We start from the raw sequence: 266,092 nt of genomic DNA on the forward strand, positions 1-266,092 counted from the left end.
GGGCTTTCTTGTTGTTGCTGTTTCCGATATGGGCGTCAATACTTGGCCCAAGGCCTTTGAAAACCCCTTTGGTCAAGCAGTGTCCGGGAGCGGTGCGGACACCAGTGAAGGTCCCAGTGGCCACATGTGTCTCCGGCAGCTCTGAGTACTGGCTGCTCGGGGCCCTCAGAGGCAGTTTACAGAGCTCCCAGTTCCTGAGATCTGTTTCCTTCCAGCACCTGACTGCGGGGGCCCCTCCCACATTTTTTCCAAAGACGTGTTTCAACAGGAGGCCTCAGATCCTCCCCCAATCCTTCCCTCAGGGCAGACATGCACAGAGCCTTCCTTTGATGGGTCTTTGTTAAGGCCCCACAGAGAACCAGAAGCCGGCTTTTGGTTTGCCTCTAGCGTGGCAGCAGGAGGCAGGGAAGGTGCCCCCTTTCAGTTCTGACTTTTGACAGCAGAAGGGGCAAGATGCAGCTGTGACAGACAGTGCGTCAGACCTGATGGTACTCCTCAGCCAGCCAGCAGTTAGAACTCCTTTACCATACATGCACCCTCCCCCACATATGCAGAGGCTCCTGTTGCATTTGTTTTTTGGGGGGACTCTCTCTTAATCCACATGTGGCAGAAATCCTTATGTGGAAATGGCAGGAAAAGAGGACGCCCTCATTTGGTGGGAGTGGGATCTCTGCTTATCGTTTGCCGGCCAGGTTGGTAGACATGGGTGACGGGGACAGGAGCTCTGGTCCGATCCTGCCAGAGGCTGGCATTTGTTCCGTCTCCTGATTCGTTCTTTTCTCCGGGGCCCGGTTTCTGTACACCACACTCTCAGTGTGTGGGCAGGAAGGCAGAACTCCTCCTGCAGCCCTCCGGCTTCCTCATCCTTCTGCCCCCAGCATCCTCTTCAATTCTGTCCTGTCTTCTCCTTTCAAAGGCTTTGAGGCGAGTTCGCTGCGGAGAAGATGTGAGGAGGCACTGTCACTAGCTTAGCTTGATTTTCCCTGTTGCCGGTGTAGACTTGCACATGTAGGGGTCTGAGAGTGGCAAACCCCAAACAGTCTGATTTTCCAACATAGACATTTGGTGGGTATTCACGGAGCTGAGCACTTTTCTAGGACCGAGGGAGACAGCAGTGAGCACGACAGAAAAGCTCCCCTCCTGGGGCTCTCATTCAAGTGGGGGGATTCAGAGAGTAAATGAGAACTCAGGAAGATGCATGTTGCGGCAGGTGGTCATAAGCACTAAGCTGAAGAAATTAAACAGGGAAAAGGGATAGGAAGTATTAGGGGGGAAGGTGTTGAAGTTTTAGACAGGGTGGCCAGAGATGGCCTCCCTGGGAGGTGACATGAATACAGGCCTGTAGGAGGTGAGGCAGTGAGCAGTGGGGGTGTCTAGGCAGAGGGAGCAGCCCGTGCAAAGGCCCTGAGACATGGGCCTGGTGAGATTGAGGAGCTCCTAAGGAGGCCTATGTGGCCGGAGCAGGGGATGAGGGCAGAGAAGTGACAGGCTTGATGATCTCTTAGAATCCAGTACAAGTTTGTCTCTTCTTTGAGATGGGAAGGTATTACAGGGCTGATTGATTTGTTCATTAAATTTCAAAAAGTGGCCACATATGCCTGGAAACAAAAGAACAAAAATAAGGTACTTACCTCCCTTGTGCTGAGGCCACCACCATCCTAGTTTCTTGCTGCGCCCAACTTCTTGACCCTGCATTGAGTTTCCTGGCTTGTATTAGGTTGAACCTTATGAAATCACCTTTTTGCAGGGCCCAGAATGTTTGAATATTGGCAGTTTTATGAGGTTCAGCTTAATAGCTTCCTTTCCAGAGCCTGAGAAATCGACCGGTGCTTTCTTGGCGTAGGGGTTAGTAGTCAGAGGTCAGGACCTCCTCCCCTTTTCTGCATCCCACGCTGCTCTGTCAGTGACGGGCCCAACCGTGTCAGCGACGACAGCAGTGAGTACAGAACTCCAGAGCCCCATACCCAGTCTTGCTGTTAAGGCCGTCTCTTCCTGCCGGTACCTTACCTGGGGGTGGCATTAGTCATTCTTTGGCTTTCTGCATCTTGGTGCCACCAGTTTTGAAATCACAGAGCGTTCCCAGAGGGAAGGGCAGCCCTGGACTGTTGCCGGATGTTTGGCATGACTCACATGGTGGGGGAGCCCTCTGGGGCCGGGCAGAACTTCTGGGCATTCTGGATCAGTGACTGGGCAGAGTAGCTGGCAGAGCGCCCAGCCTGGGGTGTCCGTGGGGTATCTGCCGGACTGCAGAAGCTCAGGCTATGGGAGGAGGTCTGAGGAGTGACGGAGAAAGGCCTGTACCCTCTCCTGTGTGCCGTACCCCTGCACTGACCAGACAGTCTCACGTTTCTAGAAGCCCAGGGCACTGGGCTGGGTTCTGGGTTCGGGGTGTAAAATAAAGGTAAAGGAATTTTCGGTCCAGCCTTGGAGGTACTCAGGAAGTTGTGTCGGTTGGTCTGCCTTTGGTTGCAAACAATGGTAGTAGCAACAGCCACAGCAGCAGCAAATAGGTAATTTATGTAACATCGACTCTCCACCAGGCACTGTGCTAGGCGCTTCCCACGAAGTGACTCATCCCAAGCCTCCCAACAAGCCTGTAAGATAAGTACTCTTATTAGTCCCCTTTTTGCAGATGGGACAATTAAGTTTAAATTACTTGCCCAAGGTCACACAGCTAGAAAATGGTAGGGACAAGATTTGGACCCAGGGTATATGACTCCAGAGGCCTCACTCTGAACTCACTGTGTTTCTGCAGTGGTTTGCTGCCCTCAGACCTGAGCAGACATCAGAATCCCCGGGAGTGCTTGTTGAAATACGGATTGCCAGACCCCCACCCAGAGTTTCTGATTCAGTAGGTCTGGCTTGAGAATCTGCATTTTTAAAAAAACATTTTATTTATTTATTTGAGAGAGAGAGAGAGCATGAGAGGGGAGAAGGTCAGAGCGAGAAGCAGACTCCCCGTGGAGCAGGGAGCTGGATGCAGGACTTGATCCTATGACTCCAGGATCATGACCTGAACTGAATGCAGTTGCTTAACCAACTTAGCCACCCAGGCGCCCCGAGAATCTGCATTTAAAAAAAAAAATATATATATATATATATATTATTTATTTGAGAGAGAGAGAGAGAGCAAGCATGTGAGAGGGGAGGGACAAGCAGACTCCCTGCTGAGCAAGGAGTCTGATATGGGGCTGGATCCCAGGATGGCGAGATCACAGCCAGAGCCGAAGGCAAACGCTTAACCGCCTGTTACCCAAGAATCTGGATTTTTTTTTAAAAAGATTTTATTTATTTATTTGACAGAGAGAGAGATCACAGGTAGGCAGAGAGGCAGGCAGAGAGAGAGGGAAGCAGGCTCCCTGCTGAGCAGAGAGCCCGACGTGGGGCTCGATCCCATGACCCTGAGATCATGACCGGAGCGGAAGGCAGAGGCTTAACCCACTGAGCCACCCAGGCGCCCCAAGAATCTGGATTTTTGTCAAGTACCCAGGTGCTACTAGTGCTCCTGGGCCTGAGAGTACATTTTGGGAACCACTGACCTATTGGAATAGGAAACCCAGATGATAGTGGCCTGGTCAGATTTATGATCTCACAAAACAAGCCCATAGATCGGCAGCACCAGAATTGACTAATTAAGCACTTCCACAATACCTGTAAGCAAGCCCTCTATGTTGTGCCACTTTGCCATCCTTGGTTTGTTTCCCATGTCCTCAGATTCATCCTCATGGCCACAGGGTGACTACCACAGCTCCTGTTGTCACACCTGACAAGGCTATATCTAGCAACAGAAAGAGGGCATCTGTTACTGACCATTTAGCTCTAACAAGTGAGGAGACCTTTCCTAGACACCCCACCTCTCAGATTCCCCTCATATCTCATTGGCCAGCATTGTGACACGTGACCAGGCCTGAGCAAATCACAGGCAAGAGCCTATCAGGATTTACTCTCAGGGCTGGAGGCTGGAACCTTCTTTCCGTGAAGCACATGACTGTTGGGAGAGTGGCGATAGGAGTAAAATTCGAGTAATTTTTAGGAAAGAACTTGGAGAGGGGTTTGGAATTGGTAGGCAAATGACTGGATCTGCTGCAGAAGTTAGTGAAACAAAGTGGAAACATCATACTCATACATTTTCGTGTCATTATACTTACACACTTTGTTTTATAATTACCTGAATCAGGATATCACTTTTGTTCTCTACTCATGTCCACCTTCGAGAAGGTGTACCTAGTCTCAGTTTTTGCAAGAGAGAGAGTATGTGCATGCATGGAGTGCATGGGAGGGGTGGGAGGTGCGGCAGAGGGGGAAGCAGGCTCCCCGCTGAGCCCGGGGCCTGACTTGGGACTCCATGCTAGGACCCTGGATCATGATCTGAGCCCAAGGCAGATGCTTAACCGACTGAGCCACCCAAGCACCCGAGAAATCCAGTGTCTTATCTGAAAATCCAGACAAATGCAAACTGAATAGTGAGGCAGCAGTCTGGGGCAGTGTGCAGGTGTTTGAGAGCATTTGCTCTGCTCAGAAACACTTGGCTCTCCCTTCTCCTTGACCAGTTGCTGTTTGAGGGGCTCCTTGTAGAGGCTCAGTTTCCCCTTCTGAGAACTGGCTCATAAGGTGGCTGGATGGATAAAAGGAGAAGAGACTGGTCAAGTGCTCACCCCAGTCGCTGGCACATGATAAGTGCTCATGAGTATGACCTCTGCTATTAACAAATGGGACTTTTTTTTTTTTTTTTAAGATTTTATTTATTTGAGAGAGGAAGCATGAGCAGGGGGAGGAGGGGCAGAGGGAGATGCAGACTCCCACTGAGCCGGGGCTTGGGGCTGAATCCTGGGACTCCAGGATCATGACCTGAGCTGAAGGCAGACGCTTAACTAACTGAGCCTCCCAGGTGCCCCAACAAATGGGACTTTTTTTTTTTTTAAGATTTTATTTATTTATTTGACAGAGAGAGAGAGAGAGAGAGAGATTACAAGTAGACAGAGAGAAAGGCAGAGAGAGAGGGGGAAGCAGGCTCCCTGCTGAGCAGAGAGCCCGATGCAATGCGGGGCTCAATCCCAGGGCCCTGAGATCATGACCTGAGCCGAAGGCAGAGGCTTAACCCACTGAGCCACCCAGGCGCCCCCAAATGGGACTTATTAATTGAATAATTAAGTTACCATTTAATAAGCCTGCCCTCTCCTTCCAACAGCCTGTGAAAGTGACCATTTTGCAGACTATTTCCAGTGGATGCCTGTTGCTTGTGCTTATGGTCACAGTGTAGACATGCGTGGGCTGTGGAGCTAACCTGAAGCCGGTAGTGATTCTGGCATCTAGGTTGTCGGGTGGATTCAGGGCGTGAAAGTATGTACAGTGCTTAGAACCACAGAGAGCACTTAATACACGCTGGACAGTAGTCCCTTGAATGACTCAGGGGTTAGGAGAACCAACCCCCTCATGGTCAAAAATCTGTGTATAACTTTTGACGCCCCCCAAACTTAACTCCTAATAGCCTGTTATTGACCCGAAGCCTTACCGATCACATTCACATATTTTGTATGTTGTATTATATGCTGTATTTTTGGAATAAAGCTGGAGAAAAGAAAATGCTATTGAGAAAATCAAAAAGAAGAGAAAGTACGTTTACACTGCTGTCCTGTAAGAGCTGTGCAAGTGGACCTGCCCCGTTCAAACCCATGTTCAAGGGTCATCAGTATTTTTTGTGTGTGTGCATGAGAAGAAGGGCAGTAAGAATCTTTCTTCTTTTTTCCCCATTCAGCTGCCCTAACACCATGACCATAATCACCCCCTATTTTCAAGGTGGAGGCTGAATCTGATTGAGGGCAGCATGTCATAACTACAGCTGATAACTGTTGAGCATTTTTTTGTGGGTTAGGCTAAGTGCTCACTCTACTGACCTAATTCTCCCATTCACCCCATTTTACAGATGCAGCAGCCAGGGCCCAGTGGGGGACCTCTCTCATCTTGCAAGGAGAGCTGGTGCGGTGGTTAAAACTGGAAACCCAGAGCCTCGCTCTTCTGGGTTACCTCCCCTCCAGACCACTTCCTTGCAGTGTGACCTCCAGCCTATGACTTCTGTTCCTGAATTTTCTCATTTGTGAAATAGGAATGATAATAGTACACGCTAAGAGGGTAGCTGTGAGGGCTGGGGAAGAGAACTCCCGCCAAGTGCTTACAGGGGTGCCTAGTGCAGGGTGAGCCGTCCCGTTTTCTGGCCGTTGTTATTATTAGGCAAAGCAATGAGGCTGTGCTTGCAAAGCTGGCCGGAGGGGCCCAGCGACGGTGCTTAATCATTAAGCTGCGTTGCCTCTGTGAGCCAGGGAGCGAGCGGGCAGGGAGAGGACGGAGAGTCCGCCCAGGGAAAGGAGCCCACCTTCGGATGGTGAGTTTGTGAATGGAGCTGGCGGGCGCCAGCCGGGGGCCAGGGGAGGCGGTGGGCACGGATCCAGCCCTGGCTCGCCCCGGGGAACAGGTGGCCTGCTCCTGGGTCGGCGCTCGCAGGCGAGCCGTCTTTGTTACCTTTGAGCTTTCTCTGCAGCCCATTCAGGCTCCTCAGACCACGTGTCTGGTGAGTAAGGAGTCCTTCCCCCGATCTCTTTCCCCCTCCCTCCGCCCAGGGACTGTGGGCGAAGCGGCCCTCCTTGGGAGCGCGCCGGTTCGCTTCGCGGCGAGCTGGCGGGCGCGGGGAACTCCGCGGCCGCCGTGTGCTTGCGGCCGCTGGGAGAGTCGCTGATGGGAGCCGGCGCGGCAGGTTCCCGTTTCCGCATTCCAGACACCCGCGGCGGGCGGGCGGGGGGGGGGGTGGCGGCAGCGGCGCGCGGGCAGGTGGCCTTGCCCCTTGCCGGGAGCAGACCCGCGCCCTCGAGCTCCCCTCGGTCACCTGCCCGGTCACCTGCCGGCTCTGGGATCGGGGTGCTCTTCGGCCGGCTCTGGGGTGAGTGACGTTTGCTAAGTTTGCTGGTAACTTGTAGAGCAGAGAAAGGTAATGATGTGTTTCTCGGTTTCCGGAATGAGAGTGGTGGCTTTTTTGTTTTCTCTCTCCCCCCACCCCACCCCCTCCTCTGGCCTGAAATGTTTACCTGTCTGCTCCTAACTGTGAAGAAAGGTGGGTGGAGTGTTGAGGGAGTGAGAAGAAAATGGAGGCTATTTCTCCCCCAAGGAAGGAATCATTCCGTGAATGCTGAGCACCTGTGGGATGCAGACTCCTCTGCCAGGGGCTGTGGGGCATCCCTGGTACAGAGGAGCTGTGTGGCCTCAGGTGGGTTCCTTTCCCTCTCTGGGCCTCCATGGCCTCATCTGATGAAGCGCGAAATAGGAGCAGTATCCATAGGCCTTTCCAATGACTCTTATTATGTAAAATGCTCACAGCCTGGGCACCCAGTAGTACTCAGTGTCAGCTGTCCCTGTGCCCCCCCTCCGCCCCCGCCCCCAAATTCTCTGGCCTTATCTCTGACTTCTCAACTGCTGCTGGCTGTACTCCAGCAGCTCCGGCCTCCTCCTGTTCCTCCTCCTGTTCCTCCCTCAGGGCCTTTGCCCTGGCTGTTCCCTCTGCCTAGAACACTTCCCTTAGTATCCCCTTCAGGTCTCTGCTCAAATGTCACCCTCTCCGTGAGGCTTCTGTCCTTACTAAATAGCACTTTCTCCACGACTCTTAGCCCTTTAAATGTGCTTTATTTTTCTTCATAGCATTTATTAGCCCTTGACATAATGGCTTATCATTTGCCCCCCCCCCCAGCTGCAGGCTCCATAAAAGCGTAGGGACTTGTGGTAGGTGTGGGATAAATTATTTTATGAATGAATTTATGATATCAGGTGCAATATTGTCAGAGGATGGATGGCTGTCCGCTCTTGGGGTTTGAGTTAGAATGTCACCGACCTGCAGCTGTGGGGAGGTGGCATACCCACACCCTCCCTTTGATCCTCATGGGGCCTGCCCGAGGCGTCCAGGCCTCTGGCTTCCTGCCCCTCAGCCGCTTCAGTCTGTTCAATCCTGGCCCTGCCGGTGGCTCATCCAGGCAGCCCGGATTCACGTGGCAGGGGATGGATGACCTTGGCCCTGGTGAGTGTGGACGACGTGTGCGGATTCATTCAGGTGGGGAGGCTTTGTGGGAGACACCACCCAGACATACACATGTCCCCCTGTATATGGGAAGCCTGCCTTATTGCCACATCCTGCGTGGTGTTCCTGCAGAAGGTCGGGGAATGCCTTGGAAATAAGAATTAATCGGGGGGCGCCTGGGTGGCTCAGTGTGTAAAAGCCTCTGCCTTCGGCTCAGGTCATGATCCCAGGGTCCTGGGATCGAGCCCCGCGTTGGGCTCTCTGCTCGGCGGGGAGCCTGCTTCCTCCTCTCTCTGCCTCTCTCTCCCCCTACTTGAGATCTCTGTCTGTCAAATAAATAAATAAAATATTTAAAAAAAAAGAATTAATCGGTCAGGCACTGTTTATTGGTCTTCCGTGCTTTACCCGGCCATCATTCTTGTCCTGGGGCTGAACAGATTTTAATTAAATGGTGAATTCGGTGAGTCTCTGTCGTAGCTGACACCCCATCAGTCCTCTGGCTCCTGGTGTCAGCAGCTGGTTCTGTAAAAATACAGTGGGCAGGGGTTCCCCAGTCTCCATGGATCCAGGTCAGTGGCCCTGTCAGATTTCTCCCGACAGCATGAGACACTGAGGGACTGAGGTGCTGATGGACTTCCCGCTGCATCATACACCATCACACCTCCAGGCCTGCCGCTATATTAAGGATGTGCGAAGTGTCAGCGGAGCGGCTCCTGCGGCATCGAACCATGCCTTTCGAGCTCCAAGTGCAGTGGTTTTGGAGCTGGGTTGAGACCCCTCCTGAGAGGCCACTGCACATAAGGCTCAGGTCCCAGCACTGCCCACGCTCTGGGCACAGTGTTTACGTTCTCTGGGCCTCTGTTTCCTTATCTGGAAAATGGGAATAATTGATAATTCCTGACTTCAATGAGAAGTTCAAGTGAGATCAGGTGACCCAGTTAGCCCCATGTCTAATACATAGAGAACAATTGCTAAATGGGAGTGAGAATTAGGAATCCAAGCCCGTTTTAAACTTTTTTCTGTCCCTGTTTTGTGGACTCCTCTCTGCCCCACGTCCAGTCTGCATCCTCCTACAATCCTGCGCTCAGAGTAACAACCAAGTACTGTATAGGTCTTTCCACATTTGCCCCCATGGTTATATAATCCTGTAGAGAGAAATGTTATCCCATAAGGGATAATATTACCCTCATTTTCCTGCATTTGACTTTTCTGACGCGGCAATACCACGTAGAAATGCCTTCAAGTTCATAGGTAGCACTCACATTTGCGCCTTTTTTTTTTAAGAGTTTATTTATTTATTTATTTGACAGAGATCACAAGCAGGCAGAGAGGCAGGCAGAGAAAGAGGGGGAAGCAGGCTCCCCTCCCTACCGAGCAGAGAGCCTGATGTGGGGCTCGATCCCAGGACCCTGGAATCATGACCTGAGCCGAAGGCAGAGGCATTAACTCACTGAGCCACCCAGGCGCCTCCACATTTGCTCTTTTAATGGCTGCGTAATACACGGTGGTGTGGGTGTACCATAATTTATTTGGCCAGGCCATCCCTCATGCTCATTCCCTTTGTTTCTGTGGCTTTTTTTTTCAAATTATTATTTTTATCGATAGACTTCTTTAATTAGATTGCAGGCATCCAACCTGCTTTGCCACCTTGTTAACTTAAGCTCTCAGCCTTTGAGAATGAATATGAAGTAGCATTAACATAATGATAGCTCTGGCCCAGATCGGAGGTGTATTTTCTGGAGGGTTCTCACCAGGTCCAGCACAACTTTGAACTGTCTACTTTAAATGCTTTTTAATTATAAAAGTGATTAATAGATTCATCACCCTTAATACAGATCAGTTGTGCCTAATGAGTACTTGTTAACAAAATAAGAGACAGGAGGTTCGTGCGTTTTAATTTTAAGGATCTTTGTTATCCGTATGTGACCGATTTGGTGGGGATCTTGGATCGATGGGCATGTTTGATTTTTAGGTGGTCCTTTAATTATGGAATATATTGGGCTTTGTGAAGCTTGCACAGTGGTGTACAAGGTAGAGGTTTCTTCCAGTTCTCTATTGCTACAGAACAAGCACCCCAAAACATAAGGCCTTAAAATGACGAACTCCGGTTTACTGATCCTCATGTGGATGGCTCTCCTCTGGGTCTTGACGGGGGTTTCTTGGGTGGCTACAGACAAAGGGTGGATGTAGCTGGGACCCTCAAGCTGTTTTACTCGTATGACACCTTGGAGATGGCTGGGCCACCCTCACTGTGGTCTCTGTTCTTCTTCCGTGTGGCCTCGCCAGCCAGTAGACGGGCTGTGGGCTTACAACATGGCAGCTTAGGGCTTCCTAAGCCCTCTGACGGCCTCGTCCAGAACTGGCCCAGCTCACTTCAGCCTCATTCCGTTGGCTCATGTGAGTCACAGGGTCAGCCCCGTTTCAGCGTGGGAGGGCTGACGTAGGACTCGAGTTCCAAGTGGTGGGGCCCAGTGGGGGCCATCTTTAGAGACTACCACAGCCTTCATTTTCTCCTGTAAGGAGAAGTGCCGAGGTGAGCAGGAGAAGGTGGTGGCACAAGTTACCATCGCTCCTGTGTCCTGGGCTCCTCTCTCTCTGCGTTGCTGCCTCACAGTGATAGGAAGGCTCTTCTGCCTCCAGCCCCACGTCCTTGTCACAGGCAGAAAGAAGCAAAACTCTTAAGGGAAGGGAGTCAGTGCCTCTATCAGGAAACCACAACCTTCCTTGAAATCTTCAGCTGACTTCTACTTGTGTCGCTTTGGCGAGAGAACCCCACGGCGTGACCACCCCTAGCTACGGGGAAGTCTTGGAAATGAAGTTTTTAAAGCTGGGCTTTTCACTTGGGCACGTGGGTGGCTCAGTCAGTTGAGCGTCTGCCTTCAGCTCAGGTCATGATCCCAGGGTCCTGGGATCAAGGCCCACATAGGGCTCCCTGCTCGGCGGAGAGCCTGCTTCATCCCCTCCCTCTGCCTGCTGCTCCCCTGCTTGTGCTTTCTCTCTCTCTCTGTGTCAAATAAATAAATAAAATCTTAAAAAGAAAAAAAAAAAAGCTGGGCTTATCACCACCCTAAATGAAGGGTCAGTATTGAAGAAGAAGAGAGAATGGACATGCCAGTAGCAGCATCTAGAAGTGTCTGTCCGGACAGTCCAGGAGGCAGTGAGGCAGCACGCGTTCATTTACCGTCTGTTAAGGAAATGCTTGGGGTGGACCGAGCCCAGGCACCAGGCCCCTTACAGAGGCTGCAGGTATCTGGGAAGGGAGCACATTTGGGGGTTAAACTGATTCTTTGCAGCCCCTAAGTAGATAATTGCTCAGCTCACACCTCCCAACTAGATGTTTGAAGTTAGACTAATGATAATAATAATAACCAGTCTCATTAAGGGCTTACCTTGTGTAGAGGAACTATGAACCAACCCACTCCGTCTTCGCCGTGGCCCCACAAAGTAGGCACTGTTGCCGGCCTCCCTTGTCAGATACAGAAACAGACCCGCCAAGTTAAGTGACTTGCCATAGGCCCTCCCTGCTTCCCTCCCTCCCGCCTGCTCCTGGGGAGCAGTGCAGGCGACACGCGACACACGGTCTCTGGCGGTCTGGCTCTGGAGTTGCTGAACCAGTGCGCCATACTTTTTGAGTTTATTTCCAGAACCGTTTCTTGTGGGAAATGAATATGTGACGGTGGGATAAACCATGAAGCAGAAGCCACCTACTTCTTCATCCCCTCCACTCCTACTTCCTGCCTCACTGGTCCCATCTGTCAGTCACTTGGTGAACATGCTTCCTTACCGCTTTCTAAATGTATTCCATTTTTTAAAGATGGCCTCTGGGCACACAACAGCAGATTAATCAGAATCCTTGGTGCACGATACACTGGCATTTTGGGATTCACCTAAAATGTCTGTTATATTTGCCTGCCCAGGAATGAGAACAGGAGCAGTAACCCATGAACCTGTGTTGTGGTACTTCCCATCCCACCCCCTGCCTGCCCTCCTGGAGGTGACCAGCGCCTTGAGTTTGTTGTTTGTCATTCTTTATCTTAAAAATAATTGTGGGGAACCTGGGTGGCTCAGTGGGTTAAAGCCTCTGCTTTCGGCTCAGGTCATGATCCCAGGGTCCTGGGATCGAGTCCCACAATGGGCTCTCTGCTCAGCAGGGAGCCTGCTTCCTCCTTTCTCTCTGCCTGCCTCTCTGCCTACTTGTGATCTCTGTCAAATAAATAAATAAAATCTTAAAAAATAATAATAATAAATAATAATAAAAATAATAAATATAAATAATAAAAATAATAAATAATATATAATAAAAATAATAATAATAAAAATAATAAGTAGTATTATATATAATATTATTTATTATTATTATTATATATAATTGTGGGGGCGCCTGGGTGGCTCAATGGGTTAAAGCCTCTGCCTTCAGCTCAGGTCATGATCTCAGGGTCCTGGGATTGAGCCCCGTGTCGGGCTCTCTGCTTGGCAGGGAGCCTGCTTCCCTTCCTCTCTCTCTGCCTGGCTCTCTGCCTACTTGTGATCTCTGTCTGTCAAATAAATAAATAAGATCTTTATAAAAAAATTATGTTTGAACTTTATACAAAAGATATTGTCTACAAATGATGGATAGTCTTGTGGGACTTGCATTTTTCACATAATATTGTGATTCTAAGATTGAGCCAGACTGTTTTCAGATAGCTGTAGTTCATTCTATTTTTTACTGCTATGTGATACTTCACTGGCTGAATATACCACATTTTTTGTGTTTGTTATTTGCATGCCAATGAGCGTTTCACTAGTTTCTAGATTTTTTGCTATTCATGGGCTGCTGTGAATGTTGGTCCACATATTTCCTGGTAGGCATCGATGAGAATTTCTTTGGGGGGTGTCCTGGGCACCAGATTGATGGGTTGTAGGATGTGAGCATCTTTGACTTTGCCAAATATTGTCAGACTGTTCTCTAAACCTTGTCGCCCAGGGCTCGGTTTGATAAAGCTTTTTTTATTTTTTGCCAGATACAAAATGAAATTCCGTGGTTTCAGTTGTGCTTCTGGATGTAGCTTGGTCATCACTTTGGCTGCTTTTTGGTACTGATCTGTAGGTGTTTTTTATGTACGCTCGATCCTGGAACTAGGTGGGGGTTAGGGGTGCATACCTACCATGTAGTTGAAAATCCATGTATAACTTTTCACTCCCCGGAAACTTAACTACTAATTGTGTACTATTGATTAGAAGCCTTACTGGCGGCATAGTCGATTAACACATGTTTTATATGTGATATGTATTATGTACTATAGTCTTAAAGTAAGCCAGAGAAAAGAAAATGTTATTGAGAAAATCACGAGGAATAGAAAACGCGTTTATAGTACTGTATGGACTACGTGGACCTGCATAGTTCCAGGGTGCGTTGTTTCCAGGTCCGCTGTATTCTGGTTACGGATCCTGGGGCAGCAGCCTGTTTACCCTAACTGTACGTTTTGGGATTCTCATGTCATCCTTTCCTTGGTTGTTCCTCCTCCCCTGTTTGCCCTCTCCCCAGCTCCGTGATAGCGTTTTGTGTACCCGCAGCTCACAGTGATTCTTCTTTGGAATGGTCCTCAATTTGTGGGCGTTTTTATACATTGATGTAGATATAGGACCCATTCCACTCACTCTGCCGAGCTTTTTGATCCCGGTAGGTTCAACTGCATAAAATAGAAAACTGCATGTAAAACAAAATGACAGTGGCCTAAGCAAGGTAGAAGTTTAGTTCTCTATCACGTAAGGGAGCCCAGTGTTGCGTTCTTATCGTGGACCTGGGCTTCTTCTACCTCTTTGATCCATCATCCTTGTCCTCCTACCTCATGATTCAAGATGGCTGCTCAGGCTCCAGCCATGGCATCCCAGCAAGCTGGGAAGAAGGGATGAACTTGGGCACCCCTGTCTCTATAAAGAGTCTAAAAGACTTAATGGAAGGAGCACACACATTTTCTACATTCAGATTCTTGCTCAGTACTTAGTCCCAGTACCATTTATAGTTGCAAGGGGTCTGGGAAGTATAGTCTTTATTTCACAGGACCTTGTTCTAGGCTACGAAAACCTGCTAAGTTAAAAGGAGAGATTCACTATCGGATTAGGCAGCCAGCAGCTTTACTTGTTCGAAGTGTTCCTTAAAAATGGCTCTTAGAGGAGCTGCCAGACGACCAGAATGGTACCTCGAGATTGATGCCCCTTCTGATTCTTTGATTTATTACACAAATACTTCTTGAGCACCTGTTTTGTTCCAGCACTATTCTGGGAGTTGGGAAGACAGTAACGGACAAAACAAATGAAGGTCCTCATGGAGCTTACATTGTGAAAGGGAAGATAGTAAAGAAACAAAGAGTATATAGTAAGTCCAAAAGAGAGAATGGGTGTGAAAAACAGAAAAGGAGGGTACACACAATGAGAGTAAGTAGCATGGGGTGGTCTTTAATTTTTGAAGACATGTGATGCTGTTGTAGAGAGCGGGGGGTCAGGGCAGGCCACTTTCAGGAGATGACATTAGAGCAGAGGTGAGAAAGGTGAGTCCGGGAGTTGTGTGGGTATCTGAGGGAAGAGCATTTGGGGCACAGTAAGTACAGGGAGCGGGGGAGGGGAGAAAGGTGGAGGGGATGAGAGGGGCCGATCGATTGTGTCTGGCCGTGGGGGCCACAGTGAGGACTCTGGCTTTACCCAGACTGACATGAAGCCCCAGGAGAAAGATGCCATCTGATCGTCAGCTGTTGAGAGTGACAGTACTCACAAGCCACTTCTTTTGAGTCGAGCTTTCTCTTTAATCGCCTCTAGACACCTTGTGAAGAAAGTAAATAGTTTCAGCTTACCTAAGACCACTCTGGTTTTATTTGTACGGGCCACCACCTGCCCCCATGGGATGATTTTAAAGTTAAATAGTTTGGTTTTTATCTATGAAAGATAAGAATTTTTTTTTAAGGGCACAATGACAATATTATGGTCCTGATTAAAATAACTAACAATAGGGATGCCTGGGTGGCTCAGTGGGTTAAGCCTCTGCCTTCGGCTCAGGTCATGATCCCAGGGTCCTGGAATCAAGCCCCGCTTTGGGCTCTCTGCTTGGTGAGGAGCCTGATTCCCCCTCTCTCTGCCTGCCTCCCTGCCTACTTGTGATCTCTGCCTGTCAAATAAATAAATAAATAAAATCTTTAAAAATAAAATAAAAACTAACAATAATTGCTTGATGTCATCTGGAATCCAGTTAGCGTTAACATTTCAGATCATCTCATAAATGTCTTTTTAGAATTGATTTGTTCTGATCAAGGTCCACTGTGGGATTTGGTTCACATGCCTATTAGTGTCATTTAATCTATGGGTCCCCCCACCATTCCCCCGCCCCGTTTTTTTTGTATAGTTTATTTGTTGAGAAAAGTCCTGTATTTTGTTGTGTGGCTCTCCCAGAGTCTGTGTCTGGGATAGTATTTCCACGTTGGTAGTGAACTTGTTCTTTTGTCCCTCTGTTTTCTGTAAATGGGTGGTTGCGTTTGGAGCCTGGATCGGATTCAGGTTTGAGATGTACACACACACACACACACACACACGCACATATTTGTATGTGTGTGAGAGGTGGGGATGGCGGTGAATTCTCCAGGCTGCTGTTGCGTGTTCTGTCAGCAGGTGGGCAAAGCCCATGGTCTCTCTCTGTCATGTTCTGTAGAGTTACTGGCTGGAGATAACCATTTCCTAGATCCATGATATCACTTGGGGTTTGCAAAAATTGTGACATTTGTAGTTCTGTCCTCCTCTTCATTTATTAGCTGGAATATTTCTCCAGAGAGAAACCTCCCTCATCTATTATTCAGGTATCCTGAGGGTATCGACTCTTTTGAACTTTTGTTTACATTAGAAATGAGTATCGAACAACTGGGCTGGTGGCTTCTGATCTGCAGTTTTTCCCTTTGGTGATTCAAGTCGTCTTTGTTTTCGCGTTCATTCATTCGATGTGTACTGGTCTCCGCTGTTGGCAAGCCTCCTCTTGGTTCGGGAATAAACAGAGGAACCGTCACAGATACCTCATTGTTTAGGCACAGGTGCTGCGGGCCTTACCTTTGGCCAGGTGGAGCCTGTGTGTGTCACCCTATGTCACCAGGGAGAGATGACTCCAGGCTGTTGTTGACATTTCCATTTTTGTTCTCTTTCACTGGCCACATATTATCAGACCTACAGCCTCTAGAGAGTTCTTGCTTCACACCAGGGGATGAAACCCTTATGCTTGGGTTTTTGAGCATCTGAATTTCTTGTGATCGGAAACTCCATTCCTAGACAAAAGAACAAAAAAGGGCTCTGCTCCGTTGGAGGGGCTCTCCTTCTAGTAGCCTCGCCAGGGGCGAGCCGTGACCCCAGGCAGTGTTGTCTGGGTCATAAATTCTTTGGAGCAGGAGCACGCATGAAATCACTCGGATGCCTTGGGATCAGTTAGGCATTCTGTTGCGCGCTACCTAAGGGCTTTCTTTTCTTCTGGAGATTACAACACATTTACTCCCTCCGGGTGGGGGAAAGAGTTGATCCAGAATGATGTCGAATTCATTAATTCATCCAGTCCCCGACTTGTTCCTTTGGCAGATATTTACTGAGCATTGCAGGCCTCCCGAAGGCTGGGGTCAGAGCCTGGGAAGGCCTGTCCTGGAGTTTAGGTTCACGTTGAAGGTCACAGAAGAGAGAGTAGTAAACAGGTGAACCCGCTGTTTCAGGTGGGGATGAGTAGTGCTATGAAGTGAATAAAGCAGAATGATGAGAGGCACCCTGGAAGGTGGAGGGGGCTGTGGGAGGCTGGATAGTGGGGGAGCTCAGGGGTGAGCTTCGCCTGGGCAGGACAGAGGTGCCAGCCTTGCAAGAAATCTGGGGCGAGAGGCGTGCTGGCGTGAAGAACAGCCAGCGCGGAGGTGCTGAGACGGGAATGAGTTAGGTGTGTGGAGGAATGGGCGGGTAGCCCATGTGGCTGGTGCGTCGTGGAAGGGGGTGGAAGGGCGGGCAGGAGCGGGAGCCTGGTAGAAGGTTCTGCTTTTATTCTGAGTGTTCTCGCTGGCATTGCCTCTTGTTGCCTTGGAAGCTTGATGGAGGGGTGACCGTGGGAGGAGGAGGGAGGCAGGTGTTATCAGAGGGAGGGGAGGGGCGTGATACCCGACCCCAGTGCTGGCATGGGCACTGGAGACAAGTGCATGGCCTGACAACTTGCTACGGGATCAGTCAGCGGGTGGTGAGTGGGGTGAGAGATTGGCGGTTTCGGTCTGCAGGTTTGGAAGGATGGTAGTAACGACCGTCCCTGGCCCCCTTTAACACGGGCTGAGGTGTCCTACTCACACACGTCTCTTTTGACCCTCTTTATGGTGCACTCTTATTCCCCATTTTACAGATGAGGAAACTGAGGCCCAAGGAGACTAAAACCTTGGTCCTTGTCACTGGGTGAGTCGGGGCTGGGTTGGAACCTGGGTAGCCCAACCCGCGGTCTGACCTTGCTCCCCTTTCTCTGAGTCCAGACGCAGCTGTTAATTCATGATGCTGACACAGCCCGTGCCCAGGAGGAGCTGATGTCAGTGTCCTACAATGATGAAATCAGGAAGGGCTCAAGTCCGCAGAGGTGGCCCTTCCACAGTCCCCACTAACCTAGATCCTGATGTGCCTTTTATTACAGTATTTATTATAGGGCAGAAAACGGACTTTCTGGGTGCTGACACGTAGGTAACTTGAGGCGTGGGCCAGATAAGGTGTGTGTAGGCCCTCGGACTTTGAGCCCAGAGCCTGCTTAACTGATTGGGCAGAAAGTCTCCATGCCCATCAAACCCTTCTTATCTCCTCCTCCAGAGATCCACGTGTAAAGGGAGCTTACTCCCTGTGTGGGTGTGACCCATGTGATACCTGAGCCAGCCACATGGCTTTACATGGTGTCCTCTAGGAGAGGAGGCATCCCCCACCTCTCTCTCCGTGTGGAGTGGGTGAAAGATGGTGCACTTTGGCCCTGCTCACTCCTCAGCATCACTGAGAGCTGCTGGTCCTCTCCTGCTCTTTCTTGCATTTAGGTCACGTGGCAGAAATTTCATATTGATCGTTTTTTTATTGATTTTAAACTTACAGAAGCCACATGCTGATTGTAAACATTTCAAACAGTAGAGCAGTATGTAAAGCAAAACATGGCAGTTCCTTTTTCCCTTGTTGACTCTGGCACCTGCCTGGAGTGACACTAAGTGTGCCCTTCTTGCTGTGTGTGTAGTAGATGGTGTTGAAGAGCCTGGGCTCTGGGGCCACAGTGCATGGGTTCAAACCCCAGTTTTGTTATGAACTGAGTTGGGCCTTAGTCATCCTGTGCCTCATTTTCCCCATCTGTGAAATGGTGATGGCCTTAACCTCTTGGCCTGTAAGGATTCATCATGTTAATATATGTAAAAGTTAGAGTGATGTCTGGCGTGTGGTAAGTACTCTCATGTTAGCTATTTCTGGTACACACATGTATAATTGTTCTAGAAGCATACTCTCTAGGTACGTTGTTCTGCAGACTACATTGTCCTTTAAGGATCTGCCTTGGAGAGCCTACCGCAGCTGTGGGTCAAGGTCAAGGTCCACCACATTCTTTTTTTTTTTTTTTTTTTAAGATTTTGTTCATTTGAAAGAAAGGACATGAGAAGAGGGGGAGAAGCAGAGAGAGAAACAGGCTGAGCGGGAGCCAAGTGTGGGGGTCGAACCCAGGACCCCAAGATCATGACCTGAGCCGAAGGTAGTTGTGTAAGCCACGGAGCCACCGGGTGCCCCGGCCACATTCTTTTTAATGACTTCTTGGTGTTCTATCCTGGCAGTGCCCTGGACATTCTGTTCATTTCCACCTTTCCTTATTATGACTCTAAGCACATAAAATCTTTGTTTGCTTCTTAGATTTTTGTTAGGACAAAGTCCTGGGGTTGCAATTACTGAAACAAAGTATAAAAGTATGTCTAAGGACTTGCGCTATTATTCCTCGCGGACTTGCCTGTTTCTGAGCCATCTGCATTTCATTGTTAGTTTTCTGGGTTTCTAGGGGGTAGTTTTTAATTTCTTACTGATTTGTAGGGGATCTTTATATTACTAAAGGTAGAAATCACATGTTATAGGATGCAGGTTTACATCCCTACTGAGTTGTTTACCTTTGAATTTTGTGTTACTTTTTTTTTTTTTTTAGTTGATGTTGTTGTTTGCTTTTGTACTTTGGCCTTTAAGATGAGATAAACACTATGTTTTCTTCCTAGTTACTTTATCTTTAAAGTAAATAAAAAAATTTCTAAAAAGATTTTATTTTTAAGTTATTTCTGCACCTATTGTGGTGCTCAAACTCCCAGCCCCGAGGTCAAGAGTCACACGTAGAGCTTCATTATTTATATCCAACATCTGAATTTTTTTTTCCCCCTGGTGTTAGGTGTGGGATATGGATCTTAAACGTGCCCCCTGCCAATAGTTAACCAGTTGTTTCTGGTAGTATTGATTGAACAATCCATCCTCTCCCACCAGCCTGAAAAGCTCAGTACCAGCCCGGCCCCTATCTTCGTGTTGGAGTGTTTCCCTCTCAGTCCCCGGCAATAACTGGGTGGCACAGGTTGGTGACATCCCCATCCATAGTGAGGAGCCTGGAGCACAGACCTCACTTAGCGCCTCACCACTTGGATGAGGTAGAATCTGGCTGGGAAAAGGGTAGACTGAGTCAGTGACCGGTGTCCTTATCGCTAATGTATTTTCAGCAGCTTTTCCTGCAGCTCCCCGGCAGACCTTCCTTTTGTCCGGCGATAGTCACTGTGATTGCCCCTGGGCTGTCGTGGCTTGGGTTAGGTCTGTTCCCCGCCTCACTGGCCCGCCAGGACTTCTGTGACGGGGTTAAATGCCAGTGGAGGTCACAGGCAGGTGTGGGTGCCCTCAGACAGTTTAGCCTGCAGGGCCCCCCTTGATGGGGGCCCGGTTTTTGTGGGTACTCTTCAGAAGAAGTCCACGGTGGCCATTGTGTGACGTCAATGAAAGACTCCTCTGTCGCCATGGCTGGGTTAAACCAAGGGAAAAGCTGGCATCAGGTGACAAAACTTGAGGACAGGCAGCAGGGGGGAACATTCTGGGGCCTCGGTTGTGGGGAGCTCAGCAGGAAGCTAGCATAGCAGACGCGGACAGGGGGAGGACAGCCTCGGAGCTGCTGGATCCGTGGAACTGCTTGCCCACCTAGATGGCATGAGGCCTGACATGCAGCTGCCAGCTTCGCCGCTCAGCTTTGCCTTGTCTTGGCTGGGTGTCCTTGGGCAAGTAACTGAACCCCTCTCTGTGCCTCAGCTTCTGTATAATGGAATAATAGTAGCTCCTGCCCTTGGTTTTCCTGAGGGTCAAATGATCCATGCAAAGTGCTAAGAACTGTGGCTGCCACATAGTAAACACTCAGATAAATATGAGTCATTGTTTCTCTCTCTGTCTCCGCCCCCCCCTTTCCACGTTTCGGAGGGCGGGGATAAAGGGCCCAGGAGATGTACTGAAATGTATGGGGCAGATATCATCACTTAGGTATTTCCTGAACACCTGTAACACGGCACCCAAGTGCTCGGGCCGTAGCAGGGCCCAGGACAGGCACAGTCCCCACACTTTTGGCGCTGACATTCTGGAGGGGAACTGGAGCCTAAACAAACAAATAATGCCATGTTAAGTAGTGAGATGTACTGTGAAGAAAACAGACCGGGGGAAAGACTGGAGAGTGGCAGAGGTGATCAGGGCTGACCTCTGGAGAGGTGACTCTGATCAAGACCTGAATCTAAGGAGCCAGCTGTGGAAACATTGGCGAAAGAGCATTCCAGACAGCATAGCAAATGCAAAAGCCCTGAGGCAGGAGCTTGCAGAGCATGTTCCAAGAAATACAAGGAGGCCATGGTGGCCAGAGGGCTATGAGGGAAGGGAAGGGAAGAATGATAGTAGATGAGGGCAGAGAGGGAGCCAGGTAGAAAGTTCTTAGCCTAGGTTCTCTGGGTTGAAAATGACAGAAGCCCATGTCCAAATCTAAATGAATTCTGAGATGCCTCCTGGAGCTTGGAACAGGCATTGTCTACTGTCCTCATGATCCACAGGCTCAGGGCCCCGAGGCAGGGGTCTGATTGGCCCAGCTTTGGTCAGCTGGCTACCTCTCATCCATTGAGCTCTGGTGAGGCAGTTAGGCATGACACACACATATCTCATAAAATAAGGACTTTCTTTGGCCTCCTGGCCTAGGGCATCATTCCTCTTCTTCCGTATACGGCATCAACATGTGGTGGTTAAGAACAGGGATCCAGTGGCTGGATTCAAAGCTCAGCTGCTTGCTAGCTGTGTGAGCCTGGATTTATCACTTCACCTCTCTGGGCCTCAGTTTCGTCACCTGTCAAATGTGGATGATGGAGGTTTCCACCTGAAGGGGCCATTCAGAGCATTAAATAAGTTTATGTAAAGAATTTAGATTGAGTCTGATGCGTAGTAGGCACTCAGGAAGGACTGTTTAACATCATCTGCATCTCTCCTGGATAGTTCAAGCTAGGGCTTGGGAATAGAGTCTGCAATTGATCCCAGCTCCACCACCAGCTAGCTCTGTGATCTTGGCCGAGTGCGTAACTTCTTTCTGCAGAATAGAAAGAAGAACCGGGGGCACTTGGGTAGTTCAGTGGGTTAAGCCTTTGCCTTTGGCTCAGGTCATGATCCCAGGGTCCTGGGATCGAGCCCCACATCGGGCTCTCTGCTCAGCAGGGAGCCTGCTTCCCCCCTTTCTCTCTGCCTGCCTCTCTGCCTACTTGTGATCTCTCTCTCTCTGTGTCAAGTAAATAAATTAAATTAAATTAAATTAAAAAACCAGAAAGAAGAACCAGCCAACAGGACTCAATCATTGGATTTATGTGTGTTGTCTAAGTGATCTTGATGTAGGAAATGTTAGGGTTTGAAGCCAGTGGCCAAAAAAGAATTCTTGAGATGTCTTTGGTGCAAAAAAGTGGTTTTATTTTTAAAGCACAGGGACAGGGTCTGTGGGCAGAAAGAGCTGCACGGGGGTCGTGAGGAGTGACCCATTATATACTTTCAAGTTGCGAGGGGGTCAAGGAGAGCATAAACCTCCCAAGTATTTTGGAAACAAGGTTTCCAGGATCCTGAGGGGGCCAGCTATTGTTAGCAAAGGTCGTTTATTACTGCTGAGTAAAAACCCAGTCATGAGACCTTCAGATGTGTATGGGTGGGTCATATACTTGGGGGATAATTGCTAACATGTATCTTGGGGGGTAGAGATTAAGGAAGTTTCCAAAGGAATTGTTGTATGTTAAAGTAGACTCACAGGCTCGTAGGGGTTGGGCTAAGATGGCCTTTTGTCCTTAGCCAAGTGTCAGCATTGAGGCACCTGGGTCCCTCTTCTGGTTTCAAGGACTTGTCAGTGGGCTGTAGGGAGTAAGGAAATTTAATAATTTCTCTCCTTCGTTTCCCACATCACTCCAAGGTGTCTGGGTGCAGTGCAGCTCTGGCTCCTGATCTCAGCCCCTGAGTGTGACCTGATGGCGAGGGTCATGCTGGGACCTGTCTCACCTCCTTCACGGTGGCTGGTGCGGTGGCTGTGGTGCCAAGGCTGGTGCGGGGCCCTCTTCCCGGTGCCAGGCAGCCCACTGCTCCCTGTAGGCACATCTGCTGCCTCCTAGGCTGTGAGCTCTGTGGAGAGCAGGCCCCAGGCATGACTGCCCCCGCCCCTACCCCCGCACCCCCCCGCACTCCTGCGTGGGAGTGCAGGATTGGAAGTGCAGGAACATTCACCTTCCTCAAGTTTCTCCTTTTGCGAAAGATCTGAAAAACAGCTTTCTCGTCGGATCACACCCATTCCCTGGACAGTGAGGCTCTGAACCCGGGCTGGGCATTGGCACCACCTCCAGAGTCTTAGGAACAGCTGGGATTCTCTGGCTTTGCTCCTGGAGCGTCTGTTTGGGCAGGTGTAGTGGATATCGGCTGCTGGTTTGGCCCAGCAACCACTCACGGTTCTTTTGTGTTTTCCTTTTGAGAATGGCTCTTCCATCATCTAGTTCATTCATTCACTGAGCCTGGCTTTGTGTGCGACACTCCTTACTATAGGCCTGGGGGGTGGCAGGGGGTAGCAGTGAATCAGACAGAAGCCCTGCCCTGGAAAATGGAAGGAGGTAACTATCTTATAAGTTGGAAATTATAAGTTATACAATAGATAACTGTACGTTAGCTGGCAGGATTATCGCACTGGCACTTTCTGATTTCAATAATTACACAGTAATTGAGAGAATATCATTGTTCTTCGCAGACACCCACAGCCTTCTGTACAGATTCAGAGCGAGAAGAAATTCAGGGGAAAAGGGAGGCAAACCAATATTGGCTGAACAGTCATAAAAATGTCTAAAATATTTGTCTTTTTTCAGTTTGGGGGTATTGTCATTGAAGACTCAGCCTTAATGAAATGCTCCGTCATACAGAATAGGTTTCTACTCAACAAATCAGTGCTTATATGCACAATTTTGAGTTTACAGATTCTAAAAACTTCAGTAGGTCGGGTATTTGTAGATTATTTTCATTTTTCTCTTTATATGTGTATGTATTTTGCACATTTTTGGAAAAGAACTTTTAGAAACTGGAGTACAACAGCGTTTTTTTAAAAAGCCCCCACCCACCCACCCACCCACCTTGGGAAACATTCTGGTCCAAGAGGTTTGGATGTGGAATGGGCACGGACGTGGGGCTCTCCGATTGTCCCGCTCCTCTCTGCCCCAGTGATTGGCTCGGGAAAGGGCTCATGAGCCCTGTCAGTCTGTTCAGAATTTATACATGTCTCTTGCTAGAGTTGCCAGGAAAGAGGTGCTTTCTTTCTACCGGGGTGCTAAGCTGTGGGGCATGCACCTAATGCTACAGGGGCCACATTTGCCCAAAGGGTGAGATAGAAACGACATTGGAAATGATTGGTTCTTGATAAATTCTTTGGGCAACTGGAAATCAGAACAACCCCTGAGCTTTTCAGTAACATGAGCCAAAAAATTGCTTTTTCTTTTTTCTCCAGCCAGTCTGTGCTGGGTCTCTGCCACTTGCCACCAAGAGTCCTATAAGTGATACAGGAATTCTCGTGGACTCTAGAATCTGTATTTTAAAATTCTCCATAAAGAAGCACCTGGGTGGCTCCGTTGGTTTAGCGTCTGCCTTGGCTCAGGTCATGATCTCAGGGTCCTGGGATTGAATCCCGCATCAGGCTCCCTGCTCAGCAAGGAGTCTGCTTCTCCCTCTGCCAACCTCTCCCCCTGCTTGTGCTCTCTCTCTGTCTCTGTCAAATAAATAAAATCTTTAAAACAAAATTCTCCATAGTTTGTATGGATCAGGTGTTTGAGAACCACTTTGCTAGGCTTTTCTGAATGGTGGTCCTCAGACTTCAGTGAGCAACAGACTTGGTCTGGGCCACTTGTTAAAAATACAGGAGCTCTGTTCTACACTGCTGATGATTCTGATCTGGGGTCTAGGTATATCTGAGTTTTGAGCAACATCCTGGGTGATTAGACATTCATCTGAGTTTGAGAAGCACTTTGGTAATGGTACAGGGCTCATGCCCAGTGTAGGGCCTTACCCACAGAGGGGGCCCAAGGATCTTTCTCAAATGAGTGAAAGTAGTACGAGTCTAGGTCTTCTCTGGGAAATCATTCCTTTCCTGCCTGTTACCCAGCTTTGCACATCACATCATGTTTTAGGGGAAACTTTGTTAAATATGTGAGCATTATTAACATAATAGTTTTACCAGTATGTAGCCTGTCAGGTAACTTTGGAAAGAGCCGGATATAGTGCATGCTGAGATACTGCTCGAGATCGAGAACAAAATCATCTCTTGAAGAAGAGTTTTTGGTAATAGTGGAAACTGTTCAAGAAGATAATTACTCACTGACTTAGTCCCAAGTAACTTATGGTGAATACGTCCTTCACGCACGTGCCTGTGTGTGTGTGTGTGTACACAAATGTGTACCCATACTTACATGGAGGTGAAGGAAGGGCCACAGCTTTTTTACTTGGGCGAAAGGGAATCTTTTGAGTTGACCCATTGGGCCAGAAAATCCCTTTTCAAGTACTGTCTTGCAGCAGCTTTGCTTTTGAGGCCCCTGAGAGCTGAGAGGAAGGGGGTGTGGAGCCTGACTGACTGCCCGTTTGGCTCTCACCCCAGGCACGTGTGACTTTGCCGTTGTCTGAAGTCTTTTCTTCCCCAGGATTTGTACCCCATGCTTAGTTCATGTAGCTCAGCCACCAGGAATTAGGGTGTGGGCTGACCAGGATTATTCCTGATCATCTTCAAATATTTTTGTTTGTGTTCCCTTAAAAGAATTTTGATAAACCATACTTCCGTGTGCATTATAAAGCTAATGTCTAAAATAATTTTATGGTAACTTTACAATGTCATTATTTGTGGGAGAAGGAAAATAATAGTACATATTTTGTAAGATGAGGTAAGATGGAAATTGTAGTTGAAATAAATATGTTGCAATATGGCTAGATAAAGTAGATTTCACCACTTTGTTGTACAAAGCACACAGAATCTAAAAGAAATCACGTACATTTTACCCCTAGGAATTTTTTTCTAGGGGTCTCAAAATGTTGATGATCCTATAAACTATTCCATTGAAACAAATCAGGGCCACTAATCTATACAGCTTTGAATGTTCCGAATTTAGGGGATCCCAGCATGGGCCAGAATACCCTGTTTTTAAAGTCAAGATTCATATTTAACAGAAAGATGTGTAAGTCCCGGAAGGACAGACAAGCCTGGGGGCTTAAGGAGCTTTATTGTTCATTAGACAACTTCCTTCAAACCAATATTTTGATGTTTCATGTTGTTTGGAGTCCTAGAGGCTTATACACCCCCTGGGCGGTGCTCCTTGGGATGAAGCAGGCAGATGTATAGTATGGGCTGGACCACTGAGAAGGTGGGCTGGCTTGCAGTCTGATCGGTTTTGGGAAGGGGAACTTGGGGCCATTGATCTGGGCGTTGCTTCACTTAAAAACATTCGTGCCTTTGGATCCATTAAAAGTCTCCATAAGGGCACCTGGGTGGCTCAGTTGGTTAAGCATCTCAGTCTTGATTTCAGCTCAGGTCATGATCTCAGAGTTGTAAGATTGAACCCCATGTCAGGCTCCCCATTCAGCATGGAGTCTGCTTGAGATTCTCTCTCTCCCTCGGCTCCTTCCCCTCCCCTATTTGTGCTCACACATGTGCTCTCTCTAAAATAAAATAAAATAAGTCTCCACAAACCCCTGGGGATAAGCACTTTCAAGCCTGAACACTGTCAGCTTAAACTGGGTGTTGCTTATCTCAGAGAGGAGGAAGTCCAAAGGTTACAGAGATGGTTGATTGTTTCACCTCCACCACGGCAGCCATTACAGACGGAGTTTCTCTCTTTTCCTGGTTCTGGAAAAGTCTTCCTGTGTGCAGCCCTAGCCTGAGCCCTGGAGCACTCTGGCAGTGTTGGGCATCCCGGCCAGACAAGATGGTGTCTACAGGAGGAGGAAGACGGGCACCTGTCTTCAGAAACCTTGGTAACTCACTCCTCGTATCTTAATGGCCCAACAGACTTAGGCCAGCCTAGCTCCTTAGGCTAGCCTTATCTCTGAGATAAGTAACAAACTAATACCTGAAGATATAAAACACACAAAAAAAGTCACTTCCTGAACATTGAACAATTAACATGGTGACTAAAAAACAGCTTACACATCCTTCATACCACCACTGCCCTCCAGTCGACAGCATCTCAAGCTTGCATCACCTCTGTTGACCTCAGTCAACATTTTCATGTCCACACGTGGTTCCAGCCTTCTACTGATTGTATTTAAAATGTAATCTTGAGATTTCCTGCTTATTGTTTTGTTAAAAAATGTTATTATTGAGTTTTGAGAGCATACAATTTTCCCATATAAAAATTAGATGGAAACATATGAAGAATTATATACATTCCGCAAAGTTTGAATTAAAATCCAAAAAGACATTTTACTGGGGAAAAAAAAATTATCCTGGAAGACATTTCTTTGCATCATAAGCCCTCAATACATGTTGCTGTTGAGTGAAATTAGGTGGTGAGTGAATTGGGAAGAAGTATAGGAGTAGTTATTGAATTGACAACTTTTTTTTTTTTATAAATTTTATTTATTTTTATTTGGCAGAGATCACAAGTAGGCAGAGAGGCAGGCAGAGAGAGAGAGGAAGGGAAGCAGGCTCCCCGCTGAGCAGAGAGCCCGACGTGGGGCTCGATCCGAGGACCCTGGGATCATGACCTGAGCCGAAGGCAGAGGCTTTAACCCACTGAGCCACCCAGGCGCCCCTGAATTGACAACTTTTAAGAGCCCTGGAACCAGAGCTAAATTCTAATCCTGCCTCTGCCATCTTTCAACTTGTGTCCTTGAACAAATCATTTAACTTTTCTGAGCCTCAGTTAATCTCCTGGTTAAAAGAGGATTAACTCAAAGGGTACGGAATCAGTAGGGATAGCCTACATTCTGCTGCTGTAACAAATAACCCTAATATCTCAGTGGCTTAAAAGACTTTTCATTAAGTGATATAATTCCACTGTTCTTCATGGTTTGATGGTGGTCTCTGTTCTATATCATCTTCATTCGGGGACCCAGTTTCCACCATCTGGAACAGGTTTGTTTATGCAATAAGGGGGAGATAGGGGCTTATATGTCAGCCCTCACATGATCCCACGTGGAACTGATGCCCATTGCTTTTGCTCATGTTTCATTGGCTAAAGCAAATCTTACAGCCATAGCCAGCTTCAGGGTTCTGAGGAAGTGCAGTTCTACTCTGTGCCTGAAAAGTGAATCAGAAATAATAGTAAGCATACTATCATCTACCACAATTGCCCTGAAGTTTAAATAAGGTAAACTGTATGAGGCAGTCATCATTAAGTCACAATAAAAGTAGGAAATGGAAGTACTAGTTTGTCATGGTTGACGGCGATGGTAGGAGAATATCATCACCACTTTCATCTTGCAAATTGCAGTCGGCACTGGTGGATAGCTTGGTGAGTAAGGAGCTGGCCTGGGTTCCAGTCTCATTTCCCCTACTTGCTAACCCTGTTAATAAGAGTGGTTATAGGAGTGAACTCCTGGGGATGCGGCAGTTTGATGTTCATGCATGGAAAGGATCAGTCCAGAGCCTGAGCTGGACACAATTAAAAGTGGGTTGTTATTCAAAAATAATAAAGTACCGGGCATCTGGGTGGCTCAGTAGGTTAAGCCTCTGCCTTTGGCTGGGGTCATGATCCTGGAGTCCCGGGATCGAGTCCCGCATCAGGTTCCCTGCTCAGTGGGGAGTCTGCTTCTTCCTCTAGCCCTCCCACGTCTCATGCTTTCTGTCTCTCACATTCTCTCTCTCTCAAATAAATAAAAATCTTTAAAAAAAACAACAACCTCAAAATGGATTAAAGACTTAAATGTGAAACTTAAAACCATAAACATTCTAGAAGGGAGCACAAACAGTAATTTCTCTGACATTGGCCATAGCAACATTTTCCTAGATAGTTCTCCTAAGACAAGAGAGACAAAAGCAAAAATAAGCTATTGGGACGATATCAGAATAAAAAGCTTCAGCACAGCAAAGGAAACAATCAGCTAAATGAAAACCTACTGAATGGAAGAAGATATTTTCAAAGGACCTATCCAGTAAAGGGTTAGTATCCAAAATACATAGAGAACTTCCACAATTAACTCCAAAAACCCAAATAGTCCAATTACAGAATGGGTAGAAGACATGAACAAACATTTCTCCAAAGACATACAAATGGCCAACAGATGCATGAAAAGATTTTCAACATCACTCTTCAGGGAAATGCAAATCAAAACCACAATGAGATATCACCTCACACCTGTCAGAATGGCTAAAATCAACAACCCAAGAAACAACAGGTGTTGGCAAGGATGTAGAAAAAAAGGAACCCTTGTACACTGTTGGTGGAAAGCAAACTGGTGCAGCCACTGTGGAAGACAGCATGGAGGTGCCTCAAAAAATAAAAAATAGAATTATCATAGGTTGCAGTAATTCCACTACTGGGTATTTACCCAAACAATACAAAAAACACTCATTCAAGGGGCGCCTGGCTGGCTTAGTGGGTTAAGCCTCTGCCTTTGGCTCAGGCCATGATCCCAGGGTCCCGGGATCGAGCTCCACATGGGGCTCTCTGCTCAGCAGGGAGCCTGCTTCCCCCACCCCTCTCTGCCTGCCTCTCTGCCTACTTGTGATCTCTCTCTCTCTCTCTGTCAAATAAATAAATAAATAAATAAATTTTTTAAAAGCCCACTGATTCAAAAAGATATATGCACCCCTGGGGCGCCTGGGTGGCTCAGTGGGTTAAAGCCTCTGCCTTCGGCTTGGGTCATGATTCCAGGGTCCTGGGATCGAGGCCCGTATCGGGCTCTCTGCTCAGCAGGGAGCCTGCTTCCTCCTCTCTCTCTGCCTGCCTCTCTGCCTACTTGTGATCTCTGTCTGTCAAATAAATAAATCTTTAAAAAAAAAAAAAAGATATATGCACCCCTATGTTTATTGTGGCATTATTTACAATAGTCAAATTATGGGAGATGCACACGCACGCACACACAGGAATATTACTCAGCCATAAAAAAGAATTAGATCTTACCATTTGCAACAACATGGATGGATCTAGAGATTATACTGCTAAATGAAATAAGTCAGAGGAAGACAAATACCATGTGCTTTCACTCATGTGGAATTTAGAAATAAAAGGGAAGGACAAACAACAAAAGAAGACTTAACCATAGAGAACAAACTGATGGTTGCCAGAGGGAATGTGGAAGGGGGAAGGGTGAAATAGGTAAATAGGATTAGAGCACGCAGAATGAGCACTGAGTAATGCCTCTTGCTGAATCATTGTATTGTACACCCGAAACTAATATAACAATGTTAATTATACTGGAATTAAAAAATTAATAAAAATACCGTTGCCAAGGAAAAAAAACGGGGCTGTTACTTTTGTTGTCACCAATATTGCTTCACTAGGTAGCCCTGAAATATTCTACATCAAGTAAATTTAAAATTACTTCTCGCTTCTCTCTTCTTTCCTGCCACACTCCATTTACTCCCCATACATACCCTGTAGGTTTTGATATGTCATTTTTCAGGAGTCCTTCATTTCTAAATGATGTGCAATTTTTTAAACTTTTTTTTTAGAGGTGGGGGGAGGAGCAGAGGGAGAGAGAGAATCTCAAGCAGGCTCCACGCCCAGCACAGAGCCCAATACGGGGCTCAAACCCGCGATCCAGAGATCTTGACCTGAGCCAAATCAAGAGTCGGACGCTTAACCAGACTGAGCCACCCAGGTGCCCCAACTTCTTCTCTTTTTTTTTTTTACTGTAAGCTCTACACACAGTGTGGGGCTTGAACTCACAACCCCAAGATCAAGAGTCGTGTGTTTTACCAACCGAACCAGCCAGGTGCCCCGAAATGATTTGCAGTTTTTAAACATGTTTCCTGAGGTAGGACTTTTTGCGTCTGGCTTCTGTCACTTTGTGTAATGTTTTTGAGATTTTCCATGTTGCAGCATGTATCAGTATTTCATTCCTTTTTATTGCTGAGTAATAAATACCTCTTGTACAGGGATGTCAGACTTTGTTTATCCCTTCACCAGTTGATGGATATCTGGATTGGGGCCAGTGCTGGGATATTATGAGTAATACGGTTGTGAACATTTAGGTACGAGTCTTCTTGTGGATATATGTTTTCATTTCCACCTAGGAAGAGAGTTGCTGGGTCATTTGGTAACTATGCTGTTTAACTTTTTAAAGGACTGTCGGATTGTTTTCCAAAGTGATCACACCATTTGATAGTCCTACTAGCAATCTATTGTAGATTCCGGTTTTTCCGTATTCTCACCAACACTTGTCCTTATAGCCATCCTAGTGGACGTACAGTGATGTCTTACTGTGGTTTTGATTTTCCTGAGGACTAATGGTGTTGATCATCCTTTTTTTGTGCTTATTGGCCGTAGGTATGTCTTTGATGAAACGTCTCTCTGAATCTTTTGTTCATTTCTTACCGAGTTGTAAGAGGTCCTTTAAACGTTCTAGATAAGTCATTCATCAGATATGTAATTTGCAGGTATTTCTCTTAGTCTGTGACTTTCATTTTATTTCTTTTTTTATCTGGCTGCTTGGGATTTATTTCCCACCTGGTACAAGGCACACGTTACAGGTTGTCAGGAAGGCTCACGTGTGGCTTGGATAGTAAAGAGCGGGGTTCTCTTCCTTTTTGGTGTTCTGCTGCTTTAATATTAAAGAACCCAACTGCTTCTGCTTACTGCGGCCTGTCTAGTCCCCTGGGTGGGGTGGGGAGGGGCTCTGATGAGCTTAAGGCCTACTGAAGTCTAATGGGTAGTGGTGGTCGGTGGTGGCCACTCAGGACTGGAGGCTGGCGTTGGCCTTGCCAGGCTGCTTCCTCATGGCCAAGCCAAGTCACGGGTTTGTGCCGCTTGAGGTCTGGGGAGATTCCGAGAGTTCTGGGGACTCCCAACACTGTGGCCACGAGCCGAAGAATGGACTTCCTGAGAAAAACGCTTGCCCACCAATGACTTGAGAGGGCCTTGGGGGGACTGGGGTGGTATGGAATGGCTTCCCCTTGAACTTGAAGTTCAGCAGTTTTCCTTGAATAAATGTTTCTCAGGTCCTTATACGCCTTGGATTTCTAGAGCCCTCAGATGGTTGTATTTTACAGTTTTGTTCAGTTTTATTGTTGGGTTTTAGCGGAAGGAATTTTCTGAGCTCCTCATTTCACCATTCCGGAGTTCTGGTTGGCAGTTTTGGCTTTGATTTCCTTTTTAAGACATATAAAGAACTATTTACAAATTTCAGATACATAACCCTGGCTACACATGGCGATTCATTGGGAAACTTATAAAATTTTTGGTTTTTTTTGCATTTTACTTTTTCTTTTATTTACTGAATTTTTTAAAGATTTTATTTATTTGAGAGAGAGAGAGAGAGAAAGATGAGCATGAGTAGGGGGGAGAAGCAAAGGAAGAGAGTGAAGCAGATTCGCCACTGAGCAGGGAGCTGGACGGACACGGGAGTCGATCCCAGGACCCTGGGACTGTGACCTAAGTCAAAGGCAGATGCTTAACCCACTGAACCACCCAGGTGCCCCCATTTTACTTTTCCTTAGGAACAGTTGCAAATATAAGAAATGGAGTGTATGTTACCTAGTTGTGACCAGTCTTGTCTCATTTATATTCTGACTTTGCCCTCCCTTGCCCATTATTTTGAAGCATACACTATATACATCATATCATTTTTGCCCACCAAGATTTCAACATGTAGTTCTAAAAGGAGAAATTCTTTCTTTCTTTCTTTCTTTTTTAAGATTTTATTTATTTATTTAACAGAGAGATACACAGTGAGAGAAGGAACACAAGCAGTGGGGTGGAGGGTAGGGGGAGAGGAAGAAGCGGGCTTCCCGCTGAGCAGGGAGCCCGATGTGGGCTTCGGTTCTGGAACCCTGGGATCATGACCTGAGCCGAAGGCAGACACTTAATGATTGAGCCACCCAGGCGCCCTGAGAAGGTCTCTTTTTAAAACATAACCACAATACCGTTATTACAGTTGAAACAGTGAATAGTAATTCCTTAGTATCTTGAGTAGACTTGGGGAACTTTGAAAAATAAGCTGCCTAGTCCAGTGAGATCGGACTCTGGGGGAAAGTCTAGGCATCAGAGTAGATTAAACTCTTCAATTGTGATGTGCAGCAAAGGTTGACAACCATTCTGTTGGATTTCTCTCTCCCTTTGCAAAATTGTCCTTCCTTACCAGTTTAAATGCATTAGAGTCAGAGTATTGTGATAGGAAAAATTCTCTTTTAAGGGGGAAGGTTTTTTTTTTTTCTAACATAGAATCAGTTTTGATGAACATTCAATGGATAATTTTATAAAGACTGAATCTCATCTATATTCTGGTAAAAGAGCTTTATATAAACCTTTAAAACCAAGTTGCTGGTTTGAGTTATTTGAATTTCTCTAGCCTTATTTTTGGCTAACTTTATCCATTACTCTCCTAAAAGAAGTATGTTCTCAAAGTGACTATGATTTTGTCAGTTCTTATATCTCTGAACATTTTAAACATTTAGATTCCTATTTCCTTCCTAACTTTTTGCCACGTAAAGTGCAGGAAAACAGCAGACTGTCTTCTCCCCCCGCCCCCCACCTTTTGCATTTTCCAGTCCATAGTTGCACTTGGAATGTTTTCTGATGTTGGTGTCATCCACTGTGTTGGGTGACATCAAATGCCATTTCAGCCCTTCTGTCACAGGCTCCTGTCCCTGCAGGGTTCACGTTAGGGACCCAGCCTTCAGCTCTGTCTTCAGGATGTCAGGATATTGCCGACTCCTGCCCCACTCAGAAGCCCCTGCTGCATTTCTGATGCTTGTGTGTGGTAGGCGCTTGGAGGAAATGTGCACATTAGGAGCAGCAAGCTGTGATTTAACACACAATTTTGCGTGGCCCGGGTGTGTGCTGGGCTAGTTCCCCACCCACTCTGTTCGTACCATTTGGTCTAGACACAGAATCCCCCCACTCCCCTGCTGTGTGATACATGGCTCACTGTTTTTCTCAGAAGAAGTGCTAATAATTCGTTTCCAGCTCCTCTTAGATTTTGATGCTGCCCACAGCAGCCTTGGTCCGGAAACACTGACCTGTTTGAAGACAAGTTCCTCAGGAGGGAGAATCAGCATCGCAGGGCTCTGCCCTTCTCAGCTTGTCACGGTGGCGCTGGGCCTCCGCCAGCCTCGTGTACCACCTGCTTGGGCTCAGCGAGGGATGCCTTGCAGTGACTTGCTCCTGATGGCAAGGACAGGTTTGGACAGAGCTCTCTGTCCTCAAGGGAGAGTCACAGGGCCTTGATTTGCAGGGGCCGGTGGGATGTCATGTGAACAGCTTGGAGTGCTGGGTGGTGGACTCCTGAACTGGGATTTGGGAGCATTCCTGTGTCTTCCAGATGACTTCTGCCACGGGCCTCCCTCCCTCTGTGTTGCCTGTCAGGGGCCAGCTCTGGCCTGCAGTCAGCCGCAGGAGAGAGAGGCTGGATCGTGTCATACCAGCCGTTCGGGGTGGGGAGGTGATTCTGACTCGCCTCCACCCTCCTCTCCAGTGTGTTCTTCTGCTCAGAATACTGTTCTGGACGGTCCGGCTTCTGTGCGGCCTCCGGAGGCCTGCTCCTCTGCAGCCGTTCTCTTGTTCTCCTCCCCTGCCAGGCAGAGGGGGAGGGGGCGGGCAGATGTCCATCACGCAGATGGAAAACAGGGGCATGTGGAGCGCTCAGGACTTTTCTAGAGCCCGGGGTTGAGGGCAGAGCAGTTCCCGCAAGGCCAGACGAACAGCACGGTGGTTGGAAACGCGGCTTCCCAAGGTGGGCAGACCCGGTGCTTCCAGGGTCCCTGGCGACCAGGGAATTCAGTGCAGGCCACCATGCCCTCCAGGGCCTCGGTTTCCTCCTCGCAGTTTGGTTTGCTAGGCCTGCCATCACCAAGTACTACGACTGGGGGGCTTAAACAGCAGAAATGTCCTGTCCCGTAGCTCCAGAGGCTGGAAGTCCAAGATCGAGGTTAAGACAGGGTTGATTCCTTTTGAGGTCCGTGAGGAAGAATCGGTTCCACACCTCACCGCTAGCTTTGCCGGTAACATTCGGCATTCCGTGGCTTCTGGCGCATCGCTGTAATCTCTGCCTTCATCTTCCCACGGCGGTCTCCCTGGGTGCGTGTCCGGGTCCAGATTTCCCCTTAAAAGAACACCAGGCCTGTTGGAGGAGAGGCCCACCCTACCCCAGTGTATCTTCACTCCAACTTAACTAATTACGGCTGCCGCCTCCCCAGCTCCAAATAAGGTCCGATTCTAAAGTACTAGAGGTTAAGACTTCAACACGTACATTTTGGGGGGAGTCAGGTCAACCTGGAGCAGGGAAAGGCAGCAGTGATACTGCACCGGCGTTGTCCCGTCCGACCCGCTGCTTCCATCCCTGCCTCTTCCGTTCCATTCTCCATTCAGATAGAAATGAAGTCCTGTCAGACCCCAAATGTAAACACTTCAGTGACTTCCCGTTTCTAGAAGTCGGCGTCTTGGGGCTGCAACTAACACCCAGCCCAAACTGGTTTAAGGACATCGAGAGATTATTGGCTTAACAGAACTGAAGTCCAGGGTGAAATCTGCTTTAGGTGCTGCCTGATCCACAGCTCCAATACTGTTAGTGCCCACACTTAGGTTTTTCTTCGTTATCTCACAGGTGGTCCCTCTGGGCTGTTTTGCTTTGTTTTTTTTTGGGGGGGGGGGTTTTTTTAGATTTTATTTATTTATTTGTCAGAGAGAGAGAGAGAGTGAGCACAGGCAGACAGAGAGGCAGGCAGAGGCAGAGGGAGAAGCAGGTTCCCTGCCGAGCAAGGATCCCAATGTGGGACTCGATCCCAGGACGCTGGGATCATGACCTGAGCTGAAGGTAGCCACTTAACCAACTGAGCCACCCAGGCGTCCCTGGGCTGTTTTTATTGGCAACACTTACGACACCAAATGTATGGAGCTTTTCCTCATTCTGACTGATTCTCCAACTCGCTGGCTGCCAACCGCGTGTGCTGTTCTGTTCAATTCTGACACAACCACCCAAGCCCTCAGGGGCTCATTGCCACTGCAGACACCGGTAGCAAATCCCAGATCGCTCCCTGTACCTCTGACCACTGGGCTATAAGTTGGGGGCTCCAGTGACCCTCGTCTCAGATTTGATAATTTGGTGCCGGAATGGCTCACAGAACTTAGCAAGACACTTTCATTTACTGCTTTATTGGGAAGGATCTGACTCAGGAACAGCCAGATGCAGGAGACGCCTAGGACAAGGTTTAGGGGAAGAGGCTCCGATCTTCCATGACCTTCCCCCACACAGCACCGCCCTGCTCCCGGACCTGGGTGCTGTCTGCCCCTGTTGTTGATCAAATCACTGACCGGTGCTGATTAGCTTCATCTCCAGCCCCTCTCCCTTCCTGTAGGCTGAGGGGCGGGACTGCCCCGGTTCCAGCCCTCTGATGATGCCTCGCTAGTTCTGGTGACCAGCCTTCATCCCGAAGCTGTCTCCAGGCCTCCCAGCCAGGAGTCGCTTTATTAGCATAGATTCAGGTTGCCAGAGGCTTGTTTGTTAAGAATAACACTAGATGTTCCCATCACCCCTGTCATTGATCAAGAAATTCCAAGGATTTTAGAAGCTCTGTGTCAGCACCAGGGACAAAGGGCCGCCGTTTCAGTCTCAAGCTGGTGGTTCTCTGATGGTTGTAAGATGATTGCAACAAACCCCAGCCTTGATTACGAGGCACAAGGCCCTTGGAAAGAGGGCAGGAGACCTTTTTTGTGGGACCTTTTCTACAAGTGCTGAAACACACTGCGAGCTAGCTTAGGTCACGTGCCACAACTATTACCATCACGATGACCAAAGATGGGGGAAGGCGGGATGCCTTGATGGGCTTTCTTAGGCCTGGGTCATGGCCAGAGCTCCCTGGCTACCACGTGGCCTACAGGTGGGGGTGTGGGGGTGGCGGAGCATCTGAGCTCCAAGGGAAAATAGGGTGTTTTGTGGGAAAAAGTCCTTGTCATGGCGAAGGGCACCGTGATGCAGCCGCTGCCAGGTCTCATTCATGGCTCACCAGCCAGGCTTTCACGTAGCTTCTCCAACAAGCCAAGCCATTTTCTGACCCCAGAGCCTTTGTACGTGCTCTCCCTTGTCCTTAAAATGCTCTGCCTGTTGACTTTTCACTCGGCCTTGTCCTTCTCATCCTGTAGACCACAGCTTAAATGTCAGGTCTTCCAAGAGGCCCTCTGAGACCATCCTGAATCTACACCAGGGCCCCTGTTCTTCTCACCCAGCAAACTGTCAGAGCAGTTATCATATTTAATTACGCGTTATGTTTACATGTTTCACGTCTGTCTGCCCCACAGAAAGGTCAAGCCCAGGCCTATTTATAGTTCCTCCCATTGCATCCTTAGTACATACTAGGTGCTCAAAAAAAAAAAAAACCACCCCAAAAACCTGTTGAGTGAATGTGGTTGAATTGGAATGGTTTACTCATTTAAAATTATGGCTAGCCTGTCATTGAGCTGGAGCAAGGAATAATGACGAGCCAGAAGTATTAAAACCCGTGGCAGTGAAATTTCAAAGGGCAAGTTTTACTCGCTGCTGAACTGAAATGCGTGCTTCAGCCGTATTTTTGTAGGCCTTTTGGTATTAATGATGCCCAGACCCTCCTTTTAGAGTCTTGGGGCCAGCTGACATCTCATCTTCCTCTCCTAACACTAAAAAACTTCACCACATTGGCTGGAGTATGACAATTAACACATGTTTTTAATTAGCCCATTAGTCATCTTGTATCGGAGAGGGCTGGGGATTGGAGAGCTAAGGCCAAGTGTTTTAACACATGGCTCTCCAGATACCTCCAAGGAACCAGCTGCTGAGACTTCACAATCTCGGCAGTCCGACAAGGATGGAAGTGTTGTTCCGGGTCGCTTTCCTCTCGCCTAAAGCCACAGCCAGCCTCCTAGTACAGAGCGAAGTGGTCACCAAACTGGCAGAACGACAAAGGTGGCTGAATTTTCCTCTCTGGTGGAAGGCAGGCGTGGGGATGCTCAAGGATGTGGGGGATCATCTCGTGGAAGAATTAACTTCGGCAGCCGTCAGGTCAAGCAGAGAGGCTGTAAAGCGAGATCACCTTTAACCTTTCCTTAAGATGTTGAGGATTCGTTAACTTTAGGTTTGGCTGCTGTAACAGACCCAGAATAGCAGTGGTGTAAATGAGAGAGCGTTTGATTTGTCTCTCGTGAAACAGTTTGAGGGTGAGCAGCCCAGGGCTGACGAGGCGGCTCTGCAGTGTTGGGGGCCTGCCCATTTGTTGCTCCCCGTTCCTGGGATGTTGCCCTCATCTGCATGGTCCAGAACGACTCCCCGCCATCATGCACATTCCAACCCGTGAGAAGGGAAGATGTGAGAGAGGACAGACTGAAATTTCCTGCCACCTTAAGGCAGGAAATTTTTTTTGACCTAAAATTCACATAAAATTTCCCCTTTTAAGTGGTTCTTAGCGTATTCACAAGGTTGTGCCGTACCATCATAATCTAATTGCAGAACATTTCCGTGACCCTAAAAAGAAACCCAGAACCTATTCACTGCCTCTTTCCCCCTCCTCCCAACCCCTGGCAACCACTAATCTACTTTCTGTCTCTATGGATTTGCCTGTTCTAGACGTTTCATGTAAACTGAATAATGCAATATAGGGCCTTTTGTGTCTGGCTTCTTTCACTCAGCATAATGACTGCCAGTACTTAATTTCTTTCTGTGGCTGGACATTCTTTTGTATGGATGTACCACTTTTCGCTTATCCATTCATCAGTTGATGGACCTTTGGATTATTTCCACTTTTTTGCTATTCTGAATGCAGTGTGAACGTTCATTTATGTACAGATTTTTCTGTGAACATATTTTTCAGTTTTCTTGGATATATGCCTAAGAGTGGGATTGATGGGCCATGTTTTAACTATGTTTTAACTTCCTGAAGAACAGGCAGAGGTTCTTAACGTTGGTGTGCCATAGACTTTTGGGCATCGACTTCTCACAATCTTGTTTTTGAATTCATAAAACGCATGGGATTACAAAGTAAACCAGTTGTGTTGAAATACGGTTTTGGAGATGTGAAGGTAACAAATCTGTGATCTAGTATGGCAAAATCCAGTGATGGGTCTAATAACTGTGTGATTTCTTTTTTCTTTTTTTGAAGATTTTATTTATTTACTTGAAAGAGAATGAGAGAGAGAGAGAGAGAGAGCATTGACCGGGGGCGGGGGGTGGGGGAAGTTGTCAGAGGGAGAAGCAGCAAACCCGATGTGGGACTCAGTCCCGGGACTCCGGGATTGTGACCTGAGCCGAAGGCAGTCACTTAACCAACTAAGGAACCAGGCACCCCAATAACTACATGATTTCCAAGTACTAAAGGGTGTGAATGTTCTTTTGAGATGTAAGAACTAATGTGATTTTATAAAAAAAATACCTGTGATCTTGGGGCGCCTGGGTGGCTCAGTGGGTTAAAGCCTCTGCCTTCGGCTCAGGTCATGATCCCAGGGTCCTGGGATCGAGCCCCGCATCGGGCTCTCTGCTCAGCGGGGAGCCTGCTTCCCCCTCTCTCTCTCTGCCTGCTTCTCTGCCTGCTTGTGATCTCTGTCAAATAAATAAAATCTTTAAAAAAAAAAAAAAAAAATACCTGTGATCTCTACTGGTGACAAATTCACAGGTGTGAAAACTGTGGTTTGCCTGTGTTCATAGTTGAAGGAAATGCTAAATTTCAATTAAAGGCTAGTGAAGATAGGTCTTTATCCCCCACTCTAAATTACTGGAGCTCCTGAGTACTATTACACTTCAATTGGGTGACCCAGAAGTCACATACAACTCTTCTGCGCCCATCTCATTGGTCTGAATTTAGTCAGGTGACCACACCTTGCTGCAAGGGCTGCTGGGAATTATAGTTTTGATTCACATCTGCCATGTGCCTGGCTAAATGTAGGAGTTTAGTTTTTTGTTTTGTTTTGTTTTTTTAAAAGATTTTTATTTATTTATTTGACAAAGATCACAGGTAGGTAGAGAGGCAGGCAGAGGAAGAGGAGGAAACAGGCTCCCTGTTGAGCAGAGAGCCGGATGCGGGGCTCAATCCCAGGACCTGAGATCATGACCTGAGCCGAAAGCAGAAGCTTAACCCACTGAGCCACCCAGGCACCCCAGGAGTTCAGTTTTTAAAGGAAGAGGGAGAATGGATATTGGGAAACAAGACATCAATATGGCACTATACTCCATACAGCCAGTTTCTTCCCTGGGTTCAAAATACGTGTTCTTTCTTAGATGCACCTGCCAAAAGGGTTTGCCCCCCCACTTTTTTAAAATAACATTTTATTTATTTATTTATTTGAAAAAGAGTATGCACAAGCAGGGGTGGGGGCAGAAAGAGAGGGTGAAGCAGCCTTCCTGCTGAGCAGGTAGCCCCACGCAGGGCTCAATCTCAGGACCCTGAGATCACGACCTGAGCCAAAGGCAAATTCCCAACCTACTGAGCCACCCAGGCCGTCCCTACAGTGTGCTTCTTGAGGCCACTAGCTGCTACTCAGAGTGGCGATCCACTCCATGATGAACTGAGCTTGCTTGAGGGAAGAGCATATGCTTGACTCTCATCTCACATTCACACCGCAGATACTCATGAAGTGGAATGGACGTCTGTGCTCTTTAGATGATCGTCCTTTTGGGGGAAGTGGGAGGATGGAGGGGGCCAGGTGCATCATTGAGTAGGTTGAGGTAAACATCTGATGCAACCACTTTGTACCTTTATACTGTGCCAGAAGATGTGTGGTTGGCTTCTCCAATGACTGGATGTTGGTGTTCTATTGAAATGCTTGATTTGAAGTCTCTGGGCTCCTCTTGGGTCACCCAAGGCAGATGAGGGACTGATTTATTGGCTCCGAATCCAAGAAGGTCAGCAACAGAGAGGGCAGCTTAGGTGTCAGGGGTAGGAAATCGCAGGACGTGTATGGCCCATTGGCAGCGTGACCTCCCTGTGGTCTTGCTTGTGGGGGTTGAAGAGCAGTGATACCACTCATAGTAACGGTAACGGCTGGTCTTCAGTGCTTGCTTCCTGTATGCCTGGCCGGGTGCGTGGATGAACTCATTTTACAGCCTCGGGAGCTCGATCCTGCCACGTCCCCATTTTCCTGAGGCACGGGGTTAATCGACCCACTCAAGATCGTATGTTTGTTTATTTGTTGTAGAGGTGGGATTTGAACCCAGAGGGGCCACTTCTGGCCTGTGCTTTTAATGAACCTTAAAGAGGAAGATGGGGGAGGAAGCTACAGGGCAGGAGTTAGAAGGCTTGAATTTCTGGACAGAGAAGTTTGTGTTCACTTTCATGCTTTTGCTTCCCCAGTATTTATTTTTAACAATGACTTTTGAGTTTCCGTAATTGTGCCATCACAGACCCCCTCCCTCTGTTCCTGCCACTGCACCCCGCCCCGCTCCTCCGTGGCACCAAGTAAATGCTCACGTTGACTACCGATCTCTTTCTCCCTTGATTCTAGGCCAGCCCTCAGCCTGGTTTCAGGTTTTAAGACCCAGTGTTTAGCTGTCCTAGTTTTAAACATGAATTTTAAAAAAGTTGATTTGTTACGCAGCAAATATTTACAGGGCGCATGCGGTGCCAGATCTGGGCCACCAGACACAGGTACATCATTAAGCACGTGCCTAGCCTTCCTGGAATTGACGATCTGGAGGGGAGGCTGGGATTCAGACACTCAACAAATAACTTCACCAACACTGATTGCTGCTGTGATCAATACCATGAAAGGAAAACACAGGGAGCTTGGAGAGCAATTACCGCGTGGAAGAGAGGGACTGACCCTGGGGTCCAGGAAGCTGGTGAGGGGGGCTTCCTGAGGGAGCACAGGTCTTTGCCAAGCCCTCAGGCTGAATGGTACAAGAGGGCAGCGTCCGGGTAGAGGGGAAGCAGACAACCTCCAGGGTGAAGTTGAAAGTCCTAGGCATTGGTCAGAACCCCCCACTCCCACTGGACTCTGAGGACACCGCCTGACATCAAGGCTTCCTCGCCTGCTAGCAAGTCCGTTTCCTCCTCTTTAAGATGGGTGCAACACTGGTCCTGGTGCCCACCACATTGGTGGCCATGAGGGTTAAATGAGTCCTTATACATGAGACCTCTAGAACCCCCTCTGGCATGGAGCAGGGGCATTAGTAAATAACTAAGCCTTTTATGTCGTGGGACTGAAAACCGCTAATAGAAAACTGGAATCCAAGTTAGACCAGGGCTTGACAGGGACTGCCAGACAGGGGAACTTGGTGTAGGGGTCAAGGGTGCAACCATTGGATACTACCCCTCAGGAGGCATGCAGAAATATGTGGGGTGGTTTGGTCTCACAGTCGCCTGGAGGCCAAGAATGCTCAACTTCCTGTAGTGCAGAGGATTGGTGTTAAAACAAAGGATTGGTCCACCCAGAGCACCAGCAGTTGCGCCCTCCCTCCTTCGCCCCCGGGGATGGCACCTGCTACTGTGCGTCCTTGGCTTTCCCTCGTGCTCCTGGTGGCTTTCCTTCCCCAGGTGGAAAGATGGCTGCTTTAGCAGGTGCGGGCTGCCCCCAGATGCCCTGACCACCGGCTGCCCTCCTGAAATGTTCCCGAGCTGCCCCTGCCCTTGCAGCGCTTGGGAGCACTGCCGGCTCTTTGGCAGAAGGGGTGAAACCAAGTCAAGAGTCCTGGTTTATCGTCCGGGTTCTTGGGTTGCAGGCAACAGAAACCCGCTGGACACCTGCCGTAAAGCTGAGACCTGGGTCCAGCAGCTTCTGGGGCATCTTGAAGACCAGTGCTCGGGGCCACACCTTCAGGGCCATCCTGGCAGAAGAGGAGGCAGTGAGGCGGCAGGAAGACCTCTAACTGTCACTGGGCTCCTGGGCGTGATTCCCAGCCTCACCACCACTTCACAGGTTTCCCAGCTTTCCTGGGCCTCAGTCTGTCAGCTGTAAGACAGGGATAGACAGGAGAGTTGCTGCCAGGAGCCAGCAAGCTGATACTTGGGACCTTGAAAACAGTGCCTAGTACAGAGCATGTGGCCAAGTAAATATTAGCCAGTATTTTCATTTTATACTATTTTCATTATTTGGTTATTTGTGTCATTATTATATTGTTAGCATTAGCGCTGTTTTTATCGGCAGCTTGGAATTCGAATTCCTGAGCAAGAGCAGCTGATTGGCCCAGCTTGGATCACGTGGCTGAGTGGGGCCTGTGATGGGCCAGGCCTCCCCCAGCCCCCTTAGTGAGGAGGAACTGGAAAGGACCGGTTGTCCCCAGAAAAAGTGGGCTGCTGTCACCCAAAGTTAGGGCAGAGACACCAGTTGGGCCCCCACTCCACATGTCCTCCAGGCTCAGTCATTTGACCTCATAAATTGCCCTAATAAATATCGTTTATTTGCCTGATTTGCAAGAGGATACCGAGATAGGCGAGGTATCTTCCTGGCAGGTCTCCAAGTTCAGAGAGAGACAGCTGGAGAATGAGGATCCTGGTTGAGACCAGGTGCCTGGAACAAGGCTTGGCCCTTAGGAAGTCAGCAAGTGTGGGAAATGCGAGAGGTTTATGGGAGCACACGACCAAAGCGGCTGCTCTCCTGTCCCCCCAGCAATTGCAGAAGAAGCCTGTGGTTGCACCTGCAGCCTCCAGGGGAGGTGCAGAGGGCCATATGCCTGTAAATCCTTGCACACAGTAGGCGTTTAATAAATGACTGCCTTATGATCTCCCGGGTGCACAGCCCTGCAGTCCCCCCTGTGTGGCATTCGGGGGCAGACCCAGAATTGGGGAGCTGGCTGCCTTCTCTGTGGAACAGGATGTGCAGACGTGGCTCCAGGATGCATCTCTGTGGAATGCGGTTGCTAATACAAATGAGCTTCCTCACGTCACAAGGCGTCTATTATATGAACAGTTGGATGACTCGCCGTGGGACTGGGCGGGCTCTCAAGGGGAAATTCATAGCCACAGTTATGCTTCAGGCTTCCCTTCGGAGAAGGCCTTTTCTCCACTAAAGACTCTTAATAAGGAAGATAATAACAGCCCGCACTTTCCAGGTGCCTGACACCGTGCAAAAGGGTTAAGCCACGGAATCCTCCCAGCATCCCGTGAGGCCCGAATTAACATTAGCCGGTGGTGCTGAGGCTCAGCGAGGAAAAACAGCTTGCCTTTCGGGTTCACAGCAAGTGAGGAAGAGAGCTGGAATTCCAGCCGTGGCCTCTCACTCAGAGCTTAGGCTCTTCTTAGGGGAGACACAGTCTCCCCTTTTTCTGTGTAGCACTGACTTTAAAACAGTCTTTTATTCATTTGCACGTGGTACGTTATTTAAAAATAAAGTCAGCTTTCTTCCTTCCCCTGAACCCTCCACTGTGTACCGCCTCCTTTCAGAAATTCTCTGTGTATGTACAACTACGATATGAATGACAGCCATGCTCGTGATCTACACCAAGGGCAGCAGACTACAGCCCATGGGCCCTACTTGGCCCGCCTCCTGTTTTTATATGACCCGGGCTTTTACCTTTTTACATTTTTAATGGTCGGGAAATAAATCAAAAGAACCTCTCATTGACATGAGAAACGGCATGACCTTTGGGTTGCGCGTCCACGAGTAAAGTTTTACAGGAGCACAGCCGTGTTTATCCGGTTAGGTATTGTCTCTGCTGTGTCCACACTGTCTCTGTGTGTGGCTGAGTTGGGCCGGGTCCTGCCTCCGCGCATGCTCACTCAAAGCATTTCTTGGGCACTCGCTGCGTGGCAGGCCCCCGGCTGGCAGCCACAGCAGGTCTAGGCCTGCCTTCTGGAACCCACAGACTGCTGGGGGAGTCAGACGGTATCAGGCAGTTCCACATAAGGATGTATTTAGGGGCGCCTGGGTGGCTCAGTCCTTAAGCGTCTGCCTTCTGTTCAGGCTGTGATCCCTGGGTCCTGGGATAGGGCTCCCTGCTCAGCTGGGAAGCCTGCTTCTCCCTCTCGCACTCCTCCTCCTTGTGTTCCCTCTCACTGTGTCTCTGTCAAATAAATAAATAAAATCTTAAATTTAAAAAAGAAAGGACATATTTAGGTGCCTTCTCTCACCCTCTGCCCATTATTCCTGCTTTGTTTTTATTTGTGACCCTCTTTTTAAAAAGCAGGTCATGCATTTGTACACTTGAAAACTCCATGTGTGTGTGTAGACATACACATTGACAGGTCTTTCTCTGCTGCTCCCTTTCCTGCCTCATTCCTCCACCCCTTAAGCAACCATTTGTATTAGTTTTTTTTACATACCCTTCTAAGGTTTTTTTTAGGCAAATTTGTGTATCTATTTTTATCTTCCCTTCCTTATGCAAAATGTAGCATACACCCTATCCTACAATTTACTTTTTTTTCTTTCTTTCTTTTTTTTTTTTTTTTTTTAAGAAATTTCTCTTTATCCAGCCCAGCAGTTGAACACTAAAGGATGGGTAGGAGTTAATTAGGGGAAAGAGAAAGGTGTGTGTTGAGGAAGAGCATTCCAGGCAGAGAAACTAGCCTGAACAGCATGTGTGGAGGTCCTGGGGAGCATGGATTCCTCCAGGCTTGAGGGAGGGCCTGTGAGGCTGAAAGTAGAGGAGGAGGGGCCTGTTCTGGCTGCCTGGGCCTGAAGGCCAAGGGAGGGACCATGGCCTTGATTCTAGGAGCACCTGGGTGTGGAGTTCTGCTCTGTTTCCTTTCATGCCCTGCTTTTCTCTGTGGCCAAGTGCATGTGGCCTTTATCACGTGTGGCGAAGGAGAGGCCAAGAATGTCCTTGAGAGCAAGTTACAGACTGTGGTTAATAATGAAAGAAAATTTCTCTTGTGAGCTCTTCCCAGGAGGTGTAATCTAGTGTCCGGGGGTTTACAGGACGGTACCTCCGGCTTCCATGGTCCTTACCGATCAGGTGACACCGGATAAGTCCATCACCACTCTTTTCAATAGACACAGTCATGGTGCCAGCCACAGGGGTTTTTGGAGGATAACACACACACTGTGCTCAGTTCCAAGGTAGACCCGTACTAAGCACTCAGTATGTGGCAGTGATGGCTTCCATTTATTTTCACAGGCCTGCCTTGGCCTCAGACTTTGTTCGCAAAGCTCACAATGAAGACTTTTGATTAGGGAGCCTTATCACCTGGGTCCTGATAACCCCTCTGCCAGTTACTGTCTCCGCTGGGCAAGTAACTTATGCCCTGTGTCCTTGACTTTTTCCATCTATAAATGGAAGTAATAATACCTGCCTCGTGGTCCGGTGCTGAGGAGGAAATGAGTTAACATTTGTGTTGCACTTAAAACAGTGCGTGGCCAGTGGTGATATCAGTGGCTGCCAGCTATTATTGGTACTGTTACTGCACACTCTGCTTTCCCTCAGGAAGTCTCTACATTTCTCTCTGGGGAACTCAATGGCCGCGATGGCAGTGCCACCGTCATTCGGGGCAACAGTGACTTTTGTTACTGGGAACACCTCACCTCTTCTGAGAAACACTTTCCTACACGCACGTATCTGGAGCAAAGGATTGTCTGTTTAGTCAGGAGTGGAAATCCCACTAGGTTCCCATTTTTATGTCCTTGGCCATGTAAAGCCACGGGAATGCTCTTAACTGCAAGGAAGGCTAGGAAATCTAGAATTTTCTTAATTGTCTCTCCAGTAGAAGAGAATTAAGAGAATTCTAGATTTTTTTAATTTTATTAATTAATTTTAATTAATTTTCATAATCACAGGGGTGCCGGTGAATACTTGCAAGCACATGAATCCATTTACCAGTCTATCCATCACTCCTCCCAGCATATTACACATGTCCACGTTGGGGTCAGTTTGCACAAAGTTACCCCTGGAGTATGGCAAAACTGCTGGCCTCCAACCTGAGGTCCTGGAAGAAAGCTTGTGAGCGACACAGTTCTAAAGCCTCCTGAGTTGTATCTGTCTAATCAGGGAAACAATTATACCTCCTAGATCAAAGGCAAGAGGCAGGCTCTGGGAATAGCTCCTAAAGCAGCCAGAGAAAGGCTGCGGAACCGGTTTTTTCTAGGCAGGTATTATTTACCTACTGGTCTGATTGCCTGGAGGACAATCCCATTGGCTCCTCGAGGCCTTCCAGGTCGCCTCCTCCCTTGGGCTGGGCCTCTCTCGGCAGAAGGCTTGTCCCCCTTGGGCCAGGGAGTGCCTACTGTGTGTCAGGGTACTGTCCAGGGTGCTGGAAATAATAATAGGAAATACCCTGCGTTCACCAGGTGCCAGGCATTGCAGGTGATTGGGTTAACTCACTTAACCTCCTCGGCAGTCCCAAGAGATGGGTCTGCCTGAGGCCCATTACAGATGTTTGAAAAATCAAGTCTTAATTAAAAAAGAAACTCTGATTTTTCATAATGTTCAATTTTTCTGAAATATGGATATCTGGTATCTTAGAATAACGTGAACTTTTTCACTGATGGCTGATTTTGGTAGCCTGATTTTTTAAAATAGATTTTACCTTTAGAGCGGCAAAATGGAGAGTACCCCTCTACCCCACCCATGCACAGCTGCCCCCATCATCAACATCACCCACCAAAGTGGTACATTTATTACAATTGACAAACCTCCACTGACCCATCGCTGTCACCCAGAGTTCAGAGTTTACATGGTTTCCACACTCTTGGTGTACATTCTGTAAGTTTGGACAAATGTGTAATGACGCATCTACCATTGTAGTGCCATAAAGCGTAGTTTCACTGCCCTAAAAATCCTATGTGCTCCATCAGTTCATTCCTCTCCCTCCCCCCAACCCCTGGCAATCATCAGTCTCTTCACTGTTAATGCAGTTTTTTGCCTTTCCCATGACGTTACAGGATTGGAATTATACAGTATATAGCCTTCTCAGATTGGCTTCTTTCACTTAGTAAATATACTTAAGGTTTCTCCATGTCTTTTTATGGCTTGAGTAATATTCCATTGTTTGAATGTACCAGACTTTATCCACTCACCTACAGAGGACATCCTGCTTACTTGCAGGTTTTGGCGATTATGAATAAAGTTGCCGTAAACATCTGTGTGCAGGTTTTTGTGTGAAGAGAAATTTTCAGCTCCTTTGGGTAGATCCCAAGGAGCCACGATGAGTGGATCGAATGGTAAGCGTACATTTGCTTTTGTAAGAAAGCGCCAAATTGTCTTGCAGAGTGGCCGTACTGTTTTGCATTACCAGCCACAATGAATGGGAGTTCCTGTTTTCCCACATCTTCACCAGTGTTTGGTGTCCGTGTTCTGGATTTGACCATTCTAATAGGTGTGTGGTGGTTGTCTTATTGTTTACTGTGTTTTTTTGTTTGTTTTTAAGTAAGCTCTGGGCGCATTGTGGGGCTTGAACTCATGGCCCTGAGATCAAGAGTCACGTTCTGTACCAACTGAGCCAGCCAGGCACCCCTCTCGTTTTAATAAATTTGCATTTCCTTGATGACATATGATGTGGAACACCTTGTCATCTGCTTATTTGTCATCTGTAGGTCTTCTTCAGTGGGGTGTCTACTAAAACATTTTTAAATGGCCCATTTTTTAAAACCTTTTGCAAATATTTTCTTAGTCTGTGGCTTTTCATCTCATCCTCTTGCTATTGTCTTTAACAGAGAAGTTTTAAACTTTAATGAAGTTCAGCTTATCAGTGCTTTTTTCATGGGTTATATGCCTTTGGTGTTATATCTAAAAAATGATTATCCAAGGGCACCTAGGTTTTCTCCTGTATTATCTTCTAGGAGTTTCATAATCTTTTGTTTTACCTTTAGGTCTGTGATCCATTTTGAGTTAACTTTTGGGAAAGGTGTAAAGTCTGTGTCTGGATTCATTTCTTTGCACGTGGACCTCCGGCTCCAGCGGCATTTGTTGGAAAGATTATCTTTGCTCCATTGTGTTGTCTTTCCTCCTTTGTCAACGATTAGTTGACTGTGCTTATGTGGGTCTATTTCTGGGCTGTCTCTTCAGTTCCATTAATCTATTTGTCTGTTCTTTCACCAGCATCGCCCTTTCTTAACTACTGTAGCTTTGTAGTAAGTCTTGAAGTTGGGTAGTATCAGTCCTCTGACTTTCTTCCTCTCCTCCAGTATGGTGCTGGCTATTTTGGGTCTCTGGCTCTCCGTATAAACCTTATTTTATTTACAGCTTTTTAAAATTTATTTAGAGAGGGCTGGGGGGGAAAAGGGGGTGGCAGGGGGAGAGACTTTCAAGTGTATTCCCCACTGAGTGCAGAGCCTGACAGATTGATCTCATGACCTTGAGACCATGACCTGAGCCAAAATCAAGAGGGGAACTCAACCAACTGAGGCCCCCAGGCGTCCCCTCTCCATATAAACTTCAGAATCATTTTGTCAGCATTCAGAATTGCTGGGATTACATTGAATCTGCAAATTAAGCTGGAAAGAACTGGTATCTTTTTTTTTTTTTTTTTGAGATGGGGTTTCACTGGGGTACCCAGGCTGAAGTGCACTGGCTGTTCATAGTCACAGTCCCACTAATGATCCGCACAGAAGTTTTGACCTGCTCCGTTTCTGCCTGGGCCAGTTTACCCCTCCTTAGGCAACCTGGTTGTCCCACCGCTCCTGGAAGTTTACCATATTGATGCTGAACTTAGTACTGACATCTGATGTGTATCCTCCTGCCTCAGCCTCCCACGGGCACGTGTCACTGTGCCTGGCTAGAAAGAATAGGTATCTTGACAACATCGAATCTTACCATTCATGAACATAGACTATCTCTGCATTGTTTAGTTCTTTGATGTCTTTTATCAGAATTTTCCTCATATCGTTCTTGTACATATTTTGTTAGATTTATCCCTAAATATTTCATTTTGGGGGATGCTAATGTACATGATATTGAATTTTTAATTTCAAATTCCACTTTTTCACTGCTGCATTATAGGACAATGGTTGATTTTTTATATTAACCTTGTATCCTACTACCTTGCTATAATCACTTACTCATTCCAGAAGCTTTGTGTTTTCTTTATTTTTATTTGATTTTCAGGATTTTCTACACATATGATCATGTCATCTGTGAACAAAGACAATTTTATTTCTTCCTTTCCAATCTATCTTTTACTTCCTTTTCTTGTCTTATTGCATTAGCTAGGGCTTCCAGCATGATGTTGAAAAGTAGTGGTGAGAAGGGGCATCCTTGCCTTGTTCCTGATCTTACTGGGAAAGCTTTGAGCCTCTCAGATTAAAATTGAAATTTTAATGAAATTGTCTTTTCAATCATTAGTTCACCTAAGCCAAATGTTTGGAAGGTGGGAACGTTTCATCCATTTCCCTTAGCCCAATCCTGACTGTGCGGTAGGTTTTAAAAACATGTCTGAATGAATGAGTGAATGAATGACTCTGGTGGTATAGTGAACAGCTAAACAGAACTGATGTGCAATATCTTCTGGGCAGATGTCAGCTCAGGATTAGAGAAGCAATGGGGGACAGTGATTGAAAGCAGACCTGAGCCAGGGGCTGAGGTTCAAATCTGGTTCTGCTGCTTACCTGCTGGGTGATCTTAGGGAAGGGACTGCCCCCTTCTTGGGACCTTACTGTTCTCCTCTGTGAAGAGGGGATATTAATCAGACCTACCCCCAGAGGTGGTTGTGAGGGTTAAATGAGTTGGAATTGGAAGGTGTCTGGCACACAAACACACGCATAACAGTTATCTGGTGCTGTCAGGTCTTACGTGATAGTTTTGAACATGAAGAGCAGTTGAGTCTTGGCTTCAAGTACGTCGAGTCCTAAGCTCAATTGTAGTGGAAGTGAACCCCAGTTTGACCAGTAACTTTGGCTAAAAACAGCTGCCCAGCAATTATATTTTACATATAAAACATAAAATTTTGGGGCACCTGGGTGGCTCAGTAGGTAAAGCCTCTGCCTTTGGCTCAGGTCATGATCACAGGGTCCTGGGATTGAACCTCATATCAGGATTCCTGCTCAGTGGAGAGTCTGCTTCTCCCTCTCCCTCACTTCTGGCCTCCACTCCCCTGCTCATGCTCTCTCTCTTTCAAATAAATAAATAAAATCTTTTTTTAAAAAAACATGAAATTTTATATCCAACTTTGGTCAATAAGCTTGCCTAGTACAGATATGATTATAGAGTTGGAATTTTGGGAGTTGTGAGCAACTGTGTGTTCTTTGTGGGAGAAGGACACGGCCAGGCTGAATCTCCTGAGAATATCGAGTCACTTTCCCAGACGCCCTGTCATTCCAGTCTCAGGGAACAGCCCTGTGCAGGGTGGGGGCTGGGCAGTGGTTAAGGGCCCCATGCTGTACTTGATCCTTACTAAATTGTGAACTTGGGCAAGTGACATAGCTTTTTCAAGTCTTGGTGTCTTTCTCTGTAAAATGAGGAACCAAGTTCACCACAGGCTTGTTAATGAACTCTGAACTAGTAAAACACCTCCTACAGTTCCTGGCACATAGTAAGTGTGTGTTAAATGTTAGCTGCGTTAATATTATTGTAATCATTTTGTTGTTTTTATTGTCTTTTAGTTTCTATGGAATATGACTGGTCAGGTATTCCACAAGTAGAGTTTACAACTCTAGCAAACTAGAGCGGGTTGTTCTGGTGAACCCTTGAGAAGATTATCATCATTTCATTAACCCGACTAGATATAAAGATCAGTATATTCATTCAGCAAATATTTACAGGGAGGGCTTCTACTCTGTGCCAGGCACCTAACTAAAACAGGATACTGTGTGATAGGAGCAGTTGGTGAGAGGGATACCTTAGTGGGGTCAGGAAGGGCCTGTCTGAGGAAGTGACATCTGAGCTGAGACTTGCAGGATGAAAAGGAGCCAGCCATGCAAAGAGTTGAAAAAAGAAGGTTCCTGGGGGAGAGGGCTGCGGGTGCAAAGGCCCTGAGGTAGGAACAGGTTTGGCAAATTGGAGGAAGAGAGAGGAGGCTGGCATGGCTTGAGTTGGATGAACAAGGTTCAGAATGTGATGGGAGGGATTTGCTCCCTGAAGCCTCTACTTTGTTCCATCCCTGGGAGCATTTGGAGGAAAGCGCTATTGGGAAGCTGACTTTGGCATGTAGGAAGAGGTATGAGGGGACCAGAGGTCTGGCACTTGCCTTACTTGAACCTTCTGGAGGCCCTTCCTCCGGAACTCCAGTTCAGGAGGAAGAGACCCTTCACCCCCCCAGCTAAGTTCTCTGATTTCTCAGACGAGAATGTGGTTCACATTTTTGTCCCATCGGTGGCCCAGCTGTGCTCTGATGCTCTGTTCCTGAAGCCTACTTTCTTCTTCTCCAAAGTAGGACAGCGGAAAGCTAGCTGCCCTGGAGAAGTGTCAGAAAAGAGTCCAGCCAAATGGAGTCTGTTTCTTGGCGGTGTGGGGGATTAATGAGCTCTTTCCTTTGTGCCAAAGGTAAGGAAGCTATTAAAACCCCAGGGCTTGGTGGAATAGAGTAGCAGGTGGGAACCTAGACTTGGGTGTCAGCACTTCCCTGCCCATGTGACCTTGGGGGAATAATTTACTTGTCCCTTGTCTTTGCTTTCTCATCTGTAGAATGGGGACTGTAGTTCCCATGCTCAGAATAGTGCCCACTGGAAATGCGGGCTACTACCATTACCATCACTTTCTGATTTTAAGTCAGTGTCACCATGAGGTGAAGTCCTCTTTCCTTGTTTTTTCTCAGCAATTAAGATGCTTGGATTTGACTCCTATTTCTCCACACTTGAGCCGGATTCTTGCCCAGGAGCTTGGCGTCTGGCAGACAGCCAGGCCTCTGGTGCCAGCAGCAGCTCTGTTCCTGGGGGCGGGGACAGGTTATTTGATGCCAAGAAGCTGAGAGTTGACAGGATATTTGTCGCAAGCCATCAGGAACCCTGTGACACCCCCACAGTGGTGACTGCTCCTGCCAAAGGGCCTAAGACCAGGGATGGAGCTTTTTTTCCCAGGGCTCCCTAATTTCCATTCACTGTATATACCTGAGACTCACCTAGGAATCTTGTGAAAATGGAGATTCTGATTCATCAGGTCTGGGGGAGGGCTGAGGGTCTGCGTTTCCAAGGAGCTCCCGGGGGATACGGATGCTTCTGGATACCACTGCCCCCCAGACCAGTTCCCACCTGGACTGCTTCTCGGACCACAGAGGGCCACCCTCACTGAATCCAGTCTGCATTTTCACCAAATTCCTTGATAATTCACTGTTTTTTTTATAGTTTGGGAGCCTAGACCCAGGGTTTCTCAACTCAACGCCTTGACCTTGTAGGCAGGATCATTCTTTGTTGTGCGGGCTGGCCTGTGCCCCGCCCCCAGTCCTGACCAGAACTGTCTGCCAGTGTTCTCTGGAGTGGGGGTGGTGAACCACCCCCCAGTGAGAACCAGCGGCCTACAGCCCTCAAGCTTGGCTGTGCCCACAGATGCGCAGACCCCACAGCAAAGGTCATGGCTGCTTTCGTTCTGGGCAGGGTCAGGATCACCAGGCCTTCCTAGTCAGGATGCATTCAACTCATGACATCATTGCTTGTTGGCACAGCACATGCAGACTGGGCCTTGGGTTTCCACCCACTTGAGCGGGGGTGCGAGGACCTTAGTGAGCCAGGCTTCCAGGGGAGAGGATATGGGGTTCACCACTGAGTTTGTTAGCGTTGCTTAGAAAGACAACCACGTGGGCCACCCACCTGGCCTTTTTTGCTGGGCCCAGTGTTGTCTGTTTGCCTGAGCGGAGCTCCTGTGTTTACTTAGGGCTCTGTGGGGCAGGGTCAGAGAGGCATATCCTCTGGTGTCTGCTCCGCAGACTTCTGGAGTGCTGTGCGCTTCTGTTTCTGCCCCTCCCCTCGCCCCCCTCCCCCACCTTCTCCTGGCTGCCAAACCACCCTGGAGTGTCTCTCAGTCATTTTATACCACGTCTTGATCTCTGTGACCAGAAGGACTGATGCCTGGTGGCAGGGATAGAGGCATCTTTTTTTGGTCTCTTAGGTCTGGCAGGTGGCAGGTGCTCCTGTTAAATGGGTCCAAGAACCTCATTTAGTCACTGGGTATCTCTTTGGGGGCCTCTTGTGTGGCGGGCACTGCGTTGGGCACGGCACGTAAGGGGAAAGCAGCAAATTGAGACCATCAGGGGGTTGGGGGGTTTCCCTTCACACAAGACCCTGGCCGTGGAGGGAACATTTATTGAATTCCATCTCCTGCCAAGTTCTGTGGGGTCTGGAACACTACTGGCCTTGCCTTCATGGTACTTTCTGTTTCGACTGGGGGCGGGGATGAAGAATAAACATACAAGCAGCCAAACAAGCCAAATAATTGCACGTGGGCTAGAATTACTGCTGTCTCACCGCTGGTCCAGCAGGAACCAAGAACCGTGCGCCGAATGTAAACTCATGTGCCCTTTGCCACTGGCAAGCCAGTAGGTCCTTTGAAAGAGCCTGTTTTTCCTTGATGTGTAGCTGGTGGGTGATCGCAGGGTCTTAGAGGCTCAGTTGACGTTTCTGCCCCCCAAAGGGGTGGACGTGTGTTTTATTGGGTCACTCACACGAACAGTAACATTCATGTAGCTCTGAATGCCTCTATTCTAAGTGTTTTAAATTCCCCCAACAACCTTAAGATGTCGGTACTATCTCTGTCCCCCTTTTTCAGATGAGGCACAGAGAGGGGAGATAACTTACCTGAAATCCCAAAGCGGGTAAATGGCAAAGCTGGGATTTGAACCTGGGCTATGTGTCTTTGGAGTCCTCGTTCTTAATGCACTCTGGGAACACATCAGGCGTTTGGACATGACTGATACTGCTCACCGGTTGATCCAGACCAGAGGAAGGCCCTGCTGGGGCAGGAAGGCGAAGAGTCCCAGCGGCAGACCTTCAGGGAAGAAACCCGTCCTCACACCCCCAGAACCAAGGCCATAGAGAAGAACCTAACAGCCAGACTAGGGAGAGAGCTCTGGGCAGTTATTGCCTCCCTGGAAGGACCTGGCCTGGCTCTGGGAGCCCCCCTCCCCACATGAGCTCAGTGGGTTCGTTGCTAAGACGGCCCCCGAGACCGTGCCAAGTAGAAGTTACCAGGAAAGCGGCTGCTGAGCTCTGTCCTGTGTGCTGATAGCCTATTAGGGGCATGACGGGCCACCCTGTTTCCTTGGAGGTAGAGAGTGATTTCTTTTAGGGACTAGCTGCCAACAGGGAGATTGGGGACCGAGTTTGGATTTGAGGCTTTGGAGTCAAACTGTAGCTAACCACATCCTGGGCACCCCATGCTATAGCTGTGTGACCTGCTGTGAGCTCACAATACACGGAGAGATTATGTCATGGGAGGCAGTGTCACCAAGTGTCAGGCAGGGCCTCTGGAACCACCACTCGCAGCTCATCCACCTGGGACCACTGGCTTTAGCCTCTCTGTAGCCGCATTTCCTTATCTAAAACAAGGATACTGGGGCGCCTGGGTGGCTCAGTGGGTTAAGCCTCTGCCTTCCGCTCAGGTCACGATCCCAGAGTCCTGGGATCGGGCCCCACATCGGGCTCTCTGTCGAGCAGAGAGCCTGCTTCCTCGCCTCTCTGCCTGCTCGTGATCTCTCTCTCTCTGTCAAACAAATAAATAAAATCTTTAAAAAAATAAATAAATAAAAAAAAAAAAAATAATAAAATAAAATAAAATAAAACAAGGATACTGTTAGTCCTAAGGAGGGTGAGCATTCAGTGAGTCGGTGCTTGTGAAAAATGGAGCACACGATAGCGCGTGGCGCGACACTCATGGTCAGCCCCGTAAGCATTGGCTGTCACGATGACGGTCAATTGAGAATGTGGGCCTGGGACCCAGCGACCAGGTGAGGAGAAACCTTCCACACAAAGCTACTGTTGGGTCAGCCACCTCCCCTGTGGGCGTGAGGGATGGTGATGGGAGGCTCTGGTTGTATCAGGGACTCTTTTCCTCTTTTCAGAGGAGAGTTGGCCTCTCAGAGTTGAGTAATACAAACTCAACGGGGACAGTGAGGAAAGCCAGGGAGTGGAGGTGCACCATGACCTCCAGGAGTAAAGGAAGATTCCATTCAGGTTGAGCTGTATGCTGGCTCTGTGGTCAGTTGTGCAAGGCAAGAGCGAGCCTGAGAGTTGGCAGACCTGGGTCCCAGGTGTTCCCAGCTACTTGACTTGAGGTGAGTTCCTCAGACTTGCTCACGACAGTGTCCCGTCAGCATAGAACTTGGTCAGTGCTGGCTGTTGTGGGGACAGCAGAGTAGCGAGGTGGTCAGGAGGGCAGGCCCCAGATCAGTCCCCTGGATCCAGCCTTCTCTGTGTCATGTTGGAACAGTGGGACCTTGAGCCAGGCACTGAATCCCTTCTGAGCCTCAGTTTCCTCATCTGTGAAGTGGGGGTGTTAGCACCTGCTTCACCTGGTGCCGGTTGAAGATCATGTTAATCTCTATAAAGTCCTTAAAGTGGCACCTGGCACAGAGAAAGTCCTCGAGCAGAGCATGTTGGCCTTGTTGCTGTTACTGGTAACCCATCGCAGAAGACAATGTAGGAAGCAAGTATAAACCGTGGATATGTTCCAGGGGAACAGCACCCTGATGAGGGAGCTTGGGAGAGATCTCCCTCTGGTAGGGTTACTTAGAGCTGACATTCGAGCTTCCATGTTGCTAGAATTTAAGTGAAGAGAGAACGTGCAAAGGCAGGGGGGAGGAAGAGCGCGCTGACTAGGAATGATGTCTTACTGCCACAGGGACAGCTTTCCCAAGGTCAGATCATTCCACAAGATAATTTGAGGTGGGGTATGAATAAACACTTTAAACATTTTAATAGTCGTACTTTTATTTTAATGCGTAACAGGAAAAGAATTTCAATAGCACATCAAACCAAGTGTTCCATGGCTATTTCTGCTTTGGGTGAGGCTAACGTTGGCATGTAAGCCAAAATAAACGTGAATGCAGTTAAAGAAAACTGCAGAGTAAGTGATAGCACAGGTGGTCCGGGGATGGACGCGGCAAAAAGGGAGCTGGTGCGCGTCGATCCTAGTGGCTGGGGCGCGTGACAGTAGGAGGAACCGGTCTGAGCGGGGGCTTTACTCTTGGCATTCAGATGTGGAAAGGCTGAGCTCCCTCAGGGGGTTGCTGAGCCGTCAGCCCCCCCTTTGCCCCCTTCTCCTCTGCTCTTTGCACACGTGATGGCACTGAACCCTTACTCTACGAGGCGATCTGCTGGTTGGGACACGTTGGGACTCAGGTGCCAAGATGCTGGTGATGCTTGGCTAAGTGATGGAGGTGATGAATTCTCTCACTGCAGAGTGTGACGGAGACAAGCTCTGTGGCCAGTGTAGAAGCTTAGCGACCCTTTGGAGAACTGGGTGCTTTCTCTCTATTCCGCAGCCCTCGTGCACATCCGTATCATCCCGACGTTGGCCGTTGTGTGGTCACAGGATAGCTGCCCCAGCCTGAGGGTCACATCCTTACACACAGTATCCCAAGCAGGGGAGAGCGGCAGGGGAAAAGGCTTTCTCTCCCTGTCTTTCCTTTCCAAAGGGAACATGTCCTCATAAACATTCCTAACCCCGGCAGACCTCTGTTTCTCATTGGCCATGAAGGGACCAGTGATTGTCCCTGGTTATAGGGGAGGCTGGGGAAGCAGATATCTCTGTAGTGAGAGGCACTGAGAGACAAGGGTCGGGAGTGACTGTACGCCACACAGCGAGTACTATTACTACCCACCTCCCCAGATGAACAAAATCCAGGAGCAGAGAGAGGAGAAGATGACTTGCCTCGGTCTCTGTAGAGTTTGTATGTCAGAGCAGGGATCTGCACCCACATCTTTCCTCCTGCGGAACCCACGGTCTTTACCCTTGCCTGGTACTGCCTTCCTGGCAGGGGACACCCAGACAGTCATAATGCAGGGTGATGAGAGGCATGCACCAAGTGCTGCAGGGACATGGAAGACAGAGATCCTGCTCAGGCATGGGCAAGGGGAGTGAGCTGGAGAGGAGAGGAAGGAGTGTGTAGAGAATCAGGCTCAGCAATGGCGCTGGCCTTTGAAAGGACTTCCACCAGGTACTACGGACGTGGTGTGAGGAAGGTGGGCCCCAGCATGAATGAAAGTGGGCAGTGGGACAGTGCATGCCGGGTAGATTAACCAAGGCTCCTTGGGATGTAAGATCAGTTGGTCTCACGTCACTGGGAAGCTTGGAGGAGAGAAGCTTCAGAGCCAGCCAGGTAGGGGGCTCAAACGTGTCACTGGGGCTCTGTTTCTCTCCCTTGCCCCACTTGGCTTCCCTGTCCACACACGCAGGGTTAAGGTGCAGATCTTCTTGATTTATAAACCTGGGGGAAAGAGGATCTCTTGTCTTCACCATCTTTACACAAGACCTAGGGAAGACTCAAGCTGGGGATATCAGTCCATTCTATATGCTATAACAAAAATACCATAGATCGGGTAGCTTATAACCCTAGAAAGTTTCTCACTGTCCTGGAACCTGGGGAGTCCAGGATCAGGGTGTTGGCAGATCTGTTGTCTGCTCAGGGCCAGCTTCCTGGTTCATAGATGACCATCTTTCTGCTCTGTCCTCACCCATGGCAGAAAGGGCAAGGGAGCTTTCTGGAACCTTCTTTATAAGAGCATGAATGAGATTGACCAAATCACTTCCTGAAGGTCCCACTTCTTCATACCATCGCACTGGAGATTAGGTTTCAATATACAAATGGGGGTGGGGGGAGACATGCATTCGGTCTGTAGCAGCAGGTCCTGTGCCCATCCCCAAAGGTGGGATGAAGGATGGACCCAGGGCCACAGCCTTGCCAGAATGGTGGAGCAGGGTGACAGCAAGGTGGAGAGGGAGCCTCCTGAATGAAAAGGTAGAGAAGCTAGGCTCACGACATATGTCCACTGGCACATGTGCCATCTGTGTTGGGTGCCTACAACTTCTGTACTTGAGTTTCCTAATTTGCAAAAGGGGGACTCCTGTGACCATCCTTACGTCATACATGGGGTCTAGGGCAGACTGCACCTAATCAGTATTTGCGAGGATGGGTAGAGAGCGCTCCGTGGAGCCTAGAGCAGAGGCCTCCCCAGTGGAAGGCCCAAGATGCTACTTTGCCGGGACCCGGTGTTACCTGTGAAACCTAGATGGCTGGAGTTCGGATAGCAGCTCTGGCCCATCAGAGTGGTGTAAGCCCGGGCATGCAGCTTGACCTCTCTGTGCCTCCATTTCCACATGTGAACCAGGGAGCCAAGTGCTCGGCACACTGCCAGGTACATGGTAAACATCAGCAAATATTTTCTCGATGAGCGCACGAGTGGAAAAGCTGAGTCAGAAGGCACACACAGGTTGTTAAGCCTTTTGGGGTTTGTATGGCCAGGCAGCCCTCCAGAAAGCCATTACTCCATCAGTAGAAGACGAGATGACCCATTTCCCTGTTCCTTCGTCGACACTTCCCTTTGAGAGTCTTATTTCCTGGAGAAAAATTCCTTGTTCTCTTGATCAGTAACGAAACCAGCCTGATGTTATGGACACATAAGAAAACGTCCATATTTTTCAGAGCTGCAAACTGTAACGTGTAAAACAACCTGATGTCTGGGACTTTCCTTCAGCAAGAAGGAGGGGAGGGGAGCAACAGATCGATAAGGAATGGGTGAAGCTCATGGGCGGGATCTTGGTAATTATTGAATCTGGGTTAGAGGACATGGGAGTTCACTGTACCTTTCCCTCTACCTTTCTTAAGAATGTTAACAAAACAAACCCAGCCCACTCAGTCCCCAACACACACACACACACACACACTCACTCACTCACTCACTCTGCCTAAACAGCTACTTAACTCCTGCTGCTGCCCATGGGCAGTTGGAGGACCCAGTGGATCCACGACCGTCTTGCAGGTCTTTCTCTCCCTGGAGCCCCTTCATGGGGAGATCCTTTGGGCTCAGCTTCTGGAAGGGTAGTGGCTTTCAGGCCCAAAGCAGCAGTTTCTCATCTGACCCGGGCATTCAGCGCTCTTGTTCTGAAATGAAGGTCTTCTCTTCTCTCCATGGGAAAGTGGGATGACAGACTCCCTAGTGATTAACTCCTGGGAAACCCCCCTTATGGAGGTGTGGTTGTGCCAGGGGGTGGAAGGAGTCACGAGAGCTGCTTGTGTCCAAGGACTGGTGTGCTGGTGGCAAAAACAGAACCGGCCAAGCCGCCTCCTGCAGTGACTGGATCTTGATCCCAGCCCCCCTAGTCCTCTGAACCCACAAGATCAGGCCTTGGCCAGCCCTGCCAGACAGGCTTTGTCCCCAGCCCCTTTTCCAGACTGACTTGTAAGTAGGTGGTGGGCTGTGAGTTTTCCGGCCAGGTTTGTTCTTCAGGGAAGTTAGGGAGGGGCTTTCCCATCCCATCTGGTGCTGGGTGGGGTCTTAGTCCACGGAGGGTGAACAGCCCGGAGCTGACCCTAGACCCTCGAGAAAGGTCATCATCTAAGAATGTTTCTTAGGCAGCCCCACAGGAGACCCACATGTGGATGTGGTCAACTATAGTTTCCGTCTGTCTCACTTCTACTGAATTTCGGCAATTTCTCATTTCCTTTAGGAAACAAAATTCGTCTGGAGTGAAGTATGAATAATCATGATGACACACTTGGCAATAGGGACATTGGAAACCTTGCCCTGAAGCTCACAGTTGATGTCATTGTTGCCAAGGTCTTGAGCAGTGTAGACCAGGGAAGGGGGGACGACTGAGTCACATGGCCTGGGTTCAAATCCCAATACCACCACTTAACAGCCAAGTGACCTTGGGAAAGTCACTTAACCTTTTAAAAAATTTTTATCTATTTAAGAGAAAGAGCAAAGGCAGTGGGGAGAGGCAGAGGGAGAAGCAGGCTTCTGGCTGAGCAGGGCATCCAACATGGAACTCCATCCCAGGACCCCAGCATCATGACTGAGCTTAAGGCAGATGCTTAACCGACTGAGCCACAGGTCCCCCAGTCACTTAACCTTCTTTGTCTCAAGTTTCCTCATCTATGAAATGATGATGATACCTCCCTCGTAGGATTGTAAGGTTTAAATTAGAGAACATGTGTCAGATGTTGTAAATGGCCTCTTCTGTAGTAGTTGCTCATTTAATCCTGACCGTGGCAGTTGCTGTTATGAACGGGCACAGTTGAGATTGAGAACTGCTAGTCTGTAGTCGAGTTCAGGTGCAACCAGAAATTGGAGGAGAGGAACAACAAAGCCTCCTTCCCCCCAAGTCTGTAGTTTGGCTTAATTTTGGCATTTAAAAATATTACTTTTCACTTGATGTTTAAAATCTCATAGAAAAGCACAGGTGGGAGACTTTAAAGGAGAAAAAAAAATCTCTCTCCACTTCTCTATACACACCCTGCTAACAGTAGGAGAAAAGACTTGAAATAAACCAACATCTTTACAGTGGTTATCCTTTGGTGGGGAGATTATGGATAACTTTTTATTCTTCTTTGCACATTTCTTTATTTTCCAGGGTTTTCTTTAAAGATTTTAAAGAAATTTTCTTTAAAGATTTTACTCATTTATTTGAAAGAGACAGAGACAGAGCAAGAGCAGGAGGAAGAGGCACAGGGAGAGGGAGAAGCAGACCTCCCACTGAGCAGGGAGCCCAATGTGGGGCTCCATCCCAGGACCCAGGGATCATCACCTGAGCTGAAGGCAGCTGCTTAACCATCTAGGCACAACCCCCCAAGTTTTTCTATATGCATATATGTTTTTATATACATATATGCATTCTCCCTTTCCTTCTGCCCCTCCCCACCTCCTGTGCTCACTCTCTTGCTCTCTCTCTCAAATAAACAGATAAAATCTTTAAAAAAAAAAACAAAAGTTAACTGATCTTCTCAATGCCATGCCGCTTTCATAAACAGAAAAAATATGTTCAAAAGTACGGAATCACAGGGCACCTGGTAACTCAGTCAGTTAGTGGCCAGCTCTTGGTTTTGGCTCAGGTCATGATCTCAGCTCAGGGTCCTGGGATCAAGCCCCAAGTTGGGCTGTGTGCTGAACAGGGAGTCTGCTTGAGATTCTCTCCCCCACCCCAAATAAAAATAAATCTTTAAAAAAATAAAATGAGGGGCGCTTGGGTGGCTCAGTGGGTTAAAGCCTCTGCCTTCGGTTCAGGTCATGGTCCCAGGGTCCTGGGATCGAGTCCCACATCAGGCTCTCTGCTCAGCAGGGAGCCTGCTTCCCTTCCTCTCTCTCTGCCTGCTTCTCTGCCTGCTTCTCTGCCTGCTTGTGATCTCTGCCTGTTAAATAAATACATACAATCTTTAAAAAAAATAAAATAAAATGAGTGATGCCTGGATGGCTCAGTCCGTTAAGCGTCTGCCTTCAGCTCAGGTCGTGATCCTGGAGTCCTGGGATTGAGTCCCACATTGGGTTCCCTGCTCAACGAGGAGCATGCTTCTTGGTCAGCCTACCCCTCCCCCTGCTTGTGTGCTCTCGCTCTCTCTCTTTCTCTGTCTCTGACAAATAAATAAAATCTTTTTTAAAATAAATATTTAAAAATTTTAAAAGTAAGGCATCGTGTGAGCTGTGGTTTCTGGGGAGATTGGGTAGAATTCTCCCAGAATACAGCCATCTGTTTAATGTTTCCGTCCCAAGAAGCCTGTGTTGCAAACTTCCTTGGTGAGGTGTACTTCAGCTCTATAAAATTTCTACTCAAAAAGTTGTTACTATCAAGGCCAGGTACTAATCAGCCATTCCTCTACCCGCCCATCCCTGCTCTAGGTACTCACTTCGTCTCCCATCCTTCTTTTGAGATGAAAGAACTCCAGTGCTTTTGTGACTCTGACCTCAAGAAGAGTCTCATTTTTAAAATGAGTGTAACAGTAATAAGTACATCCTAAGCTGTCACACATCTCAGTTCACTGCCATGTACATCTGGGGGCTTACTTGTCAGCTGACATTATGAATAGCAACAAATCGGAAAACAAAACAGTGGATTGATGTATTCAGCGAACATGGATTGAAGAGCTTTTCTAGGCCAGGTACCAGTGAGCAAGGTCGACACGGTCCTCCTCTCCGCAGAGAGAGGGGAGAAGACATAAGAAACACACAGAGCCACACAGACATGTCCTGTGTCCTAAACGCTCAGGATAGGATTTTTTTTTTTTTTTTTTTTGAGCCATAGAACAGGGGCTTCCCAGAGGCTCCCCAAGGAAATGAGGTTGAAGTAACATGTTCTGGGTGCAAATGGAAAAAGTGAATTTGGTGGACAGCTCTAGATAAGCCTCGCCTCTGAATGTTTCCAGCTGCGGGCAGGGAGCTCCAGATGGGCGTTGCTATGGAAGCATCTTCCAGTTCTGACTTCCTGACCAAGTTTATTTCCGAGTTTCCCGTGCCCGTGCCAGTTCCCAGCTGTAAATACAGACGTGGTGGGGTCCCTTCTTCCTGCGGCCTCATAGCTGTGCAGAGAGCGGATGTGGCTGGAAGCCAGCCCGGGAGCCTCCTCCCAACAGAGTTCATTGCGGAACCTGCCGCGTTGTGGCTTCTCTTCCATCCAGGCTCTTATTCTCTTTTCTTTGTCCTCTTGTGGGACTGTGCCAACACGCCCCAGCCTGTGTTTTGAAACTTTAGACCCCAGCTTGTATTTGATGGAGAAATGAGCTCATGAGGGCTTCCTCCACCACCCAGCTACCCGGAGAAGTTGAGTCAAATCTCTTTCATTCCGATCTCCCACTGAGGCTAGATTTGCCACCCTCCTGACAGAAACTGGGCTGGTTGTTCTTTGGGACTGTTTGCGAAGAAAGGCCTTGGCCGACCTGAACAAAGAAACAGCAAACAAGATGGGGGAGGGGTGTAGCTAATTGCTTACGGAGATGGAGACCTTTCAGTTACCCTCCAGTGCTTTAGAATAATAATTGCTGATGTGTTGAGAATGTACAATGTGCGAGGTATTCTTTAAATCGTTTTAATCCTCTTAACAACCCAATGAAGTGTTTATCATTATTATCCCCATTTAACAGCCAGGGAAACTGTGGCCGGGGCAAGTTAAGTCCTTGGCCAAATTGCTGGACTTGCTCTTAGAGCACCCCGGGGGCTTCAGGTGAAAAAGGAGGTTTTAACCAGAGGGTGCTGGATGGTTCAGAAAACCGGAAGCAAAGCTGGAAGGACTGTGTACTCGGCAGTTACCTGGTTGCAAGTAACAGAAACACCACAAGCCCTAGGGGAAAGGATGGGCTCCCCCAACTGGAAGGCCCAGAGGGGTGGGGTCAACTTCTGGGCTGGTTGGGCCAGGAGCTCGGGGCCATCACCAATGACCCACTTTTTTCCGACCATCCATTCTTCCCTCTGATAATCGGGTCCTCCTCAATCTGGGCTGCCCTGGAGGATGCAGACTAGCTGTCAGCGCTGGTCCAGGTTCGAGACTCCCTTCCTTCCTTGAGGGAGAGGGGAGGTATCTGCTCCTCAACAGTAGTGGAAGGCGTCAGAGCTGCTCTCTGATTGGACTAGCTCAGGTCATGTGACCTCCCCTGAACCAGTCCCTGGCCAGGGTGGGATCCCGGTGGGGTGGTTGTTCCCGCCCAGACGGTAACAGGAAGGGCAGGATGGGTCCTGGGAAGGGCCGAGGGTGGGAACCAGAGCACCAATGCCACTATCAGGATTCTTTCCTTACAGCTCTCCCCACCCCCCCACCCCCTGCTCCGCCCATGTCTGCTTTATTCATTCTCTTATATTCTCTCTCTCTGCCTTCCCTTCCACTGGGTGGGAAAGCTGGCCGTCTGCAGACCCCGAGTTGTACACCTTGCAGGACACAACCCTGCAGAGAACAGCCCCGTGTTCTCTCAGCCCAAGCCCACCGCAACCCAAGGAAGACACGATATCTCTCTTGGGCTCATTAATCAGGACCAGGAAGGAGTTCTCAGGACAGGCCCAGCTGAGACCAGGTGCACTCTCCCTGGGTTGATCAGCTGTAGGCAGGGATGGGGTCCTTGTTCACTCTGCCCTCTGTCCTCTCCTGCGTGCCTGCTGTGTCCTCTTCCCAGGACCTCTGAGGTGGGCGTCCTCTAAGCAAGACCCTGAGGACAGGGATTGGGCCATACTCTTTTACTGTAGGGACACTAAAACTTCGTTTCACTCTCGGGCCACTAGAGGATGAGGGTTGTCCCACACAGTGTCCACGTTTCCGAAGCAGCACCCTGTGGAAAGGCGGGCATGCTGTGGCCCCGGCCTGCTGCCTGCCCCTAGCCTCATCCTGCAGGTCCCTCTGCGTCTGCCTTCCAGCCACCTGGCCTGCTTTTGGTTCCTTCGATGCAGGGCCTTGGTGCCCTGCCCCAAGCTTGCTTCCTCTGCTCCCTGTCTTCCCCCTTACTCCCTCCCCGCCCAGTTCTGGCCGGCTCAAGCTGACTCTTCTTTCAGATCTCTCTTTAAACATCACTGAAAGGGACCTGGTCCCTCTGTGTACCACCCTTCTTCCCTGAACTTCTCAGCTGGAGTATTTGAGGTCAGTCATACTCTTGATGGTATCAGCTCCCTAAAGGCAGGGCTACATCGACTTTGTTAAAGGTGTAACCCCATCCACCAGATACACACTTTACTGAACCTTGCTGAGGAAATGAATGAAATTGTAGTAGTAATGTAATAAAAACAATAGCTATTTCATAATGGGAATACTACTAAGCAAAGCTTTTAAACAATGACTCCCACTTATCAAATATAATAACAGTACTAGTTTATTAACGAGTGCCAGCCATCATTCAAAGTCCCTTACCTGTGCCATCTCATTGAATTTTTGTTTCTTTTTTTTTTAAGATTTTATTTATTTATTTGACAGAGATCACAAGTAGGTAGAAGCAGGCAGAGAGAGAGAGGGAAGCGCTCCCTGCTGAGCTCAATCCCAGGACCCTGGAATCATGACCTGAGCCAAAGAGCAGAGGCTTTAACCCACTGAGCCACCCAGGTGCCCCTGAATCTTTCTTTTTTCAAGATTTTTTAAATTTATTTGAGAGAGAGAGACAGCACGAGGTGGGGGAGAAGCAGACTCCCCGCTGAGCAGGGAGCCTGATGCAGGGCTCGATCCCAGGACCCCGAGATCAGGACCTGAGCCGAAGACTGATGCTTAGTCAACAGAGCCACCCAGGCGCCCCAAGGAACACCTTTTAGTAGTAATTCTCATACTGGAATCTGAGGGAAGAGTGTAGGTTTTATGAAGATGCCAATCCCAGTCAACACTCCTAACTATCAAACTAGATCATTTTAGGTTTCCACAGTAGACGTGTTCTCGGCGGTGTGTGTATGTATTTTATATACAGACAGACGTATCCAAAATTATATATCTGTATGCATGCACATAGGATCTCATTACTTTTTTCAGGTCTCTGCTTGAATGGCTGAGACACTGCCTCAGGCGGGCCTTCCTGAGCACCCTGCCATCCCCTTCTGTCCTCTGCTGTGTTTCTCTTCATAGCACTTATCATCTGACCTCGTATGTTTGTGCGCCTTGTGCCCTCTTCTCCTTGGCACGTGAGCTCTGAGGCAGGGGTCATTGTTCATTCCTTGTGCTCATCTCAGCGTCCAGAGCAGCGTCTGGCTCCGAGTAGCTCGGTGAGTGTGTGCTGAGTGACCGTGAACAAGCTGGAATAGTGACTGTTGTCCCCTTGTTACGGATGTGGACCTGCAGCCCCCAGAGGCCTGGCCCTCCTTGCATAGAACAAACTGGGGCCCACTGCTATTCTCACTGGAGAAGAGGCGAGAAACTGCCCTAGACCGCCATTTGCGCTGTCAGTCATGCTTCTCCGTTGACTCCCATTTCCCTGAGACAGGCAGATACGGGCCAGGGTCTCTTCTGCTGGGGCTTCGGCTCGCGGGGCACGGGCACGGAGAGGGCAGGCGTCGATGGCTTGGATGCTGCTTGTTCTGGGCAATTATTCCCTGGAGAATAGACAGAGGGAGACAGAAACTTCCCATTCTGAAGGCCTCCCTCCTCAGGAGGACCCCGCACTTCAGCCCTGTGCGTAATGTTGTCCCGAGTCCGGTTTGTCTGGGGGACACCCTCAGATGTTCCAGATCTCAGTTGCCATGACAGCTTTGCTAACATCTTTTGGGCCACCCTCTCTGCTGGGCACTTTGCCAGTCACTTGATACCTGTTAGCTCATTTAATCCTCCCAGCAGTCCCATCGAGGATAGAAATTACTCCCCCTCTCTGCTCCCCACTGTACTGTAAGGAAGCCTGGGACTCAGAAAGGTCTGGTGAGGAGTCCTGGGGTACACGGTGCTAAGAGACAGAGCTGGGACTTGATTCTGGCTCTTGCTGGTTCTGGAGATGGCCTTCTCCTGGCCACGTGGCCTTACCGCTCCTCTGTCTGCCTTTGGGATTCTCCCCGTGACTGGAGGAGGACGGTCTGGTTTCCTATAATGTGATGTGGCTTGTTCATCATGTTGCAAAGCCCTGCCAGCCCGCATGACGCCTTGATGGGTTGGAGGAAGTGGGTGGAGGGCTTTTTGCTTGTTTATTTCTCACAGACATTCACCACACAAATGACCAAACTTCTCTTTCTCGTTGGGACTGGTTTCCATCTTGGGCAGGGGAGAGAGTTGGATAGCTGCCAGAGGAACTCTACTATCGTCCGTCCAATCAGATCCATCCATCCACGACTGAGAACCCTCCCACATGGCTCCATCTTACCCAGAGTAAAAGCCAGTTTCTCACCATGGCCAACCAGGCCCCGCATGATCTGTCCCCATTATCTGTGGCTTCATCTCCTTCTGTTCTCTCACTTGCCCTGGCCCAGGTCCTGAGCCTGCCTCAGGACCCTTGCAAGGGCTCTTCCTGCTACCAGGAAAGCTCTCCTCACCTACCCACAAACTCCCTAATGTCCTAAAAGCCTCTGTCTATATGTTGCCTCTTCTTCTCTGTTTTTCCTCTGTATCACTTTTCTAACCCATCTTTTACTTATCTTATTGTTCGTCTTCTCCACTAGAATCATCAGCTCCAGGGTCTTTTCACCTGGATCCCTAGTGGCTTGAACAGTGCCTGACATTGAATCGGCTGGCGCTCGGTACACATTTCTTTTTTTTTTTTTTTTAAGATTTTATTTATTTATTTGACAGAGATCACAAGTAGGCAGAGAGAGAGAGAGAGGAAGGGAAGCAGACTCCCTGCTGAGCAGAGAGCCCAATGCAGGGCTCAATCCCAGGACCCTGGGATCATGACCTGAGTCAAAGGCAGAGGCTTCAACCCACTGAGCCACAGGCGCCCCTCGGTACACATTTCTTAAAAGAGTGAATGGGCTCCCAAGTACAGAATGGTCCAATCTTGCACTGTTGTGCTGGGGGAGGAAATGGGTGTGTGGGGGGTCATGTTTTTGCTCCTCAAGCCTCAATGAGTTCCTCCCCTGCCAGGCCGCAGCTCTGGGCTCAAATGCCAAGGTAGATAAGCCCTGGTTCTCCAGGCTGATTTAAGCCATGGAGGGAGGATACATCTGCTGAGTAGAACACAGATCCTGTACCCATGGCCTAGCTGCAGGGGAGGCTGTGAGAGCCAGTCCCTGGACTTTGTCGTATTTGGTCAGGGGAGGTAGGGCCAGCCTTCTGCTAAGGCTCCTGGGTGGGATTCCCAAATCAGAAGGAGGATAATGATTTGCAAAGATTATGCAGCCAAAATGTCTTAATTCTTTAAACATTTTATTAAACTATATCTATATGTATGTAGATAAAGATGTAGATACAGACGTGTATATATATAAAGATATAGATACAGATAAATAATAAATAAAAGCAAGGGCACTTGCTGAAAATGTGTAGCTAGATGAACTTTCACAAACAACACAGTGATGTAACCAGCTCTAGAAACAATATTTCTATCCTCCAGAAGTCCCTTTCCTGTTCTCTCCCAGTCAGTCCTCCCTTCCAAGCAAAACCACTTTTTTTTTTTAAGATTATTTATTTATTTGACACAGAGAGAGAGATCACAAGTAGGCAGAGAGGCAGGCAGAGCGGGGGGAAGCAGGCTCCCTGCTGAGCAGAGAGCCCAATGCGGGGCTGGATCCCAGGACCCTGAGATCAAGACCTGAGCTGAAGGCAGGAGCTTAACCCACTGAGCCACCCAGGCTCCCCTAAAACCACTCTTTTGACATCTGTCTCACCTGGCTTTGAACTTTAGGTAAATGCTCCTTTGTGTCTGTCTGGCCTTTCTAGTCAGCATTAGGTCCATGAGATGTCCTTGTCATTGCATGTATTAGATTGCATGCCCGCTCACTCCTGTACACAGTCACAGGGAGACCTGACTGGCAGGAAGAAGCCAGCCTTGAGAATAGATAGAGCAAAATGTGCAAAGGCCCTGGGGTAGGGATAAGTTGGGAAGGGAAAGGAGGCCAGTGTGCTGGGAGCATTTGAGCAATGGGTAAAAGGAAGGGGATGAGGTTTGAAGGATGTTTAAGCAGGAAAGCTATCTGATATGATCTCTATTCGATTTGATTGCTCTGGCTGTGTGTGATGAAAACCTAGGAAGGCAAGAGTGGACTCTGGGACACTAGCAGTGGATCTGATGGAGTTGTCCAGGTGAAAAGTGAGAGCGGTAGCTTGGCCTAGAAAAGAAGAGAAAAGAAACGGATTCAGGATGTATTTTGGAGACAGTAGCAACAGAACCTGCCAGTGAACTTGCCATGAAGGACGAGGGAGTGAGAGACCTAAGATTCCATTGTGCGTCTGCATATCACTTTATCAGCTCATCCCTGCTGGTGGCCACTCAGGTTGTCTCCCATTTTCCTCACTCAGGCTGCTCTAGCCAACACCCACAGGCACACGTTCTTGCTAAGCTTGGTCTCCAAGGATCAAGGGCAAGGGCTTCCCAGGCAGAGGGAATCGCTCAAGCAAAGGCTGGGCCCTCCCTTGCACCACGCCCAGCTCAGACCCAAGAGCGTAGGCTGCGGCCCGGGAGCACAGGACCTGAATCCACCACTTGCATGGGCAGATCCACTGCCTATTTTGAGATGTTTTTTCATGCTCTCCCATCCCCCATCTTCCCCAGAGCTACTTTCGCCTCCAGACCCCTCCCCTCTGTAGGTTAGTCCGGGGTGCCCACCAGCAATGGAGCAGCAGGTGCTCCTGGCCGAGCTGCTGCCCAACACGGGACCCTTGTTGTGCACGGGGTCAGCTTTGGTGTCCTGTCTCACGAGTCACGGCGGGGCTTAAAAGCATTGGCTGGTGATGCCGTTGGTTGAGAACCAGCCGTCGAGGCTGCCTGGCCTGTAGGAAGTGAATGAATGAGAAGCCCTCTCATTTGTATGAGCTGGATTCGCTTGTGTTCTTTGTCCCCTGTTCCCTCCTGTTTCTTGTCTCTGGCCTTGTTCTTGAGAGTGTGGGTCCCTCGGGCAGCCGCAGCTGCTGCCGGCCTCCTCCTTGGCCCTCTCTGAGAGACTTCAGGCATTTGGGGCAGCTCAGTCAGCATGAGTTTAAAACAGTGTGGCCTGCAAGCATCCGAAGAGAGAGAGCCATGGGTGCCCTCCGGCCCCCGAGGATCTGGCTCCCACCCTGGCTCAGGCTTCTCTCTGACACTGTCGGAGGGGCTGGCCACACTGCCTTGTCAAGATGAGCACCTCGGGGAGTCTGCTTTCTGCCCGCCCAAGGGCTGTGGAATAGGAGGAATTGTGGATCACAGGAAGGTAAAATCTGACACATTTCAGCCCCGGCTAGGTCAAAAAAAAAAAAAAGTGGGGGTCAGAAGGGGACAGCCTTAAAGGAGAAAAATATAGGGCATTAATGAGCTCAGCTGAGTACTCTCCCAGCTGCCGGAGGACGTGTGAATCATCGCAACCTCTTTAGAAGACAGCCTGAAAAAGAATTTTTATTTATTTTTGAATGAGCGGTATATGCACGTGATAAAACATTCAAATGGCACCCAAAAAGAGGGACGGTGAAAAGTAGGTGGCTCTCTCCCCACCCCCGCCCCGTCATCCATTATAACCTAGTTCCCCTCCCGTGAGGACACCCATTTTTCAGGTGTGTTCTTCCGGAGATACTGAATCCAAAGATAAGCACGTCCTACACACACAGTTCTACACCTTGATCTTGGAACGGTTCCATGAGAGAACTATCTAATATTCCATAAATAGCCTTCAGCGCAGCACCCCCACTCCTGAGAATCTACCCTGTAGGAAAAAAATGGCCCCAGTACCAAAAGATGTTCATTACAGAATGGTTTGCAGCGGCAAACAAATAAAACCCTGGAAATAAAATTCCCATTTTTCAGGGAATGATAGAGTAGAACCGGGCACATCTGTACTGTGGAATATCCGCTGCTAAAAAGAGTGGGTGAAAACCTGCTCATTGATTTGGAGGCGTTTTCGTGATATGTTTAAGGGAAAGCAAGATCCAGAGAAGTCAAGTGGTAGGATCCCACTTATGGAAAATCCAGTGACAAAAGCTTATGCGTTTTATGTGTTTTGAGTGGTGGTATCGTACCCCCATTCTCGGTCCACCTTAGGGACCTGTTGGGGGGGTGGTGCCCCGGCTGGCAGGTGGAACGTCCACGGCATTGCTGTTGGTGAACCCACACCCGGACCTTGGTCAGACTAGGAGAGGCGAACGTGGGTGCCACGTGAGAAGTCCTTTCTAACCGACCGTGACAAGCACTTTGACCTCCTTCCAGTCTCCGTAGAATGAAACATGCAGAGTTCAGCTGTTTGAAGCGTTCAACGCGACCAGATCTGCCGCCCATAAGAATAACACAGGGGAGTTCTAGAAAGTCGAGGCATCGGGGCCCTGGCTGTGCTCCAGATGCAGCCTCGTGGGGCAGGCAGCGCAGACGAGTCTGCCATACGTCCACAACCAAGCCCACCGCACATGAGCCACCCATGAAATGTTTCTCACATCGTATTCTTAAACCAGATGAGCCCTGTTGGTGGGGAGCGTGGAACCAGAAGGAAGGCTCTGGGTGGGCACACCCCGGCAAGACCACTGCGTGGCACCAGTGTGCTCTGTGGCCTGTGACGGCAGTGGCTCTGTGAGATGGCGCGTGCCTTCCCCTTTCCAACTTCTGGTTCCAGAATAAGGATGCATTCTTCCGGGGTTCTGGTGTTTCCCTCAGAATGGGTGTGGCTGCAGTGGGTTGGGGCTAATGACCCATTCGGGTTATAACTTGTCTTCTGCTGGGCTCCACTGGCAGTGGCAGGGAAAGCTCGAAGGGGCAAATCGAGGCTCGCTGACTAGACCGTGTTTATTCACGGTGCTTGCTCCCCCTCTTGACCGTGTCCCTCACTCCCGCCCTCTCCCACTGATAAGACAGGGGACACCTCCTGTCTCTGGAGCAGCAGCTCTTCCTCTCTCCCCTCCTACAGTTTCATCAGAAATAAGAGCTCCCTTCTTCCTGGCTTATCCGCTCCTCTGCCCGCCTCAGAGGTAGAGGGGTCTGCTTGTCACCGACTTAGCAGCTCTGTCCCGCACAGGGTGTTTATATGTATAAAAGGACAACCCTCAGGTTTCTGGTTTTAGCAGATGGGTAGTTGATGCTGTCTCGTGGCCACTCTCTCGCCAGCGGATGGGAGAGACACAGGAATGGGTAAGGGAAGGTAAGGACACGTAGATGTTTCTATATGTATATATACATGGGGCGAGAAAGAATTTTACATCTTTATTGAAAATACAAAAATGTGCCCCCAGCCCGAAAAAGCCAGGCAGCGATTTTGTTCATTTATTCAATTCATTTAACAGACGTTTGGTGACCTGCTCTTGCTCTGTGCACAGTCTGAATCTGGCAGAAAACCACTCTGGAAAAACTCACGAGACCTGAGCCGTCTTCCTTTTTGGTCTAACCCTCCCGGCCACCCCATCAGCAAGGTCTGCGTGTCCTCGATTTGAAATTCATGTCTTTACCAGCCTCCTTCTTCCTCTGCCCCCAGCCTGGTCCCAGCCACCACTGCCTCTCCTTGCACAACGCAGCGGCCACCTCGTTGTTCTCCCTGCTTCTTCTGAACCCCGACAGTCTCTCTGCAAGAACCAGAGGGATCTTTCACAAATGTAAATCAGGACATGTCACGTTCCTGCTCCCCATCAGGCTTAGAATAACAAGCATATGTCTGAGCTGGGCCACAACGATCTAGCCACACAGGCCTCCCGTGGGTTCCCTTGAACAGACTCACACATTCTCCTCCATCTCCTGGGATACTCTTTTTTTCTTTCTTTTCTTTCTTTTTTTTTTTTTTACTTTCATGAGAAACTATATTATCGACACAGCGATTGAATCAGGGTAACCCCTTGAGTGTCTTTTAATTGAGGTATAATTCACAGGCCATAAAATCCACCCTTATTAAAGTATACAATTCAGTGGGTTTTGGTGTATTCATGAGGTTGTGCAACCATCACCAGTATCTAATTCCAGAACGTTCTCATTGCCCCCTCCCTCCAAAAAACCTGTACTCATCAGCAGTCACAACCTCCCCCCCCCCCCCACCCCCTGGCAACCACTCATCTACTTTCTGTGTCTATGGATTTGCCTCTTTGGGACATTTCATGTAAATGGAATCCTGCAGTCCGTAGTCTTTTATGACCGGCTTCTTTCAGCATGATGTTTTCAGTGTTCATCCACGTCGTGCATGAATCAGTACTTCATTCTTTTTCTGGTTGAATAATACTCCATTGTGTGGATGTGTCACGTTTTGTTTATCCGTTCTTCAGTTGATGGACATCCTGGGGTGTTCTTACTTCCACTTTTCAAATAGCTTCCTTCTCCTTTCTTTTTAGCTCTGGGCTAAAATCCACCTGAATAAATAAATAAATAAAATCCATCGCATTTCCTGAATGGTACTTCTTACCATTTGAACTGAAAAATGTATTTGTTCTCCTGTTTATTTTCAGTCCCCCGTTCTAGATGGTAAGGCTCATAAGGACAGGAATGGTGCCTGCTTTGTCTACCGTATCGAGCGCCCTACCATGCACAGTGTTCGGTGTACAGTAGTGCTTAATAATTGCTGAACGAATGACCCAGTAGGTCTCCCCTAGTTCTATTTTACCTCCTCATAAGGCAAAATGGTGGTAACCCCGTTCCGTGGGAAATTCTGCATCTAGTTTTCTGCCCAGTGCTGAGGAGAGACTGAGGGTCCTCTAAAGCCTCTGAGCACTTTACCTGGTGGCCAGTTTCTAGAGGGATTTCTCTGGCGTAGAAGGCTCTCCCACTGGCCATCTGCTGCGTAAGGCCACAGTATCATCTGAGAATACACTTGGCTGCTGGTAGCGGAGTCAAAACAACACCAGTACAAATTCCATAGAAGATCGTTGCTCTTGTGAGCAAAGTGTCCAGAGGTTGGCAGCCCGGGGCTGGTGTGGCAGCTCCACAGGACCCTTCTGTCTTTCTGCCTCACCGTCCCCAGCAGAAGGCCTTCATCCTTAAAGTGGCATCGTGGTCCAGTATGGCCTCTGGAGTCAAGCCAGTGAGTCGAAGCCAGGTGGGAATTGGGGTGGGGGGGATGGGCGCAAAAGCATAGTCCGGCTCCAGGGCTCTGGTGAGGAATTTTCCTTGAAGTCCCACCTCTTGTTGGCCACCCCTAGCTGCAGGGCAGGTCAGGAGATGTGGTGTTAACCGAGCACCTGGAGAAGAAAGGGGAGAATGTCTGCTGGGTGGGCAGCCAGCACCCAGTAGGTCCATTTTCTGCCCACAGGACCCTGGGCCCTGGAGCCAGCTTCCCCTCACTGGCCTGGACCTTCAGGCTCCCTTCCTTCCCTACGTGGCCAGAATCAGAACAGTGCCTTTCTCTGCAGAGAAGGGGGTTTTGAAGCTTTTCATGGGCATTCAATGTAAGAAATTTACCATGTCACCAGCAAGAAGAAGAAACATTAGCTCACCTTTATTGAACACTCACTACATGATAGGTTCTGCTCTAAAAATTTTTCATGGAGTAATTTCCGTAGTGCTCACAACACCCTATTGTTATCCCCATTTTATAGGTGGGCAAACTGAGGCACTGATAGGTTGAGTAACAACCCTACATGGTCTTGCTGCTAATAATGTTTTTTTCATTCTTTCCTTTCAATATATGGTGAATAAGAGGATTAACAAATAAAGCCTGACCTATTTTGGTAGAGTGACCACTGTTCTACCTTCCATCTGATTAGCTGAGATCTGGGTAGCGCTTTGTAGAAAAGCACCCAACAGTCAGCCACACTGACGGGCTGTTTTTATGGAGTGCAGGAAGGGGCTTAACTGTTGGCACATCCAGCAAACGGCTGGTGACAGGAGGAAAAAGGATCCACAAGCTATGCAGGATTTCCCCAGCCTGTGAGCCTGAGGCCAGCAGAACACAGTGTGGTGCCAGGGGGCTGGGCTTGGCCCCTAGAATCGCAGTCTCCCTGACCACTCTTAGACGCCCACAGGGAGAAGGAAGGCTGTTCCAAATTCAGGTCCTCGAGAATTAATTCAGGCACCCATGTCCTCTCTAGATGCCTGTGATCACTCACGCTTAGTGGAAATCTGATTCCCAAAGTTCTTCCCTGAGCCGAGTCCTTTGGAGACATCTTCAGATTGTGTTAGTGGCTGTGAGAACCTTCTGGGGGGGGGGGGGCATGGCACGGCACAGGGCTGCCAGAGCCCAGCTGTGACAGGATGAAATATTAGTTAGGCGTGCGTGTGGCTGCAAGTATGGGTCTGAAGTGGCGCTGTCATTTCAGTACAAAAGATGTGTCCAATGACATGTGGTTCTGTGGCGTGGCAGAGGGCAGAGTGAACACCAGCCCTGCTCTGGCTCTCTTGCCCCCTCCTGGCCACAGATGGCTGCTGCACCCACCTTCTCTGGGGGGCCGGAGCACCCGGAGAGTTCAGTCCTTCTGTGTTGGCAGACTGGTGTTCTGGGGACAAGAGGGACCCTCTCAAATCCAAGTGTTACCTCCACGTTCCAAGCTGGAACAAGACAGATGGGGGAAGGGACGAAGGACTGTGGGAATGAGGCTGACCACTTTTTTTTTTTTAAAGATTTTATTTATTTATTTGACAGAGATCACAACTAGGCAGAGAGGCAGGCAGAGAGAGAGGGAGAAGCAGGCTCCCTGCTGAGCAGAGAGCCCGATGTGGGACTCGATCCTGGGACCCTGAGATCATGACCTGAGCCGAAGGCAGAGGCTCAACCCACTGAGCCACGCAGGCGCCCGAGGCTGACCCTTTTTATGAGGAGAACACTCTCCTCAAATCCCTGAAGGAGAAACCTTCACCTACACTAACATGAAGATATGAGCCAGACCCACTGGGTTCAAATCCCATGTGCCATCAACTTGCTCTAGGATCTTGGGCAAGTTACCTCTCTGTGGCCTCTGTTTGCTGGTCGGTTAAAAATGGGGATGCTACCAGACCCCTCTTCACAGGGCTGTTCTAAGGGTTAAACGGGTTGATAGTTAACTGAACACAGCGCCTGGCATGTAGTCAAATCAAAGCAAAAACCTCGTGCTTCAGGCCAGAGTGAAAATTTGCAAGGCCACATGGGTCTGGGAACTCGGCAGGGAATCCCAGACCCCAGCCAGTGGGGAAGTGAAGTGTGTTACTGAGGTTACGGTCTCTTCCTCTTTACAAGAAATTGCCAACCGCTCTCTCAAAATGTCTCTTCCTATGTGTGCTCCCACCCGCGGTGACAGAGAGTTCCCCTCAGTCTCCGGCTTCAGTAGTTTGGGTGTGTCCAAGTCCGCCGTTCTGGCCAGGCTGCTGTGTGGGAAACGGTCACACAATGCCGCTTTGCCTCAGTAGTTCTCCACAGACGTCTGTCTTGTGTCGTGATTCCACGGAGTCGCTTGGGTGAGGCTGGAGGTGGGACGGCCATGGGACCCCCGGCACAGAGAAGTCCTATACCATGATCCTTCTTTTCGGTGGGGAGGAGGACAGGAAACAAGGACATAAGACCCTCCAAGTCAGTGCCCCAGCCTCAGTCATTATCTGCGGCCTGAATCAATCAATGAAAGAACTAGCACTAAGTCGTTAGCGTGTTATTAATAGAATATAGGTCATCAGAGAAAGCATGATTAATTGCAAAATGATCTCAGCGGCTGCCGTACAGTATAGCAGCCGAGGACCTAGATTTTCCCAAGGCAGAGTCTTTGCACACAGCAGCTTTGCTTTGTTGGCAGGTGGGTAGAGGCCACCGCTAGGAACAGGTATCTTCCTATCACTCTTGCAAATCCCTCTTTCAAAGATGGGGTGAGGATGGGTATAATGGGAATCTTCTCTAAATGAAGGATGCTGGAACCACTTTATTTTAGGCCCCTGATGCCCCAACGTGAAGCCCTGGTGAAGTCTGGAAAGGAGAAGGCAGCTTCTAGCAAAAAGCCCCAGTGAGCCGGGTTCCCCCATCTGCCGCTTACACAATGAGCTGCATGGAGGAGGAGGGTCTGGCTGCCCCCATCAGCGTTTGGTCAGGAGAGAGGGGTATGTGTGGCCGGGCCCACTTAGGGGTTGGCTGAACACTGCCCAGAGTGTGTGTCCTGCTCCAAGACAGAAAGCACAAGAGAAAGCTGCCATCTCTGGGTTCAGGGAGAGAAAAGAGCACATAGGCGTGGCGCTAGGCTTTGGGGCTCACAAGCCTGCCGGCTGGGAGAGCAGGTGCCGGCAGTCGGACTCTGACCCGTTGGATTAGCGACCGCGTCTTCACTTGGTCTTCCGGAAGGACCAGGCAGAGGGGAGTGGAGAGGTGTAAGTGGCTGAAATGCCTGCTTCACAAGATTACAGTGAGCATCAAAACCAAGGGCAGTCACATGTAAATACTTTGAAACGTGGAATGAGACTGGTTGTCCCTGTTACTGTGGAGCGGCGGATCGGCTGTCAGATACTCCCCTGAAAGCCCAGTTTTTAAAGCGGAGGGAGCGGTCGTCGGTAAATAGGGGTCTGGGGGCCTGCAGCCTCATCCGCTGCCTCCCCTTCCCTCTGTAGTAACCCCCCTGAGGACCACACCTCCTCGGGCTCTGGAGCGGCCTGGCTCTGCCTCCAGCTAGGCCTGGGCCTCACACAAGTCACATGAGCATTCTGAGCCTCAGTTTTCCTCATCCATCGAGTGGGCAGTTCAGACTAGATCGGGGTGTTCTTCACCCAGTTCCTACAGACAGGGGCTTCCGAGAGGCCTTTGTCATTGATGAGACACAGTGTTTTTGTTTTGTTTTGTTTTCTGGAGAGACATGACATGACACAGTTTTGTTTCGTTGGCTTAGAAAGGATCCCAGCCACCGAAACATGAAGGAATGCGCTATTGATTGCTGAGGTTCCCTTCCGGTTGCATCAGTCAGTTATTTCTGTCTTGTAAGTGACAGGATCTTCCCAGCGCAAACTGGCTGGAGCTGCGAAGGGAAGTTAATGGCTCTAGGACCTGAAAGTCCCTGGGCTGGCCTGACCAGAGTCAACACTCAGGTGTCGTCAGGAACACACCCTTCTCCACTTCCGGGCTCTGCCTCTCTCAGCTTTGGCTTCATTCTCCAGTGCCCCCCACCTCTCAGGTGGCAGAGAACCCTCAGCAGCCCCCGCCTTCCATCCCAGGCCCTTCCCCCAGTACTTCCCACACACTTTCGAGCGCCTACACTGATTGGCCCTGCTTGGACCCTGTGTCTCTCCCAGAGCCAATAGCCTTGGCCAAGGGAAGGAGCCAGTCAGGTTGGGAGTCAGGCCAAGATACCCTCTCACCCCCAGGTGCTGTCCTCTGGGATTCTGTTTCTTGGGGCAAACCCTGGGAAGCGAGATGTGTGGCCCTGTGAGTGTGGCCTATGTGACAGACAAGTGGGCCAGCTGGGCTGTGGCTGTGGCGGGTGTACTGGGATCGCTGAGGCAACTCCAAGACCATCCTCCTTTCCCAGGTGGTGTGAAGAGGGACTTCACTGGGAGTTCTGGGGTCCTGGCTGAATTGCTGGCCCCACAGGGGTGCCTGGGTGGCTCAGTGGGTTAAAGCCTCTGCCTTCGGCTCGGGTCATGATCCCAGGGTTCTGGGATCGAGCCCCGCATCGGGCTCTCTGCCCAGCAGGGGGCCTGCTTCCCCCTCTCTCTCTGCCTGCCTCTCTGCCTACTTGTGATTTCTGTCTGTCAAATAAATAAATAACATCTAAAAATATATATATATTTGAATTGCTGGCCCCACAGCCCACCTTTGCTGCCGTTGGCCCCAACCCCTCAGTGTCCTCCCCATGGATCAGAGACCCCGTACTGATGGACAGGACAGCTCCCCCCGCCACACGTCACTGCTGATGTGCCTATTAAGAGCCATAGACCTCACTCTAGAGAAGGGAAGGGGGAGAATGCGAGTGGCAGAAAAGCAATTTCCACTGTCATTTAAAAAGGCAGCTATTAAAATTTTACAGGAGCTTTATTGCAGGGGCCTCCCGATCATCCCAAGACTTTTTTTCTTAATGGAAAGTCTGGCGATAAAGGGAAATGTTCTGGGTGCCTCTGATTCCCTCCTGCCCTGCAAAGCATCTTAAAATCCACGATTGTCAGGGCTTCACAGACCAGCGCAGGCAAAGCAAGTACCCAAGAGACTGTTTCTGAGCTTTTAAAGACTATGTGTTTTTCTGTTTGGTGTTTCTATGTACAGTAACTGTATCTAATTTTATTTTGTTCTTCCCTAAATGGCTTGGTAGTGAGCTATGGGAATTGTCAAGAACTGCACTGAGCTCTGCCCTTCAGTGTTAATCAAGTCGTTTGGTTTTGTGAACAAATGGAAATTCAAGTCAGCCTGCTTAGGTATCAAAGGAAGTGTTTCAATTCAAGGCCTGGGATAGTCTGTACTGAACGGCTTCAGGTGTAGCTAGATCCAGAGCCTCACAGTGGTCAGGGCCCTGTTTCCTTCTTCTTCCTGGCTCTGTATGCCCCTGTGTGGGTTTTGTTGTCAGAAAGGCTCTGAGGCAGCTCCACGTATCTATCCAACCAGCTAAGCAGCGCCCCAGGAGAAATGAACCATCTCTTTCCCTGTAGTCCCAGGACATGGCCTGAGGCCACTGTTTATTGAAGCCAATCACCTTGGCTGCAATGCCAGGGCCACCCTGAACTCTCTCTGAAGCCAGGAGCAGAGACAAGGAGGTTCAGTGGCTTTACTGGCCCGGCCTGGATCATATGACCACCCTTCCAGTTCCCTGCCAGCTCGTGGTGGAGGTGGGGGGCATTCCCACAGGAGTCCCAAGTGCTGACAGGGAAAGGTCAGCTTCAGGGGACTGACTCAGAGAGGAAGACGAATGCAGGGTGGACCCAAACTATAGGTGCTCAGGACCCCTTCCCGTATGACTCAAAAGGATCTGAGTCTGCCCCTGTGCTCACTGGTTGTTACCTCCCCGGGGGACCTGCTGCCCCATCGTCACTCTAGCTGGCGTCTGGCTTCAGGATTGCTCATCCCAGGTCCTTGGACCCTTCCATCCAAGGACGGAATTCAGAGGACCATGAAGTTGGCCAGGGGAAGAAGTTACATCTTTATTTCCTGTATCATCTGAAATTGAGCATTTCCTTTCCTTCCCGATGAGGGGCACGGGCCACATTGTACTGGCAGTAACTGTGACTTTGTCGCCACAAGAAAGTAAGAATATTTCAGTATCACATTACAGTTGTTGCAGATATTGCAAAATATCATTTACGCCCATCTGTTTCTAAATTACTCTAGTTATTAGACCCACCACTAGGATCTCGTAATTTAAAGCATTCATAAAGAAGCACGAATATGACTGTATCTCAGATTAGGGGTTTTTCCTGCAGATACTTTGATATCTGAGTATAATTGGTTTCCTCCAGAACCTTGTGTGTTGTGTTTTGTACACTTAAAAAGATGATTCTAGGGAGGAGTCCACACTCATCTTCAGCAGGTTGCCAATGGGGGTCTGTGGCACGGGAAAGGCTGAGAAGCCCTTTTGGCTTCTCCGGGAACCTCTAGGGGCAAGATTATTGAAGATAACCTGATTCCTGGATTCTGGAAAGTTGGCTAGCTGCTTGCTAGTTTTCCTTCTGGGAGCTTCCCTGAGCTGGCTAGAATTTGAGCTCGGCCTTAGTGTTGGGTAGCGTTCAGACATTGCGGTGCTGGGGAAGTGGGGCAGGGAGGCATTGCTAGCCTGTAGTTAGCTCTATCTTCGTGGACCACCGTGACCGTTGGCCCAGCCAAGTGGTCAGGAGCGGGCCCTGGAGCCAGGCTGCCTGGGTTCATTCCAGCTGTAATAAACTTCTTACTGGCTGGGCAGCCTCAGCCAATGGACTCTTTACCCACTCTGTGCCTCAGTTACCTTCTCCGTAGCATGGATGAAATCATAATGTCTATTTCTTAGAATTATTGAGAGAGTGAAATGAGTCAGCATGTGTCTGCTAGGACAGAGCCTGGCACCTACGGAGTGAAAGTCATTAACTTAATGGCCATTCCTTACAGGAAGGTTCTAGATTATCCCCTCAGTTCTCACCTCCCTGCCTTAGTGAGTACCTGGTCTGCCTCACAACTGAAATGTGAGGGTGAACAATACGGACAGTGGCCACTCAGCCTGGAGACACTCATTCATCCATAAAATATCCATTTAAATATGAACAACCCTACTAAATATTCAAAAACATAAATTAGTAATATAAAGTTTTCATTGAAATATCCATTCACATATGAACAACCATACTGAATATTTAAAACATAAATTAATAATATAAAGTTACAAGGCAGAACAAACGCCCTTTCTCTGCCACTCCTCTGCTCACAGTTGCCTGAAAGAAATATCCTCGTATATGGTCTTCCGTCTGCCCCTGTCACCTCCCTGCCCTCATCCCCTCACTCACCCTGCGCCTGGTACACAGGCCTCCTGCCGCTCCTACAGTGCTCCACACGCATACTTTGCCTCAGGTCCTTTGCACTGGCCATCCCCATGGCCTGGAAGTCTCTTGCCCAGACAGTCACGGTTTCCTGCATTGACGTGTCTGTCCTCTTCTCGGGCCTCCTCTGACCAGTCGGGGAAGCAGCGGGCCCATCACTCTGCTCACCCTGCTTGGTTTCCCTCAAGACACTCACCGCTTCCTGACTCCACATTATTTGTTTGTTGTCTTCCTCCTCTCCTGGAATATCTACTCTCTGAGGACAGCGACTTTGGCTTGGTCACTGGTGTACCCTTGGTCCCTAGCCCGGAGCACGTATTCAATAAATATTCGTTGAGGGAGTGGGTTTGTGACTGACGGAAACTGGAACAGGAAGGCTCAGGTTGGCCGAAGACGTGACGTTGCGTTGTTCTTCTCCGTAGATGCGCAGCCTCTGACCAGCCTCAGCTCTCCTGGGACCCTCAGGGAGCACTAGTGTCCAGAACACACGGAGGGTGAGTACAATGTGCCTCTTTTGTTTCCTTAAATGTTGCAACTAGGACACGTAGGCCTCCTGTTATTTTTTTAAATTACTTAAGAAAAGGATCAAGGGGGGCGCCTGGGTGGCTCAGGTGGTTAAGCAACTGCCTTCGGTTCAGGTCATGGTTCCAGAGTCCTGGGATCGAGTCCCGCATTGGGCTCCCAACTCCATGGGGAGTCTGCTTCTCCTTCTGACCTTCTCTGCTCTCATGCTCTCTCTCACTCTCTCTCTCTCAAATAAATAAATAAAATCTTTAAAAAAAAAAAAAAAAAGAAAAGGATCAAGGGGAACATGGAAGTCTTAACTGTCCTACGCGTCACCCGCAAGCCTGCCGTCCTCCCTGGGAAGTGGTTACATCAGCAGTCGGGGGCTGGGGGGCGTCCTGTCAGACCTCCTCCCACACATCAACGGCCCCCCTCCCACAGAGGCACACTCCCTGCTTTGCAGTCTGAGGAGGGAAGAGGCCACGCTCCATGTGGGCACGTTTCCCGCCATGCCCAGCAACAGCGGAGCTTCGAGATCTTTGGTCATCACATCTGTCGGTGTAGCACACGTTTTTTTAAAATTCAGTTTTAATTTCAATTTTAACTCCATTGACTTTTTAAAATTTACCCAGAATAAAAGTCCCTCTTTGATGCCCAGTTCTTTGGGTGTAAGGAAATGCACTCGGCTGTCACCCCCATCAAGGTACAGAGTGGCCCCTTTGACCGCCACCCTCACCTGCCCACCCCGTGCAGATGTGCCATTTCCCTTCGGGCTAAAGATACAGTACAGGTACTTACACAGAATTAAAATATGTATGTGTAGTAAATACCCGTGGTAGAAAGATTTTGAATGTATTTTAATTAGGTTCCTGGGGTCTTTGCTAGTGATCATCCTCTCTTGTTTCTTTGGCGTAGACTGAGCCATGGCATTCCAGTTGCTAGTGGGGCATTTGTAAATGGGGATACCGACCTATGTTGGCAGGTTGCAGTCAGGGTGCTTGGAGGCAGAAGGAGTGGGGGCATCGTCTGATCCTCAAAGCACCAAACGACCCTAACAGTATGGAAAGTGGAGACCAGAAGTTTCTGGCATCCAGACTCTGCACGCAGGCGGTGCTGCTGGCCGAGCTGCAGGGACCAGGGAGTCAAACTTGGGGAACTGAGCGAATCTGGACTTCTCCCTTGGCTGTTTGTTGGGTCTCTTCATATCCCTTCATCCTGGCTTAAGGCTCTGCCCACTTACCCAGAGTGTGTCTGTGGGATAGTGTCAGGGGGCCACATTTCCATCAAATAATGCTTCCTTTTTTTTTTTTTTTAAAGATTTTATTTATTTATTTATTTGACGGACAGAGATCACAAGTAGGCAGAGAGGCAGACAGAGGGTGGGGGGGAAGCAGGCTCCCTGCTGAGCAGAGAGCCCGATGTGGGGCTCAATCCCAGGACCCTGAGATCATGACCTGAGCCGAAGGCAGAGGCTTAACCCACTGAGCCACCGAGGCTCCCTCAAATCATGCTTCTTAGCACAATTCTTTATGAACTTTTTTATTTTGAGGGTGGCCAGGTGGCTCAGTCAGTTAAGCGTCTGCCTTCAGCTCAGGTCATGATCTCAGGGTCCTGGGATCAAGCCCCGCATCGGGCTCCCTGCTTAGCGGGCAATCTGCTTCCCCCTCTCCCTCTCAAATAAGTAAACAAAATCTTTAAGAAAAAAACAAACCTTTTTTATTTTGAAGGGATTTTAGACTTCAAAAAAGTTACCAGAATCATATGGAAAGTCCACATATCGACCCTTCACCCAGCGCCCCTTCACGCTGCCATCTTACGCACCGTGGCGTGATTACCAGAACCAGGAGATGAGCGCTGGTCTAGTACGATGAACTTAATCGCAACAGGGTTTGGCCACGTTTTTCCTCTTTTCCACCAATGACGCTCCTCTATCCCAGGAGCCTACTCAGGATGGCGCCCTGTGTGTGGTTGTCCTGTCTCCTTCATCTCCTCCGGGCTGTAATGGCTCCTCAGTCTTCCCTTGTGCTTCCTGACCATAACAGTAAATACGCATTTAAACCCCTACTGTGATGTCCTTTCTAGGCACTGGGGCTTTAGGAATGAACAAAACAGAATCCTTTCCCTGTGGGAACCGACATTCTCCTGGAGAACAAAGCAATAGACAGACATACAAGGGAACGTAGGAGAAGTCGGGTGGGGAGAAAAACTACAGCCATGGGTAAAGCAGGAAGGGGGCTGCCTGGGGGCAACACGGGCGATTTAGGCAAGGTAATCCGGGAAGGCCTCTCTGAGGTGGCCCCAAATAGAAGCAGTACAGCAGATGCCCAGCCTAATTCTTCCACCGGCCAGTGGGAAAGCTAAATCAATTATCTCACTTTGGAAGGAGGTTTCAGGAATCCTGGCAAACAGCACAATGCGTTCCCTCTCTGAGGGACAGCCCCTCCTTAGCTCTCGCCCTCTGTTGCCCTGTGAAAATGCCGAGCATTGCCCCATCTTGTGATTTTTTTTTTCCTTGATAGAAAGCAAATACGAAGAATTCTCACTAGTCCAGTGAACCCAAATTATGCTACATCAGATAATTTTCAGTGATTTGTGGACGAACATGTTTTGTTGGTTTACATTGTATTTGTTATTAGTTATTAAGTTACTTTTGCAGCAAAAGATGCCAGCTTTTCATTTTGGTGGTACTGTGTCTTCTTTTTAAAGTGTGTGTGTGTGTTTGTGTGTATTTCAAGATTTTATTTATTTATTTGACAGACAGAGATCACAAGGCCGCAGAGAGGCATGTGGGGGGGGTGGGGTGGGGAAGCAGGCTCCCTGATGAGCAGAGAGCCTGATGCAGGGCTCGATCCCAGGACCCTGAGATCATGACCTGAGCGGAAGGCAGAGGCTTAACCCACTGAGCCACCCAGGCGCCCCTATATATTTAAGTTTAAAATGAATTGGTTTACTGGGGCACCTGGGCTGGCTGGTCGGTGGAGTTGCATGTTTCTTGGCCTTGGGGTCGTGAGGTCGAGCCCCATGCTGGGTGCAGAGATTACTTAAAAAGAGAAAATTTTTAAAATGAAAATGAAGTATTTTAAAGAATATTAAGTGAATAATTGCACAGATGGGACTAGATGCAGCTGAAAAGGAAGAGCAAAATATGGTGACTGAGGCTTCGCAAACACTATTCAGCCCCCGTCTCCTCCTCTTTCTCCTCTAAGTCAGGGTTCTCATGCAGGGACCTAAATGAAGGTTGGCAAACTATTCGTGTGGACTTATACCCTGAGCCATTTGTGTTACAGTGGGTGCATCAGGCAGGAATGCTTTTATTTATTTTTCTTAAGATTTTATTTGACAGAGACACAGCAAGAGAGGGAACACAAGCAGGGGGAGAGGGAGAAGCAGGCTTCCTGCCGAGCAGGGAGGCTGATGTGGGTCTTGAACCCAGGACCCTGGGATCATAACCTGAGCTGAAGGCAGACACTTAATGACTGAGCCATCCAGGCACCCCCAGGAGTGCTTTTAGCTGCAAGAACAGAAAGCCCAGCACCCAGAGGTTGAAACAGATGAGAACTGATTTCTCTACTGTCACAACAAACCTGGAGGTACTTAGCTGGGAGGCTTGTTCAGGGACTGATAGTGGTGTCCTGCCTGGAGCTGCTTGGATTTGCTCGGCCTTCCCCTCCGGGTCGCAAGGTTGCTACTCTGGCTCCAGCTGTGACAAGGAGGGGGAAGGTCAACCCCGGCAGCACGTGCTTTCCAGTCATGGACTGCTTGAGCATCCCCCCCCCTAATCCCCCCAGAAGATTCCGCTTACATATCACGGGCCAGAATAGTGTCACATGGCCTCCCCCAGCTCCAGGAAGGTGGGAAATTTCATTTAGCTTTCCAACCTCTCCTGGGGCAGAAGCCAGGGAAGAAGGGACTTGAGCATGTCAGTTGGGTTGGCCGGCCAGCAGTGTCTGCGTCCACAGGGGAAGAAAAACAATAATCATTAACACTAATGGGTCCCAATTCTGTGCCCAGCCCTTCCCTGAGCACTTGCCGTGCATGATCTCATTCCCCTCTCCCGCCCCGCACTCACCCTATGACGTTGCTGCTCTGATCCCCCACACGGTAATGACTTACTGAGGCACAGAGTGGTGAAGCCACTTACCGAGTAGAGGAGCCGGGGTGGGGACCTTGGCAGTCTGTCTCCAGAGCCTTGGCTCTTGGTACTGTGCTTTGTTACCTCCCAAGAGGTCCCAGGGTCCCAGACTGCTGGCTCTGTGACCTCAGTTGAAATCTTTCCAGCCAGGGGAGGAACGGGGCTACATCTTTTGCTTTGGGGAAGTTTCAGTCATTCAGAGCTTTCTCGTGAACCACATCTGTGCTGCAGGAACCCCCGCTCCCTGGTTCTGGTCTCGTCCTGGTGAGCAGCACTAACCCCACATCTCCTTCCTGGCTTGCCGATCGATGGCTGAGAGGACTTCTCCTGGCCTCCCCCTTTCCAGGTTGTACCTGTGCTTTTAATTCCTCTTCCTAGAGTGAGGCTCTGACCTTGTTCCCTTTCTTGGGGTTCTGCTGGCCAGTTCATTTACCATGCGCCTCCTCTGTGCTGTGTGGAGAGGCCCCTCATGACAGGGTAGACCCTGCACCCCGGGGGCTCCCTCAGGGAGGGAGGTGGGCCCGGAGTGGCAGGGCTGTGGGGGGGAAGCCTGAGGGTGGTGGGCTGCCATCGGAGCTGCCTAGCCAGTCTGGAGGTCAGATGGGCCTCCCAGAAGCAGCTTTGGGCCTTCGAGGAGGAAGAGACTCATCAAGGAGCACTTTCTCCTTATCCATGTTCCGCGTCTTCAGTGAAACTGCCCCTTACAGCTCTTCTTTCTGAATCCCCACCCCTTCCTCTATAAAATGAGGGGTTGGGACATGGGTCGCCATCCATCCATTTTACAGACGTGGGGCATCTCCCATTTCCCGGTCTGGGGCTGGGCCCTGGGCTTATAAGGATGCCCTCTGGGAGAGACTGTCCGGGGAGAGCTCTGTTGGAAAACAGCCTGGAGTGAGGAGAGCTCTAATACAGGAAGCCCCAGGGCTGCGGAAACTCAGAGGGGACACCAGACCCTGCCTTGGAGTTTCAGGGCAAGCTTCTTGAAATCCAAATGGCGAAATCAAAAATGGTTTGACATGGTGGGCCAAGAGCACAGGCTCCAGACTCCGGCCGAGCCCAGGGTAGGGAGCTTAACCTGGGAGCCTCCTAACGGTAGGGAATTGAAAAGTGATTGTGGAGCTCTGATAGAGTAGTGCGGTGCGTGGCATGGAGCGGTCACGGCTTTACATGCAGTAGCCCTCACTGTGTGTCAGGGCTCAGGCAGCTAAGTCTCCGGCCTGTAAGATAGTAAGCACTCGCTTATTCCCAAATATGACTGTTTACCTTGTGTCTGGCCCCAAGCTGGATATAGCAGTGCCGTGCTCTGGGAACGGGGCTTGCACAGCTGAGGCCCGGGTCGGAAATCTCATGGCAGCGGAGCAGAGCGGCTCTGGTGTGTGTCCGAAACCCACGACTGTTGGCTTCCCCTGCCTTTTCCAACTCACTAGTCCCGGGGCCTTTCAGCACTGGCCGCTAGCGTGTGGGCTGCCCTTGACCTCTGTGGCCAGAACGCATGGATGCTCTGCTCAGCCCATCAGCCGAATCCCAAATTAGACCTGACAGTGTGATTTATTCTCCGGGATGGAACCGGGAGGGCAGAGCCCCAGTGGGTGATTCCGCGGGAAGGTTGTCAGCCCGAATTAGCCCAGGCCCTTTCCTGCAGCCTTGCTGCTTCAGCTTCCTCTAGCTAATCGGGTTTTCCACGCTGTTGCTGGCTTGTGAGCGGCCTCCTCCGGTCCCCAGGGGCTGAGACTTGGCCCTGATCCCTAAGGAGCCGTGTTTGATGAGGGTCCCCAGGCAGGCTCTGTCTGGAGGGAGCGAGGGGCTCTGGGTCCTTTCATCCCTCACGTCAGGAGTTAAAAGTGGCGATTCCCCAGGGACGAGTTGTTCCATCCCCTTCTCTCTTCCCTTCCCCGAGGTTCCTTTCTGGCGGCCAGAGGCCACACCGCCTTGTTCCTCACCTCCCATCTGTGGTCACAATTGCCTCTGCATCGAGCTGCCTGCCTCCATTCACAGGGATGCTAGTGATAGGCCAACTTCTGCTGCAGCAATGGGTTGACCCCGAAATCCTAGAAATTGGACCCAACAGGTGTCCTTCCCTGACTCGCGACACCAGGCAGGTCAGGTGGGGGTGCTTTATACTAGACCTCATAGACACAGGTCGATGGAGGCTCCTATCTCGAAGCCTCACGACTAGATCACGTAGCTCCCAGGGTCACCACGGCAGGACAGGGAATGAGGGAATCACACAGCACTTAGATGCCAAGACCCAGAGTGACACAGCTCATTTCCGCCCACACCCAGAGCTTGTCGCAGGGGCCTGCCTCTCAGCACAGGGGGCTGGAAAGGTATTCAGTGAGCAGTAAGTGTCCTAGCCACGATAGTCAGGTGTGGTCTTTATTAAGCACCTCCTGTGTGCCAGGCCCTCTAGGAAATACAAAGGGGTCCCCGCCTTTCTCAAACTCAGTTCGGGGGAGGAAAGCAGAATCTGAGTGAGTAATTACAGAAACAGCTGTGTCATTGCACCTGTGCTAAATGCCCGGATGGAGGGACCATGAGGGCAAATCCAAGGGAGGCCTCATGTGTTTGGAGGGGTCAGAAGATGCCTGTGATAAGGACTGACACTTGAAGGGAGGCCGGAGGTCATGGGAAGACCTTAATGGAATGGGAGAGAGCGTTCCCGGTAGAGGGAACAGCATCCGTGGAGTTCTGCACTGGGAAGAGCTCGGCTCCACGGAGGAGCTGGAAGAAGGAGCTGGAAGGCTCGTAGAAGTGCAGGGTGACGAGGGGGAGACGTGGGGAGGAGTTGGGTGTTTGGAACACCTACCTTGTGGAGTTGCTGCAGGCACTGAGCGCAGGCATTGTTTCAGCAAATAGCGAGTCCCTGCTCTTTGGCAAGCAGCGTTTCAGGTACGGGGGGCAGAGCGCTGAACAGGACGGCAAATGTCCCTGCTGTTTTAGAGCCGGCAAGAAAAAGAAATAAGGTGATTTTCCCCGGTGAAATGATACGACCAATAGATAGGGTACTTCCACAGAGAGTGTAGAGCGTGCACGCTTTTGGCTACAAATAACCAAAAACCGCATTGGTGCTAGCGGAAGCTGTCAGGGAACAGGTGGCTCCCCAACTCCCAAGTCCAGGGGTTCTTCGGGCGGCCCTCTGGGCCCGTGACTTGGCAGTTCCACAGAAGCATGGAGGACCCAGGTTTGTTCTGCCACAGCCCTGCTGTCCCTGATGCTGCCCTCACTTGAAGGCAGGCCCCCGTCCACAGCCCTGGTGTGGCACCAAGGGGCACTGTGGGCAGCCTCAGTTGGAAGCAGAAGCTTTTCAAACTCTGTGTGCCCCAAGGACCTCCACTAGCTCACTTCTGTGGCTAATGAATTACAGGTGTGGTGGCTGCTGCCATCATCCCAACGGGAGACCATGGAGAACAGGACCAAGGTGGGCCAAGGAGAGGTAGAATGAGGGGCAGTTGGGAGGTGGAGTGGACAGGGCTTGCTAGTGGCCGGGCTGCTCGAGAGAAGGAATGCTGAGCAGACAGACACAGACTCACACAGGCATCCACCTTGCACTGTGGCTTCTTCCCGCACAAGTCATGGTCCGCATTGGCATTTACAGGTTCAGAAATCTATTTTTTGAAGATTTTATTTATTTATTTGTCAGAGAGAGCACAAGCAGGGGGAACAGTAGAGGGAGAGGGAGACACAGGCTCCCCGCTGAGCAGGAAGCCTGATGCAGGGCTCAATCCCAGGACCCTGAGACCATGACCTGAGTTTAAGGCAAATGCTTAACCATCTGAGCCACCCAGGCGCCCCAAGAATCCTGCTTCTTTGGCTATGGGACCTTTTTGTTTTCTAAAAGCCACTTAGTAACACATTCTACCGAAAACATTGGAAATATTTTTCTTCCACGCTTCTTCTCCTCACTGGCATATTAGAGTCATGTGGGGAGTTTTAAGACACCGCAAGGCCTGGGCCCCACCCCGGACCAGTTCATTAGAATCACCGAGGGTGGGACCAGGCGTGGGATGTTTTTCTTTTAAAGCTCCCCAGATGTTTCCAGGGTGCGGCCAAGGGTGAGGACTACCACTTTATCATGTCCTTGGGTGAGCTTCACATGTATAAAGCTGTATTGTTTGCATCTCTGATTATCAAACACTTGCATGTTGTTTTAAAAAAAAAAAGGAGAAGAAGAAAAAAATCAAAGGACCCAGAATCCTCCAAGATGATCATGTTTGCAAGCTAATATGTTCCTTCCCCGTTTTTTTGAATACTTGTACTAGAAAACCCATACGTGTCCTAAAACTAGGTGTTCCCTGTCTTTTCAAAGAGATTTTTAAGAATGTTCTGGGGACTACTTGAGCTGTGTAGGGATTGTAGAGGACATAATCAGCTGTCTGCTTCTCTTTTTAAGTTTATTAATTTTGTGACACGTTTAGAATCATTATGATATAAAAAATGGTGAACTGTAAATGTTGCTTACATCTTCTCACATATCAGAAAATAGCGTTCTACTCTTCACAGCCTTCTCGCGAGAGTCATTTTTGGGGCCATTTTACGTGTTTCCAACATCCATTGTTTCCACGTCCATCTGAAAGTGTGATACGGCACTTCTTGAACTTACGTATGATGTTTTGTGTTTTGTTTTTTTTTTTCAACTGGAAACCGTATCTCCAGCCTCAGGAACCCAGTCATATATCAGACAGTTGGGTTTTTTTAATTCCCCCTTTTAATTGTGTTTTGGAGATCTCTAAAGCATAGCCACTGACTGACTTTGTTACGTTCAAAAAATTAAAACAACAAACAAAAGCCCTGGCTGAGTCGATAGAGTGACTCTTGATCTCGGGTTGTGGGTTTAAGTCCCATGGTGGATGTAGAGATTACTTAAAAAAAAAAAAAATGTTCAGAAAAAAAAAAACTAACTACTAATTTTCTTAAGGACAGTTGCTGAAAATGGATAAACGAATGAATGTGAAATTATACATAAAAGTGGTTACGTAAGCACTTGTTTTTAAGTCAGTCAGACTAATCATTCCAGTATGAATAAAAAATTGAGGAAAATGGAATCTCATCCCACCCAGTGGCACTCTGCTTCAAGACAGGTGTCAGTATTACCTTACACACATTTCTTTCAGTTTCCCAAATTCTAGTTTAATGCCTCATAAGACTTTTACATCAGGTAGTTTGTTTAAAATAAGTGAATGTTGCTTATAGTTATTTGTCCCTGTTCCCTTATAACAGAATCTTTAAAAAGCCTGTTTAAGTGGCTTACAGCACATGGAGTGACCAGGTCACGCCCTTGGGAATATCTTCTAAGTCTGTTATAACACATGGCTCCTATTTATTGTTATGGAAACCAGCGTCATTTAAGCCTTTAGGTGCTAATATGTTTCTGCCACATAGTGCTCCTTTTGAAATAAGGTAACACGAAAACTCTAGAAGGCAGCTCTTGTTTCTGAGGATCATTGTGTGTGTGTTGGGGGGGGGTCGTCTTTGTATCTGGGCAGATCTTGGAGTCAAAGTACATTGATTAGGTTAAACACAGAATTAGCTCAGTGCTTTTGACTTTCCTGCCATGAGCAGTCATTGGCCAGAGAGCCCAGGTTCTCTGGCTTTCCCACTTTTTTTTTTTTTTTTTAGATTTTATTTATTTATTTGACAGACAGAGATCACAAGTAGGCAGAGAGGCAGGCAGAGAGAGGGGGAAGCAGGCTTCCTGCTGAGCAGAGCACCCGACTCTGGGCTCGATCCCAGGACTCTGGGATCATGACCTGAGCTGAAGGCAGAGGCTTTAACCCACTGAGCCACCCAGACGCCCCATGGCTTTCCCATTTTTTAATCCCATTCATTCATTTCTTCATTCGCTCCTTCAAGCATTTTGATTAATCTCCCGTCAGCTACCCCAAGAACTGGGGTGGAAGACTATAGGGAAAATGGCTTGTGTTGGGACTCTACCCTTCCAGTTCCACCTGTGTGACTGTGGCCAGAGCACGAAACTGCCTGTGCCACGACTTCCCGGTCTATAAACTAGAGGTGGTACTACTATCTACCTCCTCAAATGGTTGTGGAGAGCCAGGGATTTCACACAGACCCACCATCCTGGGTGGAACATGATCCGAACTGACAGATTATTTGCTGCAGAAACATCCACGTGATGGAGGCTTCCCCAGGCCTTGCGGGGGTGCAAGCTCTTTCGCCCGGCTAAAATCCAGGTTACCCAGAATTCTAAAATACGTCTGGCCCAAGAGGTTTGGAAGGGATCCCGCAGCATAAAAGTGCTTAGCACGGTGCCTGGCACATAATTAATCCCAAGTTAATGGTACCGGTTTATTATTATTATTATTATTATTATTATTTACGTGCATACCTCACCTTCCTTAATCATCATCATGGAAATGCACATGATAACTACGGGGAGACACCATTACACGCCCACCTCAGTGGCTAAAATAAAAGACAACATGGGAGGAGATGAGGTCAGAGAATTCCATGGGAAGCCTTGTAGGGACTGAGGCTTTCTCCTAAATGTGTAGTGGGAAGGTTCTGAGCACAGGACGGACGTGATCTGAGTCATGTTAACAGAGCCCCTCTGGCTGTGTGTGGGAGCAGGGGTGGGAGCCAGGAAACTAGGGCAGAAGCTCCTGCCAAGTCCATGGTCCAGGCAAGAGACACTGTGCAGGGGAGTAAGCAGATCCTAATATTTTCAAGGTGAGGCCCACAGTAAGTCTGAATGGACTGGGTTGGTGGGATCAGGGGCAGGGGGGCTGCCTGGGAAGGATGGCACTAAGGTTTTGGCCCCAGTACCAGGTGAAGAGTGAAGATGTTGAGTCAAGGACCACCTGAGTAGGGGTTTGCAAGGAGAAGGTGAAGGTGGTGTAAAGAATCGAGAATACGCTTTTGGGTCTGTTAAACATCAGATGCCTTTTCGGCAGCGGGGCGAGCCGGCTAGGAGGCAGCTGGATGTTCAAGTCTGGAGTTGAGGGGAGAGGTCCGGGTTGCAGAAGGAACTGTAGGAGTCCTCAGTGAAGAGACAGCATTTAAAGCCACGAGACTAGACGAGATCACCAAGGGAGGGGTGTTGCTGGAGAAGAAAAAAGCTGTCCAGAGTTACGATGAAGAATCCGCCGAGCAGATTGGGAAGGGGTGCCGGGGGAGGGGGAGACCTGGGAGCACGGAGTCCCTGAAGCCAGGTGTGGGCAGGCAATGTGGGGGACAAATGGGGGACGTGGGAGCGGGCTCAAGACAGGGCTTTGGAGGGGGAGGGGGAGCTTTTTGTTTCTGAAGAGCAGTTTCAGGTTTATAGAAACTTGATCACAGAGAGTCGTCCCCACTACTCCATAGCCCCTGGTCGTTATGTCTCCCCTTCGTGTGGTGCGTTTGTCACAGCTGATGAACTGATGTCCATTCTCCTTAGCTAAAGTCCCTCATTTGCATTAGGGTTCACTCTCCACGTTCTCTGTTCTGTGGGTTTTCACAGATGTGTGACGTGGATCCACCGGAGCGGGACATAATAGTTTCAAGCCCTACCTATTGGTTCCTCCTGCTCGCCCGTCCCCACTGGCGGCCACTGACTGATCTGCTCCGAGACCTGGCCTTGTGTCCGCCTCCCCAGCAGACACGAGCTGAGTGAATGTGGGGCCCCGTGTGTCCTGCTCGTCACTCTGTCTCTAGTGCTCAGGCCACCACATCGGACATACTGTAGTTGCACAGTAAAAACGTTTAAAATTAATGTCTTCTCTGATTTGGAGAGGGACTAGAACTTGAAGGGGACCTTGGAATCAGAGGCTGTCACTCCAGAGTGTGACAAAAATGTGTCTTACGGACCTGAGCTTCTGTCCCCAGTGAGCCTCTTCCCTCCTCCTCTCCACGTGAGTGTTAGGGGACAGGAAAGATCTGAAATGTCACCCAGACATCGGGTGCCCCCAAACTAACCGTTGTCCCCTGGCAGGACTGACATGGCTTCCCCATCTTTGAAATGGGATAATACCAGTATTGACCCCACAGAGCTGTCCTATGAAGTCAGGGAGATACTGTGGTGAAACACCAGAGGTGTTAATCAGTGTGAGCTGTTCTGAAAGTAATAATATCATTACCATTATTCTGACTTCATGGCACTCACCAGCAGGTGGGGGAGATAGATATCAAATCATCCCTCAAATAACCACATAATTTAACTGGCAGTTAAACTCTTAAGGAAAAGCCAAGTTGCCTTGAGAGAGTAGCAGGGCGGGAGATGAGGGTCTTATTCGAAGCAGAGGAGTGGGTCTGGGAGGGTCTGAGGAGACTTTTCCTGAAGAAGTGCCTCTCCAGCCTAGACTTGAAGGATGAAGAGGATCTCCCCCAGGGGCGAGGCATCTGGGGCAGAGAGAATAGCTTGTACAGAGGCCCTGAGATGGTGCGTGGCTGAAACATGTTGGAGGGGCCTGGTGTGTGCCCTGAGTCGGGGCCGGTGGGAGGGGAGGGTGCTGAGTCTGCAGGCCTGGTGGTCAGAGATTTAGACTTTCATCCCACAGCCCTTAGGAGCCACGGGAGGGTTTTAAGGAGAGCAGTGACACTGTTCGGTTCGGTTTGGTTTTTAACTCCTGCTTGCACTTTCAAGGCTCAGTGTCCTGACTCCTTTCCCTAGGACAGTATGTACTGCCGCTGCAAGCTGGGGGAGCAGGGGAGGGGACAGTGTGTACCGCCTCTGCAAGCTGGGGGCGGTGGGGGACAGTGTGTACCACTGCTGCCAGGCGGCGGGGTTGGGGGGGTGCGGTGGTGAGCAGACGCTCCAGCCCTCCCTGGACCCTGTTACCTGGAACCGCGCTGTCGTCTGGCCACTCAGTGTGCAGGGTTGAAAGGAGCCTTCGATAAGGAGAAGGTGCCCTGGTTCCAGGCTCACGTCTCCCTGGGAAGGCAGTGGCTCGCCAGGCCGCAGGGAGGCCCACGGCACAGGTCCCAGCAGCCCTGCCTCCGCCTCAGAAAGTCTCTGGGCCTGGCTGACCCGGGAGCTCTTCCTCTTCGAGAAGGGACCCAGTGCGCACCCCAAGAAGATTGCCTTGTTTTCCCCCAGACCCGGAGCTGCCCACAGCACCCTCCCTCCCTCGTTCCCTGTTTCTTTTATAAGATGCCAACCAGAATGTTCTCTCCATTCCCTCTTCTGGGCCAGGCCCGGGAGTGGAGCAGGACAGGATGGGGAGGGGAGTTTCCTAATTACCTTTGTCTCCTCAGCCCGGCCCAGGAAATAGCTGCTTTTGTGGGCCAGTTGTCTGGGAGGCCCTCTGCCAGTGCCCCCTCCTGCCTGGGCATGGTGTCAGACATCTGGGGTACCCCGAGCGCCCACTCTGCAGGAGGGGCCTCTGTCGTTGGCTCTGTGAGTGGGGGCCCTTGCTGCCCCTTGCTCTGCTGTGCCTGTGGCTGCCTGCTCCCAGAGCGAGGAGCATTCTGATCCCAGGGAGGGTGGCCTCCCTCCAGTTGGGTGCCTTGCGTCTTAGGAAATCCACAAAACTTGCAACTGGGGCTCCTTAGCTGTGCTAGCCACGCAGCCAAGAGAATCTTACAGAGCCTCTTAAACAGATGGGCTCCCCATCCAGGCCCAGTGCTTGCTTTAAGTGTGTTCTGGCTATCCTTGACTCATTTAGTCCTCCCAACAGCCCCAGGAGGGAGATACGATCAGTTTTATAGATGAGGAAACCGAGGCACAGATAAGCAGCTCACTCATCTGAGCCACACAGCTAGAAAGTGGCAGAACAGGATTCAAACCCAGGCCATCTGGCTTCCTAATCACTGTGCCTTGATCACCCCCACCACCACCCACCTACACACACGCTCCTTATCCCGCGCTGCTGTGGATTTTCTCTGCTGCGCTTATCCTGATCAGTTTGTTGTCTGCTGTGTTGCCTGCCTACACTCTTCAGCATGTACGATCCTCTGGTGATACGGATTAGGTGCTACAGATTACACGTCTTGTTCGTTACTGTAAACCCAGAATAGTATCTAGGGTAGTACCTGGAGCACAGGAGCTGCTCGGTCAGTCTGGGTTAAATGAATGAACCAAAGTTGCTTTTGAAAAGGATGTCAAGAAACTGGCGCTCTAGTACTCTGCTGGTGGGGATATCAAATGGTAAGCCGCTTGCCAACACAGGTTAGCAATTTCTTTTTTTTTTTTTTTAAGATTTTATTTATTTGAGAGGGAGAGAGTGCACAGGCAGGGGAAGGAGCACAAGCAGAGGGAGAAGCAGATTCCCCACTGAGCAGGGAGCCTGACACAGGGCAGACTGGCAATTTTTTAAAAGTTAAATATGCAACTATCCTGTGACCCAGCCATTGCATTCTTGGGCATTTATCTGTCCCAGAGAAATAAGACTCACATTCACACAAAAACCTGCACACCGGCAGCTGGAAACTGGAACCAGCCTAGCTGTCCTTCAGCTGGTGAACGGTTAAACCAGCTCTGGTACCTCCGTACCGTGGTAGCCTGCTCAGCAGCCAAAGGGAGCAGACTATGGATAACATATGGTTCATCAGTGCAGATGAACCATTACACAGATGCCATCTAGAACTTTCGTAGCTGGAGAGGAGAAGTCAATGCCTGGCTTTCAAGCTTGGAAGGACAGGCTGACTCTCCCGGTAGGGGGAATGCAGCTGGTGACTTTGCTGGAAGCCCGTGCTCCCAGACCATTCGTTCTGAAGATCCCAAGGCCTGGAAGACGTATGCCCCATCTACTCTGCCTGTGCTCTGTACATGGAAGAGCCAAGCCCGGATGGCCGCACATCTGTTTACAACACGGTCTGCAGAATGGTTTAAGCCCACTGCTGAGACCTGCTGCTCAGCCAAAAAAAGATTCAAAATATTACTCCTCACGGACAAGGCATCTGGTCACCCAAGAGCTCTGATGGAGGTGGACAGTGAGATCAGGTTTTCCTGCCTGCTGACACAACACCCATTCTGCAGCCCATGGATCACGGAGTCATTGTGACTTTCAAGTCTTATTATTTAAGAAATACGTCTTGTTGGGGCACCTGGGTGGCTTAGTCGGTTGAGCATCCGACTCTTGGTTTTCGAGGGGTTCCGCACTTCAGTGGAGGAAGCCGCTGCAGATGTGGGGAAACAACAAGAGAACTTGACCTGGAAGTGGAGCCTGGAGACGGGACTGAACTGCGGCGATCTCATGATCGAACTTTGACAGATGGGAGCTGCTTCTCGTGGGTGAGGAAAGGAGGTGGTTTCTCGAGATGGAATCTCCTCCAGGTGACGATGCTGTGAAGACTGCTGACCTGACAGCAGAGGATTTAGACCGTGACATAGTGACATAAGCCTCTGCCTTAAAGCAGGTCTCCTTGGGGGTAAAATGCTTTGGAACACCATCGCATGCTTTGAAACACCATCCTTGTGAAAGGAGAAGTTGATCAGTGTGGCAAACTTCACCGTTGTCTTTTTAAAAAATTACCACACCCCCCAGCCTTCAGCAACCACCACCTCGATCGGTCTGCAGCCACCGACACCGAGCTGAGACCCTCCACCAGCAGAAAGATTACGACTCTCTGAAAGCGCAGAGACAATGGTCTGCATTTTTAAGCAATAATATGTTTTTAAATTAAGACAGCTACGTTGGGGGTTTTTTAGACATAATGCTATTGCACACTTAAAAAAGACATTATAGTCTAAACATAACTTTTGGAGCAACTGGGTGGCTCAGTGGGTTAAAGCCTTTGCCTTCAGCTCAGGTCATGATCCCAAGGTCCTGGGATCGAGCCCCGCATTGGGCTCTCTGCTCGGCAGCAAGCCTGCTTCCCTTCCTCTTTCTGCCTGCCTCTCTGCCTACTTGTAATCTCTGTCTCTCGAATAATAAATAAAATCTTTTAAAAAAAAAACTTTGATATGCACGAGAAACAAAATTCATTTGACTCACTTTATTGAAATAATCACCATATTACTGGCCTAGAACGGACCCTGTGGTCTCTTCGAGGTGTCCCAGTATGTGGCACCTCGTGGTGTCTTACACATACATGTGAGTCTGCAGTTTCCTCGATAACAATTTCTGTTTCAAACAAGTTGCCAGTGAGACTGAAGGAGAGAGTCAGGGGGAGTGGAGGGTGGCTCTGGTCAGAGAGGAGTGGCAGTGGATTAGAGAGGTTATCCATTCATCCCGAGGTCAGCCTCGAAGGGGTTCAGGCAAAGGAGGGACCTGGCCACATCAGCATTTCTGAATGAGCCTGGCTGCTGCAGGAGAGACCGGGGTGTAAGAATCTGGTAGGAGAGAGCTGCCGCAAGGGAACCTGAGCATGGAGACAAATGAACCTGCTGGTGAGCCTTTTAGGGATACGGCAGCCCAGCACCCCGGGGAGAGGAGCAGAGGCAACTTCCGGATCCAAATTTGCGGGTTTGGCTGCACGAGTCTGGGAAGGAGCTTTGTGTGCAAGGAAGGTGTCCTGGCTGCAGCCTCATCGTTCAGGTGGGGAAAATGGCTTGATGATCACCCACACGCCACCATGAGTCCCTAAGAACACATTTTACTCCGTTAATATGTGTTATCAGCCAGCCCCTATGTCTTGTTCAGTGTGTGGATCACACAGGTGTGGACATAGGTCAAAATTCATTAACCTGTGCACTCAGAACAGGTGCACGTATGTGATCATACCTCAGTAATTAAATATCCAGCAAATCGTAACGATAATAAAACAGTTCATATTTATTGAGCCCTTGCTCTGTGCCAGGCTTCACGCTAAGCACTTGATGAGTGTCCGTCCATTGTGTCGGCACGACAGTCCTGTGAGAGGAGTACTTCCGTTGGTGTTCTATGGCCGAGACCACACTAGTGAACTCTCTGGCCCGTGGTCACGGGGCTGCCAGCACAGGCTGACCGCGGGGCTTGGGTCCCTCTGAGTTCCCAGTTGTTTCAGCTGGGCCTTTCCCTTGATCCCGATGGAACGGTGATCCGCCGAAGCTGGTGGGGTCTCCTCGCTGAGGACTTCGGGCCACGTGCTAGTTCAGAGAGCCCCGAAGTCGTCAGATCTTTGCGGAGCCTGGGTCCAGAAGTCCGACCTTTGATTCAGGAACAGAGCCGCTGCAGGAGGGCACGGGCTGGGCTTTCTTGTCCGCTGCTGTCGTCTGTATCTCCAGCCAGCTGGGGATTAACCCCCTGCCGTTATCCGGAGAAATAGAACATAGGATGCTTACTGCAGCTCGGCTCTTGTGATGAATGAGGGCAACAAAGTCACCCGCTGTGGTAGGTTCCTGAGTCCTTGCGCAGAAAGGACCGCGCAACCGGCTGCATCTGCGACATCGCGTGTGGGGCCGTCTGCGCGGGCAGGGGACGTGCAACCTGAGGCCTGTAAATAATCTCTTGTGTCGGGATCAGGGTGTCTCCGAGGCCCCCCTTTCCCTCTTGCAGAGATGTTTCCTTGGTAATAGAAAACGGCTGCCTCATTTGTGGGTCCTAGTTAGGATGCTCTTAGTCACAAGTAGCAAAACCCTGATGTCATTTGGCCAAATAGCAAAGAAATTTAACGTATCTCAGGGTCCATTGGGCGGTGGCAGTCAGGTGGGGTAGGATCAGCAGCTCAGATGTCTATTATCAAGGACTCAGGTTCTCAGCATTAGCTTCAACCTAGTATGGAGAGATACAGATACAGAAATAGCTGTAGATGTAGATAAACATATGCCTCTTTGCCCCAGAATGGCTGCCAGTGACCGTCAGGGCCACTCGCTTTCTTGTCCACAGACGTTAGAGAGGGGAAGAAAAGCCCAACCCTCATGGGTTATAAATACTTCCTTTAGTCTGTGATCGATCCCGCTTTGGTCATGTCCCCCCTTTCACCAGACCAGTCAGATCATCTGAGGAATGCCATATCTTGATCGCCTTTGACCGGTTGGGTCCATTATCCAGGAGGAGAGGGAATGGGTAGAGAGCAGAAAACCAGATGCCTGCCACAGCTGGGAAGAGCCTCCAAACTCGGTCCCTGACCCAGGCTCATTAAATTAAAAAACTGTCAGGCCCAACAGCTGGTCGCATTTGAGAACATGGAAATATGGTTTTCTTTTGGAGATGTAGTGATTTGTGTCGTTTCTGCCTTCTGCCTGTTCATCTACCCAGACAGGTAGAGTTGGTCTCCCACAGACCACGTGTCTGTTGGCAGAAACGGTGTGTGTGCTGCCTCCTTGCTCAGTGGTTAGGTTTTTCTTCCTTCTTCCTTCATTTCCTGTCCTTCCCTTCCTTCCCCCACTCAGAGGTGTGTGTGGTGTGTCTAGAGCTATGTACATATCCTTGCAAAATATACATTGAGGTTTGAATAAGAGCTTCCAGAAGTGGTTTGGGGCTCCGTATCTCAGTCTGTTTCTTCTGGTTTTTCTTCAACAGCGGGTTTTGAGATGAGCCGGGTCACTCTGTGACCTCCAGTGTGTTGTGTCTGTCCACTGGGCAGTGGTACCTGAGGTGTATCTGTCGCTCCTCGTGTTTCCAGTCCCCAGTGTGGCACCCAGGTCACCCCCAGCTCCCCACTGCCATAGACGGCACTCTGTGAGCACACCCATACCTGTGTCCCTCTAAGTCTGTGGGGTTTGTTAGGGCAGGAGACAGGCATTGCTTTCCCCCCAGGAATGGCCAGGGTGTTGTCCGTGAGGCGGCTGTGGCCCACGTGCCCCCCCAGAGTGCAGCAGAGTCCTGCGTTCCCCATTCACTTGTCACTGTTTGCTTTTCTTCAACTGCCTCATTTGTGCCACGCCAGTGGAGCTGGGGTCTCAGATTGCTGGTCTGGCTGAAGGCTCCTTCCTGCCTCCTCCTGCACCTGTTACCAGACTCAGGCCTCCCTCGGCATGAGTGGCCCATCCAGAGATGAAACGAGGCAGGAAGGACACAGTCATCAGGGCCACGCTCTGGAGCGGGCTGGCCGAGGTTCACGTCCTGATCCTGCCGTCTAACCTGGCAGGTTGCTCAGCCTCCCTGAGCCTGAGTTTCTTGAAGGAGAAAATGGAAACAACAGTAGTATCTGTATTCTAAGGTAGTTTGAAGATTTAAAGAGATAATACATTTAAAGCCTTGGGGGGTGCCTGGGTGGCTCAGTGGGTTAAGCCTCTGCCTTCGGCTCAGGTCATGGTCTCAGGGTCCTGGGATCGAGCCCCGCATCGGGCTCTCTGCTCCATGGAGAGCCTGCTTTCTCCTCTCTGCCTGCCTGCCTCTCTGCCTACTTGTGATCTCTCTCTCTCTCTCTGTCAAATAAATAAATAAAATCTTTAAAAAATAAAATAAAATAAAAATAAAGGCTTGGGGACAGTAGCTAGCATCTGTGTGATGTGAAAATACCAGCACTTATCCCCGTCGTCATGACTGAGGGTTGTAAAATATCTGAACATTCAAATATTTTACCCTCTCTTTTCTTTTAATTCACCGCAGTTCATCCGCCTGTGGAGGCATTTCTGGCTTCTCTCTGCCGGCTTTTTAGGAAGCTTGAGAGAGATTATAGTGAAACTTGTAAAAAGACAAATCAGGCCTGGATATACTCCTCTCTCCCACATTTGGGTGGGTGGTATACACTCATTTGCACGTATGTGCTTTTATTTTTAATTTTTTAAAATGCGATATGTGAATGTTTAAAAATGTCATTATAGAAGTATAGAAGGTAAACATTGAGAATCTGGCTCCTCCTTTCCCTGCACCCCGCTCCAGTCTCACTTCCCGGAGAGAACAGAACCACTGTGAACAGTTTGCAGTGTTGCCGCCATCCTGTTAAGGGCAGCAAGGGGCCCAGTGACCTGGGCCTGCGTCTTGGTTCCGCTGCACAGGGGCTCCTGCCGGTGCGGCATACCCGCACCCGCTCTCTGTGTCCTAATCTCTCTTTACAAGGACACCAGTCAGATCGGATTAGGACACACCCTGATGGTCTCCTTTTAATTTACCTCTGATGAAGGCCTTAATCTCTAAACTCAGTCACATTCCAGGGCACTGGGGTTGGGACTTCAACCTCTCACTTTGACATCCTGAGCCTCAGGTTTCCTCCTCTGTAAAATGGAGACAGTAACTGTATCTAGCTCAGGGGCTTTATTTTGTTTGTTTGTTTGTTTGTTTTTTAAGATTTTATTTATTTGACAGACATCACAAGTAGGGGGGTGCAGGGGCTGGCTCCCCGCTGAGCAGAGAGCCCAATGCAGGGCTCAATCCCAGAACCCTGGGATCATGACCTGAGCTGAAGGCAGAGACTTTAACCAACTGAGCCACTCAGGTGCCCCTAGCTCAGGGGCTTTATATGATATATAACGTGCTTATGAAGTGCTGGCCTGTGGTCAGCGTTATTTACTATTCATGTCTGCACTTCTCTTGATATTGGAGTCGCTGGGTCCACGGCTGTGCGTGGTTTTAATAACTGACAAATGGCCTTCAAAAAAGCTTCTGCCAGTTAGTACCCCCACCCACAGAACAGGGACCAGTTTTTTCTTGCCTCTTGGTTTTTGTTTTAATAATGGAAAATTTCAAATATTTCCAGAGGTAGAAAGAAGAGCATACAGAACCCACAGGTACAGGCTTGTCACCCGAGCTTGTCGTTCCTGGCACATGGCCAAGCACACTTCATCCATCCCCCCACCCCGGCTTTCGGATTTTGGATTAGTTTGAAGCAGTTCTCCAACATGGGATTGTTTTGTTTGGGAGGGGTTTGAACGCCACTCTCACCATGTGCCTGTGCCTTGTGGAAGAGAGGAGGCTGTTTCCATAAACTAATCCTTGTTTTATGTGGTGCTTTCCACCTTCCAGGTGCATCTCCTCCCTTCATTCTCAGATGCCCCTAAAATGCAAGCGAGACAGGTGTATCTCAGGAAAATGGCATCTAGGTATTTCTAGGTATGACTCCTGGTATTCTAGGTAGAGAGAATTGGACTCCCAAGAATTTGATTAAAAGAGTGATGGAGGAACAGGGAAACCAAACAGGGACAGAGTGGCAGTCCTGAGACTAGACCCAGAGCTAGAGAGGTACAAGGGGGAGGTGATATTACTGAGCCAAGGGTGGTAGGGGTGGAGGGTGAGAGGGAGAAGCACCGCCATTGGCTGAACTTAACCAGGAATCCTGGGAAATGTAGTCCCCTGTGATACAGATCAGGGCCAGAGGTGGACAGGCAATGGACCAATCAGGGAAATTGATACCCATTGTATAGATGTGAAAACCAGAACGTCTAAATGGCCTGGGCAGGGGTGCGTTGCTTGGTGATAGGCTCCATCTGGGACACTGGAGTCCCTTGGTCTCCCGAGAAACCTGAGGCAGCTCTTCGAGCCTTGTCTGCCAGCTGCTAGCCACTGCTGCCTGGGATGGGCCTCCCTTGGGAGGCTCAGGGCTATTTGCCCATGGTTACAGTTTCTTCCTTTACTGGAGGCACCTTCTTCAAGCTCCCCCGACCCTAGGTTCAGACAACACCCTCCCTTTGTTCCTGTCGGAGGACTGGGTAGTGCCGTGACCTAAGGAAAGCCTTCCCCAGGACTCTGTGCCTACAGGCAGAGCCGCACACTCCCAAAGCTCCCACCTTTGTGAGGTTCGGGGGAAGCCTCGGGGACCATGGGTGGTGCCAGATATGCAGACAAGGGAGTTCAGCAACATGCGGGAGTTAAATAGAAGGGTGGGTAGTCTGTCCTCAAGAGAGCCCCCAGTCAGAGATGATGAGGATTGCTAACAGTAACTGGGCGCTTCTCAGGGGCGCCTGGGTGGCTCAGGCGCTTAAGCATCTGCCTTCGGCTCAGGTCATGACCGCAGCGTCCTGGGATCAAGCCCCGCATCGGGCTCCTTGCTTGGCAGGAAGCCTGCTACTCCCTCTCCCACTCCTGTTTGTGTTCCCTTTCTCCCTGTCTCTTTCTCTGTCAAGTAAATAGATAAAATTTAAAAAAACAAGAAACTGGGTGCTTCTCATAAAGCAGGCCTTGTTCCAAGTACTTCACACTTCACATGGATTAACTTCTTTAGTTCTCACAGTAATCCAGGGAGGTCGGTATGACTAGTACTCTTAGAGAAGAGAAAGAGTTAAGTCGCTTGCCCAAGTCACATCAGCTAACGTTCCTGGTGATCACCTGTGGAGCCAGGCTCTGCTCCACAGCTTTATGTATTAGCTTATTTCTTAAAAAGATTCTTTTCATTTACTTTTAGAGATAGAGAGACCATGAGCTGGGAGAGGGAGAGAGAGAATCTCAAGTAGCCTTCACAGCTGAGCGTAGAGCCTGAAACGGGGCTCGATCTCACAACCCTGAAATTGCAACCTGAGCCAAAATCAAGGATGGGACACTCAACTGACTGAGCCTCCCAGGCACCCCTACATATTAACTCACTCAGTGTTCATGTCAGCCCCGTGAGGGAGGTACTTCTGTTATTTCCATTTTACAGGTGAGGTAACTGAGGCACAGGGAGGTCGAGTGCCTGGCGGAAGTCATATGGCAGAGCTGGGATTTGAGCTCAGGCAATTCTGACTCCACACTCTTAGCTGGCACACCACGCTGAGTCAAAGATAAGAATTATCATTTGCTGGGGCGCCTGGGTGGCTCAGTGGGTTAAAGCCTCTGCCTTCGGCTCAGGTCATATCCCAGGGTCCTGGGATTGAGCCCCACATTGGGCTCTCCGCTCAGCAGGGAGCCTGCTTCCTCCTCTCCCTCTGCCTGTCTCTCTGCCTACTTGTGATCTCTATATGTCAAATAAATAAATAAAAATAATTTAAAAAAATTGTCATTTGCTTGCAGGGTGCTTTTGCCTATACTTTTTCACATTTTATCTCCTTAAAGGAGAGACAGATCATGGTAGCCATTTGACAAGCAAGGAGACCGACAGGATGAAAGAAGTGGAGGGCAATAGCAGCGAGCACACATTCCCGGCATCACATCAGGTCCTGTCTAAGAGCTGCACACACAGGGCTTATCAAAGTTCCCTCGCAGGGGTGCCTGAGTGGCTCAGTGGGTTGAGCCTCTGCCTTTGGCTGAGGTCATGATCCCAGGGTCCTGGGATCGAGCCCCGCATCGGGCTCTCTGCTTAGCGGGGAGCCTGCTTCCCCCTCTCTCTCTGCCTGCCTCTCTGCCTACTTGTGATCTCTGTCAGATAAATAAATAAAATCTTTAAAAAAAAAAAAAAAGTTCCCTCCCAAACCCTGTGAGATAAATACAGATGAGGGATCTGAAGCTAGGGGAGATGAAGCCGCCTTTTTCAGAGCTGGGAGGTATGCACTGGTACTCTTGTCTGGTGCAGCAGACTCTGGTGTCTGTGCTGTCAGCGATCCTCTGCAGATCTCCAGGGAAGTCGGTCAGGATCATTCACCAGATGCTGACTGTGTGCCAAGCACTGTGCTGGTGCTGAGAGACAACAGTGAACAGAACCGGCATGGATACTCATCCTCAAAGCGCTCACATTCAAGTGTTTGGATTCAAGCAGGACTGGTGTTTGGCAGTGCTCACCAGCTGCCATCCGTTTTAATTGTCTGTTGCCTGCGCCATACTGGTTTCTAAATACTTTGTATTTCAGCCTGGAATATAAGTGATAAATACTCCGCAGTTCAACAGCTCCACATCTCAGAAGCCCAGGTGTGTGCTTCTGAAACCACTTTTAGCCTTTCCTCATGGTTGCAATATGGTTGCTGTGGCTCCAGCTATCACAACCTGTCATAGCCACAAGGCAGGACGCAGGGAGCCAGTCAGGACCATGTTTCTGCTCTTTTATCGGGAAGCTCCTCCCGCCCTCCCCATCTAGCAGATTTCCAGCAGATTTCTCAGCAAGAAAAGTGAATGTCTGGTTTTTTCAGCATCAATATTGGCAGGTAAGCAAAGGAGAATAGGGTTGGAATGTTATGGGGACGCCAGTGAGAATGTTCACTCTGGCTTAGGGAGTGACCTCCGCCTTCTGCTTAGGCCTGGCCCTGGGGGATTTTCTTCCTGCCATGGACTTGGGTGCATTTGCTCATGCAACAAGGCAGCAGAGCCCAGAGGTTAGAAGCACGGACTCTGGAGTCAGTCAGCAGGATTGGAACCCAGCTTTGCCATTTACCAGCAATGTGACCTTGGGCTTCAGTTTCCTGGTGTATAAAAAGGAGATGGAAATAGTACCTCTCAAAGGATTGTTGTGCTGAGCGAAAGGGTGAATCTGCATAAAGCTCACAGAACAATGCCCGATGCATTGGAGACCCAGATAAATGTCAGGCTGTGCGATTTTCATTCTTGTTCACCGGATGTCCACGAGCATCTCTTCTAGGGGCCCGCAGCCCCCGGGGAGGCGGGAGAGGAGGGGTGGTGCCTGCTCCCAGCAGCTGGGCTTGCGAGGGCAGATGCAGTGCGGGCAGCGCCCAGCAGGAGTGCCAGGTAGATGGCCTCTGCAGACACCGCCTCTGGAAGAGGCTAGGCCAGACTGGGGCCCCAAGAGCGTCCCAGGAGAGGGGGTGGGGGGCAGGGTCAGGGAAGGCATCACTCAGGAGGCAGCTTGGGAAGCGGGCCTAAGGAAGAGGAAGGGTCGATGTGCAAAGTGTAGGGTGGTTACTGCTGGCAGAGCCCAAGGCCAAGGAGGGAGGCAGGGGCACTACTCCAGGTTCCCGATTTGGGACTTAGCTAGGAGTCCTGGGGGTATTTGACCTGTGAGTTACAGATATTTGGCAGAGAGAAATCATCTTTGGACCCAAGTTAAAAAAAAAAAAAAATCATCTAGAGGTGGCAAAACCATTGTTTGGTCATGAGGAAAGGTCTCTGGAAGAGGAGGTCTATAGCCTCCATTTTGGTAATATGGAATCTATTATTGGGCACTTAATCGGACCCCATGCCCTGTGGTTTATAGTTATTCCTCAGTGAGCCCTCCCAGCCCCCTGGGAAGTGAAGGGGAGGCATTCCTGTTCTCCAGAAGAGTCACTCGCCCTTCCTGGGGTGTTTGGTCATTGCCCCTTGAGCGTGTGTGTTCAGTGCCTGCCATCCGCCAGCGCTGTTCTGTGTGGTGGGGAGGGAGCAGCAGAGAGTCCGCGTTTTGTGGGGCTCATGCTTCTGGTATGGGGGATCAACAAGGCGGCAACAAAATGGAGAAGCGAATCGAAGCCAAGCTTTCCCCAAAGCCAGTACTCCTGACTGAGATTCAAGATGCTGCTACAAAGTGGTTAGGGATACAGGCTCACATCCAGCCTCATCTCTTCCTAGCTCTGCATGACCTTGGGCTAGTGACCTCCCCTCATAGAGCTTCAGTTTCCTTATATATAAAATGAGGATCTGGGTGGGACGTCAAGACTGGAGTCTGCTACCAGTAACGGGAAGCCAGCAAGCGGTAGCTTAACTAAGGCAACAGTTCTTCTGTGGCATGTAGGAAGGGAAGGGGGGGTATGGGGAGCCTGGGGCAGGGCCCCCGGCTGGGAGAGTAGGCTCCTCTGACTCCTTGCCCTGCCGTCCTCAGCATGTGGCTCACCATCACAAGATGGCTGCCTCACCTCCAGGTACAGTATCCACATTCCAGGGAGGAGAAGGGTGGAAGGGGAAGAGCTTACTCCTTTCTCCTGGAAAGCAGGAGCTTTACTAGAAGACCCGACCCCCACCCCAAGCAGACTTCCACTTAACCTCTCACTGCCGAGAATGGGACACAGAGTTGGCCCTAGCTGCAAGGGAACCTGGAGAGCGGGCTTTTTGGATGGGCATCCTGCTGCTGCAGACAGATGCGGACTTCTCTCAAGAAAGGAGGGGGCGTTTGGATTTGCACAGCACTGGAGGTCATGCACCTGCAAGCGTGAGGCCCTTCGGCGCCCAGAGCAGCCCCCCAATGGCGCGTAACATAGTTTCCTACTGAGGGCTTGAGTTCTTGTCGAGAACGGACGCTGCCCGGTGCTCATTCTCCTCCTCTGCCCGTTGGGAGTGAGGTTCCCGGCCTCCGGGCCTCCTGAGCAGCGCCCATGAGCCCATGAAGACCTGCATGGGAAGGACTTCGAGGTACATCCCACCCCGTAGGAGGGCTGGGACTGGCTTCCGTTTGGAAGGTTGTCTGTTTTTTCTTAAAGCTGAGCCCAGCCCTGGCAGCTGATGTTGGCCCAAACATACCGACCTGAAATGGCTTGTGTATTCGTATCTCCATTGTGCTCTGGTCTGAGGAGCGCGGGAGCAAGAGAAGGAGTGACAGCCCGCATTTCGGTGACATGATCTGGCACAGCGCACTGTACCCACCTGGTATTCAGCTGCGGACTGAGGGCCGTGGAGCTCTTCTTCTTGTGAGGAAATGGCCAGATTCTCTCTAGTCTGTCCCCTTCTCTGTGCCAGCGCTGTCCCGTTCTGGGCCGTGCCGCTCCTTCCCCTCCCCCTCCAGGGTTGGCGGACCAGCCTCCTCCCGGGACTCTGCTACTCATCGGATTCGTTATCTACACGCCTCCAGTCATGCTGGGGCCTTTGCACCTGCTGCCTCTGTCCCTCTCGCCTACCACTACCCCTTCCGTGCAGCCTTCCTTGACCACCCACTGTGCAGCGCCGTGTTTTACCCTTTATCCTCTCCCTGGCTCACTTTGTGCTGACACGTGTACTTGGTAAAGACACTCAGGTCATGCGTGTGAAAAGGGTCTATGTCCTTCACTGCTTTCTTACATAGTTGGTTCCCAGGAAATATGCATCTGGTGAATGGAAATCAGTTACGTGAATGGATACTTCCTGCTTTGTTTCCCTGATTTTGAAAACACATTAATTAAAGGCAATTTGGGAGACTACAGGAAGATAGGAAGATAGAGCACATTTTCAGAAATCACTGGGAGTCCCAGCACCAAGACCTATCCCCAGTTAATATTTTTGAGCATTTTTTTTCAGGCTTTTTTCTATGACTGCATCTATACACGTATATAAATGTTTAACATCCTAAGGTTGTGCAGTGAGACGTGCGGTAATTTATTTACCCATTCTCCTGTTGTTGGACATTGGGGTCGGTTCTCTTTTTTTGCTTTCTAACCAATGCCATAAATTTTTTTCTTCATTTCCATTGTTTCTTTGGGATCAGTTCCCAGAAGTAGCATTACAGGCTCAGAGGGTAAGAACATTTTTAAAAGCTGTTGCCAGATTGCCTCTAGAAAGGTTCCATCAACTGTGAACATTTAAAAAAAAAGAAGAAGAAAGCTGTCCTAGGAATGAGTGGCTGATTTCCTGGTGTCCTGGGCTCCTGGAGAGCCATTGTTTTAGGCTCCTGAGGGCCTAGTAGCCGCTTCCAGCCCTCCTGCCTTGGTCTTAGTCCCCCGGGGCAGGATGTTTGATTATAGTGTTGTCCAAACAGAGCTGCAGGCTTTTGCCATCTGCCAGCTGGTCCTCGGGCCCACAAGAGGCTTTGCCCCTAGTCAAGGGTCAGGACTAGAGTCTTTCTAGAGTTCACTGTGGGATCCCTGCAGGGGCAGAGCTAGGATGCGTGCTAACATGGCCCCGCAGCCCCTCTGCCCTGTAAGCCCTCTTCCGGGTGGATGTGGGTCCTTGCCTCCCTTTCCCCCAGCTGTCATGTGGTGAGCTGTCCCAGAACCGCTGCTGTGCATGTAGCCCCTGCTCTCACCACCTCCCCCAGGCCCAGGAGGAAGTGCACGGTCCCCCAGCACACCCAGGATGTTTGTGCTCAGCTGGCCCAGTGAAGTGGCTCTGCCGGTTCTGGGAAGTGGAAACTCTTCTCATGGGAGAGAAAGTGAATTTTGAGCCAGGGGAGCGAGAGTGAGTGGGGTGGTTCTGGGTGTGCGTAGGTCTTCAAAGAGGGTCTCTTTTTTTTTTTTTAGATTTATTTGTTTATTTGAGAGAGAGCTGGCAGGGGTGGGGGGGGATGGAGAGGCAGAAGGAGAGGGAGAGAATCTCAAACAGACTCTGCACTCAACACAGAGCCCAATGCAGAGCTCCATCCCACGACCCAAAGATCATGACATAAGCCAAAACCAAGAATTGGGCCCTTAACCTGCTGAGCCACCCAGGTACCCCTCAAAGAAGGTCTTATCTGTTTTTTTAAATCACACCTGTCATACAAGAATACAAGCTCATTATTTAAAGTGAACTGATACAGTGCAAAAGACTTTAAAACTTTGGTATTGAGAAACCTAACACTTGCACCAAGAAGTGTGTAAAAGGTAAATACACAGTGTAGTGAACAGTGATGAAGCAAGCATGCATATAACCCCCACATCTAGAAAGAGAATCTTGCCAGAACCATCTTTGTAGCCCCACCATCCAAACCCTCTCCCTCCCTTGGAAGCCTCTACTCTTCCAGACTTCCATGGTCACCATTTCTTGCTTTTTGAAGGTTTGTTCGCTGAGGAGAGTAACCCTAAGTAACATGGTTGCATCCCGTCTGTTCTTGAACTTCATATAAATGAAATCATGCCTCTTTTGTTCAGAATCCTGTCTAAAAGCTGCATTCTGGTTTTGACGTCAGCACATTTCTGGGACCAAAGCTCATTTCCACGGACACACAGACAAGCTTTACAAATGTTCGTATTCATGCATTTTGTTTGAGGAGCCTTAGAAAAAAATATAATGACTCCAATACTGGTGCGATTATTAAGGTTTTAGTAAGTGAGCTGGTTGAAAGGATTATCTTAAGCAAATATTAGTACAGGTGGTCCGCGATGGTGCCAAGTGGAGACACATGACTTTGATAAGGTTGGGAGCTGGGAAGTTGAGGATAGGACGATCACACGTGCATGCACACGGTCCCTCCCCTCCCTGGGGTGACCACTTACAGTAGAGACCGCTTTTCCAGATCTTTGCTCTGCATCATCCTAGGTGGTTATATGGATATAAAATACGTAGCATGGAGATTTTTTTTAATACACATTTTTTTTCTAATTGTAAGAGAGAGCATACCGTTCTTCTGAACCACTTCTGAATACGTTCTTCGTGAAGTTTGAGTTTATTCTCTGATTAAAGCAGCCAACCAGCCAACTTCCTTGTAGGATTCCACATCAGGGTGAGGGTAAAAGACTGGACAAGACCGGCGTAAATCCTTCCTGGAATATGAGAAATTGGGAGCACAAACAGTGCTACACGTGCCAGTGGTGATTTTCCTCAGCAGACAGTTTGGAATCTGCCTCCTGCTTTTTTTTTTTTTTTTTTAATAATCTTGGCCAATTCCTTAGCCTCTCTCCCTTCCTGCAGATGCTGGGAACTGGGAATGTGGGAGAGAGTTAGGAGGGACCAGGCAGAGGCTGCCTGGCCTGGGACACAACCTCAGTGGTGAGTTAACATGGGATCGTGACTCAGGAGCCAGAAAGAGGCAGAGCTGTGGCCATCTGTGTGTGCACATGTGTGAGAGAGACACACACCCAGAAGGACACAGACAGGTATGAACAGGGACATAGAAACATGGGATGGCGATGCAGAGAGATGGGGTCAAGATGGAAGTAGATAGGGACAGGGACACAGAAACAGGATATCAGTTGGCTAGTTAACTGGCTGGTTGGCCGGCTGGCTAGTTAATTGATTAACTGGATGATTGGTTGATTATTGGTTATCTGGTTGGCTGACTAGTTGGTTATCTGGCCAGGTCGCTGACTGGTTTGTCTGGTTTTTTCTTTTCTTTCCCTTTCCCTTTTCTCTTCCCCTTGCTTTCCCTTCCCTTCCCTACCCTTCCCTTCCATACCTTTCCCATTCCATTCCATTCCATTCCCTTTCTCTTCCCTTCCCTTTCCCCTTCTCCTCCTCTTCCCCTTCCCCTTCCTCTTTCCCTTTTTACTGGACTCAGCAGAGACCTATGGAGGACTCCCCTTATCTCAGCACTGCTTTGAACCTGGGCAAAGAGTGGTGAGCAGTGGCTGCGGGCATTTGGGTGTCTGACTACTGCTCCCCGCCCCTCCCCCATGAGGGTGCTGTGAGTGCAGCTGCCGAGTGGTTCTCATTGATGTTTTTCAAATCCTGAGTAGGGATGTATGCGTGCTGCTTCTGTGCCCTTACCGTGGGGAGTGGCATCTCAGGTGGATCATCTCAGGCTCCTCCAGCAGTGTGACGAGGTGGCATTGCTGCCTCCTCTGGTCTGTGTTGGGGCCAGGATTTCATCACCAGGATCCCAGCATGAGCCTGATTTCCATCTTAAATCACCGAAAGATGGAGAGCAGGTCCTTATAGAGGCCCATCATGTTCACAGCTCTATCCCAACTTTTTATTTTTTTAATTTATTTTTGAATATTTATTTGAGAGAGAGCAAGCAAGTAAGAGAGAGCACAATCAGGGTGAAGGACAGAGGGAGAAGCAGACTCCCCGTGGAGCAGGGATCCCAATGTGGGGCTTGATCCTGGGACCCTGGGATCATGACCTGAGCCGAAGGCAGATGCTTAACAACTGAGCCACCCAGGCACTCTGTCCCTGCTTTTTAGAAATGACAGTGGTTCTGGTGGCCATAGATTCACCTACCTGGTTCCAGTCCTCCCTCTGCCTTTTACCTCACAGGTAGCTAGCTTGCCTCTCTGAGTCTCAGTGTTCCCTTCTGTAAAATGGGGGGAGGAGTAGGGCCCTCACCTCAGGATGCTGCATGGTGTGAGTAGGGCCAAGCATGAGGCCAGTGCTTCTCAGTGGGGCTGCCATTATTTCATGTAGTTTCAGGAACTGGACCGTTAGAACTGGCCTCCAGTCTGGGCTCCTGGGGGCCTGAGTGCCAGTTTTTGTTCTTACTTTGGACAGCCTGTCTCTCAAGTTGGTCACGGGGCAGACCCTGGAATCAACCAGAGCCAGGTCTAGCCCCCGCTCCTCCTCCCATTCTCTCTGTGACCTTGGAGAAGCAGTGTCCCCTCTCAGAAGGTCAGTTTCTCCATTCTGAAATAGCGGTGACGAGACCACGGCCTCAGTGGACCATTAGAAGACAGGTTCTGTGGCAGCACTCCACCCCTGCTGGGGACTGGCTTTCAGCAGCCCCAGGGGTCAGGGGCAGGTATGGGGATTACTGCTGGCAGATGGTGCCCCCCAGGATAACAAGCTTCACTCCCCTCCCCTCCCACTGCAGCCCCCCCCCCCACCCTCATCCCTCCACAGAGCTCTTCAGGTGAGGACAAGCAGAGCCAGAGATGCCCCCAGCCAGCCCCCAAGAACAGGACAGAAAGAACAGTGTTTTAACAGATGTTCCTTGACAAGGATTCCCTGGCTGTATTTAATCAAGATTGTCAAATATTGATTTAATCTCCGAGCCCAACAGATGTGATCTTAGCAGGTTTCGGTGGCAATTAGCTGGGATTAGTGTGCAAGTCAGGCTCCATGCTGACAAGACACCATCTTCTGAAGGAGGCTTGGCCTGGTCACAGGAATGAGCCCGTCGGGGGACATACTAAACATCCAGCCACCGCTCCGGCCTGGGCAGCACCAGCCACGGGAGCAGACCCCGAAGTGTTGCCCCCTGCAGTCATAGTGGGGACTCTCGGGGTTCCAGGGAGCAGCTGTTCATCAAAAAGTTTCAGCATCAGAATAAATGTCCTGGCTATGCCAGCGCATGTGGCTTGACTGTGGGCCTGGCTAGAGCAGGCCAGATCCCTCTAGGGCCGGCCGGCCATGGAGCAGTGGTTGTGGCGCTGACGACGTCTCCCCAGAAGTGGCTTCCCCGGCCACAGAGCCCTTATCGGGCCTCCAGCCAGCACAGCCCAGTCCCGTCACCAGAGTGCACACGCTCTGCTGCAGCTCCTGGGTGGGCCTGGCACGCGTGCCCCTGCTCCAGGAGGAATCCTTTTGTAATTCTGCATTTCAAAGTCTCATTTGAAGTGAGTAGGACTGTGCCCAGAATTGGAACAAGATGCTTCCTCCACATGCGCTTTGGGGGCCGGAGCAACACGCTCTAGTCTCACCCACCCGACCCCCCACAGACTCAGAAGGGGCACCTCCCTGTGGCCCTGGCTCCGGGCCGCTGGGAAGGAGGGGCTGGCCCAGCTTCTGGTTCAAAGCCGGCCACCCTGGACGACCTGGCTCCTGAGCCCTGAGCCTCCAGGGTTCATGCCAAGGCTACATTTGGTTCTATTTGTTTGCCTGAGGTTTCATTTTTTATTATTATGTAAGTAAAACGTTAATAGCTAATACTCATGCAGGAACACTCGAAGTCTTTGCAGTTGTTACCTCACAACATCCCTAGGAGTGAAGTGCTATTATTACCTCATTTTACAGGTGAGAAAACCAAGATGTAGTGAGGCTAAATGACCTGCCCAAGGTCTAGGTAATTAAGTGGCAGAGCTGGGAATTGAACCTGAGTCGCCTTGGCTTCTAACCCTCGTGCGACAGCTGCCACAACCAGAAATCTCCAAGATCTGATAATAAGTAAGAAAAGCAACTATTGAGGCTGTTTATTATTTTTAAATTCATCTCTCTAGATGAGCACGTAATTATACAAGTATTTAACCCACATAACTCCGACCTTACTGGCTCGCAGGCTAAAACAAAGAAGGCCAGATTGCTGCTGAAGCATCTGTTCTTTTTTTTTTTTTTTTTTAAGATTTTATTTATTTATTTGACAGAGAGAGAGAGGGAACACAAGCAGGGGGAGTGGGAGAAGGAGAAGCAGGCCTCCCGCTGAGTGGGGAGCCGGACACCCGGCTCCATCCCAGGACCCTGGGATCATGACCCGAGCTGAAGGCAGAAGCTTAACAACTGAGCCACCCAGGCGCCCCTGAAGCATCTGTTCTAACTGCATTCTGTCCTCCCAGGGCTTTCCAGGGGGAGGCTTTCCCTCCCCCCATGTTTCTCCTCACGTGCTCACTTTCACAACTGTAGATCTGAAGCCCCAGATGCCCCTGCCCTGGGCAGTTGTGAGCATTTCCTTGTAGACACAGAGAAAGGTCTGGAAGAAAGCATACAAACCTATTCACGGGGCTCCTCTCCAGGATGTGGATTCAGGGCAGGCCTCATAGGGGCCCAGGAGAGGGCCTTGAACTTACATGTTTATAAGAATTAAAGGATTTTTTTTTAATATTTTATTTATTTTTTCAACAGAGAGAGATCACAAGAAGTCAGAGAGGCAGGCAGAGAGAGAGAGGAGGAAGCAGGCTCCCCGCCAAGGAGAGAGCCCGATGCGGGGCTCGATCCCAGGACCCCGGGACCATGACCTGAGCCGAAGGCAGAGGCTTTAACCCTCTGAGCCACCCAGGAGCCCCGACATGTTTATAAGAATTAAAGAACAAACACGTAGAATTAAAAAAAAAAAAAGTCCTTTTATCTTCAACCCCAGTTTTACTCCTTGGAAGTAACCACTGTTGGGTGCCTGGCTGGCTCAATGGGTTAAAGCCTCTGCCTTCAGCTCAGGTCATGGTCTCAGGGTCATGACCGAGTCCTGAGTCGGGTTCTTTGCTCCGTAGAGAGCCTGCTTCCTCCTCTCTCTCTCTCTCTCTCCGCCTGCCTCTCTGCCTACTTGTGATCTCTGCCTGTCAAATAAACAAATAAAATCTTTAAAAAAAAAAAAGTATCCACTGGTGAACAGTTGGGTGAGTATCCTCCTAGGCCCTTTCTTTATGGACATTTATGTTCTCTCACTTTCACTCTCTCTCTAATGAAATCCACCCCCTTTTGTTGAAGCTAAATCATTTTATTTTTTTGTTTCATTCTGCAGTTTGCCCCTTTCCCTTCACAAGTGGAGGAACTCTGGAGCAGGATTGCCTGGGTTCCAACCCCAAGGCCACTGCTTTGCAGCTGAGTGACCTTGGGCAAGTTCCTCAGCCTCTCTGGACTCCGTTGGGTGGGCTTTAAAAGGAGGCCGGTGGGGGCACGTGGGTGGCTCAGTGGGTTAAGCTTCTGCCTTTGGCTCGGGTCATGATCTCCGGGTCCTGGGATAGAGCCCCACATTGGGCTTTCTGCTCAGCGGGGAGCCTTCCTCATCTATCTCTGCCTGCTGCTCTGCCTACTTGTGACCTCTCTCTCTGTGTCAAATAAATAAATAAAATCTTTTAAAAAAGGTAAAATAAAAGGAGGCCTGTGATAGCCCCTCCCTCACAGGGTTTCATGAGGATGAAATGAGTTAATGTGTGTAAAGCACTTAGCCCAGTACATAGTGAGCACTCCTGAGTGTGAGCTCTACCTGTTCACTTCCAGCCACGTGGGCCTCCAGCACTCACGGCAGGGGGCTCTGCCTCTCTGTTCATCTCTGTTCATCACTGCTGCTTTGTGTCTCTGGAGTAGAGGCAGCTGGACCCATTTAGCCCGTCCTCTGCCGAAGAACTATTAGGTCTTCCTACGGCTTCCATGTTAACACATTGTGGCGGCGTGAGTGCCCCCGCAGCAGAACCGCCGTGCACCTGTGTTTCCACGTGCACTGGCGTGACTATCTGAGCGACAGATTCCTAGAAATGGAATTGCTGGGTTAAAATAAAATAGTTGCACACCTGATGTTTCAGCACATAATTACTGTTCTTTCTCCCCACTCCCCCAAGGAAGGGAAAGAAGCTGTACTTGATTTATACACTTGGAGGAGAACAAGCCTCTCGGGAACTCAGACTCCCAGGACCCTCCCCGGTGTGAGTGAAGGGGCTGTTAAGATTTCAGTTAGAAACATCCATTCTCTGGGTTCTTTGACCTTAAATGCAAAAGTGCAAATAAAAAGTATATATATTTGGTCTCTATCCCCAGTTCCTGGCCCAGGAGCTTCTAAAACCCTTGGAATTTTCTGAGTGGTGTGGGTGATAGGAGCCTCTTTTGTTCTGTAGAATAAGCCCCCTTTCAGCCGTACCTGAGTTTATGCTAATGAGGTGATTCTTGGTGGACTCCTGGATAGCTTCGGGATAGGGGCTGGTTGCCAGGGAAACCAGCCCTGTGATTAGAGGGTTTGAACTTTCAGCCCCACCCCACCCCCACCCCTGGAGAGGAGGCGGGGGCTGGAGATCGCAGGAGTCGCCAATGGCCAGTGATTTAATCAATCATGCCCACATAATGCAGCCTCCGTAAAACCCCAAAGGACGGAGTTCAGAGAGCTTCTAGGTTGGTGAGTGTATCGACGTGCTGGGAGGGTGGTGCACCCCCAAATTCCATGGGACTCAAGACCCTTCTGGACTTCATCTTGAGTATCTCTTCATCTGTTGATTTGTACCTTTTATAAGAAACCAGTAATAGTAGGTGAAAGATCTCTCAGTTCTGTGAGCTGTTACAGCCCATTACCGAGCCTGAGGAGGGGGTTGTGGGACCCCCCAGTTTGTAGCCAAGTCAGACAGCCGTGTGGGTAACCTGGGGGACTCCTGATTAGCATCAGAAGTGGGGGGCAGTCTGGTGGAACTGAGCCCTTAGCCTGCACGGACTCCAGGTAGTAAGTGTGGGGATTAAATTGTGGGACACTCCATCAGTGTCTGCAGAGAATTGGAGAATTGCTTGGTGTGGAAAATCCACACATGTGGTGTCGTAAGCATTGCGAGTGTAGTACTTAGCCAGGTGGCCCTGCTCAGGGCCCTGCTGCGGCTGTTGTGGCTGCTGGAGCAGTCTCTGCCTGGGGGCTTCCTCAGGGGACATCTGAAGTTCTGGCTATTTTGTTTACTGGGAGCTCTAAGGGGTCCTATGGACGCTTGAATTTCCAGTAAAGTGGAGGAAGACGTAGAGGGGAGAAAACAGATTCCTTTTTTTTTTTTTTTTAATAAGATTTTATTTATTTGAGAGAGAGAGAGAGGGTGCACGAGCTGGGGGGTGTTCAGAAGGAGAGAGAGAAGCAGGCTCCCAGGACCCCCGATCATGACCCAAGCTGAAAGCAGATGCCTAACCGGAAGAGCCACCCAGGTGTCCTGAGAAAACAGATCCTTAACCTGAAGTCAGACGAGCTGTTCCTGACGTCCTAGAGTTTTTCCTTACGAATTGATTTTTGGAGATATTTGCATCATTTGCATATTCACACAACACGCTCATTTGGGCTTCCACCTCTTATTTAGAGTCAATTGGCAAAGGTGTGGGAGTCAAACCAAGGAGATTGAGGATCCTAGCTGCTCCACCTACCTACCTACCCGCCAGGTGACGTGGCCATGTGACCTTTGCCTCATCTGTAAAATGGGCATGCCGGAAGTCCCTGCTTTATTACAGCACACGTCCATACATGCCAAGTGTGTGCATTACCATCAGCATTATGTTATCACCCCCTCCCCTGCCTGCCTGTGTGGCAAGAACACATGTGGTAGACCCTCATCCCCTGCAGGCTTAGAGCCGCTCAAAGTCCAAGGGGGACGAAAGCTACTCAGAGGCTTAAAAATCCAGTGAGCTAATCCCATAGCCCAGGGTGTGTGCAGACCCGTAGGAGCTCAGCGAAGGCAGGATGAGAGCCATTGTGTCTGTGGTATGGCAAGAAGTTAGGAAGGAGAAGATGGTGGGGACCAAGGGTGTGGACAAGACATCGCAGAGCAGCAGTCCCCTGAAAAACCTCCCGCCGTGGTCCCCATGCCCTTCAGACCCAAGAATTTTCATTGTATGTGACCCTCTCAGCAGCCTCCGGCCCTCACCTGCCCCTTTCTAGACGGCAGCCGTGGCTGGCGCCACGGGGACACCGGCTCTCCTTCCCCTCTGCGTAGGCCTGCTCTGGCTCACGAGTCTGCCCCCTCCTGCATTTGCGGCAAAGCAGCGCTTGCTGTCAGACCCTCTTTTCTTTGCCCTCCGTCCTCTGTCCTCATCCCTGGCTACATAATAGAATGAGCTGCAAAGCTTTTAAAAGGCTCTCAGGCCTGGTCCCCACCCCAGACCAGCTGATTCAGACTCTGGGGGAGGAGGGTGAACACCTGTATTTTTACAAAGCTCCCCTGGTGCCTCTAATGGACAGTGGGGGAGGGAACTGCTGCCTCGTACACTGGCCACTCCCAGCTCTCCTGCCTGGGCATGTCAGCCTCGCTCATCAGCATACTTGGTGCGTGGCAGGCGCCCTCTCTCGGGAATCAGATGGCACCCCCACAACCAGCCCTTCCGACTGCCCCCCAGTTGAGAGCAGCCCCCCCAGCCCCGCCCCGTCACAATGGTTTAGTCCTTTCAACTGCTTATTGCCCTTTGAAGTTAATTTGTTTTCTGTCTTGATTGACTTATTTCTGTGGCTTCCCTCTCCTGGAAGTAAGTTCATGGCTGGGGGTGGGGGGTGGAGGGGGTCTCTGTCCTGCTCAGGGCTGTATCTTCAGCACCTACAATAGCACGTAGTAGGTGCTTGAAAAATGTATTGAATAAGTGAGCAGATTTTCGGTGCTTGGTGTTTGTGAAATGAATGAGTTTTACATGCCTGGTCAATGTTCAGTAAAAGAATAAGGTTTTTGTGCTCTTTTGACTGAATGAATTGTTTGGACTGAATGATTTGTAAGAATGTGATAGGTGTCTGTTGTATGAATGAATAAGCTGGAAGGACTAGTTCTTACTGGACAAACGAATGACTTGTATGTGCCCAGAAACTGCTGGATTGCCAAGTGCGTGCAGTGGGTCATCTCCCCCTGATGAGAGTGGCCCTCAGACTTGATGCCACAACCCTGAACTGACCAGAGTTCTTAGGTCCCACTGAGCCCCACTGATAGTGACTGGATCACATTTCCATGAAGGGGTAACACTTGGAGCAGATGGGGGCAGCCTTGGACGCAGAAGACTGCCTAGGAAGGAAGCTTTGGGTATCTACCTGCTCCTCCAACACATGTGGTGACCCAGTGTGTCTGCCCATGTGAAGGGGCAGCTTGAGCGTGCACGCACGCGCACACACACACATACACTCCATGCATTACTTTCAGCTTCCCAAACATGCCTCTTCCCAGGGACAGACACACTGGGTCACCCAGCGAGCACCACCTACCCTCAGGTCACAGGCCCTGACTGAGCCTGTGCTCTTCCTGGTCTGTGAGGTTGTCATCCCTCCACTCACGGATTTAGCAGCCCTCATGTATTAGTGGCCTACTCTGTGTCAGGCCTGTGCTGGAGATGCAGGCAGAAATAAAGAGACTCCACTGCCTCACAAACCTTATGGCAAACGGCTCATTATGTGGTAAATTACATACATACATTGATGCAGGTTAACTCCAAAGAGAAATGCTCAGAGCGTGCTCTGGGAACTCAGGTTGGGGATGGAACAAGGTTCATGAAAAGGGAAAGTCATGTGGAGAAAGAACTATCTAGGTAAAGGCAAGGGCAGTGGGAGTGGCCTGTGCAAAGGCCCTGAGGCAACAGGGAGAATAAGCAGTAAGTGGGACTGAAAGAAGGACTTTGTGGCTTGGGCTCCCAGAGCAAGAGGAGAAGAGGAAAGGAGTCTTGAGGGCTGAGGTGAGGATTTTAAATTTTATCCTAAGATTTGAATCTTTATACTAAGATTCAAATGTGAATATGAATCCTACTGTGTGGTAGAGGGCAGCTAGGGAAGCAGACGCAGAGGGAACAAGGAGACTGTTAGGTGCTTTAGCCATGTGCCTTAACCTGTGAAATTGGCTGGGTCTCATGAAAGGCCGGCTCTATCCACTGGGAGTAAAGCAGGCATGCGAAGGCCCTTGGCCCACCCGCGTTGGACATGCAGACTGACCAAGAAACAAACCTTTGTTGTGTAAGACCCTCGTACTTGGGGTCCTCTGTTCCTGTGGCATACCTTAGCCCACCTTGATGATTTCTGAGGAGGCACAAGTTTTGTGGGTGGGGAAAGATCAGGAGTTCAGGGTGGGAATGGTTAGTGTTGCAGTATAGGCTGACATGCATTCGTGGTGGTGTCAGGTAAGCAGGTGGCTACTAGAGCCTGGAACTCAGAGGACCAGTTGGATCTGGAGATATTTTATGGTGTGTCACCAGTGAGGAAAAGGAGAATGAGAGGTCCAGGGCTTTGCCCACTGGGCAACAGGGAAGGCTGGTGCTTGAACTCAGGACTGCCTGGCTTCAGGAATGAAGCTTCTGGGTCATTCCCAGCTCTGCCACCTCGTGGCCATCTGGCCTCAGGCACATTACTTCACCTGCCCACTTCAGTTTCCTTATGTTAAAATGGAGATATTACTACTTCACAGAGTTGCTGTGGAATTAAGAGAGATAATAAATGTGAAGTGCTTGGAGAAGGACCTGGACTATAGAAAGATCACATTTGTGGTAGCTGCTGTTATAGATACTGTTTTGTTATATAACTAAAACATCTGGTGGTGGGAAGTAGAATAGCGGTGGCTTCAGGTCCACCTTGACTCAGACGAAAGGGATGACTGAAGCCCCCAGAGCCCCCCTCTTTCAGCCCCTTTCACAAATGGTTCTTCCCTCATGGTTACAAGATGGCTGCAGTGATTCCATCCCTCACATCCTCTCAGACTCCAGGTAAGAGAGAAAAGCATAGCCTTCAGCCTTAGGACTCTTGGCAATGATATCACTGGGTCTCACTGGTTCTGATTGCGTTACATGGTTAGTTCCTGAGCTCAAGAAGGAGCTGCTCCTCTAGCCCACCGGGTGGGAATCAGAGAAGGCAGGTTCCCAAAGGGAAATCTAGGCTGTTTTTGGACAAAAGAGTCCTAGAGGCCAGGGAAGCAAACCACAAGTGTCTACCACTGGAAGGCTTGTGTTTTTCCCTTCCTCTGCCCTTAGCCATGTCACTTACCTGTGAAAAAAAATTTTTTTAAAGATTTTATTTATTTATTTGACAGAGAGATCACAGGTAGGCAGAGAGGCAGGCAGAGAGAGAGGAGGAAGCAGGCTCCCCTCGGAGCAGAGAGCCTGATGCGGGGCTCCATCCCAGGACCCTGAGATCATGACCTGAGCCGAGGGCAGAGGCTTCAACCCACTGAGCCATCCAGGTGCCCCCTTTACCTGTGAAATTGGCTGGGTCACTTGCTCTGAGGAACAAGGCCCCTCAGAGCCAAAACACTGCGGCTGTGGCATTTGCCTGCATGTCCGCTCTTCCAGCCTCCAGGCTTGGGGGGCCTGATAAGGGAGCACCCTCTCAGCTCAGACTTCCCCAGCGTCTTTAGAAGTGACAGTCTGGGAGCATTTACCACACATACACTTGTGGGTGCCTGGTCCTCTAACAGACCCTGACATTTTTAGGGAGCCAATGTGGCCGGCCCCAGAGGTAAGTCCTCCCTGGCCTAAGGGCAGTCAGGACAATCCCAGATTTGAGGCTTTCCCAGCTTTCCTTGAGCCTGGAATGGCCATATGTGACCACATTCTGGCCAATTAGGCATCAGAGAAAGTCTGTTGAGGTGTAGGAGGAATGTTCTGGCAAACATTCTCCTTCCTGACTAGGGTCAGATGGGTAAGAAGGAGAACAGTCTTACGTTATCTGTTTCTTTCCCCACTGCCCGTGGTTCAGCAAGAAGCATGGCTGTGGCCACCAGCTTGCTACTCGGAGGCCTCAAGCCCAAGATGCAGGCCAGCAGCACACAGAGGGAAGCAGGGGAGCATGGCAGAGTGGGGGGAGAAAGTGTCTGACATCATCCCAGTGTACCAAGAGTGGAGTCACTGTATCTGGCCTCCTTCTGACACAGGATAATGAGATGTCTTCATTGCCCAAGCCACCAGCGGCTGGGATTCCATCACTTGCAGCCACATGCGTCCCAGGGGCCTCTCCCACTGCCACTCGCTTCTCACTGTGCTGCTGTCCCCCGTGTTTCCCCGTCCACCACCCCCAGCTGCCTTCCTTGCACACCGCACTGTGCGTCAGTCAGGGTCCTCCGGTGCCAGCTGCAGAAGCCACAGTGGACAGTCTTGGGCAGAAGCAGGATTTATCAGGGGCTGACAGAGCACCAGGAGGCCAGAGGAGCAGGTGTGGAGAACAAGCAGGAGCCAAGGAACACTGGAGAGAAGACACTGTGTGCTGACATCCATTCAGAGAACGCGCAGCCACCAAGTCTACCCCTGGCTGTGCTTCTGTAATTGAGGGGGGAGGGAGAAGATACATGAAGGAAGGAACCGTGGGGATAGGAGTGGCCAGGAGATAGGCAGTACTTCTCCCCATTTTACAGATTGAAATGGAGCCACAGTTTTGGTACCCAGCCCGTGGCATACTAGGATCTGAACCCAGGCAGTCTGGCCCTCGGAATGGGGGTTTCCCCATCTGGAGGATGGGGTGCTCTTGGAAGGGGGACAGCATTGGACAGCAGGCAGCTGGAAAGGGACCAGTGTGCAGCAGTCCCCAAATCCCACGGAGGCTATGGGTATCACTCAGCCTCTGAGCATCACAGGGAGACTTGGCTACACCTGGTCGGGGAAGGGATCTGTGGAAAGACACCAGGGCCTCAGGAACATCTGTGTGTTCTCACAGAAGAGAGCAAAACAGATGGGGGGTTTCTGACTGAGCTGGAAACAAAATGCCATCAGCAAAGCCCATCTGTCGGGAAGTGCTTGCATAAGTAATTCAGGGTCGCATCTGGGCCACTGGTTTTCCCAGCCAGCCCCAATGTGGCTTCAAAGGGCTAATCCTGGGGTGCCCCTGGCCCAGCTGCATACCCCAGTTTGGCCTGAGATCCAGGGCCCAGCAGATATAGGACAGGCTTCAGGCCCTCCTCTCTGGCAAAGCTGCTGAGCTTACCAGTCACTTGAGATCACAGACCAGCATCCCCTGCCCAAATCTGGCACAGGTACTTATTTTATTGACCCTTACTTGGTTTTTGTTGGTAACGTTCTTAAGTATTTATTTATCACCTAGAAGTACATGCAAGTAATTCCAAAGGTAGCCAGTGGTGTACAGTGAAAAGTAAGGTTCCTTCCTTCCCTTACTTTCAAGACACATTTAGATCCTGGGGATACAGCAGCAGCTCACGTTCTCATGGGGTAGGAATCAGAAATAAATAAGAGAAATAAGTGAGTACCTTCAGAAGTACTAAGGAGCTGAGTGCAGCAGGAGAGGGGGCTGGGCTTGGGGTGGGTGGGGGGGGGTACCTAGTTCCCCTTCCCAGAGGCAACGACTGTTAGCAGTTTCTTGAAAATCCTTGTAGATCTCTTCTCCACGTGGTAGGTAGTTGGTTGTCATCGCTGCTGTTATTTTTGCTTTTCAAACTGGGAGAAGTTGCATACAGTTCATGATTTCTGATTTCTACTCAGTGATCTGGGGGCCGCCTGAGTGGCTCAAGTGGGTTAAAGCCTCTGCCTTCGGCTCAGGTCATGGTCCCATGGTCCTGGGATCGAGCCCCGCATCGGGCTGTCTGCTCGTCAGGGAGCCTGCTTCCCCCCTCTGTCTCTGCCTGCCTCTCTGCCTACTTGTGTTCTCTGTCTGTCAAAAAAATGAACAAAAAATCTTAAAAAAAAAAAAAAGATTTTTATTAAAAAAAAAAAAAAGAAATCCAGTGATCTGGCATCTACATTCCTGCAAAGGGTGGTCACCAGAGCTGAGGCCTACTTGCCTCTGTAGAAATGCAGATGGGGGCACATGGGGGTCTCAGTCATTAAGCATCTGCTTGCTCCCTGCTCAGTGGGGATTCGGCTTCTCCGTGTCCCCCCCCCCCCCGCCCCTGCTTGTGCGCTCTCTCTCAAATAAATAAATAAATAAAATCTTAAAAGAAAAGTAAATACCTTTGCTGTCCCACTCACCCAGCCTCACCTGGCCTTGCTTCTGTTTTCCTTAACCAAGTCAGCCATTGGGGCTTTCCTCTTCCCTCCTCCTCCTCCTCTGCCTCCTCCCATGTGCCTCCCTGCAACATCTTCAGGGATGTTCCCTTGGGAGCTGGGAAGAGGCATGCACTCTTGCTCCCCACTCCTCTCCTCCCCTGCCTTCTGAGTCTGCCTTTTTCAGTTGTTACAGACTGGCCTCGCTGTTTTGCTCCATGAATCTGCTTCATGCTGCCCCCCTGGTTCTCTCCCAGCTTGTTCCATACCTATGGGCATGAGTTAGGAAATGCCCCCTACACACACACACACACACACACACACACACACACACACGGCCTTCCCCTTCCTCAGAAAGCACTGTTAGTCATTGGTGGGCTTCTCTTCATTGAAGAGTTGACATCATTCAAGGGAGCCAGCCTGGTGAACGGAAGGAAGCATATCCAGATATCCTGGGTGGGGTTTGGTATGTCAGCAGAACAGAAAAGAGGGCCAGTGGGATGGGATCTTAGGGGTGGGGAGAGGCCTCAGGGAGACTGGCAGGGGCCAGAGCCTGTGGGGCTTGTGGGCCAGCAGAAGACTTTGAATTTTATTCTAACGCAGGAAGGAGCCACTGGGGAGATCTCAGCCAAGAAGGGACAGGAGCTGATTTACTGGCTTATGGTATCTATTAATCACCTAGGATTATCCCCTCCCCCAAATCTACCAGTATTCATGGTGACTCATCTGTCATTTTTTACTTTCTTTCTGGTGGGGCAGCTGGTCAGGTAGACTAACTGCAGAACAGATTGACAGCAGTCCAGCCTCTACCTACAGGATTCACAGGGGGCAGAGGAATGTGTTTAATGACACCACAAGGGAAAAGGCAGCCAGATCCTGAAAGTGGGAAACTCCACGGGATGAGTGATGTAATTCCTTACACAAGTGAATAGCCTCACAATAATGGTGATGGGCGTGGGGGAGACTTTATAGAAGAGACTTAAGAAATATACTCACCGAGGGGCGCCTGGGTGGCTCAGTGGTTTGGGGCTCTCCCTTCGGCTCAGGTCAGGATCTCGGGGTCCTGGGATCAAGCCCCGCATTGGGCTCTCTGCTCAGCGGGGAGCCTGCTTCCCCCCCTCTCTCTCTGCCCACTTGTGATCTCTGTCAAATGAATGAATAAAATCTTTAAAAAAAAGAAAGAAAGAAATATACTCACCAAGGTAGAATAGGGATCTTGTTTGGATCCTGATTTGAACAAATCCGCTCTAAAAGACACCTTTGAGACAATGGGGGAAATGTAATGCAGATATGGGGTATTACATGATATTAAAGAATTCTTGTTAATCTAGATGGGTGTGATAAAGGTACCGTGGTTAATAAGGAAAGGCCTTAACTGCTAGATGTATAAACAAGTTTTTTCAGATGAAATGAGCTGATAGCTGGGATATATTCTAAAATATTCTGTTAAATAAAAGTGTAGGAGTGAGTGGGTAGATGAAACAGGAATGGGGAATCATTAATGGTTGTCGAAGCTGGTGGTGCTCTTCTCTGCTTTGAGTATGTTTGAAAATTTGCATAATGAATGGGTTTTTTAAATGATTATAAAGATGTCACACACACTCACACACACACACAGTCTTTCCTCTGGGAATAGTAATGTCACAGCTCACCTTTGCCTTCTCTCCTTTTGCAGCATGGCGGGGAGGACAGCCCTGCAGCCTGCCGGCCCTCACCCGCATCTCCTGCCTGCTCTGTCCCGCTGAGCTGCTCAGACTGGAGGCCCCAGGACAGCACCTGCCTCCTGAGGTTGTCCTGGCTCAAGTTGTCCACCGCGATGGTGGAGAACTGGACTCCACAGGCTCACAACCTTCCTGTCAGGCTTCAGGGGCCAGCATCCTTCATCCTGGGCCTGGCGGCCCTGAACAATGGCTGAGGGCCAGGGGACCCCATAAAGTCACTCCACAGCTCACTGGGGGCCAGCAGCACTCCAGCGCCCGTGGACTATGACCACCTATCGGCCCATTCCCAATGATGGTGTGGATCTGGCAGCCAGTTGTGGGGCCAGGGGGGCCGATGTCCTCCCCGGGCCCCACACCGGGGACTATGCTCCCATGGGATTCTGGGTCCAGAACGGCGGCATGCCCCAGCCCATTGGTGAGAGCCCAGTCAGCGCCACCACCCGCCCCAGTCCCACCACCCCTGCAGTGCCCAAGATGGGCGTGCGCGCCAGAGTGGCCGACTGGCCGCCCAAGCGGGAGGCCCTGAGAGAACAAAACAACCCAAGCCCCTCACAGGACACAGATGGCACGAAGGCCACAAAGGTGGCCCATTCCATGAGGGGCATGCAGAACGGACAGCCCCCAGTCAGCACCCCGGCTTCCTCAGGACCCAAAGCCTTCCACCGACTCTCCAGGAGAAGGTCCAAAGATGTGGAATTCCAGGACGGATGGCCCCGGTCCCCTGGCCGGGCCTTCCTACCCCTGCGGCACCGCAGCAGCAGCGAGATCACCCTCAGCGAGTGTGACGTGGAGGACACGGGGGAGCCCCGGGGGCCCCGACACACGGGGGCCCTGCCCCTCTTCCGGGAGTACGGAAGCACGTCCTCCATCGACGTGCAGGGCGTGCCCGAGCAGAGCTTCTTCGACATCCTCAACGAGTTCCGCAGCGAACAGCCCGACGCTGCAGGGCCCCAGAGCCTCCGGGAGCTGCTCCAGGCTGACGCCGGCCCCCACGTCCCCGGGGGCAGCGGCGGAGCCAAGGGGGACCCCCGCAACGGCCAGCCCGCCAAGGACAGCCTCCTGGGGCTCCAGCCTGCCAAGGAAAAGGAGAAGGCCCGGAAGAAGGTGGTGCGCGGCCTGGGCGGCGGGGACGCCGTGGACTCGTCCATCTTCCGGAAGCTGCGCAGCGGCAAGGCGGACGGCGAGGCGGGCCGGGTGCCGGGGGAGGTGGAGGAGGGCCGCAGCGCGCCGGATGCCGGCCGCCCGTGGGTCTGCCAGAAGAGCTTCGCGCACTTCGACGTGCAGAGCATGCTGTTCGACCTCAACGAGGCGGCCGCCAACAGGGTGGCCACCGCGCAGCGGCGCAACACCACCACGGGCGCGTCGGCTGCCTCTGCCACGGCGGCTCTCTCGGCGTCGCGGGCGCACGGCCTGGGCGGCCTGGACGCCGCCTTCCCCAGCACGGAGGACCTCAACTGCAAGGAGAACCTGGAGCAGGACCTGGGCGACGACAACAGCAACGACCTGCTGCTCAGCTGCCCTCACTTCCGCAACGAGATCGGCGGCGAGTGCGAGCGCAACGTGAGCTTCTCGCGTGCAGCCGTGGGCTCCCCGGGCGGCGGCGGTGGCGCTGAGGGCCGCCCAGCCGAGCCCACGCTCAGCGCCCACCGCACCAACGCCAGCATCTCGGTGCTGGAGGTGCCCAAGGAGCAGCAAAGGACGCAGAGCCGCCCGCGCCAGTACAGCATCGAGCACGTGGATCTGGGCGCCCGCTACTACCAGGATCACTTCGTGGGCAGAGGTGACGGGGCACGCGGGCTGGCGGGCCGCAGCTTGTCCCCGGGGCCCCCGAGGCCCCAGCAGAGGGAGGGAGTTCGCTACCTGGGAAAGGGCAGTGAGAAGGCAATGAGCAGAGTACCCAGGGCTAAAGTCGCCAGAGCCTCAAGCAGCAGGAGACCCGTTTACTTAGCAACTGTGCCGGGTTCAGCTGTATGCCAGGCACTTTTTGAAGTAGCTTAAAACTAAGATCGTGTCTTTCTAGCGCTTAAGTTGGGGGAAGATTAAAAAAAACTAGATTACTGTGTAAAATATATAAGGTGTCCTAGTGTGGCTAGCGCTATGGGGAAAAGTAAAGCAGTGAAGAGGGGAATAGTGTCCAGGTCAGAGGCTGCATTTTCAATAGGGAATGGCTTGGGAGGGTCTCCTGGGTAGGTGCCATTTGAGTACCGGGCTGAAGGAGGGAGCCATGTGGAGACCCGGGACAGTGTTCTTCTGGTGCAGGAAGGGCAAATACAATAGTTCTGAAACACTGAAGGAGGAGGAAAGAGGGGGAAAGGAATGGGGGCTGACTTGACAGATCTTTTTGGCCTTACTCTTTCCTTTTTCTCTGCCTATATTGGGACAGAGTGAGAGAGGGTGGAAGGAGCCAAAGTAGAGAGGTGACAGGGGCAGATCGTTTGGGACCTTGTGGGCCATGGTGAGGACTCTCGCCTGCACCCTGAATGAGGTGGAGTCATGAGAGGGTTCTCAGCAGTCGAGGGCCCTGAGCTGACTCTGTTCGCAGCCTCCCTCTGGGGCACAGACGTGGGGAGATTGGGAAGCAGGGAAACCTGGGGCCGGGGAAGTGGCAGGGGACTGTCGCACTAGTTCAGGCAGGAGATGATGATGGACAAGTCTAGGTTGGGAGCCCATGCGTGGGGGAAAAAGCCAGCAGGTTCTGGATCCCCTTTGAAGGTGGAGCTGTTGATGTGGCCAAGGTGTTATCACCAGAGAGAGACAGGCAGCCCGCATGACTATGTCCATCGGTGCCGGTGGGGCAATTGCAGGAGGCAGCAGAGCATAGTGCAGAGACCACAAACCCAGGCATCTACATCAGGGGCCAGGCAGGGACTAAGCAAAGGGCAACTCCAGCTCGGCTCCACCTCACTGTAGGCATGTAGGAAACACAGGCAAACCCAGTGTTGTCAGCCTTTCTAATTTTTCCAGATTCTCCTAAAATGAAGTTGTTTCTTATTTTTTTTTGTTTTTTGTTTTGTTTTGTTGTTGTTGTTGTTGTTTCTTATTTTTAATGTGATTTCTTCTAATTTTTAAATGTTGACCACTGCATTGATTTGGAATTGCTTATAACTGCCAGTGACAGGCTTTAAGGACATAGAAGTTTTCTCTGATACAAAGAAGTCTGGAGGTTAGCAGCCCAGGAGGCTGGTATGGTTTCCCCTCACCATCAGTGGAATGCCAGCCTTAGAGCATGGCCTCCAGCCCCGGGAGTAGTCTCCTGGCCCAAGATGGCTGCTGCAGCTCCAGCTGTCACATCCATGTTTCTAGGCAGAGAAAAAGGGAAGGGTAAGGGCAAAAAGATCTGTCAAGTCAGCCCCCTTTTAAAAAGCTTTCTCATAAGCCCCATCCAACCACAGCTGCTTATTGACCACTTCTGTCTACAAGGCAGGCTGGGAAATGTAGGTTTTTAGCTAGACACATCTCCTCTTTTTTCTTCCCCTAAGAGGAGAGGGTTTTTCTTAAAAAGGAGGAAGGGAAAAATAGAGTGGGTAGGCAGCTAGTACTCCACAGCAGCGAGTTAAAAACATTTTTTAAAACCAGTGTCCTAGTCAAACCTTAACAAAACGTCAACTAAGTCATTTCGTGGGATTCAGTGTGTGCAGTCGCTGGAGCTCCAGTGTTTTGAGCCAGACAGCCCTGGGTTTGGGGTGTCTGTGTCATAGCTTACAGCTGTGTGACACGTTTCACTCGTTGGACTCTGTATCCTCATGTGAAGAATGGGGGTGATTGTAGCAGCGTCACATGCCCCAAAACAGAAAGACACAGAAATTAACAATGAAAGGACTGGGGGGAGAAAAGTTCCAGACAGTTGCTCACCCGGAGAAGAGAGACTCGAATAGTTGTGAACCTTTGTGTACCTGGCAACCTGGGTTAGGGGATAAATAAATTAAAAACCGACAGGCTGCAGGGAGAAGTGAACAAATCCACCATCAGTGGCAGACGCTGGCAGGGTCTCTCTGAAATTGACAGATCTCGTAGTCAAAAAAATAAGGCTGAAGAGGATTTGAATAACCCAATCAAATAACCCAATCAAAACCTGATTCTATGTTTATACATATCATATATCTAAGTTATTATCATATATATAAATGTAGAATCAGCTTTTGATTGGGTTATTAATGATACATATTATGTCATGTATATAATTACTAATTTTGTAGCTAACCAACAGAGAGCACGTTCTTTTCAACTCACATATTCTTTTCAGCTCACACATGGAAATACCTTCACGGAGGACTGTGGTGAGGATTATATGAGATTGTACATTAAGACAGTTCTTCATCAGGCGGGTATAAGTACTCATTACAGAGCTTCCAAAAAAGAAAAAGGCCATTTTCTTTCAAAAATGGACTTCTCTGGAGCCCTGGAAGCTTATAAATAAATGATTCATCGGTCACTGTTTATTGAGTGCCTACGGTATGCCAGGGCTGCAAGGTGCTGGGTAGGCATTGGTGGAAAATAAAACCACCTGCCCAGCTGTTTCCGGAATGAGCTCTTCTCTGTGGAGCAGGTAATTCTGTTCTCCGACCAGCTGCAGAGATGGTTTAACCAGCTGCAGAGATGCAGGTGTGGGTCTGACCGGAGCCTTTAATCACCACACATTATTTGGGCCTTAGATAAGTGTTTGATTCACTAAGAGCACCTTGTGAGAACAGGAACCATCCGTTAAATATTCAGAGCCCTGGGGTGAGAAGGAATTCCTGGCAGCAGTTAGACGTTGACTGCGTGGACTTGAGTTAAGGCTGCCGGTGGGCTGTCTACTGCAAGCAGGGAGTACTTGGATTATACATTGGGAGAAACTGTTTGCCTGGGAGGATTTTAAAACAGCAGCATGTTTAGAGAAACGGGGGAGACAGTTGTTATTTAGGGAAGAGAAGAGGAGACTTGCTCTGTGGTTCAGAGGTGTTATCCCCGTAAGGAAAGAGTAGTTTCAGTGTCCGAGGTATCATGGAAATGTTGCTGGGTAAAGATGATGCTTAGGGGCTTGATTCTGTTCGCTTTTCTCTGGCCAACACCATGTCTGTGATGATAACAGCATTTCTGTCGTGCTGTGTCCCCTGCCCTGTGCCGAGTGCTTCGTGCTTATTAACCTATTTAATTTTGACGACCCTGCTGGGAGGTGGGCCCACCCTTTCCAATCCTGTTCTCAGGAGAATGCCGTGGAGCACCTTGGCCTGGGCCATCCATCCAATCTAGTGGCAGACCCCAGATTTGAGCCCAGCGAGCGGCTTTCCAGGATAGAATCTAAACCACTTCACAGGGCTAATCGGCCACTAAGCTAACGATGAACATTTGCAAATCTGGGATAATCATAGTGAGGCTAGGTTTTTACATGCCAGACACTGTGCTAAGCATTTAATATTTGTAGCTTCATTTCACCCTCACATCCACTCAGTGAGTTATGGGTGGCCTCAGCTCCCCCCATTTCTCAGATGAAGGAGCTGAGCCTCAGAAAACTGAGGCTCTGTGACTTGGCACAGGGGGCCCAGTCCAGGCTTGTGTTCATTCTGTCAAGCGTGGTCGTGACGAGGCAAGTTTGTGTGAATGGGATCCCATAGGTCACACAAGAACCTACCCCCTGGGCCTGGGACATCAGCCCTCCTTCCCAGAGAGTTTACACTGAACCCCCACCCCCGCTCTTCCCTCTCAGAACATGCCAATTACTTTGGCGTGGACGAGAAGCTGGGGCCAGTGGCTGTGAGCATCAAGCGAGAGAAGTTGGAGGACCACAAGGATCACGGACCTCAGTACCAGTACAGGATCATCTTCCGGACCCGAGAGGTAGGTCCCATCACCATTGTTGGCTTCCATAAATTGTAGCTGCTCACCTCTGTGAGCCCTTAGTCTGCACCCAGTGCTGCAGCCAAGTGCTTCCCCAGCTACATCTCATGTCAGCCTCCCAGTAACCTCCTGAGGGCAGTCCTGGTGGTCCCTCCCTTTTACAGAAGGGAAAACTAGGGCTCAGAGAAATTCAATGACTTGTATGGGATCAATAAGTAAGGGGCCAGGCCAGGATTGGAATCTTGGAGAGCCTAAGATTGCTACGTGTGCAAGAGATTCACTCTGGTTAGCATAAGAAATAAAGAGAGAACTGTAAGGGAGTCTTGCAGGATCATGAGATGTCCTGCAGAATGGAAAGAATTAAGGCAGCAGGCCTCGGGCAGGGCAGGAACTGGGGACTCTCAGCCAGAGCAGGCACTGCTGTCGACACCGTTCAGCTCAAAACAATCCCAGCGCTTTTACGTGTGAGTAGAGAAACCGTTGTCCTGGTTTGGTTATAGGCCTTTGCCTAGATTAAATATCAGCTGTGGCTAGGGAACAAGGCCTGCTGGGGGCACCCTGCTCAATCAGGACTCTGAACTGTAATGGACAGAAATCTAGTTCTAACTGGTTTAAGCCAGAAATAGAATTCATTGGTTCATATAACTGCAAATCCAGGATATGACTTGCTTCAGGCATAGCTGGATCCAGGCACTCAAAGGATGTCACCAGAATTCGGCCCCCTGACCACTCTGCTCCTCTAAGCCTTGCTTCTTTTCTGCATTGTGAATGTCATTCTCTTCTCTTCTGCCACCAGCAAGCCATCTCCATGTCATGGGAAAATGAGACTGGCAGCTCAGCTCTCCTGCATCTTTTATACGTTCTCCTCCACAGGGAAGGGACACTTGCTGCCAAATCTGTGGGGAGGACTCTCATTGGCTCTGCTTGGATCACAAGTGCTTCACTGGGTCTGGGGGCAGGGCAGGACACTGTGCTTGACAGTTCCATTAAAGCCACCTGGAGGAGGCAGCCGGGGAGTTCTTCTGCCAAAAGAGGGGAGCTAGGCCAGCAAAAACAATAGAGACTTCCAAAAGACCCAAGTAAGGATGACCTTTCCAGAAAGGGGATGGTAGTCAGCCAGGCAGGCCCCCCAAAACGGGTCTCCCTCGGCCCTACCTTGCCCCATCCCGCTTGTTCCTGGCCTTTGCCCAGACACGGGAACCCCACAGGCTGCCGCTGCCAGGGGCTTTGGGTGTGAAGCGAGCCGAGCCTGGACATCATCCAGACTGACAGATGCTGCACTGAGGGCCCTGGCCCCGTCCCCTCATGACGACCCTTTCACTGAGGAGGAATGAGATGACACAGAGGCTTTGTGGCAGTTGAGGGGGGCAGACCTCAAACCCTGTGCCCCCGACCACAGGTGGTCACCAGCCCCTCTGCCTCCCAGTCCACTCCCCCGTCTCCTCACCTTTATGGCCACATGAGCACGAGCGCAGAATGTGAGGTGACAGCTCACACTGCCTTAGTTGTGTCATGACATCCAGGGAACTGCTGGGTGGGATGACCACAGTCAAAGGCTAATAAGTAACATTTATCACGATGGCTGTTATGTTGCAGATCTCTGTAACATGGTGTCACATAGTAGCTTTACCCTTTATGTGTATTCACGCACTTGAATGTCACACATTCCCATGATGAAGGCACTGTTAGTCTCATTTCCGGATGACGGAACGGGCTCTGGAGAGGTTAGGAGACTTGCTCGAAGCACCCTCGGGAGTCCGCCTGTTCTCCGGCCCCCACACAGCTGCCTCTGGGACGCTGCTGACTCGGCTCCTACTGTCCGGCAGACCCATCGCTGAGTTGGGAACTCACCTTTGTCCAGCACTTTGGTGCTGGTGGTTTTAATTCATAAAAGTGGAATACGGAGAATGAATTTTTTTTAAAAGCCAGCCTGTGTCACACGTACCGAGGGTCCTGAGACGTGGGTGAGGACATACTGGATTGGGGTATAGTATTTTTGCTGTGGGTCCTATTCAGTAAGTGTGAAAACGGCTTAGTGCTGTGCCTATCTTGTGCCTGCTTCTGTCCACTTCCGAGCCCCAACACCCACAAAACTCGCCTCCAGTCCTCTGCAGAGTGGGCAGGGGGCCCTGAGGCTTGGGGCCACAGGTCTGGGATACATCCCCTCAGCACCACTGTCTGCCAGCCGTGCACAGGGCACTGAGGGCACAGTAGTGAGTGAGGCAGCAGAGATGTTTGTGGGACTGCACTCCTGTGTGTGAGGCAGGCAACATACACATTAGAAAATCATACAGTGTGGTAAGTGGTGACAAGGTAGAAAGTAAAGCAAGGAAGAGATAGGAAGTGTGAGGGGTGGTTCAATTTTTAGGCAGAATGGTCAAGGGAGGTCTCACTGGGAAGGTAACAGTTGAGTAATGAGATGAGAGAAGGAGCCATGTGGAAATCTGGAACAAGAGCATTCCAGGCAGAGGGAACAGCCAGTGCAAAGGTCCTGAGGCAGGACTGTGTCTGGCACACTGGAAACCTGATATGGATTCCTAATTTGGCCACTCACCAGCTGTGAATGTGGGCACCTGGCTTCACCTCTCAGAGTCTCAGTTTCCCCCTTGGGAATCCCAGTCTCACAGGCCTATGGTGTGGGCCTTGTGAGGTTACACAAACAGGCAGTGCCAGGCCTGGCTCTCAAGAAGAGCCCAGTGAGGTTAGTTGGCAGGGGGTCTCCATCTCCTGTCCCCTTGTCACATTCCTGGCAGCCCTGTTTGTGTAACCTCACAAGGCCCACCATGAGGTTCACAGCCACAAGCCCTTTTTCTGCCCCCGTATCTATGCAGGCCACAAACAGATTCAGTCTTGAGCCTGACTCCTTGCCCAGCTGCCCTACTGGGCACTGGGACCTGAGGACCTCCTCATTTGGAGTTGAAGGGAAGGCAGCAGCCAGTGAGGTTTACCTTGCCTCTTCCTCGAGCCCTCCCTGTGGCAGAGGCAGGGCGGACAGTCACGCAGTCAGCAGTAATAGCAAACGCTGTCAGCACATCTTCTTGCCGTCCACTGTCCTGAGTGTTGTGTACGCGTGGAGCCTTCAGATCCTCTCAAAAGTCTCATGATGTGGATCCCGTCGTTCCCATTGTGCAGATGAGGATGGGAGGTTGAGACCCAGGGAGGTCATCATTTGTCAGGGTCACCAGTGGCAGAGCCTGGATGTGGACCCAGGCTGCTCCGGGGCCTGACCCATGCTCTTCACCACTCAGGACTCTGCCTGTTGGGTCGAGTTTGAATTCTGGCTCTGGGAACAGACAGCCCTGGGTTCGGTCCAGCTCTGCCACTCACTGACCATGTGACCTTGGACAGATGGCTTCGCCTCTGGGCTTCTCCGTTTCTTCGTCTGTAAATAGGCTTTATGCTTTTGACTCCCCGTCTCTCGGAGCAGTGGAAGGTTCTCTCCCACCAGCACACGAGGCTGCAGGACAGTGAGTGCCCTGGCTGTCGCCTTCCCTAGGAGGTCCAAGGGCCATGCTAGGGAGTCAGGGTTGAGCTCACAGGCAGAGTTCTGTCCTTATGTCCACATGCACAGATCTCAGGCTCCTGTAAACCAAGGTGTGGGGTCCAGAGTGAAGGGCTCAGGCTCTTTTCTAAGCCAGCAGGCCGGCCCACCCCAGATGGCCATCCCCGGCCGCCAAGCAGACAGTCTAAGTGGGCCCGCATCTCCCGGCAGATGGGATGTGAGCACTGGCAGCCCTGAGCTTCCCGCCGGGGCAGGAACAGACTGGGAGCTGGGCTTTGGCGCCACGCACCTGAACATCAGGCCCCCTCCCAACCCAGACAGGACAAGCCCCAGGCCAGGGCTGCCCCGTCCTGAGCCCCTTGCTGGCCTCTCTCTCCCAGAACAGAGGGAACCCCAGTAAGCCAGGGGCGGTCTAGCCTCCTGACCCAGTAGGTTCTCCCTTAACCCAGCAAACATGAGTTTTTGACAGACTTCAGTTTTGTTAGGGTTAGAGATTTGGATTTGTCTTTTTTTTTTTTTTTTCTGATTTAAAAAGTAACAGTGACTTGTTAAGAATTTAAGTACATAAGTGTGAAAAGTAGAAAAGGGAGAGTCTCCTCTATTAAGTGAAAAAAGCAAGGAGCAACAGTGACCTCATTTGTGTTCAGTAGGTAGCTCTGATTGTGTGTGTATATAGAAATAATCTCCAAAGCATATTGTTAAGTGGGGAGAAAAGCCAACTGTATCTTCCTGTTAAAGGTTAAATTTAAATTCTTAACTATGCATATGGCTTTGTACAAACACATTTGACGTGTGTGTATACATAATAATGGCTAACATGTATTGAGCACTCACTGTATGCCAGACGCAATGCTAGCACTGCACATGGACTGTCTTACCGAATCTTTACAACCAGAGATCTTTACACACAGAGAAGTTAAGCAGCTGGCCCAGGGTCACACAGCCAGGGAAAGGGTAGAGTCAGAATTTGAACCCAGTCAGATAGACTCCTCAGTGACCTCCCAGGAAACATTCCTGATGGGTACACCCACTGCCCAGCAGAGACGGGGCTGTGTCTGAGTCAGGATTCAGCACTGAACAACCTGTGCAAACCTCCCAGCTTACATGGCCTTAAGACCTTCTTACAACTCACTTGACCAGTGATCCTCCGTGAGATGATGACAGGTGTCATTGAGAGTGAGATCACGCAGGGCCTTGCAGGCTGGGCAGGGTGTATAGATTTTATTTGGAGAGAGATGAGAAGCCACTAGCCCGTTCTGTGCAGAGGAGAGGCGTGGTCTCACTCAAGCTGCTGCAGAAGAATGGACGGTGGGGGGTGGGGGCCAAGGAGGGAGACCAGGAGGAGGGCTATTATCATAGACCAGGGTAAGTGATGACTGTGGACAGGACCAGGTGGAGGTTAGAGATGGCTGGCCGCTCGTTGCATTCTGCCGGTGCCCTACTTATTATCCCCAGCAGAGAGGGAAAGGCTGGGAGCTTTTTTCAAGTCTTGGCTTATGGTCAAGTCTTCAGAGCCAGAATGTGACTGGAGGCCACCTGTGTCTAGTGTGGGAGAAAGAATGAGGTGCAGGACCAGGCTTCCCGTTGGGCCCAGCAGAGGGCGCTGCGGGCCAGTGTCAGCAGGATACAAAAAACACTGATCCTGTTGGTGCATTCATTGAAACCCAAATCCCAGGGCCGCCCAGACCAGCAGTGCTTTGCCCTCATTGTCATCATTGCTTTTCATGATCCTAGTTCGAGATCATGATAAGAAAGCCTTGTTTATTAATTACTGGGGCCAGAACTGGGAACTCCCAAACACAAGATCATTCCATTCCTTCCATGTATGCCTGTTGCCCAGCTCGTTTGGAAAGGGTAGGCTGTATGCTTAGAGGTGACGTCATGACGCATTGTTTTTGCTGCCTGCTGTGTCCACATGTTGGCTTAGGGCCAACATGTTTTTCCAGTCACCCCTGATCCTCCTTAGTCTTTAAACCATAGTCTCAAGTGTGTTCTAAGTGCTTGTAGCAATTGCCTCAGGGAGACTGTTTTTCCTGGTAGAACCCCTGTTGGGCTGTCTTGGGGGGGCTGGAGCTGCAGGGCCTGGGCCTGCCCTTGGCGTCACCTGATGGCCAGCTGACGTTGTGGACAGAAGCCAGAGCTGGTGCAATGGGGACACAAAGCAGCCAGGGCTTTCAGGGCCAGCAGGTACAACCACTTGGAAAACTTCGGAAAATTAAAGATTAACATGTCCGGTGACTTAGCAGTTCCTCTCCTAGGTATAAACCCCCAAAAATGTGTTCGTATGCAATACAAGGTGCTTCTGTGTGTGCTCCTCACAGCACGTTCACAGTTGTCCAGCACTGGAAGCAGTTTCTGGACTCAGCAGTAGAATGGATCTGTCGTGACAGAACGTCTGCTTCTCACGGCAGCGTGGTCGAATCTCATATCCATAGTGTTGTGAGAAGTAAGCCAAATAGAAAAGAGTACAAACTGCATGAAGCTCAAAAACAGCAGAAATAAATTGTGGAGTTAGAAGTCAGGGTAGGGTTGCCTTTGGGGAGGAGGGGAAGGGGTTGGGGGACCTGGAAATATTTTTTTGATATGTGGTGTTTACCTAAGTGTTTACTTGGTGATCGTTCCTTTAGCTATGCTTACATACATTGTGTACTTTTCTGTATGTGAATTATACTTCACAGTAAAAAAAAAAAAAAAAGAACCTTCAAAGAAAAAAGTCAGGAGTTTTGGAAAAGTCAGGGGTCCTTTGGAATCCTGGTTCTGTCACTTAATTATGGTGGCCTTAGAGAAAGCACATAACCTCTCAGTGCTTCAGGTTTTTTTTTTTTTTCTAAGATTTTATTTATGTATGTATTGAGAGAGAGAGAGAGAGAGCAGGCGCATGTGTGCACATGGCTGGGGCAGAAGGGGAGAATCTCCAGCAGACTCCCTGCTGAGCATGGAGCCCAATGAAGGACTTGAACCCACAACCGAGAGATCATGACCCAAGCTGAAATCAAGAGTCAGACGCTCAACCAAACCGACTGAGCCACCCACGTGCCCCAGAGCTTCAGTTTTCTTATCTGTAAAATGGAGATGACAAAACTTCCCCTGAACAGACCTATACATTTAATTAGATAATTACTCTTGAACCTGAAATATAGCAAAGTCAACTGTACCTTCACAAATGTGACTTTGTTATAAAGTCTGTCAGAAACTGCTTTGCCTGTAAACCTGAAAACCTGACTAACTGTAGCTAAAACAAATAGAGGGATGTTTTCATTTTCTAATGAGAAGTCTGGAGGTAGGCATCTGGAGAGATTGACTTCTCTGTGGTTTTCTTGTCTCTTTCCTCATGATCACAGCATGCCTGCCACAGCTCCAAACATCTTATCCTCACACGAGCGTCCTTAACAAGAAGAAATGGGCAGGTGGAAAGGCTTTCCTTTAACTAAGGGAGGCAAGTATGTCCAGAAGTCCTTCGCAAGGTGAACTCCCCACACATTTCATTACCTGGAGCTAGTCATGTGGCCAGCTGTAGGAAAAATGCAGAAAGCACCATCTGGGAAAGGGGAATGAGATGGCTGTGATTGGCTTGACTCAAGGTTTTCAATCCTGGCTACAAATCATAATCACCTGAGTGACACTGAAAAGATTATGTGTGTGTGTGTGTGGGCGTAAATATACACCTGTGAAACCTGAGAACATACATGCACGCATACACGCATCCCAGAGCCCCACCAAAGAGCAGCCGTGTTATGACGGTGATATGTTTACACATATTGTAAGGAAGGCAGAGTGTTCATTGAGTGCTCACCTTATGGAGCCTTTTTATTCATTACACACTTAAATGACATCTCCCCACTTAAATGCAAGTTGGGTGTGGGGGAAGGTGTCTTTTTTTCGTTCACTGCATCCCAAACAGGGCTGTACTTCAAGAGCATTCAGTTGGTATTTGTTGAACGGACAAAGTTGTGCTCCATCGTCTCAAAAATCTGATTAGCTTAGTCCTCCTGGCACCCTTCGGGGCTGTGATGCCGTCACTGTACTCATTTGGTCACTCACAAAAAGAGAAGCTGAGGCCCAGAGATTTGAAGGCACCTGTTCAAGATCTCATAGGGAGGAGGCAGCAAGTTCAAGTCCTGGTCCAAATCCAGGGCTGGCCCTGGGGCCCAAGCTTCGGACCACCACACATGTTGCTCTGAGAACAGGACTCTCTTCCCTTCTTGGGTCCGGAGAGCCTCCTAACCTTCCCTTCTCTCCCTCAAACAGCTCATCACCCTGCGGGGCTCTATCCTGGAGGACGCCACCCCCACCGCCATGAAGCACGGGACAGGGCGGGGCCTCCCCCTAAAGGACGCCCTGGAGTATGTCATCCCTGAGCTCAACATCCACTGCCTACGACTGGCTCTCAACACTCCCAAGGTGACCGAGCAGCTGCTGAAGCTCGACGAGCAAGGGGTGAGCTGGGGGCCAGTGTGGGGGGGCCGCTGCAACCCCATCCTGGTACCTCTTTCTGTCCTTGTCTTTGTTTTTTTTTTTTTTCTTTTCCAGAATAGCAACCCACCTAAGCTAGTTTAAGGAAAAGGGGGGGATCTATTATCAAATTCCAAGGGTGCCAAGAGTGTGAGGGTGTGTTCCCTCCCCCCCCACCCCCCGTCTGCACACAGGCTCCCTCTGCTTCTCTGTCCTCCCACAGCTCCCAGAGTGTCTGTGAGAATGACAGCTATCTGCAGACCCCAGCTGGGTCACTCTCAGTCCCAGGAGAGCGTCTGACTGGCCCACACTTAGGTCAGGCGTCTATCCAGATTCTAGTCACCAGTGACCGGGGGAATGAGCGAGACACAGAACAAAAGTGGTGATTGGAGGCCCACCTCCTAAAAGCAGCATTGACTGTACTGAGCCCCGAACTCTCAAGAATTTCCTTCTGCAGACATCTTAGCCAGTTACAGGCCACCTTCTATAGGGGCAGCTAGCCAAGGCCACTGTCCCTTACTCTTGAAAGAATGGCATGGCACTGTGTCGAGAGAACAGGAGCCAGCCACACGGGCACCCTGTCGTGCCTCTCTGGAATAGGAAGGAGGGAGAGGGACAATGGGGGTGTGCCCCCCCACACACATCCTTTCTCCTTCCTCTCTGGCTGCGCCACTGCTCGACGGCAGTGGGACCCCAGCAGCCCCCTGGGCACTCTGCCTGAGGAAGCCCCTCTGTTCCGTCCCCCTGATGTCCCTGCCGGGCCTGCCTCACAGAGCTGCTCTCGCCTCTGCAGCTGTGCCGGAAGCACAAAGTGGGCATCCTCTACTGCAAGGCTGGCCAGAGCTCGGAGGAGGAGATGTACAACAACGAGGACGCCGGCCCTGCCTTCGAGGAGTTCCTCTCCCTGATCGGGGAGAAGGTCTGCCTGAAGGGCTTCACCAAGTACGCCGCCCAGCTCGATGTCAAGAGTAAGTGGCGCAGTGGCCTCGCGTGGGGGGTGGGGAGGGGCAGTTAAATCACAGGGGGCCACCAGCGCACCCCCACCCTGGGGGCAAAAGTCACAGGGCCTGGTGGTCCCTGGGTAGGGATGCAGGACAGTGGGAGCTCTCAGCCTCCACTGACGGGGACGTGGATGGTAAGACCCCTTGGGAGAACAGGAGGGTGTCGTCTAGTGAAGTTGGCAGACCCACCTGCTCTGGGAGTCAGCAGTCGCGCTCCCGGAAGGATCCTGTGCGAACTCACGCACACGTGCGCTGGAAACTGTCCCGAGGCTTCGTGACTGCCAGTGCCCGACAGTGCCCAGCACACATGCACGGAATCGTGGTGTTGCATGCATAGTGCTGAGTGACAGTGACAGCGATGACAAGAGCCTCAGGCAGCCAGTCCTCTCCCCAAGGAGCCATGACACGAGTTCAGTTTGCTCTTCCACCCCCCCAAACTGCCACAGAACACGTCCATCCTATTCGCCGCATGTACACATATTACATGCATATATGCACACGTATGTACGGAAACGCTAGAACGAATATGCCGGATCTCACACCTGCTTTAAGCAGACGGCCCCCGTTGCTCCGTGAGCCTTCTGGTTTTCCGGTTATATCCACCCTTTCCCTGGAGGCAACCGCTACCCTGAACGTGGCCGTGGCCATCACTGCCTTGCTTTTCTTTAGAGTTTTACTGTGTGAGAACAACCCCCTCAGACAGTACACTGTCGAGTGTGCTTTAAAAATACTGGTTGTATAGAAGCCATTGCTCAGTGCCCACTCCTGTGAGGCCACTGTCCATGCTCACTGTCAAGCAAGTGGCCCTTGAGCGTTAGGACTGTGGGCCTCTTGCTCTTTCCTTCAGGAGACTTGTTATCCCTGCTCTCGGACAGATGTCTGCTCCTGAGGCTCAGCGCCCTGCCCAGAATGGCAGGCGTCATGTTGCCATGAGGATCGGGGCCAGCTGCTGCCACATGGCTTCTGTGGGAAGCGGATTTTCTCAGAGGACCCCAGGGAGCACAGTGCTCCTACCCAGTGGCCCCAGCTTACTGGATAGGGATGCCCCCAGCTTGCAGTCACCCGAAGGTCACTCGGCTCCAGGCCTGGCTCTGGCACCAGCCAGCAGTGGCTTCCGTGTCCTCGCCTGTCCCAGCTCCTCCCCAGAATGTAAGGCCGCACGATCAGGGACTCTGCAGGCTGTTCTGCCGCTGTCTCTGCAGCCCCTTCGGTTGAATAAAGCTTGGTGGCCTTGAATGCCCAGAGGTGCCAACAAGTGGGCTTCCTTAGATGAACGGGACACCCTGGAGTTCCTTGCAGTGTGGTTTGTGGGTTCGCTCCCTGCGTTGAACAGAAACCTCCCAGCCTTCCTCCCTGGATAAGAAGGAGCCGTTCAAGATGAGAGGAGCATGCACGGGAAACCTGATCTTAGGTCCGGGTGGGGAAGGGCCCCCGGAGAACATGGCCTGCGGCCTGAGGGGTGAGGCGGAATAAAGGAAGCAGAGAGGGAGCAAGAAAAGCATTCTAGGAGAAAGGAGCGCACATGCAGAAGCTCTGAGGTTTAAAGGCAGTTGTCCAGGGAATTAATGTGGAGAATGGAGTGAGGAAGGCAGGCGGGACTCACCCTGCGGGACCTTTAGGGCTCAAGTTTAGGGACTTGGGTCTGTTTCCTATGAGGAATGTGAAACCCTCAAGAGCAGCACCAAGTACTACTAAGAAAAGACCATAGTGTCAGACAGTGTGAGTTCCAGTCCGGACTCCACTGCACCTTGCAAGTCCCTCCCTCCCTGTGCCTCAGTTTGCCCATCAGAAGCATGGAGCCAATAATCAGCTGTGCTCCCTAGTCACAGTCCCCTCTCATTGGGGGCAACCAGTTTCCTGACTCTCAAGATTATCATTCATGGTCTTGCTACCTATATATGTGTCTCTAACTATAATTTGTTTGGCATGGTTTTGAACATAATGTGAACGGAATCCTTTAGGATGTGCTGCTTTTGTGTCTGGCATCTTTCATTCGACACTATATATGTGAGATTCACCCCTGTGGTGACTACGGCTACCTTCAAGGCTCTGTGTTTCCCCACCACATCAGTATGCCAGTCTGTTTATTCATCTTTTTTTTTTTTTAAGATTTTATTTATTTATCAGAGAGAGATCGCAAGTGGGCAGAGAGGCAGGCAGAGAGAGGGGGGGAAGCAGGCTCCCCACTGAGCAGAGAGCCCAATGTGGAGCTCGATCCCAGGACCCTGAGATCATGACCCGAGCCGAAGCCAGAGGCTTTAACGATCCCAGGACCCTGAGATCATGACCCGAGCCGAAGCCAGAGGCTTTAACCCACTGAGCCACCAAGGTGCCCCTGTTCATCTTTTTGACCAACATTTGAAGGTGTTTATTATCCATATTCCAGGGTACGTGTATGCGATTTCTCTTGGTTACGAGCCCAAGAGACAAAGTGCTGGCTTAAGCTGATCTTCAGGCTTAATTACTGGATATTACTAAGAAGTTTTCCAAAGTGGTTGTACCAGTTTGCACGTCTGACCAGCCACAGAGAGTGATCCAGTGGCTCTCCGTCCCCACCAGCCCTTACTACGGTCAGACTTTGAAATTTTTACCAGTGTGCCGGGTGTGTAACAGAAGGTTTCCTTTTTACCTAAATTTATTGAATTTTAAAGAGTGGAGTTAAGTGCAAACATCAAGCTGAAAACTAACGCAGATGGCCTGTGGGACGTGGCACAAACCCAGAGGTTTGGGAAACGTGGTGCTAACTGGTGTTTCTGTTGCAGCTGATTCCACGGGCACCCACTCCCTCTACACGACATACCAGGACTACGAGATCATGTTCCACGTCTCCACCCTGCTCCCTTACACCCCCAACAACAGGCAGCAGGTCAGTGGGGCCCAGGGTGGGGGCCCCCACATGATTTCCAGTGGATGCACAGCTGAACCCCAAGTCACTCTCTCTCTCTGGGGCTGGAAGCTGGCTGCCTGGCGGGCATTGGCTCTCCTGCTACCGTCCCATACAGCAGGTGCCCCCTGTGGGGGCCCATGGCCTTGGAGACCCTCCACACCACGGTCATGTCACCTGGGGGTTGGAGGCTAGGCCAGGTATCGTTTGAAACCAGTGTTTTTCTAGCTGTTCCTAGGCCACCTTGCTTGCATCTAGAAACCCAACTCAGCAGTCTCTTACATCATCAGGGGTGCTGTGAAAAACAAGATTGTTATCAGTCAACATTATTTTGACCAGAAGTAACAGAAATGCAAACCAAACTGCTGTAAGCAAAAAATGAGTCTAACTGGGTGGTGTAACTCTCAAGTGCCAGGATAGGGTTGGCTTTAGGTATGGCTGGATCCAGGGGCTCAGACAATGTTAGGAATCCTTTTCATTTCTCACCTCTGGTTTTCTTCATTGTGGCCTTATTCACGGGTTTTCCCAAGTCATGGCAAAGATACCCCCTAGCAGCCCTCTGCTCACATCCCACCAGCAGACCCACTCTGGTGGGGAAAGAGCTGTGCCTCCCTGGTGTCCCAGAGACATTTCAGGCCTGACTCTTGTTGACCATTCACTTGCCAGTCCCTGGGCCTGAGGCAGGGATGGAACAGGCTGACTGGCCAAGCCTGAAGCACGTGCCCACCCCTTGGAAGGGTGAATGGGGTCAGCTCAACGTGAAATATTGATAGGGATCAGGGAGGGGCTTTCCCAAAGGGCATGGATGTGGCTGCTAGAAGAAGAAGGAAAAGATAACTAGGTGGGCAAGAGCAGCAAACACCTGCTTCATGAGGCTCCTCTCCTGGACATGCCATGCAGACTCTGTCCTGAGACAACAACTCCTAGTTTCTAAAAAACAGAAGCCCCGCAGACTTGTGGTTTAGGAAATGCCTGTTTTTTCCATTGGTTCAGATGACATTGTAGATTTTACAGAGCAAAGATGCTCAGAGTGGAGTGATCCCGTAAGGTTAACCTGTAGCATTCTGTTGGAGCATTGGTCTCAGAGTTAGCCCTGAATTTGAATTCTTTCTTCCCCACTTCTTAGCTGTGTGATCCTCTCTCTCTGACCTCGGGTTCCTCCCCTATTAAATGGGCAGAATGACGGCACCCATGTCTTGAGAAAGGTCCCCGCACGAAGTAGGGCCGGACACCCAGGAGGGGCACAGGAAGCAGTCCCTCATGCTGGGTATTTGGTAGGTGGGAAAGCTTGGGTTGCAGAGTCAAGCAGAAGTGGATTCAAGTCTAGGCTTTTTGTCCCCATGACTGTGTGACCGAGGGCAAGTCATTTAACCACTGGGAGCCTCAGTGTTCCCATCAGTAAAGGGGTAGGATGAGTTCATGCCTCACGGGGTTGTTGGGATAAGAGGAGCTGGCCACTTGAAGACGCCTCGCTCGGGGCTGGCCCCAGCAGACGGGTACTTGATCTGGCAATGTCACCGGTTGAAAGCACACATAAAGAAACATTTGGTAGTGTGAGTCATGCTGCTCAGTGTAAGTGTCTGGATTCCACATTCTGGGCCACTTCGTATCGAGCTACACAGGACGCCCATCTGTGGACCTCACGTTCCCAGTGAGGATCCTTGACCGTGAGAGTCATACAAAGGCTTAACTAGTGTAAATAGGAACATTGTGATGTCAGCAAATAAGTAAAACACCGTGACCACATCATCGCCTGCAAAGGTTAACAGTCTGTTGGTCAGAGACAGTGAGAAACAGAGGCGAGAGGACTGGGTTCCCATGGGCCGGTCCGAAGCCACCACTGCCCCAACCATCCCAACCCAAGTGTCCGGGGAAGGGGCAGCAGCAGCCTGGGATCAGCCAAGCAGGCGGCATCCGACCGCCAGGAGATATTTCTTAAGCACCGACTGTGCCAGCACTGCTCTGAGCACTAAGCACACAGTAGCGGGCCACAAACGAAACAGACCAGTGTTAGTGGGAGGGAGTAGACGAGAAACGAAAGGAAGAGGGAAAAGCCACTGTGTGCTCAGTGTCAGGAACTGTTGAGTGGGGCAGCAGGAGAGTAGAGATGGGGGTTGTCGTGGGGATCCAGCAGCCAAGGAAGGCCTCCGTGGGAGGGAGGTGTTTCAGCAAAGACCTGAAAGAGGGAGCCCCTGGGGACTCTACAGGAGGAATGTTCCAGGCAGAGGGGAACAGCCAGGGCAGAGGCCTTGAGGAAGAAGTGTTTCTGGCACATTTGAGGAGCTGCAGGAGGCCACTGTGGCGGGAACAGTGAAAGAGGGGGAGCGTGGGAGGAGATATCAAAAAGGTGGGGGGGGCAGGTGGCGTGGGGCCCCCTGGGCCATGTAGGGACTCTTTTACATTGAGTGAGGCCGAGCCACCTGAGGGCTATGAGCAGGAGAAACATGATCCAACCTGGGTCCATGGTTCCCACTGGCTACCTATGGGGACCAGACCGGGGAGGAGTGAGAGCAGGAGGTGCCAGGGAGGCCCACAAGCCAACCTGTGCCACCATCCTCTCCCCCATTTCCATTTACCAGCTACTGAGGAAGAGGCACATAGGAAACGACATCGTGACGATCATCTTCCAGGAGCCCGGGGCGCTGCCCTTCACCCCCAAGAACATCCGCTCACACTTCCAACACGTCTTCATCATCGTCCGAGCCCACAACCCCTGCACTGATAACGTCTGTTACAGGTACACACCCCTGCACAGGCTCCCCCCAACCCTACACGCACAGGAAGTTGCAGCAGCTGATCTCCAGCCTCTGGGCAGTCCCCCAGTGCTGGTGCCACTGTGTGTGCCTCAAGGGAACTCTGTCCTTATGTCCCTGCACCTTCTAGGGAGCCATCCCCAGGCAGAAAGGGGCATGGCATCCCAGTTCTCATCAGTGATTCGTATTTGCCTGGCATCTTTTGATCACAAGTGACAAGAACCCCTCCTCGAGCTGGTTTAAGACAGAAGGGCCTTTGTCTATGTCAGCTCTCCCAAATGACAGGTTCAAGCATAGCTCGATCTGCTCCACTTCCCTGTATGTTGCTTCGTTTGCTTGCAACTCTTAATCTTAACCTCCTTCCAGGTGCAAATCCAGCAAAAGGAGGGCTTTGCTTTCCTGGGAGGAGAAGCTCCAGAACTGAGGCTTGCTGACCTGGGTGGGGGGTGAGGAGAGCCCATCATGGAGCGAAACCACCACCCAGGCGGGGGGGGGGGGTGCGGAGCACAGGAGTGATGGCTGAAAGGAGGCTCAGAAGATGGAAGGGTGGGGCAGGGACATGCACGGACACATGCACACATGCACCACTCTGGACACAGAGCTGAGGTTTCAGTTCACAGAGCAACAGGCAGCGCAGGCCTCAGACCCATTCAGCATCCTCCCCGAGGGCCGGGTCTCACCCCGGGGAGTGGCCAACAGCCAGAGGCCAAGTGGAAAGTTCTCTGGGTGTGGGGTGAGGATAGAGCTGTAGTCCTTGGAAACCAGCTGACCGATGACCTAGGCCCAGGCCAAGGGCAGCCCATGTCCCTGGAGCAGCACCATAGACTCTGGGGAGTGGGCTAGGGAACACTCTTCTCCATTTTTTTGGAAATGGTTTGAAATGCAAAAGATACAAAAAGTAAAATTAAAAAGTTAAAAAAAAACAAAAAAAGTCACAGTCTCCTCCCACCCTGCCCCGCTCCCCCCACCCAGTCACCCTGTTAGCAGTTTCTTGTGCAACTGGATGTCTCGTATATATGCGGGCAACTACTTCTAAGTATTGCTTTTCCCCGTGTTAATATATACGGAGCGTGTCACACACACTCACTGACCCTCGAGAGCTCTGCAAACCAGTACCTAAAGTGCTTTTTTACTCCTCATGACCACATAACCTGCTCTCATGTGGGTGCACAAGACCCTTCCCCCAGCTCTGGGCATTGGGCTTGTTTCCTGTCGCCCACCGTTCCACTCCATCCTGCAGTAATAATCTTACGTATGCTCTCATTGCACATGCGTCCAAGTACACAGCTGGGAAAATTCCTAAAACCGGGGTTACTGGGTCAAAGGGTATGTGCACAGGTGCCCTCGTGGTCCTGGCAGAATCGCCAGAATCTGCCTTTTTCCTCTGTCAGTGAGGTGAAGGAGAGGAGGGAGGGGGGTTCTGCCACGGGGTGGCACGTGCAGCTGCTTGTTCCTGGGACAGGGAGCAGCAGCCACCAGTGCCCCTGCCTCCGGGCTGGGTGAGCCCAAACTCATCCATGTGCCCTCCTGCGTGCCTTAGGAGCTGGAAGGTAGCCCTGGTGAGAGAGAAGGTGGACCTGTTGACGCGCGCACACACACCCGGAGCAGAAGGCTGCCTTCTCCCCGCATTAGGGGCTGGGGCTGGGCTTGAACTGCGGGAGTGGGGGTGGGTTCCCCCACTTCCCAGCTCTGGCCTGGGCTGTCACAGCAACCCACGGTCGATCCCCCACCTCTCCAGGCCAGCCTTTCCATGGCCTCCAGGATGCTGGCTTTTTTCTGATCCACAAACCCTGGGTTTTTTGTTCTGGTTTTTTGGGTTTTTGTTTTGTTTTGTTTGTTTGTTTGTTTGTTTTTTAAAGATTTTATTTATTTATTTGACAGACAGAGATCACAAGTAGGCAGAGAGGCAGGCAGAGAGAGAGGAGGAAGCAGGCTCTCCGCCGAGCAGGGAGCCCAATGCGGGGCTCAATCCCAGGACCCTGGGACCATGACCTGAGCCGAAGGCAGAGGCTTTAACCCACTGAGCCACCCAGGCACCCCTGTTTTTTTTTTTTAAGACTAATTTATTTGAGAGAGACAGTGACCAAGCAAGCACCCCACGCGAGCAGGGGGAAGGGCAGAGGAAGAGTGAAACAGGCTCCCTGCTAAGTGCAGAGCCCATTGCCAGGCTTGATCTCATGACCCTGAGATCGTGACCTGAGCCAAAATCAAGACTGCACCACCCAGGCGCCCCTAAACCCTTCCTGTTTTTTACAGTTTAAAGTATTTATATTATGCAGTATTTTAAAACGTTCTGAAAAACACAGAAAATAATATAACAGACACCCATGTGCCCACCACCAGATTTAACAGATGTTAACATTTTGCCATATTTGCTTCAGTTCTCTTTATTTTTAAAGAAAGAAAATGTTAAAGACACAACCAGAGCTGCCCCCACCCCTTCTTCCCTCCTTCTCCACAGGCAGCTGGTCCCCGGACAGACCACACCCTTGTCCCCTCCCCAAAACTCCCACCGTGTCCCCAAACACATTTTCCATCCCAGCACCCATCATGCTGTAAAAACGACTCCTTGGGGGGCACCTGGGTGGCTCAGTGGGTTAAACCTCTGCCTTCGGCTCAGGTCATGATCTCAGGGTCCTGGGATCGAGCCCTGCATTGGGCTCTCTGCTCAGCAGAGAGCCTGCTTCCCGCCCCCCTCTCTGCCTGCCTCTCTGCCTACTTGTGATCTCTGTCAAATAAATAAATAAAATCTTAAAAAAAAAAAACAACAACAACAACAAAAAACGACTCCTTGGCATGGCCCTGGCGTCTATTAAAGGTAACCCCTGTCACGTCCCCCTCCGTGTATCTGTCATGGCATGGGGTCTGCCATCTAATGGGCACTAAAGAGATTTTTGCTGGCCAGATTCCTGGCCCAACAGTCATAGGCCCTGAGGAAATGATTGTTGAAGGAATAACTGTGAGTATTCTGGAACTACTTCCTGGGCTACAGTGACCTGGTTGTGTAGTGAGGTGCCATCCTTTCCAGCTCCCAAGTGTGCCATTTCTGAAGGGCACACTGGTGTCCCTGCAGCCTGGGAGCTGTGAAAACCCAGTCCCAGCTGCTGGGATGTAAGGGACCAGTTGTTCTGCTTGTCCAGAAACCTTCAGCAGCTTGTAATTTCACAATTCTTCAAATAGTGAATCAGGACTGTGGGAAGCACCAGAGTCTGTCTGTCCAAGCAGCCAGGTGCTGACTGGAGAAGTTGCAAAGCTGTTCACATCTGTAAAGTACAGTGTGGACGCACCTTGGATTAGAAAGACTTGCTGAGGCATCCCATCCCTCCCCCAGGCTGTAGGCGAGGCCTCGCCCACACAGTTTTGCACAGAAGAAAACGCACCTGGTTTGTGTGGCCTTCGAAGAACCTTACTCCTGGGAAATGCCTTTTTCTGTCAAACCTACAGAAAATCTCCTGTGCATTGGTAGAAATCTGTTCCTCCTTGGCCTGTTCAAGTTTAAGTTGTTGGGTTTGGGGGGTTTTTTTATTAAGATTTTATTTATTTGAGAAAGCGCAAAAGCAGGGGGAGCCATAGAGGGAGAAGGAGAAGCAGGTTTCCCGCTGAGCAGAGAACCAGATGTAGGGCTCGATCCCACGACCCTGAGATCATGACCTGAGCCAAAGGCAGACACTTAACTGACTGAGCCACCCAGGCGCCCCTAAGTCGTTTTAATCAGTGGTGAACACCTGTGCTGGTGCTGGGCTTCAGCTGAGCTCCAGGTGGCACCTGCTGACATGGCACTCCTGAACGGGGGGAGGGTCGCTGTACCGTGAACAGTGGAGGTAGTGATCAAGGGATCTGGCCTGACCAGCCTGGGATGTGCAGGAGCTTGCTCAATGGTCTCCTGCCCGTGCTCTGGTCCCTTCCAGTCCTTTCTTCATGGGGCAGCCACAGTGATCTTCACAGATCGTCAGTCTGGTCGGCATTCGTTGCGAGCACTTGTGTCTGTCATGGACCCTGAAGGGACAGATGCCTTGCTTGGGTTTTAACTGAGGATGAACAAACAGGCTGCTCGCAGGTGGGCCTAGGTCAAGGGAACCAGTATAGGAGCATGAGGCATCCCGGGACCAGCAGCAGCAGCAGGGACGCATTACCCACCCCTTTGGCGAGATGAGGGCACAGAGAATGGGAGAAGTGTGGCTCCAGGAAGAGGGGCCCCCAGACAGGAGCTGTGGCTGTGAGTTGAAGGATCAAGGACGGCAGCCACTGCCACCAGCCCAGCAAGAATGCCCCAGAGAGAAAGCTATCTGCCAGCTTTTCTCTCCTGTCACCTCCTGTCACTTCTGCTGCTTCCTGTTGGCAGAATTCACTGGAAGCCGCAGGGCATGGGAAGCCAGGTGGACGTGACAACCCGCAGAAACCCACCTTCCAGGGCACTGAGAAAGGCAGAGACCAGATCTGGGGGTGCAAGGAGTGAATAGCGAGTCCAGATGGTCAAAGCATGGCGAGCTCTCACCATCAAGATGAAAAGCACTGGGGCGCCTGGATGGCTCAGTTGTTAAGCACCTGCCTTCGTCTCAGGTCATGATCCCAGGGTGCTGGGGTCAAGCCCCACATCGGGCTCCCTGCTTGATGGGAAGCCTGCTTCTCCCCTCTCACTTTCCCTGCTTGTGTTCCCTCTCTCGCTGTGTCGTTCCATGTCAAATAAAACGTTTAAAATATACGTATATGCTTTAAAGATATAATAATATATATAGTATGTTATGTGATATATATTCACTCAAAATTAATATATATTTCATAATATATATTACGAAAAAAAAAGATGAAGAGTGCTAACATTCCGTCAAGGCCCTGTGAGGCCTGGCTGCCATCCCGCTCCTCACTTACTGGGCTCAGACCACCCCAGCCTCGTCTTTCCCAGTCAAGCCTTGCACCTGCCTCACCCACTGCTTACAGGACCCTCCCCTCAGCTCTTCCTCTGGCTCCCGCTCAGCCTCAGATCCCAGCATACATAATTATCACTTCTTCAGAGAGGCCCTCCTGGATTCCCCATCTATATGTCTATATCGGGTCCTTCTTTTGTTTTGTCCGCACCTTATTCACTTTCTTTGTTTTTGTAATTATGTGTGTTTGCTACACATCTGCTCCCAGATTAAAAGTTCTAGGGGTCAGGGACTACTATACCCCCAGTGCCCAAGAGAGGGCGTCCCAGAAATGCTTGTCTCAGAGGCAGGAATGTTATACCGGCCCCCATGTCACGTGGGGGGTGGGTGTGGGGCTGGGAGTCGGAACCTGAGCAAGCCTTACACCGTGTTCGGGTTTCATGGCATATGTTTTAGTCAGGAATTTCATTATTTAAAAATTATTTTACAGTTGGGGGAGAAGCATTAGGAAATCTCTCCTAACACTGTGCTCACAAGGTGACATCTTTGTGGAGGAGACTACAAAGCTCTTTAAGAAAGTCGTAGCCAAAAAAAAAAAAAAAAAAGTCGTAGCAAGCTGACTGCTCACGCATTTACAGGGACTCCTACTGGTTTTAATCATCACGGAAACAGCATAGCTCCAGGAGTCTCCGCTGCCCCTTTGCACCTCTTCCTGGAGAGTCATGTTCCCCTGCCCCGGGTGGTGACTCTGGGAGGGGCTGTGGTCTCTCTGGCTACCTTAAGAAATCCACTGCCCCATGGACCACTGAGTCTCCACTCGATCAGGCCCTTGGAAGGACATGTCGGAGATAGTCATCTAATCTCTAGATTTGACTTACCAGCCAATCTTCTCCCACCTCCCAGCTCAGGGCCACTTCCCACGGGAGGCCTCAGTGGTTGGGGAGCCTGCTTACCTCTCCTCTGTTCCTCCACGTTGCACTGTCCCCTGCTGCCAACTGCTGATTTCTGACCTGTCCAGGACTGGAGCACTGGCAGGGAAATGTCACCGACTGTGAGAACAGCTGACCACAAGTTCCCTGGGCTGTGCAGGGGCTCCTGGCCCACCCTCCCGGGCAGGGGGCCAATGACCCCAGGCTCCTCCCAACTGTCAGTCACCTCGGGAGGCGCCTGCTGCTGGCGAGGGTGGATGCAGGCATGATGGGGCTCACTGCCAGCTTTCTCCAAAGATGTTCCTCCCCATGGGCTTTCTCTCTGTGGTTTGCGTGGGGAGTGAGGGGGCTCACTGGTTTGGCAGAACACATTTTAGATCGTTTCCTTTTTACTTTCTCACTCAGTGGCTATTCATTTCTGTCACAGTAGCACCTCAGCCAAAACTGAAGTAAGAAGGGTCTCTTCAAACTTCTTGTTACAATGAATTTTCAAGACAAGCTGTGTAGAGATGATTTACATGTTAAGTAATGTCACACAGGTGTGTGAAAGAAGCAAATCACAGGGCACCCGGATAGCTCAATTGGTTAAGAATCTGCCTTCGGCCCAGGTCATGATTCCAGGGTCCTGGGATCGAGCCCCACATCAGGTTCTCTGCTCAGCAGGGAGTCTGCTTCTCCCTCTGCCCCTTCCCCTGCTTGTGCTCTCTCTCTCTCTTTCTCTCAAATAAATCTTTTTTTAAAAAATCACATAAATGTCCCACATTAGTCAGGCATTCCCACAGTAATGCTTAACAAACCACCCCAAAATTCAGTGGCTCACAGGCACTAGCACTTTCTCTCTGGCCAACAGATCCACAGGTTGGCTGAGGTCTGGCTGGCCTTGGCTCCAGGTCTACTGCGGGTATCCCTCATCCTTCTAGGCCCCTGGTGGCATGTCAATCTCACAGAGATAGCAGGAGCACAGGAGACAAGCCTGCCTCCCTCCCCACCCACTGCATTTCATGCCTTGCTTGGAAGCCATTGGCCAATTCAAGCTACATGAGACCAGCCCCAAGATCAGTGGGGTGGGCATGTACCCTCCATCAAAGATGGAGAGGGAGGGGTGAATTTTTGCCAGACTATAATCTGTCACATAGTTTATATATAATATGAGAGTAACTGAAGTGGAACAATGCTAGGAGAATTATCCTTGGTACATTAATGGACGTGCTGACATCTCTCCAAAGTAAACATGCATGTATGTGCCCTAAGACTGTCTCATTTCCAGTCTAGTTGGCCAGCAACTTACTAGGTAGATGTCAATTTCCATTCTTAAAAAGCAAATTCCTATTTCTGATTGCATATTTTCTTCCTACTAAAGAGAATCTCAAGTGCTTTTTTTTCTACCACCTATTTCTCCCTCCTCAGTATGGCTGTGACCCGATCCAAAGATGCTCCTCCTTTCGGTCCCCCGATCCCCAGTGGAACCACATTCCGCAAGTCTGACGTCTTCAGAGACTTCTTGCTGGCCAAGGTGATTAATGCCGAGAATGCTGCGCACAAGTCGGACAAATTCCACACCATGGCCACCAGGACCCGCCAGGAGTACCTCAAGGACCTGGCAGAAAACTGTGTCTCTAACACACCCATCGACTCCACTGGCAAGTTCAACCTCATCTCGCTGACCTCCAAGAAGAAGGAGAAGACAAAGGCACGGGCAGGCGCTGAGCAGCACAGCGCAGGGGCCATCGCCTGGAGGGTGGCAGCTCAGGACTATGCCCAGGGCGTAGAAATCGACTGTATCTTGGGGATTTCTAACGAGTTTGTGGTGCTCTTGGACCTGCGCACCAAGGAGGTAGTGTTCAACTGCTACTGTGGGGATGTCATTGGCTGGACCCCAGACTCCTCAACACTCAAAATCTTCTATGGGCGAGGGGACCACATCTTCCTGCAGGCCACAGACGGCTCTGTGGAGGACATAAGGGAAATCGTCCAGAGACTGAAGGTAAGGGAGAGAGCTCCACAATGGTGCAGCTCTTCCATGGTTTGGCTGAGGCCTTGGGGAAGCCCCGGTGCCCCCAGCCCCATGATTCAGGCCAGGATGCTAATTGGCCCCAAGGGAGTCAGAATTGCCACTTACACACTGGGGGGTCTCTTGGGCCCTGCACCCTGGGTTCTTTCTGGGGACAGTTCGGGCCAGGGATCCAGGGCTCTTTATGCCTTCACCTTGGAGAGACAAAAGATAGGTTTATTCACTGTGGATCTTGATAGAAAATACAAGTGCACGATTATGTTCAAAATGTAAGGGTATTTCTAGAAGAAGTAAAACAGAATGAAAAGCTTCCAGGCCATTAAAGGTTTGGGGCATAAACAGGGTGGGGGGAGTATAAGAAAGCATGGTAAAAGAAACAGTTACATAGCAGGAATAATTCCACATCCGTAACCACAATAAATGTGAATGGCTTAACTTCCTCTATTAAAAGACAAAGATTCACCATCTGGGTAAAGTCTTACCCTAAGCTCCTAATAGACAGCTCAGGGTCAGACTGTTGGCCAAACCAAGAGTGGCAGATCCGTTTCAGGTGACAGCTTCATAGGTGGTGGCCTGAAGCATTGCTGAGAAGCACTGGGGCCACATGTGAGCTGTGTGGGAAGGAATGCTGTCATTGACGATGGGCTCCCAGTGGGTTTCACAGAAGGACATGTCATGCGTGTGAAATAGGGAAGGGAGCCTAACATAGACACAGGTTCTGGCATCACAAGTCTTGGCTTCAGGTCCTGGCACTGCCACTGGCCAGCTGTTGTGTCCTTGAGCCAAGTTCTTAACTGCCATGTGACTGACATTTTTCAGATGTCCCTGTCTGAAAAATGGGAGCAAAAATTACCCTACATCATGTGAAAATTTTAAGGATTGGATGAGTTATGTTACCCAGAGAAGCTTGCCTGACTCAGTGAGCTGTGACCTCCAGATGCCAGTGCGCTCACCCTTTTGGGCCTTTGCATTCTTTCATTAAGTTCAGGTTGGACTGATGGAGCCCTTCTCTCAGCTTCCCTGGCCCCAAAGTTCATGCTCAGTGTTAGACAGCAACCTTGGTTGTGAGGTCCAAGAACCAGGGCCTCCATCTGTTTTGTTCACTTGTTTATGCCCTCTGCATAAATCAGGGTTGGCACATAGTAGGTGTTCAATAAATACTGATAGGTTGGTCAGTTGAAGGAGTTTAATTGAATCCTGACTGTGTGCTGATAAGCAGCATGCTTGTGTGAGCTGAGTCGTCCGCCCCACGGAGCATAGGTACTGTTCTTGTCCCCACTTGACAGGATGAGATTGAGGCTGAGAGCTATAGACTCTCGCAGAAGGTCATGCAGCCAGCAGGTGGCAGACTGGGGTCTGAATCCAGGTTTTCCTCACTAAAACGCATTTGTGCCCAAACTCAAGACTGGTAGCTCACTGCTTGCTCGGTGTCCCCACCTGGGTGTCTCCCAGCCCCTGAAACAACATGTCAGAGAGCAGGTTCCTGGTTTTTATCCACTGCCCCCAGAGTTTTCCTGTCTCCGGAAAGGGCAAGTCCATCACTCCATTTGTTGAGGTTGGAAGCCTTGGCATCTGCCCCACTGTTCTCCTCTCACTCCCACATCCTGTCTGGTAGTGCCACCTCCGGTGGGCAGACTCCAGCTCCTCTTCCCCTTCCACAGCCTCCCTTAGCCTCTCTTGGCCTCCTCGGTCACCTCCTCGCTGGTCTCCCTTGCCTCCACCCTTGCTTCCCCATGGTCTGTCCTTAGTAAGGCAGTCCAAGGGATCTGATCCTATCACTGCTCTGCCCAAACCCTCTGCCCCCTCTAGATGGAACCCAGAGTGCTTTTGGTGGTCTCTGAGACCCTGTGTGACCTGGCTGCCTGTCGGTCTCTCTGCCCTGGGAACATAGACCTTTGCTGCTTCCTGCATGTACCAGGCAGGCATCCAGCCTCAGGGCCTTTGCACTGCCCATGCCCTCTCACTGGAGCACTTTTCCTGATCCCCCCGCGGCTCACTTCCTCCTTTCCTTTAGTCGCATGTCACCTTGTCAAGGAGGCCTCATTATATAAAATTGCAACCCCCCAGCTTGGCATATTCCACCCACTTACCCTGCTTTAATCTTCTCCATAGCACTTACACCATATGAAACGTATTTATGTATTTGTTGTGTGCCGCTGTGTCCTCAGCACTGAGGTTGGAATGCAGCATGCACTTGGTGAACTTGTACTGAACGCTGGCTGCATACTGCCCCGTAGTAACAGCAGAAGCCAACGTCCACAGAGGGCTGTCACACCCTGCGCGGCATCTTGCACGACTCTGCACTTTTTCCTCCCCAAAGCCCAGTGAAGGAGATACCCCTCTCATCCCTGCTGAAGAGTATTCTTCCTCCCAAAATCCTGACAGCAGCTCGAGTTTCTTGAGCAGTGACCATGCCGGGCACCGTGCCAAGTGACATGTTTTACCCACATCCTCTCTGTGCTGCTCCATCCCACGCCCACCCCCGGCCCTTTTGGCAGCACAGCGGCTTACAGCCCGTTGCCCCAGCCCCCTTCACAGTCTCCGTGCCCCAGAGCCCACTGAGCATCCAGGTGGCCAGGAAGCGATGATGTAAGCCATCTTCTGCGAAGGGACAAGCCCATCATACACGACTCATGACAGCAAGTCTGCTTTGCCGAGTCCTCCAGGGGAAGGAGTCCACGCCCTCCCCAACAGAGCTAGGATTTAGACATCCTTCATTCATTAAGTCAGCAAGTATTATGTGCATCTCTCTGAGCCAGGCGGTGCTGGGACAGCAGGGACCGTGCTAGGCCCTGGCTGCCCTCCTGGGGCTCCCCTCTGAGGCAGAAATTGAACAAGGAGTTACAAGTGCCACGAGGTTAAAGAGGGAGTATTGAGCATGCCAAGGGAGCCTGTCTTGAGGAGAGGTCTCAAAGCCACAGGTCAGATGCAGCCCTGAGACCTATTTGATTAATTACCAAAGCTTCACCTTGAGAAGATTTCACATGTGGGTAGCTCTCCAGGGCCTCTGGCTACACTAGGTGCATGTTGGCACAGGGCAGCAGGCAGCTGAAGCAGGCCCATGGGTGTCCCCTTTCAGTGGGGGCACAAGTATACTATTTGACCACAGGCCCATCAGCTTGCTTCTCACTTAACCCTACCCACCAAGTTCCCCAGCTTGTTAGCCGGGGCCAGGGGGGGTCCCTGAGGAAACAACTTTTAAACTGAGACGAAAGCAAGAAGTTGGAATCATCCTGGTGCAGAGTGAGGGGGAAAGGAGCAAAGCGGGCAGCGGGGAATGCAGCATGGAAGCTAAAAGCAAAAGTTTAAAAAGTCAAGTCTGCATAGGTCTTACATCTGCAAGATAAGCAAGTCAGTTGTACCTGCCTGCCCAGTGAGAGATTGGAGAAATTAGGCCTATGAAGGGCTTAGTCAGAGCCTGGCACACAGAGATCAGTCCCCAGGAAAATTAACTTTAAAGGGGGGACTGGGGCAGTGTGGCCGCATGACATGGCACAGGTTCCTATGAAGTGATACATGTTTGGTCTCCTGTGTTTGGCTCCCTGTGCCGGGGGCCTTTCTGGAATCTTGGAAACATCAGGAGTGCTTCTGTTCTTCAGTTGGGGGTTCCTTAGGTTCATTAGAAAAGCAAAAGGGACGGAAGTTGCAGGACCATAGAGACTCCGGACCAGCTCTCCCTTCCCTATCCAGAATGGTCCAGAGCAGCTGTAGTGGGGCGTTACAGACTGGGCTGCTGAGAGAGAGACTGAGAGATCCGGGAGCTGAAACAAGGTTTCAGCTGAAACAAGTTTCTTTCTCTCAGAGTTAATGCCCAGGCTGGTCACGGTGGCAGGGACAGCTCAGGGACTTCCATCCCCTCCGTCTTGTGGCACCTCCTTTTCCTTCCGTATTGCTTGGTACCGCTCTATAGGCACGTCCCTGTGGGCAGGAAGGAGCAGTTTTATTTGGAAGAAAATGAAGTAGAAGCGCCTTCACATCTGTCCTCTTGGCCCCAACCAAGTCATGTATCCAAAGCCAGCTGTGACAGAAACAGAAATGCAGGCCTCCTCTGGGTGGCCATGTGCCCATCCAAGTCTGTTGTGCTGTGGGAGGTCTTATCACCAAAAGCAGGAAGGGAAGAAGGGAGGCTGGACGGCAGCTGTCAGGCCTGCCGCGGCCTCCAGGGAAGTCGGGCCCTCCCCATACCCCCTCCAGGAAGGGTGTGGCCTCATTGGTCACCGGCGCAGACACATGGGACATTTCTCTGTCACCCACAGCCAGATTCTTTGGCCACAAGGGTGACTACTTCATGGGAGAGAATGGGGACTCCCAAAGCAGAATGGGCTAGGACAGAGCCAGTCACAAGTTTCCCATTCAGTGCACTAAACACTAGGCTTTCCTTTCCAACCAGTTTAAACTTTTTAATTCTGGACAATGTCCAACAGCCACAAAGGAGGACTCAACCTAGCAAACCCCCAGGCCATCACCAGTTCCCTCGGCTGTCAGCCAGCCCGTGGTCACTCTCGTTTCTTCCTTCCCTCCTTTCCCTTCCCCTGATGATTTTGAAACAAATCCAGGACATCATTTCATCTGTACATATGTCAGTATTTCTCTTAAACATACAGAGTATTCAGAAAACAGCTGTTTTGTCATTACCATCCACCGAACAGTCACAGTAACTCTTCAGTGTCCCATGAACAAGTTGGGCTGGGAAATCAGTTGCTGGCTCTCGATCCAGAATTGTGGAGGACAGGCTAGGAAAGGATACAGAATCTCCCAGCCCGTCCCAGGGAGGAAGGATAAGTACTGTTTTGGGGTGCGGTGCCGGGTCCCACGTGTGCCCCCCACTGTGCAGACTGTCGCCTTCTAAATCAGACAAGGTTACAGCCGCAGGTGAGTGCTTCCCCACCCACGTTCTCGTTTCCGGCCGCCCACACTCAGCAACATGGCTGATTTGGGTTGCAAGGAATACGTGTGCGTAAATGGAGGCGTGAGTGCGTAGAGTGGTTTGGGACCTAAAATGTCTTCTCGGGGCATAGTGGTCAAAGAAGGGTGAAAGCCCCCACCGCAATGGGTCCATCGGCGGCAGCATCTCTAACCATGGAATGGCTTCCCACCAGTAACTGGAACTGTTACACGTTCTCTTTCCTTAATGCAGTTTCCAGGGAGTGTAAACCGATCTTGATGTGACTTGTTCAGCAGCCGTAGCTGTGGCTTGTTAAGTTAATCCTTTTCTCCCAAGAAGAGAAGGGGATTCCTAAGGACATGCTGAGGGACCAGGGTTCTCCTTGACGGGTCCTCTTACCTACAGTCATACGTGGTCGTGGCGACAGTCACACACAGTGGAAGCAGGGAGTGAATCGGAGGCAAGGCCTGGTGTGGTCTGGTCAGCTCCAGGTTGGAGGACGGTCTGAGGAGGAGCCTGGGGAAGGGGTTTTTCTTCTAAGAATGGCACCGTGAAGTAAAGAGTGAGACTCGAGCCCCCAGCCAGAGAAGATCCCAGGATCTCTGGTCCGCCGCTTGCCCCGCCTACTTTGGTCAGAGTCACTAGATCAGGATGAAATACTAGCGGCTTAAAATAACAAAGATTTGTCTGTTGCTCGCACTCCCTGTCCAGCTTAAGTTCGGTAGCGGTCTCTGCTCCACACTGTTCTCATTCTGGGACCCCAACTGAGCACAGACGGCCACTCTCTCGAACAATCCCAATAGCCGTGGCAGAAGGGAAAGGCCCACAGAGGGTCTCGCGCCGGCAGTGAAATGCCCCAGCCTGGATGACGTGGCAGTTCCCCTCACAACTCATTGACCAAAACAAGTCCCAGAGCCCACCCCCCACAAGGGGGCCAAGAAGTATAATCCCACTGTAGCTAGCCCACCAAAGGCCAGGGGCATTTGGAGAACAGGGCTCATGACTGCCATGGTCTCCGCCAGCTAAGAAGCCACGTGGTTGCCTATACTCGTGTCTTCGGAAGTCAAGAGCCCAGGCTGGGACTGAGTGGGTGTTTGTGCTCCTATATCCTGGCATCACCTGGGTGGTCAGGGTCTTTGGCCCTCAAGGGGGGACGTCTGTGCAGGGGTCGTCCAGAGCTGACCCCCAACAGCTTTGGAGGCTAGATCCTGCGTGTTGCCTACAGGTCATGACCAACGGCTGGGAGACGGTGGACATGACCCTGCGGCGGAACGGGCTCGGGCAGCTGGGCTTCCACGTGAAGTATGACGGGACGGTGGCCGAGGTGGAGGACTACGGGTTTGCCTGGCAGGCCGGCCTCCGGCAAGGCAGCCGACTAGTAGAGATCTGCAAGGTGGCCGTGGTCACACTGACCCACGATCAGATGATCGACCTCCTGCGTACCTCTGTCACCGTCAAGGTGGTCATCATCCCCCCTTTCGACGACGGCACGCCCCGGAGGTAAGGACATCTACCTTGCAAGGAGGGAGCCAGGTGGTGGGATGGCACCTTCCAGAGTGCTGGCCCCCGAGGCCCTTCCTCAGCAGGAAGACTGGTGATGGGGAGTCAGCATCTGGCAAACACCTGCCGAGTGCCACTTATGGTTGAAGCTCTCCAAACGCCACTGTCCCCATTCCATGTCCACAACAGCCCCATGAGGTGGACACCCTCATCAGTCCCATTTTCTAGGCGATGCACACGGCATTCAAAGTAGCTTGCCCCAAGGACACATTGCGCTTGGTCCACTGCTTCAGCACAAGGTGCGAGCTCCCTTCAAAGTGCTGGGGAGACCACAGGGACCAAAGGGAGCGAGCATCTGCTCCCTTGGAGTTTGTGTTCTAGAGTCAGGGACAGGCGGTAATTACGTAGATATAATGCAAGACCAAGCAGTAATGAGGTTTAAGAAGAAAATTAAAGCAGGCTGTATAAAGGGCCTGCAGCGTGGTGGGAGAGCTGCTCACGGGTCAGGCAAGGCTCCCAGGCGAAGGCAGCCACGTGGTCTTGTCTGGGCCAGGGGTTCCCCAGCAAAGTCTGCACAGAGTCTCTGATGTGTGAGTGTGTGTGGCTCGTCCGTCCGTGCAGCACAGAGACCAGGGTGGCTGGGAACAGGTGAGAGGTGGGGCAGCCTTCCGGGGGGGCTTACGGACATGGGGACAGACTTGGGTTTTATTCCACGTGTAGTGGAAAGCCAACAGAGAGTTTGTCTTGTTTTTTTAATGGAACACTTCAAACGTATCAAAAGTGTACTGAGCCCCGTTTCAATACTTGCCAACACCGGGCCTGTTTTTTTGTTATTTTTCAAGTTCTGTACCTCCCCTCCCCTTGTATTATTTGAAGCAGTCCCAGTGATTAGACCGTATCTCTACCCAATAAGAACCTCTAAAAAATTAGGACTATACTTAAAATTTTTACCAGTAACTCAGGATCCATCAGTGTTTACCTTTCTGTTGTATCAGGGAGATCTTTTACAGAAAGAATTGTTTTGTTAATCAGGCTACTCCTGTTGTATTTGGTTGACGGGTCTCTTCAGGCTCTTTTAATCTACAAGCTTCCCTTTCCTGCTTTTTTTTCCCCCTTGGAATTTATTTTGGGAAGAAACCCAGGTTTCCTATTCTCTGGAGTTTCCCACTTCCTGCATTTAGCTGCTTGCATCCCCCTGGTGTCCTTTACCCTGTTCGTCTAGCACAGGGTTTTCCTGTGGACTGGAGTTTGATGTAGAAACTTGATCCAAATCTGGTGAGATTTCTTCTGGTAATGACACTTCTCAGGTGTGTGTCTGTCACGAGGCACCATGTGTCTGGTTGTCCTCCGTGAGTGACCCTAAGGGCAGAGGGTTCAGATGGTGGCACCTGACCCGTCATCATACACTGTCCTCCTCAACAGCCATGTGGTGTTATTGCCTCGATCAGCTATTTCATCGTGGGTCACAGAGTAGCAAGTACTGGTCTCAATTCCGTCATTCCTTCTTCATTTATTGGATGAAATCTTTCGGTAACTATTTGGTTACTCTGGGGTAGAATTTATCAGATAGGGAAGGCAGGGTAAATGCCGCTTTTAGATCGGTGAGTCGGGGCCCTAGCGACCTCCAGCGGTGGCCAGAGACAGAGAGAATCACTACATCCCAAGCACTGGCCACACAGCTGCACAGAGGACAGTCAGGCCTTGGCCCTCGGGGAGCTACTGAAATGGATCAGGGGAAGCAAACAGCAGACAAGGGAATGAGGTGATTTCATATAGCAAAAGCGGAGGCAAATGAGCGTCATGGGAACGCAGACTCTGCAGTGACATTACCTAGGGTTGACTCTCAGCTCTTCCTCACTGTAAACCGTGGCCCTGGGCCAGTGGCCTTATACCCCGTGCCTCAGTTTTTTCATCTGTAAAGTGAGGGAGGTAACAGGTCCTTTCCCCAAAGATGGTGGTGAGGTCGGAGAAAAGCTTTGACCAGCAGTCGGCCTGTAGGGGGCGCTCTAGAGACACCAGCTGTGAGCTACTGGGTGTGAGGAAAGTAAAGAGGGCAGCCTGACTTTGGAGGGTGAGGAGGAGCCAGAAGGGCCTTGCAGGGACGGAGTGGCCATCACAAAAGTGAGGACAAAGGCCCTGGGCTCGTTGCCAGGCCGCCAAGAGGGTCTGGAGCAGAGTGAGCCAAGAGGAAGGCTGACATGAGGTGACATGTGACCCCCCGCAAAGGCTGGTATGACCCTCACTTTACAGATGAAACACCGAGGCCCCGAGGGGACCCGTCAGTTGTGCAGAGTTGTACAGCTCCTCAGCGACAGACCTCAGTCCAGGTTCCCAGCTGCGTCGGAAAGTCCGCGAGAGCTGTGCGCATGCCCGGCTGTGCTTGCTCCACCCGCTGCTTCCTGCTTGCTCCGGACTTGGTCCGGGGACAGTTCTGAGCATACCTCAGCCCTACGCCCAAGGGCTCAGCCTGCCCTCACCCCCCCCCCAGTCTCCCCTTGGGACTCCAGTCAAGCCCCCCGCGTCCCAGTCTCTCAGCCCTCTTATGGCGCCACGGCCCAGCCACACCCGCTCCGGGCTTTGCAGGGGCAAGTCGAGCCGAAGCAACTCCACAGGCCAGCTCCCCAGCAGACCCTCCCCCAACTGTGCCTTGCTCTGCACACACCCTCACACCCACGCGTGTGCACACGATAAGCCAGCCCGCCTGTTTGACAACTCTCTGGGCACCGGAGGCCACAAAGACATCCCTGGATCTTCAGGTAGGGACCAACAGAAACAAAAGTAAAAGTCTGCAGGCTCCCTTCTCTGGCTTTGGGGAGACCACGCCGGAGAGGGTGTCACCAGACACAGGAGCCCAGTTCCCTGCCCTCATTCGGAGAGAAGCTATCATCCTACTCCCCTTGGCAGGGCAGCCACAGAAACAGGATCTCCTGTTTGCAGGGGCAGGTGTGGGTTGGGACTTGCGTGGTTTTTGTTGTTCTTGAAATGCAGAGGGGTCTAGCTGACTTCATTTGCAGAGCTGATCGCCCCAGCTCTGGGGTCTCTCCCAGCCTCTTGCTGCAGCCCTGGCCTCCTGGCTGTAATGTCAAAACAAGCCCTGAGGGGGGACACACAGGGATGGGCAGAGATGCTCTCACTGCCGCCAGCAGGGCTCTGTATGGTGTACACCTGGACCCCACACTCCTCAGACACCGAATGGTAGAGTGGCTCATCCACACACTCCCAGGCCATCGGATGGGGCTTCTCAAGTGAGGGCTGCAGCACTGGCCATAGCTGATCTGGGAGAACGTCCCCCAGCCTGATAAGATGGTCATCGTGACGTTGGCCACTTGCAACAGGCCAGGAGGAATGCTCTCGTCTCACTTTCTCTGCCGCTTCCTGATGGGGAAGGCCATCTGGGATGCTTTTGTCCCCTTCATTTGGGCTCTGGAGCTCTGGTTAAGGGGGTTGGAAACTCCTCCCTGAGAAGGGATGTTGAAGCCCCACAGGTGAGGGAGCAGGATGGGTAAGAAAGGAGTCCCCAGGAACTCAGCTGTTGGGAATTAAGGATGAGGAGGCGGTGAGGAGAAGAGGGCTCTGGGCCCAGGGGCATCCTCTTGCAGACATCTCCTGCACGTGGCTGAGGCCGGAGGGCACTGTCTGCTGTGGCATTGCTGCCGAGACTAGAAGCAACCTAAATATCCAGCCGCGCTGGGTGTTCAGGACCCACTGGCTGAGTAAATCCCAGGTCATCGTGTGATGGGATAGTACTGGATTGTTTAAAGGAAGTAAATTGAATTTGTACCGAGAGGGTCTGGTAAGAAATACCATTTTGGGGGGACCCAAGGGGGAAGCAGGATGGCTTTTTATTTCTGTTTTAAATAATATTTGCATAGAAATACCTGCCTAGGATGCTTCTGAAAGAACATATATAAGAAACTGGAAGCTGTGGTGGGTTCTGGGAGGTGAAACCGGGAGACGGGGAGGCCCTTTATGTCCCACTTTCACCAGCTTTGTCTTGTGTCAAAATCATCACTAGCAGCTTGGTTAAAAAAATGCAGGTTCCCAGGCCCCCAGCCCAAGGAGGACTGTGATTCCTGTGGGCTGAGATGAGACCCGGTGTCTGCATTCCTCTGCTGAGCTCTCAGGGTGGTGTGGGTGCTGCTGGTTCTCAGACCAATGGGGAAAGATTTGTTCTGGAGCCCCCCAGCAGGGTGTGGTTGGACTTCAGAAGGTGGAAGGGAGACTCGGCCTCTGAACATGTGGGAACAGCAGGCAGACCGGCCACAAAATCAGCTAGAGAAGGTGGCAGTGCCAAGTCCCCTTTGTTAAGCACCTGGCGGGCACCAGACTTTGTCCTAGTGCCCTAGAACACCTGCAGCCACCACTGTCTTACAGATGAGGAAATAGCTTCCGGAAAGAAATCCTTCACCCAGGGCCATGCAGGCTGAGGTCTGAACTGGCCATCTAGCCCAGAAGCCCTGGCTCCCCACCACCTGATGCTGTCTTCAAGATGCCCAGATAATACTTCCCTCTTGGAGATCATGCGCAAGGGCTCCTGGCCAAAGGCCATGTTGTCAGTAACTGGGAGAGAAGTCCGGCACCCAAGAAATCTCACTGGCTCCCAAACCAGTCTTCAGTGGCCCGTGTGGATAGTGATTAAAGTTGTGGCCTTTGGAGTCAACTTACTGTTTTAAGTCCAATTTCCCCCTCTTACTGGCTGTGTGACCTTGGACAGGTTAGGTTCTCTGTGTCTCGGTTTACTTCTCTCGGTAGCGCTGTTGTCAGCAGTCAGGATTCTGGTTCCCAACAACAGAACCAGCTCAAGCTTGGTGAAGCAAAAGACAGACTTCCTTGGCTTCTGTTCCTGACAGACAAGGAGACAGAGCGAGACTTAGACTGGGCCCGATGCAGGGACCGGGATGCCCTCACCAGGAATCTTAATCACCTGTCTCCTTTTCCTAGCTTGCTCTCGTTCTCGTGGGACAAAGGTGACCCACCCTTCTTCCCAGTTTCAGCATAGGACTCCCCAGCGCAGCAGCTCCAGTGAACCCCAGATCTTCCCCCATTAGTTCCAGGAACAGTTCTAGAGTTGATGCTGTCTCCACTTGGCCGCACATGGGGCACGTGACAGTCCTGTGCTGATCCTTGTGCCCAGGGGAAGGGGGAGGAGAGGTTTCTGATCAGCCAGGCCTGGGTGACGTTCTCACACCTGGAGCCAAGAAGTGGGGTCTGCCCCACAGAACACACAGACCTGTTCCCAGATGTAGGAGCTGAGCCGGCCGGAGCCCCAGTGCCATGATGGTCCCCTCATCCACTTAGCCTGAGTTCTGCTGGACATTTGTACTGTTGTCATTCCTCCTGTGGTACCTGGTGAGATGTTGGAACCTACCAGCCCAGGGAGATTGCCAGAAGGAGCACTGACCCTAATGGTGCAGAAGGGCATAGCATGTTGGGCCCAGGAGCCCGAGCACCTCCTCAGGTCGCCTTCTGAAGACTCCTCAGCAGCCGTGTCCTGAGCCCCCTGAGCCACCAAAGCCACCCCATCTTTTGCCAGTCCTGAAAGTCCCCTGGGCTCCAGAGGACCCAGGAGAGCCACAGAGGCTCAGCTCCCTAAGGGCATGAGTGCTTCCAGGCTGAGGGCCCCCAGCTCTGCTCTGGCATCTGCTAGGACATGGATTTTGGGAGCCTGGGGCACGCCCCCTGGGCTCAGAGCTCCCTCCTGTGCTGCACTGCACGAGGGGTGGAGAATGCGGGCCGTGGATCGCCCAGCCTCAAGCCAGCAACACCGTGGCCTGTGTGCCAGCCTGGTCTGGGGGGAGTCACAGGCCCTTCTGCATCTATTTCAAGGTTCTGGATTTCGTGGCTTTTTTTTTTTTTAAACCACCCTGCAAAGTAGGTCACCTGCTCCTCTTCCAGCCGCCTTTGAGCTTCTTTGGAACAAGGCAGATACTATCCTTTGATTCTGAGGGCATCCGCCTTTCTGGCCCCGAGTACCGCCGCAGGGGGGGTGGGTGGAGGGGGAGGCTGAGCCATTCCATGGAGGACACTGGTCCACTCGAGGCCTGGGTCAGGGAGAAGGGAGAGGAAGGAAGACGAAGGGAGAGCAAGGAGCAGAGAGGAGGTGAGGGAGAGAGGGCCAAGCGGTCAGAGCCTCTGGGGTGGGCCCTGTCCTGGCTGACTTCCCCGAGCTGCGAAGTTTCAGACCAATTTAAAGGGTACCTACTCGGCCTTTAAAATAGGCGCTCATGGTTCAGATTTGGCCGGGAAACCCAGCCCAGAGTGACCAGGCAGCGGTCTCTCCTGGGCAGCAGGCATGTGTGCTGGGGGGCAAGGGCCCTTCTGAGTAACGAAGTTTTTCTTCCCAGGGGGTGGCTGGAGACCTATGACATGAATACCTCGGAGCCCAAGACAGAGCCGGAGAGCTTGCCCCCCGGAGGCCGGCCCCCCTACCGCAGCAACGCTCCCTGGCAGTGGAGCGGGCCAGCCTCCCACAACTCGCTCCCAGCCTCCAAGTGGGCCAGCCCCAGCGCTCCTGGCCACGCCCAGTCCCTGAGCCGGCCCCCGAAGCAGACCCCCATGGTCCCCTTCCGGGAGCCCCAGCCCCTGCACAGCAAGAGGTAAGGACTGATGAGGGGGCTGCCCCGTGTTGTCCCATCTGCATCCCGCTTTTGTCCTATTCTCCCTCCTCCCTCTTTTGTCCAGTCTCTTCCTCTCCTCTTTCTCCTCCCCTCCTCCTCCTCATGCTTCCCTCCCTCCCTTCCTTCCGTTGTTTCCTTTCTTTTTTTTTCTTTAATTATGTTAGTCACCATACAGTACATTATTAGTTTTTGATGTATTGTTCCATGATTCATTGTTTGCGAATAACCCCCAGTGCTCCATGCAATCCATGCCCTCCTTAATGCCCATCACTGGGCTCACCCATCCCCTACCTCGCTCCCTTCTAAAACCCTCAGTTTGTTTCCTGTGAAGTTTTCCTTATGGGCCTCTTCTGTGAGGGCCCAGTGCTGGGGAGCTCGGTGTCTGAGGTGGGAAAGCCATCATACCACGTGTGATGGAAACTGTTTTGTTTGAAAGCTCAAGGGACTGATAAGCACCAACTCCAGGGTCGTGATCACTTCCGGGGGGCAGGCAGGGAAAGGGGAAAGCCCACAGGCAGGCATGTAGGAGTGCTGCCATTCTAGTTCATGGGTTAGGGGGTAGCTTTGGGAGTTTGTTTTATTAGGATGGTGCATACCTTACAGACAAATTGTCCTGTAGGTGGTATATATTTTAAAATAAAGAAAAATTGCTAAATGAAGGAATCCAACTTGCAGAGGTGCCTTCTTGCTTCCATGGCCCCTGTCGGGTCTCTGTCAGGGCCCCAGAAGCTGAGGGGCAGGCATAGCCGTAATGGGAGAGGATGGGTAAGGGCTGTCCCCCCTCCCCCGGGCCCCACCCTTTGTTCTCCATAGCTCTCGCTGCATCCTGATGGGTGCATGGCCGATGAAGCAGATGGGATGTGGTTGGGCCCAAGGGAGAGGTCTGTCTTCCATCCTCTGAGGCTACTGGTATCCTTAACTCATCCTTTCCTCTGCCCTCCCTCCTGTTTCTGTTGCAGGCCTGTCAGCTTCCCAGAAACCCCTTACACAGCATCACCAGCAGGGGCCGACAAAGCCCCTCCCTACCGGCAGCCTTCTGGGAGCTTCTCCACCCCCGGCTCGGCCACCTACGCGAGATACAAGCCATCCCCAGAAAGGTCAGAGTCTCTTCACTCTTAACAAATTAAGGAATCCAATGAGAGCTGGGGATCCTTCTTCCCTGGGAAATCCACACACCCTGCAAGCTTATTTGCCGTTTGATGGGGTTTCTGGATCCCTGAAGGTCATCAGAGGATCTCCAGGAGGATTGGTTATTTTTTTGTTGAGATTTAGGGTTGAGCTGCCCTGGGCACGACTCACCTCCGGCTTTTCTCGTAGCAGGATTTCTGCTGGCATGCTCTTGACCTGTATCACTTGCTTAAGCAAGACCATTTGCCTGCTGGCGTGGCCACTCAGAGATCTCTCCATCTCCTCCTCCATGGCTCCGTGGTGCCGTGTGCCCTTGGTCCTCCAGGATCCTTGTCTCTGTCGGGGCAGCCCCACCATCACCCCGTCCTCAGGCCAGGGCCGTGGGCTTCCTCCTGGATGTCTCCCTTCCTCCTCCCCGCTACTCTAAACCATCCATTTGGCCTCCTGAGCAGCTAGGTCTGCCCCCCACCCCCTCCTCTACCCCCCAGTGCCCCACCCTGGCCACCTCCCTGAGCCCCCAGCCTCCGTCCCACCCCCTATGGCCCACCCTCCACTCAGCAGCCAGGGGGATCTTTCTGTATGTGGCCATGTCTGTTTCCTGCTTCAGACCCTCCCATGTGTCCCACAGCCCTCAGGACACAGCCTCAGCACCTCTGTGAGGCCCCGCCTGCCTCTCCAGCCTCGCTGGCCGCTTTTGCTTCCCTGGGGAGGCTGTCTGAATTTCAGAGCCCACCTCCGTGTTCTCCCTCTGCCTACAGTTTCTTCACACTCTTCACCCTACACTCCCCCGTCCTGCCAGCTTGAGCACTGATGCTCCTCCTCTGGGAAGCCTTCCCTGAACCTCCCCCAGCATAGATGAAGGGCTGCCACCGTGTCCCTCAGTTCCCTGTCCCTCAGTTCCCTGTGTGTTTGTGGACCATGGCCTCGAGCACTCTCCATGCCATCAGCCAGCTCAAGAATGTGTGTGCTCGTGTGTGTGTGTGTGTGTGTGTGTGCGCGCGCACGCACGCGCACGCTGGTCTTCAAGCTCTGGGAACTTCCCAGTGCGTCTTTGTGTGACCCTCACGCAGCACAGAGGCTGACCCTGGTAGATCCTTGGTATCTATTTGATGAAAGGATGGGTGAGTGCGTGAGTTCGTCTAAATGAGACCCCCTGCTGTCAGAGCAGGGATCCGTCCACTGATCTCCAGCATGCCTCAGGATCACCCCAAAGGGGACATGGAAACAAGCATTTGCTGGGACCTCCCCCCCACCTCAAAGCTCCGACTTGGTAGGTCTGGAGCGTAGAACACGCAAGGCTGACGCTGCTGGTCCAGGGAACACACGGCGAGAGCCACTGAGCTAAACTGTTGTCGGATCTCAGCCTCCACTGTCAAATCAGGGAAAACGGACTTCCTCTTCCAGCTCCTGGCCACCACCATTCAGCCTTCATTCAGCAGGCAGTCTTAGGCACTGTTTGAGGTATTCACTCTCTGGGGGCTCCTGTGGGCAATGCCACTGGCTGCGGTGAAGGGAGCGCCCTGGAAACCGTGTACACCCCGACGAGAGCGCTGATAGACTAAGGCCCTGGAAGAGGGAGCCCAGCCCAGCCCCAGAGGTCTAGGCTGGCTGCCTGGAGGAGGCAGCGTTTGAACAGGGCTTTGAGAGGTCACCAGGAGTTTGCCACAGAAAAGAGGGAGAAAGACATTCTGGACAGAGCAGAGGCCACAGGCAGGAATAAGCAGAATGGTGTGGAATGCAGGAGGAATGGAGAGGAGTCTGGGGTGTGGAGGCCCCTGGGTGGCAGCAGCGGCCGAAGCTGGAAATGGCAGCTGTACCCAGTGATTGGCTAAGAACAGAGGTGGTGGGATTGAAGTTACTGATAAATCCAGGGGGTATTTATTTTTTTCAAAGTCTTGGTGTCCCTTCCCTTTATTATTAATTTTTAAACTTTCTGAAATAATTGTAGGTTCACAGGAAGTTGCAAAGAAACGTGCCGGGAGCTCCACGAACCCCTCACCAAGCCTCCCCCATGCAAATAGCAAAGCAAGACATTGACATTGGTACAGTCCATAGAGCTTACTCAGAATTCACCAGTTGCACATGGACACGTGTGTGTGGTGAGTGTGTGTGGCTCTGTGCGGTTTTGTCACGTGTGCTGTTGTGTACCCACCACCACAATTTGTACACTATACCCTCCCCGCAGAGCTCCATCCCGCTACCCCTTTAGAGCCACACCGTCTGCTCCCCCATACTTAATCTCTGGCAACCCTTAATCTGCTCTGCATCTCTAACTCTTGCTATTTTATAACTGTTACATAAAAGGAATCACACAGTATACATCCTTTGGAGATTCTTTTTCACCCAGCATAATTTCCTCGAGGTTCATTCAAACCCTTGTGTGTATCAGCAGTCAGTTCCTTACTGCTGAGCTGGATTCCATGGTCTGGAATTAGCCCAGTACAGATAACCAACAATTCGCCCTTCAGAGGATATTTGAGTGGTTTCTGGGCTTGGGCATGTTACAAACATGCACCTTCTGAACATGCATGAAGATAAATTTTGCTTTCCCTGGAACAAATGCCCAAAAATACAATTGCCTGCCAAGATATATGGAAACAGCCTAAACTTTCATTGTCTGATGAATGGATAAAGAAGATGTGATACATATAGAAGACATGGAATGTTATCCAGCCATAAAGAAAGGGAGTCCTTCCTATGGATGAACCTGGAGGTTATTACACTTAAGTGAAAGAAATCAGACAGAATAGGACAAATACTGGAATGGTGTCCCTTATACAGAGAATCCAAAAAAAGTTGTTGAACTCCTAGAAAAGACAGAGTAGTGTGGTGGTTGGCTGGGGTGGGGGAAGTAGGGAGATTTGGGCCAGTGGGAACAAAGTTGCGGTTATGAGATGAGTAAGTTCAGAAGATCTAACCTACGTGTAGGCATGGTGCCTCAAGTTAATAATTCTGCACCATGCATTTGAAAGCTGCCAAGAGTGATCTTCAGCATTGTCCCCCAAGACTAGGTGACTCTGTTCCAGGAGAGATGGGCTCATTAACTTGATTGTGGTTATTGCTTTGCACTGTGTACGTCCGTGTATCACTGGTTTTCACTATAGTTATTCTGATAGGCATGTAAGGAGGTCTCGTTGTATTAATTTGCATTTCTCTAAAGGCTGATGGTGTCCAGCATCTTTCCGTGTGCTTATGTGCCAACTGTGTATCTCTCTTTTTTTTTTAAAGATTTTATTTATTTATTTGACAGAGATCACACGTAGGCAGAGAGGCAGGCGGGGGGTGGGGGGAAGCAGGCTCCCTGCTGACCAGAGAGCCCGATACGGGGCTCGATCCCAGGACCCTGAGATCGTGACCTTAGCCGAAGGCAGAGACTTAACCCATTGAGCCACCCAGGTGCCCCAACTGTGTATCTCTTTAGGAAGTGTCCATGCATGTCTTTTGCCCATTTTCTAACTGGATTCAACAGTTTTCAGCTTTGGAGAGTTCTTTATATATACTAGACACGAGTCCTTTGTCAGCTGTGTGACTTGCAAATATTTTCTCCCCGTCTTTAATATGTTCTTTCATCTCCTCAGTAGGGTCTGTAGCAGAACAAAGGGTGTCCACTTTGATGAGGTCCAAGTTACATTGCTTTCCTCTGAGGGTCCGCATTTTTGGTGTGAAGTCTAAGAATTCTTTGCCTAGACTGGGGTCCTGAAGATTTTCCCTTTTTTTCCCCTTGAAGTTTTATTTATTTATTTTTTTAAAGTAGGTTCCACACCCAGCATGGGGCTTGAACTCACAACCCTGAGATAAAAGAGTCAGATGATCCAGCCAGGTGTCCCTCGATGTTTCATCGTTTCGTATTCCGCATTGAAGTCCATGATCCATTTTGAGTTCATTTTTACATAATGTGAGAGGTTTAGGTTGATGTTACTTGTTGGCCTACTGACGTCCAGTTTGCTCCAGCACTGTTTCTGGAAAAGGCTCTCCCTCTTCCATCGCATCGCTCTTGCTGCTTAAAGCAATAGATCACTGGAAGAGGAACTCAGTTGGACATGTTTGTGTGGGTCTGTTTCTGGCTCCCCCAGTCTGTTCTGCTGAGCTGTATACCTGATCTTGGTGCTCCCAAGCACTCCACAGGTGGGGATTTAATTATCCCACGTGACAGAGGGGTAGCAGGCTCCATGAATCCCCTTGGTCAGGGTCACTCTTCCAAGACGTGGCCAAGTTGGGACAGGAACCCAGGCCCATGTGATCCTGGAGAGCAGACATTGACCTGAGCAAGACTTGTCCTGACAGAGGACTCTGAGCTTATCCTCCAAATCGGGGTGAGATACACGGTCCCTCCTGGGGTCCCCGCCCCACGATGACACTTCATCTCTGTCAGCATCGGGGTCCCAAGTTTGGCAGAAGGGTGCTAGCATGGTGCATCCCCTCCAACCTCAGAAGTGTCATTTACAGCCAGTTACCAGCCTGTGGCTTGAGGCCCAGGAGCTGGCCGGGGCTATGCCAGTGGCCTTTAGTCTTAGCTCCTTTCCCCTTTCCCCTCCGCACGGCCGCCCCATGCCATCCTGGAACCTGTGGGAGCCCAGCTAGACATTCCCACCCAAACCCGGACACCCCCTGCTTGGGACTCCTCTGTCTCCTACTGTCTCCGGCCGGCCTGCTACTTGCCAAATTCATCAAGCTTGTAGGGTTGTGGGGGCCTGTATGCACAGAATCTGTGCCACGGCTCATCTTAGATTCCCTGGGAGACCGGGTGGTAAGATGGTCTGCCCTCTGGCAGCCCCATGAGCGTGGGCCGGTGTCTTCACCACTCTGCACCTCGAGTTTGCTCCCATGTCAAATGTCTGTCCCCAAGCAGCACTGAGAATGTTCACGGAGGAAAACCCTGTAGAGCACTCAGAACTGGGCCTGGCACACAGTAAATGCTTCTTAACATTGATGACCATTACTGCCCGGTGAGCACCTGTCCTGGTGGCTGGGGGACAGAGGCTGGCAGATGACATCCCTGTCCCCAGGAGTTGGCCACCCTTGTTCACAAAGTGAGCAAAGCACCGAACTTTGCATGGAGCGTTAGGACAGAATAACACGTCCAGCTCAGCAAGCCTGCACGGCTGGACTGGACCCCAGATATTTGCTCACCGGACCAGCTGGCTGGCCGCCTTTTTTTTTTTTTTTCTTTCCCTTTTTTCTCTGCCAGCTCTATAGAGTGGTACATTGGTGAGGGGGCATTTGACTGCAGGACAGAAAAGCTAACTCGAGAAGGCATGAGGCATTAAGGGAATGTGTCATCACATAGTAGGTCCACAGGTGGAGCGGCTGTAGGGCTGGTGAATTCTTCAGGGAAGACCTCAGGGACCTGGTTCCACTAGTGACTCGTGTTGGCTCTTGGTGCCCCAGGCAAAATCAGTGCCCTGCAGAAGAGGAGGGAAGAGCTTCTTTTGATGTCTAAGAGGAAGGGAGCTGGGTCGTTTTGCCTCCCCCTGAACCATCCCCTTGCAGGTCACATTGGACCCGCACGACTATCTTCAGCTGTCAGGATTTACTCAAGTTGCATGGTTGGGGGGTGGCCACCACAGGGGACCCTGGGCTTCCTCAGCAGAGACCAAGAAGGTTAATGGTTGTTGGTGTGGCGGCCCATCATGGCTATATCGTCCATACACCCTCTCCCCCGTCATCTGGGAATTTACCCATGCGTTGTCCCATCAGTCCCTGTGTGAGCCTGGCAGAGCAGGTTGGAGCCCTCCCTTCCAGAGAGGCTCTTGCCCACATCACATCTATCTTGGTACTCTGCTCTTTGGCCACAGAGCAAAGTACCGTGCTCAAAGCCAGCACCCTGGTAGCCCAAGCAGGCTGAGCCGAAGGCACTCCGTGCCTGCCTGCCTGGGTCGGTAAGCACAGCAGCTTTTCCCGGATGGTGCCAGAAGCGTCAATGAGTTTCTCACTGAAACCCAAACCCTTTATATCTGATGTGGTGTCATCTTCCAAGAAAAGATAGAAGACATTAACATTTCTCAGATGAGCTTGAGGACAGCTCTGGTCTTTTCCTCTGGGGGTTTTGCCCAGAGCCGTGCATGCTGAGATAAAGAACGGGTCCAGATTTCCAGTCTGATGTCCATGCCTTCGCTATGATCGAAATGGCCCCAAATGGGGACGTATCTGCACCCCCAAAGAATGGGCAGCATAAGCCAGTCAGTTTCCCTCAGGCTCACAAGGTTCGTTTGAGAATTATGCAATTGCACAAAATACAGGTTGTCTTCATGCAGGACAGTAGCTGAGCGGTAGAGCCTGGTGAAACCCTTCCAGGTACAGACAGTCTGTTGTTAGGATTAGGTGTAGCTGCCTAAGAGAGAAAACAGTGACTCCGACAGGACATGCTGGCAGAGCCCTGGGCTCCCTCACCCAAGCTCTGCCGTCCTTGGCCTGTTGATCCCTGCTCTCACGGTGGCTGCTGGAGCTTCAGCCTTGAGGAGGAGATGAGGCAAAGGCACCCACAGCACACTTGCAGATATTTCCTGGAAGTCACACATGACGCTTTCATCTCCATGGCCAGAACTGCAGGAGAGCCTGAAAATGCTGTCTGTTAACCGGTTACATTGCGGCCCCGGATACAGCTAGGGTTCTGTTATGGAGGCAGAAGCGGGGACTAGACACTGGGGGAGCCTCCACTCAAGCCTTGTGCCGGCTGACCCCAGCAGTCACGATGGTTTTCCTTCGGCACGCAGGATTTGATCCAGACATCTCAAGAAAATGGAATAAACACGTCGACCCTTGAATTCCCTGACATGGCGACTGGGGCCGCCATTATCTACCAGCAGTCGGCCGAGCGATAAGTCAGTATTGTGCGCAGCTGTGCATTTTCTTGTTTTGGCCCTGTCTTCCTTCCCTGGAGGACTTAGAGGTCAGGGTTTGGGCAGGTGGGGAGAAATAAGTTTTTCCTGCCCCCCCAACCCCCCTCCCCCGCTGCCCAGGAGACAAAGCCTAGGGGTTCAGAGTTAGTCTTTGTGGAAACAGCCCCGCCTTGAGGCTGGCAGGACCACCCTGGAGTTGCAAGTATAGACAGAAGGAACCGAATGAGAAATCACAAAGCCAGCTCTATTAATGGGAGCCTTGCTAATAAGTCTTCTGAGGTCCAAGGCCTATGTCAGTAGGGCACTTCTGACTGCACATAGCTGGGATCCGGCCGGCTCCAACACCATACGAGTGTATTCTCTCCCAGAAAAGGAGTCTCAGAAGTAGGTCAGGCTCCGGGAAGGGTGGCTCTGGCATTCCGGCCACAGTATCAAGGCCCCCATCCCTCCCACCTCTTGTCTCCCACCCTCAGCGGCAGCCACGTCCTCAGGCTGGCGGCAGGAGAGCAGCGGCAGCTCGTGGTGTTCTGTCTGGCCCCAGCGACACCTGGGGGAAGAAGAGCAGCTGTCCTTCCTCATCCTCTCTCTCTGAGGACCCGGGAAACTTTTCCTGGAAGCCCTCCCAGCACCCTCGTCCCGTGTCGGTCACAAACACCCAAAAACATCAGTGGCTTAGATCAGCCAAGGTGTGTCTCGCACCCACACTGGAGGCGGCTCCACTTCTGGTTGGCAGGGGACCCCTTGGGACCCCGGCTGCCAGGGCAGCCACCGCCTCCACGTCACTTCCTCACAGCTCCTGACAAGACCAGCGTCGCAAGGGGCTGGAAGTGCGGTCCCACTGTGTGCTTGCCAGAGGGAGGGCCAGGTGTATTTTCTGAGAGTCATCATGGCTCTTCTATGCTCTTGCGTCAGATTAGCCAAATTGAGTCCTTTGCCTGTCTCTGAACCAACCCAGGCAGGGAGAAGGGTATCAGTCATGACAGCTCTGATCTGAGGCAGAATGGATGTTGGACGCGCCCTTGGGATTCACTCCAGGGTATGGAAGCGCAGGGAGAGCCTTCTGCCCTCTGCCAGTTTCTCCCCTAGATCTCAGCCCTCCCTGCTGGTGAACAGAGCCAGCCTCCGGGAGAATGCATGTTCAGGAGATAACTTCAGTATTTCATCTGGCCTACAATCCTGTGAAGTAGAAGATGTCATTATCCCATTGTTCAGGAGGGGAAACTGCAGCTCAGACTAACGAGCACTTGCCTGACCAAGGTCACATAGCTAGGAACGGTTGAAGCTGGGGTTCGAGCCCCACTCTGCCTCATTCTGGAGCCCGAGTGTAAGCTTCTCTCCCACGGCTCCTTCCTCCAACAGAGGGACAGGCACAGAGTCCCGGCCCACTGGCCAGTTGTCACAGCTGTGTCTGCGTCAGCCTCGGGCTTAGGGTCGGTCTTCTGAGGAAAGGCCTACCTCGACTGCCTCTCAACAGTTGAGGGAGACTGCAGCTCAGGGCTGGGAAGGGACTGTCCCCGGCTGAGAAAGGGGCCAGGCCTCCTGTGCCTACAGATGCTTCGGCCCCGAGACAGGCCTGTGAGGCGGGGCTGCTAACAATAGCTCACCCCGACTCACAGCCAAGAAACAAGCCCCCTGAGGAAGCTGTGGGTAGGGCCTCCGCCCTGGTGGCTTCTGCCCCTGCTTCCCCGGAGGACCCCGCATCGCCCGCGTTCCTTGGCACGCTTCCCAGGCGAGACTCATTCCTGACCCTCCGCTAATAGCACGTTTCCAGGATTACTCATCTAACCTCCCCTCCACGCGGAGCCTCCAGTGTGTTTAAAACCCTCCAGCGAGCAAGTCTGCAGCTCAGGTGGTTTTTGTCACGCCAGCCCTTCACCCTGTGCTTGCCTCTCACTCCCCTGCAGGTATGGGGCCGCCCCACACCCACTGCTGTCTTTTGACCCCCACTTCAGCCACGATGGGATGTCCAGCGGCGACTCCTCCTCGGGCGGCCTGACCAGCCAGGAGAGCACCATGGAGCGTCAGAAGCCAGGTAGGGCCTCCCCAGGCCAGCTGCGCCTGTCCGCCTGGCCCAGCGGGACCACTTCCCATCCGCCAGGGGACACCCCTCCTCCTGTCAGCAATGGATAGAACACAAGAGGAAGCCGCTGGAGCCACACACGAGATTAGGGAGGTCACCTGAGAAAGCAGCAGGGACCTGTGAGCCCGATCCTCCTCCATCCAGACAGGGCATCGGCCGATGGCATTCACTCGAGAGCCCGCGTGCAGATGTGTGGTGCGGAGGTGGCGACCTCCCAGGGAAACAGCTGAAAATGGACTAAAAGCGGAGCTGTCAGGGGAGCAGAACCAACTGTGTTCTGAGGATTTTCCTTACATAAAGCTTCTTGTGCTCGTTTCCCACTGCCGTGGCTGTACGGCCAATGCCGAGACCAGAGCCCCGGTCCTCAGCGTGCAGTGGGGATAACGCATCCCAGAGTGAATGCCCCACACCCCACCCCCCGGGCGAGAGGCCCACCTCAGCCAGCCTCCTGAAGCCCCCCGGGCCCCTCCCAGTCAGCACCCCCAGAGGCCACCCTGCCTGGCTTCTCACGGCCAAACTTAGTTCTGCCTCATTCTGCATTTCACATATATGAAGCCAACCCCCACTGGCTAGATGCATCATGTGTGCATGTCTGGCCTCTGTCGCTCAGGGTTGCGTTCTCGATCGTCGGCCTTGTGCTTGTGTGGAACAGTGCAATTTCCGAGGTGTATCCCATTATATGAACAACCCACAGTTTATTAATCCGTGCTGGCGTTGATCGACGTTTGGGTCGTTTCCAGCTGGGGATGGCTTAGAATGGTGCTGTCGGGGATATTCTCGAATCACACTTCGGTGGGGTGTCTGCCTGGGAGCAGAATGGCTGGATCACATGCTGAACGTTCCAAGAAGCTGCCGCACCTTTTCCCAGAGTGACAAACCATGTCATGCTCCCACCAGAGACAGGAGCGCCTGAGTTGCCCCATGTCCTCACTGACCTTTTCACTTTGGCCATTCTAGAAATGAGCGCCTAGTGGCATTGCCTTGTGGTTTTAATGTGCGCTTTTCTGGTGCTCAATGAGACTGAGCATCTTCTCGGTCTGTTTATGCTGCTCTGTGTGATGATTAATCGTGAGCATGTACACTTTGATGAAGATTCGACATAATTCCACACAACAAACTTGTAGACCGAAGCCTGAGAACTACTAGATGAGTGGGTGGGTTCAAAAGAAAGGAAATAAGTGAAGCATCCAAGAGCATTGACATTAGAGGGGGGAGGCATGGAGCTGTCCTCTTAGACTTTCGCGAATTTCCAGGCAGCCCAGGGGGATGATCATGTCAGCATGTCACCAGCTCCCTCAGGGCAGGGAAGCGTTTGCATGTCCCAGGATTAGTGGCCTGGGAATTCCTTGGAACCCCAACCCTTGTGGTTCCCTTCAACCAGGGAAAATTGTTGAACTTCAGGCAAGCAGGTCACCCTCCCGACCTCGCTCTCCCTTCTGCTCTGGGGCCTGCAGACTTGGCTTGCTTCCCTCGGTACGGCCCTGTCCGCCACTGCCACTGCCCACCATTCTGTGCTCTCTGCTGCAGCACACACGGGTCTGCATCTCTTTTTCCCCACCCCTTTCAGAAAAAGAAGAGTGTTCCATGGTGGTCTCATGACACCAAAACGGGGAGGACATTTTTCCAGTGTTTACCCAAATAGGGTGTCACGGAAGCTCCCCATTGTCCTTCCCTTCTCTCCCCTTTCTTAGAGCTTGGTTCCCTGTTCACTTCCTTGGGATTCTGTTACAAGTTAACTTAATAGCAGCCCCCCCCCGGGCACCTGGGTGGCTCAGTGGTTAGGCCGCTGCCTTCGGCTCAGGTCATGATCTCAGGGTCCTGGGATCGAGTCCCGCGTCGGGCTCTCTGCTCAGCGGGGAGCCTGCTTCCTCCTCTCTCTCTGCCTGCCTCTCTGCCTGCTTGTGATCTCTGTCAAATAAATAAATAAAAACTTTAAAAAAAAAAAAAAATAGCAGCCCCCCCCGCCCCCCGCACAGGAATCAGGGATCAGGGCAGTCTGTGTTTAGAAATCATCATGAAGCCTAGAAACTGCTCAAGACATAGAGAAAAGGCAGTTCAGGCTGGGGAGCACCAGCCATCATGACAGACATGGGGAATCACCCAGATCAGAGGACAGTAATCATAGGCACAGCAGTATGATTTTGCATATTTGTTAGATGCCTGGTGCTATACTCAGTAGTCCCTGTCCCCTCTTTTTTCTTTTTTTTTTAAGATATTTATTTATTTATTTGACAGACACAGATCACAAGTAGGCAGAGAGGCAGACAGAGAGAGAGGGGTAAGCAGGTTCCCCACCAAGCAGAGAGCCCGATGCAGGGCTTGATCCCAGGACCCCGAGATCATCACCTGAAGGCAGAGGCTTAACTCGCTGAGCCACCCAGGTGCCCCTCCCCGTGCCCTTTTATTTAATCATCTCAGGAACACGACATAGTGGGTACTTGATACAGCCCCATCTTAGAAGTGAGGAAGGTGAGGCCCTGGAAGGTAGTCACTGGTCCGAGGTCTCTGCTCCATAATTGAGATGGAACCAGGACCTGTTGGGCACTAGAACTCCTCAGCCCCCAGTGTGCACAGACACCACCCATGGCCCCTAACCTGCCGGCTGTCAACATTTCTCTAGCTTCAGAGCACCCAGGCTGGGAAGGTGGCCCCTGAGTCACCAGCTGCCCCAAGTCAGCCAAATTCATATCTATCACTTGCCCAGCATGACTAGGGGGGAGTCATTCCAGCAGGAGAGCCAGGAGGTCACCAGGGGCTGGTCCAGAGAACCAGTGAAGGGTTCAGTTACCAGGGTCTGTGAAGGGCAGAGCGGAGGCCCCGGGACAGCACAGGAGGGAAGGAATCTAGCCCCTCATCCCTCCGTTCATTTGACATGTCGCTAATTATAAACACCAGACTGGGCACCAGGGACACACAGTGGGAGCCAGAAAGGCACGTTCCCTTCCTTCTTGGAGCCAACAGGCTGGTGGAGAGACGGACAACAGACGGGCACACAGTGATAAATGAGCCCCAGGAATGCTAACAAGTGGAAACTATAATACAGTGCTGAGAGAGAGATGGTCAGGGTTTGGGGGAATCTCTGAGCAAATCATATTTCAGGTGAGGTTAGAAAAATGCAAAGGAGTCCGCTGGGAGGAGAAGATTCAGGGGAAAGAGAATAGTCAAGGTATCCCGAGGTAGCCGTGAGTATAGGAGGAACAGAAATGAGGCCTGTGGCTGGAGAGGTGACAGAGGCTGAGGTCAGGAAAGTGACAGGGCCAGAGACTGTGGGGAGGTCTCTGTCCTTTGCTCAAAGTGGGATAGGGACTTGGTCCTTCCAAGCAAAGGAGGGATGGGACTTGACTTGGGTGTTCACAGGGGCCTTCTGGCTACAGATTCTTGTAGGGTGGGGGTGTGGGTGAGGGAGATGGGCAGGTTCTAAAGGTAGAGTTGACAGAATTTCCTGATCTTCTACGTGGATATGGGAGGCAGGGGAGCCACGAGGACTGAACAGGAAAGACAGTGAGCGGTGCAGATTTGGGGGGAGATAAGGAGTTGGCTTTGGCCATGTTCAGCAGGAGGTGTTGGGAGGCAGCTGTATAGACAAGTCTGAGGTCAGGAGTAGTCCGAGCCAGTCTTCTCCCAGGAGTAGTCTGGGAGAATGGGAGTCACCAGTGTAACAGGTGGGAGTTGAGGCTGGATACAGCTACTGCAGGCTTGGCTGTAGAAAACGTGGTCTCCGGCATGATCTGGCCACCTCCCAGGAAACCAGTACCTCCTGGGCCTATGGGATGCTCCACAGAGGAAAACCGTCTCTGGAGGTGGCAAAGGTGGACAAAGCGGGCAGTCTCCCCGCCACCACGCGGGCAGGATACCCTTGGCTGTGCCAACCAGGCTGTTCTCTGAGGTGGCCCTGAGCACCCCACCCAGCGCACCGAGAGCAGGAATCTTCCGGGCCAGGAACCTGAGCCCACAGTGCATTGGGGCTGCCTGGAGGCAGCAGAATGTGTTCGTGAGCTCAGGCTCCAACAGGCCCTGTGGGAAGTTCAGAGTCAGCAAACGTGACCTCAGTGGTGACCTCATCTGTCCCGGCTTCAAGTCCCTCCTCTACAGTGGACACCCTAACTGTCTCTCCTTCCTGCATGATTTGGGGGCCCAGTGAGATCACCCCTGCCCAGCCCTCTCAGCACAGGCCCCAGCCCATCATTAAGACAATGATGATTCCTGTTTTGGAAGCATGTACTCTCCATCGTTGCCAGTGTTGTCCTTGTTGGGGAAACACAGAAAGGGTGCAGAGGTGGATAGCACAAGTCTGAGGCCCTTTCTGTGTGACCTTGGACTAGGTATATAACCTCTCTGGGTCTTGACATTCTTCATCTTTTAGAAGTGATGTAATATCCACCCAGCGGTATAACTGGGAGGACTTAGTAAGGGAATGTGTGCAAAGCAGTTGTGGTAATACCTAGCACAGGTCATGTGCATATAATCATCTTTATTACCATTATTTTCAATATAGCAGTGATCAGAAGTGTGGGCTGTGGGGTCAGACCACCAAGGCTCCAGTCCTCTGTCCATGCATTTGTGTTTGGTAGATACTAACCAGTTCTCCCCTGGAGCTGTACTTTTTTTTTTTTTTTTTTTAAGGTCAGTTGCTGAGTTGAGGCACATTGACTACCTGGAAATGTAGACTCATTTACACCCACACCAGCTGTCCCGAATTTAAACCTATTTTACCTTGGAACCAGCAGCTCCACTTGTGGAGTTCTGTCCCAGCACAGTCCCACACTTGCTCAAGGGCCACCCTAACAGTGTTGTAAGGAAGAATTAAAAACCACCTAAATGTCCATCAGTAGGAAACTGGTTTAAAAAGTGGCATCCCGGGACGCCTGGGTGGCTCAGTGGGTTAAAGCCTCTGCCTTCGGCTCAGGTCATGGTCTCAGGCTCCTGAGATTGAGCCCTGCGTCAGGCTCTCTGCTCAGCAGGGAGCCTGCTTCCCCCTCTCTCTCTCTGCCCGGCTCTCTGCCTATTTGTGATCTCTGTCTATCAAATAAATAAATAAAATCTTTAAAAAAAAAAAAAAAAGTGGCGTCCACGAATGCCTGGGTGGCTCAGTCAGTTAAGCCACTGCCTTTGGCTCGGGTGATCCCAGGGTGATGCCCTCGTGATCCCAGGGTCCTGGAATTGAGTCTTGCATCAGGCTCCTTGCTCATTGGCAAGCCTGTTTCTCTCTCTGCCTCTGCATACCACTCTGTCTGCTTGTGTGCACTCTCTCTCTCTCTGACAAATAAATAAAGTCTTTAAAAATTATTTTTAAAAAATGGCGTCCATTCACATGATGGAATGCTGTACAGCCGTTAAAAACAATGTAACTTTATGTCCGGTTACATGAAGATAATATTATGAGGCTGTAAGGTGAAAAGCAAGTGTAAGTATAGTGTAAAGGGAGAAGTCACATTGTAGGACAATGTGATTCCCTTTTTGTTTAATAAAATAAGTTATGCCCATTTAACCAGCAAAGGATTGCTACCTTGTGTACATAAAGAACACTACTTGCCGATAGGATAAAAGAGGTCAATCCCATGGAAAAAGAGGAAAGGGAAATGAACAGGTAATTTACAAAGTAGAAAATTCAAATGGCCAGTAAGGATGAAAATGTGCTCAACCTTCTCTGGCAGTGACGATGGAGGATGGTCCTCAGGCTTCAACGAATTAACCCATGTGAAGCTCTAGGATAGTGTCTGGCACGTACTAAGTGCTTAGTAAGTATTTTATTACTGAGTATTGTTATACCCCAGGACATAAGTTGATGGGGCCCTGATCCTGTGGGAGCTGAGCAGACAGGCTGGCAGAGGGGGTGGGACCATGTTTAGGGCCAGATTCGTCAGATGGACCCAGGCCAGGGCTTGAGTCACCTCTAACCGCTGATGTGTCTCCTGTCTTCCTGCAGAGCCTCTGTGGCATGTGCCCGCCCAGGCCCGGCTCTCCGCCATGGCTGGAAGCAGCGGGAGCAAGCAGGCCTCCAGGCAGGACGCAACAGGCAAAGATTCCCCCAACAGGCATTCCAAAGTGAGTCTGGGCCCCACCTGCCTAATCCCGGGGAGCCATGGCCTCAGGAGCCGGCTGCCTGGTCTCCCTGACCACTGTGGGCTGGGCGGTGTCACGGGGTGTGGGCCTCTGAACGCCACACGTGACCACTTCCTCCATCTTCACCTCCTCCACTCCAGCAGAGGTCTGGAACCAGCCAGTGAGCCTCTTTCCACGCAGCGATTCTGGAACCCAGGCTCGCTGTCCTCGGGGCCTCAGAGCCTTCTGCCGGGACCCTGCCTCTTTCTGGCAGGTTGGGTGGGAAGAAGAGAGGATCAGGTGAAAGTCTCTATAGCCCAGACCTGGAAATGGTATAAATCCTTTCTGCTTCTATTGCATTGGCCATTGCATATGAACACTCCATCACGTGGCCATGCCACAGTGCAGGGGAGGCTGGCAATCGTAGTCCTGTGTGCCCGGGCAGAGGAGGTGGTTCTGGTGAGCCCTCGGCAGTCTCTCTGCATCCCTTCATTCAGCGGGAGTTCGGTGGGCACTTACCGCGTGCCAGGCCCCGGGACCATGGTGTTGGAGGGGACAGGTGAGCGCCTGTGCTCACAAAGCTGACTTCCCAGTGGGAGCAGTGAGCAGGAAGCAGATGAACACATACGTTCTGTGACACCGGGGGCTGGTCTTCTCTGTGAGAGAGAAACAGAGCTCAGTTCAGGGAAAAGAGAACATCAGGCACTGCTGCTGTAGGGTGAGGTGGTCACTGAGGGCCTCTGGGTGATGATGAAGCCCTGAGTGAAGTAGGGGGCAATCCACGAACACACCCGAAGGAAGAGCGTTCCAGGCGGAAGGAGCAGCCAGTGCCAAGGCCTGAGGTGGGGGTAGGTCTGACCCACACAGAGAACAGTCAGGAGGCCTGTTGGGAGCAGAGGGATCAGGCAAGAGGGTGCAGGTGAGGTTAGAGGCCAGAACATGGGGTCAGATGGCGCAGGGTCTTGGGGAGGACTCTGGCTCTTCTTGTGAGTGAAGTGAAGCCACAGGAAGGTTCTAAGCAGGGAAGGGATATGAAACGGGGCAGGTGTTCACAGCCTCCCTCCGGCTGTTATGTAGAGAACAGACTGACGGCCGGAGGACAGCGGGGACGCTGTTGCCGTGGTGCAGTGGGAGGTGGTGGTGGACGGGCCCGGGGTGGAGCCAAGGAGGACCAGAGGTGGCGGGTCCTGGGTCCCCTTTGAAGACGCAGGCCACAGGATTTGCTGTGGGGCTGGACATGGGTGTGAGAGCAGAAGCAGGGTCCAGGGTGACTCCAGGGCTCCTGCTTGGGGTGGCTGACAGGATGGAGATGCCTTAATGAGGCGGGGAACAGGTGGATCCGGGAGGGAAGAAGGCCGGGAGCACAGCTGTGTGGGTTGAGCCTGTGCTATGGGCGGCACCTTGCACACGTGATGTCGCGATGCCTCTGAGCAGGCCCACGGGGCAGGTTATCAATGGCCCGATTTTACAGATGTGGAAACTGAGGCATGGGAGAGCTCTGTCACTCACCCAAGGTACCATGGCCAAGAAGTGTGGGAGCCAGAGCTTAGGGGTGGAGAGGACACCGGGAAGGGAGGTCCGTGCCCTGGCTGTGGAGTCTGGGATGACACACTGTCTCGCCTTCCAGGGGGAGCCTCCGTACTCCAGTCACTCCAGCAGCAACACCCTCTCCAGCAACGCGTCCAGCAGCCACAGCGATGACCGCTGGTTGGACCCCCTGGACCCCCTGGAGCCAGAGCAAGACCCCCTCTCCAAGGGGGGCTCCAGCGACAGCGGCATTGACACCACCCTCTACACCTCTAGCCCCAGCTGCATGTCCCTGGCCAAGGTTCCTCGGCAGGCCAAGCCACACAAGCCTCCAGGAACCATGGGCCTCTGTGGGGGCGGACGGGAGGCCGCCGGGCGGTCCCACCACGCAGACAGACGGCGGGAGGTCTCACCAGCTCCTGTGGTTGCTGGCCAGACCAAGGGCTACCGCCCGAAGTTATACTCCTCAGGCTCCAGCACCCCGACGGGCCTGGCAGGGGGGAGCCGCGACCCGCCCAGGCAGCCTAGGTAAGGCACTGCTCCCTACCCCGGTCCTTCAGGGAGTCCTGACCACCAGTCCTGACAGTGGGGTTCCCCTCCCTACACACAGGGTCGTAGGCGGATTGCTTACACACTAGTTTGCTTCCAAAGTAGGGAGGCTCATGGACCACCCACTACTGCCCGTCCTTCAGCCCTCACATACCCTGGGTGGAGGGAAAGAACCCCCTGGTTGTCTTCTTCATCTGTCTCTGGTTCATTCTGACCCTCGGTCTCTGTCTGCTTGAAACTAGTAGTTTTATGCTTTCTGAGGATAATTGTACATGTTAGGGGGGCCTTTGGTTGGAGGTAACAGGACATCTGACCCACAGTGGCTTAAACAAATAGAGGTTTCACAGGCCCCTGATGGGAAATCCAGAGGGCAGAGCCAGGTTGGTACTGCAGCTCAGGGAGGGCCTCAAGGCCTGGACCCTGGGTCTTCGGTTTCACTATTCTTACCCTGCTAGCTGCAGCTTCCTTGTCTGGTGTTTCCGTGGTGCCCATGGGGGGCATGGGGCCAGAAAACAGAGGAGGATCACTTCTTGTAGCTCCCTTTCTCTGGAGAAAGCGAAAGCTTTGCCATAGGCCTTTAAGCAGGTGGTCATGAGGAGGTCTGAGACATCACGGTTTATAGCCTTCCAGCCCCTGGAGGGCTGTCGAGCACTGACTGCAAGACCCCAGTCAGAGTTTCTTTCTTTCTTTTTTTTTTTTTTAAGATTTTATTTATTTATTTAATAGAGAGACGACGAGAGTGGGAGCACAAGCAGGGGGAGTGGGAGAGGGAGAAGCAGGCTTCCTGCCGAGCAGGGAACCCGATGTGGGGCTCGATCCCAGGACCCTGGGATCAAGACCCGAGCCAGAGCCAGACGCTTAACAACTGAGCCACCCAGGCGCCCCCAGTCCAGAGTTTCTGATTCAGTAGGTCAGAGTGGGGCCTGAGAATACACATTTTGTTAAGTCCCTGGTAGATGGTGATGCCGCTGGTCCAGGGACCGTGCTCTGAGAACCACTGGTGGCGAGGCAGGCAGGCAGGGGAGTAAGTGAGAAGGAACTGGCATTGAGTGGTCAGTCTGGGGCCTAGACTGCATACGCCTTGAGCATCGGGTGAAAGCCACATACCATCTCCCAGGAGAATGCACAGAGGTGGGAAAACAGTTCTGCCCTCACGGGGCTCCTGCGGTTCTGGCACATGTGTCCCCTCGAGGTCTGCAGCCCCAGGCAGGGATTCCTGTGCTGCCATCCCCAGTGCAGACCCCAGAGGCCCCAGCCTTCCTTCCGTTCCTCACCACACCTAAGCAGGGGCCAGCCCAGGACCCCGATACAGGGGCCGGGGTGGGGGGTCCTCTCCTTTGATTCTCTCCTTTGCCGGCCCTCAGACCTACGGCCTTTGTGCACGCAGAACTCCTGCACCCAGGCAGTGGCCTCAGGGCTTGACCACAACCTACAGTGGATTTTGTCTGTGTCTCTGCAGAAATAGCTGTGTTTGTGAAAAGGCAAAGCAAATATGCCCCAAACAATGCTTAGCTTTTGTGTGAAGCGCTCTGAGGTAGTCGCATCAGTTGAGAATGGGAGTACATCTCAAAATGGGAGTACATCTCGATACTTCCTTAAATGATCTCATGACTTAGCGGTGGTTCTGACAGATTTGGAAACCACTATGTTTGAGGGTGCCCATATTGTGGGTGCCCCCCAACCCTGGTGCCCGACCTCCCTGAGTCAGAAGCCCCGAAGGGTGAAGGCAGAGAGGTCTCGAGTCCCAGTGAGCTTAGCCTTTGGCTCAGTCCACCTCCCCTAACAGGTGGTTCTCAGTCATCCGAACTCTTGGACTTTTGACCAGCTCCTTCGTCCATTAATTTATCCGTTTGTTTCACTCACAGATCTTTCTTAGGGATCTGTTAGGTCACAGGTGCTGGGGTGGGAGCTGATACTGAGATACTGTATCTCAGACAGATACTGAGCAAATGCAGATGCGTCCCCCAACCCCTGTCCTCGCCCGTCTCCTTTGAGGGAGACAGACGACAGTCAGGCCATCACTGAGGCAAATGTCAGAGTGCACCCATCCAGAAGGCCTCTGCGCCAGGAGAGTCCTGGGTGCCACGGGGGTCCCGGCCCTCAGCTCCCCTAGTCCTGTGCCGGGCCTGGGACCAGCTTAGTAAATCTGAGCAACGGGAGGGGTTTGAAATCTGTGCTATAAAGGCAGCAGGCTGGGGAGGAGACTGTGGCTGAAGCCAGGGGGTGGGTGTAAAATTACCCTGTGTCTGCCAGAAGGATTTGCTGAACCCAGAAATGAAGGGAATAAAATGGGAGAGGAGCCCACTACAAAAGAGGGCCCTGCGGTTGGGAGCTTTAATTTGCATACAGACAATTGATGCTAATTGCAAATCATTCTTATCTACTCATTAAGCTGCTTCCCGAAGTTTTCTCCTAGGCAACCAGGCTCTAGAGTGGAACAGCATTTCCCAAAATGGGGTGCTCGAGGTGATTTGGGTGGTACAGGAGGAAAATGTGTTTTTTTAAATGGATATATGTTTGCTTTAATGAGTATTAGGAAAGTGTTCCCCGCCCATCCCCTGATACCGTCTTGGACAAGTTTAAGGAAAATTAAAGAGTTGATTTAAGAAACATCTGCCAGTAGACCAGAGAACGGACCTCCACCAGGGTTCAAGCCCTCCCTCTGCCTTGCCTTGGCTATGTGGCCTTGAGCAAATGACTGAACGTCTGGGCCTCAGTTTCCTCGTCTATAAAATGGGGGATAAATCACATAATCTGCCTCGTAGGGATATGGTAAAGATTGAATGAGCTAATGTTTATGGGACCCTCAGGACAGTATGGGGCAGCAGACCTTGAACCTCCTGTCATTGAACTACAGGGGATTGTTCTAAAATGAATTAAAATCAGAATGTTTCTCCAGAGTTGTGCCTATTACAGGCAGTGCTGGGGACACCACAGTGACTTGAGGGCTCAAAGTCAAACAGGGGAGACAAACCCATCCCAAGACAGTGACAGCGGGGAGTGGTCAGTGCCCTGGTGGGGGAAGCACCTGGAATGTGGGAGCCCAGATGGGGGGCCAGACCCCATTGTGGAAGGGACTTTCCTAGAATAGGGAGGACTAGCGGGGGTAGAGTGTCCCAGACAGAGAAGATGTGCAAGTCCCACGTGGGTCCTGCTCTGCTGGCCCTCCCACAACCTCACCATCTCGGCAGGGGAGCCAAGTTCCCGGATGGTCACTGGGCACCTGCGCCCTAGAGGCCCACACGCGCCTCCTGCCATGGCCGCACTGCCCCTGGCCCCAGGCCACCCACCAGCCTTGTGCTCCCACCGTCATTAGTCTTCTTCCTTGGGCTAAGTAAGCCATGGGGACAGCCTGGTGCGCAGTTGCGGCTCCTCGAGGGCAGGCAAGCCGGCTCCACAGCTGCCCCTGGCTCCACTTGACCAGTCCTTCATAGCGGATCCCCCCGTGTTTGTTCGCACAGCGAGGGCCCGTTGTGTGCCCGGCTGCCTGCTGGGAGCTGCGGGCACGTGGGGCCCCTGCTGTGCTGACACTGACCAGGTACCAGGGAGACAGCAGGCAAAGAATGATGAAAGTAATGACTGGATTGTGCTAGAGGAAGGCCTAGGGAGAGAAGACCCACTGGGATCTGAGGGTGGATGTGGGGCAGGGCTGGAGGGAATGTCTGATCTCGTCTGAAGGGCAAAGGCAGTTTCTGTGAGGAGGGGTCATTTCTGCCAAAGATAAAAACAACAAGGAGGAGGGCACAGTTGAGTGGTCTCTGAGGGGCCGGTGATACATTCTTGACCCAGGATACAGTTATATGGTGTCTGCTTAGTGACTGTTCCTTCAGTTGTATGTGTATGTTTTGTATACTTTGCTATATGTGAGCTATTATGCAGTTAAAAAAAAAAAGAAAGAGAAAGGGGCTCCTGGGTGGCTCAGTTAAGCATTTGACTCTTGATTTCAGCTCGGGTCATGATTTCAGAGTGGTGAGATGGAGCCCTGCATCGGGGTCTGCTCAGAGGAGAGTTTGCTTGAGGTCCTCTCTCTCTCCCTCTCCCCCTCTCCCCTCTCTAAAATAAACAAATCTTTTAAAAAGAGAGAAAGAGAAAGTTGGGGTGTGGAGAGGGTGTTCCTATGAAAGGGAGTAGCATGTGCAAAGGCCCTGAGGTGGAAAGGAGGGTGGATGTCTTCAGGTCACTGAACCACAGGCTCCTTGGCTCAAGGGTAGAAACTCAGGGGGTAGCTGATGGGTTTTTGGGGAGGTCAGCAGAAGCCAGACCACGCAAGGTCCTGTGAGCCACATTACAGAGTTTGAATTCCATCGTCAGAGCTATAGGCAGCAAGGAAAGTTCTCAGCAGCAAGGGTAGTAGAAGCAGATTTATGATTTGAAAGATGGTGCTGGAGATGGGTCTGGAGACAGCCTCAGGGATAGGGCTGATGCTGAGATATGAGGTAAAAGGAAGGGGCCCAGACCGGGGGACAGAGTAGCTGTGACCGTGTCAACAAGTGGCTTTGCTAGGACATAAGGAGGGAGGAAGACACAGGTCCGGGACGCTGCCAGCGAGCTGAGAGTGGGGAGGCTGCTGCAGACAGGGAGTGGTGAGGTTCTTAAGGAAAGGAGAGTGGGGCAGGTCCCCCATCCTCTGAGAGGGAGGTTATTCTTACCACCAAAGTACCCACTGTGTGCCAGGGACTCTTCCAAACGTGGTGACATGGCAGGGAACAAAGTCAAGGGTTTCTCTTGTGGAGCTGACATTCTCTGGCGAGAGAGCAAGACAGACGGACAGCTGAGGAACCACGTGATCTCCCTGTGCTGGGGACTGATAAGGTCTGGGGAGAAAAAGCCAACAGGATGGAGAGCTGGGAAGTCCTCTCGGAGGAGTTGGTGTTTTCCAGGAAGTAAGGGATCAACCCAGGCAGAGGAAGCAAAAATACCAAGACCCTGAAGGGGAATTCATTTGCAGTGCCTGAGAAATGGTCAGGTGGCCAGAGAGGGAGGAGCAGACAGGGCAAAGGGGAGAGGGGCAGGAGGCCAGTCTCGCAGAGCAGGCCAGAGCCCGGTTCTGGCAGGCGTACGGACCACGGTCAGCTGCTGGGATTTGGTTGTGAGGGACGTGGGAGCCATGGGAGGCGTGCGAATGCATAATCTGACTTCGGTTTGAAAAAGATTATTCTGGACAGTTTGAAGGGTAGAAGGAATTGAGTTTGCCCACAAACTCCAAGGACTGCCAGGAAAGGGATGGGCCGAGCCATGCCCGAGCAGGGAAACAGCCAGCCCCGCCCTCCCCGAGCTCCAGCCCTGCCACAGGAGCTGCAGGAGCCTGCAGCAGCTTGTGCCTGCCCGGGGTTTCAGGGACTTCGCAGACGCTCTCCCCAGACGTTCGTCACGGGAGCCCGGCTTCCAGGCACACGGCCAGGCGCCAGCGCCTGCTGTGGGCACCGCAGTGGGCCGAGTGATCCCAGGCAGGCAGCCACCTGGCCCCCCGCCCTTTCCGAAGCAGCGCACGCCCCAAAGCTTCCTGGGTTTCCAGAGCAATTTGTCAGAGCTGTGAGGGGCACTTGGAGGCTCTCAGCTCCACAAGGAGCTGCCACAGCCAGGCAAGAAGCATGTGGGCCAGGAGGGAACCTCAGGAACACCATTCTGGGGACACAACCCTCAAAGATAACGCGAGGGCCTCGCATCCACCGGGGTCACATGTGACAGACACCCACTTGGAGAGTCACAGTCAGCCTGGGCGAGGAGTCCAAGCCCTCTCAAGGAAAGGTGGGAGCAATGCAAAGGCCCTGAGGTCAAAATGTTTCTGGCTGGGAAGAGCTTCCAAGTGGCTGGAGCCTGGTGAGCAGGAGGAGCTGAGGGCAGAGGGGGCAGGCCAGGTGGTGTAGGGCCTTGTGGGCAGAGGGGAGGACTCTGACTCTCCCCTGAGCAAGGGGGAGCCCCACAGGGTCCTGGGCAGAAGAGGGCTGTGATCCGATGCAGGTGTTCACAGGCTCCCTCTGGCCATGTTTGGTGGGGGTGGGCAGGAGGAGGTTGCTGCAGTGACGGGGTGCGGGGGAGCGTGGGGCAGAGGTGATGAGCCCTGATTGGATTCTGCATCGGTTTGAGCCCATATCCCACCCTGGAGCATAACTCCAGCCACAGGCGGGGACTGATGCAACACTCCAGGTCTGCCAGATGCCAGGCTGAGAGGTCAAGGGTGGTCTAGCAATTAAGGCCAAGCCGTGAGGGGTACGTGGGGGAGCAGTGTTATTTCCCGGGCTCCGGGCTCAGACCGCCTATGTCCATGTTACAGCTCAACAGCTGACCCAGCTGTATGACTTCCAACAAGACTACTTGGTTTCTCTATGGCTCAGTGTTCTCATCTGTAAGATGGGATTAATAATGGGATCTGTGGTTTCTGGCTGCCAGAATGAACCAACATCATGCATTTAAAGTACTTCGCACGGGGCCTGAGACACACTGGGTCCAAAACCATCCCCCGATGCTAGGTTTCGTTTGCACTTACTACGTATTTATCGTGACTGCCGTTGTCCTTGAAAGTACAGGCTTGTTGTTCTTGAGCCAGACTGGTTTGTGTCCTGGCATCCTCGCCTACCAACTGCATCATTCGGGGCAAGTTATTTCATCTCTACGGGCCTCAGTTTCCCCACTCAAAACATGGGTATGGTGGTGACTCCTGCCTCATGGGCCTGCCAGAACGATTAATGGAGGGACACCTGTAAGATGCCTAGAACAGGGTCCCACCATGCTCACAGGCACAGCCAGCTCTGTCCCTGCCTCCCAAAGGCCTGTCACCCACCCCGGGCCACCCACCAAGACTGAGGGGTTACATGTGTGAGCACAGCTCTGGCTTTGCCAGCCAGCACGTGGTTTTGTCAGCTTTTTTCCAAAGCCACAAAATCCGAAACACTCCCCTGAGATAACACAGATACGCATAGCGCCTCCCGGCAGGTGGGATGGAAACACAGAGCAAGACACCCCCAGCCCAGTCCTGGCCAAACCCGGAGTCCCAGCTTTTTGTGCCTGGGCACACCACATCTCTTCACAACTTTGCACATGTGACTTCAGGCCATGGTGCTGCTGTCCCTCATTTCTCAGAGAGGACAGGCTCACTGAGGGGAAGGGACCTGAGCTAAGGCCACAGGGTGATGTTGGGAGCTGGGGTTGGGACCCAGGTCAGATGAGCGGGGCAGCCCGAGTTCTCGTCTACCTCATGGTGCTCCCTGTTTTTCAAGTCCTGGCTGAGGACTTGTTGGTGCTTCAGAAAGGGATCAGTAGGTGGGGTAAGAATCCCCCCTGGGGCCGGGCACCTGGACTCACGGTCCACGGATGTGTGGGAAGGGGCACCCACCTCAGGGCTGGGATGAAAGACACAGCATAAGAAAAAAAAAAAAAAAAAAGACAGCATATTCTGAGGGATTGTTTTATGCTGAGGCCATACTGTGTGCAAAGCCACCATCCACCCCCGAGTCTCAGAGACACTGAAGATGGGGACACAGTCATGGACATGCCTTTAGCTACAAGTTACAGAAAACCCCAGCTCAGTCAGACATCTGTCCTTGTTCATTAGCAAACCTACCTCATTCTTTGAGCTGGCTGCATAATTTTTTTGTTTTTATTTTACTTTTTTTTTTTTTTAAGATTTTATTTAACTGAAAGAGTGAGAAAGAGTGAAGGAGCCAGGGGAGGGTCAGAGGGAGAGGCAGACTCCCCACTGAGCACTGCACCCAGCCGAGCCTGCCAGAGGGGCACGGGGCTCGATCCCAGGACCCAGGGATCACGACCTGAGCTAAAGACAGATGCTTAGCGGACCGAGCCACCCAGGCGCTCCGAACTGGCTGCATCATTTTTGATCATCAAGATGTGCTTGAAACTTTTGTTAATCCCCTGTTAAAAGACATCCAGGCCAGGTCTAACTTCCTTTTTTTTTTAAGTTTTTATTTATTGTCTTAAGTAATCTCTACATGCAGCATGGGGCTTGAATCCACGGCTCTAAGATCAAGAGGCCCTAACTTTCTCGATTACACACAGCACTGGGGTAACCATCCCCAGTGACCATTCCCGATGACCATCCACAAGTACTTGGGCAGACTTTTCTGTGGCACGGATTTCCGGGAGGTCGCATGTTAGACTGACACAGCTCATCCTTGAGTTCTCAGCTCAGGTGGCACTGCCTCCCTGGGGGGGCCTCCTGATCACCCTGAGGTCCCTTCCTGATGTCCTACACTCCCTGGCTCCCTGGGCATGGCCCCATTAATAGATGTTGCTAAATCTTAGAAAGTATATCTAGTTAGACCTTGCTTCTTTTTAGTCCAGTCTGACAATCTCTTGTCGTTCGCTTCTGGTGCTGAAACATTCACTTTTAGGGAAATCATTGATAGCAGTTGGATTTACAGTCCCCATTTTGCTATTTTCTATATGGTTACTCTCTTCCCTGCTCAGTTCTTTTATTTATTTATTTTTAAAGATTTTATTTAGTTGAGGGGTGCCTGGGTGGCTCAGTCAGTTAAGCGTCTACCTTCAGCACAGATCATGATCCCAGGCTCTTGGGATCGAGCCCCACATCGGGCTCTCCACTCCACGGGGAGTCCACTTCTCCCTCTCCCTTTGCCTGCTGCTCTCCTTGCTCGTACGCACGCACGTGCTCGCTCTCTCTCTCTCTGTCAAGCAAATAAAACCTAAAAAAATTTATTTAGTTGAGAGAGAGTGAGAGCAGGACAAGGGGCAGAGGGAGAGAGAGAATCTCGAGCAGACTCCATGCTGAGCAGGACATTTAGCTCAGTCTCACGACCCTGAGATCATGACCTGAACCACCCAGGGCTCCCAGTGACCTCTTACTGCCACCTTTTGTGTTAAGTAGATTTATTTTGGCGTACTGTTTGAATTCCACTTTTTTTTTTTTAAAGATTTTATTTATTTATTTGAGAGAGGGAGAAAGAACACAAGTAGGCAGAGAGGCAGGCCAAGGGAGAGAGGGAAGCAGGCTCCCCACCGAGCAGGGAGCCCGATGCGGGACTCGATCCCAGGACCCCAGGATCATGACCTGAGCCAAAGGCAGACGCCCAACCGACTGAGCCACCCAGGCGCCCCAGATTCCACTTTATTTTTTGACCGTATTTTTTTAGTTATTATAATATGCATCTTGACATTGTAATTTAGATCTAGTAACCCAATTCTAGTAAAATATAGAAACTTTTCTCCAGGGGCACCTGGGAGGCTCAGTCAGTTAAGCATCCAGCTCTTGATTTCAGCTCAGGTCATAATCCCAAGGTCATGAGATCGAGCCCCACATTAGGCTCCCTGGTTAGCGTGGAGCCTATTGGGTTTCTCTCTCTCCCTCTCCCTCTGCCCCCTCCCCGCCTCTCAAAAAAATACATGGTTTGTTTTTTTTTTTTAATTTTAAAGAAATAAACTTTTCTCCAGTGTAACCACATTCTATTTCCCATACTTTGTGCTATTTTTGTCATTTTATTACATCCATATATGTTATAGGCCCAACAATATAGTGCTGTTCTTACTGCCTTTTACAGTGTTATGTCTTTAAGGATATTAGAGAAGAAATAAGAAAACATGAATCTGCAGTCTTATTCTAACCCACAAATTCACCAAATTGGACCTTTCGTTTCTCTGTATGGATTCAGGTCACCATCTGGAGTCATTTTCTTCTTTCTTTTTCTTCTTCTTTTTTTTTAAGATTTTATTTTTAGGGGCGCCTGGGTGGCTCAGTTGGTTAAGTGGCTGCCTTCAGCTCAGGTTATGAACCCAGGGTCCTGGCTCCCTGCTCATCGGGGAGTCTGCTTCTCCTTCTCCCACTGAGTCTCGCCTCCCTCTCATGCTCTCTCTCTAGCTTGCTCTCTGTCTTTCCAGTAAATAAGTAAAATCTTTTTTAAACTTTATTTTTAAGTAATCTCTACCCCCAGTATGGGGCTCGAACCTGCAACCTGAGATCGAGGGTCTCACTCTCTGTGGACTGAGCCAGCCCAGCACCCCTGGAGTCTTTCAGCCTGAGGACTTCTTTTATTAATTTACCAGGCAGATGAGCTGGCAATCGATTTCTCTGTTTATCAGGGAATATTTTTATTTTGCCTTCATATGTGAAGGATAGTTTTGCTGGATAAAGAATTCTTGGCTGGTGGTTTCTTTCTGCACTTTGAAGATATTCCATACCTTGTTTCAAAAAAGAAGTCAGCAGTTAATTATATTGATGTTTTGCTTTATGTGATGAATCCTTTTTCTCTTGAGATGTTCAAGGTTTTAACTCACTGTTTGACTTTGAGCTTTCTGGATAGGAATGTCTTTGTATTTACCATGCTTAGGGCTTGTGGGGCTTCTTAGATGTGTAGGTGAATTTTTTTTCATCAAATGTGGGGAGTTTTCAGCCATTATTTCTTTACATGGTTCTTCTGCCCTTTTCTCCCTCTCTTTCCAAAACTCTCTGTGCGCACATGTCCGTATGCTTGATTCTCTCCCAAAGATTTTGGTATGGTGGATATCCTTATGCCTTGAGCTGGGCAGGAGGATGGCAGGAAGCCCAGCCAAAATGCCCCAGATTCCCTCACTTCTCATCTAATGTGCAACAGCTTTTCAAGCATAGAAGACTCTCAGATTGTCATACGCCGTTGGTCCATTGCCAGAGTGCCAAAATGGTTATTTTGTCAGTCTTGTGCTTGGGGGGAGAGGATTTGCCGGTCTCCTCATTTGACTGGACCCCCACCCTTTCATGTTGTTAAATTGACCTTCACAGAGCATTTATTGACTCAAACCCTGAAGGCATTAATTTTCTCATTAAATGCGTCTGACTTGAAGTGGAATTGGAATTTTATTTGAAAGTTTCAAATTTTATTAAATTTTATTTAAAAGTCACTTTGTGGGGCACCTGGGTGTCTCAGTGGGTTAAAGCCTCTGCCTTCGGCTCAGGTGATGATCCCAGGGTCCTGGGATCAAGCCCCGCATCAGGCTTTCTGCTCAGCAGGGAGCCTGCTTCCTCCTGTCTCTCTCTGCCTGCCTCTCTGCCTACTTGTGATCTGTCTGTCAAATAAATAAATAAAATCTTTTAAAAAATAAATAAATAAAATAAAAGTCACTTTGTCTCAGGGGAGTAAGCAGCTGGGTCCCCAGCAGCTGAGTTCCAGTTAGCAGTGTGTGGTTCACTGTAGCACGAATGCCAGGGGAATCCAGCATTTGGGATCGTGAGCTGTGGTTTTAGATTGGGTCAGCGGGAACGTTGTCTGATGTGTAGTAGGTACTCCAAAAAATATTTGAATGAAAGAATTCCTTGGCAAGCTGTATTTTAGATTAAAAAAAAAAAAGAGTTACAGAACAATATATTAATGTGATCCCAGTTAAACATACAGTTCTCCTCCTCCCCCCAAAAAAGTTCCTACCTCCCTGATTGTAGTCACAGGTATATTTGTAATGCATAGGAAAAGGGAGAGAGAGAAAGGGAGAGGGCGTGCATGTGAGCGAGACAGCGAGCCAATTGTAAACCATGGATCTCTCTAGAGATGGGCAGGTAGGACCCCCACCTTCAGCTGTGCAGGCTGTGCCCAGGAGACAGGGAATCTCGGGGTCCATCTACCCATAGGTGATTCCCACATGTGCTAGAGGGCATTTCTGGGGTGGGACTGGGGGCCTTGTGGGCGACTTCCCCTTCTCTCTGCTCAGGCTTCCATACTGGAATTTTCCACAGCAGCAGTGTATTTGTATCTCTCTTGTGTGAAGGAACTTTGTTGTTTCCCAAGAGTAAATTTAAACCGATTGCTTTGGGGAAATGTGGAATGGATTCGACTGTTTATTTCTCTTGTTTTTACTCTGCAGTGACATGAGCTCGCGGGCTGGCTACCCCGCTCAGGTTTACAAAACTGCCAGCACAGAGACTCCTCGGCCCTCACAGCTGGCCCAGTCCAGCCCCTTCCAGCTCTCCGCCTCCGTCCCCAAGTCCTTCTTCTCCAAGCAACCCGTACGCAATAAGCACCCCACGGGGTGGAAGAGGACAGACGAGCCCCCGCCACGGCCGCTCCCCTTCACTGACCCAAAGAAGTAAGTGCTGGGACACCCAGCGAGGGGCTCCAGGGGCCGAGCCAGGCGTCTCTGGGTCGGCGGGGTGGGGAGGAAGGCTACCCCTGCCTGTCTCCTTCGGCAGGGTGCCATGGGTACAGCTGTGGACAGAAACCCTTAGTTGGACATGGCCTTCAAGGAGCTGCTGGGCAGGAGACGGGATTTGGGGCAGGCGGAGCAGGATGGAGGCCGAGGAAGGAGAGGGGATGGCTTCAGGACAGATAAGCTTTAAGGGGAGCAGCACAGGGTTGGCTGGCAGAGTGAATGCGGGTGGAGAGGAAGGGCGAGGTTGAAGAACACCCAGGTCCCGTAACTGGAAGGGCGGACTGGCCTTGAACTGAGATGAGGCCTGAGTGAGGAGCAGGCTTGGTTGGGGGAGAGCCCCTAAGTTCATTCCCAGTTGGGTTGCATTCGCGAGGCACAGAAGCCATGAAGGAGGCAGTCGGGTCAGGAGTCTGGAGCTGAGGGGAGAGGTCAGGCTGGCGAGGGCAGGTGGGGTGTCATCAGCACAGAGGCAGAGGCTGGAGGCACACCCACGGCCAGGAGTGTGGGGAGAGTGGAGGGGGCTGTGCAGGTCGGGCAGAGAGAGCCCTCAGGGTCCAGAGTGTAAGGCAGAGCCCGGGCAAGTGTGGCGTCCTGGGAGCCCAAGCTGATGGGCCGTGAGCTGGCATCGCTCTGAGCCTCATGGAGGTCTGTCAAGGGTACAGGAGAGAAGGGTTGGGCAGAATAGGAGGAAACCGTGTGCTCAGCTCATTTGAGGCATTTTGCTGTAAGGCAAAAGAGAAGAGAGGAATATGCATTAGGGAAGGATTTCTGTTATAAGTTAGAAGAATGTGGTATCTCACATTTACTGAGGACTCACTGTACACCAGTCCTGGTTCTCAGCTCCTGGTAGATGTGAGTTAATTCCCCGAGTCCTCACAACAGCTCTGTGAGGTGGACCTGTTATTCACCCCATTTTACCCATAAATCACAACAGCTGATAAGGGATAGAGCTGGTTCTGGGGGAGGAGGGCTCCCTCCTCCCCCCGGTTCTCTGTAATGTCTTTTGTGACCTGGATGAGCCGTTCAGGTGCGTGGGTGACCCAGAGCTCAGAACGAGAAGGTTGAGGGAGAAGTGGGTCCCTGCAGACGTCGGCAGGCGAGCCTGGGGAACTCACCGAGAATCCAGTTCATACACGTCACTGCTGGCCCCGGGCTGTGAGCCTCTGCTCTCCTGATCAGAACCTCCTGCGGCTTCCCCCACTCCCAGGATGGATGACCCAGGCACACGGGTGGCACCAGGCAGTAGAATGGCCTGTGCTCTGCCCAGACCCTGCACGACTGGCCGCCTCTCCCTCTGCCCTCCCGTCCTCCTGCTCTGCCCCTCGCTGTCTCTACTCCAGTGCCCCCGGTCTCCGCTGCTCCTCCCGCTTGCCAAGGCCAGGCCAAGCTCGGGGCCATTGTAGGGGTTCTATCATACCTGGAGTGTTCTTCCCCCGGGTCTTGCAGCCATCTCCAGGGGGGGCTTGTTACGATGCCACCTCCTCGGATGGCCCTCCCGACTGCATGTATCCCCGCCATCACCCTGTCACTTTTCTCTATTCCCCTGGAAAGCAGGCGCCACAGTCTTGGTCACGAGACGCTTGCAGGCTGCTGGTGCTCTGGGTCCTCCTTTGGTGAACACACGGGCCACGCATCTCGCTTTGATCTCACCGCAACCCCGTGAGATACTGCAAGGCCCCCAGTTATTAGGGTGACCAGAGGGGCAGGCCCTGAGGACCCCGTTAGGCTCTTCCACGCGGCGGCTGTCCTTCCCCCTTGTGCGCGCGAGGGCTGCCCTTACAAGTGCTGCAGACCCAGTGTTCAACTCCAAAAACGTATGGTGCCGCAGTTCTGGAGGCCAGACGTCCAAGGTCGAGGTGCTGGCGGGGTTGGTTCCTTCTGAGGGCTGTGAGGGGGATCTGTCTGCTCGCCCAGCGGTTGCTGATTTGCAGGCCACGTATGGGATTTCTCGGCCTCTAGATGCATCTCCCCATTCTCTGCCTTCATCTTCACGTGGCGTCCTCCCTGTGAACGTGTCTCTGTGTTGATATTGCCCCTTTTTATTAGGACATCAGTCAGTGGATTAGGGTCCATCTTAATGGTCTCGTTTTGCTTTGGTTACCTCTATAAAGACCCTGTTTCCAAATAAGGTCACTCAGATACTTGGGGTTCGTACTTCAGTATCTTTTCGGAAGGGAACCAAAGCACCAACTCCTAGGTCTTTTTTTTTTTTAATACTTTCTTATTATATATCTTTTTATTTTTTTTATTAACATGTAATATATTATTTGTTTCAGGGATACAGGTCTGTGATTCATCAATCTTTTTTTTTTTTTAAAGATTTTATTTATTTATTTGTTTGACAGACAGAGATTACAAGTAGACAGAGAGGCAGACAGAGAGAGAGGGAAGCAGGCTCCCTGCTGAGCAGAGAGCCGGATGCGGGACTCGATCCCAGGACCCTGAGATCATGACCTGAGCCGAAGGCAGCGGCTTAACCCACTGAGCCACCCAGGCGCCCCTGTGATTCATCAATCTTACACACTTCACACTGCTCATCATAGCACATACCCTCCCCCATGTTCATCCCCCAGCCACCCGATCCTGTCCACCCCCCTCCACTCCAGCAACCCTCAATTTGTTTCCTGAGATTAAGAGTCTCTTATGGTTTGTCTCCCTCTCTGGTTTCATCCCGTTTCATTTTTTCCTCTCTTCCCCCATGATCCTCTGCTTGTTTCTCAGCAAGATCATATGGTAATTGTCTTTCTCTGATTGACTTATTTTGCTTAGCATAATACCCTCTAGTTCCATCCATGTCATTGCAAATGGCAAGATTTCTTTTTTTGATGGCTGCATAATATTCCATTATGTATATATACCACATCTTTGTCCATTCATCTGTTGATGGACATCTAGGTTCTTTCCATAGTTTGGCTATTGTGGACATTGCTGCTATAAACATTGGGGTACACCTGCCCCTTAGGATCACTACATTTGTATCTTTGGGGTAAATACCCAGTAGTGCAATTGCTAGGTCATAAGGTAGCTCTATTTTCAACTTTTTTTTTTTTTTAAGATTTTATTTATTTATTTGACAGAGATCACAGGTAGGCAGAGAAGCAGGCAGAGAGGGAGGAAGCAGGCTCCATGCTGAGCAGAGAGCCTGATTCGGGGCTCGATCCCAGGACCCTGGGATCATGACCTGAGCCGAAGGCAGAGGCTTTAACCCATTGAGCCACCCAGGCGCCCCTATTTTCAACTTTTTAAGGAACCTCCATGCTTTTTTCCAGAGTTGCATTCCCACCAACAGTGTAGGAGGGTTCCGCTTTTTCCTTATCCTGGCCAACAGTTGTCATTTCCTGACTTGTTAATTTTAGTCATTCTGACTGGTGTGAGGTGGTATCTCACTGTAGTTTTGAATTGTATTTCCCTGAAGCCGAGTGATGTGGAGCACTTTCTCATGTGTCTGTTGGCCATCTGGATGTCTTCTTTGCAGAAATGTCTGTTCATGTCTTCTGCCCATTTCTTAACTGGATTATTTGTTTTTTTGGTGTTGAGTTTGTTAAGTTCTTTATAGATTTTGGATACTAGCCCTTTATCTGATATGTCATTTGCAAATATCTTCTCCCATTCTCTCAGTTGTCTTTTGGTTTTGTTGACTGTTTCCTTTGCTGTGCAAAAGCTTTTGATCTTGATGAAGTCCCAGTAGTTCATTTTTGCTGTGGCTTCCTCTTGCCTTTTGCGATGTTTCTAAGAAGTTGCTGAGGCTGAGGTCAAAGAGGTTGCTGCCTGTGTTCTCCTCAAAGATTTGGTTGGATTCCTGTCTCACATTTAGGTCTTTCATCCATTTTGAGTCTGTTTTTTTGTGTGGTGTAAGGAAATGATCTGGTTTCATTCTTCTGCATGTGGCTGTCCAATTTTCCCAACACCATTTGTTGAAGAGACTGTCTTTTTTCCACTGGACATTCTTTCCTGCTTTGTCAAAGATTAGTTGATCATAGAGTTGAGGGTCCATTTCTAAGTTCTCTATTCTGTTCCACTGATCATGTGTCTGTTTTTGTGCCAGTACCATACTGTCTTGATGATGACAGCTTTGTAATAGAGCTTGAAGTCTGGAATGGTGAGGCCACCAGCTTTGGTTTTCTTTTTCAACATTCCTTTGGCTATTTGGGTCTTTTCTGGTTCCATATAAATTTTAGGATTATTTGTTCCATTTCTATGAAGAAAGTTGATGGTGGGGCACCTGGGTGGCTCAGTGGGTTAGACCTCTGCCTTTGGCTAAGGTCATGATCTCAGAGTCCTGGGATTGAACCCCGCATCGGGCTCTCTGCTCAGCGGGGAGGCTGCTTCCCCCCTCTCTGCCTGCCTCTCTGCCTACTTGTTATCTCTGTCAAATAAATAAATAAAATCTTAAAAGAAAAAAGTTGATGGTATTTTGATGGGGATTGCACTGAATGTGTAGATTGTTCTAGGTAGCAGCATAGACATTTTCACAATATTTGTTCTCCCAGTCCATGAGCATGGAAAATTTTATCACTTCTTTGTGTCTTCCTCAATTTCTTTCGTGAGTCTTTGTAGTTTTCTGAGTACAGATTCTTTGCCTCTTTGGTTAGGTTTATTCCTAGGTGTTTTGTGGTTTTGGGTGCAGTTGTAAATGGGATCAACTCCTCAATGTCTCTTTCTCGTGTCTTGTTGGTTTATAGAAATGCAACTGCTTTCTGTGCATTGATTTTATATCCTGGCACTTTACTGAATTTATGTATGAGTTCTATCCTTTTGGGTTCTAGTCTTTTGGGTTTTCCGCATAAAGTATCATATCATCTGCAAAGTGAGACTCTTGACTTCTTCTTTACCCATTCGGTTGCCTTTTATTTCTTTTTGTTGTCTGATGGCTGAGGCTAGGACTTCTAGTACTATGTTGAATAGCAGTGGTGATAGTGGACAGCCCTGCTGTGTTCCTGACCTCAAGGGAAAAGCTCTGTTTTTCCTCATTGAAAAATATATTCACTAGGGGTTTTTCATAGATGGCTTTGATGATACTGAGGTACATACCCTCTATCCCTACACTGTGAAGAGTTTTAATCAAGAAAGGATGTTGTACTTTGTCAAATGCTTTTTCTGCATCTATTGAGAAGTCTGTTGCATTTCTTCACACTGTCCATGAAGCCACAGGAAGAGAAATCAAGGAATCCATCCCATTTACAATTGCACCAAAACTCATAAGATACCTAGAAATAAACCTGACTAGAGAGGTAAAAGATCTGTACTCTGAAACTGTAGAATACTTAGTGAAGGAAATTGAGGAAGACACAAGAAATGGAAAAACATTCATAAAATGAGTTTGGAAGTTTTCATTCCCTTTCTATTTTTTAGAACGGTTTCAGAAGAATAGGTATTAATTCTTCTTTAAATGTTTGGCAAAATTCCCCTGGGATGCCGTCTAGCCCTGGGCTCTTGTTTGTTGGGAGATTTTTGATGACTGCTTCAATTTCCTTGCTGGTTATAGGTCTGTTCAGGTTTTTTATTTCTTCCTGGTTCAGTTTTGGTAGTTTATAGTTTCTAGGAATGCATCCATTTCTTCCAAATTGTCTAATTTGTTGGCGTATAGTTGCTCATAATATGTCCTTATAATTGTTTGTATTTTTCCGTGTTGGTTGTGCTCTCTCCTCTTTCATTCATGATTTTATTTATTTAGGTCCTTTCTCTTTTCTTTTTGATAAGTCTGGCCAGGGATTTTGATCTGTTCTACTGTCCAGTTTTTATTTCATTGATTTCTTCTCTGATCTTTGTTATTTCTCGTCTGCTGCTGGGTTTAGGTTTTATTTGCTGTTCTTTCTCCAGCTCCTTTAGGTGTAGGTTTAGGTTGTGTACTTGAGACCTTTTTTGTTTCTTGAGAAAGGCTTGTATTGCTATAATACTTTCCTCTGAGGGCCGCCTTTGCTGTATCCCAAAGATTTTGAACAGTTGTGTTTTCATTTTCATTTGTTTCCATGAATTTTTTCAATTCTTTAATTTACTGGTTGACCCATTCATTCTTTAGTAGGATGCTCTTTAGCTTCCATGTATTTGAGTGCTTTCCAACTTTCCTCTTGTGATTGAGTTTGAGTTTCAAAGCATTGTGGTTTGAAAATATGCAGGGAATGATCCCAGTCTTTTGGTACCAGGTGAGACCTGATTTGTGAACCAGGTTGTGATCTGTTCTGGGGACTGTTCCATGTGCACTAGAGAAGAATGTGTATTCTGTTGCTCTGGGATGAAGTGTTCTGAATATATCTGTGAAGTCCATCTGATGTATTATGTCATTTAAAGTCTTTGTTTCCTTGTTGACATCTTCTTAGATGATCTGTCCATTTCAGTGAAGGGGGTGTTAAAGTCCCCTACTGTTATTGTATTACCATCGATGTGTTTCTTTGATTTTGTCATTAATTGTCTTGTATAATTGACTGTTCCCATGTTAGGGGCGTAAATATTGTTAGGTAACAATTGTTAGATCTTCTTGTTGGACAGACCCTTTAAGTATGATATAGTGTCCTTCCTCATCTCTTATTACAGTCTTTGGCTTAAAATTGAATTTTTCTGATGTAAGGGTTACTACCCCAGCTTTCTTTTGATGTCCATTAGCATAGTGAATGGTTTTCTACCCCCTCACTTTCAGTCTGGAGGTGTCTTTGGGTCTAAAATGAGTCTCTTGCAGACAGCATATTGATGGGTCTGGTTTTTTTTCTCCGGTCTGATACCCTGTGTCTTTTGATTGGGGCATTTAGCCATTTATATTCAGGGTAACTATTGGAAGATATGAATTTATTTTTTTTTTAAGATTTTATTTATTTATTTGATAGAAATCACAAGTAGGCAGAGAGGCAGGCACAGAGAGAGGGGGAGGCAGGCTCCCTGGTGAGCAGAGAGCCCGATGCGGGGCTTGATCCCAGGACCCTGGCATCATGACCTGAACCGAAGGCAGAGGCTTAACCCACTGAGCCACCCAGGCACCCCGAAAGATATGAATTTAAATCTCTTTATAGATGTTTATGTTTGTATGTTTTAAAGATTTTATTTATTTGAGAGAGAGAGATCGTGAGCAGGGGGAGAGAATGAGAAGCAGACCCCTTGCTGAGCAGGGAGTCCAGACGTGAGGCTCAGTGTCAGGACCCTGGGATCATGACCTGAGCCAAAGGCAGATGTTTAACTGCCTGAGCCATCCAGGCAGCCCTAGATGTGTATGTTTGTATAAACATATCTACACTAAATATATAAAATATGTCAATATATAAATATATGAACTATTTGGGACAGCACATAAAGTAGTTTCATGGCTTCTTATATTTGTTATATTTTATTATATATTATATATAATAATATATATTATATATTTGTTATAACTTAGTTATAGGTACATTTTTTTAAAGATTGTATTTTTAAATAATCTCTGTTGCCAATGTGGGAATCGAACTCACAGCCCCAAGATCAAGAATCACACCTCCGCTGACTGAGCCAGCCAGGCATTTCATATGGATACATTTTTTAAATCACATGTGGAAGGTAATATGTTAATTTAGAACCACTTTTGTCCACATACTTCCATTTCATAAAGCTGTCTTATTCAGACACTCTCTGAGCATTTTGGAGATAGTGTCTTTTTCATTGTTAAAGATCCGTCTGAGTCACCTAACCTAGTTTTCCAGAAAACATCATCTTCAAGCTAAATTATTTGAGGTTAAACATATTTTTTTTTCCCCCGTATATGAAGCTGTCACTGACATTTTATCCCAAGGCACAGGGACTCGTTTGCATAACTTATTTACCTACGTATATGAGTACCTACTTTACCAAGGACTGTCATAAGCCCTTCACCTACATTGACTCATTTAATCCTCACCGTAGAACAAGGAGATGCAAGTACTTTTCTTCCCATTTTCCAGATAAGAAATACTGAGGTCCAGAATGGTTACATCACTTGCCCAGTTAATCACTGTAAATACTATGCTTGTTGGTTTTGTGATTTGTCCCCACAAGGTCACCACATATTATGAGCTTATCCCCTGCCCCCACCCGGAGTAATTCCCAAATCTGTCTACTTCCTTTGCTTCCCTTGCCGTTGATTTCAGTTAGGGACCTCTAACATATCCGGCAGAGAAATGCTAATGCCCTCATCCAGCCCAGAGGTGCTCCCTTTCGGCCACGCTCCTGGGCTGGGGCTGGACAGACCTGGCCCCACTGATCTTCTGGCGACCCCACTAGAGGGATCTCGTTCTTACCCCTATTTCCAGATGAGGAAACTGAGGCACAGTTAGAGGTACATAGCCAAGTCTGCAGCCAGAAGTGTTGGAGCTCGGATTCATAGCCAGCGAGGTAACTAACAGAGCATCTCATCATACAAAAGACCCAAGGAGAACTCCTACCCAGGGCAGTGACTCCTCTTTCCTCATGGAGGGGACAGTCTCCTCTGTATGTGGGCACATGCTCTAGCTGACCAAACGACAGAATAAGCCGTGAAGGACAGAGAATCTGTGCTCTGTCTCCCGCATCCGGCCCTTCTCCCTGCGGGCCTTGGTCAACACCCAGGGAGGGACAGACCAGCACCTCTGCCTCAGGGGATGGCCACACAGCCCCATTTTGGCCACTTTGTCCCTGGGCTCATTAATTCGTTGGCCTGCCTTCTCCGAGCCATTAGAAGGGCAGAACAGCGTGAGGGTCAGGATGCTTACCCCCTGTAAGGTGTAGCCCCTCAGCTTCCCGCTCTGTAACCTGGGATGCCAGTCTTCCCTAGCTTCTGAGGACTTGGTGAGTCCATCCATTTGAGCCCCCAGCACCGTGCTGGAGCTGCACGCGGCTCAGCAGGTGAGGGCGTGACTGGGCCCACAGGTTTCCCTTCTGACGGGAGGGGCCCGGCTGGAGCCTGGCAGGCTGGGAGGTGGAGCCGGCAGCCCTCAGCCCTCCTGGGCACCGCCTCCTCAACCGGCCAGTCTGGCCCGGACTGCAGGGCTGGAGAAGCCCCTGTGGGCTGGCGACCGCCCTTGGGCCACCCTAAGAAGCCTCCTTCATCCAGCGCCACTGCAGGGGTGAAGTGAAATCACGTGTGTGAAGGCCGCCCGGGGCCCAGGAGTGACTGAGCACTGGGGACGTGAGCTTTGTCACTGCTGTTACTACACCTGCACGGCAGAGTGGTCCCTGAGTTATACCGCCTGGATTCGCGTCCCAGCTCCTCTGGCACCATGTGTCAGAACCTCTCGGCATCGCCAGCCCTCACCTGTGGGGTGAGATGATGGTAGAACCAGCCTATCCCGGCCGCCATGAGGAAACAGTGCGGCCACACACAACACACCAGCCCCACGTCCCAGGGAGCCCCTGCTACCAGGAACCACGCGCAGACAGCCCCTCTTTCATTAGGGGTGAATCTTGGGGTGGCTCTGAGCATCTGGCACGTGTGGATTCTGAGTTCTCTCTGCTCACCGTGCCTCAGTTTCCTGGCCTCAAGAGGGGAAGACAGGAGCACCTATGTCCCAGAGGTGACGTGAGGATTTCACTGAGTCATAGGAAAGTACCAGTCACTGTTGGCTGGGCTGACAGGCACAGGCGTCTTGTGGTTGACACCTGGCATTCTGGCTCCTTCCTTCCTCAGATTTAGGTCCAGCTCCATGCAGCCGCAGAAGGAATCGGGGAAGGCCTCTCCCCAACATCCCCACCCCATAGCAGGGCAGCATCTCCCCAGCCCCCTCCTGCAGGCCTGTCTCCCAGCCATCCTTCCAGGAATATCTGCCTGCCTCCCCTGCTGTGCGTCCTTGCCAGCCACGTTGGCACAGCCCCCGGCCCAGACAGGCTGACAGTGGTGCTAATTAGCTTAATTAACTTGGCCCCGAGGGAGCCACCCCAGTTGGAGGCCACAGCCCAGAGTCATCTGGGAACAGGCCCAGCCAAGTCAGAGCTATTGGTCGCCGTCCACCTCTGGCCCTCCTGTCATAGGAAAAAGGAGTCGCTGTTGTCTGGGACCTTACCGCAGAGAGCCGCCTTTGTAAGTTGTCTGCCTTTGTTTTCTACTGTCAGTGGTGTAATTCCACAACATGGCCAAGTCCAAGTTCAGGCAATGCAGGCAAATCAGAGATGATGTCTGGTGCTGTCAGGCAGAACCCAGAGAGAAGGCACATCCTTCCGGGTGTTCTCTTCATTTATATTGTGAAAGGTAAACCGTGCCCAGGATGAAAACGAAACTAGTACCAGGGGTTCGTGGCACAGGCCCAGCCTCTCTCCCTTCCCTGGCCCCCAGCCATCCAGCCCCCCAGCCCCCGCCCCCAGATGCAACCACGGCCTTCATTTCTTCCGCGTCCATCCCAAAGTGTTCCAACCATGACAAGCCGGTGGGACCCCATGTTCTTCCTCCCTCACGCCCCTTCCGTTGGCCAGCGTGGCTCCCCGTCTCTACACGTCTGCCTTTTCCACTTGCTCTTTCCTCTTCGCGTATTTCAGGGGCGATTCCGTGTTAGCACAGAGAAGGTGATCTCATCCTTTTGAACCGTCAGAGCAGTCTGGTTTGTCCTCAGGGGTCATCAGGTTTTCACAATCATGGGGACCTGAGATCTAGGGGAAAAAGGAAACAGATCAGAATGTACAAGCCCAGTCTGGCTAGTTTTGTTAATCTGGAGTTAATGCTGTTTTAAATGATTGCTTACAATTTGCCGTTCGGAAACTACATCGGGAAATTCTTCCAGAAGAGAGTAAGAGTGGGTTTAAAAAAAAGTAAGAAATGGCAGTAATAATCAATTTGATACTCCAAACTGAATTCCAGTGGACTCTTCTCCTTTAGACCAGCCCATGGTGCCCCAAGGGAGTGAGGCCTGCCGCTGCGGAGATGTGTACGGGCTTGAGAGTTGGGGCACGATGTCTCAAGAATCCCGAATGCCCCATCAGAGTGCTAGAGGTCCTGGGAGCTGGCAACATTAGCACATGAAAACAAATTAAACAGAGCAGGGAAGAAATACCTGTGTTCTTTTGGCTTAACTTTTTAAATATCTCTGTACTTTTTTTCTTTTATAAAAGTCACTGAAGCTTCTTGTAAAAGGAAGGCAGAGAGACACCTGGCTCGCTCAGTCAGAGGAACAGGAGATTCTTGATCTCAGGGTTGTGAGTTTAAGTCCCACATGGGGTGTAGAGATTACTTAAATAAGTGGGGGTTTTTTTGTTTTTTGTTTTGTTTTGTTTTGTTTTGTTTTGTTTTAAAGAAAGGGAGAGAGGAGGGCGCCTGGGTGGCTCAGTGGGTTAAGCCTCTGCCTTCGGCTCAGGTCATGATCTCAGGGTCCTGGGATTGAGCCCCGCATCAGGCTCTCTGCTCAGTGGGGAGCCTGCTTCCCCCTCTCTCTCTGCCTGCCTCTCCACCTACTTGTGATCTCTCTCTGTGTGTGTCAAATAAATGAATAAAATCTTTAAAAAAAAAAAAAAAACCTTTGAAAGGAAGGAGGTAGGTAGGGAAGTGGGTTGGTTGGTTAGCTGGGTGGATTGGCGTTGAGCAACTATTTCTGAGGGCCTGCAGTGTGTAAGGCCCCTCTCCCAACACAGAACAGAAGGCTGCAGATGAGGTGGAGTGGGACCTCAAACACAGTAGCACCTGGGACAAACCGCTAGGAGTTGAACACAGTGAAGCAGCAATGCAGGAGTGTGTGATCAAGCACCCCCGGGCCGGGAGGGGGCACCAGAAGGTTGAGTGGTCAGGAGAGGCCTCCCTGAGGAGGCAACATTTGAGATAAGCTGAATAGATGAGAAGCTGCCATTCATGGGGAATGCTGGGGAGGGCAACTCTCCAGGCAGTTAGAATAGCCAGTGCAAAGGCACTGAGGCAGGACCATGCCTGGCATGCTAAAGGAACATTGGGAGGCATGTGTGGGAGGAGAGACGAGGGCAGAGGCAGGGCAGGGCAGATTATCAAGGATTTCATGGGCTGTGATGAGGCACATTTTTAGAAAGTGAATCCCCTAAATACCCATCTTTTGGAACCAAGAGTTTGGTAAATTTTAATATATCAAACTAAGCCTTGTGTAAGCTTTGTTTTCTAAAAAAGCTTTCACGCTGTACATACCACTTCTTTATTCCTGTGAGGGATCTGGGAGAACCTCTGTCTGTGTCACATGCCTCAGCTCCACTTCTCTTTAATAGCTAGATGCCCTGATTCCGTGGGGCCTCACCCTTCCCCTGCGGGCCAGGTCTGTGTTTGCTTGATGGACAGCACTCCATTAAGTGTCCCCATATACTTGGCATGCATAGGTTCACACTGGCCTTTCTGAAGGACACACCCCAGAAGTAGAGCCCCGAGGGCCGAGAGCGTGCACGTTTGAAGCCCCTCCCAGAACGCCATCCTCATAAACGGTGTCTTTTTCTTGCCATAGACGGGCTAAAGTCCCAGCCTGCTCCTTCTCCAGGGGAGGTGGGCACCACACGGGACATGCCCTATACTGAGTCACATGCTCCACCACACCCCTCCGCAGGGGATTCTGGGAAACTGTGAAATCCCTTTGAAAGGAGGAGGGCTGAGCCCCCTTCGAGCTCCCAGAGGAGGAACCACGTACTCATTGGGGTGTATGCTCGTCCTCTGCTTCTCTGCGTATTTCTCTTTGGGGCTCTAAAGCTTTTCATTTCACCCAGAGAACACACTTCAGAGAACACTGGGATGAAACCAGAATTACCCTAGACCTGGAATTCTAATTTAGGGAGGAATACGACCTGATGGGAAGAAACTTGCCACCCTCTCTTCCTTCTTTTGTTAAAACCCCAAGGTGGCAGCTGAGAAAAGGTGAAAAATGCAAACTTCAAAACTCTCAGGAGCCCTAGACATCCTCTTTCTTCCTGGGTCCAAAGACTCTTTCATTCTTGAGTTACAAAATGATCAATTCCAGGGGTCACCTTTTTTTTAAAAACTAGTTTTTAAAATGACTGTTGTTCTGGCAAGTGATTATGTGTGGTAAAATAAATTGAGACAGTTCAGATGGGTATCAGATGAAAAGGGACAGTCCCATTTTTCCACCTCCTAGAAAGACTCTTGGCCTCCCAGGGGTCATGTACCATTGTTCATACTTTCCCCAGAACTTTTTCTCTGCATTTGAAAGAGTATTACTAAATCAAATGCAGTTATGCTTCCCACACACTATATGTCTTTTTTTTTTTTTTTTTAAGATTTTCTTTATTATTTGGGGGTTGGGAGTAGAGGCAGAAGGAGAGAGAATCCTCAAGCTTGACTGTGCACTGAGTGTGAAGCCCGACACAGGGCTTGATCCCATGACCCTGAGGTCGTGACCTGAGCCGAAGTCAGGAGTCAGACACTTAGCTGAATGAGCCACCCAGGCACCCCCGGTTCATCATTTTTCTGCCACGTCTGTGACACAGACACGGTGGTCAAGTTCAGCAGTGATACCTGTGGGCTCTGTAGCCTGGTGACCTCAGCTGGAATCCCAACTCCTCCACTCGCACAGGCTGTGTGATCTTGGACGCCTACTGTACAATTATTTAGTCTCCTTGCACCTCAGTCTCCCGCCTTTAAAGCGGGTGATCGTGATCACGGCTGGTGTGCAGATTGAACAAGTTCAAGTACGCGGAGCCCTTGGGTCGGTGGACAGGGCCTGGTACATAGTGAGGGCTGTTAGCCGTCATTATTTCTCTCCTGGGACACCTTAGGTCCGGGACCCAGTCTTCACCAGGGAAGACCTGAGCCTGAGGGCTGAGCCGGAAAGGAGAAGGAGGCCTCAGGGGAGGTCCCAGGAGAGGGCCAGGGAGCAGCTGAGGGGTGTACGGCCTGGGGGCAGCCTCGGGTCAACAGCTACAAGAGCAACCCCCTCTCCCAGGTGTTTGTCATCAGGTGCCAGCTGGGCCATTAGCAGTAGTCCCCGCAGGCCTGCAAGGTCCGCATGTTCTCCAGAGGGTCCGAGAGATGGGGCCACCTGTCTTTGGCCCCACAGCAGCAACTGTTCACCTCTGTGGCTCCTGCATTTAACCCTAGGCTGTGCGTCAGTGGCTTTTAGATGGCAGAGTGTTCTGGAAGGCATTATGGGGTTGACTTTGGGTGCTGAAGAAAATGGTGATCCGAGTGACCTGGGCTCACAGACCAGCTTCTGGAATGGGAGCCCCAGGGGTGGTGACAGTGAGGGGGCTCCAGGGCCCTGGCTGGGGTTCAGGTGCCTCGTCTCTGGATCCTCCTGGCCACCCCAATATTCATGAACCCTCTTTCCCCACATGACAGAGGAGGAAACCCAAGTTAGGGACATCTGACAACAGACCCTGGAGCACTCGGCCAGACGTCTGCTGTCCGTGGCCCCACACTCATCCGTGGGACCCTGACCCCCAGGAGACTATCCCTATCCTGAGACCCCATCCCTCTCCTGCAGTTGGAAGCCTTGGTCTGGGCCACCCTCGTCCCACCTGAACAACTGCAAGAACTTTCTCACGGTCTCTCTCCCCACGTGCTTGGCCCTGCTTCCATAAGGGTCGCTATTCTGTCCGGCCACCAAAGCGATACTTCTACAACACAAGTCAGGACCTCATGCTCACCAGCTCAGAATCTCAGAGGCCTCCTTCCCGGAGGCAGTCCCACGTCTCCTCTGTGGCTCATGAGTCCCTGAGGGGTGTGTCCCCCCAACATCCAGACCTTGCCTTGCACCAGTCATCTCCTCCCTGTCCTCACTCACCACCAACCCACAGGCCTGCTCCTCTCCTCACCCACCAGGCTTGACCCCCTCCCAGCCCAGCCCAGCCCCTGCTTCCCTCTGAGTGCAGTGCTCTTCTACCCTGTGGGCTCCCTCCGTTCTCACCCCTTCAGAAGAGCCACACTCCATCCCCGCTGATCCCTTCCCATTTACCTGGCTTTATCTTTGTTCGGAACTCCTCTTTCTGCCTCACCTTATGGGATCTCTCTTTCTGTTCATCTATTCCTCGTGGGTCTCTGTAACTGGAGATCAGCTCTGTGTTCACTGCTGTGTGTCCCCCGCCTGGAACAGGCAGGCTCCCAGGAAATCTTGTGGGATGAGTGAGTGGACAGAATAAATGTGAACCCTCTTCTGGCTCACTCCCAGCCGGTAAAAAGGAAAAGGTTACAGTCCCTTCCCCAGGGGGCAGTCAGCCTTCTTGGGTCAGGAGCACTTTGAGAAGCAGCACGAGCCTCCCCGAGGCCCCTCTGACTCCGATCCTCTCATTCCAGGCAGGTGGACACTAATACGAAAAACGTCTTCGGGCAGCCACGGTTGAGGGCATCCCTCCGAGACCTCCGCTCCCCGCGGAAGAACTACAAATCCACCATTGAGGACGACCTGAAGAAACTCATTATCATGGACAACCTGGCACCCGAGCAGGAGAGAGATGCGGGGGTATGTGGAGGCCGCCCCCCCACCACTGCCGCATACGTGCTCGCACACAGAATCGGGCGGGCAGGTGGTCATGGGAGGGCGAGGGAGGAGGACAGCACCGCCTGTGCTCACTCCGGCCTCCCCCTGCCTGTGGCCCCCACCTACGGCAGCGGTGGCAGCCCACCCCATTTGGTGTCTGTGGCTTCATAGCCCAGAGTCAGGTCGTCATGGGGGTCAGAGACCAGATCCCAGGGGCCCAAATCCCAGACATGTGGGGGATTCCTTCCGTGCTAGGGTAGCTCACGTGACTGGAAAGTGATGCTCTTATCGGCTCTAGTGTCCCTCTCCCGGAGCCCAGAGTGGAAGCAGCCTCCAGCCACCCAAACTATGTGGACCAAGAGTGGGGGAGGGGTTCCCAGGGGAAGTTCAGTCTCTTGTTCCCCAAAGGCAGGGGAACCATCAGGCTCCCGTAGTCCCTCGACGCTGGGCTTCTCTTCCTTCTTGTCCCGGCCTGCTCTAGCTCGGCTGCACTCTTGTGGGACCAAGCTGTCCCTAGTGGCCCCTGCCAGGGACCAGCTGCCATTAGTCCAGCTTAGGTCACCCCGCCTTCCCTAACCCCTGGAGCGGGAGGAGGCATCCCCAGTGGAAACTTGAGGTGCTTTGAGCAGAAAGGGACAGAGACAGATGCTGATTGGGTAAGACACATGGCTGTCCGGGACAGGGGTGGCGCCTGTGAGGACAGGGACCAGGAGGCAGGCCAGAACCATGCCGTGTGACTGTCCCTGTCTCACCAACAGTCACCACAGAAGAGCCTGCAGCGGACCTTGTCCGATGAGAGCCTGTGCAGCGGGCGGCGGGAGCCCAGCTTTGCCAGCCCTGCCGGCCTGGAGCCGGGCCTGCCCAGCGACGTGCTCTTCACCAGCACCTGCGCCTTCCCCTCCAGCACGCTGCCTGCCCGCCGCCAGCACCAGCACCCCCACCCGCCCGGCGGCGGCAGCCCCAGCACCGTTCCTGCCACGGGCAACGGCTTCCCAGAGAAGAAATGTAAGCCCAGGCGCTCTGGGTCTGGGGCGGGGGGTTGCTTCACCAGCGTTGGGAAGTGGGGGACGTCTGCACCAGAGGTCATTAGTGGAGGTGTCAGCCGAGGTGGGGAGCTGGGGTGCGCTGGAGCTTCGGGGGGTACTGATGGTGTCACCTACAGAGAAAGGAGTTGTTAGCTGAGCATCGGGGGGTTTCCTGGGGGCCACCCAGCTAGAAGCCTGGACTCCCCAGAGATGGGAGTCATGTGAGGCCAGAGAGGGGGGTGGTCAGCCCCAGCAGCTGCAGACAGAAGGACCCTGAGAGTCGGGCTTCCCCTTCGCTGCTCCCCCAGCTCCCTGTTCCAACACTAAGCAGATGGTTCCATAAATGTTTATTTACTTACCTGATTCCCCCCAAGTCTGCCAGCTCTTGGAGGAAGGAGGTGTAAGGGTGTGACTCATCCATCCTTTAATTTACCCAGCGACTGTTTACCCAGCATCCCCCACGAAGCAGGCACAGTGCACACGGGCCCTGTCAAAGCCCGGGCACCGGCTGGGGTAGGCCTTGCCTTCGCCCCCCACCCCCCGCCAATCCCTATTCACTACCCCAAAGGCTCCAAAACTGAGAGACGATGCAGAAGTCTGGGCCAGGCTCATCAAGCAGCAAAACCCAACCCAGGTGGCAATGGACTGTTTGTCTCTTGTCCGTCTCTACCCCACGTGGTGCGAGGGATTGTGACTTCATTGCAGGTCCCTGGCATGACTGTGGGGTGCTCCCCGGCCTTTTGGGGGGCTGGTGTGTAATAGCACCTGCACGGCACCCTCCAATGCAGACAGATCTCCACTGCTCCCGCTCCGCCCCCGTCTCAGCTCAAGGCACACCTACCCCTCACCGCACTAAACCGAGACGTAGATGCCTTCATACGCAGGAGGCACGTAGTGCGATCCCTAATACATGCAGTAAGCCCTGGACAGTGCTGGTTATCTCGTATCTTGTTGTATTCTTGCATCTGAAGCAAGCATTTTAACCCTATCGCAAGTCACACCTGCACCTCAGAACTGGCGACTGGGGTTAGGACTGAACATTAACATGGACCTGCTGAACCCCAAAGCCTGGCAGGGCTGGGCTTTGAGCAGCATCAGACCACACAATTCAAAGCCAGGTGCCCCTGCCAGCGAGTGTGAACACGAGCCAGGCATCTTGCTCTGAGCCTCAGTTCCCCCTCCACAACACGGGGGGCATCACAGCACCTCCGTCCCAGCTGTGAGATGGTCCCCGTAGCATGCCCAGCATGGTTGGGCCTTGCCTTCCCCGCCTGAGTCACCTCCTGACCTCCATGCGCTCCGCTGCTGTCCTCTGTCCCCTCCCCTTTGGCAGCTGTGAAGCGTCTGCAAGCTGAGGCCTGGGGCCTCTGCCCAGCACATGGGACTCGGCCGATGGCTGCAGCAAAAGCAGCTGCTGCCACCGTCACTCCCAACACCCAGAGACTTCAAGGGCCTCTTTCTCTGCCCCGCCTTCCATACAGGGACCCAGCAGGTCTCCCCGCAGTGATCCTGCCGCCGCCAGACACTGACCACACACTGATGACCCAGACTTGTGTCTGCGGGATGGTACTGCCTCCTCCAGAAACAAACTTGGGGCCCACCCCCCACCTCCCCAGCTCAGGGCCGGCTTCAGGATCCTGAGTCACCGTGCACCTTCTCTCTGGCCCACGCTCACCTCCCCGCTTCTGGAAGTACATTGGGTTGCACGCACAGAATCGTTCCAGGACCTGCCATTTGTTCCTGCCCCTCCACCCCCCCCAGCCTCACACAGGCCTGTCCTGGGCAGCCCCCTACCGCCTCCCTGCTCTCTACCCCCGCGCAGTCTGGCCTCCACAGGCAGCTGGGGAGCTTGTGAGCACCTGCATCGGGTCTCGTGTCCGTGTGTGTCCTCCCCGCCCCCGGGGCCCAGAGCCAGCCTGTGGCTCCGTCCCACACAGAGTGAAGGACAAAGTCCTCCTGACCTACGAGGTCCCACACGGTCCATCCCTGTCACCTCTGACTTCACCTCCCACTGCTCTGTCCCTTTCACCCCGTCCCCACCCCCATAAACACCTGACACTCCCACCCCCTTACCTGCTGGCATTTGGCAGCTTCTCATGAGGGTGATATATTTACTTAATCGTGTGTGCTATTATAACACTGATACAGCATTGTAGAGCTACACAGAAGGTGAGAGAGAATGGGTGAACGTCTCTGTTTCCTTCACATTGTCATCCTCCCATCTCCCTTCTTCCTACCCAGCCACCATCTCTGCCTCGGAGCTCTCGCTGGCCGACGGGCGGGACCGGCCACTGCGGCGCCTCGACCCTGGGATGATGCCCCTGCCTGACACAGCTGCTGGCCTCGAGTGGTCCAGCCTGGTGAACGCAGCCAAGGCCTACGAAGGTAGGCACCTTCCCCCCCAGCCTGGCCCGATCCCTCCCCTGCTGCCCTGTCTGAGAAGGATCAGCGGGGGGCCCTGGGGCTTTGAAGTGGGGTACACACAGGATCCAGAGTTAGGGGGAGCAGGGTTCACATCCTGCCCTGTCTCTTGCTCACTGTGCAGTCCCAGGCAAGCGTATTTGCCTGTCTGACCTACGGAACATAGGAACGTGCCTGGGGCCGCAGTGAGGGTCACGTGAAACACCACTGGGTGTGAAACACGTCAAGCACAGAACAAGCCTTCAACAGAGGGTACCTGATACCACATCACAGGGCAAACTTGTCATCCTCCAAACTGTATTTAGGTTTGCTTTGGCTGCAAGCAGCGGAAAACCCAAGTTAACAATGACTTAAACCTGTTTGATGCAGGTGAAAATTTCTGGGGTGGGTGGCTGGGGCTGGGGGGCACTTCCACAAATGCTTCCTGGTACGGGGTGCAGGCTCCTTGTGCCCTCTGCTCTGCCATTTCCGGGGGCCTTGCCCTCACGGTCCGAGATGGATGCTGGAGCACAGGCCACCGTGTCCGACTCTGAGCAGCAGGAGAGCGGACACGTCCCCAAGCCTGACCCTCCCCCTACGCTTACTTCCCATGGGCCAGAGCATCGCACACAGCCATGCCTAATAGTTCCAGAGCAGGCTGAGACATGAGGCTATATGCCGGACAAACATTTGGGATCTGTTCTTATGGAAAAAGGGAAACAGGTAATGAGGGATAGCTAGTACTCTGCCCTTTCCTTCTCCTGTGACCTTGGGCAAGCACCTTTATCTTTATAAGCATTAGTTCCTCATCTGTAAAATGGGACCTGTGGTAATTCCTGACCAACATGAATTTAGTGTTCTAGCTCATTTTTTCGTCTTTTAGACGATAGTTTTGCTGTCCTTCCTTCAGGAAGCCCTCCCTGATATCCCCTAATCTGGATTTGACACCTGCTCTGGGCTCCCCGAGCCCTGACCCCTCAGGGCCACTGCTGCCTGGTGATGGGTCTGTCTTCTGCACTGGACTGAGAGGGCAGGACCCAGGGCCATCTTGGTCACTGCTGAGTGCCCAGCATGGTTCTGGCTCAGAGCAGGATCCCTTAAGCCAGACCCTTCCTATTTCCATGTTTGGGCCAGTCCACATCTAGCAGGTGGCCTGGAGGAAGCGTCCCTCCGTGTCTGCTCCTTTGGTCGCTCCCGTCCTCTCCTGCAGCCTCTCCTGGTCACAGGGTGAAGGCAGGGTGGGAGAGAGAGCGGTCTGAGAACACCAGGCCAGGCCTCTGCTCTACCCCCACCTTAGGCTCAGAACCCCCAGCCGGGGAGTGGCTGCCAACAGGGGCCTGATACTGCAAGTGAACTTGACCCTTCAGACCATTTGACCCTCCTCCATGGTGGAGGAGAGGGTTGCTCCACAGCACTTGGAGGAGGAGGTGATATGGCCACAGTGACATTACAGAGTATCTCCACGGAGCCAGCATTCTGCCGCCTTGCAGAATCACTTTCAAAGCTCTGGTCTCAGGGATATGTGAGGATTTCCATTCACAGATGAGGAAACCGAGGCTTGGAGTAGAGAGTCCCCGAACTGGCCAAGGACACACAGGGTGAGGAATCGAACCCAGGCCTGAACGCCTTCCAGAAAGATGGGCAGAGGAAGCAGATCAGTTGTAGAACAGGAAACTCAGATGCCCTTACACTCGGGTATATGCGCTTGCTCTCTCCTCATTGAGATGAACTCGGGTCGTAACTCACCGAGCTGCAGTTCTTCACCTCAGAGCTGCAGAGACAGAGTTGGGTGACCCCGTGGGTGAGCAGGGGAAGGGTGCAGGGCCCCGTGCTGCCAGGTGGACCTCGCACGTGCCCTTTATCCCCATGCGTCTCGGGAGTCTTGGCGCAGGGAGGCCTTTCCTCCAAGTGTGACCCAGTCGGCCATCACCCCGTGTGCGTCCAGCCTGGTGGGGGTGTGGGCAGACCTCGCCTCTTACCCACGACCTAAGCAGCCATGGTGGGAAAGCAGAGGTGACTTGGGGGTCAGAAAGGGAGCTGGTTCATTTTTTTACTCATTCATTCTGCCGCAGACTCGATGCTGCCGGCCCCAAGGACGTCACGTCCCCTTACAAGTCACAGGCAGTGTCAGGCTGAATGTCACTTAGGCCCAGGACTTTGGGAGGGAGGGAAAGGAGTGGGGCCAGCACAGGATGTGACAAGTGAAGACATCCTAGTCTCCCGAGAGAGGAAGGGTCAGGTGTGGTTAAAAGGGAGAGCAGAGCCCCGGCTTCGCCGCTGATGAGCCAGGTGACAAGTGGTTGGCCTCTGCTACCTTAGTTTGCTCAAGTCAAGGTGATGCTCCTACCGTAGGGTGGTCGTGAGCATTAACGGGTTTGCACAGACTGACCGCACTTAGGAACAAACTCTTATGCATGTCCCTAAGGACGTTTGGGTTTTCAGCCCCAGGTGCAGGATCCAGAAAGAGAATCTGAGGGCCTTTATCAGGTGGACTCTCCGGGTCTCCCCAGGGTCCTCAGGGGGCTCTCACTCCCTGGGTTCCCTGAGCCGCTGACTCTTTATCTGATGGAGGTGCTTGGGGATTGGGGGGGGGGTGTCCCAGAAGGGATACCAGGTGGTGGGGCCACCTCCTCTCTCCCCACGGGTGTCCAGGCCTCCTGGGGCCAAGAGCACTGGTCTGTGGGAAGCAGCGGGGAGGCTCCGGGCGCTCCCTAAAGACCAGATGCTGCCAGCCGCTGTCCTACTGTCTATCCAGACACTGAGCCCCAGCTGTGGGCTTCTGGGAGGGGCTGGGGCAGCCCGAGCCCCCTCCCCTGCAGCCAGTCCCCCCACCTTGCCTGAGGAGCCAGCACCACCTGGGAGAAAGCTGGGGGAGCGGGTTGGTGCATCAGGGTCCCCCAGGGAGCTTTCTCCCCCTCCTCTGTGAAAATAAATGAACCCCAGCAGCCACACAGAAGGTTAGGTAATGGGTGATGTGGGACGCTGTAGCCAAAAAGCCTGGAAGGAAACACTGATGCCACAGTGGCAGCTACTTCCCCTGCGGAGCAGGAAGGAGGACTGGCGGGAGGGGGGCCGGCCGAGGAATGGACTCAGGGGGTGGTTTCAGCAACCTGTGAGCTTGGTTGGGGACCATGTGTGTGCATTATCCTGTGGGACTCAAACAAATGGAAAAGACTAAAGGAACTGTCCACTTTGGCAGGTCTGTCGGCGGCATGGTAGCTGTGGCCTAGGGAAGCTTCTGCGGGTGAACTACAGAGATATCTGTGGTTTGCTTCAGAATCTTCCAGAAAAACAAAAGAAGTAAAGGGGATCCCATCTTATGGGGCTAGGAAGTAAGGAAATGCTTTAGCAAGGGGGTGTGGGGGGTGGGAGGACACAGGAGCCATCCTGAAGAGCTTCCCAACGGCCAAAGTCAGAGCAGTTGAACCACATAATAAATACGAGCAGTACTGGATTCTGACCCAAAGACTAGAGTAAATGTCCACGAGTCCATACTCACGTAAGCAGGTAACTAAACAGACAGCTATATGACAGCTCGTCCTTGTAAGAGGATCCTAGTTAATTGAGAAGGAATGAGGAAGACAGAAAGGCATCATTAAAATAGCACAGTAATGAGTGATGATTGTTAAAATAAGTGGGGAGACTTTATGCAGAAGCAGGGTTTTGTGTAGCCTCGAAGCATCTACCCCAAATATTTGTTAGGAGCAAATATTTGGTCCTAACAAAGTGACTGTTACTAAGTGTCACTAACAAAGTGACTGTTGGAAAGGAACAGTTGTAACTTCACAGTGGAGAAAGCTGGTGGACAGCACCTTAGCCAAGGGAGCAAGGTCACCATTGGTGGTAGTAAGACACATCAACATCTGGACCACCTGGGTGGCTCAGTGGGTTAAGCCTCTGCCTTCAGCTCAGGTCATGGTCCCAGGGTCCTCGGATCAAGCCCCGCATCAGGCTCCCTGTTCAGCAGGGAGCCTGCTTCTCTCTCTCCCTCTGCCTCTCCCCCGACTTGTGTTTTCTTGCTCTCTCAGTATCTCTCTCAAATAAATTTAAAAATCTTTAAAAAACATAAAATAAAAACTTTAAAATGTCAGAACTTGAATCGGGGGCCTGCCTTTGCCAGTGGCCGGCTTGTGCCACTGAGCTCCTGGTGGCCCCTCTGCCCAAGGGGCATGCAGGGACCCAGCCCCTGGTTTTCTGTGCCCACACACTCCACTGTCCCTGGATCACTGAGCCAGCAGCTCTCTGGGGAGGGTCTGGCTGCCGCCAGTTCCTACCCTCACCGAAAGATCACCTCTCTGTCCCTGTTTAAAAATGCAGGTGCCCGGGCCCTGTCCCCAAAGGCAAGTCTAGGATGGGACCCCAGAATCAAGCTTCAACAACCAGGGGATTTCTTTTCTCTCTTCAGTATGCATGGTATCCCCTGTCTTGCTTCTCTTTTCGCTTTTGAAACTTCACAAACCTTCTCAAAACCACAGTGCAAACACCTCCCCGCCAGCTCATCGCCCAGCCTCAACTCCGCTTTTTTCATGCTGTTTACTTGTTGGTGGAACCAGGTCATTCACCCCAAGTTTGGGTGGTTACTCTCTTACACTGTCGGGTTTTTTTGTTTTGTTTGTTTGTTTGTTTGTTTTTTAAAGATTTTATTTATTTATTTGACAGAGATCACAAGTAGGCAGAGAGGCAGGCAGAGAGAGAGGAGGAAGCAGGCTCCCTGGTGAGCAGAGAGCCGGATGCGGGGCTCGATCCCAGAACCCTGGGATCATGACCTGAGCCAAAGGCAGAGGCTTTAACCCACTGAGCCACCCAGGCGCACCTATTACACTGTCGTTTCACTTGTTTCCTATCCCTTGAATTTGGTCTAAACCAGTCATTGGGTCTAAAAGCTTGCTCAGAGTCAGGATGGGATTTTTTTGGAGTCACTTGATTGGGTATTTGGGTAGGAACCCATCCTAAATGCCTGTGTGATCGAACAGAAACGATTGGGAACGTCAGAGTGGTTTGGCTGGGAGGTGTGTGTGATGGGGGGAAGGTGGTTAGTCAGTGGGGCGGGGGCACTGGGGGCACAGGAACGGGGAGCCCTGCTGACCTCCCTCTCTCTCCTGGGCAGTGCAAAGAGCCGTCTCACTTTTCTCCCTCAACGACCCAGCTCTGAGCCCGGAGGTCCCACCTGCACACAGTCCTGTCCACAGCCACCTGAGCCTGGAGAGGGGGCCCCCCACCCCCAGGACCACCCCTACCATGAGGTGAGGTTTCCCTGGGAACACGTGGAGGCTGGCAACCTGGGTCCCTACAACCCAGACCCCTGCCCAGCAGGCGGGTGAGAGGCAGCTGCTGCCCCCATTTCCCACCTCCTCCTCTGGCATTAGCTGGCGGGGTGGGGGCACCTGCTGTTCTCCCCCGACAGACTGGGGAGTAATCCAAGCACCGGGTTGCAGTGCTGACCGAGCCCAGGTTAGCCCCAGCCCCATGGATGGAGACTACACTGTAATCAATACCATCAGTTTGCTTGTAAGTCATGAAAGTCTAAGCGGTGCCCCGCCCTGCGCTCCACCCTGGTCCCTTCCTCCCCGGCTTTCATCTCCCCTCTCTCTGCTCCTGGGTCTTCTCTACACACAGAATTCCTGAATTATGCAGATGGGCACCTCTCCCTAGGGCTCTCTGTGGACCCAGAGGTCCTCTCTGTGGACTGAGGCCCTAGCCCTGCCCTCCCGAGGCTTCCTGGGGAGGGAGGAGGAGACCGACATCTCACTGTCCTCTCACGTTTAGTGCCACATATCTGACTGCACTCACTTGGCTGGAAAAACAATTAAAAAGAGGGAGACTGGGTGGAAAGGGTGTGTTTGCATGTCCGTGGATTTAAGCAGCACTCTTCACACTCAGTGCACCCCTCGCCAAGTGGGCTTTTGTGCACGTCAGCACGAAATGAAGGAGTTTTTGAGAGAAATTTCAGTTTTTCTGGGTTTTTCTGACTCTTTTTTTTTTTTTTAACTCTCCTTCACACCCCTCTTTCACTGGCTTTAGAACTCAACCTGCACCAGAGATGTGGCCCAACCATGATCACAGGGAGGAGGCGGCTACAGACAGTGCTGCTGCAGGGGGAGGAACGGACTGGGTGCGGGAGTGGCAGGACCCGCATCCCCTTCACCCCTGAGCCGGTGACCCTTTCCCACCTGCCTCCCACCTCCCCTGCAGCTGCAGGTCCCCAGGATCCAGGACCAGGGAGGGGGCAGAAGTGGCAGGAAGGCAGGGGGGCTGAGTCCACTCCCATCTCCCTTCTGGTCTGCTGCAGCCCACCCTCTCCCCGGCACCCCCAGTGTGCCTCATGGAGCCCACCGGAGGGATTGAGCTGCCCCCTGTCCTTTTCAGGGGCCCCGCAGGCCAGGGCTAGGGAGCTGCACAGAGGAGAAGCCACAGGCTGGGCTCCCCACTCTGTGGTGGGGGTCGGGGGTAAGGACACGGTGATCTCCCAGACCACATTGGGCCAGGAGCTGTGTTACACTGAGACTGTGCCCAGCGCAGGGCACGCTCTCTGGAAGGGCGGCGTTGTCGGTGTTCTTTATTGTTGTCCCCGAGGGCAGGCCCTCCTGTCCTGTTGCCCACTGCGGACACAGGGCCCAGTTCCGCTGGTGCTCAGTGCATGTCTGCCAGGTGGGCTTCTTGTGTTGTGCCATGTGAGGCGCTCACACTGGGAGGAATTCCTCCCGGAAATATATGCGTGGTCTGTGCCTGGGGGCACACACACAGCCTTCCACAGGCAGCCACAGCCCCCGCCCACACCCACAGATGGCCCCTCTCTGGGTGGCGTGGCAGGGAGGAGGGCTGGTTCCTCCTCCAGGCCCCTCTGAGGACCCTAGCAAGGACAGGGCTCCCCAGAACTTAAGGGACCAGAGGGTCCTGGCCTCCGTGTTCCTCCCAGCTGTGGGTCTGGAACCCTCCCCAGGGCCTAGGGGGGCCTTGAGTCTCACCCCATCCCTTGTCCTTCCAGCGAGGAGCCTCCCCTGGACCTGACAGGCAAGGTGTACCAGCTGGAGGTCATGCTGAAGCAGCTGCACACCGACCTCCAGAAGGTAAGGCCGCCAGGCAGCCAGCCCTCAGCCCGGCGCTGGGCTGTTCGGCTTCCCACGCCCTCGGCGGTAGCGGGCAGCAAGGCGGACGCTCCTGTCCACTCCCCACCACCCTGCCCACTCTTGGGGAGACCACCCAGCTTTGAATGTAGTCGAGAGCAAAGAGTAGAAAGTGACAATACCAAAGTTTGGTAAACACATGGAGAGAACTCTCGTAAATTCTTGGAGGAAGAACAAATTGGCTCAACCTTTTCGGAGGGCAGTTGGACAATATTTAAAAAAAAAAAAAAAATGTGATTGTGTATCTTGTCAATCCCGCAATTCTGCTTGTGGGAATGTGTCCAGCAGAGTTGCAGGCATGGGGACAGAGATCGGTGAGCAGGGATGCTTGCTGCTGCTCTGTTGGCAATAAAACTTGGGCATCGGTGCAGCCGTCCCTCCCCAGGAGTGCAGTTATGTAAAGGACAAGACGCCGTGCCGGGGAATATTCTGCAGCCGATTATCTGGATATTTACTGACATAGAAAAGAAGTCTAGTCACTCAAGCAGAAACCAGGCGAGGTGCAGGACTCTTGCCTAGAACATCATCATACTTAAAAAAAAATAAAAGTTTAATGTCTGTGGGTCAGAGCGTTACCTAGATGGCACCGTTCCAGATTGTTCCTTGTCCTTACCTCCAGGCTGTAGGGGGAGGAGAGAAGTAAGGGCAGAGGACTTCTACTTGGTGCTTCATAGACTTTTGGGTAAAAGACAAAAAGGGGGCAGAATATACTGTGCGAGTCTTGAGCGCAGGAATCTGAGGGGCCCGGGTTCCAGTCCCCCCATGTAATACTGCATGACATGGGACAAGTTGGCTGCCTTGGGGTGTCATGGAGCCTGGAAGGGCATCTCTGAAGGGCCAGTGGAGCCCATACAGACAGCCCGCGTCCGTCCACATCCCAGCTCCCCGCCTGCTGTGCAAGGCTGGGTCTCCTTTTCCAGGAACCTGAGGCCGACAGCAGCCCCCGAGTCCGTGGGTGGCCATGAGGGTAAACTGAGTCACTGTGAGGCCTGTGTCCTAAGAGTTGAGAGGGATGGTCCAGAGAGATGAGGTGATTTGCCCAGGGTCGCTTAGCTGCTGAGCCAGGATTTGAACCTAGTGCCCGGCGTTGCCCACCCGCTGACACCAGCCCCGCCCCACAGGAGAAGCAGGACAAGGCAGTGCTTCAGTCGGAGGTGGCCAGCCTGCGACAGAACAACCAACGGCTGCAGGAGGAGTCGCAGGCCGCCAGCGAGCAGCTGCGCAAGTTCGCCGAGATCTTCTGCAGAGAGAAGAAGGAGCTCTGAGGCGGCTCCCTGGCCAGGCCAGCTGCGGGCTCCCGCTCTCCCATCTCCCTCAGCTCGCTCCCCGGTGGTGGGCGTGACCGAGATGACCCAGCCAGGGCCCCACTGCCCTTCTCGTGGACACGGAGACCGTGGACGGCAGTAGGCCTCACTGGGGCTGTGCGCTGCCGTCTTCTCAGGGTCCTCTGGCCCCACAAGGTGACCCGGTCTCCGGCCCACCATCTGAACTGCCCAGCTCTGGTCCCTGGACACTGGACCGTGCCCACCCCGGCTTCCGGGGGCCCATCGAGCCTCTTCCTGGGACCAAGCCATCAGAAGCTGGAGGAAGGGAGGGCTGGCGTGAGTCTCCAAACCCCACAGCTCCAGGAGTCCACAAACCAGGTTTCTTCACTGCATACAACAGAGTTTGGGCTTGTGGAGCCGAGCCCCCTGCATGAGAAATCAGTGTGAGGCTGGCCTGAGCTTCCCCCAGGCCCCAGAGAGGAGGGCCTGTGTGGACAGCGGCCAGGACTCTCAGTCCCGGTGCGCTCTCGCTCCAGAAAGCACGGACATGAACCCCTTCCAACCGTATTCTTCCAAAAAGCCGCCAGGAGCACTTTCTTCGAGTTTCATTTCTTTTCTTGGGACCCCAGAATGGAGAGAGGAAGCCCCAGCATCCAGAGTCAGCGTCTCTGAGGGGAAACTATTTGCACACTCGGGACAGTTTCTACAGTCTTTTTTCTATCAGCCCCTCGACCACCAGAGGCCACAGCGCCTGGGCCTGGGCCCCTCCACCTTCCAGCTCCTGCCCAGGCCCCAGGCCGCAAAGCCCTCTCCTCCCCATCACGCCTACTCCCACCGCACAGCCCGGGGCCTCTTCTGGGCACCAGGAGGGCCTCCACGCAGCCCTGAGGTCAGGGCTGGAGAGAAAACAGCCTTCGTCTCCTCTCTGGTTTTGTTTTCCTTTCACAAGTGAGCGAGCGGCGGACGTCTGGACACCCTCACTGTGCTCCCCGGGGGAGTGCTTTGCTGTGTGAACCCCCACGGGACGCTGGTTCTCTAAAGGCAATAAGGGGCAGCTTGCCAGTCAGCCACGCCAGAGCGGTACTATGCTGTTCACCCAGGAAACAGAGTTTCTTTTTTTTCCTTTAAAAACAAAAAAGATATATATATATATATTTATTTTTTCATGTGGAGTTGCGCCAGAACAAGTCTGGATGGCCACAGTCTGTGGATTTCCCCCCAACCTCAAGCTGAGGATCAAGGTGTGTCCCCTACTGGCTGGGACTCGGGGGGGGGGGGGAGGACTCCCGAGATATGCAAGGCAGGGGGAGCAGGCTGGTGGGCTTTCCCCTTTGGGGAGGCCCCAGGCAGGGGGAGTTGGCCCCTCTCCAGGCAGCACTCTCTGGGCTGGAAGCCAGCACCAGGTGGCCCAACCCTGGTCCAGAGACCCCACCACTTTCTCTTTGGGGCCAGAAACCTCAGGGAAGGGGGGCTGTGGGGACTGCACAGGACACAGGCGCTCGGAGAGATGCCAGGGTGGGCCAGCAGGGGCAAGAGGAAAGGGCACTCTTGTCTCCCTGTGATCACCCTCTGACCCCAGCAGCGGCAGCCCCATAGAAGCCCTCAGATCTGCCATCTCCTGCCCCTCACCCGCACAGTGAGAGGAGAGCGCCGCAAGGGGGGGGCCCCTTGGTCTTCAGCCCTGGCCAACTACTGTGATATCTCTGCCCCTCTTCCCCACCCCCTTTTTGGAAGGGTTCTCCAGGACCACTCCACGGCCCTTTCCTCAGACCCTAACCTGGAGGCTGCCCTCCCTTTTTTTAAGTTCTCGTACCTTCAGATCATTCAAATCATTTTGGGGACCTAATCATGTACATTGACAAGTGTAAATTATGATTTTGTTTTTGGTTTTGTTTTCTGTTATTTTTTTAAGGATCTCTGCAAAAGAAATCTATTTAATTTGAGGTTGGCGTTCTCTCTGAAGGCTTGAAGATAAGCAGGGCTTTTTTTTTCATATGTTGATTTGTTTCATTTGGCTTTTTTATTCTTTATTGTCTTTTTTTTTTTTTTTTTCCTATCCCGGTCTTGAGATTTTCTGGCATGTTTCTGGAGGTTTCAAAGGAAATAAATGTTTCATAGAAATGGCTTGTGTGTTCACTAGCTGGGCAGCTGCCTGGAGTCACTGATGGGAGGGTGTGGTCCACCGTCAGCCCCCTCCTCCTGTTCCACTTGTCCCAAACGCAAGCTCGCCCTCTGCACGTTCGTGCTCGCTCACGCGCTCTCACACACGCGCATGCACACACACACACACACACACACACACACACAGACACTCTTCCCTCAGCACCAGCCTTGCAGACTTCCTTTCCTTGAAACCCAAATGACAGGAATCCTGCACTCAGAAGGTAAAAAGTCCTTAAGTTGAAGAAAGGGAGACTTTGCACCAAGGAAATCATTTCTAGCGGCCAGAAAGCCAGACCAGGCCCACGGAGTGTGCCGGTTTTAGATTTAGTGGTCAAACTTTTTAAAATGTGGAGGTTGTACAGACAGCCGGATTTCCAGCTCGGTAAATCCTTTGCAGCGGGACTCAGAGCCAAGGGGCCCCTGCCTCCTTTGGCTGCGGCCTCCCCAGGCCACACCCTCCCGGCGCTGGCTTATTTGCATATCCACGCCTTCCTCGGTGGGAGGAGGCCTCCCACTGCCTGTCATCTGGTTGGTGGTTTTGGGTGCAAATCAGCCTCTGCTTCCAGGCCGGGGAGGGGGGGTGGCGGGGGGGGGGAACAGGATGAGGCGGGGGTACCCCGTAACTTCGCCCCTGGGCCACACCTCCCTCTAGGGGCTCTCCCGGCCCGGCTCCGCAGCTGCCCTGTTGAAACACTTGCAGTTTGACCTGAGGATCAGGGTCTCACCGATTTTCTGAATCTCATAACTCCACGTGAAAATCCAAGGTATAGCCTCTTGTGGGAAGTCCGGATCCAAGAAGCAGTCCAGCCTCGTGACAGGGCTGGCTGGCCAGGTGGCTAAGTCTTCCTGGCCCACCTCACCCCCTTAACCTGTCACTGAGTCTTCATCTCTGAGCTAAAACCTGATGCTTCTCTGACTCAGCCTCTCCCCTCCCCCCCCCAAAGAATATCTTTTTCCAAAACGGGTATATATCCTTTTTCCAGAGGAGGTGGACCAGCTATTTCCACATCTCCTAAAAATTCTAGAGTGTTCCAGACACTCTCCCAGTCTCCACCCTCCTTGAGGCCCCATCCTCTCCCCGTGCCGCCCTCCCCCCCACCCAGCATGGGAACGGTGGAACAAGCTGTTCTCACATCCTCTCCTGGCGCCTGTGACACACACCAACGTCCAACGCCCCGCAACTCGCACCCACACTGTGCCCTGCTGGTCCCTTCCCCATCTTGCCCCAGTTTTCAACTTCCCCGGCCACATCCCCATCTCTCCAGCGGGTGCCCTCTTGGACCCTCCCCCAGTCTCACTCTCCCGCCCATCACCCCTGGCTCTGTCCCCAGCCAACCTCTGAAGCCCTTCATACCTTTGGCTCTCTCCACATTTCTCTATTGTCCCCTAAATTCTTTTTCCTCTCCCCTGAAGTCTCATCTCCGTGTCATTGTCCTAGGACTCTACCTGTCCCCGGATCCTGTCTCTCTCTCCCCACATGTGGTTCCCTCTTATTCTTCTCTCTCCTAATTTATGTGCCGGGGTTCTCTGCCTCCCCTCCTTGAATCTCTCCTGCTTCTCCAGATCACTCTCGACTTCCTCCTTCTGTCTCTCCCTCATGTGTCTGCTATTTCTTCTTACTATTATTTCCTCTCCCACTGAATCTCCATCTTTCTTCTGTTCTCTGCCCCCACCCCCCGTCACTCCTGTGGCTCGCTCATCTACCTCTCTCTCCAAATCTATTTCTTCCCTCTCCTGCTCTTGTTCCGATTGTCTATAAATGTGTGGCTCTCTGTCTCTCTCTTGATCTCTCCGTGTCCTGGTTCTCTCCTCATCCCGCCTCACCCAAATCTGCCTCCCTCCCAACATCCCTGGGATGGGGGACCCAGGTGAGGTCGGGTAGATTAGGAGGAGGTGCTCTTGGCACCCCCGCCCCCTACCCTAGCCGGGGAGAGCGGCCTCTTCATCTTTCCATCCCTTCCCCCCAGGCCCCAGCTCCTGCCTCCCCCCTCACTGCTGCTTGCTGCAGCTGCAGCAGTCCGTTGCCAGGGCAACCACAGCTGGCTGGGCGGGAGCCCCCTCCACCCCATCCCCCCTCTCCTTTCCGGCAAGGCTGGGAGGAGCTGGGACAAAGCCAGAAAAAGGCGGGGTGCAAGGGAGGGGGAGGCGGAGGGAGAGGGAGGTCGGACCAGCTCCAGCTGTTAATCTCGGTCAGTTCTCCCTCAACAAGGCCCCCATCTCCCCTTCCTGGCGATGCCCCCCAGTTCAGCTGGAGAACGAGGCAGTCGTGGGCAGAGGGGTCAGGCCCATTTTAATACACAGAACAAGTTAATTCACAGCAGAGGCAGGCAATAAAGGAGACTCGTTTACAAGGGGGGGCATGCCTGGATTGGGGGAGACCCCCAAGCCCACCACCTCCCCCACTTGCAGTCTCAATTTCCCTTTTTTTTAAACCCGAACAACAAACACACACAACCACAAGAAACAACCACGCCCCCTCGCTACCCCCAAAATGGCCAGCGAGGGTGGCAGGGGGGCAGCCCGGCCTGGCCGGTGGGGAACTGGAGCAGGGGAAGGAGGAAAAACTAGTCCGTTGCAGAGTCTGTGCTTCTCATTCCAGCAGGCGCTGGGCAGGGGCCGCCCGGCCCCCCCAGCCAACGCCCACCAGCCATGGCAGGCCCCAGCCACGGCGGGCAGAGGGCAGGGCGGGGCTCTCAGGGAGGGACCAGGAACGGAGTTCAAAACCATGGTTCACGTCATGCAGTATCCACGGTGGGCACCATTGAGGGGGCGAAGGTGGACACCACACCCACCTGCCCTGGGCACAAGGGGGGAATGGTGCCACTTGGGGTGAGGAGGTGGGACAGCTGCAACTCCAGAAACGGGGGGGTGGGGCTGCTAGGCAGGAAGCTGGCATAGACTGGTGCCCAGTGGATGCGCTCAGCAGTGCCCCCTCCACCGGGCCAGGCCTTATAGGACTCTTTGTATATATTAATTTCTTTTTTTTTTTAACTTTTTGACTTTTTCTTTAGAAAAACGCTGTGTCCGTGCCCCGGGCTGGCATCTACCACCCCTCATGCCCGCCCAGAGGCGGGGTATGGCTTTGAGGGGAGCAGAAGCCCCTGGTGCCCATTTGCCAAGGGATGGGGAAAGAGGGAGGAAGGGAGAGGGGCCCTACTGGGCCCACCAACCCACAGGGCAAACATTCCACTTGCACAGAGGGAAGGGGGTGGCCCAGCCCCTTCTTGGGCTCCCCTCTCCCCCTCCAGCTATGGGGCACTGAGGGCAGGGAGAGCGTGGAGGAGCTCCAAGAGGCAGATCAGGAAGCACCACCCCAGAGGTCCAGGTGAGCCAGAGCCAGGCCTAGGTGAGAGTGATGTAGGCAGAGGCCTTCTCTTTCAGGTGCCGAAGACAGAGGTGACAACTCCAGCTCCCTGTGGTGGGGTGGGGACAGGGAGTTAGGCCCTGGTCCCAGAAGGGCTGTCCTGACTCCCTCCCAGCCAGCAGCCCCGGTCCTGGGTCTTCACAGGCAGGAAGACTACTTTTCAACACCCCCACCCCCTGTGGTGCCCACCTCTTCTCTCACCTTCCGGGGGCTCCGCCATGGGGGGACTCAGGCAGTACATGTGGTAACCCCGATCGCAGTCATCACAAAACAGCAGCTGGTCCTGGGGGGTGAGACCCGCCCAGCTGGCACCCTGGGGGCACGGGCACCAGAAACCGGGGTGGGGGGGCTGGGGCAGGGGTAGGTCAGAGGGGCTGGGGAAGGTGGGCCCTCCCACAAGAAGGGGCTCCGAGATCTTTGCAGAACACCCCTGAGGTCCGCCCGTTGGCAGCTCCTAGTCTGGGTCTTATAGATTCTGCGGAACACTTTAACAGGACACCCAGATGACCTGAGACCGGCTCTAGACGCCATGGATGAGGGTTTGGGTCCCAGCTCTACTGAAGTCCTAGCTAGGTGACCTGGCCCCAGTCATTTCCCCTCTCTGAGCTCGGTTTCTTCTCTGTGAAGCGGGGACCAGAGCACCTACCTCTGAGGGTGGTTGGGAGGAGTCAGAGAGCGACGAGCACTAAGCGCTAAGTGCCGGGCTCAGTTAATGGCCACTAACAATAACAATAATACAGGTTACGAGCGCTCCCCACCGAGGGGCTGCTCCGCGGGGAGGGGGGAGGGGCTCCGGGGAGCGGCCTGAGGCCCCGCGGGCAAGGGCTGGCGGAGGGGCGGGGCGGGAGGGGCCGCCGGGGGGCGTGGCCCGGGGGCGGCGCGCACTCACGTCGTTCTCCGAGGTGCCGCACAGGCTGCACGACTTGCACTCGATGCACTGCCAGCGGTAGGTGCGCACGGCCGCTGTCATGTTCACCGTAAACTGTAAACATGAGGGGTGTCCTGGGGGCCAAGGGGCAGGGATGCGGTTAGGGGTCATCGTGCCCCTGGGGGCCACTGAGCCCCGGGGAGGAGACGGCTCCCCCCCACCTCCTCCGCCCCGCTCACGGTGCCGGCGACCACACGCTGCCGCTTCCGTGGCCACCAGGCTCCTACCCAGCCACCATGGTAACCACATTCTGCTCTCCGGAATACCATGGCAACCGCATTCCATTACCCACAGTGCTGTGGCAACCACGCTCTACCACCCACAACACCCGGGCAGCCACATTCTGTTAACCACTGTGCTGAGGCAGCCACATTCCATTACCCACAGCAGAATGGCCAACAGGTTCTGTTAACCACAGTAACGTGGCAACCACAGTCTCCCGGCCACGGCGCCATGGCAACTACCTGTCACAGAGGGGTCCCCACACTCTGGGTTCTCTGCAGCCCCAGCCCATTTTGAAGGAGACCCCAGCAACCAACTTCTTCCTGACACTTGCGTACAATGCCCTCCCGCTGCCCCGGTGCCAAGACCCCCTCAGCCATTACCCGAGGGCCCCCGACAGCTACAGGCCATGGCACCCAGTCGCCATGACAACCGTATCACACGCACTCCCCTTAATACCATGACAACCACAAGTCATTCCCCACTGTGCTGAGGCAACCACAGTCTATTACCTACCAGCCCACCCTGGGAAGCCACATTCTGTGAACCACAAGCCCATGGCAGGCGCCGCTGTTTATCCACGGTACCCAGCCAGTGGCCATCCATTACTGGCTATCATAGTCTGCTCCCCACAGTGCCTCGGCGGCCAGCTTTCACTGCCCCTCGCCATGAGAAGTGCAGGCCACTACCAGCAATGCCATGACCACCACCTCCTGGTATTCCCAGAGCCCTTCTGGCCCCCCTCAGTTTCCCGCAGTCCTCTGCAGTGGACTCCACTCCACCAGCTCCGGGACGTCCCCCCATCCTGACCCGCCAGGCCGCACTTCTCTGCCTTCCTACCCTCCAGATCTGGACTCCTGGGGTGCCCTCCACCCCGGCCCCCAGCAACCTTGGGTGGGGTATCACCTGATCGCCCACAGTCAGCACAGGAGATGAGGTCCTCGGGACACCCCGTCTTCTTGGAGCCACCCAGACAGAAGTCACAGTAGCCGTTGGGGATGACAGTGCCGTCAGGTGCCTTCTTGGCTGAAAGACAGCAGGCGGGGTTTGACACGGACAGGCAGGGGCACCTAGTCAAAGGCTGCTGTAGAAGTGGAGGCAGAGGGAGGTGTCCCTACCTGTGTGTTTCCTCTGTGCCTCAGGGACCCAGGCCAATTCTTTGTAAAACTCTGGGGTTGGGGGGACAGAGAGAAGGGCTCTCACCATAGGCAAGGCTCCCCCCCTGCCCCCAGCCTCCGCCCCAGCGGTGGACCCCTTTTTCCAGGCACGGGAGAGGTAAGGAGAGAGACTGGCTACCCCCGAGCTGTGGCCACGAGCAGAACAGAGTCGGGGACCCAGATAATTCTCCTCAGGAACCCCGAACTCTCTGAGGACAACTCACACATCCTCTCTCTTAGGTAAAACTGCAAAGAAGGGCTTTCGGAAGAGCCCCAGCTTCCCCATTCACATGCCCGTCTCCCCAACCAGTGCCACCTGAGCCCCAACTAGATGAAAACCGGGGACACCACTGGCCAAGATCTGGCATGGAGACAGACGGACATTGAGAAGAAAAATCCTGAACACAGAGGTGCCTGGGGGTGGAGCGGGGACGGGATGAAGAGTCTGCCCTCTCCCACGAGGAGGTGGGTGGGAAGACAGTTTCTCCCCTGGCAGAGCCTCCCCCGAGCCCTCCCCCGCCCCTCAGCTGTCAGGGCTGGCACGGGGTTGGCATGGGCAGGCGCCGAGGGCTCACAGGCCACGGACCCTGCCCCTCGGCCCAAGCTTCGCGGAGAAGGGAGAAAGGGAGGGAGGGGAGTTATCTATCACCCCCCTCCCCAAGCTCTAATTGAAACAATAAATCAGACCCAGAAATATTATGCCCGGCCGGGAGCGAGGGAGAGATGGTTGGTTGCCATGGCAACCCCAGAGCCAGCATCCCCATGGTCGGTGGGGGGAGGGGACCGCTGAGCTGGAGATTTTCCAGAAATGTCTAACGTGCCCCCTCCCTCCCAGGCTCCTCAGCCCCCACTCCCAGGGTCCCTCACTGCCCCACAGCCCGCCTGCCTGCTCACGTTTATGGTTGTTTTTCCGGTGGAAGGGCAGGGCGTGGCGCTCGGCGTTCTCCTCCCCCTCCTCCTCAGCCAGGTGGGTGTGGGTGTAGTGGTAGCTGAGCCCTGGCCGGTTCTTATACCGTTTCCCACAGACTGGAGAGCGAGCAGGGAGGGCCCGTCAACCCTCCTGGCCCCTGCGGCCTCCACCCTGGCCTCGGGGATCACGCCTCCCCCCTCTGCCAGAGGCCTGAGCATTCCCTCCCACCGGGCTCTAGAACAGGAGGGAGGGGGCCAGCGGGGGGAGAAGTCTCTAGGCCCCGCTCTCTCTCTTTCCCCCTCTTCAGAAGGACTCACTATCACAGACATACGGCTTGTCTCGGTCCTCCAGGGAAGCGGTGTCCTGGCGTTTCCGGAGACCCCCGATGCCATATGCCTGGGGGGAGAGTCGGGGTCAGCGGCCAAGAAAGGGAGGGAACTCAAAGAACTTTCATCATTTGAGCCCAAAAGGTGAACCGTGGCTCTGCCACTTCCTAACTTTGGGCCCCGACCTCTCTGAGGTTCGGTTTCCTCATCTGTGGCATGGGCATAAAGACGGTTCTAACCCACTGTACAATCTCAGCTTTGCAAATGACTTAATAGCTGAGCCTCAGGTCGCTCATCTGTAAAATGGGTATAAAATACACACACACACACACACACACACACACACACCCCTTCAGGCTGCTCTGAGGATTCAATGAGGTCAACCCGAGGCAGGGCCTAACCATTGTGCATGCTCAGTACACGGGATCTGTCACTGAAGAGAGGGGTGATGAAGAATAGGGGGGTAATACCTTTCCTTTAGCTCTATTCTTCCTCCTGGGAATGTCATCTTCCAAGTCTTCCACCTCGAGATCATGTGGAAACTCCAGCAGCTGCTGTTTCTGGGCACCAGGAGAAGGGAGATGGAGGTCAAGAAAATGGGGGACACCATCCTGCTTCGTAGGGGTTTTGGACACAGCTGGAGATTGCGGGGAGCAAGGGAAGTCAAGAGGTCTTCCAAAAAGAGAAGAGGTGTGGAAGGATGGAGACTTAGGATGCCCAAAAGCCCTAAGGAGCCGGGAGAGGTTGCTGAACAGGACTAGGATGGGCCAGGGCAGGTGGCTGGGGGTGAGAAAGCAACTGGGGCCCCCGAGGGGTGGTCCCACCTGGCAGTCCATAATGGTCTCCTCCTCCTTCAACTCAATCTTCTTCTCCCCAGTCTCAGCACACAGTAGCGCCTCGAGAACTGGCCCTTCCGGGAGGCCGCCCTCCTTCTTCAGGGGTGCCTCACAGTCTGGGGACAAGGCCAGGGTGGGGTCAAATGGGGAAGTTGTCCCTGGCGGAGTCCTCAAACAGCCCAGTTCAGGGAACCAAGCCCTTTGCTTCGGGAAAGAGGCTTTCCCACACTCAACCAGTAACAAGACCCAAAGATGCAATCATACATACTGAGAAGGCTGCCGAGACTCTGGGAAAGACCCAACCAGACCCTCAGATCCACTCAGACCCACTCAGAAGGCACTGCCAGACCCTCACTACACGTGGATGCAAATGGAGAGATACAGATACTCAACCATGATGCACATGGGAGATACAGACCGATCGTCTTGAGACAGCCAGGCACACAAAGGAAGAGATACACCCAGACACATGGAGGAAACACATCCAAGCCCTTGGATACACCCGGAGACAATCAGAAAGAGACATTAAACCATCAGCACTCCATAGATCCACATAAGGAAGACACAGCTGGACCTTACCCTACACCTGGACACACAGGCGGAAGAGACAGACACACCTAGAGAGAATCACTCGGATGGTTACAGGTGAACATACACAGGGGAGACGCAGTCCCTCTGAGGCAGACAGACACACCCAGAAAGACACAGCCAGATACACTTCAATACACCTGCACCCACACAGACCCTTGGATACACCCAGACAAGGAACAAGAAAGTGCCAGTGACTCTGATAGCCCTTGTCACATCTGAAGTAAGGAAGCCTTGACTCTCTGGCTGGACAGGTACGCGTGGGCAGAAATATACCTAATATACCAGCCACTAGGGGAAGAGATTCTCACAGACACTCCAAAGCATCTGGACACTCAAAGAAGAGACGGCCAGACACCCTGATACACCCAGACACACTCAGGAACCGCTGGATACTGGCCTAGACCAGACACACACAAGACCAAATAAACCCTCGAGTACTCCTGGAAACACCTAAAGACAGAGACACTTAGATACACTCCACTGTGGATGGAAAGACACTCCGACATCCAGACACATGCAGGCACCCATAGGAAGAAATACAGCCAGACACTGATATATCCTGGCTCACCCAGGGAAGACCCACCCACTCTGCCCCCCATATACCTTAGCCCAAGGAAGAAAAGATACAGTCCAAGCCCTTAGCCCAGTCACTCAGATAAAACTGGGGAAGGTCTGGGCTACACCCAGATACAGACCTGCAGGCTTTCGCTATGAGGGAAAGGTAAATGGTCAGATCCCCACTGGCACCACCACACACTTATCAGCGTGGTCTTGGGGCACTGATGGGGCCACCCTGGGCACAGCTTGAAGCTCCACCCACCAATCTTGTACTCGCAGGGCCGGAGTCTGGGGTCCTCCAGGATGTTGAGTCTCCGTTTCTTCCTCCAACAGCGCGCGGGGTACGTGTAGATCTGTCCCGGGGCCAAACCTGGAGTGAGAAGGCCAAAGGGCCAAGGGAAGGGCCATGAAAACACAAGAAGGCGGGCTGCCCCGCCCCGCCCCGCCCCCATCCTCCTGGCAGGTACCAGGGCCGCGGTGGGTCTTTTCCATCCAGATGTAGCAGTTGTTCTGGGCCACGCCGGTCTGCGAGTCGAGGAAGGGCAGGCGCAGGCTGCGCTCTGCGCACAGGCGCGCGTTGTAGCTGCGGCAGTGCTCGATGGCCTCGCGGTAGAAGTCCTCGCCTAGGCTGCGAGTGGGAGAGTGAGCAGGCGAGCGGCTGTCAGCAAGGGCAGGGGCACCTGGCTGCCCAGCATCCCTCTCTCAGTGCACCCCTCAGGAATGGGTGGGGGGACTTCTCCAACCTCACCGCTCCCCTCCTGTCGCTCCTGGACTCAGGAGCCCCCCAACCCAGGGCCCAAGCAGGCCTGGAACCAACTGAGTAAGATACACACAATACAGAAACAGACAAAAATACACCAGGACCCATCCATGTATGCATGTATCAAAATACACAACACAACCAAACCACACAGGATTCACACACAAAGAGAGACATAACCCAAAACTCACAAAGGAGACACAGACAAATCTCACACATGTGCATACAGATATCTACTGAAAAAAACACAAACATCAAAGTCACCTAGTGTAGAAACAGACACATCACACATCTATCCATGCACAAATACACACATCTCCAAAGACACACAACATAAACAAAGCACCCTCACAAAGACACACAACATGCAAACAGATCGCACACACAGCACTACACACACGCATCCAAAGACACACAGAGATACACAAATATTATGAGAAGAACATTAAAACAAACTACCCACACATGCACTTACATACCCAAGGACACAAAAACAAACAAACCACACACACACAATATCCAGGCACACTATACAAAGAAATCACAGATTCACACAGGACAGGCACACACACACAATCACAAAGATACACAATATAGAAACCAACATCTAAAATACCACAAAGTCACACAAAGATACACACACAGAGACAACATAGGAATAGACAAATGCACCCATATTCACACAAAAATGTACACATAAATACACACATACCTACCAATCCAGACACAGAACACAAATGGTGCAGTTTTAAAGGACATGTGCACATACTCAAAGACCCAAATATCCAAAGATACCTAGTGTAGACTAAAACAAACACATACCCACATACACATTAAAAAAAAAAAAAAAATACAAACAAGTGACACGCACTCCACATGCCAAGACAAAGGTAGTGTGGGCTTCACCCAAGTTTACCGAGGCTCCCGCACCCCCAGGCCATTTCACTCTCTCCCCAACCCGGGGGTCGCGGGGCCGGACATGACCCCCTTCCCCCAAAAAGGACTCAAAGAGGACTCCGAGTTTGTCCACACCCTCCGCTCCTCCAAGAGCAGCTCATCGGACACCTTTCTTGCCAGAGACCCACAATCACACACATTCGCACCCCCGCGCAGCACGGCCCACAGTGACAGCCCCCCAGACACCCCATCGGCCCCACCCCCGGCCGCCACACACACACACACACACACACACACACACACACACACACACAGACACACGCGCGCGCGCGCCCGCGGAGACCCGCCCGCGCGCCCTCTCCCGCCTTCTGACGGCCCGCAGCACCTCAGGGGGCCGGGGATGACCGTGGCCATCTTGCTCCCCGGGTCCTGCCCCCAGCAGGTCCCCGCCGGGTCGGTCCTCCCAGCGCTCGGGCGGGCGCTGAGGCCGCCCATCCATTCATTCCCGCGGGGCGGGAGCACCGGGGCCACAGCCAATCACGACGGCAGGGCGGGCTCGCCCGGGCCATGCTGGGAGTGGTAGTCCCGGGCCTGGGGGCCGCCCGGACCCCGCGGAGAAGGGGGCGCAGAGGTGAGGCCCAGGGAGCGCACACGGTCACTCACACGCGCCCGCTCTTACGCGCATCCAGTGTCCCGGGCATCCACTCACACATGCACACCTGGACTCGCACACACCCACGTACGGCAGTTTACACACACATTCACACGTATACTCACAGCCTCCCACGTAGACTCACGCACACTTCCCTCCCACTTTCACAGACTCACATACATTTACACTCACACAAACACTTCGAAGCCATGAGACTTAGAGATACCTTAGAGGTGCCCACACAAACGTCCCCACCGGCAAGTCTGCACTTGGCTCCCTGACACGTCTCCCTCCCCCATCCCCAGCACACACACAGACACACGCACACACACACACACACACACACGCCCCCAGCTTCCGAGAACCCTGTCTGTCCCACACGGGCGGTCCCTCTCACAGCGACCGCGCCCTGCTCCAGCGCGTCCTTCCGCAGGCCCCGCAGCTCCGCATTTGGAAGAAGCTGTACCCACACCTTGCAGGTTCAAATCCTGGCTCTGCAACTTCGATGGCCACGTGGCCTTGGGCAAATGACTTAACCTTTCTGGGCCTCAGTTTCCTCATCTGTAAAATGAGGGTAACACCTCATTGGATTATTGTAAGGATTAAATAAGTAAATATGCACAAAGTGTTTTTATTTTTTATTTTTTTCCATGCCCAGTGTGGAGTCCACCCCATGGCTCCAGGAAATCCAGACCTGAGTTGAGATCAAGAATCCGTTGCTTAATGGACTAAGCCACCCAGGAACCCCCATAAAGGTAAAAGGCACCCTTTCTTTTAAAAGGTACCTAGCAGGTAGTAGACGTTCAGTAAATTCACTCCGGAGGATCTGATATGCAGTAAGATGTAAAATGGTGATCGCCAACCATTTCTAGAAAAAATAATGCCTGACACAAGTAGATGCTCAGTAAGTTTTTGTCGAATGATTAAATAAATATACTGAGTACCCACCATGTGCCTGACACAGTTCTAAGTACTTCAACAAGAGTAACTCCTACAATCCTCAAAATGACCCTCTGAGGGGATGCTATTTTTATGCCTATTTTCCAGATAAGCAATGGGAGGCAGAGGGAGGGGGAATTACATGCCCTCAGCCCCTGGCCACGGTTTGAGGGTGGAACTAAGAGAAGGATTCACTCCCCTGGATATCTGTACCAGAATGAATCCTACCTCCTTCTTTCTCCCACTGTCACCCACATAGACTGCACCCTAAGGGATCCCCAGACAGTGAGCTGACCCACCAGGCCACACCAGCGCTCACCTGGAATCCCCCTGGTCCAAAGTTTATGCTCCAGTTTGAGCCCCCCTGGACACCCGCCCCCTTGGATAAAAACGCCCACAAATGTCCTTGTCCACCAGGGGGCTCTCCAGCTGACAGAGAGGCAGACTAGCCTTCACCTCTTTTGTCACTTGATGCCTCCACCTACTCTCTGGTGAGAGAGACATCCTCAGTGTCTTCCACACTTATCACTTCTAAACACACACACCCTTAGTCTTAGACCCCTTCCACAAACTCTCCCCTGATCTCCCCCAGGTAAGGCCTCGACCTTCTCCCTCCCCCACTCCCAACACGACACAGTGGGTCTCGGCTTCACATCTGGCCTAGAGTAGGTGGCAAGGGGAGTTAAGTCAGGGACACTGGTACCCCCCAGGCTCACGCTGGCTTCCAGGCTCCTATACCGGCCACCCCTCACCTCACCCGCAGAAAGCCCTCGTGTGCCCCGCTCCCTGCCCATCAGCTCAGCTCCCAGAGTGCCCTTGCCACCTTCCTCTCACACCTCCCACCACCCTCACAGGTCCCCCAACACATTACACTTGCTCCCCACACCTCCAGCCTCAGACACTCCAGCTCCCTCCTGCCCCACCCCAGAACGCTTACATCAATTTGACCAGTTTGGGGCCTGAGTGTAGAATATACCCCATCCCCTCCCTGGTGGCCCTTGTCTAGCAGCACGACTGACCTGCAGAGCCGACCCAAGCTGACACTTCCCTCCCTTTTCTTGCCCTTGGTCACCTTCACAGATCCCTCTCCCACACTTGAACTCCCTTGCCAAAGCAGTCCTCCTCGCCCTAGCACCCACCCTCATCCCTGTAGACCCCTCAGAAGGTGAGAGCAGAGAAGGGTGTTGCCACTCCCACCTAACCTCATTCCGGCCTCCAGGCCCCTGAAATGCCCTACACGGACAGTGGACCACGTGAGAAACCAGTATTGATACTACTACTAATAATTAGTGTATTTAGTCAGAGTCAGGCTCTGTACCGAGTGCTTTACAAAGACCACAGCAGGCCCTTGAGGTCCTAGGCACTGTTATGATTCCTCAATACACAGATGGTAACACTGAGGCTCTGGAGGAGGGGGAGAAGGGGGGTGAATTAATAGCTCAAGATGAGGTTTGAAACTGGGCAGTCAGAACCTCTAGGCCTGCTCCGTTCACTCTCCCACTCCCAAGAGGATTTGGCTCTCACCTTTCTTCAGAAGCCAGTTCCTACCCTCAACCCTCAACCTTGCAGACCTCTCCCAGGATGAGAGCAGAGAAGGGCAAGTAAGGGCTCGGGCACTCCCACCCCAGCGCTTCCTCTTGCCTCCTCCGAAAGGTCTGGGCTCCAGGGTCAGGGTGAGGAGGCCAGAGTGCCTGAAGACCCACCAACCTGTACAGGAACCCTGTCCCGGCCCGCTCGAGGGTGTTCCTCATAGCAGACACATCTGTGTGTGTGTAAGAGAGTGAGAGGGAAGCAAAAGGGTGTCCCCATCACACACCTCCTCACACTGACCCCTGTATGCTCTCTGGCTCACCGCAAATCCACACGTGTGGGCGCACGCCTATTGACCCCCCCTCCCCCTCCTCTCCCAACAGGCCCCTGCCAGAAACCAGAAACTACTGGGGGCCTTGGGTCCGGCCGTGAGACACAGCCCTTGGGAGGGTGGGGGGCGCTCCCGCCCCTTCCCCCTCCCCACCCGCCAACACACGTTGCTCAAGGTCAAGGCGGCGAGCGCGACGGGTTGGGGGAAGCGGGGTTGGGGGGCAGGTCGCCCCAGCCCCTTTGTGCGGCGCCGCGGGCATTCGCCCTCCGCCTCCTCCCCCAGGCCCGGGAGGAGGGGGGAGGGGAGTGTCGCGCTCGCCAGCCGAGGAGGGAGGGCGGGAACGGCCGCGCGCCTGTCACTCTGAGCCCGCTGTCACCGCCAGAGGAAAGGGGGTGGGGAGCGCTGGGACCCGGGAGTCCGGGATCCCGAAGAGGGAGCGCGAGAGAGAGATAGAAAGAAAGAGAAGAAGAGAGGTGGACAGAGCGAGGGATGGCTAGGACAGGAGAGGGATGGGACAGGGCTGGGCTTGAACCCAGGCGTGCAAGTTCCCAGCTGTCGGGCCCAGGAGGAAGCTAACGCTCGGAGGAGGGACGCGGACAGGGAGAAAGGGAGGGAATCCCCCAAGATTGAGGGCGCTGCCAGCATCCTCTCCAGAGGCATCCGGTCCCCAGGGGGATGAGAGATGCTCTTGTTAGATTATGGGCAGGGAGAAGGAGCGATCCCACGGTCTAAGCTGACCTGGTCGTCAGAGCTTCTAGGTCCTGAAGACCGGGGGAGGAAAAAGGGGAGACAGGACCCCCGACGTCTCAGCTCCCACCCTGCGGTCGCGCGGGCCGAGGCCCCAGAGAAAGAGGGGGGAAAGAGAAAGGTTCTGATGTGAGGAAAGAAGGTGGTGAAGACCCCGGAGACTGAGGTCTGGACTTAAGCGTCCGTACTCCCAGCCCTATGCCGGGGCAGGCCCGGCGCCCCCGGAGGCGCGGAGGAGGAGAGATGGAGGAGGAGGAGAGGGAAGCCCCTACCCCCACTCTGGGTGGGGAAACGGCCTCCGCCACCCCCCAGCCCGCGCCACATTCCTTCACTGACAGCGACAAAGAAGAGACGCCCCCGCGACCCTGAAGGGGCTCCCGCCCCCAACCCCAGGGGACAACAAGGGGCGGCGGGTCCCCCAGGGGTGAGGGGGCGCTCTGGGGTTCCCCATTAAACTACCTTCCGAGCGCCGCGTCCCCTTCCCCAGCGAGGGCGGGGGAAGGGCCGGGGATGGGGGCAGGATGGAGGGACGTGGACGGCGGGGACACTCACGACTTGAGCGGGTTCTGAATGGCGGTGGCCATGGCCCGCTCGGCTGGGCCGCCTCCGGCCCGGGGCGCTGCTGCCGCCGCGCGCGGGCCCAGCCCGGCCTGCGCCGCCCGCTCTGCCGCCCAGCGCGCTACGATTTCATTCATTCTTGGGGCTGCGGCGCGAGCCGAGCGGGGCGGGCCGGGGGCGGGGCTCGGCCAATCCCCGCACCTCCCGGCGCACGACGGGACGTGGAGTCTAGGGGCGCTCGGCGGCGCCCGAGGGCGCCCCTGGCCGGACTACACGTCCCAGGGGGCGCCGGGAGGACCACACGCCCATTGGCTGCTGAGGATACGGGGCGGGGCCGGGCTCGTCCCAGAGCATCCTTTACTCCTCCCTGAGGGTGCTCCATTCCCATCTCGGGCTCTCCATCCTCCAGGACCCGCCGGCGTGGGAGCAGGTGGTCCCTGGCCTCTGGGTCTCCCCTGGGTATGTGGATGACCCGAGGATCTGTCGTGTATCCTTGTCTGTGCTTGCGGGTCTGGGGTCTCTTCTGTGTAAGCCAACGTGTGGACAAGCACAGGGGTTAACCACTGCCTTTGTTCACTTATTCAGTGCCTGCCAGGTGCCAGGCACTCTTCTGGACACGGTGGCAGATAGCAGTGACCCAACAAAGTCGCTGCCCTCAAGGAGCTGACCTTTTCATGGAGAAAGACAGGTGATAAAGAAGAAAATAAAGAGACAAAATCATTTTAGAGAATTACGAATGCTATAAAGTGGCTTCTCTGAGGAGATGGCATTCAAGCTGAGACATGAGAAGTTCCAGCCAGGCAACAGGAGGGGAAAGGGAGCGAGCTTTGACAAGGGAAAGATCAGTAAGAAAGCTGGTGTGACTGGAGCAGAGTGAGTGAGGGGAGAGACAAGGTTGGGGAGAGAGCAAGGACCCAGATCATGTAGAGCCTTGTAGGACATTACAAAGAAAATGGATTTTGTCCTAAGTGCAATCAATCATTGGCTCTCTTCGTTCTCTCTCTCTCTCTCTCTCTCTCTCTCTCTCACACACACACACACACACCAAGCCCATCAGCAAATCCTGTTATCTCTACATTCGCAAAACAGATCCAGGATCCACCTAGTCCTCTCCTCTCACAGCGTCCACCTGACACCATCCACCATTGTCTCCTGCCTGGACAGCTCCCAGTCTGTCCTCCCTGCCGCAGCCAGTGTGGGCTACCTAAAACATATGGCATCACAATGCTCTCTATCTCAAAACCTCCAGTGGCTTCTTTCACAATTAGAATAAAATGCAAAGCCCTCCCTTGGCCCTCAAGGCCCTACTTGATCCCCTCCACAACCCTCATCCAATTTCTGACCTCAGCTCCCTCTCCCCTTCCCTTGGCTGACTTTGCTCCAGCCACACTGGCCTTCTCCCTGGTCCTGGAAGGTACCAGTCCTCTGTCAGCCACAGGATCTTTGCACTTGCTCTTCTCTCTGCCTAGAATGTTCCTGCCCCAGATATCCACATGGCCCCACCCCTCACTTTATTCAGGTTTCTCATTAAATGTCCCCTCCTCAGATGCAGCCTCAGGTAAAATGTCATCCCCTATCACCCTGTCCTCTCAAATGCTTTTTCTTCCAATACTTATCACAGTTTGTCATCGTGTCCTGGACCCATTTAGTTATTTGACTTATTGTCTGTCTCCACCCATTAGAATATCAGCTCTGTGACGGCAGAGCTTGTTGTCCCATCCGCTGCTGTCTTCCCAGTGCCTAGAACAGGGCCTGAAAAGTAGTAAATGCGCAATAATTATTTGTTGAACAAATCAGCGGATCAAACAGATGTTATGCTCCATGTCTCTCCCCACCTTCTAGCTCTGAGGCACGCAGCCAGCAAAGGCGGGCTCCAGACTGTGCCCTCCTGCACACAGACACTAGGAGAGCCTGAACGAATGTACTGTATTAAGGAAACCCCCCAGCAGGGGGTCTGGAGCTAAAGACGAAGAGAAGGGAGAGGTTCACAGGCACATTCACTCCTCTCTAGAGTATTATGGTCCCTAGCTCTGAACGGGAAGGCTGGACACAACGGTGCCGGCTCTGCCCTGGGCTCTTAAGCTCACAGTCTGGTGGGATAACAGACTCACCCCCACACAGTGACAGCCAAGAGGGGAGGAAGTGCAGGCAGAGGGGTCAAGGCTGGGGTAAGAAAGCACAAGAACTGAGAGCCCAGAGGAGGCTCCTGACCCAGGCTGTGGGTCCGGGAGGGGTTTTTTGGAGGAGAGTCCAAGGGAATCCTTTCAAGTCATGACCCCTTGCCCTTTCTAAGCATGGAACTATTGTCTGTTCTGACATCCTGGGACCCTGATGCCCAATCTTCCTGTCACCCAAGTGTTGGGGACACTGATCCTGGAAGTCCCAGCCTTTGGGCCTGCCACCAGAGGGCACTGTGGCCCCAGTCTTTGTCCACACAGGTTGTTCTGAATCCTCAGACCTAGGACAGATACCCTCCTAGTAGTGGGGCCACAGACCCTGCACACCCTCTGTCCAGACCCCTGGGGGCTTTGCCTGGGCCTCTGATGGAGGCACCGTTGCTAACCTCCCACCCCACATCCCCCTCTTCCGCTCTAATCTTCAGAGTATACAGCCCTCCCCTAAGGACAGGCAACTTAGGCTCAGAGGGACAACACCCTCACCAAAAACCCCCACCCATCAGGGCAGGGAGAGCTAGGATTTGAACCCAGGTCTGACTGAGAAGCTAACCTCCCCCTTCCTCCCTGTGGTACTCTGAGGGGCGGCTTACTGCCTTCCGTGTCGGAATCCCCTCAGGTGTGTGAAAATGCCATCCCTGCCTCCCCAACCCCCATGTCCTGGCCCTAAGGATTCAGGGTGCTCTGAAAACAGACCCTAGAATCTATTCTTGGCAAGCCCCCACATCTTTCTAATGACCTCAAGACATGAGAATCACTGGGTTCGTGGGTGAAGACAAACACAGAAGAAACAAAATGCGGTTGAAGGGAAGGCTGCCAAGTGCAGGGGTGCGGTGGGATGCGGAGACAGGGGTCACATCATAAGTCCTGTGTTCCCCTGCGGCTCCACAGGAGCCTCCTCCATCTTTCTGGAACTTTCGATTTCTCATCTGCAAAATAGGAGCGAAGTTCCAACTTCCCAGGTGTGTGGGTCCACGTGAAGCACTTAGAGCAGTGCCTGGCACTTTAGCACGTGATAAATGCAATCCTTACATCATAAACTCTTGTGGCTGAACACCTACCAGACACCTCACCCAGGCTGAAGGTGTTACATACGTCATCTCAACAGCCTCATGGGATGAGCGCGATTCCATCCCTCCCCTCCCCCCGCCGAGGGGTGGTCTCTGCTGGGAGATCACAAATAATTCCCAAAGTGTGCGGTGTGCCGATCCCAAGAACCCTGTGTGCTGTCCTGACACAGGCTGGCTATGGGGGAGCCCTGGCCACTGAGCTGTCTTCCCCCTGCCAGGGCACCCTCTTGTGACCCTCACAACAATCCCGAGACTGAGTTCAAGGTCGGATCACGTAGGTAGGGCCTTAAAACCCAGGGTAAGGTAGGGCCTTAAAACCCAGGGTAAGTCTATTTTCGTGTGTGGTCTAAGGAAACGGTCCAGGTTCATTCTTCTGCATGTGGCTGTCCAGTTTTCCCAACACCATTTGTTGGAGAAACTGGCTTTTTTCCATTGGACATTCTTTCCTGCTTTGTCGAAGATTAGTTGACCACAGAGTTGAGGGTCCATTTCTGGGCTCTCTGTTCTGTTCCATTGATCCATGTGTCTGTTTTTGTGCCAGTACCATACTGTCTTGATGATGACAGCTTTGTAATAGAGCTTTAAGTCTGGAATTGTGATGCCACCAACTTTGGTTTTCTTTTTCAACATTCCTCTGGCTATTCGGGTCTTTTTGGGTTTCATATAAATTTTAGGATTATTTGTTCCCTTTCTTAGAAAAAAGTCAATGGTATTTTGATAGGGATTGCATTAAATGTGTAGATTGCTCTAGGTAGCATAGACATTTTCACAATATTTTTTCTTCCAATCCAAGCATGGGATGTTTTTCCATTTCTTTGTGTCTTCCTCAATTTCTTTCATGAGTACTTTATAGTTTCTGAGTACAGATTCTTTGCCTCTTTGGTTAGGTTTATTCCTAGGTATCCCATGATTTGGGGTGCAATTTTAAATGGGATCAACTCCTTAATTTATTTCTTCTGTCTTTCTGTTGGTGTATAGGAATGCAACTGATTTCCGTGCATTGATTTTATATCCTGACACTTTACTGAATTCCTGTATGAGTTCTGGCAGTTTTGGGGGTGGAGTCTTTGGGTTTTCCACATAAAGTATCATGTCATCTGCAAAGAGTGATACTTTGGCTTCTTCTTTGCCAATTTGGTTGCCTTTTATTTCTTTTTGTTGTCTGGTTGCTGAGGCTAGGACTTCTAGTACTATGTTGAATAGCAGTGGTGATAGTGGACATCCCTGCTGGTTCCTGACCTTAGGGGAAAAGCTCTCGGTTTTTCCCCATTCAGAATGATACTCGCTGTGGGTTTTGATGATATTGAGGTCTGTACCCTCTATACCAACACCGTGAAGAGTTTTGATCAAGAAAGGATGCTGTACTTTGCCAAATGCTTGTTCTGCATCTATTGAGAGGATCATATGGCTCTTGTTCTTTCTTTTATTAATGTATTGTATCACAGACAAACCATAAGAGACTCTTAATGTCAGGAAACAAGCTGAGGGTGGCTGGAGGGGAGGAGGGTGAGAGGGATGGGGTGGCTGGGGGATGGACATGGCGGAGGGTGTGTGCTATGGTGAGCGCTGTGAATTGTGTAAGACTGATGAATCACAGACCTGTACCCCTGAAACAAATAATACATTATATGTTAATTAAACAAACAAACCCAGGGTAAGGAAGTGGGTGGTGTGTTCTAAGCATGATCTGATGCAGTCGTAGAAAGAGCACCCACAGTAGCACAAGTGGGCCAGATTGCGGGGGTGGGTGGGGGACAGAGACTGGGGAGGAGGTTGCAGTGGCTCCAGTGGGAGGAGGGGGCAGAGCAGGGGTGAGGAGGGAATGAGCAGTGGCAGAGCTGTGGCCACTGTGACAAATGACAACAAACTCCATGGCTTACAACAACAGAAATGTCTTCTCCTACCATTCTGGAGGCCAGAAGTCTGAAATCAGTATCACTGGGGTGAAATTAAGGTGTGGATGGGGCCCCCGCCTTCTGGAGGTGCCAGGAGAGCATGTGGTCTGCGCCTCTCCCAGCATCTGGCAGCTTTCCTTGGCTTGTGCGGCCAGCTCTCCAACCTTCAAGGCCGGCATCTTCAAATCTTTCTCTGCTCGTCTTCATATCATTTTCTCTTCTATGTGTGTGTGTGTGTGTGTGTGTGTGTGTCAGATTTCCCTCTGCTTCTCTCTCTCTTTTTATTTTTAATTTAAAAAACATTTTATTCATTCATTTGAAAGAGAGAGAGAGAGATGACACAAGCAGGGGCAGCTGCAGAGGGAGAGGGAGAAGGAGAAGCAGACTCCCCACTGAGCGGGGAGCCGATGCAGGACTCGATTCCAGGACCCTGGGATCATAACCTGAGCCCAAGGCAGAGGCTCAACAGACTGAATCACCCAGGCGCCCACTCTGCTTCTCTCTTAGAAGGACCCTTGTAATTGCATTGAGCACTCCAGGACACTCTTCTCCACCTCAAGCCCCTTAACTTGATCACATCTGCAAAGTCCCTTCTACCACATAGTGTAAAGAGTCCCAGGTTCTGGTGATTAGGACACAGACATTTTGGGGCCACTTCTCTGTTTACCACACTACCCCATTGAAAATGGCAATCTTTGGGGGGGGTAGGGAGAGGGTGGTGGGGTTATGGACATTGGGGAGGGTATGTGCTATGGTGAGTGCTGTGAAGTGTGTAAACCTGGCGATTCACAGACCTGTACCCCTGGGGCTAATAATATATGTTTATAAAAAAAAAGAAAATGGCAATCTTCCTCCCACCCCTAGCACTTCCAGACTCTTTGCTATGTTTAATTTTTACTCTTTGTTTAATTTTCCCCATAATTCTTAGGGGCGCCTGGCCGGCTCAGTCAGTAGAGCTTGGGACTCTTGACCTTGGAGTTGTGAGTTCCAGCCCCATGTTGGGTGCGGAGATTACTTAAAAATACCCCTCTCATTGTTATTTTAATTTGCTTCTTTCAGATTACTATTGATAATCCCTTGCGTATGTTCCTACTAGGAATGTTTTTGTTTTGTTTTTGGTGTGAACTTTTTTTTTTAAATTCAAGTATAATTAAGATACAGTGTTATATTAGTTTCAAGTATACCATATAATGATTCAACAATTCTATACATTTCTCAGTACTTATTTAGATAAGTGTACTCTTTTTTTTTTTTTTCTGAAGATTTTATCTATTTATTTGACAGAGAGAGACACAGTGAGAGAGGGAACACAAGCACGGGGAGTGGGAGAGGGAGAAGCAGGCTTCTCACCAAGCAGAGAGCCTGACGCAGGGCTCGATCCCAGGACTCTGGGATCATAACCTGAGCCGAAGGCAGACACTTAAGGACTGAGCCTCCAAGGCGCCCCTAGATAAGTGTACTTTTTTTTTTTTTTTAAGATTTTATTCATTTAGTAGGCAGAGAGGCAGGTAGAGAGAAAGAGAAGCAGGCTCCCTGCTGAGCAGAGACTTGATCCCAGGACTCTGGGATCATGACCTGAGCCGAAGGCAGAGGCTTTAACCCACTGAGCCACCCAGGCGCCCGATAAGTGTACTCTTAATGCCTTTTTTTTTTTTTTAAGATTTCCATTTATTTGACAGAGAGAGAGAGACAGCAAGCAAGAGAGGGAACACAAGCAGAAGGATCAGGAGAGGGAGAAGCAGGCTTCCCACTGAGCAGGGAGGCCAATGTGGCACTTGATCCCAGAACCCTGGAATCATGACCTGAGCCAAAGGCAGACGCTCAACGCCTGAGCCACCGCGGTCCCCCTCTCTTAATGCCTTTTTAAAATTAAGGTTTTTTTTTTTTTAAAGATTTTATTTATTGGGGTGCCTGGGTGGCTCAGTGGGTTAAGCCTCTGCCTTCAGCTCAGGTCATGATCTCAGAGTCCCGGGATCCAGCCCAGCAGGGAGCCTGCTTACCACCCCCCAGCCCCACCCACCACCTGCCTCTCTGCCTACTTGTGATCTCTCTCTCTGTCAAATAAATAAATAAAATCTTAAAAAAAAAAAGTCATTGTTATAGGGCACCCAGTGTGGCTAGTATGGGATGCTCAGCAGGGAGTCTGCTCCTCCCTCTCCCTTGGCCCCTCCCCCCTGCTCATGAGAGACAGAGAAGGGGGAGTACACACATACTCTCTCAAATAAATAAATCTTTTTTTAAAAGATTTTATTTATTTATTTGACAGACTGAGATCACAAGTAGGCAGAGAGGTAGGCAGAGAGAAGAGGAAGCAGGCTCCCTGCTGAGCAGAGAGCCCAATGCGGGGCTGATCCGGGGAGCCTGCTTCCCTTCCTCTCTCTGCCTGCCTCTCTGTCTACTTGTAATCTCTGTCTGTCAAATAAATAAACAAAATCTTTAAAAAAAAAAAAAAAAGAGACACCAGAGAGTTTGTTCTCTTTCTGACTGTGAGGATACAGCAGGAAGACAGCCATCTGCAAACTAGGGACAGAGTCCTTGCTGGCATCCTGATCTCAGACTTCCCCACCTTCAGAACTGTGAGAAAATGCATTTCTTTCTTTCTTTTTTAAAAGATTTATTTATTTATTTGACAGAGAGAGAGAGAGAGAGATCACAAGTAGGCAGAGAGTCAGGCAGAGAGAGAGGGGGAAGCAGGCTCCCCGCCAAGCAGAAAGCCCGATTCGGGGCTCGATTTCAGCACCCTGAGATCATGACCGGAGCTGAAGGCAGAGGCCCAACCCACTGAGCCACCCAGATGCCCCCCTTTATTTTTTTTTTAATAATCCCTACACCCAGTGTGGGGCTCAAACTCGTAACCCCAAGACCAAGAGTTGCATGCTCCACCGACTGAGCCAGCCCAGCACCAACTCCATTGTTTCATTCTTTCCATTTAGGTCTTTACTTCATCTAGAGCGTATCTTTGTATGTGGTGTGAGGTAAGGATCCGTTTTTTTTTTTTCTCCATATAGTGACTCGGTTTTCCTAAAGCCACGATGAACAATCCATCCTTCCCCCACCAAATGGAAGTGCCACCTCTATCACTTTAAGTCCCTATACGTGCCTGGGTCTGCCTGTGACTCTGCTCTGTTCCTTTGGTGTGTTCATCTGCTCTTGCAATGCACTATTTTTACAACTATGGCTTTGTAGTTTGTCTTAAAGATTTATTTATTTATTTATTTGACAGAGAGAGATCACAAGTAGGCAGAGAGGCAGGCAGAGAGAGAGAGAGAGAGAGAGAGGAGGAAGCAGGCTCCCTGCTAAGCAGAGAGCCCGATGTGGGACTTGCTCCCAGGACCCTGAGATCGTGACCTGAGCCAAAGGCAGAGGCTTAACCCACTGAGCCACCCAGGCACCCTGTAGTTTGTCTTAATATTTGGTAAAGCAGGCGCCTGGCTGGCTCCGCAGGGAGAGCGCGCCACTCCTGATCTCAGGGTCCTGAGTTCAAGCCCCACATTGGGTGACGAGTTTGCTTAAAAAAACAAAATATTTGGTAAAGCAAGACCCCCCCCTTTCCTCTTTAATGTTGGCTTAGCTATTTGTATACCTTTATTCCTCCATATAAATTTTAGAATTGGTTTATCAAGTACTTTAAAAAACCTGGAATTTTTGGGGGCACCTGGGTGGCTCAGTGGGTTAAAGCCTCTGCCTTCGGCTCAGGTCATAATCCCAGGGTCCTGGGATCGAGCCCCACATCGGGCTCTCTGCTCAGCAGGGACCCTGCTTCCCCCCCTCTCTGCCTGCCTCTCTGCCTACTTGTGATCTCTGTCAAATAAATAAATAAATAAATAAAATCTTTTTTTAAAAATCTGGAATTTTTATTAAGATTGCTTTAAATTTATTGGCGAATTTCGAGAGAACTGAAATGTGGATAATATGAAGATACCCTATCCAAGGACATGGATCGTTTCATTTTTTTCAGATTACCTTCTGTATCCTTTATTGACATTTTACTTGTTAGTTTTTTTGGTTTTTGTTTTTTAATTTATTTGACAGGGAGAGACACAGCGAAAGAGGGAACACAAGCAGGGGCAGAGGGAGAGAGAGAAGCAGGCTCTCTGCTAAGCAGGGAGCCCGACCTGGGGCTTGACCCCAGGATTCGGGGATCATGACCTGAGGCGAAGGCAGACGGTCAGAGCCTGAGCCATCCAGGCGCCCCGAGTTTATTTTAACGTTTTGAAAGTAATCTCTGTGCCCAATGTGGGGCTTGAACTCACTGAGATCAAGAGTCCCACGCTCTACCGACTAAGCCAGCCAGGCACCCCTAAAGTTATGTTTTAGTTGGTTATTACAGTGTTACTGAGATGATATTGATCTTTGTAGGTTGATCTGTTAGTAACCATGATAATCTCTTTGCTAAGAGCCCTCTTACCTCAGTTGTGAATACCAGTCATATCATTGACGAGAGCCCACTTCTAGTATTTATCATCCTAATTAGCAAAGCCCTCAGTGTTGATATGAGACGGATGAGTGCCTTACAGCAGCTGCCTCTGGAGCCTGCTCTTGTAATTAAATTCCGGCTGACAACCCTGCCAGCTCCGACCTAACCAACCTGTGGGGTGCAGTTTAAAACCAACTCATATAGCCACGAGGGGGCGCTGAGGCCTCACTTAGCTAGGAGACCTCCTGTGGGTGGAGAGAATGTGGCCACGAGGGGGCACTGCTTGCGCCAAGCACCTACTGTGCGCCGCGCGCTCTTCTAGATGTTAGGATAACCATGGTCAAGGCAGGAAAGGAGCTAATATTCTGAAAGTCGAGGAGTGTAGACAGACAAAAAAAACTGATTACATCAGGGATGGGCTATCAGGGCTGCACAGTTGTGGGGTCCGACTCTTGGTTCCAGCTCAGGTGGTGATCTCCGGGTCTGGAACGAGCCTCCCGTTGGGTTCTACACTGAGGGCAGAGTCTGCTTAAAATGCGCTCTCTCCCTCTGCTCCTTCCCCCTCATAAATACATTAAAGGAGGATGCGGGGGCGTCTGGGTGGCTCAGCCATTAAGCGTCTGCCTTCAGCTCAGGTCATGATCCCAGAGTCCTGGGATCGAGTCTGGTATCAGCTCTCCGCTAGGCGGGATGCCTGCTTCTCCCTCTCCCACTCCCCCTGCTTGTGTTCCATCTCTCTCTGTCAAATAAAATCTTGGAAAAGAAAAGAAACATTAAAAATAAAAAATAGGGCACCTGGGTGGCTCAGTGGTTTGAAGCCTCTGCCTTCGGCTCAGGTCATGATCTCAGGGTCCTGGCATCGAGCCCCGCATAGGGCTCTCCGCTTGATGGGGAGCCTGCTTCCTCCTCTCTCTCTCTCTCTGCCTACTTGTGATCTCTGTCTGTCAAATAAATAAATAAAATCTTTAAAAAAAATAAATAAGGAGGATGAGGGACTCATGGAGAAGAGTACTCTGCGCAGAGGAGATGTGTCTGTGGGTCTGGAGGGGAAAAACATGGACGGAGGGAGGATGGCAAGGAGACAAATGTAGACAAAGAACAGAAGGGAGAGGGGGTAAGACAGAGTGGTGACGGGTGACGGGGAGCAGTGTGTAAGCGGAGGACCCTGGCTTTTGTCCTGAGGCCGGGGTAAGCCTCTGGAGGGGTTGTGATATGAAAGATCTCAAGACAGACTCTTACGTGAAAATGAGCAAGGTTAAGACAGTATCCTAATGTTCACCTTAAGAAACAGGAGTTGGGGGCGCCTGGGTGGCTCAGTGGGTTAACCCTCTGCCTTCAGCTCAGGTCATGATCTCAGGGTCCTGGGATCGAGCCCTGCATCGGGCTCTCTGCTCAGCGGGGAGCCTGCTTCCTCCTCTCTCTCTCTCTCTCTCTCTGCCTACTTGTGATCTCTCTGTCAAATAAATAAAATATTTTTTTTTTTTAAAAGGAAACCTGCTTCCCCCTCTCTGTCTGTGCCTGCCTCTCTGCCTACTTGTGCTCTCTGTCAAATAAATAAATTAAAAAAAAAAAAGGGGGGGGGGCGCCTGGGTGGCTCAGTGGGTTAAAGCCCCTGCCTTCGGCTCAGGTCATGATCCTAGGGTCCTGGGATCGAGTCCCACATCAGGCTCTCTGCTTCAGCGGAGAGCCTGCTTCCCCCTCTCTGTCTGTGCCTGCCTCTCTGCCTACTTGTGCTCTCTGTCAAATAAATAAATTTAAAAAAAATAATAAAAATTTAAAAAAAGGAAAGAAACAGGAGTTGGTGGGATAGAATTTAGGTTCCCACTTGTTTGAATTTGCATCAAGAAATACTAGAACAGGGGTGCCTGGGGGGCTGGGGCAAGCTCCCGGGGTCCTAGGATGGAGCCCCATGGGCTCCCTGGTCAGTGGGGAGTCTGCTTCTCCCTCCCCCTCTGCTACTCCCCCTACTTGTGCTCTCACTCTCTCAAATAAATAAATCTAAAAGAAAGAAAGAAAAAGTCCTAGAACAATACCAAGAAATTGATGTTTTAAAATGATGAATTAGAGTGGATGGAGATGAAGGTAAGAGGGAGGGAAAGATGTCCTGTGGCTGCCGAGTGGGAAACAGCACAGACCCTGGGAGGCAGGGAGCTTGGTGACCCAGCAAGTGGGGGACAAAAATGCAAGGACGGCAAGTCGGGTACACTGTGTCCTTTGGAGCTTTGCCACAACAGAGGGCCTGAGAATCAGTGTTCCCAAGGCACATCTTTGCTGGCCAGGGGTGATGGCTGGAGGAGCTAATGGTCCAGCTCCTCCCTACAATAACATTAATAACGATGTTTATTAAGTGCCTGGCACTAGTCTATGATGTGTACTTTTAAACCATGTAAACCTCGCAACACCACCAGGGATAGGCACTGTTCTAATCCTCTTCATTTCATAGGTGTGGAAACCGAGGCACAGAAAAGTGACTTGTTCAAGTTGACACAGCTAGGAAGGGGGACAGATGGCATTTGAATCCAGGCAAGAATCCCACAGTCCACGCGCTTACCCACTATGGTATGCTGCTTCCCAGTGCTTCTGTTGTAGCCTTGTTCTCAGTCAAGTTGTATGGCCTTTTGGATAGGCTATCTCAGGAGTGTGAGCAGTCGCTAACAATTTAGTATGAATTAGTTACCCCCATCCCCCCCTTTCCTGACACTAATGCAAAGCCATCACCGCTACGGTTTACGGGAGCACTGTAGTATAGGAGTTCAGTAATTGAGCTCTGGGGTCCTATGCTGGGGACTGAAGCCCGGTGCCACTTGCCAGGTGTGTAACTTTGGGCAAGTAGTATCACTAAACTGGGCCTCTGTTTCCTTTCTTTGTGAAGTCCCCGTTTTCCAGAAGAGGAAACTGAGAGGCTCAACACAAGGGCACACCCAGGACTTTAGGACCTGGGTTTTGAGCACATAATCACCTCCACAGAATGAGGAACCAAAACCAGGTTCTGTGAGAGGAAGTCAGAGAACCCCAGGCCCAAGAGAAAGTTCTGGGAGATGCGTCCTGGTGATTGGTTGCCAGGAGGCCTACGTCCATTCTCCACACACCTGTTCTCTGTGCATCTGGGTGGAGGGAAGGGGACCCTGGGAGCCTGAGGTCTGCCTGCGCAGGGACAGCAAAGCCACCTGCAGGGCTGGACAGGCAAGGTGTTTCTGCCTTCCTCCTCCTTCAGCGGCATCCCTTCCTGCCCCACTAGCGCTCCGACCCCTTGCAATGGGTGCATGATCCAGCTGCTGGGTGACACAGAGTATGGGTGGGGGCCGGGCCCCAACGTCAGTCAGTAGAGGGAAGATGTGAGGTGTGATTTGTTCTGGTGGGGGGAGGAGGGACACCCTAGCTCTGGCCTTGCCCCCGTCCTTAGCCCGGCCCAGCACCCCTGCCCCCCATCTCCTGACCACACACACAGGCAAGGACCGTGGCTACAACCAGACCTGCAATTAAGATACTGAAATACCGGGGCACCTGGGTGGCTTAGTCGTTCAGCATCCGCCTTTGGCTCAGGTCAGGATCCCAGGGTCCTGGGATCGAGTCCCACACCAGGCTCTCTGCTCGGCGGGGAGTCGGCTTCTCCTTCTCCCTCTCCTTCTGCCTACTTGTGTGCTCTCTCTCTGTCAAATAAATAAATTCTTTTTAAAAAATACTGAAATACTTCCACAGTTTGGGGTAAATAGCTGCCACCCACTTCTGATGCTCTCGCCCGTCCCCTGGAGCCCTTTGGGCTTCCCCAACACCCAGCCCAGGGGCCTTCCTGATCCAGCTCTGGAGGACCTGCCCATCCTGATGGGTGGGTGGATGGCTCCATCGATACCTGGTGTGTTCCCTGCTTTAGGCTCAACATCAATCCCTCCACCCACAAGGTTGAGTCCTCAGGTATGGGTACCCATTTCACACGAACTCCTATGCATCCTTCAAAGCCTTGGCTCAACTGTCACTTTCTTCAGGAAGCCCTCTTGGTTTGTTCATGATGTGTTTTGGTGATATTGGGCACATCTGGGTTTGCGCATCTCCCCTGGTACGAGGACCACAGGCCATCATTCCCACAGGAGTCCCAGATGACACCCACTGGCGCCCTGCTGGCTTGCACTGGGGAAGGCTGAGGGGGAAGTGAGGACAAGCTGAGTCCTGGGAGGGGAGGCTGGGGGGCGGGGAGGTCAGCAGAGCCTGTTCTCATGCTCTCTGGCTGAGGAGTGATTCTCCATCTGTCAGGCCAGCTGTGGGTGCCGGGGGAGATGCAGCAGGACAGAGGGAGGTGTAGGGGGGAAGCTCGGGGAAGTCCACGGTAATCAGGGAGAGGAAAAACAGGCACACCGTGTTGTTACAGAACCATTACATACAACTTACAAATAAACCAGGACAGTATGGAGGGTAGGGGAGAAGGCAGGAGGCCACGGAGGCAAGGTCAGGGTGGCGCGGTCCTGGCCCGGTCCTGGAGGGGGCTCAGACTGCGGTCCCCGGAGGGGCTGGGCGGGCGGAGGCCAGGCTGCTTGTGGAGCCCTCGGAGCTTCCCCAGCAGCTCCTGGACGAAGTCCTGAGGACAGGGCGGGGGTCCTGAGAACACAGGGAGAGGCGGGGCTGCCCCTGCCCAGCCCAGCCCCTCCGCTCTGGGCCCCTACTGCTCCCGTCTCCCCTCCCAGGCAGTGAAAGGGCCCGGAGGTAGGTGGCGGGGGGGGGGGGTGTCAAAAGGCAGAGATGGGGAAAGGTGGGGAACAGATAGAGAGACACAGGGAGAGACAGAGCCACAGACAAGGAGGGAGACAGAGACCTAGAAAATGAGACCCAGCCAGAGGCACAGAGACAGAGGGAGAGACAAAAGGACAGAGAAATAAACAGCCACAGAGAGACAAGATGTTTCTCAGGCCAAGGGATCGCCAGGAGGATCCCCAGGGACAGAGGCCTTAGCTCCGGGGGCAGACAGACACACAATGACGTTTGTCCCTCAGGCAGCCCAGAGCTGGTTGGAGAAACATGAATATTTTTCCCTTTTAAAGCAGGGAAGGAAGTGGGAGGGGTTGGGCTGCTCCGCTTCAGGGCTTGGAGGGATGGGGGTGGGGGGCAGAGGTGGGGAAGGGAATCCCAGGGTGGCAGAAGCAGCGGGAGGGGAGAGAGGCGGGGAGAGGCTGAGCCCCAGGACCGGCCGCCCAAAGGAGGGGGCAGCAGAGGGACCAGAAGTGGGACACAGATGGGGAGCATCTCCACAGGGAGGAGATGACGGGCCCCAGTGGCAGATGGGGAGAGACAAGCCAGGGTGAGGAAGACAAAGACACCACTGGAGATGGGGAAAGGGCTGAGCGGCTCCGAGGGCTCCCCAGAGTTCCCCCTGCCACCCCTGGGCCAGGCAGCTTCTTCCCTCCTCCCCAGGGACCCCCTTCTCTACCAGGAAGCAGGGATCCAGAGCAGGGAGGGAACACTCACCTCTGTGGGGTTCCTGCACGACTTCAGGAGTCCCTAAACCCCGGCCCCCACAAAAAAAGAAAATAGTAAATAACTAGCCTCTTGGCACCTCCAGCCCCCTTGTCTCTCCCAACAAAGCCCCAAGGCAACCAGACAAAAGGGAGTCAGGCTCCGGGGTGGGGGGGGGGACTTCCCATCTGGTCACTGGGGGAGAACATGGCCCGAGGGTCTTACAGAGTGAGTGGGGGGAGGGTTGAGTCGAGGAATTCAGCCCCAGGATCAGCTCTAAGTCCAGAGAGGGCCAGAAGGTCACACAGCGTTTCCTGCCACGGGGAGAGCACAGGCCCTAAACAGCAAGGACACAGCTCCTTCTGAGCTGGGACCCGGGGCAAGGGATTAAATCACTTTCCTCATCTGGAAGATAGAGGTCTTAAACCCTTCCCAGGATTTGTGAGGATTAAATGAGTTAAGTGGAAAGGAATGGAAACAGTGCCTGGCACATAGGAAGTGCTCAATAAACACGCTGCGGACTATTGTTGGGGCTTCAGGGCAGCCTTTCCCTTCACCTACCTGGATTTTCCGGCTTCTGTCCTCTTCGCTCTCTAATTCCAACAATTCGTCGATGTTGACCTCATCAGGCATGTCTGCCTCCTAAGGCAGGGAGGGAGGAGGGGTCAAGGTCCCTTGCCTGCCCCTCCCTCGCCTTTGTCCAGGCCTCCGGAGAAGCTCCACCAGCCCCAGGGCCCAGCTGGCCGGTTCTGGAGCAACAATGTGGCAGTCAGGGACAGCACCGCCAAGGCGGGACATCTGGGGGCTGGGGGGGAGGGGTGCCAGATGGGTTGACAGAGGCCCAGCGGTCTGTACCAGCTCCGAGGCAGGGGCCCCCAGAGCCCCGAGAGCCTTGGGGCTGGCACAGGTCTCTCCCCTTGGCCCCAGTTCCCATAGACGGAAACAGGCCTGGTCGAGTCTCGGAATGTCAGATTCTGGGATTCAGGAGAGGGGCTGGTTCTGCCCTTTCAAGGAAAAGTCTAAGCACTAGGTGTGGGGGAGGGCCGCAGGCGGGCCAGAGCCTGCTGGGGGAGGCCCCTTGCCTAAGAGGACCAGAAGGGAAGGTAGGGCTCCCGCCAGCCCCCAGGGCAAAGAGTGCACCTCGATCGGTCCAGAGAGATGACCGCTAACGCACCCCAGAGTGGGGGGGTGGGGTGAGCCACGGGCCCAACTTTGAGCGGCCCAGAGGGGCATTCCTCCTGTAGCCCGCAGGGGCAAAAAGCCAAACGCAGGCTGCCTCACTCTCCCTGTGGGGGACAGAATCCAGCTGTCAAAGCAAGAGATCCCGGAGGCTACAGATTTTTTCCTCCCCCACCCAAAGTCCTTCAGACTTTACTGTGGGCCTCAGGGCTGGGTGGTCCTGGGTTTGTCTGCAAAGAGGGGGGGCGGTCAGCAAAGGCATGGCTAGTCCTTAAGTGGGTCGCATGCCTGTGTGAGGCTCTGCAGGTGAGCCAGAGACTGAGGCCAAGGGGCCAGCGCCAAGGCCAAGGCCAAGGCCAGGGCCAGCAGGAGAGTGCAGAGCTCTGGGGCATCATGAGCAGTCTGCCCCGGGGCTACAGTCCGAGGACTGCAAGGCATGTGGCTCTGGTTTAGTGTGTCACAGCAGCTGGAATGTCCGCCATCGGAGGATGACCTTAGAGGATGCCACCCACCAATGGCCACTGGACTTCTCCGTCCACTTATAGGAGCCTCCTTGTGTGCCTGACAACAGTGGGACCTTGTGCCTCCATCAGGGGCCCTGCCTTCTGTCACCCTCGAGCCGTGTGGAGGAGCATCTGTGCCTCCTGTCTGTCCGCTGACACAACCCCCACGTCGCTGGGATTGTGTTTCATGCGTGGTGCAGTGTGACTTCAAGCAGAAACTCAAGTGGAAGGTGTGAAACGCACATGGGTAGCCTAGGCGTCCCCACACGAGGCTTTTGCTCACGCCCCGTGTGGCCAGAGACAGCTGTAGTCTCTGCCTCTCCAGGCCTGTGCGTCCCTACGGCTTGTGCGGTTTTCTGTCTGCGTGTGGCTGTAATTTCGGCTATTTTCTGTGAGCAGCTGTAGTGCCTGTCATTGTGTCTGCATGTGGTCCTTGCTTTTGCTTTTAGGTGGCAACAGAGGGTTTTCCGTGAAACATTCCGTGTCCCAGGGAGTTGCCCCCGCTCTGGTGTGCATCTGACTCCATGGCGGGTCTCTGAGTAGCTGGAATGGGAGTCCTTTTGTGTGGGTGTAGTTGTGTGGGGTGTCGGCATACGGCGGTGGCCTCTGCTATTGTGTCTGTGGGTGCTGATCTGTAGGGGACCGCAGCCTGTGTCCCTGAGAGTCTGTACGTGGCTGCTGTGTCTACTAGTGGCTCTAACTCGTCGCTGGGCACGTCTGTGAATGCTGTCGCTTCCTTTGAGGTGTGTCTCTGGGTCTCAGTACCCTCCCGGTCCCTTCACCGGATCTAAGTTCGGCTTGAAGGCAAACCATCCCCCCAACCTCTCTCCAGATTCGGCCGCTCTGGCTCCCCAACTTTGCCTCCTTGCCCCCCATAGGCGCAACCGCTATGCTCAACCATCTCTGGAGACCCGAGCGGGTGTCTGGGTCCACAAGCAGAGACCCAGGGAGGGGACACAGCAAGGGCCAATGAGTCCCCGAGCGCGCGTTCCCTTGTGTGACCGAGGCCAGCACAAGCAACCAGAGACCCCGAGGGCGTAGGGAGTCCGGACCAAGGGTGTGTCACTCCGCGGTCCCCACACCCGCCTTTGCCCCCGTATCCTTCCCTGCCTCACCCTGCCGCGGTACAGCTCCTCCAAGCGCCCGTCAATCCACTTCTCCACGTCCAGCCGCCGCTGCAGCTCCCGCCGGTCGTACTTGACGGTGACACGAGCGTGTCGTTTCTGCAGGCCCCCGGGGCTGCCCCCCGGGCCGCGAGCCCGCGATGGAGACTGCAGCTTGCTCAGCACCCGCTTGCCCAGCCGCTGAGCTGCCATAGCGATCCCGGTTCCGGCCCCCGCGCCGCGCTGTGCGGCTCCGCGGGCGCCCAGGGGGCCTCTTACGGGCCGGGGCGGGGCCGGCCGGGGGCGGGGGCTTGGGCTCGCCCGGGGGCCAGCTCCGCCCCAGTCGCCCGGGCCTCAGTTTCCCCGCCGGCAGCGCGGGGACTGGTCACTGCACCGCGTCAATCCCGCAGCCGTGTTCAGTCCAGGTGTGCACGCGGTCCCGGAGTCCCAGGCTGGGGCCGGGCGGCTGGGGCCGGACGGCTGGGGCTCCCGGGGCCTGGATCCCGGGGGGCGGGGTCCCGGGACAGGCTCTTGGGGACCGGGCCTGTCTGCGCCCCCTGACGGCTGCAAGGGACAGTGCAGAAGCCCGCGTGCCGCCTTTCTCCGCAAGGGAAGATTCAGCCAGAGTACTCACAGTACATTTATTCGTTCTTTCATTTATTCGCTCATTCATGCAGCCTTCCGTTCACTTATTCACTCACTCTATTCAACAAATATGTACTCGTTTGACATCATGACATCTGGTAGCCTGTCATATCACACTCCTCAAGCCGGATAGCATCCAGATGGTCTTTCCTCCCTCTGGTTATTATCAGGCCCCTCCTCCCCGACTCCCTTCCCCATGGGTTTCTTAGGGATCTGCGCAGGGGGAGTCGGCACCTGCTCTCTTCAACTCTTTCAGATTTCTGAAAATCTCAGAAAAAAAAAGTATATATATATATATATATATATATATATATATATATATATTACACACACACACACACCAGGCACTGTTCTAGGCACTAGAGAAAGAACAGTGAACAGGAAAGCCTAGTCCTCGAGGAGTTGACATTCTTACTCTGGGGACAGTCAAGAGGAAGCATTAGTACACAGCTTATTAGAATATGATAAGTTCTATGGAGAAATACGAAGCAGAAAGGAGGAATGAAGTGAGGGAGGGTTTGCAGTTTTAGCAAGGGAGATCACAGAAGTCCCTTACTTCATCAGTCTTCCCACTTCTAATTACGAACACTAAGAATGATTCTTTTTACGACTCTAATTATAAGCAGCAAGAACCCAGGCGCCCCTAGAGCTTACTTAAAAAAAAAAAAAGTTTGGTTTTTTTGTTTGTTTTTTTAAAAGATTTTATTTATGTATTTGGCAGAAAGAGAGAAAGAGATCACAAGTAGGCAGAGCAGCAGGCAAAGAGAGAGAGAGTAAAGCAGGCTCCCTATTGAGCAGAGAGCCCGATGCGGGGCCAGATCCCAGGACCCTGAGATCAGGACCTGCAGAGGCTTAACCCACTAGGCCACCCAGGCGTCCCCCCACCCCCCGCCGCCCCAAAAGAAAGTTTTGTGTTTCAAAGGACATCATGAAGAAAGGGAAGAGATGGGGCGCCTGGGTGGCTCAGTCATTAAGCCTCTGCCTTCGGCTCAGGTCATGATCCCAGGGTCCTGGGATCGAGCCCCACATCAGCTCCCTGCTCAGCAGGGAGTCTGCTTCTCCCTCTCCCACTCCCCCTACTTGTGTTCCCTCTCTCTCTGTGTCTCCCCCTGTCAAATAAGTAAATAAAATCTTTTTAAAAATTAAAAAAAAAAGAAAGGGAAGAGACAGCCCCCAGAGTGAAGAAAGAATTGCAAATCATGTACCTGATAAGATACTCTTTTTTTAGATTTTATTTATTTATTTTCTATTTTTCAAAGATTTTATTTATTTATTTGAGAGAGAGAGAGAGAGCACACAAGCTGGGGCAGAGGGAGAGGGAGAAGCAGGGTCCCCTGCTGAGCAGAGTCCGACATGGGGCTCCATCCCAGTCAAAGGCAGACCCTTAACCAATTGAGGCACCAGGCACTCCTATTTTTTTATTAGAGAGAGAGAGAGGGAGGAGGGGCAGAGAGAGAAGCAGGGAGAGAACCCCAGGCAGACTCTGCACTGTGTGCAACAGCCCACACAGGGCTCAGTCCCTTGACCCAGAGGTCATGACCACAGCCTAAACAAAGGGTTAGGGGCTCAACCATCCAAGCCCCCCGGGTGCTCCCTAATAAGGTACTTGTACCTAAAATAAAGAAAGAAGTGGTGGAACTCAATAATAATAAGACAAATAAGCTAGTGAAAAAATGGACAAAGACTCTGAAAAGACATTTCTCTAAAAAGGATTGTATACAAAGGCCAATAAACATATGAAAAGATGCTCAACCGGTTAAGTATCAGGAAAATGCAAATTAAAACCATAAGGAGAGGGACGCCCGGGTGGCTCAGTTGGTTAAGCGGCTGCCTTCAGCTCAGGTCATGATCCCAGCATCCTGGGATCGAGTCCCACGTCGGGCTCCTTGCTCGTCAGGGAGCCTGCTTCTCCCTCTCCCTCTGCTTCTGCCTACCACTCTGTCTGCCTGTGCTCGCGCTCTCTCTCTCTCTCTAACAAATAAATAAATTAAAAAAAAATAAAAAAAAAAACCATAAGGAGATACCACTTCACATCCAGTAGGATGGCCATAATTTCTTTTATTTCTTTTTTAACATTTATTTTATTTTCTTTTTTTTTTTAAAGGTTTTATTTATTTATTTGACACAGAGAGAGAAACCACAAGTAGGCAGAGAGGCAGGCAGAGAAGTGGGGTGGGGGGAAGCAGGCTCCCTGCTGAGCAGAGAGCCCGATGTAGGGCTCGATCCCAGGACCCTGGGATCATGACCTGAGCCAAAGGCAGAGGCTTAACCCACTGAGCTACCCAGGCGCCCCTATTTTCTTTTCTATAGTAATCTCTACACCCAGTGTGGGGCTTGAATTACAACCCCCCAGATCAAGAGTCACATGCTCTTCCAGCCAGATGTTCCAGAAGGCTATAACAGCTTTTAAATGGGAAATACCGGGGCGCCTGGGTGGCTCAGTGGGTTAAAGCGTCTGCCTTCGGCTCAGGTCGTGATCTCAGGGTGCTGGGATCGAGTCCCGCTTCAGGCTCTCTGCTCAGCGGGGAGCCTGCTTCCCTCTCTCTCTGCGGGCCTCTCTGCCTACTTGTGATCTCTCTCTCTGACAGATAAATAAATAAAATCTTTAAAAAAAATAGCAAGTGTTGGCAAGGCTGTGGAGAAATCACAACTTTCATACATTCATGCTGGGAATATAAAATGGTGCGGCCACTTTGGAAAACATTCTGGCAGTTCCTCAAAAGGTTAAACTTAGAGTTACCATATGACTCAGCAATTCTACTCCTAAGAGTACACTAGAGAACTGAAAGCATATGCTCACACAAAAACGTGTACGTGAGTGTTCATCACGGCATTGTTCAGAATAACCAGAAGGTGGAAACAACACAGTGCACGAACTGATGAATGGATAAATAAAATGTGGTACGTCCATACAAATGGCCTGGAATTTGGCAATGAAAAGAAATTAAGTATTGATACATGCTATACCGTGGATGAACCTTGAAACCGTGCCAAGTGAGAGAGGCCAGACTCAAAAGGCCACACACTGTATGATTCTACTTATATGAAATGTCCAGAATAGGCAAATCCATAGACAGAAAATAGATTGGTGGTTGCCTGGGGCTGAGAGAATTGAGGGGAGGGGAGTGATTGCTGACCAGTATGGGGTTTCTTTTCTTTTCTTTTTTTTTTAAGATTTTATTTATTTGACACAGAGAGAGTGGGGATTGAGGGTGGGGAGGGGAGAACAAGGCAGAGGGAGAAGCAGTGACCCTGGTGAGCAGAGCCCAACGACGAACTTGATACCAGGATCCTGGGATTATGACCAGAGCCAAAGGCAGATGCTTTACCGACTGAGACACCCAGGCACCCAAGTACAGGGTTTCTCTTGAGGATGATGCAATTTTCTAAATTGTAGTGTGACAGTTGCATAACTTTATTAACATACTAAAAACCAACAAAAACCCAAAAACTAAAAACCCTTGAATTGTATGTTTTATTTTATTTTTTAAAAGATGTTATCGGGGCACCTGGGTGGCTCAGCGGGTTAAAGCCTCTGCCTTCTGCTCAGGTCATGATCCCAGGGTCCTGGGATTGAACCCCACATCGGGCTCTCTGCTCAGCAGGGAGCCTGCTTCCTCCTCTCTCTCTGCCTGCCTCTCTGCCTGCTTGTGATCTCAGTCTGTCAAATAAATTAATAAAATCGTTAAAAAGAAAAGATTTTATTTATTTATTTATTTGACAGAGAGAAACACAGCTAGAGGGAACACAAGCAGGGGGAGTGGGAAAGGGAGAAGCAGGCTTCCCGCTGAGCAGGGAGCCCCATGCAGGGCTGGATCCCAGGACCCTGGGATCATGATCTGAGCCAAAGGCAGATGCTTAACCGATTGAACCACCCAGGCGCACCTGAACTGTACATTTTAATAGGGTAAATTGTATGGCATGTTGCTTATCTCCCAACAAAGCTGTTATATTAAAAACAACAATAGCAACAACTGTCCATAGCTCCCCATTGTCCCGGGGCATTCAAAGCTCTGCCAAGCCTATAGCGTCTCTCTCAATTGGATGGAGAGGGGGGCCCAAATAAGACACTATAATCCAGGGGGGTAGGGGGCCAGTGACACGGGAAGTGAAAGGATTCACTCGGCAGAACAAAGGAAATAGTTTATTGAGTACACTGCAAGGGGGAGACAAGCAGGACAGCAGAGGAGAGGCCTTCTGCAAGGAGTCAATGGGTGGGGGCTGTATTTTATTTTATTTATTTATTTATAAAATTTTTATTTATTTGAGATCTGAGAGAGCACAAGGTGGGTGCAGAGGGAGAGGGAGAAACAGACTCCCCGTTGACCAGTGGATGGGAGCCCTATTTAAAGCAGGAAGGGGAGGACGACGTCTGGGATTCTCCCTTCTTTGGTAACTGGGCCTGGTTGTATGTAAGTAGCCTGTCAGTGAGTTAGGGCCTGTGGATTTTTTTTTTTCTTTTTTAAGATTTTATTGATTTATTTGACAGAGATCACAAGTAGGCAGAGAGGCAGGCAGAGAGAGAGAGGGAGAAGCAGACTCCCTGCTGAGCAGAGAGCCCGATGTGGGGCTCGATCCCAGGACCCTGAGATCATGACCTGAGCCGAAGGCAGAGGCTTTAACCCACTGAGCCACCCAGGTGCCCCGGGGCCTATGGATATTTTGAGGTGGGTGGCCTGTTGGGGCTGTCTGGATTCAGTCAGGGGGTCGCTGTGGGCCCTTGTGCCTGGGTCAAATTTCCATTGCTCACGCCTGCTGTCTCGAAGTAGCCTCTACAAAGCATGGTCCTTTCTCAACACGTTTGCCCTGATGGTTCTTTCTATCAGCAGGGTTCTTTCCTTCATCTCCCTCAGATGTCACCAGAGCAGTGGGGTCTTGTCTGAACACCTGCTTCACTCACGTTGTAAGTCCCATGTCCCTTATTTGGCTCTATGTTTTAACCATAACATCACCTTTCCACATTGTATATAATTTACTCATTCTATCTATTGTCCATTTTCCAGCTAGCCATGTGCCGAAGGGCAAAAGGAGTGGTCTACAGGAGTACAGGCAAAAAGGGGGTACACTGCCTGTAGAGAATTTAAAATATAAACAAATAGGGGCGCTTGGGTGGCTCAGTGGGTTAAGCCTCTGCCTTCTGCTCAGGTCATGATCTCAGGGTCTTGGAACCGAGACCCGCATTGGGCTCTCTGCTCAGCGGGGAGCCTGCTTCCCCCTCTCTCTGCCTGCCTCTCTGCCTACTTGTGATCTTTCTCTCTGTCAAATAAATAAATAAAATCTTAAAATACAATAAAATAAAATATAAACAAATAAAACCGACCGAAAGTTGGCCCATTTTTTTTTAGACCATGCACTGACAAATTCTAAGGCGTATCAGTGATAAAATAATCCTCCAAAATAACCCAGAATCTTTTGTTGGTCTGCTTGTAGACAATTGATAGAATTACTGTTGAGTTTATTTTATTCTATTTTTTTTTTAAAAGATTTTTATTTATTTATTTGACAGAGAGATAGCACAAGTAGGCACAGAGAGGGAGAAGCAGGCTCTCTCCTGAGCAGGGAGCCTGATGTGGGACTTGATCCCAGGACCCTGGGATTACGACCTGAGGAGAAGGCAGCCGCTTAACCAACGGAGCCACCCAGGCACCCTTT

At 51.6% G+C, this 266,092-nt stretch overlaps 3 protein-coding genes and 1 long non-coding RNA gene across 18 annotated transcripts; 2 read left to right on the forward strand and 2 right to left on the reverse strand.

Annotated features, from left to right (window-relative positions):
* The first annotated feature begins 6,802 nt into the window (after positions 1 to 6,802).
* Positions 6,803 to 125,957, forward strand: LOC308358059. Its single transcript, XR_013968283.1, has 3 exons — positions 6,803 to 6,931; positions 81,698 to 81,769; positions 125,887 to 125,957. It is a non-coding gene; the product is annotated as an uncharacterized lncRNA (long non-coding RNA).
* Positions 125,958 to 126,196: 239 nt separating this feature from the next.
* On the forward strand, positions 126,197 to 226,655 carry SIPA1L3 (signal induced proliferation associated 1 like 3; the record flags this gene model as incomplete). 3 transcript variants are annotated; one of them, XM_080828059.1, is made up of 20 exons in its annotated part: positions 126,197 to 127,712; positions 131,619 to 131,749; positions 139,500 to 139,688; positions 140,497 to 140,671; positions 143,467 to 143,570; positions 146,168 to 146,325; positions 153,543 to 154,119; positions 160,257 to 160,531; positions 166,876 to 167,127; positions 168,108 to 168,245; positions 177,020 to 177,147; positions 183,122 to 183,240; positions 184,865 to 185,292; positions 197,113 to 197,334; positions 212,546 to 212,747; positions 213,488 to 213,734; positions 215,996 to 216,139; positions 221,262 to 221,397; positions 223,140 to 223,221; positions 224,400 to 226,655. In XM_080828059.1, the coding sequence occupies 20 exons, from the start codon at positions 126,197 to 126,199 to the stop codon at positions 224,541 to 224,543; spliced, it is 5,367 nt and encodes a 1,788-aa protein (XP_080684185.1). In that variant the 3' UTR covers positions 224,544 to 226,655. The 3 variants fall into 3 exon arrangements, with proteins under 3 accessions (XP_080684185.1, XP_080684187.1, XP_080684186.1); XM_080828061.1 differs by having other exon boundaries at positions 212,546 to 212,711; positions 213,482 to 213,734; XM_080828060.1 differs by having other exon boundaries at positions 212,546 to 212,711.
* Positions 226,656 to 229,715: 3,060 nt separating this feature from the next.
* On the reverse strand, positions 229,716 to 242,200 carry DPF1 (double PHD fingers 1; the record flags this gene model as incomplete). Of its 12 annotated transcripts, none has more annotated exons than XM_080829594.1 (12): positions 229,716 to 230,119; positions 230,272 to 230,353; positions 230,960 to 231,072; positions 232,127 to 232,246; positions 232,339 to 232,389; positions 233,272 to 233,403; positions 233,605 to 233,683; positions 234,084 to 234,173; positions 234,438 to 234,565; positions 235,861 to 235,968; positions 236,066 to 236,226; positions 242,007 to 242,038. In XM_080829594.1, 12 exons carry the CDS (start codon positions 242,036 to 242,038, stop codon positions 230,049 to 230,051), a joined length of 1,167 nt encoding a protein of 388 aa, XP_080685720.1. The 12 variants fall into 12 exon arrangements, with proteins under 12 accessions (XP_080685720.1, XP_080685718.1, XP_080685723.1 ...); XM_080829592.1 differs by lacking the exon at positions 242,007 to 242,038 and adding an exon at positions 237,641 to 237,891; XM_080829593.1 differs by having other exon boundaries at positions 230,049 to 230,119; positions 230,272 to 230,383; positions 242,007 to 242,200.
* A 13,727-nt stretch (positions 242,201 to 255,927) lies between these two features.
* On the reverse strand, positions 255,928 to 260,054 carry PPP1R14A (protein phosphatase 1 regulatory inhibitor subunit 14A). 2 transcript variants are annotated; one of them, XM_080829551.1, is made up of 5 exons: positions 259,808 to 260,038; positions 257,572 to 257,652; positions 257,236 to 257,347; positions 257,023 to 257,055; positions 255,928 to 256,138 (listed from the first exon to the last, which is right to left on the reverse strand). In XM_080829551.1, exons 1-5 carry the CDS (start codon positions 260,006 to 260,008, stop codon positions 255,948 to 255,950), a joined length of 618 nt encoding a protein of 205 aa, XP_080685677.1. In that variant the 5' UTR covers positions 260,009 to 260,038; the 3' UTR covers positions 255,928 to 255,947. The 2 variants fall into 2 exon arrangements, with proteins under 2 accessions (XP_080685677.1, XP_080685678.1); XM_080829552.1 differs by lacking the exon at positions 257,236 to 257,347 and having other exon boundaries at positions 259,808 to 260,054.
* Positions 260,055 to 266,092: the final 6,038 nt, after the last annotated feature.

Source organism: Martes martes (assembly GCF_963455335.1).
Source record: "Martes martes genome assembly, chromosome: 17".
Lineage (NCBI taxonomy): Eukaryota > Metazoa > Chordata > Mammalia > Carnivora > Mustelidae > Martes > Martes martes.

What these genes read in the sequence shown, in the direction of transcription:
- PPP1R14A (XM_080829551.1), bottom strand. Translation starts at nt 260,008, where the DNA reads ATGGCAGCTCAGCGGCTGGGCAAGCGGGTGCTGAGCAAGCTGCAGTCT. An exon ending in ACCCTCCCCCCACTCACTCT is followed by an intron (nt 257,056 to 257,235) that starts GTAAGACCCTCG and finishes GCCGGGGTTTAG; the next exon opens with GGACTCCTGAAGTCGTGCAG. An exon ending in CGTGCAGGAACCCCACAGAG is followed by an intron (nt 256,139 to 257,022) that starts GTGAGTGTTCCC and finishes CCCTGTCCTCAG; the next exon opens with GACTTCGTCCAGGAGCTGCT.